The sequence below is a fragment of the Lacerta agilis genome, chromosome 2 (genome assembly GCF_009819535.1).
Source record: "Lacerta agilis isolate rLacAgi1 chromosome 2, rLacAgi1.pri, whole genome shotgun sequence".
Taxonomy (NCBI): domain Eukaryota; kingdom Metazoa; phylum Chordata; class Lepidosauria; order Squamata; family Lacertidae; genus Lacerta; species Lacerta agilis.
The window spans coordinates 72,511,212-72,755,004 of NC_046313.1; the positions used below are offsets into that span (position 1 = coordinate 72,511,212).

Genomic DNA, 243,793 nt, shown 5'->3' on the forward strand with positions numbered 1-243,793 from the left:
TGCACGTCTTGACTTCCTCCCCCCCCCCCACCCCATGGCCTTAACAATTTCTTTTTCCTGCAACAGGATATATTCACTGTTGTGCCATGCAGAGTCATAAGACAGAAAAGGTTAGGCAGATTCTGGGGGCCCTTGGGCACAGGATACCAGTGGGCCCCTGGCTTTCCTCCTCAAACCACACTCCTTCCTTTTGGCTTCACTCCTTTAAAGTAAAACATAGCTCAACCAACAGGGCAACTCCCTATTGCCAAAGAAAATCAATACAACATTTTGAACTATGGAGAAAATGAGTGCCTAGATGGATGGAGAAGAGTGGTGGGAGGCACCAACTGGGGAACCCCCAAGGGAAGAAGTCTCAGGGCCACATTCTGAGTGGTGAAACAATGGTGAGTGGGAATAGGGAGAAGTGTCAAATCGAGCTTCTGGTCTCTCAGAGTTGTTGTTTTTTCAATGCATTGAGCCCTGGTGGCCATTTTGGAAGCCTGAGCTTGTGATTCTCTGATGTTCTGCGACAGAGGTGAAAACCAGTTGTCCAGAGCGCTGCTTTGTGACCCTCTGATTCTGCAGCTCACCACCCGCTTGGGGCTATTAACAGTTTGAGCAAGACTACATTTTGGAGCAAATCCCAAAGGTGGGGTTTTTGAAATCAACTAGGTTTGACGAATGCTTTTAAAATAGAGTGACAGTTGTTCTCAAAAGTCAGTTTGTTGGAACAAAATTCTTTCTTTCTTTTTAAAGTGAGGTAAGTCCTGCTTTAAATAAGAAAAACACTGTCACTAATGGGGGACTAATAGGGAAAATTTATTCGGTGTCAAATCTCTGGACTGAAAGACCAGCTGTTTCTTTTAAATAAAACAAAAAGAGGTAGTCATACCAGAAAGGTCTGAAAATGCCTGTAAAATTAATGAACCTGAAATAAAACATTTTCAAAATACATGACCAATGTACCTCACCCCATACAAAGTGAAATTAATTCCTAATTTAATTCATGGCCACTGCCAGCATTTGAAGATCGCTTCCCTTGTTAAAATGTCATTAATTTTAAAGACTTTAGGGTTCAAACTTGTCATATAGAAGACCTACATATCACCTTAATGCATTTTTTAAATTGTTTACTTCCATCGGTTGCTTTAAACGGACATCCAAGTAACCTCTGGTAGCAACAGTTGCTACTTTCTGTTACTAGGAAAAGTTTACTCTTTTATCATAGTGGTTTTATATAATGCAATATTTCTAACAATGTTGTTGTTGTTGTTGTTGTTGTTGTTATATTTATTATTGACATAGTCATTATACAGAGATGGTCCAGATTTATGTTTTGTATGACAAATTCTAGTGTGCTGTAATCTGATACTATATTTTCTTCCCATTATTAAGGTTTTCCAATATTTATTTTTCTTGATAGTTATTGTTTAAATATGCATTAAGTTCTATATCAAGTTATTTTAAAGATACAAATAATGGAAATACCCTTTTATGGCAATAGTTGCTGGGCATGTCTGTATGCTTAGATTTTTTAAAATTTATTTTAAAGCCTAATGTACCCAATATCAAGATGGTGTACAGTTTGCATGAAGTAACAACAACAACAGCACACTGATTAGGAATACAGAATTAACCCATGAACTGCTGCCCTGAGAAACTCCTCCAGTACATTGTTTATTTATAAAAGTATTTCTACACTGCAGGGCGGTATACAACGTCAAAACACAAAGCACCATTTAATAAATAAAGATGCAAATAATCATTAAAGTGACTAGTTAATCAAAAGCAGAAACCAAACAACTGCAGAGGCAATTGGCATAAAAAAGAACTTCAAGAGACACCTGGAAATCAAGTGAGGGTGCCTCCCAAATCTCTGCTGGAAGAATGTCCCCCAGCATGGGACTGGTGACCCTAAATGCTCAACATCTAGTTGAGGCCTGGTGGGCCTCTGTAACACAGGAGACAACAGAGCTCCTCCAAATGATCTCAGTGATACGGGCTGAAGTGGTCTTTAAGGTATCATGGGCCCAAGCTGTTCAGGGCTTTGCATAGCAACACAAGAACTTTGAGGCTAGGACAGCAGCAGAGGGGCAGCCAGTACAGATGTTTATTATTATTATTATTATTATTATTATTATTATTATTTCTTCATTGAATTTATATACCATACCCGGGGGTCTCAGGGTGGTTCACAGAATAAAATCAAGATATAAAACCACAAAATACATAATAAATATAAAAACAACAACCCAATAGCTCCCCCAACAAAAACCACATTTTAAAAGGGTGTAGGTTGTAAATAGGATGTAAGGGACACAAGGGGCACTGTGAGTTAAACCACAGAGCCTAAGGCTTGCCAATCAGAAGGTCGGCGGTTCAAATCCCCGCAACAGGGTGAGTTCCCGATGTTCGGTCCTAGCTCCTGCCCACCTAGCAGTTCAAAAGCATGTCAAAGTGCAAGTAGATAAATAGGTACCACTCCGGCGGGAAGGTAAACAGCGTTTCCGTGCGATGCTCTGGTTCGCCAGAATTGGCTTAGTCATGCTAGCGACATGACCCAGAAGCTGTATGCCAGCTCCCTCGGCCAATAAAGCGAGATGAGCGCTGCAACCCCAGAGTCGTCCACGACTGGACCTAATGGTCAGGGGTCCCTTTACCTTTAGGATGTAAATCAGATCAAACAAAGGCCTGGTTAAAAAGGAACATTTTTGCCTGGCACCTAAAGGTGTATAGTGAAGGCGCCAGGTGAACTTCCCTGGGGAGAGCATTCCACAGACAGGGAGCCACTGCAGAGAAGGTCCGTTCTCATGTTGCCACCCTCCTGACCTCTCAAGGAAGAGGCACACAAAGGAGGGCCTCAGAACATGATCTCAGGGTCCAGGTAGGTTCATATGGAAAGAGATGGTATTATGGTCCTGCACCATCGAAGGCTTTATAGGTCAAAACAATATGGACTCTTGTCAATGCTGAGCATTATCCTTTATATGATCCATTATATGATTGATTAGATGTATATATTCTGTTTTGTTATTCTTTATAGTTATGAACTGAAGAAGATTTCACCGAAACAGTGTACTTATCCGGAACGCTGTCTTCACTGCATATTATTTGACATTATAAAGAAATTTCGCTGTATATTATTTGACATTGTAAAGAAATATTTTGCCCTACATTATTTGGTCCACGTGTCGCCTTTTTTCATATCCTGCTTGAAGTTTGCAACACAGGGGTATCTTTTTCGTACCCCCAGAGCTTCAACTCTAGTTGAAGAAGAGTTGTGTGGAGAGAAAGTGGAGAGAGAACTGTAGAGCCGGAGAAAATAGGCACTTAGAGGCTTTTTAGAGGGTGCTCCCCACTCTATACCATGTCACTTATGCATACGAAACGTAGCCCCCAGGTAAGTTGAGGGGAAGCCTGTACTTAAGACCTGTGTCTGTTTCCTGTGCAATGGCAAAAGTGAGGAAGCCGAAGACATTGTGCATTCAGCCAACCTCAGAGGACTTTATTTTGTATCATTTTTTGTTTTAGTATTTTAAAACGCTAAGCTGCCTTAGGTGCCATGGCAGAAAGGTGGCAGAAAGGAGTTATGCAATAAATAAATAAGTCATATTTGGACAGATTGTCTTGATAGTCGAAAACACATGACATACAAATAATGGTTACACTTTAAAGCCATAGCTATATACATTTACAAATAATGTTAGCCAGCTTTTCCCCCCCACGGTGCTAAAATGAGACGCTTTATCCAAAGTAAATGATAGCCACAAATGTTAAGACCCAGAAGGTGCCAATAGGATAATATGACAGCTTTATGTCTAAGATGAAGAAGATTCTCAGTAGAGAACAGGGTTGTGCTCAGCCCTTTAATTCCGCCCAGGGACACTGGGATTTGGTTTCTTGTTCACATTTAATAGGTTTCTAAGGGACAGCCTCAGGAAACTGGTTGTAAAATGTGAAGACTTTGATTACACCACTGTCAATATTTTAAGTTTAAAAGGCAGATTTGGGAGATCATTCCCATGCTTTCCACAAATAAGTGCTGATTTGAAATACCAGTATAAATATTTTTAATGTCTTCATGCTCTACCAGTTGAAACCACACATTAAAATTATATTTATTCCTGTTACTTCATTTCCCTTTGCTCATCCCTTTGTCTCTGGTCTATTTTAAGAATGTAAGCTTCTTTGGCTGTTGTTGTTTATTACTGTCTATGGCACTAAATAGGTGCTATTTAAACAACTATTAGTTGTAAGTAACAAAGAAACAAGTTTAAAGAAACAAAGAAGCCACAATTAAGGAAAGAGGCTATTTAACGGCTGGTCTGGTTCAGCCGAAATCTCTGCCTTATAGTTGGAGAACCATTACCCTGTCTATGCTACCTGTCCATCTAGACATCCAAATTGTCCAGAACACATGTTTTTCCTGCAGTAGGGTGCAGCACATCTGTGTCAGCTCCAGGTCCTCAGGGGAGAAATTTAGTAGGCTACACAAGAAGCAAGCAGAGATTACTTCCCACACAGTCAACACACAGGGCTACGAGGAAGGACTGCTGTGGAGAAGCTATCACTAGATCCCGAGCTCTTATTACTATCACTATTACATTACTATGACTATTAAATAATACCATATTTTTCCATGTATAACATGCCCCCGTGTATAAGATGCCCCCTATTTTGGGGGGACTCAAAATTAAGAAAATGCACCTATGCACAGTCCGTGTATAAGACGACCCCTTATTTTAAACTTCTAAAATTTTAGAAAAAATATAGTCTTATACATTAGTACACTGAAAAATACAGTAATAACTGTTCCAGGTGTGTGTGTGTGTGTGTTATGATATGCAATTATATATTTTTATATTGTGAAACACCCGGTGATCTTTTGATGAAGGACGGTGTAGAAATTTAATAAATAATAGTAACAATAATTCCTGCTTGCTAGTCCCCCCCCCCACACACACACAAACACATACACATCAAATCTCTGTTACAGGTGGGTAGCCATGTTGGTCTGCCATAGTCAAAACAAAATAAAAATTTCTTTCCAGTAGCACCTTATAGACCAACTAAGTTTGTTCTTGGTATGAGCTTTCGTGTGCATGCACACTTCTTCAGATACACACAAACAGAGATCAAATCTCTGTTTCTGCTCTCCCAGTTTCCCCCTTTCCCCCTTATGATTATCTGCAGTCTGCTTCAGTATTCACAATCCCGAACAATTTTTATGCCATTGAGAAACTTGGCTATGTTGCTGCTTATTCCTGACCTCAGGTTGCTTAGGAATAAAGCACACCAATATAGATCCTTGAGGGATCCCAGTGCATACTTCCTGTGAGAATATGTATTTACTTTCACCTTCTCTTCTTTAATGAATTAGCAGTCAAGAAGGGATCCTGTCCTTTTCTTCCATGGCTACTTAGCTATGTAAGACGTCCTCTGTGACAGACTTTGTCCGAAGCTATAAGTGTACTGCAGTGGTTCCCAAACTGTGGTTCATGGGCCACCAGTGTTTCACTAGCTTCCTTCAGAGTGTCTGTAAAAAAAATGCAATTAAAAATCATACATATGCTTGTTCACACTCTCCAAATTATCCAAAGGCTGATAAGGTGGGTCTTTCCTTTTGCAGAAGCTATGCTGATTCATAACAAGACTTGTTCTTCTATAAGTTGACTAGTTCCAACTTTAATCATTATTTCCACCAATTTACTTGGGATATCTGCTACACTAACTGGTCTAAAATGTCCTTATTATTAAAAATCAGTATATGGTTTCAATCCAAATACTTACAATTCAAATATTTTAATCGTCCAGTACAGGAAGGCAAATCTTGATAAGAATTTGCATATTGTTTGTTGGTAGATTGACAATTTGATATTACCATACTTTTCCGTCTATAAGACAATGTATTTTACCTTAAAACAACGCTTAAAAATTGGGGTAGTCTTATACATGGGTAGTGCAGGGGGGGTAGAAATGATTTCTGTCTTGAGTAGTAGATTGTCACTGGTGTTATTGTGGGTGATAGGCTGCTGCGACAATGTCCGCTTGTGGTTGGGCGTTGCTGTGGCAATGTCCACTAGACGGAAAAGTACAGTAAATTATTTAAGTATTCTTGAAAACAGTATATGTTTACAGTGAAGACCAGTGTTCCATGGACCTTCTCGACTGAACTGCAGCAGCAATTCAAACAATGTTGTGATTCTGTCTTTGAATTAATTGGAGCACCTTTCTTCTGTCATGGAATCCTAGGTTCCCAGGTGACCATCCATCCAGGTCTAGACCTGCTCAGGTTCAGAAAGCTCATGGCTTCATGTGCAAACACCATCCTGAAGGCCTAACCTTATGATTAGGCTGGTGTAGATTTGCACTGAAAAAGTAGGATGGAATTAATTCATATTTTTACAGCTCTACATTCCTCTGGTATTGAGCACAAACAGAAGTGTTCCTTCATGGGTTCTGATCCTGAATAGGTGTCTTCAACTACATACCTGCTAAATATTTTGGAAAGTTAATTTGTTCTGTATAGGTTCAGTCACCTCTCAAGATATCACCACCAAACTCAGCATGAGGGTTCCCGAGGTGTGGAGAGTGGTGCTTGTCAACACTTAAACAACAGGCTCCATTTTGAATCAAGATGGTGGACCAAAATATGACTTTGGTGTGATTTCGCCCTTTTGGGGGCACAACAGGTCTAAACTACACCAATTTGGACAGCTCTGGGCACCCTGCCCAATTTGGCAGGATGGTTCTAACCTGCACCAATTTGGATATCTCTCGAGATATTGTCACAAAACCTTGCTTGAGTGTTCCCAAGGTAGAGATATTTGGCTACGTTTGGATGCTAGGCGCCATTCTGAATCAAGATGGTGGGCGGAATTAAATTAACTAAACCTTAGGACCCTCCCCTTCAGAAAAAGAATTGATTCAGGTTTGCTTCTGATTTTCCTCTTGCTTTTGTTGTATACAGCTATTTTATTTTAGTGATAAAATCCTACAGGTTACAGAACCATTTGTTTTCCTTGTGCTTTGAGTTCTCAGTGTGACACATGTCTACCATTCTAGAGGGCTCCATAATTATGTCGCAGCTTTTGACACAGCTGGCGGGTGTAATTAGATCATCCTCATCAGTAAAAGGGAGTGTAATGTACCTGATGTCAACAGGTGATGAGAGGAGGCAGCTTATGTCTTTCATTCAATCCTGCCCCACAAACCCTTGCTTGCTGAAGTCCTATAAGCAGCTCTGAAAAAATCCAAAATGGGGAGGAGGAAAGAGAGAGGAAAGAAGGAAGGAAGGAAGGAAGGAAAGAAATTTGCAGTGGAAAACATGTTATTTAATTTCCAATACAGTGGTACCTCAGGTTACAAACACCTCGGGTTACAAACACTTTGGGTTACAGACTCCGCTAAACCGGAAGTAGTACCTCGGGTTAAGAACTTTACCTCAGGATGAGAACAGAAATCGCGTGCCGGCGGCAACAGGAGACCCCATTAGCTAAAGTGGTACCTCAGGTTAAGAACAGTTCCAGGTTAAGAACGGATCTCCAGAATGAATTAAGTTCGTAACCAGAGGTACCACTATACACCTGCTGCACACAAACAAATTTTCAAGTCAGTGAAAACACAGCATTCAGCATAACTTGTCTAAAATGCTTTTAAACATATAAAAAATGTGGTTCTAAAACATGTAAAATTATATTTTATTTCCCCTTGGGTTTGTTTGCCTGGGGGATTATAACTGTTTGCTATTAAAGACAAATCCCATAATCCAAAAATAAAACCACATGCTACTGTCTTACAGTGAACTGATTTGACCCACTCATGGCAAACTGCTTTTTAGAAACAGAGAAAACAAACTAAATCCCCAGGCATACAGAAAAGCCATTTTATTCTCTTCAGCAACAAGTGTGTTTCCCTCCTGAAAGAGAGCTATTCTTGAAGGTGCTTTTTCCACAAATGCATCCAAAATAATTTAAAACGAAGCTATAGATTACATGCTCCTTCTCCTGATCCCATTTGTCAGCAATCAATTTGGCCACTTCATTAAGAAGACTTGTCTCATTATATTAGGGACAGCATAAGGAAACAGAAAAAAACACAATTTCTGTGTCACAACAAAAGGCTTCCTTTATAGAACCAGTGAACTACAAAGCATCTTTTGCAGATCACTTGCTCCCCCTACTGTCATGAGAGAAGTGCAGTTCCATTATATTTATTGTTACTTCTTACTTCTCCTCTCAACTTGCAATAAAAGTGCACTCCATAAACTCAAGGTCTCATCCACATGACCTGTAAGGATCAATGTTTCAACTGTCTGTTTTGAAAATGACAAAATATTCTGACTGAACCATTTTGGGTCTTAGATACAACAGATATTCATCTTAGCCAAATCAGAAAGTACACACAGAATTGACTGAAATAAATATTGCAAAGAATGTTGAGAGTTCTGTGAGGTAATCTCCACCCGACTTGTATCCATGTTCCACTGAGCCCTCAGCCATTTCAGAACCATAACAATAATATGGGTTGCAATCTAGATGAAACTAGATTACAATTCATTTATCTTTGTTTTCTTTCTTCTCACATACATTGTCAACCCACATAGAGAAACAGATGTTCTAATGTTCTACAGGACTGTCAAAATATGGTGCGACAAATCCTATGGAAGTGGAAGAAGCCCCCCAAGCCATCAAAAGCCCAAGTTTAAGAGGTTTGACTGGGTTAAGAATTATAATACAAACCTGGCAACCCTTTTCCTTTCTCCAGCCCCTCAGAATAACTGGAACAGTTTTCTCCTCCTCCTCTTCCAGTTGTATTTATTTGGGGAGGCTATTTTGGAGTTTCTATGTTGACACACACACACCCTTCACTTAGGGATCTCAAATGATGCCACAGACCAACTAGGGCCTACTGTTCTTTATACAAATTTTGATTTGCCTGGTCTTCATACGACAGGTCAAACAATATCCATTCTGTGTATCAGGAAGGTCTGGTTCTAGTCTAAGGGTGCATTCATACATTATATTTATTGTGTTTTCCTAATTATAATGCTAGTGCTTCTGTTCTGGTTTTCTAATGTTGCTTTTGTGTTGCATTACTTTGCCATTACGCTTACTAGGTGACCTTGGGCTGGTCACTGCCTCCAAGCCTAATCTACTTCACAGGCTTGTCGTGGGGATTAAATGAAGAGCAGGAGAACCTTGAGCTTGAGTTTGGAGACAAAGGTGGGATATAAATGCCATAAAAAAGGATTGCCGTACTTTCTCTAGAATAGGTTTACTGAAGGGCAGATGCCCTAAGAATCCCAATCTGTAGCCTGCCTTTAAAGAAGAACCTTTCAAGTGTTTGTCCAGACACTGCAAGAGTCATGCTGTGGAAAAATTCGTTTCCAGTAAAGTAACTTGAGCATGGTACCCATTGGGGCAGGGCTTGGGATAGCTTCATTAACTATGAACCCCCAAATTTGGGATTCCTTCCAAACCAGTGCCAAATACACAGTTTGGAGGGGGGGCACTGCAAAACACCTCCATCGTTCAGCGGGCACTAAGGTCCAGCTCCAAGGGCCTTCTGGCGGTTCCCACACTGCAGGAAGTGAGATTACAGGGAAACCCAGCCAGATGGGCAGGGTATAAATAATAAATTATTATTATTAAATTATTATATAACCAGGCAGAGGGCCTTCTCAGTCGTGGCGCCTGCCCTGTGGAATGCTTTCCCATCAGATGTCAAGGAAATAAACAACTATCTGACTTTTAGAAGGCATCTGAAGGCAACCCTGTTTAGGGAAGTTTTTAATGTTTGATGTTTTAACGCTTTTTTATTATTATTAATATTCTGCTGGGAGCCACCCAGAATGGCTGGGGAAATCCAGCCAGATGGGTAGGGTAAATTAACAACAACAACAACAACAACAACAACAACAACAACAACAAAAAGTTTTCACTGCAAAACTATTGCAAGACTTTGGCACCAGTTTGGAGGGCATCCCAAATTTTTGGGTTCATAATTAATCAAGCTGCTTGAGAACAGCAGTGGTTACCTGTTCTAGCTTCTTCTTGCTTGGGGTTCCCCCACTCATGGAAAACAGCTGAGCCAGACACACATTAAGGAAGAGCAAACTGTACTGGAAGAAACTAAAGGGAACCATGTTGTAAATGATTTGCCATTAGCCTTTTACAAGCTTTCATTTTGTGTTTGCAATTAATTCATTAGCTGTAAAAGAACAGCAGTGAAACATGTTAAAGCCCATATTGTAAAAAAAAAAAATCCTTGTAAAAGCAAAGATGCCGAACTATTTTTAGCGTTTTAATGGCTGCAGATAATTTTTTTGTACAAAGGTCTTGCGTGCCCATTAGAAAGGCATCTGCACTGACAGCTTGAAGAATCATTCACACAATTAAAAAGAAGAAGAGTTCATCAAGATTCAAAAAAGTATGCCTCTGTTAAATTGAATAAAAAATTAAAAAGCAAGAATAAGGGACTAGAAAAACATTTAATATTGAGAAATGCATCAAATAGAGTGTTTTCATAGCTCATTTTTATTCTATTTGCAGGTTTCATCTGAAAGCCCCAAATCCACAGAAACAAACACTTAATTCTCATGGGAAACCACACTAAAATCAGTGGAAAAAAGTATATTGTTTTGGTTGCACTGGGGGCCTTGTTTCATGCCATGTGATATATGCTGATGAACAGTCTCCTATAGGGGCTGAAATGCAGTTTGATCTTTTTGTACAACCAGGAACTTCCTTTAGGTACAAAATGATGCATCAGTGATACTGCCAGCTAAAATGTGCTGACTGTTGCTATGGAGGCAAGAATGAGCAAATTAATAATAAAAAAATGTGTGCCTTACCATAAAATCTTGCAAATCTCACACTTCCAATCCCATGATAAGAGAAGTCAGTCTCAAAACTGTTAACCGGTTTCACTGGTAAAAAAGAAAGAAAACCTGTTATTCATGCTTCAAAGAAACAGACTGCCATCCTAATCCTTAGCATTTGCATGATAATTATTTGCCTGCAATGTCAGTGCAACAGTCTCTGCAATATCATCATAGCATCTTAGCTTGTTACTTGCATTGCAAAGGCACAGCAGTTAGTATGCCTCAGCCTAAGCACTTATCTGCTAACACAGCAAGTCTCAAAATTGGGCTGCAAATTATTCCAAACACACAAACTCCTTATGCTATACAGACATTCTGTACTATTTGTGGACATACAGATCATTTGGAAGTGTAAATAAAAAGAAAGAAAACCTACATGACTATGGGGAGGGTTTTTCAAACACAACTAGAGAGGGACTACTTTCCATTAAAATTTAATATAAGTCAAGCACCTTTATGCTATCTTTTCCCTGGTAAATGTATCTCTAGGTAAGTAATAAAATATTTAAACACCAAAAGACATGTCTGATTTTTTATTTATTGTAAGAATATAATGAGTGAAGAGCTTTTTTACAATTATGTAGGAGGATTTTAACTGTATTTATTTATTATATAGATACCTCAAGTGGCAGGAGATTGACAAATGATTCCCAGGTGATCTCCCATCTGAGCAGTTTCATGGGGCTAGATGCTTAGCCACAACAATTAACATGTATCATGTACTTCAGATCATTCTTTGAACTTATTAACAGACAGGAGATCTATTCTATTATACATATGGAAGCCAGCTGCTAGCTAGCCTGCACACTCCATTCCTACCCAGCAGTTCCATGATCCAGCACTCACAGCGATGAACAAAAGCCTCAATGCATGTAGGCAAACCTCAGTCCCTGGAATTAGGTCTGGATGGACAGGGCAAAGAAGGTGTGGGACTTCCTGCCATGCAAATACACAATGACCTTTCTCTGCTGGGATATGTGGGACGATGATCAGATGGAGAAGACAGCAGCAGGGAAGGCTCAGAAAGGCGAGTTCCCTCCTCGAAACCAACCAAAGCAGGCAGAGCCTGCACCAAGGCTAATAAAAAGTCAAGCACCTGCAAGGTGAGTTTTGAGCCCCACTGTTCCTTGCCAAAGTATATTGACGTGTGATGTATCTTGAGGCCCTGGCGCATTCACTTTAACAAATATGAAGGACTGACAACAGGTTGACCACTTGGGATACTTTTGCGAGACTTTTTCTTCTCTGGTCAAGCACTGGGAACATTCACCAGTGGCTACCCTTCTCCAGCCTGGCCCACGTTATCCCTGCTGTAGCAAACTTCCACATTCCACAATGTATCATAAGTGGGGCTGCCTTTGAAGACTTTTGGAAACTTCGGTTAGGATGAATACAGCTGCTAGATTACCTGCTGGGACCAGACTTTGAGAACACGTCATCCTGGTGCTTCAAGAGCTTCAGTGGCTCCTGTTGTTTCTGAACACAACTCAAAACAGTTCATGCTTACCTTTAAGATCCTGTATGCCTTTGGACCCAAGGAGCTGAGGAAGGAATGTCTTCTTCCAATGCTTTGTGCACTTTGTGCACATCTGTCTGTGCACTGAGACCTTTAGAGATCTCCTCCAGGCATTGCTGCTATCTGAACTAGAAAAGGGACCTTCTTAGTGATTATCTCCCTATGGAATTTGTTTTTCAGGGATACTCACCTAAGTTGATAACTTTTCATTTACCAGGCATTTAAACATTTGTTGAGCTTTTAACACGTTCTGAGTTTTTAATGCTCCTATTTTGCTTTCCTAGTTGGTTGGTTTAAATGTTTTTATGATTATATCACCATTGTATTCTACTCTTTTGTAAATCCCCTGGAAATACTTACGTATTGAATAACAACATAGAAGCCCGTTAAATAGAAAATATATATATTATATTAATGCTTTTTATTTTTATTACTTACCGGTAAGTCATTCTGTATTAAAATACAAATGAAAACAATATGCTCATATTGATAAAATTAAAACTATATCTAACCCTATCTATTTTTCTATCTCTATATCTTTCTTTCAAATTATTTTTATTGAAGATTTTCTTGGGTAACCAAAATACATATGGTGTCTCTGCTTTCAAAGAATTCCTCCCACTCATAATTTTGAACAGGCTTCATAAATGTGGCTGACCTACTGACAATATGTATAAGCATAAGCTTGAAGGTTCTTTTAATGTAAAATTCTTGATGCTCAGTGAAAAATCCTTGCAATTCTTTCATATCGTTGTTCTTAAAAATCCATGCCCATGTTGTAGATACAATTGTAGATTTCGGATTGGGGGGGATTCCATGTAACACTCTTGTTGTTGTTGTTGTTGTTGTTGTTGTTGCTCTGGGTGTGTGATTTTGACACAGGAGATCCGGGTATTTGATACAGAAGGCCTTCATTTGTATTTTCAAGCACTGCCAGCACTACATGTTATACGTAAGACATATTAAGTCTCCACTCCCGGCCTCCTGCAAATAAATAAATAAATTGTACAGCTACTGCTGTTAGAGTTACCATTGCTATGTGGAATTTGTTTTAGTTCTACAAGAACCTATTGGTGTGGACAACGACCATCACACCAGCCGATCCAAGACCATCCTCTTCCTAGAAGACTTAATGAGCAGCTGTCCAGTGCTGAACTCAGGGGATGAGTGAGTAGTATTGGAAAGTTTGGTGGGGAGCTTTCCTGCTAACATTCCCTTTACTATTCCTCAGAGTTGAAGCACTGGTTTTAATGGGCAGAAGCAATATGCAATTGCCTGCATGCAAAGATCTCTGCAAATTCATTCACAGTTGGTCCTGGCGGTGATGGTTCAGGTCCCAGAGGTCAGAGTAGGTTGAAATGACACCATATTACAAGTTGCACAGCAATAATAATAATAATAATAATAATAATAATAATAATAATAATAATAATAATTTATTATTTATACCCCGCCCATCTGGCTGGGTCTCCCCGGCCACTCTGGGCGGCCTCCAACAAATACTAAAATACAATACAAAGTCACAAATTAAAAACTTCCCTAAACAGGGCTGCCTTCAGGTATTTTCTAAATGACAGGTAGTTGTTTATCTCTCTGACCCCTGATGGGAGGGCGTTCCACAGGGCGGGCGCCACTACCGAGAAGGCCCTCTGTCTGGTTCCCTGTAGCTTTGCTTCTCGTGTAGGAAGCTGGACAAAACTGGTGGCCCAGTCTCCCACTTCCACACAGGCCACTTTGGGGTAGAGTCTGGGAAATGGTATACTTATAACCAGCTGATCAACATTTTTGTTAAGGTTATCTGCATCACAACCAATTGTGCCAGGTTCAGATGAGGGGTTCTCATAATGTACCATTCAGCCTGCTATAGAAAAGTATTTGGAAGCTGAGATCAGTGAAGCTGTTTCTTTAATTGCAGCTATTTTTAATGTTTTATTTGTTTATAATTTTGCCACGACTGGTTTTATTACGGTAGCTGTTGTGATTTTAAATATGATTTAAAGCAGTCTCCAGTGCAGGATGAGGAAGGATATTCATGTCTGAAAGAATGAATGGGTAGATGAATGGAGGGAAATGGGAATCAATGATCTGCAATAATTTAGAAGGAAAACAAGAGATGTCCCTGCAAGATATTTTTAGATTAATTTCCAGCAATAAGATAGCTGGGTTTTATTTTTATTTCATTTTATTTTTTACTACTGCAACCAAAATCATTGCAAGACTAATTAACAGAACAAGTACACATGGATACAAAGTCATAAGCTAATTAATTAATGAACATGTGGTGTTAACACGTGTATGACAAGTCATGGCTTTTGAGTTGTTGTTGTTATTATTATTAGCATTAGCATTGGATAACTTTAAAAATAAAACTATTTTATCTTTTCAACGAGCAGCTCCAAGCAGATAGCAGGAATAAACTATTTCAAAAGATGAAGGAACTGCATAAGTGTGTGTATGTTCACATATAGCTACAGCTATAGATGGTATAAATATAGATACTCACACACAAATATGCATATGCAGTTAGCCTGCAGTGATAGACAAGCCACCTAACTCCATTGGAGCATACAGGTGACAAAGCAATCAGCTATCTGCTCACCGCTCTTTTATATTTGGCTCAAAATGTCACTGTTAGCTCAATGATTCTGTTAGCTGTGGGCTACAATTGGGTGGAGCATGTCGAGGGCCAAAAAAGGTGTGACGCATTGATGAGAAGGAATAAGCTGTTCCTGAGATCTAGGAAAGAAACCTGACATTTGGTTTCCTGGTTTGGGAAAAAAGCTCCTTTAGGGTTGAATAACTATCCCATCCCCCTGCAGTGGCAACTCCACCCGGCTTTACCCATCCTAGGGAGCCAACCTGAATAAAATATCGGAGGGGAGCAGGGAAGCCCTGCCCTGTATAATTGATCCCAAGACACAGCATGCGCGTGCACCCCCCCCCCATTTTATCAGCAATGCCCATCAACTTTGGGGGGACCCACCCCCTCAAATATTTTTAGGGGGGGCAAAAGGACCTAAGGCCCTAGGAGTTGGCGCCTATGGCCTATCCATATGTTGATGGGAATGGCTGTGGCTCCTCAGTCTTTGAGTCCACAGAAGAACTGGAAAACAGCACAATGTGTAACAGATGAATAAGCTGGCATGTGATAAGGCAACCCATGTCATGAAGGAAGAGTTTCTGACAGCCTATTCTTACCATGTTTGATGTAATGTTTCTTTGGAATGATGTGCGGCACCACTTCCATGTATTTGGCAGACAAAAGCTGCTCTTTTTAAAATTTCTTCACAGTGGAGATGAAGTAGGCAGATGAAACTCATGGTGCTGGGCCAGAGATCCACAAGTACAACAGAAGATCTGAGGAGATGAGGCCATTCCCAATCCTTCCCATGTATATCATCTACATCTTCTTTCCCTGAACACATCTGTTAGTTGGCTCTGATGTCTTCTGGAGCAGCTTCTTCCCAAAGCAATACCCACTGCCTAGCTGCAGGAAATGTCACCAGCTCTTTCAATGGCCAGATGCAACATTCAGGGGAGAGAGGCTTCCTTCAGACTACCCAGCCAAGGCTATAAAGCTCTGCTAGTTGTTTGAATATGTGCTACCGTCACCCAGAGATTTCTGACCATGTAAAGATTCATTCTTGCTCTCCCGTGTGAATCAGCCAGGAAGCGACAGGTTAGCTAAAGCAAAGTGTCAATATGATTAAATATGTTACTACACAATAAAATTAATATTAATGGCCTCTTCCTGATATTTAACTTATTTTTTGTTTATCTTTTTATTTCATTTTTCTACCCAGTGTGCTTAGCTAATAAAACCTCCATTATGAGGAAGTGGCACTTGTTACATTCCATGCTACATCAATTATTATGACTTTATTGTGACTTATTGGAGTTCAGCAAATCCCAGAAGACTATGCTGATGCCTTGGAAGCAATTAATTTTTGATTGATCTAATTCACTCCAGTACTGCATGTAAAATGTTTGCAGGCGTTTGAATAATTCTATTATATGTGGGAGAACACTGCAGGCAAATCATTTGAAAATTAATTGCATAGTTATTTTCAGTAAATATAATTTATTCCACTTCTATTGTGGTAACTTATGTAGTTGCTTTATGGAGTAAACTAATGAAACAAATGATCTTTGGCGAATTAAAGGATGAGGAAGGGAAGGAACAGACACAATGCTCCATTTCTTTCTCAGAGTTAACTTTCAACTCTGCATATGTGAACCAACAGAACTGGAAAAACAATTAAACATCAAAGTACAGAAATGAATGTAAAGGGAGTGTTTAAAATGGTTCCAAGATGCAAATTCTATATCCTTTGTCAAGAGGCGCAAGAAAGCACCCAGATCATTCATGTGCATCCACTCACAGTGCGGTTAATAGGAGAGAAGTTTTGACTAGAAGAGTATATGCAGCAATGGCCAGTGGGGAGGGATGCAGTGTCACTCAGCCAGAGGTGAACCAAGGAAGGGAAAATTTATATAAAAAAGTATCTCACGTGCTTTTTTCTTTATCCTGACCTTTCTCTAAAGAGCTCCTCCCTGCAGTTTCTCTTCATCCTCACAACTGCTTCAGAGTTAGGTTAGTGTCAGGAACTGCTGGCCACTGCCCCATGTGGTAAACTGCATAACTTCAGCCTATCAGGGAAGAACCTTGCAGATCCTGCCTGGCTGCACCTATGGGCTCCTGCTGGGCTGGAAAGGATCTATATGGCTTCCTTTTCCAGCTGAGGTTGAGCAACAAGGTGTATGTGAGTGTTAGCATTTGCTGTCTGACACTGGTGGTGCTTTGTTGTGACCTCTACTTGTTTCCCAGTCCTGCCTTTTCCCGTCAGTCCCGACTCTTTCCAGGTTCCGCCCATGGCAGGCCCTGATAGGCTAAGAGCTAGGAGTTGGTCTGCAATAAAGGTCTGTGGCTGAGCAGGGATTTGAATCCAGATCTTCTTAGTCCAGGTCCAGTATTCTAACCATCATGCCATTACTGGTTCTCTGAATGCCAGGATGCACTTTGCTTGGCTGCTATAGGGAAGATACCAATATCTTCCTAAAACAAAATTTAGAATGGGTTTGCCAGTTCTGAGGGATGCAAAAGAGGTTTCTACATGATTATAGTCATATTCTCAGGAGGCTTCACAAATCTGTAATATCCCACACACACATGAGCTTTAGGGGGATTTGAAATCTGAGGCTCATAGAATTGCAGAAATGCTCAGTGGTCTATTGCAGGCACCCCCAACCTGCGGCCCTCCAGATGTTTTCGCCTACAACTCCCATGATCCCTAGCTAACAGGACCAGTAGTCAGGGATGATGGGAATTGTAGTCCAAAACATCTGGAGGGCCAAAGGTTGGGGATCCCTGGCCTATTGCATACAGTCCTGTGTATCAGCCACCATCACTTCAGATTCTAAAATTGGGGGGGGGGGGGCTTTCAAGAAATTGGCCACAATGTAGTGGTAAACTTTGTCCTGCATGATGAGCACTACTGAAATGAAACATAAGAAACTGACTATCACTTCATTACTATAGTATGTGTAGACTGGCTGGCAGTAGCTCCCCAGGAGCTCAAGCTGGGGCCTCCCTCAACCCTATGATAACTGACAACTTCTGCGTACCAAGCAGATGTTCTACCACTGAACTACGGTCCTTCCACTCAAATGAGTAGAAGCTACACAACACCACTTGGTTGAATTTGATTCCCTTTTCGATCTCCAGTGCATTAAGTTTAGTAGGGCCAACACCAATACATGCCAAATGCTGCAGCCCATGGAGGGTCTACTTCTGACACTGCGCCTGTGGACATCCTTTGAATTGTAACATAGAGTAGTTAGATTTTCTGGCACAACTGGCATTTTATTTCCCCCACAATGCAATGCCTCCTGCATATATGTCACAGAGACTGCATTGTGGGGAATTTAAAATGGCAATCCAGGTGCACAGGCCTTTTGGCCAGACCATTGCTGCTGCCCTATTGCCCCACTAGTCTGTCTTCCTAACAGCAACACTGAAAGGAAGGCCAATCCACTACAACTGGACTTCCTGGGTGTGGCAGCCATTTCACTGTATGCAAAATGTGACTTGGGTTGTGAGGGACTTAATGGCTGCTGCATCAGCAAATTCAGTTACATGGGTATTGTTTTGTGTTCTGCTGGGCTGCCACTAGGCTACCCACACCTCCACAGGGTCCCTTCATGCTGTCTGGAGCTAGTTAGGCCTGGGGGCTACTGCTGCCAGGGGGCATCAAGAGCACTTTGATCTGAAACCAGTCGCTGGCCCCAGATATTCAACTGTCCCAAATTTACTTATGAAGATTTCTGCAAAAGGTTCCTCTTCCAGCACAGAAAACGCTTCACCTCAAAATACAATCCATCATCATCAGACACATTTGTTACAGTTTCCAGCTAATGTTATTCAAAGGTTATTGACTTTAAAGAGAAAGCCATGACTTTAATCAATACGTATTTACACTGCTGCCAAAAACAGAATTGGAGATGAAGAAGAACTGTTCATCTTATGTCAGTGAAACACAGTTGGAAAGAAGATGCAAAGCAACTACAGATGACAGGTTAAATTAAAGGAGAGACTTTTACCATTAAAACAATGGAATAGTCCAAACATTTTTCTGCCATGATTGGGCTAACCCAGGGAATGAATTCTCATTGCCCAGAAAAAACATGAAGTGGGTTGAAGAATAATCGATTAAAATGAATTTGTTCTGAAGGGTTCTTTCAAAAGTCACTTCTGATATTTTTATTCTTGCAAATAGGCACCAGATATTCTCTGAATGTGTGAATATTGTTGTTGTTGTTAATTTAAAGCATTTATATACCACTTAACTGCAATAGTCTCTAAGCCATTTACAAAGATGCAAAATATATATATAAAATTAAACTTCAACTGCTGTAATTGAAATAGAAGCAGCTGCCTTTGGTAGGCACCAGAAGTTCAGTCAGGATGGGCCTGTCTGACCTCAACTGAAAATATTGCCTGAATATTCGAGAGCATTTACATATTTTACTTCAGTATCTAACCCTGGATAGTTGGATGTGTTTGACTGGAATGGTCCCAACACACTGCGCATTTTGTTTCACACAGGCACACCTTGCATGAACCAACCCTGCAAATGAATTAATCAGGCCCCCTCACCCTTGGCTCAGCCCCACCCCATCAAGTAATGAACTCGTGTGTGTGAACTTGCCTATAATCAGAGGCAGCCTAAGACATTTCGCTGCCTGAAACAAAAGGCAAGGCAGCAACCTGCTCCCTACTGAAAGCCAACTGGACCAGCAGCTGACTCTAACTTTGATCCTAGGGAGGGGACATCCTCCATAGCTGGAGGGCAGCAGGCTTGGTGACTGCCTGGCACCCACAGCTCCAACACCTTGCCATTACTCCCCACCCCTCAGCATCCACACTTGATGTGGCTGCCTCACTCTACCTAATAGTCCTGCCAGCCCAGCATCCATTGCCTGAAGCACTGTGGTCTTCCTCCACTCCTATGACTCGAGTTGGCTAACCAAACCCTGCAATATGATCAGTGCTCTGAAAGGTACCATTATCAGTCTGGGAGTCATTGTTGCACTCCAGTTTTCCCGAATTACATGGCGCTAATATAGCTATCTATATTCTCCTCAAACCAGATATGGTGTCCTCTCTTGTTCTTTTTCCAAGCTGCATTCATGGGCAGCTATGAGTGCTTTAGTGACAAAGCAACATTATATTCGGTTGCTGCATTTCTCTCCCCAGCCCTCTAAAGCCTAATTCACAGCTGCAGGAAAACCTAAACAAACCCGCCGAAGCAATTTACGAAACTGATGAAAATGATTAGGCAAGCATTCTTAAGCATCCCAGCCCCAATTCTGGTGGCTGAAGCAATTTGTTTCCGGAACAGTGTTTTTGCTTAGTGCCCTGTGATTTCACAGCACATCATTTTCATGTCCTGTGTTTCAATTGTTATATAAACTTTACCATGTCAAGTAAAAATCACACACTGGAATTCACACTAGCATTAGATAAATGCTTGCGAGACATTGACATGCCTCATTCAATTTTCCCTTCTATTTTCTGAACAAGCAGGCTCACTCATGTTGAAAGATAGCACCGAAAGACCAACGGCAGCTTGAAAGAAATTAAAAAAAGCAAGAGCCAATTTGGTTGACTGCATACAACAGCAGCAACACAGGACCTAAATCTGAAAATCAATAAACCTTAGAAATGGCCCCTGGAAGCAGAATTGTGTAGAAGCCTGCAGCGCTGTTGGGACTGGGAATGGGTTTACAAGAGGAGGAAACAGACTGGGATGGAAGTGTGGAAACCCAGGTTGGAGGAAGAAGGATCTCTCCTTTCCACAATGACTTCAGTCACCTTAGAAGGGGGAGCAGGGATGCTGGCTGCCCCTCAAACTTTCCTGTGGAGCACAGAGCCTCAGTGGAGGTTGGGAAGGCCTTTGAGCAGGTGAGGGGGGAAGCTGAACCGAAAGCGATGTCTGAACCAGAGCCAGAACTGCAGGGTGTCGACCAGGTGCCTAAAAGCAGGTACTGCTCCCTCAGATGGAAGCAAACTCACTGGTCCTGCCAAGAGCAGGCACTCGCTATCTCAGCATTCCCACAAGGCGAGTCTCATAAGCAAGCATGCTACTGGGAAGCAGGAGGTGGGGGGTGGGGAATGAGGAAACTGTTGGGATATCTTCCATTTCCATCCAGTTCTGAATTTTCCCTCCTACTCCTGAATCGTGACTCAGCTAGATAAATATTATCACAGATCTGTATGCTGCATAATGCTGCTGTTGTGAGTCTGCTCAGGTGCCATTTCAATCATACTGTGTGAGAGAGACGTAATTCTTCACCTCTGTGAGCAAGCTAAAAGACAAGATACTTTGTGGAGACAGCAGTCTGTGTGTGAATGAGATGAGGATGGAAGGGCAGTGAGTTATTTTATATATAATGGGTGTTTGTGAGAGCCTAACTCACACACTCTCTTCTTTGGCTTAGTAGGCCCTACACCTATTTCTGTTTCCTGTGTTCTCTATCTGGCTTCTCCGTCCCACCAAAAATTGAATCCTCGTCCTGTACCACAAGACACACACACACACACACACACACACACACACCCTTACCTCACAAAAGATACTGTAGAGCTGGAAAAGCTTCAGAAAAGGCAACATTTGGAACTTTTTAGTTCAGAAAAAAAGGCAAGTAAGGGGTGACATGATAGAAGTCTATAAAATTTTCAAGAAAGTAGGTAGAGGGCAAGCTTTTTCTCCCTCTCTTGATGATAGAGCTCGGGGCCAGCCAAGGACACTGAATGTTGTAAAACTCAGAGCTGACAAAAGCAGTTAGTAGTTCATACAGTGGATAAACTATATGGAATTCCCTACCACAAGATGGAGTGACAGCACCAACATGGTTGGTTTTTAAAAGGTTAGCCTCATGCTCCAAGAATCTCTCTTTCAGTAGCTATTAAGTCATGATAGCTATGTACCGGTACTGCTGCTAATATTGTAAATGGTGTGTTTCTAAAGGCCAGTTGCTGGGGAACGTGAACAAAAAGAGTGATGTTGTGCTCATGTCCTTTTGGGGGGCTTCCCATAGGCGCCTGGTTGGCTAGTGTGGAAAATTGGGAATAGGATGCTGGATGGGATGGGCCTTTCATCTGATTCAGCAGGGCTTTTTCTTTCCTCCAGGTGGAAGAACACATTGCATGTTGACCACACATACCCCTCATGCTTCCTACAAATTAAGCCAATTCCTCTCACCTTGTAAGAAATTATTTGTTTTCTCTTGTTAACACTTCCAGGCAGCAAGGTTCATTGTTGTTTCTTTATTTTTTAAAAAAACTTCTCGTTCTCATTAGTAATTAGCTCTCAACTAGCACATGTTCTGATTCTAGCTGTACTCAGCCTCACTTTGGCTGACAGTTCAACAGAACAAAGGGCTGCATTTGTAACGCATTTTCTCCTAGTGAACAGTTTCAGAACACAGAAGGATTAGTGAGTCCGTCACATACAAGAGAGTAATTAAACAGAATTTGGAATGTAGAGGTTTCAACTTGGCATCAAAACTGAAAGCACGTAAGCCATCCATGCAAAGTTTATTAAAATCCTGAAAAGCATTCATTTTTTATTTCTACTTTCCACAATCCACCAGAATTTGCACATGAAAATATTCAGGGAACATTTGTGAAGAATACCTCCAGTGGGCTTAACGTCCTTTCTAAGGGCATTTATAACTTATAGCAACCAGCCAGTGTGGTATAGTGGTTAAGAGCGGTAGACTCGTTATCTGGGGAACCGGGTTCGCGTCTCTGCTTCTCCACATGCAGCTGCTGGGTGACCTTGGGCTAGTCACGCTTCTTTGAAGTCTCTCAGCCCCATTCACCTCACAGAATGTTTGTTGTGGGGGAGGAAGGGAAAGGATAATGTTAGCCGCTTTGAGACTCCTTCGGGTAGTGATAAAGCGGGATATAAAATCCAAACTCTTCTTCTTCTTCTTCTTCTTCTTCTTCTTCTTCTTCTTCTTCTTCTATAGTTTGTTGTCTAATCCAATGTTTTGACGTTTAGGCCTGATATAAAGAGGACTGGAAAATAAGTATGGCCACAATACAAGGCCCATGGTGTCTTGGAAACTGAGTGCATGAGCTGTACACCAAGACTAAAAGCCTGGTTGCTCTTTCTTTCTAGTCATCAAAACTGCTCAAGAAACAATAATCATGAGGATAATTTATACCAAAGTCTGGCCCCTACCTTAGAACCCAACCAGTGGCCTGTCTTGGTTCCTACCTCTGACCCTTTCAAATCTTGTTGTTGCTTTTAGACTTGACCTGAGCCTCTGGACCCTAATATTATAATCCATTTGTTGCCATAAGCTCAATTTCTTTAAGATCTCATTGTTGTTAGCTGTAACAGTGGCTCCTGGACTCATACAAACCATTTGCAAGTAGGATCCTGTCTGTCCAGTACCCTCCCGCCTCTACAAGTGCAGTTAGTTGGTAGGTCTACTCAACCTTGAAAATACAGGAATGATCACAAAACCAACACTGATCAATAACTTTCTCCCAACCCCATCTCTAATCTCTTAGCACCAGTCTACCCAGGTGGTGCAATTTTTGCTCCACTAACTTTAGTTCAGGTCCAGAATCAGCCTTTCAAAAAGGCACTGTTACAGTACCTTGAAAGTTCTTTTAAAATCGAAAGGCCTTTTAAAATTAAGGGTAGGGGTTGTTCCTTAACACCCATTCATCCACAAAGCATAGCCAGATGGTTTCTATTTGCAAATCAGCTCACTGCTCCAAGAACAACATTTGCCAAGGGCAATGTCAGTAGAATGTAAACATCTTCATGAATTGGCCATGTAAAAACAGAGACATATAAACAATGGACAGTATTTGAGCCAATTTCCGTCATTTTGAAGGCTTCTTAATGCAAACTTCTTAATGTAGCTATCAGAACAGCATTTTGTTAATTTATCCATTTGCTCAATTATTGCTGCATTCCTCTTCATATCCCATGGCTTTTTGATCGAAAAATTAAATAAAATGATGGAACTGATGGCCATGAAATAACTGAACAGTGACAGATGAAGCAAATTAATAATAGGAACCTTCTCACCTCTCAATTTCATGAAACACATTTCCTTCTGTCCTACATTCAATTTTTATAATATTAATTATTATTATTATTAAGCCCAGATTTCTTTTCAGACATATGGCACAGAGAAAACTCTGATAATCATCTGTTTTACAGGTCTGGAATCAAAATACATGAAATTCAATGCTCGTCCCTCATCCCTGCTTGGTCTACAGCCTTAAAACTCCTTTACCAATTCACTTCCATTGGCCTGACTGCAGGCAATCTTTTCATCTTTCCTCGGTTTCCTTTCACTCTTGTTTATCTAAGCTCTTTGCGTTTCAACCCAGTATCTGCTCTGTCTTATTTCATGTTCTTTCCATTTAGAACTTTAGCCTCATTTCCATAGCTGCCCACAGCACAAAGCCCTTTCTGTCGCCAAATACTTCACAGCCCTCCCCCAAACTGTTTTTTCAACACTCCAAAGCAGGGGTCAGCAAACTTTTTCAGCAGAGGGCTGGTCCACTGTCCCTCAGACCTTGTGGGGGGCTGGACTATATTTTGGGGAAAAAATGAACGAATTCTTATGCCCCACAAATAACCCAGAGATGCATTTTAAATAAAAGGACACATTCTACTCATGTAAAAACACGCTGATTCCCGGACCATCCGCAGGCCGCATTTAGAAGGTGATTAGGCTTCATCCGGCCCCCGGGTCTTAGTTTGGGGATGCCTGCTCCAAAGGGTGAGATCCAATGTAGTCTCTGCTTCCATTCGTGCAAGGATTTCTCCTCATGCAATTGCATGTTCCTCCCACATCTCCTGCCCCTAAATCTTTCCTAGTGGTCTCCCAACCCTCTGGGGCAGATTTTGAGAGGATGCAAGGCACATGCATGGGGAGGAGAGGTGGGGGGAAGTCCTGCTACACAACTGGAAATCCTTAAACTAATAGGATGTGGTAGTTGAATGCCTCCCATAGTTTACAGCAAGAGTGGGGGAAATGTAACCCTCCAGATACTGCTGAACTACAATCCCACCAGCCCCAGCAACTATAGCCAGGGGTGATGTAAGTTGTAGTTCAACAACATCTGCCTTGATTCCCATTTTAAGGAATTAAGAGACCACAGATTCCTTTATAGACCATAGTTGCAATCTTTGAAGAAGGAGATCTATATGAACTACAAAGAGTTATCGAAACAGAGTAAGATTTGTTTTTTTTATTATAATAGAATTAAGACAGGAAAGAAAATGGAACCAGACTTGCCTTCACTTTCAGAATATAAAATATTCCAACTTTTTGTTTTATAAGGCAGAGCTTCAATAATACATATTCAGATTATATCAAACTTTGGAGAAATGTTAAAACTAATTCCAGAGAGGCAGTTTGTGTTGTTTAGTCTATCTTGCAGGATACGTATTTGCTGTGGTATGAATTTTTGTAGGTAAGATTACAAGTGAAAATTAATCAAAATTAAATAATTTAAACATTTGATTTGCAACTCGTCCAGTGCCTACACATGACCCTACAAGGCAGAATCAGAAGTGTGCCTGCAAATGAGTCAATGGGTCAAAGATAGCAATGAAGAAAGCATCTTTCAGCATCATACATTTAGCAACTGCCTCACAAGTTGATTCACATTTGCTACCAAGTGTGCTTTCCACTAGCACTTTTACATTCACACACATGCTCAAGTTAGCAACCAAATATGTTTTTCTTTCAGAAGTACAAATTTAAGGACTTGTTCAATTTTAGCAACTCATTTTGGGTCCTGCGTTACAATCTTAAGCATGTTTCTCCACAGGTATATCCCATGGCATTCAACAAAGCCTGCTAATTAGTGTGTTTAGCGTTACAGTGAAAGGAATGCAGAGTTTCTAAAATCCAGCAACCCAAAAGACAGACAATTTTAATCAACAACAAAAAGAGCAGACCCATCCACTTTCATTAATTACAACTTACAATCACAGGTATGTTTTTGCCCCCTACAACTTTACTGCATTCTTAGATGTATAACACTGCCATACAAGATAACAAACAGTTGCAAACTCTGGAGACAAATTATACATTTAGCTAAAAAAAAAAAAGTGTTGACTCTATAGAAACCTTTTAACTTGTTTCTGACATTTTTTGAAACAGTGAATTGGCAATGTCTGCATACTTATGAGCAGAAAACAGAAGTCAATCCTGATTCCACGGAACATTTCATGAACATGGTAGAAAACATATATTATAAAAAATACAATCAATTAAACAACCTTTTGGTTTAACTGTTAACATTTTGGACAACTCTTCAAGGCTGAGGCCTAGTCTGTGTGAATCTTGCCTAGCAACAGCAAGCTTCTGTACTTCCTGAGGCTAAGATTGGCCAAAATCTGTTACCTGGCAACAGCAGAATAATCAAGTCTATTGACTAACATTGGCCAGAAAAAATGTCTCTTCAATAAGAAAAAAAACTACATACTAAAAGTAATCTTTGTCATAACAGCACATACCGGTACTAGATGTGCCCCTTAAACTAACACAACAAACCATTTCCCCAGTACAAGATGCAGTACAAATGACTATTTTAAAAAATACCCTAGCATAGTCCATAAGAGAAAAATGCACAGTATCTGTCAACATGCTACTCTCTTAGCAAATGTTTAACTCATATTAATAATAATTTCCCCCAAATTTTGTATGGGCCACCCTCAAATTATGTCTCCTACATGTCCAGTTTTCAAAACAGACAGTTGAACCATTTTATAATTGTAAATCATAGAACATACTTACTCATCCATATTCTCATTATAGTGCAGAATATGTTTCAGCTGACACTCTTACCATATCATACACACTTGTTATAGTCTTGTTCAAAATTTAAGTGTGATGAGGCCTTTATAGTGCAGTCCTATACATTGCAATGCCTCAAGCTGGAGGAAATAGGAACAGCCATTTTTAGGCTTGATTTGTTTGCGTTAAACAAAATAAGAGATGTTTATAGCAAACAGTTATGTTCTTAATACTTTTCATGTTTCAATTTTACTGACAACAAATCTTGTGTGTGTGTGTGTGTGTGTGTGTGTGTGTGTGTGTAATACTGTATTCTGGCTTTTGTTTGTACCAATTCCCCAGACAATCTTCCTGTTCCCCTATAAGGCTTTCAAAACATTAGCTTACAGCAGCCCTCAAAACTATTTTTAAAATAGTTAAGGCATCAATACCATATATGAAAACCCTGATTTTAAATTAGGAAAATTCTATGCTTATTTTATGCCTCTTCTATCCATTTTCACTAACAACTGTTTTAAGAATTACTGGTAAATCATGATATATAGAATACATGGGGGGAAATATTTTCTTCAGAGGTCCCAATGTAGTTAAAGGGTTTGCAGCTATGTGCTACAAACAGCACTTTTTACGGGGGCCAGAGATGCTTGTCTAGATTGCAATAATCTAGACAAGGGCAGCAAAAAATTTTTAATTTAAATTATTTTATAGTGCCTTCCAGGCTCAGGCACAATAAAGTAAAGCAACCCAATCCTAAAATGACCCATAGTCCAACAACAATTTTGCATGGCTACACGACATTTCAGACAAACTACCTATTAAACACAGCAATCCACCGAACTGAAGGGTGCACTAGCCTCATGCTGCCACAGCAAAATCCTCCCCCCCCAAAAAAACCTTCCGCCCTGCAAATAGTTGGACTCCAGTGTACTTAACCATTTTTTTTTTTGTCTTGGGATTAGAATAAAATTTGGGAGTAAACTGTCAAGAGTTAAGAAACAGAAGCAGTCAGGTGATGTGCACCTCCAGTCTCTAAAGTACATTACAGTTCAATGTGACATTAGTGTGGCATCACAAGAATAATGCCCAGTATTTTCCAGCTACTGGCTTCCGCAAGTGAGGATTATGCATAATATTTGCATTCATATACCGGGCAGCCGTAACCTTCCACTGTAAACTTACCAAGTTGCTTGCCACAGGTATAATTTTGGAGTTCTGAACAAATGTATCAGCTTAAATTGCTGTGAATTACCTTGCTACCAGTTATGTATGTTTCACGGACAGTATCACCTGTATATTACAGTAGTTACATATTTAATTCCCCGTATATCTCCTCCATAGCAAATATGTACATTTCATATACAGAAATTAGTCTGTACATGATTATTTTAGCACTTCTTTGGTATATCTTGACAAAATGTGTGTCCTAACAAAATGGATCAGCTTAGTCTCTGTGAAGAATATAGTGGCAAGAGTTGCTATAAAACACAGTGCTCCCACAGCAACATGAATTAACCTGGCCAGCCACCCTTTATCACAGCACAGGAACACCTACAAAGAAAGAAAGACAGAATGTTAACTTACTGTTTTAAGCAATATATTATTTTAAGTTACGGTTCATGCTCCGATTTAGAGATAAGACAGACCTTGTAATTCTCTTCACAGTAATACTTTTGCACCAATGCTTACCAAACTACAACCCAGTAAAGCCTCCCTTTGTTTAAAGGATAGTTTAGGTAGGCCAAACAATCACATAAAAGCTAGTCTAGGTTCTGCAAACTTCTGTCACTCTGTTTAACGGAACGGTCTTCCCTCAGAGACTGTTCATGAGCACCTTCATTAGTGTTTCCCCCAGCAATTTTATTCACCCAAGCATTTGAATCATCAGCTCACTCATTCATGTCTACTGTATGCTGCACCATTATGTAGCTTTAGATTTTTGTGTGTCCTTAAAAATAAGTTGCACACTGCTATGATAAACTGGGTGAGAAGTGCTGGAGAAACTTTGTAAATAAATAAATAAATCACAGAAAGATAGAAATAACATTTCAAAGCGTTAAAACATTAATTCTCTACATGTGGGTATGTTTCAATATCTTATGCATATCTGTAGATATGCTCTGTGTACACCATAAATTGGAACTAACTTGCGGGTTACTTACTAGCAAAAAAAGAGACTACTTTATGAACTTGTTCTGGCAGAACAAAAGCACAAAGAAAAAGCACTACCCACCTCTGAAAAGCCCGTGGCCACTCCACAGACGAAATAAACAACCAACAGCAACGGTGATATAAGGAGGCCCTTTAAAGGCTTGTAAGGGCTCTGTGCAAAATAGTTGTGAATGTAGCGGATGCTGTGGGCTATTCGGATCCCCATGTTGAAGCAGTTTGCAAAGATAAATCCTATGCTGCCTTGCCAATAGGTCAAGAAATAGGACATGCACAGAAAAACCAAGGACAAAGCAAGCATGACAAAATTGTACCTAAAAGCAAAACAAAAAGGGAACAGTATAAATGGTTTCTGTATTCATCTTTTGCAAGCTTGACAATTTGCTTTCTAAGATGAATGGGATGGAGGAGGAAAATTAATTATCAATGGTAAAGTGCAACAAACCTATATCTGGTTGCATATATGTTAAGTCTCACTTGTTTGTAGTTAAGAGATTTGTTTATGACTCATCAGCAAGTCCCCAATAAAAATCTTCCCGTATCTATTAACTCAATGGATAGCCCCATAGATGAGCTACTACAGGTGAAACTCGAAAAAGCTGATGAGATCCCCAAATTAACAATTTCAACTTTGGGGTTTTCATCAGCTGTACGCCATAATCATCACAATTATAACAAAGGAAGGCTTGACATATCTCGCTTTGCATGTCATGAGTCTAACTCATATATTAAACTCCAGTAGCTAATGAAAACAATTGCTTACATAAATGGACTTTTCCACAATATTCTAATTCTTCCAGTTTCACCTGTATATACCAGCTTCTTATCTGCAATATGAGAATAGCAATAGAGATGGATCAACTCCCAGCCATTGGCTCAGAATGTAAGCCGAGCTACATCCCACCCATCCACCCGCCCAAATTAGAAATACCGTAGATTGGCTTATTTTCTGAACTAATATGACATTCAAAAGTTATCCACTTTCTCCCCTAGCCTCTTTAACCAGACAACTTATCCATCTGAGCAAAAGCAGCAGTGCCCCAGACATAGTAAGAGAGAAAGAGAGAGATTCAATCTCTTCCGCCTGCTCTTCATAATCACAATACCTTGAATATTCCATTTCTGTCCACTTTACAAATATAACCACTATTATACCATTGCTGTTCTACTATACTGGGCAAAGAGGCAGGATATTACTTTCAATCTTTTTATATATGAAATTGTGATGATTGTGATACTGGAGATGTAGATTAACAAGTAATGGTCAAAACACATCTAATATTATTACAAAAGACTTCATGTTTGTTTATTCTAGTGACACAATAAGCTTTTTAAAATATAATTACAGTGGTGCCCCGCTAGACGAAAATAATTCGTTCTACGAATCTTTTCGTCTAGCAGTTTTTTCGTCTAGCGAAGTGGCAATGCAAACCACGGTTTTCGCTAGACGGAAAAAAAAAATTTCGTCTTGCGAGGCAGCCCCATAGACAATTTCGTCTTGCGGGGCAGCCTTCCGCTAGACGAATGCCTTTTAGAGTTTTTCGTCTAGCGAGGCATTCGTCTAGCGGGGCACCACAGTATGTTGTTATAAAATTTGCTTTATAAACATGAGGAGTACACTGATATATATGCCAACTCTACAATCCTATGATAGTTCAGAACATCATCTTCCCCCTCTCTATTTACATTTAACTTACAGAAATATTTTCCCAAGACACAAGATCCCTGCATATTATCCCAAACTTTATTCCAAATGAGTTCATATCTCTACTTGACACACAGTTGTACTATGTCAGACGGCTTCATTAGTTCACAAAGACACACATGTAAAGGAAATGTGAGCTAATAACTAATTCATGAAAATGATAAATGAGGATAAGTCAACACTGTACTGATCTTCGTCTAGAATGCTGTAATGAGCATCTTCAAGGATGCTCTCCTTCACTAGAGGATACATTTACTGGTGCTGTAGTTTCCAATTAATCACATCTTACAAATCCGCAGCCTTAAAAGTGCATTGTACTTGGAAAAAAGCAAATTTAAAATGAAATAACAAAAAAAAAACTCTCTCTCGCTCTCTCAGTTGCAGTGACAGTGGCCAGCAAAGTGCATTGCATTATCCTAAATATGTAACTCAAAATCTCAAAACAGTATGGAGCTCAACATTTGTTTTCAGCAGTGACATTTCTATAAAGATAGATGGGACTTAAAAGAGAGATGGGACTACTGCAGCACAGAAGGTACCCCAAGCAACCACAGACATCTGTACAGACATCTGTAGAGCACATGGCACTAGAACCTACACACTGAAGAGCTGCATTGAAGAGATGGCTCAACAGGCGGCCAGCCACAAGCTTTATAGGTGCTCTTATCTACCTGTGCCCTCCAGTAATATGCAGCTGTGCTCAAGATCTCTGTTTTCGGCCTGGGGAAGGGATTATTAGTACATTTAACCAACGAGAAGTTTGTCAGCCCATGGCTGAAAACTATGGCCAGAAAAGCCACCTGGATTGGACTGCCATCATCCCTCTTATATCATCTGGGTTACGACACTGCCCTTGTATCCCTGAGGCAAAGGCTGTGGGACATCTCACATAGCGACCTGCAATCCCGATCTTATGTAATTTGTAGTCCGGTCGCAGCTGGAATCCAATACGGGTATGACTTTCAGATATCCTCATACCTTAGGAATTTTTCTGTACCTACCTATCGGCATTTATTCACCAAAGCCAGACTAAAAGTATTTCCCTTGGAAGATCTAAATGGCAGACTAAGAGGCATCCCCTATCAGAATAGGCTTTGTTTATGTTTCCAGGACGTTGACTGTATGAAGCATATCCTACTGCATTGTGGGCAATATGAGCAAACAAAGGATCAACTGGTTAAACCCTTACTAGCATATTTGCCAAGAAAATCTGAAGCCTCCCATATTACATATTTTTTGGAAGACAGGTCAAATGATATTACACTGGCCATGGCAAAGTTTCTTTCGGAGGTTATAAGAAACAAAGATCATTATGCCTTGGATAAAACAAAATGACTGCCTTGGTTTCTTCCATTTGTCTGTCAAAGAAAAGCTAAATAATAGTATGGAACTATGGTCTTTTTAAACTCACCTGTCCACTTCTTCTTTACACATTGAAGCAAATGTAAAACATTCTGTTACCCCATTAACAGCAAGCAGCAAGACATATAAACTATAGCAACGCAGGAGACTTGGCCCTGAGAAAATATTATGACAAGAAGATTAGTAAAATGAAACCCCTCATTGCTGAGATCTGTGCATCAACGCTATTTAACATGTCATTAATGAATTATAACAGAATCAGACTGTCAACTTGCAATCAATGTTATTTTTAAAAAAATCATGTTCAGAACAAAATATATCCCTGCTGTTACTTGAGCAGCAAGACACAACGGCCAATATCCAATGTTAGTAATACTCTGAGAAGGTCCATTTGTTTCAATGAGACTACTCTGAAATCACCTACAGTACAACATTTTGGACTAAGTCATGGACAATATTTAGAATTTAGTCCAGGGTTGTTGCCACTCCTCTGGTGGGCCTATGACAAGCAGTTCTAAGACCCAGTCTAGAAAATTTTGCCTTTTTGTTGTTGTTGCATTTATCCAACCAATATGAGGGAGACCGGAGTAATTTATTACCACAATACTTTGAAGAGCTCCTTGATTTCTTTCCCCATCCCCATATCACTCTTGGCATCTGCAAAATTCAATATATGTTCAAGAGAGGAAGAAGACCTTCCTTTATTCTGCTTTGTTACCTTCCACTCAGTCACCTGGTCTCCCAGTTCTCTCCCAATTCAAATGGACACATGGCTTCCCTCCTCCCACCCTCCTCCCTCTTCACTTCAACCATGATGAATTATCACTTCTAGATGGGTACTTTATTGAAATAAATAATGGAAGCAGAAAAAGTATATTCCATCTGATACCACTGTACCCAATTCTGACTGAAACTAGGGGCATGCACCGAATACAAAATTCAGTCTCAATGCCACTTCAAGAAGTGGGTCAATTCAATTCACACTGCTTTGGAGGACACTCTTCACTTTGTGGCTGAATCAGAACTTCACTTTAGAAAACGTGAAGCTTCATGCCATCCCATTAACTATAACGGGAGAATCAATAAGCAGTGACAGCTTATTTGCTTTTTTACAGAACTACCGGTAGATTCAATTGACAGAAGCAGTAGCAGTTTGTGAGTGGATAAAGACTACAAAATATCAGAAAAAAATAGGTGCAGGGATGTTTGTGCAAGTAGACTAAGTTTTGAGTTTGCTTCTTTGAAAAAGGAAGGGGGGAGAGATATGTCATTGGGAAATTGGTGAAATGCACAGGGGATGGATAGTCACATTTAAATTTGATATTGGAGAAGTGAAGAGGGGGGTCTGCTCCTTTGGGAGGAAGGGTGAGATAAAAAAATTATTTACTTCTCTCTTTTTTAATAGTGCTATCAATCACAAAGCTCCTCCTCCTTCCCTCCCTGGCATTTTGCTTATATGGAGAGCTGGGGGGGGGAAGTATGAATTTTAAAAGACTCAGTGTCTATGTGCCTCTGAATTAGGCCTGCATGTTCAGGAACAGTCTGATTAGCTTAAAACCAATTTGAAAGGCCTCTGCTTTGCTTCGAACAACTACCAAATCTCTCCAAAGCAGCCTGATTCAGGATTTGTCTGAAGCGAGTACACACCCCTAACTGGAACAGGACAACAATTCTTACCAGGAACCCTGCCACACAGTTTCAAAGGCCTTTTTGAAGATAATATAGCAGCTTTGCTAATACAGATTGATCTTATGCATGTTTATCTGGATAAATAAATGAATGTAGCTGCTGATTATTTCCAGTTAACTGTTCTACTGATAATTTTTAAAACCACAAAGCTCAAACTGCATGCCAGGAAGCCTGATCTAAGTCTGGTTCTGCTGAGAAGCAGCATATAATATAGAAAACAAACGTTCCTCTATTAATCAATATTGGATCAATTTTTTTAGGAATCCATCTTATCTTCTTTTTAGAGCTTTTAAACATTTATTTGCCAATATTGTAGTAATTGCTATCTTCAAGAGGGCTAAGTACTCAAGAATACAATGATTAACACTGCTGAAAAGAGATGTCCTGTTTCTCTCAGCACTAAAAGCGACATGCAAAATGTTATATTGCAACCATCCTAGGTTGCTCTTCCATAAGGTATACATAATGAAATTTTCTAACACAAGGAAAAGCACCATTTCTGAAACGGACATCGTAGGGCATGCAATGCGAATGGATCAGATTCTCTATGTTAGTTCTTCCATGTGGATATAGTACTTTCGTATATGAAAAGCAAACTGAGGAGGCTTTCACAAAATGTTTGATGCTTACTGTATGAAGCTACTTTTCAGAAAGGCAACTGCGATGTGACATTACCTGATCCCAAACTGAGCATTGAACCTCCATAAAGATCCAGTGCCAACTGGGAATACGCATAACCAAAAACTGTAATAGTTAGGCCAATCAGAAGCACTAGTTTCAACAGTGATTCTAATACAGCTGCTGCCATGGAGATATCATCCTAAAAAAGAATTGCATTCATTTAATAGGCAAAACAAAACAACATATGCCAGATTACTGTGTTAAATTTATATGTGGAATAATTAGATTTTACAATTCACTATTTTCACTTGGCTAGTTAATGGCAAATTATAATAATTTTCAATAATAATTCTAGACTATTTGTGTCTAGAAGTATGAACATATTCAATAGCAGCCATATTTATATATCAAATGTGCTGCAAGTTCCAGACAGAACTTAATTAATCTGCACAAAACCCTTCATTAAATAGAAGATCAGGAAATGCCTGAGAATCTGCTATGACAAAGGAAACAGGTTGACAAAAACTAGCTTCTAATGCATCAGAGAAAACCAAGAACACGAACACTTCTGGTAAATTACACAACAGTATGCAAATTCTACCTCTGCAGAAAATAAAAAAAATCTAAAAATAAGAGATTGTACCGTATGATATAGAATATAGTAGTTCCTGAACTAAAACTATGCTTAACTAGAGGGGGGGAAGAAGAAGAAGAAGAAGAAGAAGAAGAAGAAGAAGAAGAAGAAGAGCAGGAGGAGGAGGAGTTTGGATTTGATATCCCGCTTTATCACTACCCAAAGGAGTCTCAAAGCGGCTAACATTCTCCTTTCCCTTCCTCCTCAACAACAAACACTCTGTGAGGTGAGTGGGGCTGAGAGACTTCAGAGAAGTGTGACTAGTCCAAGGTCACCCAGCAGCTGCATGTGGAGGAGCGGAGATGCGAACCCGTTTCACCAGATTACAAGTTTACCGCTCTTAACCACTACACCACACTGGCACTGACTACAGCATTTGATCCTGATACTTTGATCCTAATACTTTATTTACAATACCCTCCTGTGAGATATATGGGCGTACCTTAGCTTCTCTACTAAAAATAGGCACAGCGTCTCTTTAGACACTAATAGCTCACTCCTAACCACAGTCCCATTCAAATACATATTCTTTAGTTGCCCCAAGTCCTTCTTTTAAACCATAGACCCCTCCCCAACCATATAATTTCAGTAGATTGACAAATATACACAGCAGGCCCACAGCATTATTTAAATTTAAATCCCCACTCAACCAACATTTAATTTCAACAGTTCTACTGTGAGTAGATATTCACTGAATACAACCCATTTTTTTTTCAACATGTAGACTCATTCCATGATAAATCTTACTCAAGGCTACTTATGAAGAAAAAAAGTATTAAAAACAATTCTTTAAAAATGAAACAAATAAGACAACAGCCATAACCTTATCATCTACTTATCTCTGATAATGCTTGCACAATTAACTTTTGTTCTCACTTCATTCCCCTAATTATCTTTCAAACCTGGTATTTTGAAAGGGTTGTATCTAATGGTACCCTGATAACAGAAAGCTTCTTGGTTTAGAGGATGATTCTGTCAGCAGAATACGAAAGAGGGGTTTTCATATATTCACTCTCCCATCTGCAGCCCCCATCACATCCCCAAATCTGGTAGAGAAGACCCATCAGAACAGTGTGGGGTGTTGTGGAAGTGAAGAAAAGGGGCAAGCAGGTGAAAATAGCCTCCTCCCCATCAACAACATTGGATCCAACCCCAGGAATTATTCTATTTGTGTAAAATGCCCAGTGAAAGTTGGCATATACTTCTTTTAAATCAATAAATGTTATTTATCCTTTGCTTTAAATATACATTTTTAGACTATTGAACAATAAGACTAATTTACCTGTTTTTGAAACCTGATATCTTTTCCGCGTTCCAGAACCTTAGCAAAGTAAACATAAAAACTCTCCTCTATTGGCAAAAATATAAATCGAGCTGTCAGAGAACCAAGGTTGTTCACTATGTCATACACTCCTTTATAAATAAACAGAAACATATAATTAAGTGTTTAATAGTTAAATTATTGCTTGGTTTAAAAGAAGAAGAAGAAGAAATTAAATGGATGCAGCACTAAGGCAACCGTTCCAGTACAAACATTTCTGCTTGCCCAACGGAACCATTTCCCCACTCTTCCCCCCCATGCATTGTTCTGAGGGTTCTCCTGGCCCTCCAGAGTGGAGTTGAGGGTGGTGTGATGGGTGCATGGGGGTAGAATGGTGGAAAGTCCTATTGCACTAGCAAGAGTCCTTGTGCAGGCTTCCACTAGCACAGGGGTGTCCAAGAGGTCGATCGTGATCTACCAATCGCAAGAAGCTTTCCCCCCCCCCCAAAAAAAGTTGGAAGTTGGACAGCCCTGCACTAGCAGAAGAGGTAAATCACTTTTAAAGTCCCAAACATAATCAAATGCATTTCCATATTCAAATTAAAAAGAAAGCTGCCACCTTTGCACTTATTTTATAGCCATTCATCTGCAGACATACCACATTTCTAAATGAATGTGGAATCAGATGACCGTTTACTGGCCTTATTCACATGAATAAACTGTGGTTTAAAGGAGAGCATGAAAGCATGCTGGTTGGTGCAAACAAACCACAATAAGTAAGCCAAGAACGCTTCTTCCAATTTCAAGAACCAAGGCAATGTAAAAAAATGTCTTGCTTACCCTGGTCTCCAAAATTTAACACATTCAGGAACGTCATTACATACCGTTCACCTACAAAAGTAATACTTAATATTAGTATTTATTTATTTTTCCATTATACTTAAAAGCGATTGCACGACAAGAAATTTCAAACGTATCCTGTGCACAAGAGATGTTGGACCCAGTCACTGCTGTTCAGTATCATCAGCCATCTTGGAGGTCATTTACTCCCTGCTTGCTCAGTGCAGAAGCTGCAGTGCAGGATAGCACTGTGCTGAATCCTGTATTCCAATTTCTCAAAAGTTTCCTTCTCTTGCAAAAGAGGCTTCCATTTTTTTTTCTGCACCCGTTCTCAGGGTACTTCAGAATTTCTTTAGTATTTTTTGCAGCTTTCTCCAGAATTCTGCAGCCTCCATTTCCTGACCCCAAAATATCTCATAGGTGGCGTTACCACATGATATCTTCCCCATAGCTTTTAACTGACACTTGTGAAGCTGGGGAAGTTAGCTGCAGAGATCAGTACACTTCCTGATTTTGTCTTTAATGGAAGAGCTTCCTCTAACCTAAAAAAAAAAAATCTCTCCGTACTGATTATTTCTTTAGAAGTAAAAAAGGCATCACTTTAAAAACAAATAAACAGTTTTCAGGCACACAGTAGGCAGTCTCCCCACCCGCTTGCTCTTAGAAGGAAGCCCAGCTGTGGAAATCAAATGAACTTTAGGAAGTACAGGCACTTGAGAAGGCTGCAAAATATAGAATGAAAGGATGGATGCTAATAAAACACACCTTGAACATCTCAGGAGATAGATACCTGCAACAAATTACCTGTGTTCTACCCGTAAGGATTTATCTCCCTTTTCTTTTGTTTTTTTTCAAATCTACTTTACTAAACCTTTTTAATATAATTTTCAAATGCGGTTCCTTCTCTTATTCATTGGTGGAGAATTGTTTTTAAAAGGAGATTTTTTTTTTCAGGAGGATGCAACTGCAGCATCCTTGAAAGATAACTATCTAGTTTCTGCTTAATTACCTCCAGTATTGGAGAGTTCACCACCTCCTAAGGCAGTGGGTTCCCTGTCAAAGAGCTCTTACCAGTAGAAGACTTTTTTCTAATGCTTTGCCAAAATCTGCTTCTCAGCAGTTCCGCGCCCACCTGCATTTGTTACAGCCCTGCATTTTGGAGCAATAGATATTTGTAAACGTATTGCTAACAGCATAAGAAAATAAAAGAAGTTGAAAAATAAGATCTCAGCAAAATGAATAATGTAACGATTTTACTAAGGCAGAACTTCTGAAGCTGTGGAACTAGAACCCTAGGACTGATCTGAGGTATCTCAGGTAATAGATACTTGAGAGGGGAAGTGGGGGGGAGACAGCTTTTGTTAGAGACATCTGATCAATTATTGTTTCAGCATCAGCTCGGAGCCAAGTCCAATAATGATTATGAGCTGCTAATATACTTTTACCAAAGGTTACAAGTGCCAATTGTACAATTTTTGGTCCATATGAATAAAGAGATATTATATAACTGTACATACCATGTCATCAAGTAAGTATATGCCTTCCTAAATACTTTATCTACAACTTTCACATTCCAATGAATATGCAAAACCAAACTGGTATCTTTCAACAACAAACACGTTTCTCCTAGCTGTCTAACCCCAAGGTATACAAACAAACAATTCTGGAAACCGCAAAATATTGAGGGTAGGTGTTTGCAGAATGGGGCTATAACTGATGCTGAAGAGACTACCATACTCACCCTCTGTTAAAACTTGCTTCAAGAATGATTGCTTAAAGAAACTCCAAGTCAATTTAGCCTCTTCCCAGTTAACAAATTCCTGAAAGTTAAATAGATATAAAATCACTGTGGTGTATTGAAGGAATTAATACTCCTAAAACATCAATATGACCAGTAAACTGTGTACAACATGCATGTAATATTATCTATTGCTAGTTCACACAGGTGAACAACCTTGACATGGTACCCTGAGACATATTCCAGGTGCAAGGATTATGTTGAAATGGCATTGTATGAGCTTGAGCTTCACATATAAACTCCTACGGTGATTTCTACAATTACAGCCCTTTTGGAGATGCTACATCACGGCAACTGCAGCAGAACTGCATCCATGGAGCATCAGTTCATACAATACTATCATCCTTGAGAACTCTGTAACTGGACGTGGCTACTCAGCATTACAAACCCAATAACCTTTTGGTTCTCTGCTCAGGGCTGTATAAGTTTCCTGCAGCCCAAGGGTTGTTACACTGTGGCTCTCCAGGCTGCCACAAAATTCCCTGCACCATTAGGGCAGGCGATAGCTAACTGCCTCAAAGCCATGGTTGGTTCAGCTCCAACACCAGCGCTCCATCATCCAAATCAGACACAGAATACATTTTTGCACCAAGGATACAAACAAAAAATTCACTTGACTTTGTAGATAGGAACAGTTACTCCTCACACACATATCTCAGAACAGCAAGCTTCAGCTTTCTGATAAGCAAAGCAGACAGACATTTGTAAGACAAGGCTTTTTGAAGTGAAAGGTATTTAAATTATTTCAGTTGCCTAATTATACCTTGATGCCATGGCAGGATACAAAAAATTATTGATATTAAAGTCTGCTCGAAGTGGTTTCTAGCCAAGTATGCTTTTCGAAATGATAATTGCTTGTTGGTATTTGATTACTCTCAATATTTTTGTGACCATTATGCTTTACTCTGAAAAACAGTTTTGATGAAGCTTGCATTTTATTATATCAACTGTAATTAAGTAAGTACATGAAAGAGAGAAGCATGCAATTATTAGAAGTATTATTTGCAGAAAGAGAAAAGGCAAATTGCTGATATTTAGAGTTTTGACTGGTAAACTTTCTGCTGCATGATAATATAGATCTGGTTAAAGGTAATGGTAAAGGAACCCCTGACTGTTAGGTCCAGTCGCGGACGACTCCAGGGTTGCGGTGCTCATCTCACTTTACTGGTCAAGGGAGCCGGTGTACAGCTTCCGGGTCATGTGGCCAGTATGACTAAGCCGCTTCTGGCGAACCAGAGCAGCGCACGGAAACACCGTTTACCTTCCCGCTGGAGAGGTACCTATTTATCTACTTGCACTTTGACGTGCTTTCGAAATGCTAGGTTGGCAGGAGAAGGGACCGAGCAACGGGAGCTCACCCCGTCGCAGAGATTCGAACCGCTGACCTTCTGATCAGCAAGCCCTAGGCTCTGTGGTTTAGCCCACAGCGGCACCCGTGTCCCTATAGATCTGGTTAGGTATAGTTAATCTTATAACTAATCAAATATATAATTCAAGAATATAATCTAATATGCTATGTAAACCTGCACTCTCATTCTCTTATTCTGAACTGCAATTAATATTTTGCTAGTAAAATAATCCAGGCAGCTTGGTCTCAGAAATGGATTCTTATAAATACCCATTATAAATATTTCCGTACAGAATATGGAAATTCCTTCTAATGTTATGGCTACTGCACTGTTAGTTTCCTTCACAAGTATGTAAGCTGTTTGTCAAAATTCCTAACAGAACAACCAAAGCAGCTACACTTCACTGCCATTTAAGCTAATTTATGCTTTTTCATAAAAGTCAAGTGTGCTGCTTTTTATCACAATACAGTGTTAATATTTTATTTTACTTCCCTGCAGTACCAGCCCCACTAAGGAAGATTTAGCTAGGATCAGCTATAGACAAAAGAGGGTCGAATATATCTGCTGTGCTTTAAGACAAGAAAAGTCTCTGGAGATTTAAATGTAATACTTTGGTTATATAAATAGGAATTCTATGGAGGAAATTTTTAAATCTAATATTAGAGTAGCCAAAACTTTATTCTTACTTAATAAGGCTAGTTTACAGCAGTTCATTCCACCTCAGCCCTTTCCTCTCTGAAATATTTCAGAGTAGTTTTACAAACATTATGCAAACCGAGCAATGTCAAGTTCCATTAAAGTTAGAAGGTCTGTTTTCACCTTAATATATTCAATGATACAGAGGCTGAAAAACGGGACCTTTATTTCTTTTCATGCATGGATTTCTTAACTATATTAAATTTAATCTCTGCTCCACAATTTATTGAATGTATTCTGCACCAGACGAGTCAGCATCTTCAATTCATGCAAGTCATCTTTTATAAATGTATCTGGCCCAATAATCAAAATACTGGGGATGATTCTGTATTTTTATAGCTGAAATATTAATTTAAGCATAAAGGTTTATAAAACTCCCTTTGAGATAATATGACTGTTTTGTCTTAACGTAATGGAGTAAAAACACGTATATAGAAAAACCTTATTTCATCCAGAGTGTTGGCTTCTTTTAAACATTTTTGCTTTGACTCACAGAAATAATGTATTATTATGGAATTTGTCAGAAGAAATTATACTGCCTGTGATAAAATGGCAGCAAGATATAGCAAAAGATGTAGGGAAACCAAAATAGTTGCGATGTTCAACATTCTAAGAAAACATTTTAAAAATGACAACTACATGGATCTTTAATATCTAGAGAAATTTGGAAATATAAATACATATATTTAAAAGCTATGCTACGCTAAAAAGAGGACCATACAAAGTGAAAATACACAATAATATAAATTATGTAGAGACTTATAAATGTAACCCAAGAAATATTGGGATATGCTGTTCATAAAAATCCACACGTTTTATATATGGGAAATTGTGAGTAGCTGGTGAACAGAGGAATAGAAATATACCAGAATAATAGCTGCTAAATGAAAGTCAGTCAACAAAATCTGTATATAGACCATTTGAGGTATGGAGTTTTTTTTCACTTTACTATAATTGGTGCTACGTTTAGAAATGTATTTGTTGTATAATTAAAGAGTATGAATGAAAGCATGGATTGTTTTTTCCAGGCAATAAAATATAACAGGGGAAATGCAATTAAAGAGACTTTGAAAATGGCAGCATGGCACTGATTTGATGGCGACTAAGCAAGTCACTTATAATGAGATTCACTATAAGAATTAACTTGGGACAACGGCTGTACATGATCATCATTTTTTCTTGTGTCAGAATTAGGAATAGTTGGTTTTTAACATAAAGCTGTTTTACTTACCTCATCTTGTCCAAAATTAGGTAAAACAGATATCATACGAGTAACTGGAAATGATTTTTTGGTTGCTTCAGGAGAACCCAGAAACATCAGGAAATACATTATATAGCACAAAACCAGAACGCTGGTATATAGAAGCTGCAAGAACAAAATCTCATTAGCTACCATTTATTGCACGATTTCCACTTCAGCAACAAAATAAATACCAGTAAAATTCAATTGCCAAGCACGCAGCTCCAGTTCAGACAAGATGGCAGCTCCCAGGCTTAAAGCCTCACAGCACTGGCACTGTTTGCATGAACCAGCACCTCCATGTGGGGATTGCCCAAACTGCAATTGCAATGCAGCGGGCCTTTTTTAGACTGCTGGAACTGCAGAAACCTCATCAACAGAACACAAGTGATTGTGCAGTTCTTACAAGGCCTTTAAGGACGTGCATTCCTAAATCAAAGCACTGACATACAAGCAGTTGTAGAGGAGCATAACATGCTGTTGACTGTTATCACAAAGATGCTCAATGAACAATCTGGTACGGTATTATGATGCTCAATCATAGAATTGTAGAGTTGGACAGGACCCTGAGTATCAGCTAGTCCAAATCCCTGCAATGCAAGAATATGCAGCTGTCCCATACGGAGATCGAACCTACAACCTTGGCATAATCAGCACCATGCTCTAACCAGCTGAGCTATCCAGGCTCTGTAGTTACTTCTTGCACTTTTATCCTTACCATTACCGGTAATCCAAATTAATACAATTAAGAAAATTCTCAAAAATTAGAGCCAGGGTTTTCATGAGTTCTATTACAAGTTCATTCCTGATCCTTTCCACACCAGTTTTTGTGGGGGGGCTGAAATGGGCCAGAAAAGGATCAACTTCTTCTAGTTTTTTCCTCCTAAATTAACAACACAATTCTATATATGTCCACTCAGTTCACTGGGGCTTACGCCAAAGTATGCAAGTAAAGAGTTGCAGCCTAACAGTCCAAAATCATATTTTCTTTATATGCTTAACTGAAATACAACTGACTTTAAACTGATCTACCCAACAGCCTTACGAACCATGTATAATGGGTCGATTTTAAGTAAACGTTTGTTGAATAAAAGTGCATTTGTGTATGACTATGCCCCTGATCTGACGTTATCTTAAGCTAACTTAATATTGGAATAGAGGTACTAATAGTGTGGACTGCAACATTGCATTTATCCATGTAAAACTGAATGGACCAAAGCATGGAAGCTATAGCAAAAAATAATGTTAATTTCTTCAACTAAAATTATTATATCAGATCAAAGAGACAATAGTAAGAATGGCAGAAACCGTACCTGGGCCAAAGAAAAGATGTAAAGCCCCCAGTGAGGATATGTAACTACTAAAATAACTGTCAAAAAGCATTTGCAAATGATTGAGAGACTTTCAGCAATTACCTACAAAGAATATACAAAAAGCATGTTAGACATACACACTATTTTCCTAATGGTAATTCTTACATGTGTTGGCTTCAAAAATCCTGTGATCAGATGTTGCCTTTCAAACATCTTTAAGAATGCTTAATTGTGAATAGTGATGAATAGTCTCTGCAATTAAGCCTATTTTCATAAGTGGTAAAGTTTAGTGTGGCACGTATAAGTAGAAATGGGCCAAAGCTAGCTCCCCACCTCCTCTTCTTACACAACTTGCGAGGAGAAGTTTGCTTATAACACCAAGCCACAGAAAACAAACCAAGGTTCATAAACCAACAACAAACAATGGCTTCAGATCTCGGCTTGTTGGAAGTAATCAAGCCATGCTTAAGCTGCTGGGCAAGGTTTGAATACAACACTAAACCATGGTTAAATAAGCCACGGTTTAACACTGTGTGCAAGGCAGACAAATTATAAGACAGTGAGAAAAAATGTTTTATTGTTGTACCTCACGTTCTCCAAATTTAGAATGAAACTAACTCTTTTTAAAAAAACAACAACAACTAAACAGCTTTTTAAAAAAACGATTCACTACTTCATTCATCAGTCCATATATATGTGATATATATATATATATATATTCACATTAATAAAAACCCAAACAAGAACAATGCTGCATACATTTTACTAACCTTTAGCCTGACAAATAAGTGTACTTGGGCTAAAACCCAAAAAGGTTCACCTAGAAGCTCAATCACAGCGGAAAGACCAAATGCAACTACTCCAAAGTTGTAGTAAGGAACAGCATTTTCATCAGGAACTTCAAGTATATCTAGCCAGACCCAGCCCAGGAATACAGTCCAACACATGCCCAAGGGGACTCTATGAAAGTTGAAAAGATGAGTAGACAGTATCACATGTTGTCCTTTTCCTTGCAATTTTTATAAATGAGTTAAGTTCAATGTTTTGCGAGCCAGGAGTCCAAATAAAATCAACATCAAAAATATGTACATCTGTTTTCTGTACATCTGTATTTATAGGCAACTTCTAAGTTACTTACACTACCCCTTAGAATGCATGGGGAATTCATCACCCATCTTATTATTTATACCCCACCCATCGGGCTGGGTAGCCCCAGCCACTCTGGGTGGCTTCCAACAAACATAAAAACACCATAAAACATAAAACATTAAAAACTTTCCGATACAAATACCCGATTCCTCAAGAAATCTACACTTTTCCATTTGACAAACCCCCAACCACTACATCAATCTAGGGCAGCTTTCTGCATACTGACTTAGAAGCTACATCAATCCCCAGCTGTGTTTCATGTAGACATGGTACCGGTAGTTAATATATGCATTAGATTCTCATGAAACAGAGTTAAATCCCCAGAAACGCAGCACCACAGATAAGCTCAGATATTTCATTTGCAGTTTAGATAGGCACTGAGTTATTTAAGTATTCTATTTTCTACCTTAACTAAACCTAAAAACTAAACTGCTCACTCTTTGACTCATTTGTGGTTTGAAAGCAAGAGGCTGCCCTACCTTTTCAAAAGTACACGTAAAACTCAGATAAATTAAACAGGCACTTCAAAAGGATATAACCTTTGTGAGATTATCAGAAGTGCTACAAACTGATACTAGGATAGCCACCTATCATTCCATGCATCCTACCTGTTCCCTTAAAATGCATGAAGCCAAATGAGCCAATGAATTACTTCATTGCCTGCTGTAGAATAAAGCTTCCTACAGCAAGTGGAACATCTGCTTTGAATCTTTGAAAATGCAAGTATAATCTCCAGGATGACAGGTGGAACCCTTGCCAGAGAAAATAAATTAGGATGTTAGTATTTTGTTTTTACTAAGTACAGGAGAAACTCGAAAAATTTGAATATCGTGGAAAAGTCCATTTATGTAAGCAATTGTTTTCATTAGCTACTGGAGTTTAATGTATGAGATAGACTCATGACATGCAAAGCGAGATATGTCAAGCCTTTGTTTGTTATAATTGTGATGATTATGGCGTACAGCTGATGAGAACCCCAAAGTTGAAATTGTTAATTTGGGGTTCTCATCAGCTGTACGCCATAATCATCACAATTATAACAAATAAAGGCTTGACATATCTTGCTTTGCATGTCACGAGTCTATCTCATATATTAGTTTCACCTTTTAAGTTGAATTACTGAAAGAAATGAACCTTTCCACAATATTCTAATTTTTCGAGTATCACCTGTACTTAGACATAAGAGGGGAAATGGGGGGGAGAGTTAACTGAGTGAGCTAATTTGAGTAATTAATTTGAGGATCCCAACGTCTTATTTAAACATACATTGTCCACAAAAGATTAAATGTTTTGGTCCAGTTTCTCCTTGTACTTCCACTCAGACAAGCTCTTCGGAATGCCTCTCTGGCTAAGAAAACAACTGTAGAATAAAGCAGCATCAGCCTAAATGTTTTAAAAAAGGAAAATGAGTAATTTCAGTATAAGGTTAACTGTCAACGAGGCAAAAGCTTCCAATAATATACAGCACACAAGGTTGGCTTAACCAACCAATCCAAATTTTGTTTCTCCCCATATAAGTGGTTGGGGGCAGGGAATGCCAACAGTTACAGTAACATATCACCAAATGCAAAACTACCGTATATTGCTGCCTCAGACAGACAAATGTTTCAGCAGTATATTTTGTATCAATTGTTTTTTATATGTTAAAATTGTTATTGGCTTTGTTATAACAGTACCATCAAGATAAAACAACAACAACAACATAAGAACAGTACAACATGCAAGCAACTTCAATAAAAACCAGAGAACTTTGCAGTCCAGAAGACAGATAGGAGATTTTCAATAAAAATAGAGACACGTTTCAAAACTAACATTTGGTAGAATTGGAAAGACCGCCCCAGAAGAACACCATGAGAATATAATAAGAAATCAGAGAGGTACACACCATATATCATATTTCAAGAAAGACTAAAAATTACTGAATCTCCACCCAAGTCAGAAACTACTGCATAAACACAGCAGTCTCAATAGTACTACAGATTTGCATACTAGAGGATGGAAATTCATTTGTCCAAGAAACCAAATCACAAATTCAAATTTGCATTTAGACAACACAGCAGACATTAATTCAACTAAATCATTCAAAGTGTCTCTTTGCAGCATCCCTGCCAAGCAAAAAGTTAAGCGGAGTAATTTACTTTGTCACTGCCCAGGTTTAAAAAGAAACCAAATAGAACAGAATATAATGAGACAAACTGCCATAATTTGGAATCATGAATCACTCATACCTTAAAAGAAACAGGTTATTATTTATTACCTTACATTCACAATGCCAATGATTTCCTTTGAAACATATCGTAGGGTAAAAGCATTTAACCCAAATGTAATTAGGCGGAACAGTATCTGTAAAAAAACAAAACAAAAAAAAACAGTGAAACAGGAAATAAATTTCAACTCATATAAGCAAAATCAGATTCAAGGAGCAACTTACTTAATTATGTAAACTGTTAGTCTTGAATACAAATCTCATCTCAGCCATACTCACTAAGGCTGCAGTATGATACAGATTTACACTAGGCCCACTGAAGTTAACACAGCTTACTTCTTGGCCTGTAGTATAGCATTGTAGTATTATACTCCTAACTGCAGTTATGTGATAGCAAGCCCAAGTGAACAGAATGAAGCTAAATTCCATTTTCTTTATTATTAAATGACTAGTACTTTATAATAAACTTCTAATTTATCATTCATAATGTGCAATACTTAATTGCAACATATATGGAATCTTTAAATATTTTCATTATTGTTGGTTTTATACTAGTTGCTCAACTTTTCTGGATCCTGGTAATTCAGCTAGCTGGCAAACCATTTCCTTCTTGATGCCATTGTTTTGCTTCCCATCTGCAAATCTGTAGATCAATCCCTTACAGTATTTGTAGCTTTACCTAGCATTTTTATATATGCAGATTGTTTCTGCCCTCAGTTTTCTCTTCTATGACATTCACTGGATTCCTCACCATAGTTCACACAAAACACTAAGCCATGGGGCCGGATAAGGCCCAATCGCCTTCTCAATCCGGCCCGCAGGCGGTCCGGGAATCAGCGTGTTTTTACATGAGTAGAATGTGTCCTTTTAATTAAAACGCATCTCTGGGTTATTTGTGGGGTCTGCCTGGTGTTTTTACATCAGTAGAATGTGTGCTTTTATTTAAAATGCATCTCTGGGTTACTTGTGGGGCATAGGAATTCGTTCATATATTTTTTTCAAAATATAGCCTGGCCCCCCACGAGGTCTGAGGGACAGTGGAACGGCCCCCTGCTGGCTTCCATGGCTTTATCCCATGTTGATGAACTTTCTGAATTTATTTCAACAACTAAATACTGGGCATTGCTGTGGAATTGATGCTCAGGAATATTTTACAAATACTACTTATCCCTAGAGAAGGCACTTTTGTGAAAGATGCTCCAAAATACATGTGAAGGAAACTGCACAACCCCCATGTATAGAGCATGTCCATACTATACATATGTGTACTTGTACAGGGACACCAACAGTCCAATAGACTATTGGGAAGCCAATAGTCCTGTTCACATATTGTGAAGAACACTCTTGTGTGATCAGTATGACAATGTCGTACAGACAAAATACTATCTGAGAAGATACACCAATTGGGTTCGGCTCCAAAAAATTCATGCCTCATTTCTTACACAACCACAAATGCAAATGGAAAGCAAATGCGTGGATCCTACGCAGGATCATACAAGGGACTTCTACTCCAACCCCCTGCCAGAAGTCCTCTTCCCAATGTGGGGCTGAGATTAAGGGTCTCATGCTCTACCAGAGTGTTTCTCAAACTCGAGGACCCAGCTGTTGTTGCACTACAACTCCCATCATCCCTAGCTAGCTGCGCCAGCGGTCCGGGATGATGGGAGCTGAGGTTCAACAACAGCTGAGTCTACCCACTGAGCAACGTAATGTGCCATCGCCGGCGAAGGGTCTTTTCCGCGAGGGAATAAAGATATATGGTTGTCTCTGTCACACACGCACATGTAATAGTTTGGAGCTGGAAACAGGTTACAGGAGGCAAAAGCAGGCAAGCAAACCTAAAGCAACCAAGACACAGGGGTGGCCAACGAGTCCGTTGCGCAAACCCTCTTGCAGGGAGAAGGCAAGCAATTCAAACTGCGGGAAGAGGCACGACTGAATCGAGAGGGCTTTTTTCTGCAAATGAGTCACCGAAGAGAAGCCCGGGACAGGGACGAGGCTAAGGCTGAGCGAGCACCGCCTCGCCTCCGTCCTCTGCCACACCTGCCGCCGACGGATACCTGCAAGAGGGCGCTGGAAGAGGCCAGCTGGCTGGTCTGCCTAAGCACGTCCTCAGAGCCCATCTTTGCCGCCGCCGCCGCCGCCTCCCTGCCACAGACGAGCCCGCCGCCGCCGCCTCAGCTGGCGCGTGCATAAGGGGAATGCGCTCCCCGCGGCCCCGCCAGCCTCCTTTCCTCCCTTCCTCTTCCTCTCTCCCTGTCCTGCTACCCGGCGAGCGCCGCTTCCTCAGAGGGCGAAACCCGACATGGCTCCTCCCCGTCGCGCTTCGAGCGCGTCAGCCCAAAAGGGGAGGACGAGAAAGAGGCGGCCGCTCGGCTTCGTTGCGGCTACGGCGAGCCGGGATGGAGTGAGGCAGGAATGCTCTGCCTGGTGCTCGTCTGCCATAGCTGGGGAATGCGAGGAGCCACGCTGGCAAAGCTAGAAATGAGCTCCCCCCCCCCCATCTCTCTGAAGGCTCATGGCGCGCAAAAAGCCCGCGTGTCCACTGCAGCAGCGCCGCTCCCTTTCCCTCCACGCTGTGCCGGTGCTATCTGGCACGGGAGGGCGGCTGGGCAACCTTTCTCTGCCTCACCACAGTTCGGGGGGGGGGGATCAAACTTGTTTCCCGGTTCCCTGCTCGCTCTGGATTTCCTTATCGAACACACAAGTGCAGGTGCAGCCGAGTTAAGGAGCAGGGATTTATTTGAACAGCCTTGCACCCCCCAAGTGACTGCCAGTCATCCCTATGGAGAGAGGGTCGAAAGCTTTGTGTGTGTTTGTTAAGGGAAGTATTGCAAGGTGCCCTGATAATGTTGCTGAAGGACCCAGGGTTCCTGTTTCCTTTTGGAAATGAGGCACAGCAGCAACTGTGGTGCCTTTATGATATATGGTTTATTTACACTATATGCAACCTGAACCTATGAGCATTAACACCGAAAGTCTCGTGTTTTTTTCCTTAAATGTATGTTTAGTCAATTGTTCAGTCAGACATTGTCCCATGTTAACTGATCTCTTCAGCCCTCACTATCTCTACAGTTTAACCGTTTTTGTGTGTTTTTTAATGATCAATATTTTTCTCCAGCTATAGTATTGATTTCCATGGGGATGAAATTATTACTACCACATTTTTAATGTAGAGAACACCATCACCCTGCAGCAATGACTTTGCTTGATTGCATTTATGGAATAGCTCCACTGCATGTGAAGCTCTACCCTGAATGCTGGTACTTGTGGTTAAAAGAACGGATCTAAATACAGGTAATGTGATGCTAGCACCCAATACCAAGTTGAACGTCTACCAGGCTTGTGTGTTGAGCACACTGCTTTGTGGGCAACTTACACCCACAAGGAGCGATGCATCAATGCCTTCCATGGGTGCTGTCTCAGGAAGATTTTGGGCACCCCCAAAGGTGCTCTCCCAAGCCCACATTCCCAGTATGTTCACTCTTCTTTCTCAGCGACATCTACACTAGCTTGGTTACATACACAGAATGGAAGAATCTAATGGTAGGCAAGAATTAGCTTAGCAGTTAGGACTTTTTGTGTGTTTGGATGTCACACTATGCTAAACTGGTGACTTTGTGTTTTGTTTTCCTACTTGCTAAAGGAGGGAGCAAGACAGAAGTGCTCAGGCTGCATTAACTAGCACTTAGTTCATGCACAGTATGACTTAATAAACCTTACTTTCTGGCTTAGCATAACAGGTTGATATGGTCACAACAGATAGTTTTAATGGAAAAAAAACCTGTGACATCTAAAGCCGTTGGTGCTAAGAGCAAATGTACTTTTATGATCACTGATTTATAGTCCTGTATCACATCATACACTTTCTAAAAGTACAGAGAAAATGTATAATAAGAGAAATGAATAACTGGAACAGTTAAGAACTTAAATTCACTTCTTTCAGTTGGCATTAAGGGGACTTTTCCTCAACATGTTTTTATCTGTTGGATCCACTAGATGGCAAGCCTTCCTCAAGGCAATGAGTAGGAAAAATTGCTGCCTCAGCCACACACAACCTTATTTCAACCCTATATCCTAGCATCAGCTTTTCTTTTGTGCCTCTCTATCATATCATTGTAATTGTGTTTTATTTCAAAATTGTTTTTTTAAATAAATGCAACAACCTGTAAAAGGGAAAGTTGTAGTATGGGGCATGGGTGTAGCCCAGATTTATGTTGGGGGGGGGGGCAGGACTTTAACGGGGAGGGCAAAACCAAGCTATCTGTGACTTGATTGGTCAGTTAAGTATTTTTATTTATTTACTTGATTGGGGTCAGGGGCGGGCAGCTGCTTTGCAGAAAATCCCAGGTTCAATCTCTGGCACCTCCAGCTTGGGCTAGGAATATCTCCAACCTGAAATCCTGTGATGCTGCTGCTGGTCAGTGTTGACAGTAATAAGCTAGATAATAACCTAACTTAGTATAAGGCAAAATGGTATCTGAAGAAGTGTGCATGCACACGAAAGTTTATACCAGAACAAACGTAGTTGGTCTATAAGGTGCTACTGGACAATTTTTAATTTATTTTTATTTTTATTTTTACTGCGTCAGAGCAACACTGCTACCTACCTGAATTTAGCACAAGGCAGTTTCCTATGCAGTTACATAGGAAGATGCCAACTAAACTCAGTAAGAAAAAAATACGCATATTTTCACAGGTTCCCAAAATTTAGAATATATTAGTAAAAGTCAATTTTCTCTTGTGGTATTTGCTATTCCTCTTTAATTAGGGTCAGGTGTGAATGAAGTGCCCTTTAGGACAGGTGACGAGAGCAGGTAAGCAGAGTGCTGTTAGGTTCATGTCCAGCCTCCAGGCTTCCTGCAGACATCTAATTGGCCACTATGAGCCAATGTATATATGTCAATAAAGGTTTGATAATTTGACACAAACAATGAGAAGTACCACAGTGGTGCTAAACAGCAAAAGTAACAACAAAACCACTGCACATCGGCTGAAATAATAATGACAAAAATAATAATAATACCACAGATACTGTAATGAAAAATCAAACAATGGAACCAAATACACTTATATACATGTAACGTATATGACCAACATCAATACAAAAGAACCATTCAGCTTGAGATGTATTCAAACAGCTCAGTGCCAACCTAAGCCGATGTGCAGTGGTTTTGTTGTTACTTTTGATAATTTGACACACACACACACACCTATATGACTTCTAAGCAATTGTAAAGTAAAAAAAAATCATAAATAATTAAAATGCACAATAAAACAATTCCATCAAAACATTAAAAGCATCCATAATTAAAATTTACCATAAAACAAGCCCATATAAAAGCCCAATAATTGAAACAGTTGAAAGAGCAGTTAAAATAATTAGATCAGGAAATTCAGGGGGATTCTTGCCCAAATATGTGTGGCTCCAATAGCTGGCAGAATACCAATACTGGTGGGTCCTCTTGCATTTCAGCACAGAGGACATTCCACAACATGTAATGAATTTGTGCCTTGTATTCAAAACTAGCAGCATGAACAGTCTGTGTTATTCCATGCTGACACCATGTAAAGGGTTTGTGGTTTATTTTTTCATCTCATCATGGCCAACCTATAAAGAATTCTGCTTAGGCTACAAATGTTGCATGATAACACTTCTTGGTGGCCACTCCCAGACTTTGGAACTCCTTTCCTAGAGAAGTAATACTGGCTCCTTCCTTGTTATCCTTCCTTCAGCAGAAGAAGACTTTCTTTTTCCAACAGCCTTTCGGGAACTGACCGTATTTAAGGAAAGGGATGGTACTGTAGTGTCCTGGGTGATGTTTTAATGTATTTAATATATTTATAATATAGGTAAAGGTAAAGGGACCTCTGACAATTAGGTCCAGTCGCAGATGACTCTGGGGTTGCTTTACTGGCCGAGGGAGCCAGCATACAGCTTCCGGGTCATGTGGCCAGCATGACAAAGCCGCTTCTGGTGAACCAGAGCAGCGCACGTAAAAGCTGTTTACCTTCCCGCCGGAGCGGTACCTATTTATCTACTTGCACTTTGATGTGCTTTCGAACTGCTAGGTTGGCAGGAGCAGGGACCAAGCAACAGGAGCTCACCCCGTCACAGGGATTCGAACTGCTGACCTTCTGATCGGCAAGCCCTAGGCTCTGTGGTTTAACCCACAATGCCACCCATGTCCTAATTATAATATCATATAATATGAGGTGTGTGTGTGTGTTTTGTGTGTGTGTGTTGTTTTTAATGATGGTTTCACACACCCCATGTTTTTAGCTGTTTCTGTTTTGTCTGTAAGCCGCATTGAGTGCATGTAAGCGAAAAAGGCAGGCTATAAATAGATATTTTTATAATTAATAATCACTCCAAGAAAACCAACTCTGCCTGGTAGTACAGCCACCACCCCTGTAGTCCCACAATCCTAAACCAGGATTGTTTCTCATGTTGTTTCTGGATGCCCCTGGGATTTGCACAGACAAGAGTCAAAGTGTCCACTCACTATCTTTTGAGCCTCAACCTCACAAATTACTCAGTAGTGTATGACCAAGCAGCCATGTGCCGGATTCAGGGCCCAGCTTACTTCTGTTGGCGCAAATGAAAATATAGAAAGGAGAATTCCTGGATGCCAAGATCCTAGTGTAGCAAGTACTCTCTTGGTGAGATAACCCCAGCAGAGATTTAAAATCATGTAATATGTAGCAAAGTAAAGCTACATTTTAGACTTTTAAAACATGTTCTTCCAAAGTTCCCTCTTCCCCCACCATAGAAAAAGACAACATGTTTGGTAAGCTAAAAAAACGGTTTACTTACAAACTTTCCAAAGGTCAGAATCTTACTTCAGTAAGTTGCACAGGCAGTAAAACGTGGCTTAGTTACAAAGTGGTGAAAGTTCCTAAATTATTGGTATAGGAACGCAAGCAAGGTTTGTGAGAGCCATGCAGCTAAGCTGGAGCAACCAGCTGAAACCTCTTCACATGCTGAGTTCATCTACAGTGGTGGGCTTTGGGGTCTCAAATTTCTCATCTTTCATTGGAGTAATAATGGTGGCACTTGCTCCGGCATCCCAGAAGCTCCACACCACTTTTCTAGAGCCACCTCTGTTATGTAGACCAGTTCTCTACAATATTTCCAGTTTCAAAAACCATAGAAAACCATTGCTTGTGTTACAGTTCTCTGGGGAGGTCATCCTACCCTGACAACAAACTTTTTGGGCCTGTGGACACATTTACAAACAGGATTCACTTCACCAATACAGGATTAAAACAAGGTTTTGTATAGTTCCCTCTAGGCCTGGGGTGTCTCTGCTGAGAACTTTCAAGAAGGCCCTGTGGCAGTCGGCACTCAGAGACACTTGTTCAGAATGCCTTGTTTTATTTTTAAAGCAGAGCTAAGTGGAAGCTGCCTTTTCGAGAATAAAAGATGAAGATAACCTAAAATACATCCACCCATCAGGAAAACCTCAGCTGTGCAATTCCGCCTTCCACAACCTCCTCAGTCAGGATTATGATTATGGAGGACTGTACCCATGGCCAAGATCTCATTGCTAAGGCAAAGGAAGGCACCATGTTCTCCAAACAATCACATGCCGGAAGTCTAATTACTGGGCTAGTCAGGATTGGCTTTATTTGCTGAGCTATATTAATCCTAGTATAGAAATAGTCAACTTTGTAACCAAATCATTTTTGCAGTTCCTTCTTATAGTTTTAAGAGTTTTGCAGTACCTTAAAAGGCTAAGAGATTCATTGTGGTGTAAGACTTTGTGGACTAGAACCCACTACATCCGATTGCGTGGGCACATACATAGATGAAGTATTGTCTTCAACTGGCCTTAGATACAAAAATAGATACGCATGTATAACATGGTACAGAAAGGGCAGACATATATATGGCATACTCTTCCTTCCTGTTGTATGTTAATTTCACACTTGTATCGAGGAAGAAAGCTGTTGTTGCTGCTGCTGCTGCTGTTGCTGTTGCTGTTGTGACGATTTACACATAAAATAATTTAAAACAGTTAAAAAGCAGAAAAACAACATGTACAACTCTAACAAATGGACCCTCATGGTAAAGATTCATTTGTCCTACTGGGAAAGCCCACCAGAGCAAAAAATGTCTTCAACTGTTTTCATAAACTGAAGATAGGGAGCCCTTATACAGTATTTCAACGGGAATGCTGTTCCACAGAACAGGGGCAGACACACAAATATCTCTGCTCCGTATTTCTGTGGAGAGTAATTCCAAGTAAGTGTGTTTAGGATTGCAACCTTAAATACAGGGGTGCCTTATCACTACAAGTCCTACTTTTTAAATGTTCAAAATGAATAACAACTTACAGTTAAACAGGGCAGCAGGTCAGGTGAATAGTTCCAACACATGGTAAGTTGTAGGGGCAAGCCATATAACCCAACACTCTGTTTATTTGAAAAATAAATTCTACTAAGTTCAATGTGACTGTCTTGTGTAAATGTAGAGGGTGCGTGTTAGTGTTTTATGCTAGATGTGATTCCTACAACACTGGAGAAGTGTGGGAGCTGATTCCCTGTGATCCACTCCCACACTGCTGAAACATCTCTACATGAGCCAGGCAAATTACATAGTTCCTTGCCTTGCAAGTGTCACTCTTCTGGGCAGATGGGTAATGCTTGTGTGGGAAGGAACCATATCACGCATCCTGCCAATACAGTTTCTCCACTCAGCCATTACTACCTGTCACTTGGGAACGAGTTGAAGGAGTGGTACACCTGCTGTGGTCATGAATGAATCAGGACTTAGTCCAACTCTACAGGAAATAGATAAAGCAGAGCACAGGGAGAAAGACCAACTTGTTCACATACCAGGTACAAAATAGTCTCATCAGCTCTTCACAACACTGCCTTCTGACGGAGTGAGTTCACATTTGATGCCAAGTTCATTGAATGTGCCTCACTGTGAAATTCTGTCTTGTGCTTAAAACCTAAAGACTGTTTTTCCCTATAAACAGGGGCAAAGTTTATTTTCCCAAATTGCAGTATCTTGCAGAGGATTCACTTATAAAACTATATATTTGTAAGCATCCTTACCGTAAACTACTTTTTTTCCTCTGGAAAATATAAATGGATGACGTGAATCAAAAGACAGACAATGATCTTTGACAGTTAAGCTATCAACGCTGAAGATTTCCTCCAAATGCACTAATTAACGTCCTATTTAAAAGCCACATCTTATTTCTTGGTTAACACACATCAAGGTACTCAGCAAGGACATCTGAGTGTTTTAAAATCCTGCTTGGCACAGCAAATGGATGATAATAAAATAAACTTCTTTTGTAAAGTGCCTATTAAAAGAAGGTTATCAGTGGAACAAATTGTAGCAAGTGGCACATAATTCTGCTTTGCAGTGCTTTAATCCCTTCATTTTATGCTTTTGTACACAATAAATCCAAGTGCATTACTGGATTACAAAAACAGAAAGGCCTTTTATCCATTCACAGCTCAAAGTAATGAACACAATAGCGCATTAGTCTAGTCAATTAATGGGGACATATTTAATTATAAAACATTCTAATCAGGGCATTGCCCTGAGATTGGATTTTAAACCCATGATAATTCTGAAGCATGGACTTTGCTTTTGTGCTGGTGATTTCACAGGCTTTAGCTCTTTAATGCACCTCTTAGCCTCACACTGAGTTGATCGCCACTCTGAAGCACCTGTCTTCCTAATTTAGCTAAGATACTTGGATTGACAATGTACAGAAGCAGTGGGGGATTTTGGCCATAGGTACAAAAGAAATATGGTTTCGCATTTTTTGTGGGGGAACAAGTAAGAAGTTGCATATTATATACTAAGAGTAATTTCATAATCTACTTCAGGATAGTTCAGGCATTTGGACATTTGTTGTTGTTGTTGTTAATTACCCACCATTCGCCCTAAGGTCCCAGGGCAGGTTACAACATTAAAACACACTAATAAAAACAGTTTAAAAACAAGTTACAGTCACAAAAATAAGGTGGGTCCTAAAAATATACACCTCAAGTGCCTAAAGCCAGAGTAAAAAGGTGATAAACTACAGTGGTACCTCGGGTTAAGAACTTAATTCATTCTGGAGGTCCGTTCTTAACCTGAAACTGCTCTTAACCTGAGGTACCACTTTAGCTAATGGGGCCTCCCACTGCTGTGCCGCCGCCGAGTGATTTCTGTTCAAATCCTGAAGCAAAGTTCTTAACCCGAGGTACTAGTTCTGGGTTAGCAGAGTCTGTAACCTGAAGCGTCTGTAACCCAAGCTACCACTGTATAACCTTTATCCATTCTTTTTTACATAGATTTTCTATCTGGTTACTGAAAACATGCACTGTGATGAACCAGAACAGGAGCTGAAACTGAGCCAGTTTGAATGTAGTCAAACAAACATTGCCTTTGTTTGAGTTCTGTACCTCCATTTAACTACGGTGTAATCTTTTGAAGCTGTTGAGGCACTGGATATCAAAACACTGGTCTTTTTCTTTTCTTTTTAAAGTAGCCATGCTCAGTGAGTTTAATGAGCAGCAAATGTGTAATACCCCTTTGGAAAATGCTCACGGTGCCACGGCATTAAAAAAATTGTTTCCAATACTTTCTTAGGTAGTACCTGATCAAATAAAAATGATAAGTCAGTGATGAGTCCTTCTTTGGTTGGACCACGCGGCTCAAATAACAGGAAACTGTTTCATGTGGTAAGTAGTCCAAATTGCTAAATGATAAAAGGAGAAAATTCTATTTGACAGATAGGTGGATTTGCCAGCTCAGGAAAAAAGACATACCCTTTTTTTTCTTGATGTAGATCATCTATTCAAACCTGTGTCTTTATTCAAACTAGAGAGATTTAAAAATATCTGCTTTCGGATGGTGGTTCTGCCATCCCTGAACTATATGACTAGAATGAAAAATAATCAACAAAGACACCATAAATATGTCTTCCCCAATTTGACTTATTTACATTCCACAATGCCTAATTTTATGTTGAGTCAAACTTAAAAGAGCTTAGGTAATCATTTATAGAGAAATGACACTGAATAAACTTGCTATGTAAATTTCCTTTCTATCACAGATATTTTAGCAGAGGTGTCACATGCTGTCAGCTACCTAGCCATTGTATTCTGAACCAGGTGAAGCTTCTGAACCAGGACAAAGGGTAGCCCCATAGTAAGTGCATTGCAGTAATTTAGTCTCAAGGGATCTCCAAAGAAGAAGAAGACCGTTTCTGTTTTGCTATCATTTTTTTGTGGTAGTTTCCATATGTATGTATGTATGTATGTATGTATGTATGTATGTATGTATGTATGTATTTGGACTTTGTGAAGAATCTTGGAATGGGGAATACTTTTAGTTCAAAATGTGGGCTATACATATATGCAATTAAATTTGCAATTAATAATACAATTAATAATAAGTGACTTGTACAGAAATTGCACTAAAATATTTAGTAAGAAACTGCTGGTGCATAAAGAAGCATAAAAAGAAGCAAGCAAAAGATCCAAGAAGTTTCATTTCTCCATCAAGAAGGAAAAAACTGCATGACAGAACAGTTCTTTGTTTGAGGGGTTTTAGTTTCAAAGGGGAGCAGAAAGATTCTCCCCAAGGGAGCAGCCTTTAGGCCAGCTATTCTGTTCTTGAAATACTAGAAGCAAAAGCCTTCCCCTTTGTTCAATCTCCAGTCTGCAGCAGCTGGATAATAACTGAGCCAAGTTCATTTCTGCAATGGATAGCTAGTAATGTTTCCAAGCACAAAGTTTGGAAATTATTAGTCATCCCTCCCACCCCCAAGAAAATCATTAATCTGAACAAGAAAATTGGGGGGTGCCTATTGTGTTTTGACCCTAAACTATGCTGTAGTCAAGTTTTCAGGTCCGGGAGAAGATTGATACTTATTCTAAAGCTTAATATTTTTACGCATCACACAAATGAAATCATAACTTAGAGACAATTCACTCAAGCAGCTCTTGGGCTTATTTTCAGGCCTTTTACACATTATCGCTTACTCCAGCGCACTTCAACTGCTAGTTTTTGAAGCCACATACGCACAAGGTTAGCCCCAATCCACACTCATCCTGTAGTTTCTTGCTCTTTGATGTTTCTTTTCCTCAAGGGAGCTTCAATCTGACTAGAAAACTTAAGTCGTGTTCACTTTGTACTTAAGCTGAGCGTGTACATTTATTATTATTATTATTATTATTATTATTATTATTATTATTATTATTATTATTATTATTATTATTATTATTTATATTTATACCCCACCCTCCCCAGCCAGGGCCGGGCTCAGGGCGGCTAACACCAAATATGAATTACAATGAAATGTAATAGAAACAACAATAAACAAACAAACAAACAGTTAATTAAAATACGTCTTAAAATACAGCTTAAAATGCAACCTCATTTTAGTAGTAGCCCATAAATCTAAGACCATAAAGGGAAGAAACATCAGATAGGCCTATTCACCCAAGCCAGCTATCCATGCTGGTCCTACATGGGCCAGCAAAAAAGCAAAGGGAAAATTTATATTCCATATCCCATACAAGGGGTCAGAGTGAGTCTAAGCCAAAGGCCAGGCGGAACAGCTCTGTCTTGCAGGCCCTGGCGGAAAGATGTCAAATCCTGCAGGGCCCTAGTCTCTTGTGACAGAGCATTCAACCACATCGGGGCTAGTGCTGAAAAGGCACTGGCCCTAGTTGAAACCAATCTAACCTCCTTGAGGCTTGGGACCTCCAAAGTGTTGTTATTTATTGGGTCTTAAGGTCCTCCGTGGGGCATACCAGGAGAGGCGGTCCCGTAGGTACAAGGGCATCATGGGGCCTTAAAGGTCAAAACCAGCACCTCAAACCTGACCTTGTACTCCACCGGGAGCCAGTGCAGCTGGTAAAGCATTGGATGAATGTGATCCCACGGCAAGGACCCCGTAAGGAGCTGCCACACATGTACAGAAGAATGCACATGCACAGACAAGAACTTCATGAATATGTGTTCTGGAGCATTGATGGGGCAAGGAAACAAAACAGGCCATGAGCATTGGGTGAAGACATCTCTTCCCCTCTCTGGTGTGCACAACACTGCAAATTCAAGTTGAAATGCAATGGGGGTGGGGGGTGGGAGTGAACCCGCTGTGTTTTATGCCTTTAATGTGTACATGGCCACAATCCATTCTGGAGTACTGTGCTGCAGTAGTTGTATGATTCGTTTAGGTACCTGAACATAGATTAGTCATCTGTGCGTACCAAAATATAGAAATACATACATACTGTGCGGTCATAGATTTGGCCCAAGAAGCAATTGTGTGAATCAGACTTCAATCTGCGTAAAGGGAAAAATGAAATAAAATTTGTTTCTAGTATCTATATTTTTGTGAGAAAAATATTTATTTTGATTCATGGCACATTTGCAATGTCAACACCATTGGTTCAGCATTTACACAAAATGATGGGAATGGGTCAATTCATGCAAATAAGGAAACAAAAAACACTTCATTTTCCAAAAAAGGCATGCTGGGACTGGTGGTTGTTTGAAAGGAATGGAATGCTTGGGTGCCTGCCAATTACCCTCCTTCTCAGATGCTCTCCTGTTCCCTTGGTGAACTGCTCAGTTGAATTCCATTCTGGTAGTTATTTTTGTAACTTCAATTACTTGATGTCTTCTTCCACTTAATGCCTATTTCATCTGTATATCCTTCATATAAAGGTTCTCATTCGTAATTTTTTTAAATATCCTTTTTTCAAGTTATTGTCTTTAGAACATGTGTATGATGAAGATTCCCTCAAAATCTACTGGAAAACTCCCATTTCATTGCAGCGAGCTCCTCATTGTGTCATGGATTTCTAAGAATAGTACGGCTTGGTTAGCTGAGGTGTCCTCCAGATATTCTTGGACTACAACTCCCATCAGGCTCAGCCAACATGGTCCATGGTCAAGGATGATGGGAGTTTTAGTATTGTAGTTAGAGGAACACAGTGACTGCAATATAACAAGCAGACCCACCATTCAGTGAAATCTTCCTTTCATTTGTATCTCTAGTGCAAGTATGGGGAACCTGTGGCCTTCAAATGTTATTAAGACTCCAGCATGACTAAAGATCAGGAATGATGGAAGTTGTAGTCCAACAACAGTGGGAGGAGCCACATATTCTCCCATCCTTGCTCTATTGTCTTCCTACACAGAAGTACAATCCTGGTTGAGAGCCACCCTACGTGTAAGAACGCCAGAGTCAAATTTCTTCACATGATTCTGAAGTTACCAAAGGAATTGATATGAATATGTGAACCAGCCCTAAGACTAGAAAAAGGCATTCTTTTCTCTCTCATTTTCAGAGCAATGTTCTCATTATTTGTTCATTAAACAATTTTCAACCCACTTAACTAGCCCATGGGATCCCTCAAAGCAGCATATATCAGATAACTTCAGTACAATAAAAAACACAATTAAACACTAAGATTATAGTTTAAAGTCAGCTGCTGAAAGGAAAACAAGCAGTGCAATAAAGCAACCCAGAGTCCTAAATGGTCTTGTTATTTTTTTTTTTAAAGGCCATAGCAACCTTTCTAAAAATTCAGAGATGGTCAAATGTGGCTTCCTAAAAAAGGTATTTCAGGGCAAGAACCAAGTGTCAGGCAGTCACCTCAGGCATTGGGTGTTGTGGGGAAATAGCCCTGAGGTGAGCACAGTACTGTGTGGGTAACATAGGCTGCCCGGCACCTCTAAAACTCACTTGCCACCCTCAGGAGCAATGGACAATGCTGGCCCATCACTACCAAGGAGATAAGATTCAGCTGCCAGTCAAATCAGCTTTTCTATGTGGTATGAGGTGGGCTGCCATCTTGTCCGTCACCCCAAGAAGCAAAATCTCTTGATTGCACTCACTGCTCCTCTAGTGAAACAGAGCAAATGAGAAGGGCCATGTAGGAGCAGAAGCAGCTGTTCTGGATCTAAACCATTTGCAAGCAGATTTGAATCTTCAGTTCAGTTACTTCACTTGAAAACTAAGGCAAGCATTTTGTTAAGGATCTAGACTCTTCAGTGAACTGCAGCTAGTAGTTCAAGAAAGACAAGTCAACAGTTTGTTCGAAACTAAGGCTCACCTTTCAGCATATTTGGAAAAAGTGGACAGCTTGCCACAAATTGAATGCCACTCACCAAACCCATTAAGCTTGTGCATCTCATTTTTCATGCTAATACTCCACATTACTTCGCTGCTGAACTCTGCTCCAGTTAATATCCTTTTTGAAGCCTGTCAGAGGATAAGAAAATAGAGTCATCTTACTGTAGAGCTGTTCCATTGACTTGAATATGATTACACTAGTATATATTAGTGGTGAAGCTGCAGCTTAAGGCTTTTCTCTTTAATTCCAAATATAAAATCCAGAAAAGGTCCCTGTACAAGAAAAACATATTATCTTAATGTATCTGATGACTGCAACTGGTTTTTTTCCCAATAAGGCATTTTTCTCTGTCTCAGTCTCGATGCCTGTCTTTTGTAAACTTTTCATCTCCAGGGAAAACCTTTATTTTGGGAATATGCTGGCCAACGCGTATATATAGTTTCATGCATTGAAAAATCATTCTGAAGGCTAGCATGTAAAATGTGTATTCAAAATATGTGGCAAATAAAATCCCAAACTATAGATGGGTGGGTGTGTACCTCTCGATGCCTCATGCGAGGGCCAGCCCTGAGTGCAAGTGGCTGGTGCGTTTAGACAAAATGGCACCCATTAAATGTGTGCTTTGGGTGTGGCAATTGTGACATCTAAACTGTATTTTGAGGGCCACGCTTTTCAAGTTTTTCAGTGTCAGGCATGGTGGTTCACTGTATATTTAAGCCCTGAAACACTGCTGGGTCTCTTTGAATCTCTGTGCTCCACGTCTGAAGGGAAGTGGTAGACAGCAACTCTCAGTGTCAGAACAGATGTCTGAAGCCCAAAGGAACACTATTAGGTGCACATAAAACCTATTCTGCTTGATATCTCATAGTAACTTGTTTCCTAATTCAGATTTAGCACAAAATTAGCAAGGAGAGAAAGCTACCATCTGATAAGCTTTTGGTGAACTTGTTTGAGGGCACATGGTGAACATTCTTATGATCCAGCATCTATTATCACCGGTAGGTGGGCAGGCAGGAGATGACAGCTTAATGTGGAGCCAGCTTGGGGACTTTTTTGTATCACTGCGAGGAGTCGGGCAATGTTAGACTAAGAATACAGTCAGAAATTGTATCTTATCCAACCTTTCACAGTCAACAATGAAAAGGCAATCAAGCACTTTATGAATAATAGATAGCCAGCAACAGCCTAATTGAATGGGATCACTGGATTTATTCAACAGGAGCCTTTTGCCCCAACAAAAGGGTGAAAACGAAGAACCTTTTTCAAAGGCTTTGCAACATTTCTAACAGCAGTGAGGCCTGACGCTCGTCCTGGAGAGCATGTTCTGGGAAAAGGCCTCTCCGCTTTAAATGAACAACATGAAACACAGGAAGTGAAGGGAAAAAACAACTTCATTCTTCAGGTTGCTTTTGGTAGCATGAGAGGACTCTAAAGCCCTTATAACTATGCAATAGGAATCCTGTATATAGGAACATGATTAAATATGTTTATGCACAGAGCTGACTCAATACATTTTGGCACCTGAGGTAAACCATGAAACGGCACACAGACCAGGGAAGAAGGGTGAGCGAAGATCTCCACTGGGGGCAAGGGTGGGAGGAGACTGGCAGTGCCTCCTGTAGATGCAGCATGGTCAGGAACAATGGCTACTGGTGCAAGGCACCACGGCCTGAGGAAGGCGCCTGCACCCTACAGCCCCACCGGCAGCGCCACTCTCACCCACCTCTTCTCGGGCTGCAAATGCGGGGAGGCCGTCGGCAAGCCTCCCGTCGGCGCTGCTGCCATGGCTCCCTGGATGGCAGCGCCACACTGCCACTTCAGCCGAGCAGGCAGAGGCGGAGGCAGAGGTGGAGCACAGCTGGCAGCGTCCCCACCCGCCCCTCCGCACCCTCCGGCTGCCCGCTGCACCTGGCCCTGCCTGGCGGAGCGCAAGGGGCGCCGGAGGGATATTTGCGCCAGGGCACCGGATTTACTTAAGACGGTCCTGAGCATGGTGCTGCTCCAATCTAAGAGAGAGATGATAAAGTATAGCATCCTGACTGGTGTATCTCTAAATGGGCGGCGGGACCTTAGACCCAGGGATCACAGGTAGCCTTTCAGCCTTGTTTACTTGGAACTCATAACTCTCAATTATGTAAAACATCACTGTGTTCTTGCCCCAATTCTCTTTGGCATGTTCTTCTCCCTGTTGCTCTCCTATGCCTTAAGTTCAACTGAAGACGAAGTGTACCTCCATTCAAGGAGCGATAGGAGTCTGCTCAACCTGACACGTCTACACACTAAGAAAAAAGTGTGGCAGGTCCTTATCCGAGAGATGTTGTTTGAAGATGATGCAGCCTTGACAACGCACTCTGAGCAAGCTCTACAGAGACTCATCAAAAATAGGCTATTGCACAAAGGTAAAATGTACACTTGTTGCCTGCTAGCTTTTGTCTCTGGCACTACACACCGCTTGGGCATGACCCCTGGAATGTTTCCAGGAAGATACAGCAGCCCCCAGGCTCAAAGAAGTCCCCACACCTGCTGGTAAGTCATTCATACGACCTCTTTAGTCATGCTTAAAAGAATTCCAAATGGATAAAAAAGATTCATTGTCTGAGAAATCTGTAACTCTTTAATATGTTACAGGACTGTTGTTTTTGCTGCCACAGACCAACATGGCTACCCGTCTGGGAGTTATACTTTGTTGTTTCTCGCTCTATATGAGTTCTGGCATGGCAGAAATTGCTTAGTATGAGGCCAAATCAAACAAACTGTCTCGTCTATTCAGTCCCATGTCTGAATCATTGGAAGTTGAGAGTGTGTAATATCAGAACTGTACCTGTGCTTTATTTTTTCACAGGTTCCCAATGTATACTGTTAGTGTGGTTCTTGGCCAAACATGTGTCATTTCACTGTACAACCCATACATTTATGGATTACACAAAAAAGAACAAAAATTTGTGTTCTTAGGCTGCGAACTTTGTGGAAAATGCTGCTCAAAGCACAAATTAAAAACAAGGAAGATAAATACTTAAAGCATGTGGGCACTGGGTTTGAAGTCTGTGAGCTCTACAGATGCTCTTCAGAATTACTAAATTTGTTTTCCCCAACTGGGTGTCTTCCAAAAAAACTGGACTCCAATGGTGGTGCTATCTAGGGCTGATGGGAGCTGTAGTTGGTGGAGGGTACGAAAGCTCCTAGTAGTGACTACGTGTTAAGCATACTTAACTTGAAACCAGTAAAAGATACTAGCACATAAATAGATTTAGGATTGGAAGTTAAACAGCTGCCCCCACACCCAAATCCTCCCCTGAACCTCTAAGTTATCTTGGCAAACATCGGCTCGGGAACAAACTATGTGATGTTTTGTCATTTTATTTTAATACATAGGATTAGAAATCAGTTCTTTCTGTTTTTTTCTCTCTTTCACCTTGCATTTGTGTTCCCTAGTCATTGGAGTAATAATATTCATTGAACTGTGTCAAGCAAATTTTGAAGACCTGGATTTTAATGGACATGTATATGGTATATGTCATTATTCAGGAGGAGAAGGGTGGAGCAGCATAAACAACATACGCAACCAGGGACAGTATCTTGGCTGGATCTTCTTCCTCTGAAGGTATCCAGGCAAAGAGGAAAGGAGGGCATGTGTGTTAATCTCCCAGTGATGAATCCTGTAAATTAGAATCATGGAAAATCCTTCTCCCCTCACATAATCCTATTACACAAATACACATCACTTTTAAATATTACCGTGCAGCTAAAAACAGCAACCACACCCCACAGTATTCATAAAGAATTCGAAGCTAAACAATTATAAAGAACATTTATACTGTTCCTTGTGAATTAGGCTCACACTGACCCAGCTAAAAATGAAACCAGCTGCTGCCTGGAAGCCATTCAGATTCAGAAGAAGCGGCCGGGCCACCGCAACACACCAGAAATAAATGTGCCAGCCATTTATTAAACTATATACTTCTAAAACAATGCTGTTGAATCTCGGTTAAACTATTTCACGAAAACAAATTTATGAGATTGAATGGAAAAAGAAAAGTCCAATTTGTTCTTCAAATTGAAAGGAGGGAGGAGGAGTCCAGAAATAAGTGTCCTGGGAAAGCAATAGCAGACTTTACACATGGGTAGTTTTACAATGCTCCAGTGTCGTGCTGTGCAGACTTTTCTACCATGTTTAAAGCTTTCAGGGCAATGTCTCATCATGTCCAGCACTGCTAAACAAACAACATCTGCTTCTCTTCAGTTACAGGAGTTAACACCACAGTAATATAATGCCAGTAGTAAGTAAATCCTGCTGGATGTCTACACGGTATTCTGTTCTGATTTCCAAGTTAATGGATACAGAAATGCTCTGATGTACAGAATGAGGTTTGTTCTGAGATTTGTGGGTTGGGTTTGGGTTGGGGGGTTTTCGAGCATGTCACTTGAAGTGGGTTCAATTAAATAAGAAAACCCATAATTCAAGCTGGACTAGTTTTTCTCCGATAAAGGTGACACCCCCCAAAGCCTTCCTTTATTTCTTCAGCTTCCTGAACAATAGCCTTGCTAAAACAAACAGATTATCTGTTTGATAAAGCCTGTATGCTAAATCAAACAAAGCAGCATGCGTATGGAAAGGGAAGGAGCTATTAAACCAGTGACACAACTATGTGGATATGAATGGTAATTGGTCCCAGTGGGTTGCCATTCTCGGAATCTGAGATTTGTAGAGTTCTGCGTTGGCTCAGGAAATGAGTCTCACAAAATGTGATTGCCTGAAAGTCCTCTCCACATTCTAAACTATTGCTAAAGATGATGTTGCATCGGCTTGTGGATTCCAATTGCTGTGAAGCAAGTTTGAGAATGAACACTTCAGAAATAAATAAGATGCACATGCTTTGCTGAGAACATCTAATGAATGTGGATTAAAAATACGGTATGGTGTATGTGCACATTGAACATTAGTGCAAACATGCCCATAGTTTCACTGCTTCTGTTCCTTTGACTTAACAAACTTAACAAAGAAAATGTTTTCTCCTAACATGACCACCATGCAAAATAATATCTCAGCATGTAGCTATGTGGGTTTGCCTCCCATGAGAATGATTGTCCCAACTGTCAAGAATAAACATGCATGATTAGTGTGGGTGGCAATGCCCACAGTGAGCAGTCATCAGTAGATTCAGAACTGACATGCAGAGTGACGTTTTCTATTTTGAGAACATCATAGGATCTTTTTAAATTTACATTTTGTTTGTTTTGCAAATAAACGGACTCACGGCGAGAAATACAGCCACATATATTATGTCTTGACTAACGTGAGCATGACTCGCTTTTGTCATCACTAGGATCAGATATATCTTAACAGTACAGTGAGACAGTACAGTCCTGCTCACAATGACAAAAAAGACCAACTGAGCACACTGAATGTGTGTGGGGCAAGACAGGATTGCAGGAGGAGGCACTGCCCTTCAGCTCTTCACTAGTTATTCTGCACAGTCTCCATGCATAAGTCTATCTGCAAGTGGGGTATGCGGGTGTGATCCCATTCACATACCATTTCCTTGTCTATGTACAAAACCATCAGCATGATCAGAACTGATCTTTGTTCCTTAACCTTTCTAACTCATCTGCTGAATAGGGATAACAACACTGAAGTCTTTTATTGGCTAGTTGTAAAGCCACCAACTTGGATCGCTTTAAAAAGGGCTAAGACATATTAATGGCAGTTAAAGCTATTAATGACTACTAGCCATGATAGCTTTATATTTCTTCCCTTTAGGTCCGCGAATAAACAAACTATAATCCTTGCCTTACTGTTTCCCCTAGACCTGGGATTCAAATTTGTTTCACTCCAAACAAGCCACAATCTGTAGCCAAGGTTTGTTTTTAGCTTACTGAACAAAGTTTGCTGCATATGCCACATTTTGTTTATATGCTGGTTTTTGTGCTGTTGTGTGTAATAATATTCATTAAAGTTCAAGTTACAAACCTTATACCTGCCCTTCTTAAATCTCAGCTCATCTGTAAGCTCCTTATGCAGCCACATTGGTTTCTTTAGATGCCTCCCACTTTCTTGGAATTGACTGCCTTTGTGCCTTCAATATTTCACTTTTAAGAAACTCCCACCCATCTTGGACTCCCTTCTCTTTGAGTATTTCTGACCATGGGGTCTCACCCTGTAGTTCCTTAAGCTTTTTTGAAAATGAAATTGTCGGCAATTGTTGCAATAAGCTTTCATTGGGGCTACCCTTGAATGCAGTCCAGAATCTACAGCTAGTGCAAAATGTGACTGTCGGTTATTAACTGTGGCAGCAGGGTGAGATCATCATGCTAACACCAATTCTTAAAACACTGCATTGGCCCTGTGTGCTACACGAGGCCCTAAATAGTTGCTCATATATTTGCAAGAACACCTCCATTATCAGCCAAAGTGTCTTTAAGACCAGGGTTGTGGATTGGGGATGTGGATGCATGCTCACTGTCTGTACCATGATCTAGTGAGCATTCAAGGGTCTTTTCTCTGGCTGGGCCCCCACTTTGGATGGTCTCTCCCCTGAACGCTACAAAGTAGGTTTAAAGGAAACTCATTCAAGATGTGAATCTAGCCAGTGTTGCACTTGTTTATTAATTTTCTGTATAGGTTCCAGACTGGGGTGGTTGGTGACAGCTAGTGTTGTGATCAATGTGGGTGTCGGGACTAATTGTCCCAAGTAAATATCAGGAGTTATTCATCTCCTGTTTGTCATTTTCTGGGGAACAAGAGTGTTTGTCTTTCGAAGAGCGCTGCAGTTCATTTCAAGAAGCTGCGTAATGAAATGATTAAGTGACATGAGAAATGCTTCCGCAAAAAAAAGGAGGGGGGCACAGTGAGTTCTACATGCATCCAGAAAAAAAATTAACTGGAAGCTATTTATGCTAATAGGACATAGATTGAAATTGTATGCTAATGAAAGTTGCCATTTTTATCACTTGTCCTAAGAATGGGTTATGTCCAATGCCGGTGTTGTGCAGGTGGAAACCACTTCCATGATGTCTGATTTTTGCTTCCTGCTACATACTGCAGTTCATTGTGCTCCCCGAAAAGCTCCTCCTCCAGTTGGGGACCCTCTGTAACTTATTGAAGATGGCACAGGGAGTTGAAACAAGGGGGAGGGGCATGGAAAACTGGGTGTCTTGCCTTGTGCATAATTACTTACCAAAAATATCCCTCAGGTATGTCTCCTCCTGTTTTCTTAAACATGGTTGAAAGAAGTCACTTGTCTGAAGACCAAGTATACTACAATGTTTTGATGCTGTGGGTACAAACTGATACTTACACATGATCTTCCTTCTACAATGTCCCCAGTTAGAATTTCTTCCCCAATTAGACTTTCCAGAAAGGAAGCCATATTTGTCTGTTGCAGCAAAAAAATTCTTATGACATAAGCTTTTGTGGACTAAGTGGCCCCCAAAGGTTATATCATGATACATTTCTCTGCACCCCCCTCCAATAAAATGACACTCCATATCAAAGTTTCTGTACGGTTTGAGTTACAGTTACAAAATTCAGGTTCCATATGACATAAAGATTCTGACAGTTTTAAGGAATTACTAGAAAGTACTAGATGACAGGGTAATAATGCTGAACATAAGGGAAATCAAACTTTTTTGTATATTAATAAGAAGAAACTATATGTTAAATGAGGAGAGAACTAGTTGTCATTTTAAACCACTGCCAGCACAATCCTATTAAAGTAAATGAAAATGCTTTGGATTGTGGCTAGAGGCATTAATCTCCTAAACCTTTGAAACCACAGGAAACATACTTTCTCATTTTCCTCAAAACTGCGATCATTTGTAACTACACCAATATATAATGGTAACAATGTTCTCCCGCTGATACATTTAAATGCAACACATTCAGTGAAAAGTGGCTCTAGATACTAAAGTTGATATCTTCTGATACTGTTTCTCTCTCATCGTTCCTTATGTTTCTAACACAGGGATGGGGAATCAGCCAGACACCGTTCAAGCAGAACTCCCATAATTCCTGGCCATTGACCAATATACTGGCTGGGTGCTGATGAGAGTTGGGAGTCCAAAACAGCTGGAGGTCACCACCTCTGCTTTGGTATATCTGTGCTTGAATTACCAGAGGTCATAGAGAGGCCACCCCCCTTACCTTCTGCGACTTCCCCCTTCCTTCTGTTTTGCACACCTACAGTAAAGTGACATGATTTGGAAGGAGGCAGGGGCAGAGTTTGCCCAACCTTTCTACTTTAATTTGAATATTGATAGCTGTCGTCCTTGAAACAGTCTCTGTTGTTAATTGCCATGTATCTCCTTGATCCAAGCAGATCTCTTGAGCTTATGAGAGGGTATAATGTGATTCTGAAATGCCTGCCTGTTAACATTAGGCAGGCATCCTTGTTGTGCTGTTTCAGAAGCCTACACACACACACACACACACACACACATGAGAGAGAGTGAGAGAGTGGATATATTACATTACTGTTGTTATTTTTTTATGAGTGGAATGGAATATTATTTTATTTCATTTTTAGGCACAATCATTTTAAAAATATGTTTAGAATTTTGCAAGTGCCCACCTCCAAACTGTTTGCTGGGCATCCTGTGGCATTAGCCCAGTTGGGTGTGCAAATGCATCTCTGAGCAACATATTAAAATGTTAATGAAGAGGGGGTAATAGCAGTTATGTGGTAGTTCAAAACCTAAGAAAAACTAATTTGTTGGTAGGCATAATAATATCACATTTAGCTGCAAAAAAAAAAATCTGCTGGGTGAAATACAGCAGAAATGCTTTAAGATGTATACATTCTCTGAATGGAGGAGTACAAATAAGAAGGGATATTTAATTTTAAAAAATAATGCTTTTAGAACTGAATTAATCCTAGAAATCAATGTTAACACATTGCTTAGAAAATAATATCAGAGAGGAGGACAGCAGAGAAAAAAGTACTGTTTCCATGTTTCCTTCTTCAACTTGAAATCATATTCAAGAGTGGTGGTATAATTGCTGTGGACTTCTTAAATATCTAAGGAGCAGTAGCTATATGTTTGTGCAGCTGCACGGTCTCCTGCTGATTCCTAGCCAACTTGTTCTTGAATACTCAGTAGTTTACATTTTTACCAAATGACTGAGCTCATAAGGTCAGTCACAGAATTTCAGCTGAATGCAATAATCAATGCAATTCCTAGCAATTATTCCTAATAGGAATAGGAATAATTTTATTGGCCAAGTACATTTTCCAACATACCTGTATTTTTTGCTCCACAGGGCGCACCTGACCATAGGGCGCACCTCGTTTTTAGAGGAGGAAACAAGATAAAAAATATTTTTTCTGGTTTTCCTCCTCTAAAAGCCCTGGTTTTTTTTAGGATCAGCTAAAATTTTTGCAGCCTTTTTTGCAAAGGGAAAAACCCTGGTTTTTTTGAGGATCAGCTAAAAGTTTTGTGGCTTTTTTTGCAAAGGAAAAAGCCCTGGTTTTTTTGAGGATCAGCTAAACCTTTTGCAGCTTTTTTTGCAAAGGGAAAAGCCCTGGTTTTTTGAGGATCAGCTAAAAGTTTTGCAGCTCTTTTTGCAAAGGGGGGGGAAGCAAAGCTCCTTTTGCAAAGGGGGAAAAGCAAAGAGGAAAAGCCCCATTTTTATGGGGTTCAACTCACATTTCTGCAGCTTCTAAAGGAAAGGGAGCCTTTTCTACAGTTTCCAGACAGATAATCTAATCAGCCAGTCACATGTGGCTGGGGAAACAAACAACCTCCCTCTGCAGCACATTCAACAATGGAGGCCTGGGCAAGGGGGCGGGACTGAAAGGGAGCCGGGACTCTTATCTCTCTCCCGATCTCTTGCTGATCAGCTGCTGAGCGGGGTCCTTTCAAAAACCCCTTTTCTCTTTGTAAAATAGAAAGCATGATCCTCTTTTGGCCCCTGGGAAATTCAGCTCCAGGGACCACCATTCGCTCCATAAGATGCACAGATATTTCCCCTTACTTTTTAGGAGGAAAAAAGTGCGTCTTATGGAGCGAAAAATATGGTACTTGGAATTTGCTTTGGCTACATTACAATGTAAAAATATACAAACACTAGTACATTACAGAGCAAGAGCCGAGGCTGCCCTTCTCGGCACCTCTTAAGATGTGGTGGTGAGTGTAGGCCCGATGGAATTGGCCGGAGGAGGGAGCAGTCTTCCCAAGCACTCACAGGAACATCAACAGCAGCAGTGTCCCGGAGGCCTCTCTGGAGCCTCTTAAGCTGTGGCAGTGAGTGTAGGCCCCGCCTCCTAGGCCCAATGGATACCAGGTGACTTTCTTCTACAGCAGTGATGGCCAAACTTGGCCCTCCAGCTGTTTTGAGACTACAATTGCCATCATCCCTGACCACTGGTCCTGTTAGCTAGGGATGGTGGCAGTTGTAGTCCCAAAACAGCTGGAGGGCCAAGTTTGGCCATCACTGTTCTACAGGAATGACTCTGTAATGCAGCAGAGAGAAGCCACCTCCTTCAGGCAACAGCTCCATAAATGGCAGAGGGTACACGAAGGCAGGAGTGGTGACAAAAGACTTTGTTAAAGTGTTGACTTTGGCATGGTAGGGCTGCGAAGGGATGCCCTATTTACGATCTGCTTCAGGAAGCAAAATGTCCTGAGCAGGTACTGTCCTTCTGCTCTCTCCCACCTAACTAGAAATGATATCCATTTGTACAAGGACCTGATCTTATTGTGGGGAGGAGTTTCAAATGCAGGTGTTTTCCATCTTGCCTGTTTCAGACTTTCCAAGGAACATAAAAACTCAATTTAAAGTGTGAAAGGTCTGAAACAACACTGGCATGGGGAGGATGTTTGTGTAGCTACCCCTACATTAGTGAGGAGACGGATTAGTGCAAATCCTCTATTCATTCTGGTGTGGCTACACCCTAAGTTAAAGAGCAGGCAAAATGTTCCTTTTGGAGGAGACGGATGGATGGAGACGGTTTGCAGAGGTGGCAGTGAAAACTTACACTTGTTTTGAAATAATAAATATGTGGTTTCAATTTGACCAATGTGATTCCTATAGTAAAATGACTAAGCAGTTAGGACAGCCAGAGTTATACCTGATGTTAGTCCAGTTGTTTGTCTTCATCAAGATGATGATAATGTGGCAAGAAAAATTAGGAACACGTAGAGAAGAACGTGCAGAAATATATGCCAACAATTTCCGACGTGTTTTCTCTGAAGTTTGCAAAATCTCCAGACATACTTGGTGAATTTCCCCTTTTCTAATGACCTACTTTCTGCACTGGGCATGCTATAGAGAAGAGAGAGCATGTGACTTGGGCATGCAATGGCAGCCAACAAAGTGAGATTTTATGTTCCTTAAACTGCTGGTGAATAAAGTCACACTCTTAGATTTTAGGCAACAGCCTGAGCGAGCCACTGAAAGCCAAACTACAATGCCCGCACAACTGGCTTAGCCAAGACACTAAACATAATCATCCCTTCACAGAGATTTCTACAGTAGTAGAAATTCTGAATCTTATGTAAAATAATTTAATTTCCAAATGTTGTCTGCATTAGAAAGAGTTTTCATAACTTGCATGAGAAATCAAAAACAGATGCATTTGAACTGATGCAAGCATGGATAATATTAACCCCTTTTAAAAGAAGATGTATCATACAGGATTTTGCAACTAAGATGGAATAGAGGCTTGTATTTCCATACAACAAAAGACCAAGCAGTGACAGAAACGGTCAACCCTATCTTTGATATATTCTCATGAGAGGAATGAGGCCCCCTGCATAACAATTCCAGCGGTGTGTACACGGGGAAATGGCAATAGGCTGTTCCTGTTCAAATATAGTGATGGCTTAGGCATATCTGATACTGGCTTGGTTTGTGCTTTGAATGTCAAAAGAGTAGAAATTGTTTGGTACAAATTGAGGTAATTTTAATCTGCTTTAGCATTTTAACTTTTGTACGTTTTGAAGTAAGGTAAATCTTGCTTGATTTTACTGTTTTATCTTTTGTAAACCTATTTGAGGTTTTGGGGTGTTTGTTTGTGTAATAAGAAAAAATCTGCCCTTATTCCCTTATGGGGTACACAAGAGCACTTGCAAAGTCCTTTGCAGGTTCTCCATTGGTAGGAATAAAAAACAGAGGCCAACCAGAGAAGATTGAGAAGCAAAGCATTGATCTTTATTGATTGCTGTTGCAACAACGGTGTTTCTCAGGGGGAAAGACCCAGAACAAAGCAAGCATGCTCTTATAAAGACATTTCAAAATCCCTCTTGGAGTCTAGCCCACCTCCAGAAACATCATCCAATCAACAGAAGAGATGTAACCCAAGACCACCACCCCCTGATACATCAGAGCTACATCACAAAATGGGAGGGTCAGAGGAGGTAACTTGGCAATTTTCCACACCTGTGCCATCTCTCCTTGACTCCTCCCAGACACACATTTCTGCAAAACAAAAGGTTTCCTGCCCTGGCTGGTAGGGCTTATGGCTGTCCTTTGTGAGGGAAATGGCCCATATCTGGCACTCAGGCAGAGACTTCTCCCTGCACATGAAAACACTTGGCCAGCTAGGATCAAAATGGAGTGAGGCCTGTCTTCCTGTGCTGTTTTCAGACATGTGGCCTTATTTGTTTGGTAAATTAATAACAATTATTATATATGAAAGACCTTAAAATTCTTACAACATTTGTTTTTACAATCAAGCAGTGAATAAATTCAATAAAATAAATAAATAGTTTATTATTGTATGCGCTGAATGGCAGAGAATCTCCTTGGATTCAGATGGGAGATTCCTTGCCCTCCCTGCCTAGATTGTCCCTGCGACATTCTGCATATAAAGCAGACGCTTGAGCACTGAGATACAGAATACATGCTTTTGCTCTGACAAGGTCAGAAGGCAGATACCTAGTACTTACACCTAATCTTCCTGGTCCAGAGGTCTGATGTTATCTGGCCAGTCACATGTGCACACCCTTATTACACACACACACACACATATATATATATATTTCCATCCCATGGCCTTTGATACGTGAGGATTTTTTTTTAAGGACCCACCCTATTCTTCTGATTCTAAATTGTTTTCACTGATTTTAATTTTGAATTATTACACTGTTGTGACCCATTCTGAGAACTTATGGTGAAGAGCAGGTAATAAATTTTATAAGCTGGGTGGTGGGGGGAGTCTATAGGAACTTTTCAAATTTAATGAGCCTGTTAGCCTGCCATTTTCTTTGTTCATTATTTCCTCCATTAGTTAAGCCACTGCAACTTCCCTATGTGTCTGTACAGTTCAGATAATCTCAGCAGGCAAACCAGCCTTCAGTCAAGAGAGAGAAAAGGAAGAGCTTCCTGAACTATTTCTAGTTGCTGTTGTCATGTGTGCTTGTTTGTGCAAGATCCTCAGATAAAAGTGTCCAAACTAAGAAACCTTAGACCACAAGGTGTGTCTGCTCCAAGACTGTGGTTGGACAGATGTGCCATAAATGGTACTGACCACAGACAAGACAAATGGTCATCGTTCAGACCTGAAAGCACAAAATACGTTGTAGGCTTTATCACGTATTTGTGTTGTTCTTTCCGCAGAGATTTGACAAAACACAAAAAGCCGTCATTTAACTGCAAGCCGGCCAGCGCAATGAAAAGGTCACATTTATCTTTAAAAAGAGTTGCATTCTATTTGCGGCATGCGTACCAATCTTCCTGGTGTCGCTCAAAATCTGGGTATAGTTCCAGCCTAGGCACACTTGGGCAGATCCCAGTTTTAGCACTTAAATTATAAGTTGTAAGTGGTTTCTTTGACACAGTTCCAGCAAACAAGTGGCAGGCTGGATTGGTCTATGTAGAAGAATCCAAGGACAGAGCTGGTCCGTGGCCGTATATGTAAGTGTATCAGACAGTATGAGGAACCACATAAGCAAGCATGCACACGGACGTGCTTTACATTACAAGTATAAGGTCAGCCCAAACCAGCTCAGTGTTTCACTGTTCCTGTTTATTTAATTGACTTCTGGAAGTATTCCAGGAAACAGCTTGTAATGTGTACTAGGAGAATTCCTGATATGTAGGTTTCTAGTTTTGTTCCATCTGGGCTCCTGCAGAGCCCCAGCGGTCTGGATATATTATGAAATCTTAAAAATGTCTCACTGACATCACAAAATGTCCATCTCATAGAATTAAAACTGGTGCAACTCAGAACCTCTACCTCCACCCACACACACACAAAAAAACACACGGACAAAACCCCAAACAGCACAAAAAGAAAAAGAAAGCTGGCAACACTTCCTACTAAATAAATAAATAGATTTCAAGTTTTTAAAATTAAGAATTAAGAGGGGCAGGAGGCCTTAAGTGAGCCCAAAGTGGGTTTTTTGAGGACCCCATGGTGCCCACCGGCACCACATTGAGGACCCCATGTATAGACATAGCTTGTTGAGACTGTTCTAAATGAAGCCGGTTTCTGATACTAAAAAACACTCTTGGTATTCCTGTGTTTAAGATATTACACAATTCCAAATGTGTCCTGAGCGGAGAGCATTTCACAGTATGATACTAGAAGTATGATCACAGTATGATACTAGAGTCTTCCCTTCTCTTCCCCATTTGACTGAGAGGCCTGGGATGAATTACCACACAGTGGCAGCACTAAGCTCTGTGGGAGAGTCTCAGAAGGCCAGATATGACTCATAGGCTTTACATTGCCAACTCTATACTGATAAGCTGCTCCTATGCCAAATGTCAGCAGTCTCGACTGCAAATGTACAAACTGCTTAGTTGCCAGTGACTTGTGCATTTATCTCATTAAAGGCCTCCTGAGAAAGAACACATGGAACAAACTCAGGAAGGAGAGGAGGCACTTGCTATGGCTATTCTGTTTTGCTTTGTTTTTGGTTTTTTTACTTTCATATTTTCATCACCATAAAGCCCCAGGAGTTCTTTTAAGGCTTTAAAAAATTAATGCCTACTAGACTACTTGCTTATGTGAAGCAGTTCTAAGTCCTGAGCTCCTCAGCTGAAGCAGAACAAATTGGTATTGGAGAGTTACTCATTGCTTCTGGAAGCAAGTTTGTTTTTCCTGTTATCCTGGGCTGCTGATAACCATACTGCTGACATCTACATGCTCTAATCAGCAAAGCTGATCAAACCCACACAGAAAGCAAGAAAGCAAAACCATTATGCAAGAAGAAAATAAAATGTGAGCAAACCATGTAAAGTTAAAAAGCTGACTACTGCAGGGCTACCTTCCTGAATCATTGCCTTAGCAAACAAGGAAGTCTTAGCCGAAACAGACCAGCACCAGCACCCGAAAGCAAAACAAAAAATCAGCTGGGAATTTCCTCATGTTTATGCTCATGGATCAGGTTAACTGCAGAGGAATAGCTGTGCTAATTTGCTGCAGTATTAACTTTCCCCTTCCCTCACAATCTACAAAAAATAAACGCTGTGTTACTTTAAAACAAATTCGTTGTGGCATATAATTGTGGACTAGAGCAGGCTTTGGCTGTGTACACATGATACCTTTAATGCATATTTGAAGCACTGTGGTTTAATTCTCCCAGAATTACAATTCCCAGAAATCCTTAACAAACTACAGTACCCAACATTCTTTGGGGGGGGGGATGTGTTTTAAATGTGCTTTAAAAGTTGTAAGACGTATGTAGCAAATGGTCAGCTAATTCAAGACACTGGGTACCTCTCCGACATATTTTCTATCCTTTTTCTTTTCCTTCTCCTTGTCTGTATCTGTCTTTCTTTCTCTCTTTTTGGCTAAAAGGGGGCTATTTGGACCGGTGCAGTGGCATGCTCACTGTCTGACTTTGGGCCATTTGCCGTCTCTCTGCCCATCCTACCTCACAGGGCTGTTGTGACGATAAGACAGAGATGGGGAGAGTACATCACCTTGAGCTCCCTGAGGGAAAGGTGGAGTATAAATGAAATACAGTGGTACCTCAGGTTACAGACGCTTCAGGTTACAGACGCTTCAGGTTAAAGACTCCGCTAACCCAGAAATAACGCTTCAGGTTAAGAACTTTGCTTCAGGATAAGAACAGAAATCTTGCTCTGGCGGTGCGGCGGCGGCAGGAGGTCCCATTAGCTAAAGTGGTGCTTCAGGTTAAGAACAGTTTCAGGTTAAGAACGGACCTCTGGAACGAATTAAGTACTTAACCCGAGGTACCACTGTAATAAATAAATAAGGGAGAAGGGGATGTTAACTTTCCCGTCACACCAGTTCCTCAATGTCAGTCACAGAGATGCACAAGTTGGTCTTGATGACGGAAAGCAAAATACTGTATACAAGTGTAAATTGTTTGCCTGTATGTTTTCCCTACCATAGCTAATAACAGGAGATTGAAACAAAATAGAAAATTCTTTTCAGTAGCACCTTAGAGACCAACAGGAGATTGGTTACAGATTGTGTCAGAGAATTGGTATGGGGTGTGTAAAAGGGTTAGACCTTCTGTCATACTCTGTTACTTTCTTCTGGGCTTCTGTTGCACTCAGGAACTCCTTGTCAAACTCTGGATGTTTTTATTCTGTTCTGATAATGTCTGGTGTAAATTCTTCAGGCTTGAATCTCTATCAAAGGAACTGGGTCAAATGAAGTTGTGCTGTCGGTTGCATTGTAGACAAAGAACTGCAGAGGGTGTTTTGTGTGGTAGCAGTACATTCCCCATAAACTGCATCTATAGAAGAATGAATAAGAGGCTGAACGTACTATGTTAGTTTCATGGTGGGATTTAGATTAACAAAGCATCCTTTGTTAAACATTTGCTATCCTCCCTTCCCTCTACAGTATTTACTCTTGCCTAAGAATTTTTTCCAAGACTTAAAGTAGTTATATAACACCAGTTAATCAAGAGTAGATCCATAAGAAGGGTTGTCATGAGGGCATGTACCTTAGTCATGAAACTTAATCAGTATGTAGTAAACAGCACATTTCCTGGAGAGAAATTTATCCTGCGGGAGAATTTATCCGAAGCACAAACAAAACATGGCTTCATTTCAACTATGCCTCAGCTGGAAAAATAGGCATTTTCTCCCACCCAATCCTCAAAATGTTAACATCATTTTTTTTAAGGCAATAAAGCAAATTAGAATTGCAAATAACAATTTCACAGGGAAGCGTGCTGCCAATGCTGGAACCAAATTCTCTCCATAAATAAAAAGCCATAGAACAGAAGAACAAAGAAAATATACAAATTAATATTACAAAGTTATTTATTAACCCAAAAAATTCCTTGCATATTTAACTATGGCAGTTCTTCAGCATGATGTTTAAACAATGAGTAACTCCACTGATTACAGCATTATTAATTATCTGACTGAACTATAGGCAAATGCAGTTACTCCTGCCAGATGCAGGTCCTGCCAAAGGAGGGGGAAACCTTATGGTCCAACTCTAGAGTAAGCCACTGCATTAGAACAATGGAATGAAAAGGAAAAGGAACCACTGGACCAACGTCATGACTCAAAGTGCCATGTTCTGTTGGCAGAGAACGGCCTGAAGATTAAACGGCTGAAGAGAAGGGAGTTTGACTCTGAACAGTGCCTGGGTTGGAGACCAGTAGGAAAATTTATTTATTTATTAAGGCATACACAGCCCTCTCATAAAATAACCTAGTGGTGTACATAACAACACATGTAAGCCACCCTGAGCTGATGTCAGGGACTGGACAGAGGAGGAGTGGTGGAAACCGCCTTCCTAGTCTCAACCTTCCAGAGAAGAGGAAGACAGTATAGATTTACAATATTGGTTTGCAGAAGGTCATAGCTCAGAGGCAGATGAAGGGCAAAGTTGGGAAATAATAGGAGAGGAGGAGGAAGAGCCGGAGAACGTTATCACTAGAAAGCATTCCAGACCCTCCTTCTCCCATACACTAGCAGGAGCCCTTGTGCTGGTTTCCACTGGCGGAAGTCGATAAGTTGAATCCTGCTGTGTACATTTAACAAATAGATAAAATTGTGAACTGACTAAGAACATCAGGCTGGCCACTGCTGCCATCACTATATTATACAGAACACTGCTCTGCAATATGAGTAAAATGAGATACCTAATGAGGATTGGCACAATATGACCCAACAAGTAGTAAATTTGGCTACCTGATAACCCAGCAGGTGTTTCTCCTTACAAACCCTTGTGCATACTAAATAGCTTAAGGCAAATACCTATCTCCTGCTCTTCATATGAAGCAAGACAGGTCCATTAGACAGGTTAAAAAACAACCTGTGGCATGACCAGGAAGGGTGCTGCCTCATCTTCTCTTAGTTTATTCAGTTGTCTTTGAGTAACTTTCCTAAAGCGTTCGTTCCCAAACATTTGGCCACTCTTAACTATGACTTTTGGTGCCAATGCCTTGCCATCTACTAGCAAAAATAAGTTGCATATGTGTTTGGTCTGACTACCACAGAAACCACAGCAAGCTCAACTAATTTTTCATGAATTGACCAATGAATGCAGAAACCTTGAAAGATACATTTCAATGGAATTGTAAGAATTGATATTATACACCTTGGTCTTTTCAATACTGGGCAGTTCAAAGGATTTGTAAGAACTGATGTGCAATTCAGCCTTTTCAGTCCTGGGCAGCTCTTTTTGAATATAACAAAAGACACTGAAAGATAAACTTGGTCCAGAATCTTATCGTATGTTCCACCTCAGTACTTTTACATTGTGTCTTCAAGATCTTCACAATGAAACATTTATACACTAATGAAACCTTAAAATCTATTACTTTGGAAGTGTGGTTTTTAGACTATACCCTATTGCTTTCAAGCTCAAGAGTCTGGAAGCGCTTTCATACATGAATCCCAGCTGTCTGTCCTACCCATACGGTTGTTTTGGAAAAAACAGTAGTCCACAGCAGTTTTAAATTACCAGGGTTATGAACAGAACCAGATTCAAACGGTGGAAGCAAGTGCAGGGGATATCCTTTGTACAAAATGAGATAAATACAGGACAGTGAATGCAGAACCTACCTTACTCTCACTTCCTAATTTACATTAAAGGTAAAGGTAAAGGACCCCTGACAGTTAAGTCCAGTCACAGACAACTCCGGGGTTGCAGCGCTCATCTCACTTTACTGGCCGAGGGAGCCGACGTTTGTCTGCAGACGGCGGGGGGGGGGGGGTTGCCAGAAGGTGGTTCGCCTAGGGCGCAAGAAGGTCACCTGGGCTGGATCTAGAAACATCAAAGAAGTGTTTCAGGGAAATGCATTGTAAACTTTGTATGAGAAATCACGTTGGCAAAAATGGAAATCCACAGCACCATCTGGTGTCACAGTATTATAACGCACATACAACGCATATAAAACACTTTTTCTTTGCCAATCTAGCTGAGTACCTGCATGGAGCTAAGATGAATTCCAGCAGCCTATGTAGAAGGCATGGGAATAATTGTACTGTATTAGCTTTACAAATAGATAGCAGGTTCAGAGCCAGTGTTGTTTCCACAAATGGGAGGGTTCCTTCCATCTATTGCTACACTGTAGGGTTTTCAGGAGAGCACAGGAAATTACAGTGGAGGCGAGGAGGAAATGATTTTTAAAAAATAAATATTTTCCCCTTTTTTTGTCCAGCAAAAGTCTCCCATGAGCCAAATTCTGCTTACAAAGACTGAGGATCCAAGCTAATATCTTGCATCTCGTTTGTTTGTTTATAGGGTAATTGTTTCCCTGCACTCAGGTGGGAAGCCAGACATTTGCTGGGCTTGGATTTATGTATTACTTTATTAATTAATAAAAGGCCAGGAAACGTCTGGCTGCTCGCTGAGTTCAGGCAACATACTCTCTCCTTGAGCGCGATGGGGCCAACTCCAAAGCCTCCAGGCAGGCAGCGTGATTAATGTCTTCAAGGTGACTTCCTAGGCTTTCATCAACATCACCTGCCTGAAGTTCAAGGCGGCCATCCAAGCCGCCTTTCCTTCCCAGCTCTAGGCAGATCCTGCAGAGACTGGTTGGACTGTCTCCCTTGAAGTCGTTTCTCCTTTGAGGGAAAGCAAACTCAGAGAATCAGCAGCATTTTCATGATCTGCTTGTGTTGCATGTTTCTACATGCGTATCAGATATTTAACATGAGCAAATGAAAGAAGGGTTCTTTTATATACTGTACCTGTATCTTTTCTTCTCTCTATGAGACAAAACCTTAGGTATCTCTGAATTCTCCTGCTTGGGGTTTGAGTAGTGTTGTAATCTATTCTAGCTATTTACATTCCATTCACAGAATTAATGTTCTAGGCTTGGATCACTGTCAGATTTCAGTGGATATGGTAGGGTATTATTGCCTCATTCTTCTCCAAAGCATCCTCTGAGATGAATAATTGAGCTATTTGCATCGCATTCTCAGATGGTGAAACTGTGCAATTATTTAGTGAGCTTTCTGGCTCCAATTGAGCATTATCGATCTAGTCAAATAAAGAGTACCCTTTTTTTATCTTATCTGAAACGTAACTGAAATAGTATGTTTTGTAAAAACAAACAAATCTTAATATAAATTGTCCTGCAGGTAAAAAACAGAGGTTTTTCTGCATCATCCAGTGCTTTAAAGTGGGAAATTTATGGCATATGTTATACTACAATGTAACACAAGGTCCTGATTTAGTGCAGTAACAATAGGTTGTATCCAATGGTGTCCTCTGTTCACAGAAGGCTCTTTACCACAATGGAGGCTGTGTGGCATGGTGTCAAAGTATTATAATGTTTTTATGTGGTCTCAAATATTTTAGATGGGTTTAGTTGTTTAAATTATGATTTACTGTATTTTATTTTAAGTCGTATTTGTTTAACATTTTGATCTTTGCTGCCCTGGGCTCCTTTGAGAGGAAGGGCATACAAGCAACCAGTGCTTATTTTTGCTGGTCTCTGCAGCCCACCTGAATATCCTCCAGAGTCCAGAGGATTTGAAGACCTTCCAGAACCATGCAGAACCAGGGGATTGTCAGGGAAAGGGTTTCCCCTCCAGCCTCTGATGGATCAAAGAGCCTTCCATGAGAGCAAGGGCGGCATAGGACAAAATATGCAAGCTGAAAACTTGGGTCTTCAGTACAGGGGGAAAGTTAAGTTCTCTCACAACTTTCCCAGGATAACTTAAAGATCATGTGCTCAGAGAAAAGGGCAGCACAGGGTTTGCCAGGGTCATGGAGCTTTTGCTATCAACTATTGGAAAGACCAAAAAATGGCCTGAGATGATTCTGCTGTTTCATTGTTTTGCCTTCTGCCTTTTAAATATTTTTGGCTTTAAATTGCAAACCACTCTGAGTGCCATAGCACTCAAGGCAGTATATAAATGGAGTAAGTGAGCAAGCAAGCAAGACAGATAATGCATATTTTCTAGGCTCCAAAGTAATTCTTGGATCTGTACATTATGCCTATGGCAAAACAAAAGTTCTGTGTAATTAACCCATAATCATTTTTGCTAATCAGACGCATTAGCAAAATTAGTTCACGTCAGTTATGATGAACTGATGTCCTTACTTGATATTCCTTGCTTTCACAGAAACATATTTGCAAAGACTGATATTATTTACTGATACTACAAAATGAAAGCCACAGGAAAGGGACTAAAGCATATGTGCATATTTCACTGGACTAATTAATGTCATGTACATTGACCAATTAGAGACCTGGAATGATCCCTCTACAATGGCCTTTAAAGAGTCAGAATCAATAGAATATTTCCCCTCTTTTTTGCATGATCAACCTGATAGGATTCTCCAAGTGTCATAAGGAAATTAATGTTGGTGCCTATGTAAATAACTGAGGAAAATACAGGGTCACCCTACCCAACTTGGTGCGCTTCATATACTTTGGATCACAACTCCCATCATCCTTGATCATTGGCCATGCTAGCTAGAGCCGATGGGAACTGCAATGTAAAACCCCATCGTAGCTACTAATGCGGATTCCATAAAGGGAATTATATAAAGGAACTGTTACTTACAATGGCGTCTCTACATTAGCACATCCTTGGTAGTTGCCAACTACTGCCAACTTCCTCTGGTCACTCAAAATCCAAGGGAAGAAATGTTTCATTATGTCAACTAATAGTAAGATGGCATATTCATTCTGTTGTTGTTTCTGCTGCTGGATGAGTAAAATATTTCATCCGGTTTTTATGCTCCTTTTTTTAAAAAAAGGGCAAACAGCTGGTGCCCTAAAACATATGATGACAAAATTAGAAATAGCTGCCTATGGTGTTGCTCTTAATCTTTGTGTGTATTTTAAAATAAAGTGTAGGTAGTCATTAGCTTATTCAACTGCTGTGAATCTTTTGAGCTGTGTGTTTTGTTTTTGCTCACAAGTGTGTTGAGTATACAGGTGCTCCTTAATAAAAGCCAGTCACCTCACCTCAAAAATGATATTGTAGGTTCAGAAAAGGGGATGGTGACACCTCCCTATGAGGAAAGGTTAAAGTTTATTTGGAGCTTTTTAGTTTACAGAAAATGACAGAAATGTATACAACGAGGGATAGCATGAAGAAAGTGGACAGAGGAAAGTTTTTCTCTATCACTCATATCACTAGAACTTGTGGACATCCAATGAAGCTGAGGGCTAGAAGATTGAGGACAGCCAAAAGAAAATACTTCTTCACAGAGACCATTGTTAAACTATGGAACTCTCTCCCACAGGAGGCAGTGATGGCCACCAACTTGGATGGCTTTAGAATACCACTTGCTGGACACTGCAGGAGGGGAGATTACTCTAGCACTCAAATCTTGTTTATGGGCTTCCCATAGGGCATCTGGTTAGCTGCTTTGAGAACAGAAAAAGGTAAAAGACCCCAGGACGGTTAGATCCAGTCAAAGGTGACTATGGGGAGCGGCACTCATCTCGCTTTCAGGCCGAGGGAGATGGCGTTTGTCCACAGACAGCTTTCCGGGTCATGTGGCCAGCATTAATAAAGCGCTTCTGGTGCAATAGAACACCATGATGGAAGCCAGAGTGTACGGAAACACTGTTTACCTTCCCACCACAGCGGTACCTATTTATCTACTTGTACTGGCATGCTTTCAAACTGCTAGGCTGACAGAAGCTGGGACAGAGCAACAGGAGCTCACCCCGTCCTGGAGATTCGAACCACCAACCTTCTGACTGGCAAGCCCAAGGGGCTCAGTGGTTAGACCACAGGCCACCCGCCTGTGAGAACAGAATGCTGCACTAGATAGGTCTTTGGTCTGACCCAGCAGGGCTCCTCTTATGTTCTTAAGTCTGGTTAAAATGAATAATATGGAGTTGATAAAAAAAAAATGCCAATGCATGAAAGGAAACAGAAAATATAATTTAGGTCCAGGAAAAAAATATGTATTTTATTAGCTTTTGGAATAGTGAGCCTGTACATTTGGAAAGACTAAATATATGTTCCTCTAATAGATTACAGCACAACAACAAATGGTTGGTTGGTACAATAATTATTTCAGATAATCAGTATGCAGTTCTGTAGTGGCAGTGGAAAGAAGAGTGAAGACATATGAAAAATGGGCTGTTCAGCTGGCTGTGCTTACTTTCCTAGACTTTTCAAGCAATTCTGCATGGTAGCACACTGAGCACTGTATCCTATAGGTGCTTAGCCTAGGAGGGGAAAGTGAATGACACCACTTGGGGAAGAATGAAATGCCACAAAAATGGCAGCCATGCCCTCAGAATCCTTAGAAGTGCCACCAATTAGGAGTTGTGTGGCTATGAGTCCCACATGCCATCCACACACAGAGGGAGACAATGAGTCCCCAATGACAGGGACACCAACTCACCCACCCACCAGAACACACATGATAACACTGTTGCACCACCCTTTCCATGAGCTCCTGTGCACAAGCATCGGCAACCCCACTCCCGTGAGTCTTCAGGCAAGGGTTGAGTCCTTAGAAGAACACAACTCAGATGATGGGACACGCTTCATAGGGCTACATCTCTCCAGCACCATGTTGTGTGTGTTACAACCTCACTAGCTACCAGCTTATTTTCAGGCGCAATTGTGATTACTAGAAAAAATACAACCAATGTAGTGGACTGATGGAAAAGACATCGTCTTTGCTGAACTTCTAGTGCATGACTGAGACCTTCTTGTTCCAGCAGGCATTCAAAGGTCATGTTTGGCTTTATGACAATTTTAAAAATCATTTTATTGTCCTATTTTCTGTTGGGGGTTTTAAAAAATGTTTGCTTAGAAATGTGAATACTTAAGTGTTATATAAATGTATTAAATACATAAGTAAATGCTGCTTAGGACTTACAAAGCCCAGAGTGTCTGGGATTATGTTACCTGATCGACTGCCTTCTTCCATACAAGGCTGTCCAAGTTAAGAAACTTCCCAATTGCTTCTCTCAATCCCACCAATAGCAGAGGCAGCTTTGACATAAACACAAGAAAGGGCCTTGTCAAAGGCTGCACCCACTGAATTTCAGAACTCAGATTCTGTAGGGCCCCTCTATTTATTTATTTTTAAACCTCAGGCAGGCCTATCCTAAGGGCTCAGCAGTGAATAGAAACAATTTAAAAACAACAGAAGAAATGAAGGGGGGGAACACTCTAGATTGACATGTAGCCACTTTGCATACGGGCAAAGCTATGGCGAATTTAACCTACCTTTGTGTGAAAAATAGCAAGAAAATAAAGTTCTACTACAATATTTAAAAATAAAATCACCTAAATTAAATTAGAAAGGGGGAATAGAGAGCAGGAAAAAAGGTAAAACACAAGAAATTATGTTTCCTATAAGAGGTTGCATAAGGACAGTTGTAATAAGAAATTCATCAGTACTTGGGGAAAGAACAAAATGATACCTAATAAAAATATATACTTCTTTCTTTCTCTCTCTCTCTTTTTTTACTATCTGTTGCCTGCTAACATCACATAGCATTTAAGTGGGGTTTAAAAAGAACAAGGAGATTCATCATAACATCATCTTTATTACGGTCACAGACCAGCATAAGTTTAAAATAGAAACACACAGTAATTTAGGAAATAAAACAGATAAAAGGAGTGACTCAGAGAAGGGGTGATGCATGAGGGAGACTTAACATCAGCTAAAGAGTTAAGAGCAAGCAATTGCAAAAGTAACTACAGAAGGAAGGGTGCAAGATTGGGCAAAGGTCTTGCATGTGAGCCTTCAGTTTAGGTCTGGTGCATGACCCAAAGCATTCTTCGGCGAATGTCCATCTTAGCAGCACAAAATCTGGCTGCCGAGTATTATTTATTATTATTATTATTATTATTATTATTATTTGTACCCCACCCATCTGGCTGGGTCTAGGAGTCCATCTTGAAGTAGCAAGGAGGTATAGAGTTGCTCTGTTCATCCAGGGAATCCAGTGTAGCTGACTGTAACTAAAACTATTGTAAAAATGGTTTGTGTGACATACCACCACATAATCCTATTTTACGCATGAAAATTACTACATGTGTATACACAGGTACACATGAAGGATACATATCCATTCTGTCAAGTGTGGAGATGTATTTGCAGAATTGAGGGAGTGTTGTTTTATCTATCTATCTATCTATCTATCATCTATCTATCTATCTATCTATCATCTAATCTATCCATCTATCTATCTATCTATCTATATCATCTACCTACCTACCTATATAAAAGCAACAGATTTTTCTCCAGCACTAGTGTGATTTGGAAGTAAATGTATACACACTTGTGTTCGAGGAAGAGCAGATGGAATTCTAGAGATGCAGCTTCAGTTGAGAAAAAGAGCACAGTGGGCAATGAAGCTGAAATGAACAAAGGACTTTAAAATTCCAGAATTTATGTCTTAATTTTTTCAGTATAAATATTCAAGAGTTCAGCTGCTTTAAAATATAACTGGAATTTGATTTGTTTTATGTTTCAAACATTTTAATGAGAAGAATTTATTATTCATTTATTATTATTAATACTTAAAGTATTCCTGATTTGGTAATAAAATTCCTGATTTGAATAAAATATTTTTATAAAATCCTACAATTGCTTATAGAAGTTCACATAATGCAGCTTCTTTGGTAGCTTCTGACTGAATAGGACGTAAGTTGTGGCCTTTTCTCTGATGCTCTGGAGGACTGAGCTGCCCTGTCTCCTTATAGCCCTTAATTTGCATCTGGAATACTTCCCAGTTCCTCCTCCAGATATGAAAAGAATATTGCCATCCTTCTCCCTAACTCACTACAGCTGCAGTCACATTCTGAAGCTGTACTTTCCAGACTGTAAAAGGAGAATAAGCATACTGCACCTACTAAACAAAGGCAATATAGCTTCCTTCTTCTTCCCAATGCTTAGGAAACTATTAGAGGGCTTAGTACAATTGCTGGATAGATCAATTTAGTCACAGACAGAAGTGGAATCTATGCACAGATAAAAAAAAAAAAGCTGTGAAAATGCTTTTTTTAAAAGACGTTTTGAAAAATACAATGAATTTTGCATAGCTCAGTATTGCCATCTAGTGTCGGATTTGTATATTGCATTTTACAACACATTTAAAATGTTTTATTTGCAGCTGAATAGCTGAGTCCTGGACTTCTCTGTCAACAGGCCAGTTCAGTATGTTTATTCTGTAGTTTGCTGAAGTGGTTTGAAGTGCTTTACAGCAAAAACTATCCAGCCACCTAAATTAGTTTTGACTCCAGCCAGAAACCAACATCCTCTAAAATACTCCCATAGGCACTGCAGGGACCACAACCCCAAGTTCTGGGATTACACTGACATTGGGATCCCTGCAGGTATCACAATCACAATGGCTGATTGCTGTCCTCAGGATTGAAGACAAATCTGCTAAATTCAACTGGTGGGATTGACCTTGTGGGCTGCAGAAAAAGAAATGTTTCAAACTTTGGAATCATAAAATGTACACTTTTCATTAGTGTCAAATTTCACTTGCTACTAAAAGTTTAAAAGTTCCTGGTCAACTAACCTGAGGCCTGTTGACAGAGAAGTCCAGGACTCAGCTATTCAGGGTAAAGGTGAAAATAAGCAGAATATATTGCAATGTGATTTCTGAAGCAAGGGCTCCTGGACACCACCATGCTTTTGACATTTCAATAGGCTCCACAAAGCACATTATCAATGTTATTTTTACTACAGAAACGATTAAACAGGCAGACTTCCTGTTTCACTCAACACTATTGAAAAAAGGGTTTTGAAAAAAAATGAAAGATAACAGACACAGACACACCAGTTCTCCATAGCTTGAAAGGGCTTAATGTAGACTAAATATTGCAATTTGCGGGATTTTAAGGAAATGTAAAATGGATGAAATATAAAAGAAAGGTTAGGCCAAAAGAACAGTGTTGCTTACTCGGTTCTGAAAATATCTACCACCAAACACCCACATCTCTCTTCCTCCCTCCATCAGGAAAGAGGAAGTGAGACTTCAAATGACATAACTGCCAGTATTTTAAGGCGTAACAGCAGAATCCTATGCATGTTACCGGTAACTTTGAAATAAGTCTAGTTATTTCAATGGGGCTCACTTTGGGCTGATACATGCTGGTAGACTGGCATGCAGCCTACTTGAGCTGTACAGTTGAATGTTTGACTCTTCCTGTTGAGTACCAGGATGTCCCAGAGGCAAAATACGCTTATTGTGTTCCTGGTTGAACAGCATCAATGCACTCCACTTGTCACTTCTTTCCAGAATGACGAGGAACCATTAGTGAGCACTGTTTGCGTTTGGTCAGTCAACCTGCTACAAATCCATCTAACAGTTACCTCATCCAGCCCACATTTTCCAGGTTCTGCACAAGAATGTCATGGGGGGTTATGTCAAAGCTTTACTGAAATCAAGATGTACTACGTCCACAGCATTCCCTTGATCTGTCAAGCTTGTAACTATATCAAAAAAAGAAATGAGATTTGTCTGGCAGGACTTGTTTTTCAGATCCCCTTGGTGGGTTTTAGTAATCACAGCACCCTTTTATAAGTGCTCACAGACCAACTGTTTAATTATCTGTTATAGGACCTTTCCTCGCACTGATGTCAAGCTGAACAGTTGGTAATTACCATGGTCTTCTTTCCCCTGCTTTTTGAAGATGGGAACAACATTTACCCATCTCCAGTCTGCAGGGATCTCACCTATTCCCCAGGAGTTCTCAAAACATATAGGCAGAGGCTCTGAGATTACATCTTCAAACTCCTTTAGTGCCCTTGGGTACAGCTCACCATGCCCTGGAGATTTGAATTCACTATTATATATTAGTTGGTAGATAAACTGTGCAGCCCAATCCAATTTTTGACTCAGCATAGACTCAGTCCAGGATATTTCAAAGAGTGCCTTCTTCCAAATGAATCACCCAATATACTAGGAGCCAGTTCCAGATACTGCTAAAATGAAGAAAGGAAACTGGAATCCAACTGCAATCATTGTAGTATTATGATTTAAATAATTATGCTGTATTATTATTTTTTAAATATATTAACTTTTCCAAAACATCAACAAAATACAAACAAACAAATACACTACAATACAACTATTACAAACTACAATAAAAAACAGAAACTTATTCATTTAAACTGCTACTTTCCTTAACATTGTAGATTGACTTCCTCACGTCTGCCCTTCCTGCGTTCATTGTCTCACATCTTTAGTAATTTCTTTACATTGTATAAACCTTATTTTAGAAAAAATCCTATCCTTTTAAAAAACTATTATCTTAATTCATTATCTCCAAATTCCTTAACACTTAACATAATTCTAAATATGCAGTCTAACTTATCTTCCAAGTTACCTCTACATTTCAATTTTACTATAATTTTTTAAATACAATTTAAATTTCTTCCATTCTTCTCCCACCGCATCGTCCCTCTGGTCACAGAGCTTTCCGGTCATCTCAGTAAGTTCCATATAGTCCATCATTTTCATCTGCCATTCTTCAATCGTTGGTAACTCCTCTGTCTTCCAGTTTTTAGCTATCAAAATTCTAGCTGCTGTTGTGGCATACATAAACACAGTTCTATCACATTTTGGGATTTCCTAGCCTAGGATGCCCAGCAAAAAGGTTTCTGGTTTCTTTTTAAATGTTTTTCAACACCTTTTTCATTTCATTATAAATCTTTTCCCAGAAGTCTTTTACCTTTGGACACATCCACCACATATGGAAAAAAGTTCCTTCTACCTGTTTACATTTCCAGCATTTATTACTTTGTCCATGATATATTTTTGCCAATTTAACCGGTGTCAAATACCACCTATACATCATCTTATGCTGTATTATTATTTTAAAACATCTGCCTTCAATATGGAATTATATTTTATTCAACAACAAAAATGTTTTCTGTATCTTTTGGGTTCTGTATAGATTCTGTTAGCTTGGGCTAATTCAGCCAAACACCACCACTGGAGATGAACAGAGCATGAGGGAACTATAGCTCACATGGTATGGCTATTGTGCCATTTTGGCTGGAAGTCACGCAATAGGTTTATTCTGCCCTTGAGACAGCCCTAAGCATTGCTGCTTCCAATATGACTCTTGGGTGTCAGGTGGAATATTACAATGAATTAACATTTGTGTTTTCCTAAGAGCTACAAGTGTCCAAAAAGCAGAGAATCCTTTACAAACTGGCAGTAGGACAGGGGTTCTGCTAGATCTGGCAGTAAAGGATCAAGCAATAATTAGCAGATGGAATGCCAGTAATACATTCAACAACATATGGCTTGCATTCTTGGAATTATTTGAAATGTGGTCTGTTTTTATATAGACTCACAGCTAACTTTCCTTGTTTCTTTCCTCCTCTTCCTCCACCCCCTTTCTTTTTTTGCTTTCTGTGTAAGATTTTGTAAGTGTATGTGACTATCAATTTTGAAATAGGGCTAAGTAAGTTAGGCAACAGGAAGTGTCACTTGTTAAAGAAGAAAGTTTATCATTTATCGCTCCCACCCTTCCTCTCAAAGGAGACTGCTCTGCATTTTATACAAAAACAGAAAACATACATTTATCCAATGTTAATGTAAAACAGAACTATGTGTGCCCTTTCCCCTACTAAGCTAGCCTTAGGCCCTCAGGAGTAGCAGAGGACACTATCTCATCGCTAGTGTTGAAGTAATATCCAGCTTTTCTACATGGAACGGGAAAGGCACCTTCTTGTCCTTTGCCTCAGGCAGCAGCTAGCCTTGGGCCAGCCTTGATCCTAGATTCCACGAGAAGAGAAACGATAAACTGCAGAGAGCAGTGTAGAAAGGACTTTAGAGGTACTAGTAACTAGAATAATAGAATCATAGAGTTGGAAAAGACCACAAGGGCCATCCAGTCCAACCCCCTGCCAAGCAGGAAACACCATCAAAGCATTCCTGACAGATGGCTGACAAGCCTCTGCTTAAAGACCTCCAAAGAAGGAGACTCCACCATGACTAGATGAGTCATGCAAGCCAGCCAAGCCACATGTTGCAGAGCAAAAAATAAAAGTAAAAATGCTAACTTCTATCAGACCAAGGTCTTCATTTTCAATTCATCTCACAATCAACTGGAGATTCGTGTAAAGCTGCAGACTCCATCCACTGTTGGCTCTACCATGACTGCCCCTCACAGAAAGTCAAGCACCTTTCCAGGGCAAATGCACCACATAGGTCAGCTTACATTACAACATTAACAACACCTTGGGGTGGTGACACAGGAGAGGGGATTCTATGTGGCAGCCCCCACCTTGCTGAACTCCCTCCCCACCAAGGGAAATCTGGCACCTCCATTATACAGTACAGCTTTTCCTGAATGCTGAAGACACACCTCTTCACCCTGGTTTTTGACACCAGAGGCGCATATTTTTAGAACCCACTGCCCTTAGGGGGAGAGACAAGCAATTAATAAACAACAACAGCAACAATTTAACAAACAATTTTACTAAATACTGCATTGTCAATAAATACATTTTACTCTTTATTTAATTATACTTATGCATGACTTCCCATGAGGCATATCAAAGCGATTTACAATATAGTATACCACTTGGAAATTTTACGCAAGGGTGGAATATACTTTTTATATTTATAAATAAATCATGGGCATAGAAACAGTTCAAACAATTGCACAAATAGCAATTAACACTCACCCACCCACAAACGACAACACATACGTAAAATAGTATCAATTCCAATGCCATACGGTCTAAAATATCGGTAGGGTAACATACTGATGTTTTTAATTTGCCCCTTCATGGATCACTGCCTTGTCGTGGCGAAGGGGCTTGAATTACTCAAGCAAGCTATGGACAGGTCAAGATGGACAGGTCATAGCGGAGAGTTTGGACCAAACGTGATCCACCTGGAGAAGGAACTGGCAAGCCGCTCCAGTATCCCTGCCAAGAAAACTCCATGGACAAAGGACAAAGACAATTTATTAAAAATAAATAAATATGAGAAATACTGATGCAGAGGGTATCGTAAAGGAAGCGGAGACCACCTCCTTCCCCGGGCCAGCCTCTGCCACCCAGCTTTAATCAAACGAGACACTTTCCCCCACTCGGCCATGACCTTTTTGAGCACAGGAGCGACTGCGAGGTCTGTCCCGCGTGGCTTCGAGAGCCCGCGCCCGCAGCGTTTCCAGGGGGAAACCGCCCGGCCGCGACAGCCCCTCGAGGCAAGAAGCCGCTTCCTTCCGGGGCTGAGAGAGGGAAGGTGGAGGCCGGCCGAATTTAAAACAAAGCGAGAAGTCGAGGCAGCTGCCGGGTCAGGTAAAGGCGCGCGGAGCCAGGCGCGCCACACACACCCCCCCCCCCGGGCAAGGAAGGCCGGCCAACCGCGAGAAGCCCGAAGCCCCGAACGAGCTCCGTTCGGCCCGGGAGAGTTCCTCGACGGCGACGGGAGAGACCAGGCGAGCGGCAGAAGAAGCAGGAGGAGGACGGAATCGGAAAAGTGAAAGGAGACGCTGAAGCCTCCAAGCGCCTGTTCCGTTCGATGTGGCCCGCGCGAAACAGGGGATTCCCGCCCCTCAGCGCGCGCCCCCGCCCCGCTTTCTTCTCCTGCCCGGCTGCAAGAGCAGCAGGTGAGCGCGTCCGGCAAAAGTTGAGGCGGAGCGCGAGCGGGTGGAGGGCGGGGCGAGCGAGCAAAGCGAGGGCGGTCCCGAGGCGGAGGCAGCGCCGCTTGACTGCTTCTCTCATTTCGGGGCAGCGCTCTCGGCCTCGGAGCGCCGAGCAAGTCCTGCGCTTCCTCGCGAGGGTCCTTCGCGCGAAACGGGTGAGTGACTCGTTGGCGCGCGCGCGGGCCGTCTCTTACCTGCTGCGGCGGGGCCGCCACTTTCGCAGGGGCCCGGGGGGGGGTAAGGAGGAGGGCGAGGTAGTTCCTGCTCCGCCTGCCTCCTCGGTGAATGAGGAAGCGGCGCGGGCAGCGCCTCCCCATCCCTTTTCGAAGTGAGCGAGTGTGTTTGTGTGTGAGGGAGATTTTATCTCTCGCCCACCCCACTTTCTGGCGCTGAGGGGTTGTACGAACGAGCACTTCTTCTCGTCAGAGGAGCGGGACCCTCCGGCGCGCGAGTCGCTGCCTGGGCTGGGTGAGTTGGGCGCTTGCCTGCCTCTCGTCTGGGGCTGGGTGGCATACTTTCGCTCGGAGTTGCCCTTTCTCTCTCTCCCTCTTTCCTGGTTCTCACTTCGCAATCGAGGGCAGCCCGGCACGGGGCAAGGCGCGCGCACCCTCGAGCGGGTCCTGCCCATGGCGGAGCGGGCGCGTTGCACAACCGTGGCGAGAACGCAGGGCGACTGAGTTTTAACATCCCGCGTCTCCACCGGGACTTCCTCGTTTTAAGAGCCTCCATGTTTTCTTTTAAGTGCTCCGCCAAATTCTTGCAAATCGAATGGTTGACTTAGTAAGGGGAGGGGGTGAGGCTGATGGGCTCGGACTTTTCTCTCTTTCTCTGCAGTTCACTGCATATGCTTGTATGGTGTAAGTTACCAGCCCCTCCTCAAATTTCTTTTCTGAATCGTCTCTAGCACCTTTAGGGTTTTTGTTTTTAAAAAAAAAACAACCAACAAACTTAAAGACAAACTTTGCTTTACTAGACACACACACACACACAGAGAGGACACTCCCAACTCATCAAAATCACTTGTAAAATCTGCTGTCTTTTGGTGTGTCAGAATGGCACTGTCTGAAATCTGGCCTCTGCAGCTTGGCGTTTGTAGGAATTTGGTTACCTTGGCAGAAGGTAGTCAGGACAGGGAAAACACAGCGACAGTGTTCTTCAGCTGGCAGTTATTGACAGATGTTAAAACTGAAAGGCATTCTCACATGACACCACTATCTGATAGAAGCATTCAGCATTTATCGGTTTGCCTGATCTTTAGTCTTACTACACCAGTGGGTGCCTGGGTGGAACACGATGGCTGTCATCTGTATGAACAATATTCATTGCATTTATGAAGTGTGTATTATGATTGCTATTTCGATTGCCTCGGTTGTGCTTCACTGGTGTCCTGATGGTTTCCACCCCATTTTTTCTACCCCACAGCTAGAAACAGCATGCTGAGTAGTTTGGGGTTGAGGATTAGAAAGGGTTTCCCCCCAAGCTTGGTTAGTATCTATAGGCATTTGCTTAGTTTGGAATGTGTTTGCCTTCCCATGCAGCGTAAGGCTAGGTTTGCTTGCATTTAGTCATCTCAAGTTGTTTGCCATCTGAGTTTGTTTCTGTTGTGCACCTGTTCTCTTGAGCAGTGGGTGAGATGATAGGAGACATCTGAAAGCAGCCCTGTTTAGGGAAGCTTTTAATGTTTGATAGATTATTGTATTTTAACATTCTGTTGGAAGCCGCCCAGAGTGGCTGGGGAAACCCACCCAGATGGGCGGGGTATAAATATATTATTATTATTATTATTATTATTATTTGGTATCTTCCAACAACTTCGTGGTCCTGTGAATGCAAACTGTGTTAAGTGTTTCTATGGTGCTATACCAGCATTGCTGAGAAATTTATCAGATGTTTCAAACAGGTACAGGAGTAGTGGCAAAACGTTTTGATATATATGCAGCAAATGAACTCTCAATTTGTGTAATATGGACACTTAAGGGCATATTAATAATAATATAGAGGGACGTGGGTGGTGCTGTGGTCTAAACCACTGAGCCTCCTGGGCTTGCCAATCGGAAGGTAGGCGGTTTGAATCGGTGCGACGAGGTGAGCTCCCATTTGCTCTGTCCCAGCTTCTGCCAACCTAGCAGTTCGAAAGCAAACCAGTGCGAGTAGATAAATAAGTACTGCTGTGGTGGGAAAGTAAACAGCATTTCTGTGTGCTCTGGCACTCGTCACAGTCCTCCGTGCGCCAGTAGCGGTTTAGTCATGCTGGCTACATGACCCGGAAAGCTGTCTGTGGACACATGCTAGCTCCTTTGGCCTGAAGTGAGATGAGCGCTGCACCCCATAGTCACCTTTGACTGGACTTAACCGTCCAGGGGTCCTTTAGGTAAAGGTACCCCTGACCATTAGGTCCAGTCGCGGACGACTCTGGGATTGCGGCGCTCATCTTGCTCTAGGCCGAGGGAGCTGGCGTTTGTCCACAGACAGCTTCCGGGTCATGTGGCCAGCATGACTAAGTCGCTTCTGGCGAACCAGAGCAGCACACGGAAACGCCGTTTACCTTCCTGCCAGAGTGGTACCTATTTATCTACTTGCACTTGACGTACTTTCAAACTGCTAGGTGGGCAGGAGCTGGGACCGAACAATGGGAGCTCACCCCATTGCGGGGATTCAAACTGCTGACCTTCTGATCGGCAAGTCCTAGGCTCTGTGGTTTAGACCACGGCACCACCCGCGTCCCCTAGGGGTCCTTTAACTTTACCTTAATAATAATATGTAGCTAGGCACAAATTTCCAGTTGTGACACCCATGCCGCAGGTTGACTGCCTGAAAAATATGCCAGCAGCATTAATGTATTTATTTGCTTGATCTTTAGACTTTCTATACCCGAATATGACATTTTTGCACTAGAGAAAAATCAGCAAATTGAGCAATATGTTGCTTCTTCCTGTCATGCTAGCCATTAAATTTCTAAATGAAATGGCTGAATGATCTGAACAGATGGGTTAGTCTAGGCTTAAGCCATGAAATAATTAGTTCCAGGAAGTGTAGCTAGCTGTGTCTGGGTGGGGAGCATACATGGATGAGTTAATAACTTTAGTCCTAAAGATCCGGGAATACTATGGATTGCTGCAACTTGCTTATCTTTAAGTTAATGCAGATTGTGAAAATGCTGTGTCGTTAAGTTAATGGGATGGTGAAGCAGCATGTTAAACAATGTGATTCATTTACTCTTTGGCTACAGCGCTATGCACACTTTTCTGGGAGTTCCATCCGTTGAATCCAGTGAGACTTACGTCTGACTGAACATGCATAGGATTATTCTGTATTCGCTGCACAAATTGAGCGTGATAATCACATCTTTAGTGTTGCTTAAATTATCAAAGCACATGCCAAAGAACATACGGTTCTGAGTGAAGAGAACGCATGAGAACCTATGTGGTATAATGGATGGAATGTCAAGAGTGGGATTGAGGAGGCCCAGGTGCAAATCCCTGCTCAGCCATGAAGCTGAATGGGTTACCTGAGCCTGTTACTGCCTCTCAACCTCATGGGACTTGCTCTGAGAGTAAAAATGCTGAGGTGTGGTGGGGTACGTTTTGACCGTATCTTAAAATCTACATTCTTGGTGTTTGTGTGTGTTTGGGGGGGTTGTACTTTAACCTTGCATTTATTAGAATGTTTCAGCCAAATATATTCATCATACACACCTACACATCCTCAAAGCCGTTCTTTTTTTTTATTTTAAAAAAAGGTAAAACAATAAAATTATCAGTAAAAACAGTTTTTAAAACTCAAGTGTTTATTGTAATCAGGTCAAAATTATTTGTTTAAGAATTCAGAATATAATAGGAAATCAGATAGTGTACACTCGGTGTGTGTGGAATACTAAACTTTCTTTGTTCCTGCGTAGTCAAATGGCTTTCAGAGTTTGAGATGTGAATCGGCGGAGGGTTGCAGCCTGGTCTTATTCATTAAATAGTAAAATGTCCTTAATTTTGTCTGTTCCCTTGATCTGGAAACTTGAGCCTATAAAGTACTGTAGCTTTCAGGAAGGCAGGTGAAATGGCATGTTGTACTTGTCAAGTAGTCCCTTTATATAATTGCATATTACGGAGGCAAAGTAGTGCATTCCTGACTCTTAGGCTTGTGGATGATTGGATGCTCTACAAGGAGTCAGTGCACAAAGCAGGAAATGAATCCACCTTGAAGAGTTCAAAACCAGCCTTTGCCAACCTGGTGCCCTCCAGATGTTTTGGACCACAACTCTCATCAACCCTAGCCAGCGGGTGCACCGGCTGGATCTGATGGCAGTTGTATTTCAGACTGTCTAGAGGGCACCAGGTTGGTGAATACTGGTTTAAATAAAAGAAGTACTGTAAAAGAATGTGTCCCCAAGGGATTTTTAGTAGCGGCAACTGCATTTGTGGACAGGAACAAGACTATTTCCCTGGAGAGCTGGGAATATTCAGAGGCATGAGGAAGCAGAGCGGGATATGATCATGAGTCCAGATGAATAAACAAAGGGAACAAAAATGTCCAGAGTTGGGCTTATTCACAGAGATGCAATTAATCAAAGGTGCCTTCGGTTAATCAAATGTATTCTTTGTTATTAAACATAATTACCAAAGAAACTTTTTTTTTTTAAATGCTGTTGGTTTGCATATAAGAATTGACACTTAGTGGTAAGATTATAGTTGCAGCAACCTTTTGTAAGACCTTTTCTGTGGTGGCACCCTCTCAGTGGAACTCTTTCCCACCCTTCATAGCTTCCAGATGTTTTCAGATCCAATTAGTTGTACTTGTTGTTTTATACCCCACTACCACCACCCTGGCAGGTGCTATGATATTGTCTTAAGAATGTAGTTCACCTGTTGGACCTTTTGAGGCCAGAAGAGCAGCTCATAAATAAATTTATAAAGCAATAAATATAAATGCTGTGGGCTCTAAAATGTCCCTTATCAGTTTAGGAATTAGCATATACATATGTGTGTGTAGCATTTCCTGGAGATGTCTGTAATCTGAATGCTAGAAAAGATTCTCAAAATATGAATGGTGTAGTGCCCATCAGCCAAAATGACAATGATAAACTTGGGTGGAGAGGAAAGTAAATAAGATTACAATGCAGCTTTGAAAACCATAGCATATTTAGCTTTTGTAAATCAAGGTGCTTATTAAATCCATATAAAAAGCTCAGAAAAAATATATTCTTATTTTTATAATTATTTTGTTACTTATCTGTCAAACTTAAATGTCTGCATTTGAAAACAGCAAAGTGATATTAAAAAGTAACGTTTGAGTTTTATTCTATAAATTTTGACACCACAAATGTTTTATAGTTCACCAAAATGTGTGTTGTTGACAGTTACTTACAATTACTGTGGCTGTAGAGACCAGTATGGGAGAGACAAGTTTGGTTGCAGCTGGGGCAGATGAAGGTATCTGGTTATGCTGATGTAGATGTACCATGGCGTTGCTTCTCTATGCATTCCTCCTCTGGTCACTTCTATGGATTCATGACCTGACTGTGCATCTCTAGGCATTGTGATCATCTTCATGGGATTTGCACATGACGGGTTTTATGTCGCCAGCCTTCATGTCTCGTTGTATGTGTGTGAATACTTGTTTAAATCCATCTACAAGTTTTCTAAATTGTGTTTGTGTTTGTGCCTGCTTGCTGAACTTCACACATTGAATATTCCTTTGGAAAATGAGGAGATACCACTCCAAGCACTTGCAGAGATTCAAAATCTCTGAATGGTAAAATGAGGTTTTGAAAGATTTGAACCGTATTATGCAGAATAGCATGCATGTACAACTGAAGCTTCATTTATTCATTATAAATGAACACTATCAATGCTGTATGCATCAGTATTTTAGCAGAACATGTTTGATAGGCCAATTTCTTCTTCACAATCTCATTCTGTAAATCATTACAGTGGTACCTCGGATTACGAACAGTCCTGTTTACGAACTATTCGGTTTACGAACTCCGCAAAACCGGAAGTAGTGTCCCGGTTTGCGAACTTTACCTCGTTCTACGAATGGAAGCCGAACAGTGCAAGGGCACCAGCGGCGGGAGGCCTCATTAGGGAAAGCGCACCTTGGTTTAAGAACGGATTTGGTTTAAGTACGGACTTCAGGAACGGATTAAGTTCATAAGCCGAGGTACCACTGTATATTGCTGAGATCTAACATGAAAATTCATGATCCATTTCCTTAAAATCACAACTTTGCTTAATATATGGCTAGTGCATTTCCCTTCCTTCTTGCATGCACTGCTGCTATTTCATTTTCAGCCACATACCCTACTTCTCTTACCATGACAGAGAGCAGACTGGCTTGTCCTACCTCAGGCTGTTGTACCTTTGATGCTGAGATGGAGAATTCCATTCTTTTTTTTTCTTTTCTTTTTAAACACCTTCAGATTTTTACATGCAGCTGTATCAGGAAATGGGAGCCTCTGGCTCTCAACTGTTGTTGGATCCCAACCTTCAGCCTCAGCCACCAAGTTGAATGGTCAGAGATTATGGGAGATGGAGTCCAGAAACACAAGGGGGGGGCACAGGTTCCCTTATCCCTGAGCTGCATCCATTCAGAGAAAACCACAATCTCTCATGTGGAGCAATAAAGCCCTAAATCGGTATAGCAGCTGAACTTGTTAACATACAGTCCTTTCCATGCAGTTGTTACTGGCAGGCTGCTATAAAAGTAACACCAGTTTTTGCAAGCGGAATTTGAGGGCAGTTTAGCATAAATAGAAACTTGGCTTTTAGGTATTTTAGTTCTCTGAATTGCTATGCAATTTGTTTACCACACTGCCCAGTCATGTATTTTGGTGTTGTTTATGTAAGGTACCTTCTTGGACATATTTAGTGGTTATTATATTGCGATTGAAAGTGTTATAAATTAATTGTGATGGCCATGTAAAACTGTAAGAATCTTGCATTGTTGCACTTACTATTCCGATTGTTGCACTTGCATTGTTCCGACTTACTATTCCGATTTGCAGTGGTACCTCGACTTACGAGCGACTCGACTTCTGTATTTTTCGACTTCTGAATGACCCCCTGTCTCCATGTCTTGCAAGAAAATTTGTCACCTTTCGTTTTTGTACATAACCATGTTTAGCATTATGTCTACACTAGCATTTTTGCTAACCATGGACATGGTTTTTCAACCATGACTAGGACAAGGTTTTTGATTTGTGGCTTGATATAAAATGATTATCGTGGCTAATTCATAAAATTATTTTAAATGGGTAAATCATAGAAAGGATTATCATGGGTAAAAATGACCATGGGAAATTCAAAAAAATGAAAGGGGTTCAGTTTGGTGCAAGATGGGTACTATAGGGTACCTGGTGACGCAGTTCACAATTCCCAGAAATCTATTAAATGAGTGGGTATTCCCTAGCATGAATAAAGGAGGACACTCAGAAATAACCATGCTGTTGCAGAAATTCCAAACTAGGCAAATCACATTCTTTCCTCCAATAGTAGTTCTCCAGTTTGTAATCCAAGCCCTGCTCTGCTCATTTATCTCTCTGTGGATGGTGCAGGGAGGAAAGTCTCACTCCCTCTTTCTTTTAGCAATGTTACAAGGGTGAATTGTAAGCCCAGTTCAGCCCTGGACTTAATCCTAAGTAAGCACAAATATGATCTGGTTGGGTCCTTGACTCTAGCACTTGCTCCACAGTTGAGGGAAACCACAAAACTCAAAACAACAGCACCCGTCAATTGGACGCTTAATATACTGTCATGACATAACATAAAAAGAACTGTGCTCGATCAGACCAAAGGCCTATCTAGTGCAGTCTATTCTTCCAATGGCCACTGGCCAACCAGCAGCTGGACATGAGTGGACTAGCACACTCCTGCTTGTAAATCCCAGAGGCATGTTACCGTACTTCTGATTTTGACTAATATTCATTGAGGGCCATATCCTCGTGAATTGTGTATTTATACATTAATAAATAATAATGTATTTGTTGTCTGTGACACAATCTGCAATGCCATCTTAAAAGACTCACTGCATCTCTCTACCTCTGTGTGCTGCTGTTGCCATGTGTGGCGTTGCATTGGGAGCTTCTTGGTGTGGAGCTGAAGCAAGCTCAAAACCTTCTATCTATAATGACTGCCTTGGATGGCTTGCTTCATCTTGCTTGACTTATGACAAGGCCGCCTCTGAGTCCTATCTGAAATGTGATTAGTTTGGCTGTACTAATATGGTGACTGACTTTGCAGTGATCCCACTTTATTGACAAAGTTGAAGGTTAGGGGCCATGATGCATGTGACAATTGTTGTGTCTTCGTGAGCAGGAGAGTTAAAACTCCTGTGAGGTGGTGGTAGTCTAGAATTGTGCATTTTGGTAATTTCTTTCTTCTGTGCTATCCCCTTTAATTCTGAACGTTCAGAAGAGGGAAATGATTAAGAGCCTTCATAGATACATGAGTAGCTGTCTAAATACAGCAATTGGAAATTGCTTGGTTTGGGCAATATGTTTTGTGGGTACATTTTTGTACATGGGAGAAGAGCACTCAGGTTTTTATTTAAACAAAGAGGGACAATTATGCTTGGACACTTGACCAGCTTAAAAACGGAGGCTGGTAATTAATCAAGGATTTTTTAAATATTAATGTTGTAAGAACAATAAAATAAGATCATTATCAACAAGTTTCATATATTGTATCTGAAGAAGTGTGCATGCACATGAAAGCTCATACCAAGAACAAACTTAGTTGGTCTCTAAGGTGCTACAAAGGTCCGTATAGTTAAAGCTATGGTTTTCCCAGTAGTAATGTATGGAAGTGAGAGCTGGACCATCAAGAAGGCTGATCGCCGAAGAATTGATGCTTTTGAATTATGGTGCTGGAGGAGACTCTTGAGAGTCCCATGGACTGCAAGAAGATCAAACCTATCCATTCTCAAAGAAATCAGCCCTGAGTGCTCACTAGAAGGACAGATCCTGAAGTTGAGGCTCCAGTACTTTGGCCACCTCATGAGAAGAGAAGACTCCCTAGAAAAGACTCTGATGTTGGGAAAGACGGAGGGCACAAGGAGAAGGGGACGACAGAGGATGAGATGGTTGGACAGTGTTCTCGAAGCTACTAACATGAGTTTGGCCAAACTGCGAGAGGCAGTGAAGGATAGGCGTGCCTGGCGTGCTCTGGTCCATGGGGTCACGAAGAGTCGGACACGACTGAACGACTGAACAACAACAACAAAGGTGCTACTGGAAAGAATTTTTTATTTTGTTTTGAACAAGTTTCATACTTAGGTTAATAACAAAACCTGAATCAAATAACTATTACTGTGAAACAATATGATTTCTTTTAAAGCTAATGTTCATGAACTATTGATTTTATTACTTTTTTATTCTGCACTCTTCTCCAACCCTGTCACTGAAGGTTGTGTGCAAGGTCTTTTTGCTAGGCTAACAATGTGGCTGGCCCAACATCAACACTGAATGCCATGGCTGAGTTTCCCTTGTTCTAATCAAACAATTAGCCATGAAGCAGTGACCTTTGTCATTGATGGTTGATTGTGTTCCTTCTGTTCATATAGCTAGTAGTTATTGCACTATTGCTGCAGGGCTAGAGGGCAAGCTGTACTTGCTCCCATCCTTTCTAGCAGATAATACCATTCTTGATTTAAAATAAAAATAAAAATGTGTGCCATCTACACAGTGGTGTTCCTGGAATAGCAAACAGGCCAAACGGAAAGAGGGCCCATTGTGGTAGAAGGCTGTAGCTAGCCTTGTTGTCATTTTCTAGTACTTCCAAAAATAAACAAATAACCTATTTTCTGTATCTTAGCATTTCATCTATAAACAAAGCATTACTAATGGCAAACAGTAGTTTTAAGAAAAAAACAACCACCTTAGTTGCTGCTAGTACATGAAAGCACAAGTCCTGTGCATGTTTACCCAGAAGTTAGCCCCACTGTATTCAGTGGGCCTTATTGCAGTGGGAGTTATTACTTGAAATGGAACTTATTACTTAATAATTTATTGCTGCAAATATGCAAAACCACAGTTTCATTAAAACACAGGTTTCGGAGACATGCAAGGCTATTCTATGTTTGTTTGGAATGCAGCATTACAGTTTCATTACTCATGCTTTCTAGAGTCTTGTTTAATAATCTGGAAATTCATTTACCATTGGAAACATTTTTTAAAAAAATCAAATTTACAATTCTTTTTTTTAAAAAAAAAAAAACCTCAGAATGTCCTTTAAATGTTTTGTAAAACAATTTTGTTGAGTTTACGTCTGCTGCTAATGGGTGATGTAATTAGAACACTGTGGATTGAACTAGCGCAATTTCACCCTTCACCCCCTGTCAGGGAACTGTCCTCGCCTCAGCGTAGAGTGGTGCAAGGGCTTTCAGGGTATAGAGAGCCCCTGCAACACCTCCTCAGCAATTCCTCTTTGTCTAGCGCAGTCCCTCTAGTGGGGAAGGGGATACTGCCCAGGTCACTTCTGGGTTTGCGGCGTTCAGGAGCCAAAACATTCGCGAACTAAGCTGTTTGAAAACCAAGGTATGACCGTACTAGTTTTTGTACCAGCACTTTATTTATTCAGTTGCTGGCTGTTGTAGGTATGATAAACTTCCATCAACACAATGAGCATATGCTATTCTCTCTTATCAGTAACTAATGTGACTTTATTAATACTACATTTATATCCCACCTTTTCTCTAAGGAGCTCAATTCCCCCTCGCCCCCTTTTATCCACACAGCAACCCTGTGAAGTAGTTTAGGTTGAGAGGCAGTGACTGGCCCAAGGTCACCAGGTGAGCTGGATCACCAAATGGGGTTTTGAACCCCGGTCTCCCAAGTCCTAGTCTAGCACTCTTAAGCATTACAGCACACTGGGAAATTCACTATTGGCCTTAGAGCTGTTATTGCTTACTATACCCAGCATACTGGAACAAGATTCTGTAGTGCAGTGCTGAGGAAGCTCCAGACTGGGGGCCTAATTAGGTCCTCCAAGCCTCTTCATTTGGCCTGTTAAGCCATTTGGACCAAGCCACACCCACTTGTCGTACACCTGATATCACATAGTATCGCATGGGACGTCAGGTGTGTGTTGGGTAAACTAGTGGCTGGACCAATAAGGGGTTTGCAGGCACCACTGATCTCCTGATGGTTGACACCTCCAAAATCCTATGTGCTGCTCTTTGCAAGTGAGCTTTTATAGAGCTGTGTGCAGTGCTTTGATGTCCCAACAACCAGCTGATTGCCAGTGCCCAATTGTTGGGGTTTGAGCCCACAGTGTTTACCACACAGGTAAAAGCTGGTCATCTGACATCAGATGATTGACAGTTCCACTTCCCCACCCTTTTTATAGTTAGAGATGGTAAGTGGCATTTTGTGAGCCAGCTTTGCTCCCTTCAAGGGAACTGCCTGGCCCCTAAGCAGCCAACCCACATCCCCCCTTTTCTTCTTATTTTTTTGCTTCTTTGAAACTGCCATTTCAGGCAATGGTAATTAAGAATGGGAACGAGATAACTGATGCAGATGCTCCCCCCTCCCCGGCACTCCCCTCTTCCTCTTTTCTCTCCACACTGCTTGTGAGAGGGCGGTAGTGCAGATGAATGAGTAAGAAAGGACGGGTATGTTTTCATGTTTTCTCCCTTTTATCATTTATGCAACAGCTGCTTTCCAAAATGCTCCTTCCTGGAATGTGAAGAAAGATGAGAGGGAATTCTGAGCAAGCAGAGCCATTGTTAAGCAATGGCTTCTTGCTGCTAATAAGAAACAGTAGGAAACTGTGCCACTCCGGGCTGCAGTTCTCTACCAGAAGAAATGCAAGGGGGAAAGGAATGAGAGCTGAGAGTGGAGGTGCGTCTTGAGAAATAGGCAGTGGAGAGATGGGGAAGGCATTGCTTGCGAGATGCCTATTTTGGAATTAAATTGGTTTGTTCCACCACCTCCCAGCGTCTTCTCAATGGAGTCTGCCAGAGTTGTTGGAAAGTAAATTCTATTTTATGTGCAGGGCTGGGTCCAAGATATTTTGGTGCCTGGGGCAAAGGACAAAATTACACCTCTCTCCCATTCCATATACTAAAGGCAAACCAGACCTGAGAGCAGCAGACCAGCTGCACAGGGTGGATAGCATTATGCACACAGTTCTGTTCTCTACCATGAGACCTTATTTGGGCAGTACTTCAGCACCTGATTTTTTTGGGGGGGTCAGTTTAGTTGTCAGCAATCAAGCTTAAATACATATAAAATATGGCCCTCTTACTGGAAGCATAAGATAATTTCTGGGGTCTCCAGGTGGCCATTGTGGTGGAATGTGATAATTGTATGTAGGCTGAATCCCTGTTGCTGAATTAATAAAGCTGGCGACTCAAAAAGATAGGCCTGAACATTTTGCATGACAAAACTCATCACAGCTGGAAGCTGAAAATATGCTTCCTGGTTGTTCCAAACACCACTGAGCTGTGGACAAATTAATAAGCACAGGTCTGGGTGGCACATGCTAGGCACATGGGTTTGGGTTTTTTCTTATTGCAGGTCCTAGTTTGAGTTTCCTGTCTTCCATTTATTTCTTCCCATGAAGATGAAAATGTATTTGTGATTCTACTGTATTCTGCACATCAACATTGCCTCAAAATGGCAAAAATCCATATCCCTTGGACACGCCAGTTCTGACGTTGATTATTTTCATTTCTTTAACAGTGCCATAGCATGCAGAGCAGCTCTGACTGAAACATACATGAGAGTATGTGGATTGTGTTCAGTGTTCTCTATGAAATGTCTTCTCAGTTTCAAGAGTGCCTTGTGAAACCCATATGTTCTTATCTTTAACAATATTATATTGATCCTGATGCTGTAGAGCTTGAATCCTAAAACAAAACACCACTACATAATGTCTAGGACAAGGTATGCTGTACTGAGATCACAATTTCAAACTAAGGCTTCTTTTAAAAAATTGGAAGTACTTTTCACTTTGGTGCCCTTTGCTTCTTTTAATCCTTGATACCAGTAGAGTACTATTGGAAGGAATATCTGTGGTTCTTTTATGTTAAATTTCACAATAAATAATTGGTACGTATTTGTGAGGTTAAGCACAATAATAGCTGCAAACATCCTGGTCATAAGTTAATTACTTAGAAATGAAATCCTACTAGTTATTTCTAGTAGAGCTTGTTGAGGACCAGAGCCTAAACCACATGATCAACAAATAATATAGAAGTTGCCAAGAAATAATGCCTGCTTTATTCATATCTGGAAGTTAAGAGCATTTTCCTTTGGGCCTGGGAGATGCATGCTCAAATCCCAGCCCAGTCAGTGTTGTTCAGAACCATTGTGCAAGCTGAAGGCAGTCATTTCATTGAAAGCCGCTGAAATAATAACTGACTGCCACTTCTTTTCATGGTTACATGTTTAGAGGAGATGAAGCCTAATGCACTTGATAATTGTAGGACAAGCTTCATTTTAAGGCTCAACTGGATATTGTACAGAGCTGTAATGCAACTGCCAAAATAAATGTGACTATCTGAATAATGCTCTGATGATCAGTAGAATGATTCTTTTCTACAAAAATAAACTGAATTTAATAGGCTGTTTATATGGGTATTAAAGTTTATTCCATATTGTTCCTAGCAACCTCTGAATTTGGTGTTGGAGAAGTATGTACAAACTTATTAGTTCTAGGACAGAGTGCAATAAACAAAAAGAAAAGTTGAAAGGTGTTACCAGCCATTGATTGACGTGCTAGGGGGTCATACTCAATTACTTCTAAGCTGTCCTCAGACAGCAGAAATTGTGTATCCATCTGTTCCTCAAATTTGAAACACAGTTTACAGTCAAATGCACTAGCAGGCTGTTCTTAGTTCAGGGTCCTGAACTAAAAATGATATCCATGACTAGACAGGTACCAGCTAAATGGTACCAGCCAAATGATGGCCTGGTTTTTTCTTTGAACTAGGAATCAATATAGGTTTTTAAGAAACAAACACTTAATGTGGGCAGAATTTTTGTCCCATCAACAATTTCCCTGTAAAACTGCCAAAAGATTTCTTGGCTTTCTCACAGTGTTGTTATCAGTCCCTGGATTAGATGTGGAGCAGTGAGAGACATACATCTTTAGGAAGCCTCTGGAACTATGAAAGAATGTAATCCTGAGAAGTGTGTGTGTGTGTGTGTGTGTGTGTGTGTGTTAAATGGCATCATACTTCCCCCTGCTCCAGAATGTATGGGGAAAATGGATTTTAACTTCTATCTATTTTATCTATTGAGGATAAAGGAGGTTTGAGATGAGAGGTTGGATTGTGGGATAATTGGACTGGTTGGGGGTTTATTCATAGCAAGCCACTGATTCAAATGGAAATGCTGCTCACATTCAGCAGTGCGGGGAAAATGGCCTGAATACTATTCCTCTCTAGTAAAGGAAGTATGATGAGTTTTCAGCTAATGCATAGATTTAAAAAAAAGAAATGATGGAATGAAACTAAACTCTAGAAATGCTGCAGACAAGGAAGATCCATTCTAGACTTGGATACCTATGAGATTCTGGTGATTCTATCCAAGTAGAGCATGAGGTTTGCACCCATAGCCCTACAAATGAGAGAGAAAACTCAAGTTTGGGATTTTTAATTGGCAACAAATTTATTAGAAAAACTCTGAAGGATCTGCAAATAGGTATTGCTGCTGTGTGAAGTGGTTCAAAACTGTGGGCTCCTATAAGTCAGAGGATCATAATACATAATCCTTGGTTTTTTGGACAAGCTTTAAAATGATTTACTTAGTTTATAGGTCTCAGACATGCATTTTCACTATGCAGCAGCAATAAAATAATGCAGGCAAAAATAATCTTAGTTGAAATTCAGCAAGATGGCACTCCATTGTTTGCAGTGTGACAAGTGGGGTGGATGGCAAGAAACAGGCCTTATTTATGTTCTTTCAGGAGAAGAGAGTGTGTGAACTAAATTAGCCTACTGTAGCAATTAGAACTCTGTGGTCCTTAACTCCTTCATATACTAACTAGCAAATATGGATTGTTAGGTTTGACTGCAAATCTCCCACACCTGGGACCTTCTACATGCAAAACAGATGTGTTACTTTCATCTCCTAGAAGGTGCCTCAAGGTGTTCACCATTTTTTCCCTTCACCCTAATTCACCTAACCCAGCACTGTATCTGCCAAAATTGGAAAAAGGTGGGAGCCTGGACAATTGCCAAACTTCCTCAGGCCCAGTGTGAATCAGGCAGAAAACCTGTAGAATCCAAAAGTACTGTAATCAGGAACTCCAGGGGAGGAAAAATTGCTCTGTGGCTGCAACCAAAATTGGAAATGGGGGGGGGGAATCCCACACTGGGTCAAGGGTAGGTGGGTGGGTACTGGTCAAGACCCCACTGCAGTGGCTGCTCTGGATAAAACCAGTCCCAACCCACGTCCTTCCCATCAAAACAAAACCATTCATTTTGCAGTTAGTTCCAAGGTCATCTCTGGATGGTCGGTCGGGTGCAAACCATGTTCCCCTCCCCCCTGCAATTCTGAGGAAGGAGAAAGAGTGTTATTTGATCTGCATGGAATGCATGTCACAGCAAACATGGTTATGGCAGCTAGCAAACAAAGTGTTTGTACTCTAAAGTGAGAGTGTGCGATAAAGGGACAGTGTGAATTTCTGATCACGCGGGTGATATGAATGAGTGTTTACATCCATGTGAACTCTCATGTCAATGCTGCAGTCTTGCTGGGAAGCAGCTACAGTCTTCAAACCAACCAGCTATGTGAGTGGGAGGAGATCGCTGATTACCATCAATTAGAAACTCAACATAGAGAATAGAAACTAGAAAGCTAGCATTAAAACTACATCCTCGGGCATGCTGCTAAATACGATGCCATTCTTTTAGTAGCAGGCACTTATAGATATATTTATCTTTTTGCTTTTTTGGGAGGGCATGTAGGGAAGGAGCTAGAAAATATCTGAAGGTATGTGCTGGGGGGGGATATCTTATTACTGAGGGTCAAACTACATGTGCTTGTCTTTTTTGTTATGTAAATATAAGCCAAGGGAAAGCCTGAGCAGCCTTGCCACTGTGGAGGATGGAGAAGATAAATGTAACTCTTCCATTCCCTGACACAACTCTGACCATCTCAACATGTCTGGTAGCACTGGGGAGCAGGAGTCTGTTGTCATTGTGCATGTCACCACCAATAACATGGGGGAAATGTAACCATGCAGTTCTTGAAGCAAAGGTTTAGATAGGAGATTAAAATTTGAGGTAGTTTCCTCAAAAGCGGTGTGCAGATGCTGTGAGGAAGGTAAATTCCATGTTAGGTATTTTCAGAAAGAGATCAGAAATGAAGCTGCTAATATTATAATGCCTACGACATGGCCACACTTGGCATGCTGTCTAAATCTTTTGTCATTTTTGTCATTTTGTCAAAACGGATACTGTAGAGCTGAAAAAGGCACAGAAAAAGGAAACTTAAAATGATTAGAGCAACTCCCTATAATGAAAGGTTACAATGTTTGTGGCTTTTCAGATTAACACACACACACACACACACACACTTAAGTGGGGAGATGATAGAGATGCATAAAATTACACACAATGTGGACAGAGTGGGTAGGGTTACTAGAACCCAGAGTAATCCAGTGAAGATGGGAGAGTAACAAGAGACATGAGGGAAATGAGAGCCAGTGTGGTGTAGTGGTTAAGAGCGGTAGTCTCGTAATCTGGGGGACCGGGTTCGTTTCTCCACTCCTCCACATGCAGCTGCTGGGTGACCTTGGACTAGTCACACTTCTTTGAAGTCTCTCAGCTCCACTCACCTCACAGAGTGTTTGTTGTGGGGGAGGAAGGGAAAGGAGAATGTTAGCCGCTTTGAGACTCTTTCGGGTAGTGATAAAGCGGGATATCAAATCCAAACTCTTCTTCTCTTCTTCTTCTTCAGGCTCTGTGTAGTTGCACTGGTGAAGCCAGTGCTACAAGATGGGATGATGGCCACCAGCTTAGCTTTAAAGTAAAATTAGACGAATTCATGGAATATACAGTAAGGCTATCAATGAGTACTAATCATGAGAATTATATGCGACCTCCAGGATTAGTGGTGACATTCCTCCGAATACCAGTCTCTGAAGGGAAAAAAGTAGTAGATTGTTGTTGCATCCATGCCCTGCTATTGGCCTTCCCAATGACATCTAGTTGGGAATTTTGATGCTGTACTTGGATGGGTCTTTATTCTAATACATGAGGGATCACTTGTGCTTTTATCTTCCTACGTGACTTCTAAGAGAAACTCCCATTGGACACTTTCATTGAAATCAAAATGGTAACTTCAAAGATTAGATTTTTTTTCACGAACCTGGCAGAGTGGGGGGAACTTAAACTCCCCCCTTCTATAGACCCCACTGTTCCAGGGCTGCTGAGACTTCCCTTGGCCTTCTGTTTATATAACACGTATCCTGATTGCATTCAGACAAATAATATATCTAATTTAGCTCTGCAAGCTTATCTCATTCTGGTTTCTCATACATGTTCCAGAATTGTTTTGTCAAATAATTAATTCTTGAATTTTGGCTTTTTAAAAAAATAAATAAATAATCAGTTTATATCAATGGTTCACTCTGCAGTCATTATGACAAGTTCACAAATTTTAAATAGTTTGCTTACATCTAAGTATCTTACCTTGTTATTTTTCTTTTTTCTGATTGATTATAAATCCTCTGAACAGGAACTGTAATCATTTCTTTGTTCTGGGCAACATCTAGTACAGTCAGTGCTTGTTCAAAAGAAACCTTGCCTATGAGAGGAAGCTAAAATAGAGATTCAGATTGAGAGTAATAGATTTAATCCTTGAATTAAGGCACTTTATACTCTTTGGTTTGCTTTCACAGTTTTTTGGTGTACATCTGGGAGAAAAATGATTTAGCTTGATCCCAAAAATTGATAAAGAATTGGTTTATATCTATGTTCACCCCCTCCCCCACCCATGCACTAAATTACGTGTATATGGTCCAGATGCTCATTATTTACACTTACATTTTCTTTCTGTTGAGCATAATCCCCTGGAAACTAGTAACCTTTCCACTGTACATTTTGTATTTTATTAAAAAGTCATGTTATAATGGAAATGGACTGTTTATGAATTGTTCAAAACAATTTATCTGAAAAGAACTACATCCAACTCTTTGGTCTGTGAAATTTCCACTTGGTCTTTGAGAGCCAGGAGGGGGATGTTGGAAAGCAAAATATAAATGGAAATTGCTCCATTACCATATTTTTCGCTCCATAAGACGCACCTGAACATAAGACACACCTAGTTTTTAGAGGGGGAAAGGGGGGAAAGCTGAAAGTGGTGCAGCTTTTTTTGCAAAGGGAAAAGCCCTGCTTTTTTGAGGATCAGCTGAAAGTGGTGCAGCCTTTTTTGCAAAGGGAAAAGCCCTGCTTTTTTGAGGATCAGCTGAAAGTGGTCAGCTTTTTTTGCAAAGGGGAAAGCCCTGCTTTTTTGAGGATCAGCTGAAAGTGGTCAGCTTTTTTTGCAAAGGGGAAAGCCCTGCTTTTTTGAGGATCAGCTGAAAGTGGTCAGCTTTTTTGCAAAGGGGAAAGCCCTGCTTTTTTGAGGATCAGTTGGAGGTGGTGCAGCTTTTTTGCAAAGAGGAAAAGCCCCGTTTTTATGGGGTCCAACTCACAGTTCTGCAGCTTCTAGTCCTACAGCCATTTCTACAGTTTCCAGACAGATAATCTAATCAGCCAGTCACATGTCGCTGGGGAAACAAACAGCCTCCCTCTGCATTCAACAATGGAGGCCTGGGCAAGGGGGGCGGGGCTGGAAAGGGATCCTTATCTTTCTCCCGATCACTTGCTGAACAACTGTTCAGCGGCTTCCTTTCAACACCCCCTTCTCTCTTTGTAAAAAAAAAGAGAGCACGATCTGCTTTTGGCCCCTAGGCAATTCAGCTCCCGGGACCATACATTCGCTCCATAAGACGCACAGACATTTCCCCTTATTTTTCAGGAGTAAAAAGTGTGTCTTATATGGAGCAAAAAATACAGTAGCTGTTTGGGACTCCTTAACATTTGTGAACTATTGGTGCAGCAGAATCCTTGTAATTATTTAAATTATGTTAAGCATTGAAGTTAGACTTATGAAGGAAGTTGGCATTCAGATGGAAAGCACTGCGGAGCATAACTGTAAACGGTAGAAGGCTGAAGGCTGACTATGCAAAAGCAAAAAACAAAACCATTAACACTTTCTACAAGCATTCATTATTCTTCACATAAAGAAGCTTTAAGTTGTTTTACACATCTTGGGAGTTGAAGTACTTTAATGAGAGGAAAGAGGGATTCATAAATAGATGAAGTACATTCTTTTAAATGACCACTTGAGACATGTAGGAACGGAGAATAATTTTTCTCATCAAATAAGCTGTTCTGTTCTTGTTATTTATTGTGCTTTTATATTTTGCTGGAAGCCGCCCAGAGTGTCTGGTGCAAACCAGTCAGATGGGTGGCATATAAATAATAAAATTGTTGTTGTTACATTGGTCACAGGACATATGCCAGAAAACCTTTTTTCCATATTTCCAGTCAAAATTACTGTAAGTTTGACACATGAAACATTAGCTCATTGTGTATATTGCTGCAAGTGGAATTTTGGTTCTGATTCATGTTCTAGTGAGAACAGTTCTCATGAAGTAACAGATCAATTCTTGATGTTGCAAAACTGTTACATGAATCACATTGATTATATTTGTAGGGAAGATCAAGCTGGTTAACGAATAAATGGTTTAATGTTAATTGGAGTTCAAATAATATGAGCTAAAACACAAATATTATGTAAAGAAACGTACAAACGTTACATTTGTCACTATGGATTTACACACTGCAAACAGAAAAATGCCAAAACAAACCATACAATTCAACGGAATTAACTGTGTAACTCTCTAGATGTGTTGTATTGCCTTAGCAGCCCCGTGCTAAGGACAAATATGGGGGGGGGGACACACCTACCCACATGCTATTTCTGCATGTTTTGAACCCACTATTATTCATCATGCAAAAGGCTGGACTGGATGAATCCCATGCCAGAATTAAGATTGCTGGAAGAAATATCAACAACCTCAGATATGCTGATGACACTACCTTGATGGCAGAAAGTCAGGAGGAATTAAAGAGCCTTTTAATGAGGGTGAAAGAGGAGAGCGCAAAATATGGTCTGAAGCTCAACATAAAAAAGCTAAGGTCATGGCCACTGGTCCCATCACCTCCTGGCAAATAGAAGGGGAAGAAATGGAGGCAGTGAGAGATTTTACTTTCTTGGGATCCATGATCACTGCAGATGGTGACAGCAGTCACAAAATTAAAAAACACCTGCTTCTTGGAAGAAAAGCAATGACAAACCTAGACAGCATCTTAAAAAGCAGAGACATCACCTTGCCGACAAAGGTCCGTATAGTTAAAGCTATGGTTTTTCCAGTAGTGATGTATGGAAGTGAGAGCTGGACCATAAAGAAGGCTGATCGCCAAAGAATTGGTGCTTTTGAATTATGGTGCTGGAGGAGACTGCAAGAAGATCAAACCTATCCATTCTTAAGGAAATCAGCCCTGAGTGTTCACTGGAAGGACAGATCCTGAAGCTAAGGCTCCAGTACTTTGGCCACCTCATGAGAAGAGAAGACTCCGTGGAAAAGACCCTGATGTTGGGAAAGATGGAGGGCACAAGGAGAAGGGGACAACAGAGGACGAGATGGTTGGACAGTGTTCTCGAAGCTACCAACATGAGTCTGACCAAACTGTGGGAAACAGTGGAAGACAGGAGTGCCTGGCATGCTCTGGTCCATGGGGTCACAAAGAGTCGGACACGACTAAACGACTAAACAACAACAACAACAATTATTCACCAAGGGCAGGGGTCAGCAACCTTCGGCTCTCCAGATGTTTCGGACTACAATTCCCATCATCCCTGACCACTGGTCCTGTTAGCTAGGGATCATGGGAGTTGTAGGCCAAAACATCTGGAGAGCCGAAGGTTGCCTATGCCTGACCAAGGGTAAAAGGTAAAGGGACCCCTGACCATCAGGTCCAGTCGTGTCTGACTCTGGGGTTGCGGCGCTCATCTTGCTCTATAGGCCAAGGGAGCCGGCGTTTGTCCACAGACAGCTTCCGGGTCATGTGGCCAGCATGACAAAGCCACTTCTGGCGAACCAAGGGTAGGAATCCATAAAAACAACATGAGGAACTGGTCCTTCTACTTAGTTCTGTTGATTTGAAGGCACTGAATTTACAGTAGTTTCAATGTTGGGTGTGCCCTGATTTCCTAGCACGCACCCAGCTACATTTCATCTTTTTTGAACTAGCCAATAAATTTTACATTGTGTGGCTATTCAGTTTTCAAGTGTGTAGCTTATTGAGAGGGGAAACCTGTCAGACGGTGCTGTAAAAATGGATATAACCTTGGTATAAAGAATAGGAATAAAATTGTATTTCTACTCACACTACTAGAGGAAGGTTGTTGTTTTTAATGTAAGGTTGCAGTTTTAATATGACAAAAGCTGGGTGATGAATTTGCCAAGGAAAAAACAATTTCACTTGTCTTCAGAATAGAGAACAAAATGTCACTGTTGTTGCCCTCCTGGTAGAACATATTGTGAGATTATTAACATTCCAGTTTGCAACAATGTTCCTAGTTATGATTTTTTACACAACAAATTACTTAATTGTATCACTCAATTCAGAATACTCTTCTAAAAAGGAGCTAAATTTGCTTGTTAAGGTACATTTTATTCCGCCTTTTAAAACAAATGCTGGGGGAACAAGATTTGTACATCACAGCCAGTGTTAGAAATTGAGATATGAAAGCTAGGAGCTAAATGGCACCTTAAACCTAGATTATGGGCACAACTGAATGTCTAGGTGCACTTTTTTATAAGAAGAACACAAAGTTGAAAATGAATGAACTGCAGCTAAAATATTATGTTCATTTTTCATATGGTCTTGTAGTCCTTCCCCTGCCCGCCCCCCTAATATTCCTAAGAGGGTCTTTTCTCCAGTCTTCAGAGAGTAGCTGGAAGTGAGGAGGCAGAAAAGGTAAGGTTACCAGACACCCCCGTTTCCCAGGGACAGTCCCCAGATTTACATATCAGTCCCCATACAAAATCCATTGAAGTTGAAAAGTGTCCCCAGATTCATTGAAAAAAATCTGGTAACCTTAAGAAAAAGGTCATTCTTTCCTTCCGCTCTGCAGTCTTAATCTGAAATCTTAGGTGCAGTACTGCACCCAGAGCTCAGAAACTGCTCATGCTAATGAAATTCCCTGTCACAAAATGCACCTGGAAGTTTCAAACACTGATTACAGCACAATTTGCTAATCAAAGCCTGCTACTGATCTTTTAATCCCAACCTTTTCCAAACACCAAAGCTTTGCATAATAAGTTGTGGTTCTAGTATGTTTATTATCTCATTTACACAAAAAGCATCTATAGCAAATAGCAACCTTTTAACTACTTGTATGTTGGTAGAAACATAGCTTACACTGATACAGTAGAAAAACAAATAAACAGGAAAAGAAGATATATAAATATTGATCCAGAGTGGATTTAAATACATATTTTATGTAACCAGCAAGTATATAAATTGCTATTTATATATAAAACAAAACATCTAGTCTCAGTAAGAGGTTTTTTTTGTTTTTTGTTTTTGGTAGACAGGGTTGGGGATGGGCAACTGGGAGATTGCCTGACAAGGTAGAAGGGAGGTCAAACTTGGGCCTTGGAACTCAGTAGCATTCTCAAATCCATTTTTGCCTTGAGAGTTGCAAGAAATTCTCACTTTGAAAACTGATGTCAGTACCTTCACAGCTGCGTGACATGATTTTGCACGTCTGTACATGCGCGAACCGCCGAACCTGGAAGTAACCAGTTCTGGTACTTCTGGGTTCGTAACCCGTGACGAATGCAACACACAGCTTTCGTAACACGAGGTACGACTGTACATTCTTTCTGCGTGGCACCCCTGTTGGACTCAGGAGCCCAGTTATGTCACCCCTTGCCTGCAGAGCTGGCAGCCTCTCACCCTTTTTTGAACACCCTCCCTTGTTATGGAGTGTTCCCTAAGCCTCCTCTCTTTCCCCCTCTCCTTGGGAGTCCTCTGGGCAGCTACAGCTGCCACCCTTGGTCTCTGAGCTTCCCCCCTGCCCCAGGTGTACTATGTGCTGCTGCTATGTGCTACTATGTAGTGGTTAAGAGCGGTAGACTCATAATCTGGGGAACCGGGTTCTTGTCTCCGCTCCTCCACATGCAGCTGCTGGGTGACCTTGGGCTAGTCACACTTCTTTGAAGTCTCTCAGCCCCACTCACCTCACAGAGTGTTTGTTGTGGGGGAGGAAGGGAAAGGAGAATGTTAGCTGCTTTGAGACTCCTTCAGGTAGTGATAAAGCGGGATATCAAATCTAAACTCTTCTTCTTCTAATTAAAGCATAGCTTATTTTCAATGGCCATTTAATGTGATATGTGAACCAGCCAATATATTTTCCTCAATACACTGAAATAATGTGAATAAATCTTTACTCTTATTTCTTGTAGATAACTGAAATATTGTTTCTACATTTTGTAAGTAGCTTATCCTTCTTCACCATATCTTAACATTTTGTTTTTGTTTTGTTTTTTTTAACAGATAAAGCACTATGTTTCATTCCAGTAAACAATGTTTTGTTAGCAGCTGTTATGTTCCTTGGAGTGCTATGAGAGCTGCTGTAGAGACCTCTGAAATATAGGAAAGCAAACAATTTCTGCCCAGCTTTTGTCAGTCCAGCAGTACTTTGTTTTAAACATGGGAGCCAATGAAGAGACACTAGTCCAGTTCGTACACAATGCTAAGCCTAAACATGGAATAGCATAAATGAACAAATGTGGGTTCCCAGGGTGAAGTTTGCATCTGCTGTGCTTCTCGTCTGCTGCTGCTGCAGCTGCTGCAGAAAACAAATATTACTTGCAGCTTGAGATTTGTCTGGAGCAAGGAAATCCACAGCCTAGGTTCAGATGTATTACTGAGCCCAGCATCAGCAGGACTGGGGAAATAATGCAGCAGGTGTGATCTTCACTTTCGGAGCCCATTTGAGCACACTGAATCATGCTTATGTGTGAACCAGGCCAAAGAGTCACCAAGTAATTGGAAACTATCAAACCTGAATTCTTTTTCCCCCTGTTCTTAACAGTCAATGACATCTTGAATAAAATTTGTGGAAAGTGTGTTGGCTGTTAAATGTATTTTAGGATCCTTGCTAAGCACCACTTGCTTGCAATGGGTGTATCTTTGTACGGTACACAAACACTTATGCAAATATCAGCTCAAGGAATAGATGGGAAATGCTGACTTCTCCCCCTAAATGGTAGTCGAATAATCATGTTGCCAATGATGAACATTAGCTTACTAGGAAAATGCTCACAGCAGCAAAAATAATAAGCATTTGATCCACATTACAATCTCTTCCTCTTTAAAATAATATTTCATTTATCTTCGGTTTTATAGCCTGCTGTAAGAGCTTTCATTTTCAAAGAAGGATGCATACCTTGGAATGAAAGTGATTATAATAGTTTGTTCCCTACTCAGTAGCAAGCAAAGCATATTATATTAATTCAAGATTTGTAACTGTTTAGAGAATATGATTCAGAAAAAACCCCTTCAGTTTTAACTGTTTAGAAGGATCTGATTCATACTCTAGAAACTGTGTCTTTCATGTGTATGTTTGGGATAAATAGAAATAATTGGTGGGGAGGGGTATCTAAACTCACATAGCCAAATACACAGCTAGGAGGTGTACTGGCAACACCTAGCTTTCAGACTCCCAAGAAGTGCCTCTGAAAGATGAGCTGCCAAGGAGAAAGGCACCAGCCTTTTCCTGGCTCTGTTCCTCACTGTAGCTGGCCCTCCCCATCACCAGTGTTATTCTTCCAGGAAAAAAAGGTGTCAGTACTCACCATGAAATTGTTGTCCCAGTAAGTGCCACACTTTTACCCTTGAGTACCCCTAGAAAAAGCACTGCCCATCCCATCACTGATACTGTCTTAATTCATGGCAGCAAGGGATAATAGGCCTCTGGTAAAGGTTAGAAACATAAAATCATAGAGCTGGAAGGGACCCTGAGGATCATCTAGTCCAAACCCCCTGCAATGCAGGAATATAGAGCTGTCCCATGCAGGGATCAAACCTGAAACCTTGGCGTTATCAGCACCATGCTCTAACCAACTGAGCTATCAGGGGTTATGTTATTACTGTAAAATGCATGTTCTTCTCACTTCCATTTTGCTTTGAAATCTACTCCATTCATAACGTAGTCTGGAGTGAAACAAAAAGAAAGGGGAACTTTCTGCAATGTGGAACTGGAAGAATCTGGAAGATGGCATACCTGTACCAATGACTGGAATGACCAATGGATGGGATGGTGATGGTCTGAATAATACAGACTGGAAGAATAACCCAAGAAAATCTTTAATAAAAACATTTTTTAAAAAAAGAAGACTGGAAGTGTTGAAGGCTAGACCTTCTTCATTTATTCACACCAGCCATTGTGTAAGGTGGCAAATGATGGCAAGGAATTTGTGGCATCATTGTGTATCTTATGGTTGACTTTGTAATCGGGGTGTATTCCTCAGTTTAAGTTATAACACAATAAGTGGTGCTTATTTGAAATTATGCACCAGTTATTCTTGGTAATACAACATTAAAATATGACATTTTTTAATAATAGCAAATGAAACCCTTATTTGGACTGACAAAATAGCATGCAGGAGTGTGCTGTGCATTTAAAAAAATGGTTTTAAGCTAATTTAGGACAGAAGGGACACTTTGCAACAATTCATTCTGTAGTATGGTTTCTGGAGATCAATTACTGATGCAGTGGAAAGAGCGCCACCTACTGATTTGCCAGTATGAGCCACTGACAAGCGAGTTTTTTGCAGATCTCATGTGGAAATCTACCTGTGGAACAGAATTGCTCTGTGATTAGGATTGACTTCAGTGTAAGGAAGTAGGAAAGGTTATATTTGTGTGGTTGCTAATGCAGGGCAGGAGAAGAGTGTTACCAAAAGCAATGGAGAAATTAGATATAGATAGATATGATGGGGATTACGATTGTGAATTCGTTTTTGTCTTTTAATTGAGGAAACCATGATGTGTGTTTGCCCTACAATCTCATGCCAAAATAGACATCAGGCCTGAAAATATTTTTATAATAACACACATGTAATTGAGAGAACAAGCGGACAGTAGGGAATGATGTACAAATAATTCCGAATGATTTAAGCAAGCAGATGGGGAAAAGAAGAAAGACAGGATAGAACCTGATCTGATTTGTGGGTTGGAGTAGTTTTTTGGGTTTTTTTAAAGACTGAAACTACTAGGTAGCAGGGGAAAGTATTTAAACCAGATGCTTTTGTACTTCATGCATATTTCACAAGTGAAATACTGGACTTCTTAATTATGCAGGCAAATAGATCACAGAAGTTTATCTATGTGAAAGGTTTCCCATGCACATGAATGATGATTCAATCAAGCGTCACATATTTTGAGGTTTAGATCATAGTTTTTGGCTGTAATGCTTATAGCTTGTACTGAGAATGTGCAGACTGAATGTCTTGTGATATGTTAGAAACTGTAAGGATGACCTCGTGTCTATTTGTAACCATCTAACAGACTTCTTTTTAGTTTATCTTTTATTACAAATTTTCTTTTTCTTTTATAGTAATATTGGACCACAGGCTTTCTAATGCAGTTTTCTCTTAGGTCTTAAATATTTGTCATCTAGTGTTGCTTTAAAAGATGCATAGCTAATATATCAAATTGGAAGCATTTCAACTTTAATGTTTATATTTAAGTATGCATGATTTGCTTCTAATTTTATACCCTGTTTTTATATATTCTATGATATGCTTTTATGTAAGCCACCTTGATTTCAATTTGGGGGTTGGTTGAGATATTAGTATTTTGAATGAGAAGACTTATAACATTAAAATCTTGATACCAAGCCATCTAGACAAAGTAGGGGTAGTGATTTATTTAAAATAAGATGAAGCAAACAAATGAACAACATTTGTGCTCTCATTTAGTCCAGAGAAGAATGAAACATTCTACTGATGACGTGTTTTTGGCTCTTGTGTCAGCCTTAAACACAATGACAGAACTGCAGGGAGCCAAACACATGTTTGCTTTCTGTTAATAAATTTGTCATTAGCTAAATACTGGTGGGGCTTAAGTGTCTTATCAAGATGGACAGTGATCTAGAGCAATAAATTTCCAACAGCAGGATAAGAAAAATGAAGAGATTTATGTATGATGTGTCAGCTAGAAAGGTTCATTATGGCCACTAGCCAAAGATATGTGGTTTGGTATTCCAAAAAGTGTGCACTGTGAGCAGAAAAGCACTTCTGCTCATCCAAGGAAGTTGCTCCTGCAGTTTTCAAGTCTTCCAGCCATCTGCAGCCTCTCTTATGCCCTATCTCACACCATTTCCCAGGGTCCTCAGACCTTACAGATCTAGTTTTGGGGGTACAGAAAGTGTGAAAACCTCTATTCCATGAGCAGAGCAAGACACTTACCGGTAGTTCTTAGGATCTGAGCCAATATGCACACAATAACATGATGCATTTTTGTTTTTTGTTTTAAAAAGCTGTATGTGAACTAGAATGTCTGTATTCAGATTTACTCTGATTTGGATTTATTATAATTAGACCGGAAAGAAAGAAGCACCTAATCTTTTTCCTATAAATTTAGTGAACTAAGCAGATGGGTCTCAGAACACACCAGGAGTTGATTTCAAGCAAGGTTTACTGAGTCCTTTCTTCGTCTTATTTTCTCCAAACAGCCCAATTTTTAACTTTAGCCTTAACTTTTTTGTCTGTTTTTTTCCTCCTCTGCAGGTTTACAATTGTGCTATGAGAAATGGCTCCCTTCTTACGAATATCATTCAACTCCTTTGAGCTAGGACCTTTGCCGAATCAAGCGGAGCAACTACAGCCATTCTGTGCAATAAAAATGAAAGAGGCCTTGACTACAGGTAAGAAGATGGATCAATTGACTTGACTCCATTTGTGGTCTGGAATTCCTCACATATGCTCTGGCACAAGGGTCAGCAACCTTTTTCAGCCGTGAGCCGGTCCACTGTCCCTCAGAGCATGTGATGGGCCAGACTATATTTTTTTCTGGGGGGGGGGGATGATGAACGAATTCCTATGCCCCACAAAAAACCCAGAGATGCATTTTAAATAAAAGAACACATTCTACTTATGCAAAAACACGCTGATTCCCGGAACATCCATGGGCTGGATTGAGAAGGCAATTGGGCCACATCCGGCCCGCAGGCCTTAGGTTGCCTACCCCTGCTCTGGCCGGACCAGAGCCTAATTCTGTGCTTGTTTATGAAAAAGGAAATCTCACTGAGTTGGTAGAGATGTACTCCAAAGTAAACGTGTATACGATTACAATCTTAAGGTGTCAAAGGATGCAGTTTCTAGTCTAATGTAGGTGGCATAGGCCAGTTTAATCCCAATGACAGGGAAAGAGTGAAGAATATGGATATTTGTGTACAGCATCATTTGGATTTAAGTCATCTGATCATAGACAATGTATCAGGAAGAGACGTAAAGGTAGCTTCAAATAAAAATTTCAAATGGATGTACCAGTGGTGCTTTTCTGCTGCCTATAACTTCTGTGCTTTCCATTCAGTTTTCATGAAGGTTTTACATTTTGATAAGTACTTCCATGTGTGTGGTGTGTGTGTGTGTGTGTGTGTGTGTGTGTTGCACTGAAAACTCGGCATCTGGGAGGAAGGCTTTCCAACTAAAAAAAGGGGGGGAAATCACACCTTTGGCTGAAGAGGTCAGGGAAACTTAAGGTATGCCTGCATCTTAGGAAACAGTATCTTTGATAGCCTTTTATCAGGATAAGGAGGTTCACTAGAGCTTGGATAGATAAACCCTGGCCCTGTGTGACTCCTTTCTTAGAAGGCTCAGGGGTATTGCTGGCCTTCCTTGCTGAACTTTAGACCCTTAAAAATATTCTTGAGGCCTTTTCTTTAGCAGTGCATGAAAACCAATTGTCACCCAGGGCTTGGACTACAAATAGTTACATAATAAGTGCTTTCTTTCCCGCTAACTTTAAGCTGACTTGGCTGTTGCTATAAGAAATAGAAAAGCTTGTTCGTTTCCATTCTATTTGTTCCGAGGACCATTTTGGAAAGAAATGAATGGACCCTTTTTTGTTTGTTTCATTTATTATGGAACAAATGCATATCCATACTGTGAATGAAGATCTAAAAGTATTGCTCTGGTTTATTTTGAATACTTTTGGGTACACAAATTATTCAACAAAATGGATAAACTGAAAATGTTTAATCTTTTGTCTGTTCATAAGTAATACATATACACTTTTATGTTAGTGTAATCAGTGTGGGGGAGCACGTTGAACTTGAACAACAACAACAAAAATCCTTTGCCCTCTGTCTCATAATTAATATTTTATAATTCTGGTCCATGTACAAGTAAAATTGGTGCACCCAAACATCACTCAAACGAACATTTTCTGGTCAAATGTAAAATGGGGAAAATATTTTCTTAGGTCCAGGCTGATTGCTGCATAGTTGGATTTCCTACTTTTAAGCCAACACAGTCAAGCACGTGTTAGATCACCACGACAAATGGGGAGGGTTCCTTTAAAATCTTCAAGAAAAAATGTAACAGATGCTGGAGGGGGTACTAGAGCAGCATTTATCTTTATCTGGAAATTTATGGGCTGCCGATCTGCCTTTGAGGACATTGTGATAGAAGTTGCCACAACAAAATTGCAGGGGGGGCCCCCTCTGGAATTCACTTTTCATTAATTGAAAACATCTGCTCTGAATAGCTATTACTGGAAAGGATCTCTGAGACCAGGTAAAAGCTTTTTGACAGAAGCAGAGGAGATAAAGCAGAAGTCTGCAGAATGCAGAATATCCTCAGGTGGCTATTTGTGAACATTTGGCAAGCTAACATCAGCCTGCTTGTCAAATACCTAATTTATAATGTTGGTTTTGGCAGTTCTTACCTAATAAAGCCAAACTGAGGTGCTATTCTTTACTACTGTTTGGACAGTCCATCATACTGAGAGACGTGCATCAAACAAAACAGCTGTTGGATAAACATAAACTTAACTCTGAACTTAAATCCTATGTCAGAATATTAAGGAACCAATCACTCTCCATACAATTTACAGAGATTCAGCTATTTATCAAGGCTCAACTAACACAGTTGCCAAAATTGGGCCTGGATTTTAGGCCACGTTTGGAAAACTGAGAAACTCTTGTGGGCACCACTATAAAATGGCTGCCATTGGGCATCTATCTAGTCACAGAAAAGCTGCCCACGGATCTTTGTTGTCATGGAGGCCAAATAACTTTGCAAAGGAGAGAGGGAAAGCATGCCTATAAGAGAGAAATTGGCTCTGGTTCCCAAATTTCAAAACAGACATTTCCCATGCCCCAAAGCACAACCAAATAACCCATTTCACAGAAGTAACACACATCCACCCCCCACCAAAGCAGCTAAACAATTTTGGCAATTCCCCAAATCTGGAAAAGCTGTGGGGGCATAAGGAAAACCAGGCAGACTCTACTGAAGAAGTCAAACAGGCAGGACCCACCCATATACCCCAAAAAGCAACACACATGTTGGAGGCAAAATACATCAGCACATACAAGAGAAACATCCCACATGGGTCCCAGTGGCATTCTGGGGAAGGAAAGGGAAGAGGGGTGATGTGGTTGGAGGCCTGTACTTGGTTTTCCTAGGACAGGGGTCAGCAACCTTCGGCTCTCCAGATGTTTCGGACTACAATTCCCATCATCCCTAACCACTGGTTCTGTTAGCTAGGGATCATGGGAGTTGTAGGCCAAAACATCTGGAGAGCCGAAGGTTGCCTATGCCTGTCCTAGGAGCTCAGTGCCACCAAAAGCACAATAAAGGAAAATAAACTTTTTCAACAACAATGAGAAGGGCCAGGGTTCTCCATTGGGGCAATGGGCTGGGGACCCTAGGGATAAAGCAATCTATACAATGACTAGAATAAGACTTATTAAATGTTCATTGGCTGTTATTGCAGTTGATGTGTTTTGAAAAATCCTCCCTTGTTATCTTAACATTGTTGAGATTATTTCCTGGCTACAGTTTTAATAAAATTAAAATCGTCCGTTGGTTGTGATTGTGAAATTTAGTGTTTTCCTGGCAACTCTTCATTTATGCTTTTTCTGTGGCATTTCCAGAGAGAGGTAAAACCTTGATTCAAAAGAAACCCACCATGTACCCAGACTGGAAATCTTCATTTGATGCCCACATTTATGAGGGCCGCGTCATTCAGATTGTTCTCATGAAAGCAGCAGAAGAGCCATTATCTGAGGTGACTGTAGGTGTCTCTGTTTTGGCTGAAAGATGTAAGAAAGGCAATGGGAAAGCAGAATTCTGGGTGAGTATGACACCATGAGATTAATTATTTTGTACTGTGTTACCCTACTGTCTATACAGCTTAGAACCAGATCTCTAAAGGACCACATGCTCATAGCATATGAATTTTGCACTTGTTAAGATTATTCTCAGCAGAACTTCATGTTCTCAAAAAAATGGGAATGCTCCTTGTCTAGTTCCTTAGAAAAGGAACATAATGTGTTCTTCAACGTGCCTGATGTCCTTGATGCCATTGCTGTGTGTATTTCCACAACCTTGCTCTGTATCCCTGACTGGGATAGAGAAAAGATTAGGGTTATATGTGATAAACTGACGGGCCTTGCAATTGTGACATGTGCCCTCAGGATTTTAATCTGTCAGATGAAGTGCTGGTGGGCTAGTGGATCTGAGGCTGATAATTTACCGCAAAGTGAATTTGCCAGCAGTGGGTGGCGTTGTAACCTGGTAGTACATCAATTTGGGCAAAACTCAAATGATGTTCTGCTTATTTAGAGAGGCTGTTAGTGGGAAACTGTGGGAATCAGTGGTATTTGGGTTAATGCAAATGATGTGGAACTTCCATACAGCTAGACAATCCTTGTAGGGTTTTATTGTTTCTGTTCAGCTGATGATAAATGAAATGTGGGGTGACTCCATAATAATTACCAGTAAGAAACTAACAGTATCAACACTGTTGTCATTGTGAAATAGATGTGTGAGAGAAGGAAAGTAGTCTTCAACTGTGACTTGCTCCTCTGCATGTGATATTTTCAGAATGTGGAACAAGATGGTTGCAGGAATTTTAGTGTAACTGGAATGTAATTTGTTGATTTTGTTCTTCTTAGCTTGACTTGCAACCTCAAGGGAAAGTATTGATGTCTGTACAATATTTTCTAGAAGATGGAGGTAAGGAAATTTGTGAATATTAATGTTATTATTCTTCAATATTATTATTATTATCCAATATATAGTAAACATTAACTTTAAATTCGATGACATGTTAGCTTGGATCCAGAGATGTGAGAATGGAAGGTGACTTCCCTGCTCCTCCTTCCCTCCAGCAGCCTCCTAAGTCCCCTGAAGAGCCTCTTGGGAAAGCCTATGGAATGGAGTGAGTTGTGGCATGGGAGCTGAGGAAGGAGAGATCTTCCCAGATCGAATGGGAGGTTCCCCAACCCTCAGAAAAAGGGCATCTCAGAGGGCTGCCAGGGGAAGAGTGTGTGCTCCTTTGCCTCACCCAAGTCAAACGTGTGAGAAGAGGCTTTGTGCACATACTCACATGAGCATTCCTCCATGCAAGGGGGAATAGGCAAAGGGCGATTGCTCAGTGGTAGAGCATTTGCTTTTCATGCAGAGGGTCCCAAATTCACCCACCCAAATCTCCAAGTCGGGCTGGCAATGTGTGAAAACCTGGTGAGCTACTTCCATTCATTGCAGAGAAAGCTGAGCTAGGTGGAACGATGATGTAAGTCAATATAAGGTACTTTTCAAGCTTGCACATAAATGAGTGTAGATACCCTTCTGATGTGTGCATGGACATTGATGGGTGGGTGACTGGCCATAGGATGTGGTGAGAGGCCAGCTGATATGGACTCTTAGCCACCTTATTCACCCCTTTTATTGTGTAGAGGTCATATGGCACACAAACTCAGAAGCTTCTTCTTCATAAGCGTTGCTGAAAATTCATCTTCTATACCACAGGTGTTCCTCAGCCTGTTATCAAAGTGTTCTTGTTACCTGAAAGTGCACTGGCAGACACTTTGCTTCAGCAAAAGAAGTCACTTTGGTCCTCTGCCACCCTCAAGAGGTTGCGCAGGGTATGAACATTTCTGCCGCTGCTCTTCATTTTAGCCCATCATGGTTGCTCAAGGAATTACAAAATCCAATGATTCTTGGGGCCTGGCAGGACTGGAGCAACATTGGTTGAGACATTTGCATACTATGCCCAGTTTAAATAAACCAGTGTTTTGCTTCCAGGGAAAAGGTGTTGCATCAGCACTGAAAGCTCACTAGTTTGGTGAATTTTCAGTGGGTGAACTACCAAAAGCTCATCTTTTACTTGTCAGTCACCTGAGGCCACCATGATCTCCTGTGAAGTGTATTCTTTTGCCCACTTGGTTTGATCGCAAATGACGTGGGCAAATAAATTCTCAAGGGGTTGCAGGCACCTGTAAAGCCTGCTTCCAATGCCTTCATGGTTTGATTTCTGACTATGCAGGCAAAGCCTTAGGGGATTGCAGGCAATGATGGTCATATGGTTTGCATATGGACTACAAGAGGCCACATCTTTACTTGCCCCTATATGTGGGGCAGGTGGGCATGTCTTGGGGGAAACTACCTTGTGTGCCCAATTAGGACCTTTGCTGGGTCCACAAGCCAGAGGTTCCTCGCTGATGAATTAATCAGTTAAATGTTGTAGCCTTAGTTTTCAAATGTGGGGGTAAATTAAGAAAGGGAACGTGTAAGCAGAAAAATAAGAAAATATTCTCATATATAGTATTTGTAATTTATTATGCAAGTTTATGACAAGAAATTTCACAATACGTCTTGTCTAGGAGCTCCCTGCACATATCTCCAATACACACGTGGAGCTCTTACATGCTAAGGATCTTCACCTATTCAGTGGTATAGGCAGCTTGCTGCACACATTTCATTAAAAAAAAATTAAGACATTTATTCAAAAGTTATAATACAGTTACTATACAATACATTTTCAATCAATATATCCCCTCCACAGACAGCTCTGTGATGATGGCGGCATTAAAATATTCTGTTCCTCTTCAATAAAAGAGAAAAAGAAAGACCAGATCGTCTCAAAGGTATCTTTTTTGGAGATGCCTTTGATTAGTTGCTGATGGTATGTGAGGCATTCTGATAGAGCAATGCTCCAGATGTTATTAACCCAAGCCTCTATTGGTATATGAAAAGTTTCCTTCCATCGTTTCATGATGTACAGAGCAATTCACTTGACACTGAACAAAAATGGCATGCTTCCATGCTTTCATATATATATGAAAGCAGAAAGAGAATATTCCATCATTCCTGGAACTGAGGGGTAGAAGGTGGTTGAACGCTAGACTTGGGGTCCCACAAATGAGTCTTCTCCCCCCCCCCATATAAAAATGATGGTTATAAGAAGCAGAACTGGTTGCCAATTTCTTTGTTTATTTTAATGAAGTTACTGACCTTATCCAGTCACAGAACTTAGCACCTCAGTGGTTGGTTTACTTTAGTACTGAGTGTCTCACTCTGTATCTTAAGCAGCTTTGGAGGCAGCAAGAATAGTTTTCTCTTTCTGAAATTATGCCACTGACTTCAGCAACAAAACGGAAGGGTTTGTCAATTGCTTTCTTTGAAAAATAGGTAGTTTCAGTAGGGAACAAAGTATTTAGCACTTTCAGTGGGTGGGGAAGATTATATGGATAATTGAATGCTCATTAACTGCAGGTTAATGTAGGAAAGAGTTATCTGAAAGGTGTTGCCTATTTCTGTGTGATTTATAGATTGTATTAGTACGTATGCATGTTTTCCATAGCTAAATTTCTTTTTAATGGACCTACAGTAAATGGCAATAACTGGCAATATTTCTATCTGATAAAACTCTTAATGGGAATTGTAGCTTTCTTGCACTGTTCATTCACTACCCCATTCATTTCAATGATAACTGTGCAAGAGGTCTGAGCAAAGGTTTTTCCTTTGTTTGGTAAGATGTGAAAGTTTGGTGGCATGTTCTAATATTTATAGGCTTTGACAGCTTTCCACAGTGTTTTCATGATAGTTGCTATCACTTGAACTGCTGTACACGGCAGAATTTCCTAAATAGTGTGTAAGAAGTTTAGATTTCCATTTTTTAAAAATGCAAGATTTTGCTAAAAGTTGTCTACATCTTTTTGGCTTCATAAAAATAGAATGCAGGGAGGGTGAGGGGTAGGGCAAAAAGGGAAATTTTCCCTCCCACTTTGTTCCAGTTGCTTCCTATCTTTGATGCAGTTAAACAGATTATATATAGGACAACTTCTGCTAGGTGTGTCACTTAGTGGATCAGGAATTATGTTTGTAAATTGGATCCAAAATGCAGATCTGAATGTGCATCCCATTGAAAACAATGTAGTGTTTACAGACTACCTGTGCACTTTTTGGTGCATTTGGATGAACATCTGACACAATGAGTGACTATGCATGGAGATGCGTAATTCTGAGCACGGATCTCCTTTCCTGGATTGGTCCATAGTGCTGGCGACCGATTCCGTAGCCCACCTGGGCTTCAGAATGCCTATGAGGGTGGGGGAATTCTGTGCATGTCCTCCAATACCTCTTCTTCCCTTGTGATCTTTTAAATGGCCAGGGGGAATTATTGAGGCCAAGCTCCCAGACTGAAGGGAAGCAAGCACCAAGCCACTTTATTCACTTCAGCCAGTCTCCCATTTCTGACTGGATGAAAGCTGATGTCTCAGTTATAGGAGAAATTGATGTACAGTCCCTGCTCTTGCCAGCCTTTGGGCAGCTCAGTATTATCTTTTTTCCTGCATACCTCAGGAATCCATCTCCCCAAGTATGCAGGAATCTGCTCCTACGCTCTTCCTAGAACAGCGTTATGCAAACCTTTTTGGTGCCTTGCATTCATACATGACGCTACACCATTGTTTAATTCTAGATGAGCTGCCACTTTCCTTTCCCTCTCCTCCTCCCTCATGACCAGCAGGAGGATTTCTGCAGTCATTAGTGTCCCTTTCACATTAGTGTCATGTTTTGTGAACCAGAAATCCTGCCTTAAACTCTGGGAAGTTTCAACACAAGCCACCTTCAAACCTGTGGGCTTGTTTTGAAGCTTCCTTAAATTCATTGTAAGTCTGAGTTCCTCTTCCATATAACATGACAAGCCGTCAAAGGGAAGAGCATGTGAGCCCAATGCATTGCGTTCTGCATCTCATTTGCATAGCGCTAAAATGTGGCTTAGCATTATGTGTAGAGTGCAGTCAGTGTATTACATACAAAGCACTCACTTTACTAAAGGGGAAGTGATGCTTTGTGATGTTAGCAAATACATGCAACTTCCAGCAGCATCTAGTATTACATCAGTTTCCTGAGGTGTATATGTGGATGTATTGTAAAAAAAAGTTTCTTTAAAAATGTGGAAAATAAAACATCTCAATGTTGGGAGAGAGAGAAATTTTGCCACTCCTTTGACTTAAACTCCCTTTATTGAAAGGCCAGTGGTGCAGCAGTAAAACTGCTAGTACAGTTTGCAAAGCTAAGCAGGCTCCAGTATGGTTTCAAACAGGATGGGGAACAGAGTGTTGAGATTCCTGCATTTCAGGGGGTTGTACTAGATGACCCTTCTATCGAACTCTACAATTATATGATTCATCTGGTTACCAACCAGATGAATTGACTGGTTGCTTCAAAAACGGTTCTCTTTCTAATTCTAGTAATTTATTTTTAAATAGAGCATCATTTTTGCATACACACACACACACACACACACACACACACCCCATTGGCATTTCAGAAGCATTTTATAAGTTTCAAATGTTATGAGCCACATACAAAATCTAATTTTGACGAGTAGCTGCAGTTCCCCCTGTTACTTCCTTCCTTTGCAACAGAGCTGTCTGTCACTTCTTCTTTCCCTGACACCCTTACTTTTCCTACTTCTGCTCTGTGTTGATGTTCTTTTTCAGATGTACCTTTTATATACTTGATGCATACATTTGTAAATGATTAAAAAGAAAAACTTAGGGAAGCGGTATCCTTCCTTTCAGCACACGGATCCCTACTGGCATTCAGCTCTCATCCCCTAATCTTCAGGCAGGCTTGTTGCAAAGCATTCAGCCATTCCACCTAATCCAGGGCCTTTCCGCTCCTCCGTAATCAACTGCTGGTCTTCTCTTCTACAAGACTCCAGCCCACATCACTCTTTATGCTCTGAATTGTAACAGCTTGGGAAAGAGCCTGAAGAAAGCACTGGGTAAGGGAGGCAGAGGGGGATTTGGGGCCTCACAGGAATTGCTAGGAATGTTGCAGTTAATTTGTTACAGTGGAAGCACACCTTCGAGGACCAGGATTGTTCCAAAAAATGTGTCACCAGAGCAGATAATTTTGTAATTCCTGGGCTGCAATGGAGAAATTAAACATCTTGGACTTTTATCTTGGTCCTAAACGCATTTGCTAGATTTAAGTGGAGCATATATTTATTGAGATCAGTTTGAGATTACAAAAACTAAGGAAACACTGGAATAATTTTCCAGACTTGCAAATGTACTGGTTAGTATCTTGCTCCTGTCTTCCAGGCCTCAAAGTTCACAGAAACTAGCTGTTGTTCCATTCACTTTGAGAAAGACAGAGTGCTAAAGCTGAGTAAGCCATAGAGAAAATGATGTCTATTGTCTATGTACTGATACTGTACTCTTTTAACGTGAAACTCATCAACCTCAGGTTGTTTCTAGCTTTCCATTGCACAAGAGGAAACAACACTTGTGTCAAAAGAATGAAAAGGTCAGAAAGGGGATTTCCCCTTGTCTTTGAGACACATCCACTATTTAACTGTTTCCCCCCTATTGCTAAAGGAATACATTACACACAGCAAAACCAGATTAGTTTGGCACTGTGCTGTACATGTTTTGTGCATGTGGGGATAATAAGGAGTAGGGAGATGTGGGGGAGAAAGGATAGCAGACCAAACAGAGGGAAGCCGGGGCAAATTTTGCTTGTTGAGTCAGTGCATTTGTCAAGTCCTGCAATATTTGCTTAAAAATAAAACTGCAGGGGAACAAAACACTTTTTAAAAAACTACTACTCTTGTGTATTTACAGAGAAATGATTTCCTAATTACATCAGTTTGAACTAATACTACCTGAAGCAGCGCCATCATGCTTATTAAAACACCCCCCTTCTTTTCATATACTAGTGCCAGGCACTGTGATGTCATTACTCCCCCTACACTGAGAGTAAGTTGTTTTGGATCCAAGCATCATTCTTCATATTCTTGCCTAACTACAAACACCTTGCACATGAAAACAAAAATTGTGCCCAGTCTTCTTGGTTGTATTTTCAAGTGATTTTAGCTCGCATTTCCATCACCTCTATTTTCTCCTCCTCTGTCTTCCACAGACTTTCAATCTCTCTGTATCGGGGGCGGAGAACTTTTTTCAGCCCAAGGATCATAGAAACTTGTGGGGAATCTTTTGCATGTCTGCATTGGGTGGGACCAGAAGCAAAAGTGGGCAGCAGAGCAATGGCTGTGATTCTTATCTGTATGCAGTAAGCAACATTCCAGCCATGTGTAGAAATCGAGACTTTCTGCACACGTGAATATATCTATACACATTTTTCTATTGTTTACACAGGCAAGCAAGAAGCATAAGTCAATGACACAATGCCACCAGGCAAAAGCAGTCGAAGTGTGTATCGGCTGGAGAGTGTCTCAAGAGCTGAATAGTGAGTCAGGCAGGGTGCAGGTTCCCTAAGTCTGCCCTAAATAAAATCATTTGGTTTCACTTTGTGTACTGAAAGTGCATTTCTATAGCAGAATAAAACAAAAATGATGTGTTCATTAATCCAATTTTAGCCTTTTAAAAGTATAGTTTCACAGTAGTTTGGTTGTTGAAGTTGGCCAGCAAATATTGTGTACCTTTTTGCTCATGGTAATATTTTGAATTGTAAACTGTCTTGGGTGCCTTGGTGGAACAGGAAAAAAAATGCAAAAAGGGGTGTATGTGTTCTGATCATTAAGTTTTAGTGGTCAGCATGGAAATAGGGGGAAGGTTGGGGATTTGTGCCTTTTCCCCCAGCACTGTAGTTGTGGCTAGAGTGTCTGCTATCTGATACAGAATTTGCATATTGCTGAGTTTTTCTAACACGCTCCATATCTTCAGTTCGTTTAATTTTTATATTACTGCAGCAGCACTTGCTGGAAGACAGTCCAAGGAGAGGAACAAGCACGTGCTCTTCTTTTTTTAGTGATTGTGTTTTATCACTAAGTTAAAATGTACCTGTTAAACTAAACCATGAAACAATTACCGGTATTCCTTTTATAAATACAACCAGTTCCACTATTTCATTTCTTTGCTTCCAGACAACAAGCAGTCAATGAGAGAAGATGAAGGAACTGTGACTATGAACAGGAGAGGAGCAATCAAACAGGCCAAGATCCACTACATCAAAAACCATGAGTTCATTGCCACCTTCTTTGGGCAACCTACATTTTGCTCTGTCTGTAAAGATTTTGTGTGGTGAGAGCTACTGTCTGTGTTTTATTTATCTATATGTTGTACACAGCTCTGGCCTAGAGCAAGAACTGAAGGATTCAGTTTTACCATTTTCTTCTGTGAGCTTGGATACTACTCTAGCATTAGTTTTCCATAGAGTGACTCTGTCTCTCGGAAACCCTGAAGGTGAATTTTTTCTGACCTGAAAACGAGCTTTTTAAACAGTTTACAAGGATGGCTTAAGTGGGCTTCTTTAACCAAGAACCTTCAGAACCACGTCAGAACAGCAACAACCCCTGTATCAAGCACTGATGGATTTCATCAACAACCTTCCCAAACCTTGTGCCTTCCAGATACTTTGGACGGCAACTTCCACCCAAAACCTCCAGAGGGCACCCGTTTGGAGAACGCCCAATCAGAACCACAATTTATTTATTTGACAAATTCATACACTGCTTCTCATCATGAAGCCATCAGAGTGGTATACAAGATGCACAAACTCTTTAAAAAAAAAAAAGCATCTCTACAAAATCTAGAAATCCAATCCAATCACTTCTGCTGATGTGCAGTTAATATTCCATACGGTATTCTGAAAGTTTGTGACAGCTGACTTCTTCAGCTTGGCTGTTATTCTCTCTCATCCACTCGGGTACAGCCTCCATTTTCTAAGACAGCTTCTCCCATCTGGGACCACTTTGAAATGCATAGCTAGGTATCAACAGCAGGTTGATGTTTCCCTACTTCCAAAGTGTATTGTGACTTCTCTAGGGAAAGAAAGATTCATATATTTCAGTGGGATCTGGTGCATATTCTGAATAAGACCCTGGGCTGATAAAACAACTTGTATGTCTGAAGATTATGTTTTATAAGTTTTGCTTGTGACTAACAACCCCCCCCCCCCCATTTCCTTTACAGGGGCCTAAACAAGCAGGGATATAAATGTAGACGTAAGTTGATTGCATTGTCTTTTATTCTTGGGTGGTAATAGCCGGTGAGAAACTTTAGTAGATGTAGTATAAATCGTTGATAATCGCCAGAGGTAACCCATTCTTTTAGATGCCAGGTGAAACGCTGCTTTTTCAGCCAGGCTTTTAGAGGCTGATCATCTAAGTCATTTTTATGATGCTGTTACGTGGTTAATGAGAGTTATTTTAATGTTTCTGTTTATCTTGTTACCTTATGTTTCCAAACCACCCTGTGACCATTTTGGGTGAAGGGTGCTATAGAAGTAGCTGAATAAATAAATAAGATTAAATAGCAGCAGTTCCTAATTATTCATTTTTGTTTTAACATTTAAAACACCTGCTGAAAACATTTCTGTGCTAACAGGCTTATGCAGGCAATTAAGAAAACATGTTCCTGTAGTACTTAATTGATACTGGTTTAAAATTTTATGTAGCTTTTTTATTATATCAAGAGATCATTGTTGTAAACTACTTTGATTTTTTATGATATGGTGGTATGGTTAAAAAAAAAAACATATTACGCTGGGCTGCCATTTTCCAGATAACAAAAGGGCCTTTTTTGTTACACATAAACAATGAGGCATCTTGCAATACCTTAAAATGCTAACAGATATATTTAAAATTCAACCCTAATAGTAAAAGCTTTCCAATGTATCATTTCTACTGATGTATATAAAGTTGTAACTATAATATGCTTGATAAATGAAAATCAGAGAAAATAACATTTTTGTGTAGAATACTATATATATATCCCCTTCCATGAAACTTAACTGCCTGTATCTTTCTATTCCTGTTGCTCTTCTGAAGAATGTAATGCTGCTATTCACAAAAAATGCATTGATAAAATCATTGGGAGATGTACTGGTACTGCAGCAAACAGCAGAGATACAATGGTAAGTAATAAAAAGTTTTATATATTCATTAACCGCAGTATGTCTTGTGTGTACAAAAAAGAAAAGAAAAAGAAAAGACATGCAGCGGTAAAGAAAACCAGATATGTACTTTTCACATATATAAATTTGGCATGCTTATTTACTTTTGCCTATTGTTTTGTTTCTTAAGAATCAAGTTATCGGAGATCTTGAATGGGATTTATTTTTTGCAAGTGGGAAGGCAAGAAAAGACAACATGTGGGTCTGAGCAGCTAAGCAAATAGCAGTTCAGTTTAAAGTTTTGTCTTTTTGTCCAGGTCCTGCAGTTCAGCAGAAATTATCCAAAATGCCCTAGAGAATTTTTTTTAAGTCTTTAAAGAACCATGCAATCTTGTTCCCTTACCTTGGGAGAAAGGGATTTGTGCAATCCTAAGCCTGTCTGACCAAGCACAAAGAAGTTCCTGAGTTTAAAGAGACCAAAAAAAAAAAAACCATTTATCTGATTAGTCAAAAGGCTATAATGGAAGAACCTTATAAAAACGGACTATTTCTAAATTTTAACTCAGGAATAAGGAACCTGTTCCTCTTCAGGTGTTGTGGGACTCCATCCCTGAACTGTCTGGACCTGATGGGAGTTGAAAGCCCAACAGCAATGAGTGTAACATGTAGTTTGTACTTGGCGAACACAGCTATGTGTCACAAGATGTTGGACTCAGAATCTCCAACGATTGGTGGTTAGGCAAAAAGATAGATATTTCTGAAATCGACTGATAAAAAAATAACAGTCCCTGATGGGACTGAGGCTCTCCAAATGTTGTTGGACTGCAACTCCCATCACCCTGCAGTGGTGATCCAACATCAGACATAACTCTCTGAGGTTGGAGATCACTTTCTTCAGTGATCTCAGTGAGACTAGTTCAACACTATGCAAAATATTTATTGAAATGGTATGCAAAATGATTTCCTGCTGTGCTGAATGCCCCAGTACAGAGTTGTGTAGATTAAACATGCATATGCTTCCTAGATTTGCATAATTTGTCAGAATAAAGGCATTCTTCTTGACTTGCTCAAAAACTCTATTCATTGGCTCACCTGTCATTTCCCACATGTATTGATGTTTTCCTAGATTTTGTGGCTGCAGATATATCTGCTTTAAAGAAACGCAATGTGTGTGAATGAGTGGACAGTATACTGTGCTTCAAATTTGCCCTTTCAGGCACAAAGAAGCACAGTATACACACAACACTGTCCATGGAGAGTTTTTCTTGGACATTTTAGAATACGTTTTTATTTAGGATTCTTGTGGGCAGAGTTATATTAGTGTGGTCAGTGAAAAGGGCAGTGTCTAATATGTTAAATTCTATGAATTAGAATTATTTTTTACTTTTTTCAACTTATTGCTTGTGTCAACTTTTTGACTACATGATTGGATAAATAATGGATTCTCGTTCCCTCTCCTTGAAAATCTTGTGTGAGAGAAATTTCCAAATACTTTTTTTACTCCCCCCCCCCAACATAAACGTGTCTTCAGTTTCAGAAGGAGCGCTTCCACATTGATATGCCTCACAGGTTCAAAGTTTACAACTACATGAGTCCTACCTTCTGTGATCATTGTGGTAGTCTTCTCTGGGGACTTGTTAAGCAAGGATTAAAATGTGAAGGTACAGTCTGTTTCTTTTGGCCATTACATTATTTTGGGCAAAATAGCTGTGCTAGGGGGAATTTTGAAGAGGGAAGGGATCAGTTCTGTGATTACAGTAGCACCTCGGCTTACGTTACCCTTAGCTAACATAAACTTCAGGTTGTGAAAGAGGCAAACCCGGAAGTGTTTCGCCCCGCGCACATGCATAGAAGAGGTCTACCACTTCTTCTCCGGTTGCAAAACCTCAGAATCCAGCTGGACCTCTGGAACGGATCCCATTCGCAACCGGAGGTACCACTGTATATGCTTGTATGTAAGAGTTAAACAGAAAAGTATGTGCATGGTTCGTGTTTTTAAAGGTTTTTAAAATAAAATAAAATAAGACAACAAACCCAGTGGAAAATTAAAATCCTCCATTCTTCTTCTTCTACACATACTACTCATATTACATGAGAAAATGCCTTACATCATGCCAAACAATGTACTAATATTTTTTAAAAAACCAACAACATGACAACCTTCAACTGTGTTCACAAGTGAAAAGAAATAGATGATCTCCAAACCAAATGCTGTTCTTGTTTTCTCCATTTATGTAGTAATGTTTGCTCCTTTTTAATACTGAGAGTAAAAATAGGGAAAAGGTAAAACACAGATCTCAGTTCGGTTAAAGGACCCAGTGAGCAAACTGATAACAGTAAAAATGGTAGATTCATCAATTGTGCTTATAAATTGCATTATGCTGATGCTGTTCATAACTGTATTTCTTCAGAATGTGGAATGAATGTGCACCACAAATGTCAGAAGAAAGTGGCAAATCTCTGTGGAATCAATCAGAAATTATTGGCAGAAGCTTTAACTCAAGTTAGTCAGGTATGCTGCTTAGTCCTTTTCCTCATATCATATTTTATGATCTAATAGTCAATAAAAATGATAATTTCCAAGTGATAAATTCCATATCATATGTATAACGACTTAGTAATATTGACATCCAGTTTACCCTTTTAAGTGATGGGGATATTACCACTCCCTCGCTTACTTGGATTTCAGGTGAAGTGCAGAATTGTGGTAAGATTTTCCTCAATATTTAGCAAGAGGTTCAGATGAACAGCTAAAGTGCTTACAAATGCCTCATTGCAAATTGGCACTTGGTAAATGTGCATCTGTGGTCACTCTGCGGCTGCATTCGGACATCTGGTGGATCAGGGACAAACCCTATGTTACACAATATCTCCTTCTCCCCTATCCTCACGAGCAGAATTTTGTAGAACATTCTCTGGTTTAATCAAGTCACAGTCTGCCATTTCATCCAAACCAACCAAGTGGTGTAAGCAAGTTTTTCAGACTAGGGTTGCAAAATAGGAAAAGCACGCAGGCACAGAACTGATTCACAATCCTCCAAACTGATTTGGAAAACTGGAAACGTGACAACTGAACACAGCCTCTGTCTCTAGAAATGCAGATTTCTTGACATTCAAGTCATATGTTCGAATGTTTAAAATAAGAATCTGTAGTCCATTTCCAGTTTTCATAGCTGACGATGGGGATGTGGGAGAAGCTTTTGGTGACAAGAGACACTGTTTCACAAACTGTCAGATTTAGCAGCTTGGTAACCATGAATTCCTAATGTGACAACTGTGTCTACAAGCATCATGTGCAGAGTACATAGGTTTGCTACTTTGCATGTAATTTGCATTCACAAAAAGACTCTTGGTGTAAATATTCATGTACACAATTCTGGCACATGCATGTTTCACATCATCAGGTGCCCATTCTCTGTATTTGTGTGTCCCCAGTTTTGGTCGTGTGCAATCTGCTCTGGTAAAATAAGACAACAAACCCAGTAGAAAATTAAAATCCTCCATTAAAATCTTCTTCTACACATACTACTCATATTACATGAGAAAACGCCTTACATCATGCCAAACAATGTACTAATATTTAGCCTGGCTATTTTTGTGAAAAGCAATCATTTCTTAATTTAATTATAAAGTAATTCTGAATTTTCATTGTTTCTTTTCAGAAATCTTCCAGAAAATCTGAATCTGGGTCAGTAGAAAGTGTTGGAATTTACCAGGATTTTGATAAAAAACATAAATCGAGTGGAGATGCAACAGGTGAAAAACATTTTTTCTTTATTGTGAATGCATAATTCTAACAGTTAACACGTTAATTTAAAACTTGTCAATACCCATATAGTACAAACAATATTTTGTGGCTTGGTTTCATGGTTTATTCTTAAAGTAATTATGCAAAGACATGGACAAGAAGTAATGACTTATGCACAACACTTCTTCTTCACATGTAACTGCAGCACCCTACCTTGTAGCTGAGAGCCTTAATTCATGGACAAAGACTGTGGAGAGCTCTCAACTTAATTCAACTATAATTCAATCTGATTAGAACTTTTGTTGGTGGGGGAATAGTTTTTCAGAATCTCCTCGTCTGTGAAATCACCTTTGGCTTGGTACCGAAAGGACCACCAGCTTTCCACCTGAGACAACTGCCTCACCAAGCCTCATGAGCAGGCTAGCCTTGGTTTATTAACCCTGGTTTATTATTATGAATGGCTTTCGCTTTTCTGCCAGATCTTTTCTTTCTGTTTTTATTGTTTGTATACTTTTATTTTATGCCTGAAGGGTGGCATAACAATTATCTAAATAAAATCTGCCCCCTTCCATGCCCCTGTAAGCAGTGTAGGCAGAAATCTAACACCTTCCCTAAACTTCAGTGATTAAAGCCTCTAGTTAAGAACCCAGTCGAGAACTGTGTGTGTATAAGGCAATTCTGATGTTTTGAATTCGTTTTGAATTCATGCCTGCATGGAATTTGAACTTACAATTCCATGCATACATGCACATGCATTACAGCATACATTCCCTCCGTCCTTCACTCTAGTGACAGGAGCAGATTTATGGAATGGCCAGTGATACAGCAACACTTCATAGAGTCATAGAATAGCATGCCATTTAGGGAGAAGAGAGAGAAGCTCCCTGGTCCTAATAGAAAAATTCGCGTTTTGCTTTTTACAGATAATAGTGAGTATGATAAGCTTTGGGAGGGACGTTCACTGTCACGACCATCTGGTAGGAGGAAATTCAACATAGACAGTTTTGTATTCCACAAAGTTCTTGGGAAAGGAAGCTTCGGAAAGGTAGGTAACTGGTAGGGCATGATTTTCTTTACATATATAAACAACTGCCCAGCTGCTGGTTGTATGTTGCTAGAATGCCTTATATGGTGTGGGGGAGAGAAAGTGATCCATGTGATTCTTCAGGCCACCAGCGAAGTGGGACCGGGGGGCTAAGACTCAAGGCAGCAGGTGCTTGGGACCTTCAGTGGCTGTGAGGAAAGGTGTTGTGGAACATCCCCCCACCTCCAGATGTGGCTTTATTGTGGCTTTTAATTGACATTTGCTGTGAAATGAAACAATGCCTAGCGCTCTGCCTTTTCGCTGGTTGGCTTGACCTGACTCTGGGAAGGCGATCCCAGGTATGAGGGGAAACTTTTATGGCCTGTTGGCCAACTCTAGGCAGCACCTGCTGTACCTGAAGTCTATTCTAACCCATGAAGGCTTCAGTCACACTCAGTTCTTAGCTCAGGACGCCATGAGACTGTTTTCTGCTTTTTATGAACAGATATGACTGTAGGCTGCAAAATGACACGGTTTTTTTTGCCTGAGCACAGGGTATTGTGTTGTTAGCACTCTGATCGGGTCTAATTCCACTGTTGCACAGAGGGGCAAATCCAGGGCATGATCATCTGGTGAACTTCTAAAGCATAATTTGCATCCCAAAGCAATCTTTTGTTTTACAGGTACTACTTGCTGAACTGAAAGGGAAGAATGAATTTTTTGCAGTAAAGGCTTTGAAAAAGGATGTGGTGCTAATTGATGATGATGTGGAATGCACCATGGTAGAAAAGCGGGTCTTAGCACTGGCATGGGAAAATCCATTTCTTACTCATTTATACTGCACTTTTCAGACAAAGGTACACTGCAATCCTTAATTTGCTGTTGCTGTGACTGGCAATGTGAAATATGTGGGTGACTTATTTGAAGAAAGTATGATTGCTTAAAGAGTATATAATTACATCTGTGTGTCTTCTTGCATACTCCTTAAGTATCCATTTGCAGGCTCTGCATTATTTTTTCCATTAAACAAATAATGGACACCATTGGACTTGAGCTCATATGTTGGGGCCCATTCCTGGGTTGCAGCCTAACCTAAGGTGGGACGCAACAGTAGTACCAGCACCACACAAATATATGGTTAGAAATTATAGGCATCTGGTTGGGCAGTGTGAGGGGAGGATGCTTGGATACGTGGGTCATTGGTGAAATCCACCAATGCTCTCATGTTATTGCTTTCTGGGCCCCTCTCTTAACTGTTTTTCACTGACTAATTAAAACTTCCTTGTTCCAATTAGTATTTGTCATGCCAGGCAGATGATCTTTACACAGCAGAACCTCGTTTTTAAAGTTGTCGTCTGCTGCTGTTTTTACGGCTTTTGTGGAATGGTCTTGTGCTTAATTGTTGTCAGCCTTCATGAGCAATGCACATGCATTGGAAGGGTGTCGTACAAGTTTTCTACATCAATAAACGTCTGACGCTTCTTGTTAAGATTTCCAGCCAGAGGCTGCCACCAATATATGACTCGACTCACTTGAAGAACAACATGTTCATACTGTGTATATAGTGACATCAGTAAGCTAATGTTGTGTTCTTTCCTGTTTGTAAACAGGACCATCTGTTTTTCGTTATGGAATTCCTTAATGGTGGAGACCTAATGTTCCATATACAGGACAAAGGCCGCTTTGATCTTTTCAGAGCTACGTAAGTGTTGATAACATAATGTTGTGGCAAGGTTTGTGTGCCCGATTCTAAAACTGCCCTTCTGTTTAAGATGGGTTGTGCTTTTAGCTTCTGCACCTATGCAACATAACAGCAGGTGTTCTACTCATATCACAGATTGTTGCACCTCCACAAATGCTTAGCTTTAAGGTACTGTTGCCTTGCTCAGTTTTGCCAAGGTATTAAAGGGAACAATTAGATTTCCAAGAAGTACAGTCGTACCTCGGGTTGCGTTCACTGCGGGTTGCGAACGGCGTGGGTTACAAACACAGCAAACCTGGAAGTGTTTACTTCTGGGTTTTGCCACATGCGCAGAAGCGCAATATTGCCACTCGGGATGCGAACGGCACCCCAGAACAGATCGTGTCCGCAACCTGAGGTACCACTGTATACTTGTGGAAGGAGTTGATTTAGGATTAGCCTTTTCCAACTTAAGCTGTATCCTAGGGTGTTAGACAAACTCTCCAGCCTTTAGTGGCTAGGGGAAAAGTGAGAGGTTTCTGAAAAAGTGACCAAAAGAAAATGAAGTACTACATCATCAGTAGGCCCCTACTTTATTTAAATTAATCCCTCCATTTAAAGTGTTTTTACTGTGTTTCAGGTTTTATGGAGCTGAAATACTGTGTGGCCTACAATTTCTTCATAGCAAAGGCATTATTTATAGGTGAGTGCTGATTGACCTTGGTAAGCCTTGTAAAACATTGCAACAGTTACGTCCTGAATTGGTGGATTCAGTCATTAACCGACAAGCAGAGTATTTTACAAGGAACTGTTCCCTATTAAAAATCTGATTTTATTCCAAATGTGTTGAAAAGAAGCAATTCAGCAAGCACTTGAGGCCAATATATAATTGTTTTCTTGTGTTTTTCTCCTTGGCAACAAGAATAAAGAAATGTTATTTACATTAGACAAAAGACCCTTTGTTTCACATTCTTGATTGCCAAGCACTTAGACACAAGACTGAGATACTTTGTCTTCCTTCTAGTGCCAAAGGAGATTGATAGTAATTAATCCAGGATACAATCCTGGAAAGGGGAGACAGCATCCTCAGTGGGTGGCTGGTCGTGAGAGGCAGAGAGAATTCACATCTGTCTATGTTACTGGTGTCTTTTCCCTATCTATAAAATGCAGAGATGTCCTTTGACGACATAATTCATATGATAACATTACTTGTAGAAAGACTGATGCCAACAAGTCTCAGGCTTGGCTGACATCTTCAAGTGATGCCTCGTTTTGAAATCTCTGCCATGTTCACCAGATCTGAAGACTGTACTAAGTGGGCTACAGTTTCATAAGCCGCACTCAGTCTCCTATTAGCTTTCATCTAAGAGTCAGTTTAAAAGCTACTCTGCAGCATTTTATATTTAGCAACATTTTCTGAAACTGCAAGTTAGCTATTTGTTAATGTCCTGTTTTCCAGTGAAGTAGTTATGCAAATAATATGAAGGAAGTTTTTTTTAAAAAAATCTACAAGTATCAGTCCTGTGAGTGGGAGGGCTGCTAACTTGAACTTAAATAGAGCTGTATTGTGTGCTTCTACAGAAGCTTTGTCTAAATTTTTCATGATGAGAAATGGCAGTTGACTGTGCCTTGGCAATGGTTGCTGCTCTTGGGAATTCAGCTACCAACAAGGAAAGAATTTCTTGATGTCATATGAAACACGGACTTTCATGATATCATTACTGGCCAGTAACAGCTTTTGGCAGCTTTTCACTTTAGTACAATGCTAGATGCAAACTGCTAGAGATTGGGGCTGCTGCAGAGTTAATTGCTGGATATAAACTTGCACATGAATAAAACAACAGTTTAAGGGGGGGGGGGACACATTGTTTTTAGATGTGCTATGCATATGTACATGCCTGTGTGTGTGTGTGTGTGTGTGTGTTGCACCAGGCAACATTTTAGAAAAGCTGCTCTATCCTATTTGAGAATGTATTTTCAAGGATAATGCCTGGCACTTTTATTAAAAATAAGGTGTTGCTCAATTAATGAGAGCACCTTTTAACTAATCGGAAAGCTTTTAATCTCAGCAATGAATTGACTGGATGTTGCAGCCATTCTAAAAAGGGAAAGTTGTCAAAAATGGGTAGGGAAATACCGTTTCTTCCACCCTCCTGTACATATTTCAGTACAGAGTTATCAAGCTTCATTAAGACACAACATTTGAAACTTTTGGAAATTTTTGTTGATTGCATGCATCCTTAATTCTCTGCTACTGGCTTCTTGGCAGTATTTTTTTTTTGTTTTTTTTTTTGAAGTGTGGTTTAAGTTTATTGGCAACTGGTTCTTATGGCTGCTGTCTTAAGACCAGAGTGCAAATAATGAACACATTTCTGTAGGATAGAACCTAGACTATAGCTGGAGCTTTGCTTGTTGACTCTTTTGCAGCATTTACCCCTCCGGTTAAATCTATAATTAATTGCACAATGCGGTGGACTATTGTTAATGTGGCTTGATAATGGATCTGTGTAAATGAAAACAAATGGTTTATGCACCAGAGGCAAACAGAAAATATGTGACTAAAACTCAATATTTCTGTGTTGGATGTAAACATGATAAATAACACAACTTGTTGAATTATTTAGAGGTGAAGGCCTTTGTTGCCAATGCAAAATTTCCTTGTGCCCCAGAGTAGACACATTAAGGATTCTACATAGCACCTCCACCTCAAAAGCCTTAATTTTCATTTTCCCGTGGATTTCTTATTTTAATTCATGCTTTTGACATGGAGTTCGCATTGGAGCCCTTCTTCTGCCTTAGTTTTCATTTAAAAAAATATTGTGCAAATTATTTGTTTACTTATCTGCCAACTTCAGTGTCTTCTCCACTCTGGTAGACATGCCATTAACTATTTACAGTCGTACCTCGGGTTGCGTTCGCTGCGGGTTGCAAACGGCATGGGATACGAACGCACCAAACCTGGAAGTAACGGAATGGAGTACTTCTGGGTTTGGCAGGTCGCACATGCGCAGACGCGGCGAATCGCAACCCGCGTATGCGCAGAAGTGATGCTGCGGGTTGCAGACTTCTCAGGATACGAACGGGGCTCCGGAACGGATCCCATTCGTATCTAGAGGTACCACTGTATTAATGCTGAAAGTATCCTATGAGGTTGAAAGCAAATACCTTTAAGTGGATGCAATTGCTAAGTCACTGGGGTGCTTTTGTCTAATTTGAATGGTTGTGCTGATTAGCTTTATTTTTTCACACAGAGACCTCAAACTAGACAATGTGATGCTTGATAAAGAAGGTCACATCAAAATTGCTGATTTTGGGATGTGCAAAGAGAATGTGTTTGGTGAGAACAAGGCAACAACTTTCTGTGGTACTCCAGACTACATAGCGCCTGAAGTAAGGGAAATACATGTGCAACATACCAACTCTTGAAATAGCCATTTAGAAGTCCACAATTAACTTGTGTGCATTCAACTTTACACACTTGGCAAATATTAATATTAATAATAATATATATTTTTAAAGGGGGCAGGCATCGGGGGGAAAGACTGGCTATCTCATCCGCCGTTGCACCCAGAATGTTTTGACTATACATGATTTTGGCTTTAGGCACATGGAACATAACCCACATGTACCGTATTTTTCGCCCCATAGGGCGCACCTCGTTTTTAGAAGAGGAAACAAGAAAAAAAAATTTTCTGGTTTTCCTCTTCTAAAAGCCCTGTTTTTTTGAGGATCAGCTAAAAGTTTTGTGGCTTTTTTTGCAAAGGGAAAAGCCCTGGTTTTTTGAGGATCAGCTAAAAGTTTTGCGGCTTTTTTGAGGATCAGCTAAAAGTTTTGCAAAGGGGAAAACCCTGTTTTTTTGAGGATCAGCTAAAATTTTTGCAGCTTCTAAAGGAAAGGGAGCCTTTTCTACAGTTTCCAGACAGATAATCTAATCAGCCAGTCACATGTCGCTGGGGAAACAAACAACCTCCCTCTGCAGCACATTCAACAATGGAGGCCTGGGCAAGAGGGCGGGGCTGAAAGGGAGCCGGGACTCTTATCTCTCTCCTGATCTCTTGCTGATCAGCTGCTGAGCGGGGTCCTTTCAACACTCCCTTTTCCCTTTGTAAAATAAAAAGCATGATCCTCTTTTGGCCCCTGGGAAATTCAGCTCCAGGGACCACCATTCACTCCATAAGACGCACAGATATTTCCCCTTACTTTTTAGGAGGAAAAAAAGTGTGTCTTATGGAGTGAAAAATACAGTAAGTTGTGGGCTTACTGAATATATAATTAGTAGAGTTTCATGTTATCTCCTAAGGAAGGGGTTGCTAATCTTTGATCCTCCTGACATTACTGAATTCCTATTATCCCTGACCGTTGGCCAGACTGGCTGGGGCTGATGGGAAATGGAATCCGACAGTTCACAGATTTCCCACCCCTGCTCTTAATAAAGCCTAGTTAGACATTGCTTAGGGAACCCAGTATGAAAGGGAATGACCATACCCTGAGTAGAAAATTACACCTGAGCCATCTATATGCTGAGTTTATTTATTCCTAGGTTCTTCAAGCTCACAGTTTGTACCACAGTTGAAATTGTGGTACATATTATGGGTTCAGGCCAGAATGTTCAGTACAGGTAAACTTGTTCAACCCAATTGGATGTTACTATCTGCCACAACAGAGCCTAGGGCTTGCTGATCAGGTCGGCGGTTCGAATCCCTGTGACGGCCACATGACATGGAAGCTGTACACCAGCTCCCTCAGCCAGTAATGCGAGATGAGCACTGCAACCCCAGAGTCAGACATGACTGGACCTAATGGTCAGGGGTCCCTTTACCTATTTGCCACAACATGGTGGGCAAAAAGATTACAGCCCACATCTCATTCCGTCAGAGGTAAACTCAAAAGTAAATAGTTTAACGTTGAGTCCCAACGCAGCCAATGAATCAAAGGTGATTCATGCTGATAAAAGGACTGAGAATGTGATAAAAGGACTGAGAGGAAAAAATGCTTTAAATTGTGAAATGCCAAAATCCTGATTTGTACAACTCTTGGGGAGTTAGGAAAGCTTCCCATTGCATTTTACATTGTTGTTTTCTTGTAACGACAACAGATCCTGCAAGGCCTAAAATACACATTTTCTGTGGACTGGTGGTCGTTTGGAGTCTTGCTGTATGAGATGCTTATCGGACAATCTCCTTTCCATGGTGATGATGAGGATGAGTTATTTGAGTCAATCCGTGTGGACACACCTCACTACCCTCGCTGGATTACCAAGGAATCTAAGGATATACTAGAGAAGGTAGACACTTGCTAAGGCTAAATCGTTTTTCTGTTTGGGAAGATGGAAAGGGGCCTGGAGAATATCTTAAGCTAGTTAATAGATCTTAAGTGCCCTGCATTCCAGGCAAAGATTTTTGTTAAATAATCAATAATCATATAACCAGATGCAAGACTGGAGGGTCTTGTTGCATTGTCACATGCAGCCTAGTGATAATATGCCCCCTTGTTGCAGATTATGTTGTATACAACTGGGTGGTCATATGGCATACATACCAGCCCTTCTCCCCATCCAAAGCAGCTTTTCCTGCTGCCAGCAATAGCGACTAAAACTGGCCACAATGACTGCCCTAGATCGATTCCATTGAGTCCAGCGTCTTATTTTTCTGAACAGCAGCTAAAGTCATAGTTTCTATCAGAAATGTGATCTGCAGGCCAAGTAACTGAAGCCGGATTCGCATTATATTTTGTAGTTGTTTGAAAGGGATCCAACAAGACGACTGGGAATAACTGGAAACATCAGAGATCATTCTTTCTTCAAAGCGATTAATTGGACAGCACTCGAGAAGAGGGAAGTGGAACCGCCCTTCAAACCCAAAGTGGTAGGTATCCTTTTGAATCTAGCAAAGTGTAAAACTGTGATGCTTTTATCTGTTGCATTCACATTCCACCTGCCTGTCCAGAGAGCTCAAGACGGTCTATAAGGGATCACCCCAGACATGGACAAATCAGTCTATTTCCATTCCATGTCCTAAGTTTGTTCACTCTCATGTCGTGTCAAAACCTGTCCTCCAGTTTCTCAAAAGTTCTTATGGAGCCTCTATCTTTCTGCCTGCTTTGCGCGGATCTTCAGAAATTTAATGTGGCCCTGGGTGGTGTGTGTGTGTTTCTTCCCATTTAATATTTCTCATGCACTCCGCAGCCTCCCCAGCCCCTGTGCTGACTAAAGAAGCCACATGGAAGGAATCACCTCATGATACCTTCCCCTCAGTTTTAGTTGAATTCTGGGAAACTGAAGGAGGGTGCCTACCAATTGTCCAAGATCTCTGTTTACCGAATTTGTTTTTGAGGAAAAATCCTTCCCTTTACCTTTAAAAAAACCTGCAGTGATTTACTTAAAACTGAAAAGACCTCACTTTTAAAAATATAACAGTGAGCAGCATTACCCATGGGGAAGGGCCATTGCTCGGAGCATCTGCTTTGCATGAATCTCCAGACAGGACTGGGAAGGCTTGCTGTCTGAAACCCTGGAGAGCCAGTGCCTATCAGCATAGACAATTCTGAATTGAATGGTCTGCTTCAGCTTCCTGTGTTCCTAGCAGCCACATGGTACACAGAATGCCTTCTACGCTCACAAGAAAGACCAGCTAAGCACATCTTGGGGATTTTTGGCAGCAGTAGCAAATGGGAAGACTGCAGACTGCCAGAGATGATTTGTAAAATCAAAGAACACTCAGAAGTGCAACCCAGCGATCTAAGCAGAAGTAGAACATTGCCTCCCACCCATGAGAATTTATCTTGATTTCCTTTTCTCCTCTTAGATAATTTCCAAATGCAGTTTCTTATATCATTAGTTGATGGAGAGGAAAAATGCAAAAGGAATTTTCAGTACATTACCTTCTATCCTGTTTCTATATTTATCTGCATTAAAAAATGCACAAGAAATAACACATTTAAATTAATATGCATGGATTTATGTGCTCTCAATCAAAATGAATTTTATTTTAAGAACTACATTGGGAAGTGGAAGTGCAAGAGCCTGTGGGCAACGAAGTTCCATTAATCCAGGAGATGTGGGTCAGGCTAGTTCATATATGAAGTTGCAGACCACCTCGTTTTTATCTTCACCATCATCCTGTTAGTAAGAGCATTAGGCTGAGTAAGAGTAATTTGTCCCAATACTATCAGAACAGAACAGCTGTGATTTGAAGAAAGATGCAGATTACTGGTGTAAAATATTTATTGTGTTTGAGGTTATCTGCTAATTCTTCCTTGGAATCAATCGCTAAATGAATGGGCCCATTTAGTCTAAGACTGTAACTGCTCCCAAATATTAACAAGTATATATTCTTTATTTTGTCACTGTGCTTTTGCTGCAGATTGACCATTCCCCTTGAAAGGGGATTTTAACCCATCTTCCTCTGCTATACTATACTGGCTCTCCCATCGATAAAACTGCCCATTTCTGATGTATAATCTCCATCCCAACCATAGTGAGTTTCTGACTCTGGGTGTGGAAGGTATCTGAAATTGAAGCTGGAACCTTCTGTATGCTAATTTGTGCTCTGCCCCCAATATGTGGTTGATCCTATTTCTTGCTGGTAGCAAATTATGGCTAGATGCAGGTGTGCAGGACATTCTGGATTCGAGTATTACTAGACATTACAGGTGATTGTTTGCTAAAACAATCTCCACCTGATGTGTGATAAATTCCTACTTACTACTTGCTGGAGCAGTGTAGCCAACCAAACTCATGTTGCAGTTGTTTGTCTGAGCTTGTTAAAATGAAATGGGACTCCTACTGAGCAAGGGCAAGATGAACGGAAGCCACTTTGACTAATTTTTTCTTTCTTTCTTTCGGCCCTTTGCTTCTCTTCTGTACAGAAATCAGCAAGTGACTACAGCAATTTTGACAGAGAGTTTTTGAGTGAGAAGCCACGGCTATCATACAGTGACAAAAACTTAATAGACTCTATGGATCAATCTGCTTTTGCTGGGTTCTCCTTCACCAACCCTAAATTTGAACGCCTTTTAGAGAAATAGTTTATCAGCACAGAGGAACTTTCAGGTACTGCTGTAAAATGGATGTTTTTTAGCACTCCATGCGAAATGTGATCAAAGGATACCGTTGTCTTTTTCCTTCCATCCCGAACAACACTCAATAGCGACTAATTGTGCTCACTATTTGGCAACTGGCGGTAGCTTCATTGTGCATGGTTGAGTTTAAGTATCCTTTTTGAATCATATGTAAATGACTCTCTCTGCAGTAGGGAAAATGTAAATTGTGTATGTGGTTACTTGAATGTAGTTATCCGTTTGGGGAAAAAATTATGTATATGCTGTATATTTTGCTCAAGAGGTGAAAGAGGTTATCGAAGGGTGCTACCCTTCAAATAAAGTGAAATGGCTAGGCAGTTTTTAACGTCCATCAAATTAAATAATTTGAGTTTTCTTTCGGTTGATCCTGAGCTTCAACTATTGCTATTTTTAATTAATAAAAAGTGGCACCAATTGATTACGGTGCTTTTCAGGCCCTCAAACCAGCAAGTTTACAGCCTTTTAAGTAGTTCATGGATGAATTCCCATCTAAAAGACAGTGAAAGTAGTCTTTTTTTAATTCAAAAACATGTGATGGACTACAACTACCCCTATCTGCAACCCAGTGAGTAAGTGAAGTGCTAGAGAACAAAGCTGTGCGTATGTGTGCCCCCCGGCCCCCTTTGAGGATGCTGTCCTGTCCTCAGTGTTGGAAGACAAATAGAACTCCCAACCTAGTTGGTTTATGGATGTGTAAGTGGGGGAGGAGGTGCCATCTTGTCATTTATTTTTCCAGGTATCAAGCTGTATTGGGCACACGGTGAGGTAGAACTTGACTTAAATGCAGTTGGGCAAACGTCTAAATAAGCATGCATGAGACCGGGAAACACACCTATAATGAAGGATGGTGGGCAGGTCTCATTTGAAAGAACCTGCTGTTAAAGACCTGTGTGGTTTAGGTCTAACTTTGGTCTCATTGCCAGCCAATACAGGTCTAGTCAACGCCTCAGCACGCTTGAGAAGATGAAGACTAGTTCCCGTAGGAGTATTTAAATACACATTATGTGATAACTAATCATAGCTACCTTGTATCTTGATCTGGACAACAGATTTTTATGCTAGGCAGAAACACCCTACAACATGTACAGCATGTTGAAACTGTGGGGTGGGTGGGGTAACAGGGAAGGAATGCTGCCAAACCAATGTATTGATTATGGATTGTTACTTGATTGGAAATATGAAATGATAAGCTTAGAAGGCTAAATAAAAATACATCTATTATCTGAAACGCTACCCTTCCTATTTTACCCTCCTTGATGTCTGAAAGCGAAGGACCTGGACACTAACCCACGAAGCAGGCTCTTTTAAGCACAAGCCACCACTGACTTTGAGGATATTCTTGCTAGCCTGCAGGGGCCGTAGCTACCAAGTATTCCTAATTCCCCCACTCCACTACCATAAATATTGCCTTCCCTGCAATGGCTTCCCCTGAGGCCTAAAATGGATGTCCCTTGGAATTAATCCTCAGGGTGTCAATGCCAGAGCAACACTCCCTTTTTAGCTCTAACGCCAACAGTGTTCTGCCATTGGTTCAGCCCTAGGCTTTGGAGGCACCAACATTAGAGCTCTGGTATCCATTAGAAAGGCTATGGTCCCCTGGGATGCTCAGGGACACAACTGCATTTTTAAACATTCATGATTCTTTTTAAGATACACAGAATCTTTAGCTTTAATATTTTTACTTCTTGAAAGTTGGGTTATGCTTCAAGGCAGAAGCGCACCACTTGAAATATCCCTACTGTGAAAACTCTTTGTTTTGATAGCTACAAATCTAGCCTTACTCTTGTTGAAAGTCACATGATTTGTTAAGTCCAGCTTGCTGCAAGACGTATCTTTCCCAAGTGCCAGGTTTCATAGGTTACTAAAAATATTTATTCTCTAGGCATCAACAGCAGACACTTTGGCTAAAGAGTCAGGCAGTACAATACTTCCTAGGAGTTTGTTTTTATAGGCAAAAGCACAAGTTTCCACAGCTACAAATACCACTATGCATTTGTGAACTACTTTTTTAACACTGAGGTAATACTAAATTAAATATAGGTCTGTCACGGCAGTCTACACGAGATTTGACAGCTAGGACTCTGGGTGATTATCCAGATATTTCATGAAATTCGGAAGTTTAAAAATGACTCCGGGCTAAGCACTGGTCTGATGTAAACTGAATTCTCCTCAGGCAACTTTCTTGGTAACAGCAATTTCTAAATCAGGGGTCAGCAAACTTTTTCAGCAGGGGGCCAGTCCACTGTCCCTCAGACCTTGTGGGGGGCCAGACTATATTTTGAAAAAAAATATGAACGAATTCCTATGCCCCACAAATAAGCCAGCAATGCATTTTAAATAAAAGCACACATTCTACTCATGTAAAAACATTCTGATTCCCGGACCGTCCGCGGGCCGCATTTAGAAGGCAATTGGGCCGCATCCGGCCACCGGGCCTTAGTTTGGGGACCCCTGTTCTAAATCTTCCTTAAATTCAGAATGTACCTCTGGACATATTAGGCCACTTCCTAGAGCTACAAGTAAAAGTAAAACTGTATTAACTAAGGTATTTCCTATTGGAATGTAGGTTTCATTATTTATTCCATAATTGATTTCCCTCTATCTGGTTAGCACTAACATTACAGAAGCATTACAGAAAATTGCCAACTACCTTCCGTAACATTTAAACTATTTCTTTATTTATACTGCCATCAGGAATCCTTTTCAGCTCAAGGGCCACACATCCTTCTTGGGGGTGCATACGAGTGTTGGAAGGGGCAGAGAGGCAACTCAATTTAACTTTTGTAAATCAGGCTAGTTTCTACACACAGAGACACACTCTTTCTATTCTCCATGCAGGCAAGCAAGAGGCATTAGGCCAGTGTTTTTCAACCACTGTTCCGCGGCACACTAGTGTGCTGCGAGATGTTTCCTGGTGTGCCGTGGGAAAAATTGAAAAATTACTTTATATATAGTCAATATAGGCACAGAGTTAATTTTTTTAACATTTTCTAATGGTAGTGTGCCTCATGATTTTTTTCATGAAACAAGTGTGCCTTTACCCAAAAAAGGTTGAAAAACACTGCATTAGGCTACAAGAACACAGTCTAATCAGACAAAAACACAGCATATGCAAAGAAGGGCCAGTAGGAGGTCTGGACTAGAAAGTCCAGAGATAGTTTTGCCTCCCACCTAGGCCTCAGTTTCCCCATTCCTGCACTACTTTGTCAGCTTATTTCCAAACATCATAGTAAAGGAAAGTGAAAATTCCTTGATCAGCTGAGAAAGGAAATACAACAATACTATGAATTACAAGACAGCAGCTAATGTCTACAAAACTACCTGGTTAAACAAGACAGCTTCATAACCCATGGTTTGGAATTGGTTTGTTTGACACATCAACATTCTTTGAAACTGAAAGCTGGCCACACAGGAGAATGGGAAGTGGGAACATGAGAGCCAACCCTTTGCTGCATCTTGGGCACATAGTGTTAACCCAGCTACTGACGTACCTTAATTACATTAAACTATATTAGTTAAAATTCTTAAAATGAATTATTTGTGCCACGTTACCAAAGCATGGCTTGTACTTGCCAACTCCGTGTCCTCACCCATTACACAGTATTTCATTTCACAACATCAGGTACACAAACAAACATTCAAGAATTTGTAGTGTGAGATGCCTGGTAACTTTCAGGTAAAATAGAACACTTCTAGACAGATCCTTCCTAGCCACCAGTCTGTGGTTAATGCGGGCTACACAAGATAATAGTGAGCAGGGCAGAATTGATCCCAGGATCATCCCACTGGTCCTAGGAGGAAAAGTGCTGACTAGCAGGAAGGGTCATTTTCTATCTGTTGTTACAAAACAACCTTTCAAAAATAAGTTTGGAATAGGGTGAAAAAAGGATCCATCACACCATTTCCCATGTTTTTGGGTTTTGTCAATAACAAAGACTCAGACTAAGATAAAATAGGGGAGCTTTAAATACTGAGCAGGGTGGAGTTCAGTCTGCTTTAAGCATTTAAAGCCTCCAACTTGTGAGGCACAATTAACAGATTACTCCCTAACCGCAGTTATCTCCATCCTAAACAAAAATGAAAGCAATCCATGATCTCAGCATCTTATAAACCCTGACTTTGTGGAATCAGCCGGTTAAAATCTGTTAAGAAGTGGTTATTCTCTGTGGAGTGAAATCTCTCAACAATTCAGTTTAAAAGGAATGATGCAAACACACAGGAAGATGGGAAAGATGGAAAGAAAGGGTGGCCGAGGAAAGAGTGATGAGTGATGGCAGCTGGGAAAGTGATGAGAGTTATAGAATATTTACTGCATAGCAAAAGGACTGTACTGCTGTTGTCGGCTCTATTAGTGGGCTATACCCTAGTCACAGGCATCTTTAAAAGGCATGCATTAAGACAATGTATTCTGGCCAAAGACTGCTACAATGAATTAAGAAAAGAGAGGGATGCGTGTTCATAGAATTATCATACAGCAGTCATGAAGACAAAAGAGTTTGTGACTATCCTAATGCTGTCCTTTTGTCTCAGCAGCTACGAACCATGTGGGTTCTATGCCCTATAAAATGGACATGCCAGGATACAATGCTACACTTGCATCACTACATTAAATAAATAGCACTCTTTGATAGCTAGAAATAAGGTTCTGATTCTCTTTGATCCAAATTAATCCAGCATTTTCAGGAAACAACCTGAAACAATGACAGTGCTATTTAAACACTGGCAATGGCAGCCTAAGAGTCGTTTCAAGAGTAATGGCAGGGGGTAAATAAATTATGGTTGAAGAGGGAGTAGGTGTTTAAAAGAAGCAGTCACCTGTTTCTGCTAGTCTCAAAGTGCCAGCAACACTTTTAAAAAACATATGTACTGTAAATACTTACAAGCAGTGCTGCTCAAAACCAAACATTGATGCCTCAACAAGGTGACAGTTCATCTAGCACTAACTCCAGCAAACCTCACAGTTCCTGGCCTGTTGTTGTAGAATATAAAAAACCTGGAAATGACTCAATGTTCATCAATAGCACTTGAAATATATGCTTGACCCAATTTGACAGATTTCAGTTTGAACATCGTTGCACTTGAGCTGGACATGTTTGCACACACCTGAAGTGTCAACAAAAAAAAAATCCAGGAGAGAGAAAAGTCAATTAGCATCCCTCACAATTTAAAACAATGTTTATTAGCTTGGAATAAATCTCATGTAAGATTATACTGAAGGCCAAATATATCCTTAGAACTAGGTGAGTTAACAGTCACATCCGAATTAGTCTCATTCGAAATCATTTGGGTCTACTATACATGTTATGACAAGAGGAAATAATTTACATAACCTTTTCCATTTCTAGTACCTACTGAGAGGCATTTCATATAAAGCAAAGCTACTGGCTTTCATTCAAGTGTACACTTCAAAGGAAACAGCTAGTCATGGCAACTCTCTGATAAATGTACCTGTCAGATCCATATTTTTAGAAACACTCTTCTCACATTCACACTTTCAAAAGTAGAGTATGAAGCAGTCCTGTGGATCAACAAATACAAGAGGTCTTCTGGATTAGTTGATCTCTAGAAACCCAGATGAAGCTGATGGCACACCAACCATCTAACATATCAGTTTTAAACTCATTTACTTTGAAGCAAGCAAACTCATTTCCAAGGGGCTTATTTCCAAATTGTGGAATTAGCATCACATCTTTAAGTTAAATTAGAATCCAGAGCTTCCAAGTATTTTCATTCTCAAGTATCAACATACATTTATAATTTATTCTTGCACACAACAATTTTTTCAGTTATACAATCTTGTAAATAGAAACTACTGTTATCACAGTATATTTAGATGTAGCCTATAAAAATATCTTACTATACATAAAATATTTAGCCACAGTTTTACAGCACGTTGAGAAATATGAAGATTGGGGGGGGGGGAGAGAGAGAAAGCAAATACTTCTGGTTAAGAAAAGCTTAGAAGAAAATGCTACACCCACCAATGAAGGCTAGCTTGCAGGCTTAGCTAACTCAGAGGAGAGTATTTTCTTACAGGAACCACATTTACCACTTAAAATCCAAAGTTATACCTGCACAATTTTCTGCTCATGAATCCTGAACTTTTCAGGGATGAACTCAAGCCTACTAAGTAGCCAATAATAATAATAATAATAATTTGTGGCTCACATCTAGAGAAGTTAGGCCTAGGCTGTTGACACGATTCATCTGTGATTTAAGCCATTACGCAAAATCCCCTTCTCCAGCTGATACTCTACTGTGGGCCAACAGCAGAACTCTCCCTTTTTATCTACTCCAGTAAGTAGTGATCTACCTGAATAAATACATTATGATGTCAAGGCATATTATCTTAAAGGATGGAGTACAGCTAAAGCGCTTTCAAAGTGTTTGATAGTTTAACATAGTCCTTTTTATGTTTCTGAAATAAGGTTGGCTTTATGGCTTATCTCCAGAACGCTGAATATATTGCTAAGCTAACTTATTAAAGAAATGAACAACACGGCAGTATGTTACATTATAGCACCCAGCCACATAAACGAGTCCCCACTTGGCAAAGCTTACATAGTCCATTGCAGAGAACTCTTAACATTAACAGCATGACAAGGTTCGATGAGGTACCAGCACAGACATCAAGGCAAAAAAGCATTCAAATCACACGGGTCGGTTCAAGAACCAACAGGCACCTAATCTGCTGCTTGCTGATTTGTATCACATGGACAGATTATTTACACTATACGTTGGCTTAGTACAACAAACACAACTGGCCTAACATGCATGAAGTTTTATCACTAACAGGAATTTCTTTCACATGCCTCCCATTCATTTCAACAGGATATATCTGGAGCGTATCCCTGTTGGGTTGTGACCCTAAAGCAGGACTGATCCAATTTCACAAGTTCACTTACAGCATAGTATCCCTCTTTGCATATAAATACTTGAAAGTCCTAGAGGGCCCCATTCTTCACTATGCTCTTGAGCTCCACTCAAGGAATGCACCGAGGCCAAGATGTGGCTGCTTAAGGTTCACAGAAGGAAAGAATCCTGAGTCCTCTTTTTTTGGGGAGGGGGGAGATTGTTTCCATTTATGAATATGCAAATCCTGTTCTCATCAATAAAGTAGAAGATATGCAATAAAGGATCACTTTCATATTACCCATCCAATGCATTTTAACTTAAATATCACCAATACATAATAAAAAATAAAAACCCAAAACAGGTAATACTTCCATCTCTGACTTTGGTTAAAGAAGATGGGTAAGAACAAGCTTGCATTAATGCCAATAACTCAGGAGCGCTTTATAATAATTTGGTCTCTCTAGTAATTTGTCTTGTACCTTCCCTGCACTGTTATAGCCATTCACCTCTGGTAACCACCATGCTAATCGTTTTATTGCATTAGTATCTGCTCCATTTGGAGCAATGTTTACATTAGTGTCAATTAAAAATCCTCCCTTTTCATAGGCTTCTCTGCTTGGGGTTTGGAGTTAGAGGGAGTGTAAAAGGGAAGGGAAAAAAACACCAGGTAAAAATAGTTAAGTAAAATATGCGGTTCTCAATAAGCAGACAAAATAGGTTTGCCGTATGCATGATGTGGAAAGGAAACTATTCACACACTATTCAAAAAATAATAACCCAGGAGTTCTGGAACATTTCAACAAGATAGATGGAGTGCATTTGGGAAAATATTACCTATTCTGGCTTTCCATTAAATGATGTGAAGCATCAAGTGGAGCCTTTAGTAAAATTACCTAGAAATTAGTGCAGGTACCAAAAAAGAAAGAAAGAAAATCAAATGTTTCACTGCAAAGCAATGACTTGAAGTGGACAACACTGCTGGTTGCTAAAATTGATATATTAACTGGATTAATATATCTCACAAAGAGACTGGTGGTACCTTTTGTTGTATACTAAAATAAATAGTTGGACGAATCGTCAGATGAAGAATCACCTGTTCTATGTTCAGTAAAGATTTTATATATAATATAGGAATAAAACAGGAAATCACAGCAAGAAAGGCTTAGGAAAGTATTGCAGAAGAAAGCTGACATTAAGAGAGACACCAGCACTTCATACTTTTAACATCCACAGTCGAAGAACAGGATAAAGACAACATATATTACTATAAAAGCAATTTCATTCTCTGTTCCACAAATACTTGGTCCATTGCAACCTTTAACGCCAACTTTGCCTTGTGCCAGACCCAGGCAGTTGAAACGCCGTCTTCAAGAAGAGGAGGAGTGCATGCATTTCTGTGTTGCTTGGCTTCCTTGAAGGCTGCCTTCATTCTCAGGTCCCTGAGTGGTTTCCTTAGCACTGCTTCTGCAGTTTGGGACGGTGCTGGCAGGGGGAGGTCAAGGCTGCTACAAATGATTAGGTACAGTCCTCAAAGCTTCTTCTCGAGAGCGGCTAACGCATACATTCTGAAAAGAGAACAAGACAACAAGCTTTATATACTTCACTCCAAAACAATGCTTGTTCTTTGGCCAATTCCTGAACACTTCTCACTACCTATGGGCTTTCCTTTGCTACCGGTAGTTCATGGAAATAGGGTAAAATTAAGGCTGTAATCCTATGCACATTTACTTTAGCATAAGACCCACCGATATCAGTGAAGCCTCGCTTCCCAGAAAATATGCATAGAGTTGGGTTGAATGAAATCACAATATTTTGTCTTATCTGGTTCCTCTATATATTCATGTGTTGTAACAAGTTCCATCATTCTGGAATACATTTCTGAATATGCATCAGTGTTCAGTTCCATTGTTCTGAACACCAGCTTATCAGAATAGATCCCAATATGGGTTCATTTGCACTTTGAATGCTTGGTCTTAGGCCTGGGCCCCTTATGTAGCCCTAGATAGAAGTCTGGTTTTTTCCCCAGTGTTCACTGGGAACCACCAACATAAGCACATGCTGCTAGCTGATTGAACAACCCAAATGAAGTGTTTTCGTTATCACAGTCAATGCAATGACACATGCACAAGTCCAGGACAGAGAGATCCTTGAGAGTCACAAGTTTGAACCCAGCTACAATGCCTATACACAATACTTTTCCTTCCCTTTAAACCGATAACTAGTGTATTAGGCAACGAGCTATGTGATACTACCACCTCTCATCACAGATAAGATATGTGATGACACATTGAACACTCAACATACTAGTCTGTTTGGGCATTCCAGTGGCATGTGAAAACAACAAGCAAGCAGAGACAAATTGCTAAGCTCCGGCTCCATCACCCTCCATAAGTTGGGATGTCAAAATCTGAAGCAGAGAACCTCCTACAGTCATGGAGGCTTCCAGTGTGATGAAGGACCCAGGAAGATAAAGGTTTGAAATTGCTTAAGGAAGCCTCCACAGATACAAGAGGTTGTACATGTTAGATCAGTCTTTCTCAACCTTAGGTTTCCAGATGTTGGACTACAACTCCCATCATCCTTAGCTAGCAGGACCAGTGGTCAGGGATGATGGGAGTTGTAGCCCAGCTACATCTTGGTGACTCAAGTGTTGAGAAAAACAGTGGGTGAAGCTTAGTGCACTTCTCCCCACTTGCAAGTTGTTTTTATACACAAGTAGAATGTCTGAACAACCAAAAATCACCCCCCCCCCCAGGGACTCAAAGACTGCCAATTGTAAATCTTTATCCTAGAAGCTCAGTCTATCCTAGACCACAGTCATTCTAGTGGCAGCCATTGGATGCAAGTTGCTACTTGATCCTTGAGGTCAAGTTAAACTGCCCTACATAGTTTTTGCTCAGGCCAAAAAAAGCTATTTATACATAGGCTTTGTGTTACCACTACAGAATGTAATGAAATGCACAAATCATTTTCTAGTTGTGTTCAGATCAGGGCAACTAGATAAGGTAGACCCCATGCATTGTATGCAGAAGATCCCAAGTTCAATCCCTGAGATCTCAGCTAGTGGGCAATACAAAATACCTCTGCCTGTGACCCTAGAGAGCTACTGCAATACTGGGCTTACATGGACCAAGAGCCTGATTTCATATGGAGCAGCTTCCAACATTCCTCACACATTTTCAAACTCCTATTGGAGTTTTCAGAGTTTGTCCTAGCCAACTGCATCTGATACTCAACTCTTCCGCACAATAGGAACATTTTTTCCTTTCAATGAGCCAGATAGATGTGTACCCAAGGAGCTCTAATGAGTGCCCCAATGATCTTTACCTACCATCAAGCACACCATCATTTTATTCTAAAAGCCTGAACCAACTTTTCTCCTGAACCAACTTTTCACTTATCAGAAGTGGTACATCCCCCCAAAAGTGAGATTTCCAGGTATTTGGGAGCAGTGAACTTCTCTCTTTGCAGGAGAAATGAGTCATCCTACTCTTCAATGGAAGTACGATACACAAATGTGTAAGACACATAGCCATGGCATCCTAATGATTGTACCTGCTCCAGTGTAGGTTTGCATGGATCATGGCAACTTTTAAGAAAATTGCTGCTAATACATTTTCCATTTATTTACACATTGACTTCTACAAACTGACTACCTGGTGCAGAACAGAGATCAAAGAAGAAAGAAGGTGACATTCATATGACACCTGTACAGGTATCAGTTTTCAGCAAGGCCTGCTAGCCACTAGCAGTATAACAGATGTTATTCTCCTTCTCGGAGACTACCAAAAAATGAGCTGTTATTCTACCCTTAAATAAAATTTATAGGTTTCAGTTAACAAGAATGAACTAAATCTCTTAGAATGAAGACATTGGTAGTATCTGTACTCTTCCAGATTCTCTCCTCCCTGTATTACCTTAACCAGACATAGGCAAAACTTGGCCCTCCAGATGTTTTGGAACTACAACTTCCATGATCCCTAGCTAACAGGACCAGTGGTCAGGGGTGATGGGAACTGTAGTCCCAAAACATCTGGAGGGCCGAGTTTGCCTATGCTTGACCTTGGCTATTATCCAGGAAAGAGATGAGATTCCTAATCAAAGCACTGTAGGAATGAGATCCCTAATCAAAGCACTGTAGGGTCTTGCATATGGCCTTTGAGATTGCCATCAGTTAAACCTCTTAATGGAATCCAAGATATACATAGATACAGAAATCTTAACCAGTCCTGAAGAACAAAAAATCCAGTATCTAGGATCTTTGCAGAACAGTTTTCTTTCAGTTCTCAAATGCAAGACCTCCTAGAGATTCACAAGGATATGTGCTCCTTTCCCTTCCTTCGTCACTAGATATCACCATAATTGTGATATCGATCTTACAAAACTAAAACTCCTGGGTTTAAGCCAGGGATGGCTAACCTTTTCCGGCCGAGGGCTGCACTGACCCATGCCCAACACTGCGAGAAGCATGGTAAAGTGGGCTAAGGCCAAAGAAGGAAATTAATACCTTTTATTATCTTTCCATCTAAAGTCAACCCATTTCTTTCCTTCCCCAGTTCATTCTATTTGTATTTTCTTTTATATACTTTTAGCTGATTGTTTTCCCTCAAAGTCCCACTTCCCCCACTCAAAATTCCCACAAATTTGTTTTATTTATTCACAGTGATGCTGATGCCATTGGTTTTCTTTGCTCTGTTGAAGCAGGGAGGGGAGAGAAATTGCCAAAAACATTTCAAATAAGAAGCTGATGGGTTAGCCACTCCTGATCTAAGCAATGTAATCATCAGCACCACTGAAGCTGATTCTACAGCCCCAACCCCCAACATGAAATTAGTCTAGTGAAAATCAGTTGAACAAAGCAAGTGCCTCTGCTGGGGGAGAGGCTGTTCCTGGGAACATCTCTGGCCCCTATAATAGTTTTGTTTATATGTGGCAATGCAGGATTCAAGTGACACAACCTTTTTCTAATCTACCAAACTTGTTTACAAGATGCTTATAATTTAGAGTATGTAAGTTAGCAGCAACTACACTGCTTTGGTTTGGTTTTGTGAATCACCCTGGGAATTGTTTGTTTGTTTGGCTGGCAGGAAGTACGAAATGGGTTGTGTTTTTTTTAGGGTATTGCAGTTTACTGGCCCACCTCGATATATGGGAAAGCTCCACCTTTTTTCCTTTTGGAATTTTAGAGCATCATCTTGAGGCACAAATGCCACTGTGTGCACTGGAATGTTTTCTTCTCAGAACCAACCCCCCCCCCCCCAGCTGCTTTCAAATCTCAGAGGAGGTAAATTTATGCCAGGGGTTGGGAACTTCAGGCTTGGGGTCTTCTCTGCCCAGGTCTCAGGACTCTCCTCAGGCTCCTCCTCTTCCTCCTCAGCAACATGCCCTTCTCTCCCCAGGCCACACCCCTCAGCAACCCAACTTTGCACCATCTACAGCCTAGAATGGAAAAGCAGCAGGGAAAGGAGTAGTTATGTATTATTCCTTTCCACAAGTGTCATTTCTTTACTCCATATTGACAGTGGTTCTATCCAGATGTGTTTCAAATGCTTGTTTACCCTGGTATTAGTAATGTCTAGTAACTTCATGGGAGTAAGCAATAGCAGTTTGCCTCCGTTTGCCAAACTGTAGAAGAAATATATTTCTATGTTTCTACTTAATAAAGAAAACAAATTAAGACATTACTACTACGAGTCCTCTTCATATAAATTATAAATTAGGGCTGCTACCCAATTAAAAACACCTTAGTTGACCGATTGAATCTACTGATTAGCGGACTAAAATTCATGAAATTTCCAGAAATTGCATCTGAATAAAATAAAAGAGTCCCGAAGCAAGAAGCATATTTCTTTTGTTCTTATATAACGTTTAGTTGTGTCATAGCAGGCAACATCTCAGAAGAGGCCTTCCCTTTCATCTGAACGAAAATAGAAAAGCCTCTTTTAAATAGGTGTTTAAGTACAAATTAAACTTTAAATAATCAATCCCATAATAGATTAAATTTTGCAGACCTTTTTTGAAATCACAGAAATACATCTTCCACAATGTCGGGGGCAAATACACTATCTCCCACAAGCTACTATTAAACAGTTATAGAATTCTATGATTCTATGAATTAGCAGACTATCTACATTGCTGATACTATTCACTAGCTGCGGAACTAACTGTAGAAATACTATTAATTATGCTCCTCAATGTAAAACAATCCAATCACTCCAGAGAAAAGAAAAATACTCACTAATAGAAAACCGCCCCATATTATCTCCCAACAGGGTTTGAGTGTTCGATCAAGCCTTAATGGACATAAAACATCAGGTTTAAAATTAGCAATCACCAATTGATCAAGTGTTATATCAGAGAAGCCATTAATCAGATGGCTCAGCCAATTAGTTCCAATCCAGGGGATAGGGGAGAAAAAGATTTGATTGTCTGATTTCTAAAAGCCACGAACTACACAAAAACTGATATTATCTGTGGATGATTCCAAAGTGATTGGAACGATTGAAATAATTTTAATATAATATGATGAAAAGAAGCACCACACGTTTCATAGCTGATCAGGACACGGGCTTCACTGGTGAGCAGGGACAGTTACAAGGGCTTCCTCAGGAGGTCTTGAAATGTCTACATTCTGTGTAATAATAAAAATACAGAGGAAAATGTTTATCATGCAACATGGCCGGTCAGCTTTCTTAACAAGTAAACAGCCGAGCATGTTAAATTAACAAATATAGTCACTTATCTACAGCAATAAAGCTTTTTTAAAAACAGAGACAGCGGAATTGCCTTCTTTATAGACTGCATTTAATAATTCTGTGGACCACAGGCTAAGTGCTGGCAGCTCTCCTCAAAACAGACACACACACACAAACTGCTTGTGTTTAGAGTATCTCAACTATATAACTACCGGTATATTTAAAAGCTCGTGATTCATTACATTATGCATAGCACATTCATACTGCAAAAAGCAAGTCTTATCAGCAATATACCATTAAATAAAAGTGAGCAATTGGGAGGCGGTTGGGTACCAGGAGAAGGACCATAGCTCAGTGGTAGAGCATCTCTTGACATCTGCAAGCAGAGTTGGAGAAAAGGCTCCTATCTGAAAACATGGAGAGCGTCACTCACTAAATATAGACAATACTGAACTAGATGGACCAATGGCCGAGTCAGTATAACACAGCTTCCTACATTCCTATGTGCCCTGGTGCATAGGTTCTACTGGAATCATTTCAGTCATATTGACATTAGCCCCTGTATATTACTGTATTTTTCCGTGTATAAGACTAGGTTTCCCCCCTAAAAAATAATGTCAAAAATTAGGGGGCATCTTATACACAGATACATCTCTTTCCCCCCTCCCCATTTTCTTAAATCTGAGTCCCCCAAAATAGGGGGTGTCTTATACATGGGGGCATCTTATAGACTGAAAAATACGGTAGTTCCTACTGCCTAGGATACCATACATTTCCATGTCTTTTAGTCATGAAGCTATAACTACAGCTCTCAAATTATATGGAGAACTTACCAATAACTGAGTATCTGGCACAAAATTAGATCAAATCCTGCAACCATTAAGAGACGGCTCTCTTCTTTAAGTTACTCAGAATAAGTACATGAGCTTTTTTATGCTTCTGCTCATTGTAAGGAAGGACAAGATTGCACAACTTCACAGAGAAGAGGACTTGATGGTGGCTAGCCATGATGGCTATTTTCTGCCTCCACAAGTGGAAGCAGAAAAGCTTCTGAATGACAGTTGTTGGAAAGCACGGAAGGGGAGAATGTGATTGAGTCCTGCTTGCTAGTCTCCCGCAGGAATCTGGTCAGCCACTGTGAGAACAGGATACTATACAAGATGAGCCACTGTCCTGATCCAGAAACCTCTTCTTGTGTTCTTATGAGAAGCTCTAATGGGCCTTAGAGCCTTGTCTCCTTTTTTCCCACCTCAGCCCTGGAAACTATTTACTTTCATTGGCCCCTTTCAGACTTCTGAAATGTCACAAGTTGTGCCTTCACATTCTGAAGTTTATCAGTACAGCAGGAACAGTTCAAGACAGCACTCCGACTAAGGTCAATTCACTGGTGAAGCTTCAGGGATCTATGCTAGCACTGCATCATGGTTGTGCCAGTGCAACTCCAGCAGCAGTATTTATATGTCAGGGCCACAAAATTCTGTGAACTTAGGTACTAGAAACCTCTGACCAAATGGGTTCAGAGCAAACGAAGGAAGAACAGAACACTATCCTTTGTCTTCTCAGAACCTTTAAGGCAGGGGTTGTCAATGCACTGCCCTCCAGAGGCTGTTGGACTCCAAATCCCATCAGCCCCAGCCAGGAAAACCAATGGTTAGGGATGATGCAACTTGTATTCCAACAATATGTCAACCTCCCTTGCTTAGGCTTATGCCAGCAGTGCCTGAACCCAACCTGGGTACTTTGGAACTCTTCAACTGCAGTCAAAGAAGAAGAACGTTTCCCTTTGGACTAACACTACCTGTGCTCGCCATAACAGTTATGATTAATGCAAAACAGAAAAACAACAAACATGGCTGAGAAGCAAGAAGTGGAGTGGGAGAAATGAGGACTAGGCCACCGCCTGGATGAGGGCACACTCTCTCTCTAGGCCTAATGAGCATCTAATCACAGGAACTGTCTGCCAAAGCTTCTCCACTGATAACCAGGAAAGCTAAGAGGGGGGAAATAAGCAGCACATTTTATTTATTCATTTCCTTTAGAGCACTTCCTTACCCCTGAATATACAAAAAGACCTTTAAGCAGTCTACAGAAAGGGGGAACCCTCATATGAAACAGTTAACAGAAATTACTAATAAATATTTACAGACAGCATATTCACTTTCTACAACACCTCTCAGCCTCCTGGCTCTCATCCATGGCCCAAACAAACTTTCACACTGACCCCAAAATCTCACAATAAAGAGGGTTCCTGGAACGTGCTGACATTACCATAGTTCTTTACTCTTGGGCTTGCTTTTATGGGCAATCAATCCTATGCCTGTTTAGTAAGAAACAGGTGAAAGTGTGTTCTATGGGGTTTAGTCCCAACTATGTGAGTAGGGAACTGCACCCCTGTGTGTGTACACAGGGTGGCTAGTAATCTTGGGAGACATGTATATGGCCGGCTTGTATTCCTACTGTGAAAAAACATTGTTAAACCTGTTACCCAAAACTGTGCAGCTTACAATACCTACTTATTCAGTATATCCACACATCTCTTACAACAGGAATTTGGCAGCCAAGGCCGGTTAAAATTGTGAGCAGCCTTGGAAAAATGTCTTAGCAACCATTTTGATTCATTTGATATCCGGTATCATTTTGACACATGGCTGCCATAATCAAGAATATGATGGCAAGAACATGGTAAAAAATCTCCCAGGAAACATCACTAAAAATAGAGTTACTGCTTAATCCTAAAGGACAATCTTATCTCTACATTGTGAAGAGAATACCTAGAGTAACCAAAAGATGTTCATTTCTGATGATCCAGAGACCCAAACCTATGAGACACTGAGCAGCTGACAGAAACCAATCCTAAATCTCAAAAATATATTCTAATGTTTTCATGCAGGTTCTGTTCTTCCTGCAGTTTCACACAATTATGCACCATGAAGCCAGATCAGAACTGAATGCTGGTATTGTCCTGCTGCATCAACCAACCCAAACAAACAAACACACACACACACACATGGTTGCCTTTCAAGGACTTGCACATTTTACAGAATGAGTCTCTCTTAAATGTTTCAGTATATCCATAAAAGCTTCTCTCTCACCTTTTTATTCACACACAGTTTAAATAGAAACCGTTAACAGCTGCCTACCAAGTGGCCATGTATGAGTCATTTGTGAAACACTCCTTGATCAAAAGAGTAAGGCAAACATGTAAAAGCCACTAAAAACACACAGCATTCAGATCCAACAGAACGACTTAACGCATTGAAAACACTGTATTGAGTTAAGTAAACAACTGGGTGGCAGCACAACTGCAGCACAATTCTTAATCGTGGCAGTTTTTAGGGCTTTCATTGAACAGCTTGCTGTCTGCTCTGCATCACTGCTCACCATAACATCACCTGAATACAAGGCTATAGACTGTCACAATTGAGGCACTGTTATTTCCCCGAAGTGGAGTCATATAATTAGCTGCCAAATTCACTCAGATGACATACGGTGTATTATGAAAGCATTGTGCAGTTAAAGAGTGTCATAATGTTGTCATGAAGGAGAGAAGATTCCATGAAACGCAAGTAAAGCAGGCATGAAGGTGATGAGTTGTCAGAGAATAAAACAGTTTCCTTTGTTTTGCAGAGCACTTATCTGAAGTTCCAAAATCCACTACAAGCTTCATTTTTAAAAATGCTCAAATTAAATGACTGTTGTATGCGCCACTGCACATGACCTCTTGTTCTATTTCATTTCTCCTCAAGTGATGCCAATCAGTCAGAGACCATGTGCAGAATGTGATGACATCACAAAAAATAGGTATATAATGAAGATCTGGTCATTTTCTAGCATCACAAAGGAGCAAACATAGCACATTTCCCTCTATTTTTCATGGTATATAATTAGGCATTTGTGCACCAATTCTCTAGTAGAAATAATGACATGTTTGGGAGCTTCCAATCCTATCATCACCCCAGGCCATTCAAACCAATGACACTATACTAGTTCACTTTGGCTACTGTTTCTCAAGGGACTTAGAGATAGATAGATAGATAGATAGATAGATAGATAGATAGATAGATAGGGCGGCTCCCAATTGAGTGTTAAAAACAATACAGCATTAAATATTAAAAACTTCCCTAAAATACTTGCAGAATAATTACCACTGGTTCAGTCTATATAAATATATATTGCAATGCATTATACATAGCCCTTGATTTTTATTCTAATGTTCGCCAAACCCACACATGTAAGAGCAACAAGGTATAAGAGGCCTGACTTCGTATTTGAGCAGGTCATTTATCCTGTGCAGGTTATTCTTTTGTTTGACCTCATAACATGGGCTAAAAATATGCACCATTTTGTCATACTTGAATCCAATAACATCAACAGGCATGACCAGCACATTATTGTTATCCTGACTCAGGAACGGCAATGGTTTCACCAGTGATATACCGCCAAGGAGAAGGCACCATCGCGCTCTGGCCCGCAAAACGGTCCTGCCTAATGTATTGATTCATCACCCAGGCCTAGTGCATACATGAGATATTGGGGGGGGGGTTAACATGGCTCCCTTCATTGGCAAATCATGTAGACACCTCCCCATGCAGCTAGTAGCCTCTTATTAAGTACAGTCACCCCAACTTTCAGCATGCCAGAGAATTCAGTGGGGGGCTTCCTTCTAAAATGAAGAGCAAAGCATAAATTCAAAATCAAACAAAACAAAAGTACAAAGAAAATTGGTCTGAGCTCTGCTTCACACCCACACAGGCAGCTAGCCACGGAGAATCACCCACACAATTTGGGTATCTGGCACCAACGAGGCTGCTTCAATAATGTGTGAAAATAGTCAGGGTGGCCTAAATAAGGCATAATGCAAGAAAAAAGGTAGGAAAAAGAAGAAGGGGCTGCAACAAAGGCTGTGGTAACATGCCTGCAGGGCATTAAATATGAGAGAATAGCAGCATACTTTGTCACATATTATATATAATTATAATTATACAGTAATTGTAATTATAATTACAATACAACACACACACACACAGTTGTGTACAAACCTCTACTCCAAAGGTGAAGCTAGATATCAAAGCACAGGTACCTACAATATTCCCACAATATCTTTAAGGAATGGAAAACTGGGGCAGGGGAGAGTGCTTAACCCTTACCCTGCTTTTCTTTCTTTTAGCCAGTTATTCAACTTTAAACCAGTCTGCATCACCACCATTCCTCCTGCAAAGTTCCAAATTCACATTTGTGGCAGCAGAGGACTCCTACCTGTGGTTTGTCTCTGTGCGTATTTACAGCTTCAACATTCAGAAATATAGATTCCACCTTGCAACCTGTAAACAGAAGTAAACTTTTAGATGTTTGTCTTCCTCGTTTTGGCAGCCACCACCACCCACTGTAAAATCAGTTCTTGTTTCCATCTCCGCATTGGGAATGATAATACTTCAAAAGTCATTAATGACTAACTTAACCCAATTGGAAATCAATGGATCCACTCAAGAGTATGACTTAAGATACAAAAGCAGTTCACTTAAAAAAAAAAAATCTGCAATTCACAATTTATTTTGGACACTAGATGTCACTACAGACTTCTGTTTGCTTAAAGAGCACCCACATATCATAAGAGTGCTGCACTCTAGCTACAGAGAAGAAGAGCACAGTGAATGGTAACCAATGTACTTTAGTTGAACCAGCTAGAATTTCAAAATTCAGGATTCAAACTCTCTCAGGCTTGGGATCAGAAAAGGAAAAGGAAGCCGAAGCTTATATTTTATAATGGGCCAAAGGAAACGGAAGATAATACTTAAGATTAAATCAGTTCACAGGGCAAGCATTTCACACACAACAGTGACATCAACTTACAAATACAACATCAGCATGAGTTCCATTTTTTACCCTTCACACACCAATAATAAACTCAATGTCCTAGTGTATACCCTTTAGTCAAAATGGCATCATCTACACCAGTGTTCCCCAACCTTGGACCTCCAGCTGTTTTTGGCCTACAACTCCCATCATCCCTGACCACTGGCCTTGCTAGCTAGGGATGATGGGAGCCGTAGTCCAAAAACAGCTGGAGGCCCAAGGTTGGGGGACACTGATCTACACACAAGGAGGTGGTAGCAGCAGGGTTCATGCAGGTACAGAGAAAAACCACACAAAACAAGGGGGAAATCTCCCCCAAACAGCCCAATGAGGACAGGACATGGAATGCTGACTTGTCTGCTGGGCAGGGGAAGACTGAAATTTGGGAGGGAGGAACATGGAATAGAGTTTCCCCAAAGAGGGCATAGCTTGCCGGCATCCTTAACACCACCACACTACATTTTATTGCAGATTTGTTTTGCATAAATTCCTAGCCTGCCCCGATCTGAAGGTTCAGGAAGAACAGAGACAAAAAGAATTAATTTTAATTTTTACAGGATGATGAACTAAGCAATCAAATCCAAATGATGACCTGCACATTTACAATTTGCAATGTGCAACCCTATGCACACTAACGTGAGAGTAAATCTCTCTGAATTCAATGGGGCTTACGTCTGAGTAGGCATGCGTAGGATTGTGCTATGAAACACTGTCATAGACTTTCTGGTAACTTTATTTAAAAAGTGAACAATTCATTTTGATATATAAATATCTTTAAACTAATTGGATACCAGCCACCCCAAATGTGATGTTTTCCGTAATAATTATAGCTGAAATACAAATAGATTGATAGAATACATTTAAACAGCTTACCATAAGCCACTGGGGTTAGCTTTAAGACAGTATGCAGTGGGCACTTGAGATAAGGCAGTTGTTCTAAAACAGGAGAGAAAATAAACTTAATAGAGAGTAAGAGAAATGCCCCTCTTCCAAACCACTAACCATGTTAGTGCAGCAATGGAATTGGTCCCCAACATGGCACTTGCACTTGCCATGGTTGTTGTTGTTTAGTCGTGTCCGACTCTTCGTGACCCCATGGACCTGAGCACGCCAGGCCCTCCTGTCTTCCACTGCCTCCCGCAGTTTGGCCAGACTCATGTTGGTAGCTTCAAGAACACTGTCCAAACATCTCATCCTTTGTCGTCCCCTTCTCCTTGTGCCCTCAATCTTTCCCAACATCAGGGTCTTTTCCAGGGAGTCTTCTCTTCTCATGAGGTGGCCTAAGTATTGCCATAGTACCCCTAGACATTTTACTTTGTGTCTACCATGCCACTCACAATTTTTCCCCGGGGGGGGGGGATACAATTTTTCTTGAAAGTTTCTCTCTCTCCACCCCCCTTCTCTCTTTCTCTCTCAAACCACATTTAGCAGTGGTTGTGCTGCAAATGAAGAGATGTGTAGGTCTCCAGCTGCTCTGCCTGCTTCCTTTTTGTTTCCCAGAAAGCCTCTGGGCCCCACAAATGCATTCATCATTGGAAGAGAAAGAAAAGAGTGGGGGGGGGGCTCTCAGAGGATGGTGCCTGACCTTCCAGTGCCCTGTCCCCAAAACACAACAGAAAAGAAATAAAGGGCTCCTGCCACCACTTCCATTTTTTAAATTGTCTTTCAGTGTGTATATCTTGCTGCTGCTTGCTTGCTTGCTTGCTTGTTGCTGGGGGGGGGGGGTGTTGCTTGTTTTTCAGAAGATATTTCCTGCTTGTTTTGCCCAATGGGGGGTGCATTTGTGTTATTTGCCCTTTTGATCATCAGGGGTTTTTTTTTCTTCTGTGAAACTGATATTTTGTGGTGCCTGTGATAACTTCTTAGATTTCCAAATGTACCCCTGAGCCCAAAAGGCCGGGGATCCCTTATTTATTTATTCATTCAATGTAGTTTTATCCTATCTCAAAGAAAACTGCAGAGACTTCCATCATAAAAACAAACAGGCATGATACAGCCATGCCGTCTCTTTGTAACAAATCCTTTGAGAACTCAGATATCCAAAATTCTAGAAGTTGCAATAATAAAAAGAACCCAGAATTTAAACTCCTGAATAAAAGCTCCTAACTACAGGCTTCAGGAACATAGATTTAAGGAGGGCATTCCACAGGTGGAGCACCATTATGGGACAGGGATGGGGTGGAACAGTTCTCCCCTGCCCTGACTACAGAAGGCTGAAAAACCCAGAGAGTGCTTTCCCTAGATGATCTTAGAGCATAGGAGGTTCACAAAAGCAACCCTGATACCCCAGAAAAGCAAGTGTTGATTAAAGAAGCATTTGACCCATGCACAGGCAAAAATGTAAGTCTGGCATGAGTCATGAAGAGCAGCATTTTTCCTGCTCATTTCGGATGCACATGAAATAATTGTTGGACGAGATTGTTACTGATCAACCAAGGTGAAAATTCTCCATGTCAAAGCAAATATAATTACCTGCAGGCTTGTCCAGAAAGTAAGCAAGCAGACAGCGCATAACAGCTTGGTGACAGATTACAAGCACATTTTCCTGCCTTTCCAACTCCATAATCACTGGCTCCAACCTTTGAACAAGATCTTCGTACGACTGGGGGAGAAATCAACAATATAATCAACCTCTTGACTGTATACACAGAGCAAACAAAGACCTGTCCATGACAGACAAAACATAATAAGAAATCTGAAAAATGTTCTGCAGATAAGTGTGCATACACACGTACAAAACAAAACAAAACACTAAATTTAAACCAATTTTATCTTGAAAGAATGCACCATCACTGAAATCAGTACCAAAATGGAGTATGGTTAAGCTGTATCATATACTTAATCATTCCAATTTTATTTCATTTCATTTAAAAAGCTCCACTTTTAAATAAATTTGTAGCTTTGCTGTCTCCCTTCTCTGATTTCCATCATGTTTGTAAGCTTAATTGAGTAAGCCATATTGAATGCTCTCAAGCACCAGAGTTTTCTATATAAGGGAAGGTTTATCTTTATCCATTCTGTGACCTACAGAATCCTGCTGCTGTTAAACATCTCCATAATAGTTTGCCTTTTATAAACCTAATAAGATAACCAGTAGCTCCACTGCAAATCAAAAACTGTAATTTTGTTATTTCCCTTATGATGAAAACCCAATTATCACTTGATCTGGGGGTATGACCAAAAATAAGATACATATTCACCGCATTAAACCTTTAACATTTATCTCTTTTTGCACATATATTTGTAGTATCAAATAGTACCTGAACATCAGTCTATAGAAATTCTCTTTTATTGTTCTGTGCAAGGCAAACAGCTAATGCCATGCTGAAAGGATTATCTTTATTAAACCTTTTTCCCATTCTGATTAATACAAATTACCTGATTTATACAAAGTACATGAGGATTCTAAATTTGCTGCTAGTTTGTAAATTGGACTCAGAACATGTTTAGTAAAGTTGTTACACATCAAGATTTGATCTAACGATTCATTTTGTAATGATAGGTTTAGTTTGTAAATATTAATTAAAACTAGCACTTCTTGGAAACTTTTAGCCAGTAATACATCTTCGCTACTTCTATGAATGCATGAACAAATTACAGCTAGGAACACCAAAGATTAGCCATTAAGCATGGGTGCACGGCCGCTAACACAAACAAAAAACCGGTTTCTTTTTTCTGAAAGGTTAGCAAACAACTCTAGAAAGCTTTCTCTATTATGACATGGCTGCTTAAATGTGCTACAAATAATGGCCACCTGGGATCCAGCACTGTTCTGGTGATCACACAGCCGACTCATGAGAGGTGGAACACTCAGCTAACAATAAGGCATGTCACACGTATTACAAATATTGGAACAGCTGTTCTAAGCACAGCTTAACGCTTGACCTCTAATGCAAGTACGTAGAAGACTGGACCACCTGATGCAGAATTAACTCTGCTTCAACCGTATGAGTTTTAGACCCCCCTCAGAAATTATTTCTCCATACAACAAGGAATACATGAAAGGTGGTGGGCCCTGCTCAATATTTTCATCCCCATGGCCTACAACTTTGAATGGTTAAAAGGGTATTTCAGTTTTACCCCCCCCCCCAAAAAAAACACACATTTGAAACAAAAAGGTATACCGCAATGAACATAAAACGAACTGCTATGACTTAACACACGTGTTTACAAGTGAGAATTTGAGATAGAGATAGATAGGTATATCAGTAATATTCTTGGGGGGGGGGGGGGTTGTCTGCCAAAAGCTTTTGTAGAGCTAGTATGGAAAAAATCATTCTTTCCCTTTACCTCAAAAGCTCATCCCCCCTTTAAACATTGCACTCAGCATCCCATTTGCTGCTAGGTATTCTTACACCCTTCGCATCCAAGAAGAGAAAAGATAACAAAATAGCATACCTCCCCCTTAGGATATCTATATCTGTATTTGTCCTGGTCTCGCAAAGCAAATTCTAATGGATAATGTTCCTGAATTTCTTCATATGTCATTTCTTCACAGACTCCCTAGGGAAACAACGAAAACGTGAGAATTAGTGTAGGTCAATGGCTAAAAGACTGGGCTGTGTATAGAGGTTGCTCATCTGACATAAGACACTCTCGACATCAGACACTCACCTACAGTATTGACTTATGTTACATAGGTTGTAGAAAGCGCTACAAAAACACTGTATGTAAGTGGTCTGGATTTTCAAAAAGAACTACAGAAGTATTTTTATTACTATTACAAGTACTAGCAATTCCGTAAGGGCACTGGAGTTTACAACGTAATATACATTTAAACAGTGCTTGTAACATTCCTCCTACCCCCACCCCAGTCCTGAAGGTGTGCATTATATAACACACTTTTGTGATTTTGCAAAAATCCTGGGTTTTACTGTGACTTCACTGCCATGCCATCTTAAGCGTCTTGCTACCTGAAGCAAGTGCTTGGGTTACTTGGACAATACAGTCCTGCCAGCTATCCTCACGGCAAAAGCTGCAAGAAGAGAAGACACACTATTTTCATCTCCCTTTCCTTCTTTTTTTTTTTGCTGGAGATAATACAGATAATCACACACTCTGCACACTTTCCTCACCGCACACTCCCAATGGGTTTTAAATTTCAGGATAGGGAGCCTGGTGTTGTTCTTTTAGAACTTGGAGGGTGTGAGCTGATCAATGATTTCACTTAAAGATACCCTGAAGAAAGCTGCGAGTGATGCTTAAATGAGAAATACAATGCAGATCTAATTGAACTAATAAAGCTCAGTACCAAATTGAGATACAGTGGTACCTCTGATTACGAACTGAATCCGTTCCAGAGGTCCTTTTGTAACTGGAAACCGTTCTTATCCTGAGGGGCGCTTTCGGCAATGGCACCTCCCACTGCGCACGCGCCTCTGCCACGTGGCTTCCACTCGCATCCTGGGGCAAAGGTCGCAACCAGGAGCAGCTACTTCCGGGTTAGTGGAGCTCATAACCCGGGGCGTGCGCAACCAGAAGCGTCCGTAACCAGAGGTACTACTGTAAACGCTTGAAGGACTTCTCAAGGATGGTGGGCTAACATGAATCTAATCATTATTACTTTCTAATCCTAATAATGATGACAAATACAATACTGTTTTATAATGCATATGTATAGCTAGGTACCACACAACCTACAAATTATGAAAAAAAAAGTCCCTGCAGACTTGCAATCTAACTGGAACACACACTGGAGAACTCCTACCGATGCATCATAAAGTAAGTCTCCTTCCATCATACAAAATCAAAACCGTTTCAGATGTGACCACGGGATGATCTTACCGCATCTATTTCATTCAGAACTTTCCACTGTTCGTAAGGCACTCCCAAAGCCTCTGCAGTCTGAATGGTCCTTTTCATCTGGCTCGTCCATACTTTCAGATCTTTGCTGTTTTGCTCGTTAATGAACTGTGCCAAACTCTTGGCAAACTGTAAAAGCACGTCAAATAATAATGTCATGAGGAAATTGCAGCTGAAGCACTCTAGTCGAGTTAGATCCCAATGGGACCTAATTCTCTAACCATGAGGTAATGGTGTCTTTCAAAAAGGCTCCGTGTATGCCTTCAACAAAACAAAGTCTGTTGGCCTGTGAAATGAGGGCCACAGCAGATATTCAACTTTTCTTTGCTATTCTTTAGCTTGGATCCAATTGAGCACTTCTCCAACTACAATACATTTCCCAGTTGTGCAAAAGGGGTGGGACATTCCCTGATCTATACCAGTCTTCCCTTCTCACTGCGCCCCCCCCCTGCAATTCTATGTCACATTGGACACCATTCTGACTTTGAGTAGTGGTTTTTCACAGAATACAGGGGGCTACAGAAGGATGGAGGCAGCCAGGGGGAATCCTGCTCACAAAACAAGTTCAACCAGTTAAAATAAAATTTTAAAATACAGTCTGGGGCCAGCCCTCCCAAACCTGGTGTCTTCCCCTCCAGGAGCTTTGGATTACAATTCCCATCAGCCCCAGCCATCATGGTTGTCCTGGCTGGAGCTGATGGAAATAACAGTCCAAAAGAGGCACCTGTAGGGAAAAGCTGGTCTAAATATAAACTGGTTGAAGGTAAGAAAGGAAAAATAATCCCTACATTAGACATTAGAATCCCTACCTTTTTCCCTCTATGCGACAGCCCGGTGTCTCCTCCTATTCTTCCCTTTAGATTGAGTTCACTTTCACCATGCCGGCAGAGGTAGATGGAGCGAGGAGTTACGTGGATATTCATGAGGTAGTAAACAATCCGACTCTGAATGTGGTCCATTACTCGGTTCACGAGGTAACTCCGTCCAACATCCATTATTTTAATATAAGAAAGATCCCTATTCACAGCAAGAGACAAAACTATATGTAAAAACTACAATATTCAGACCGGTGCTTCATTTATCTCCTCCAAAGGCACCAGAAATAAGGGGTTGTTTTTACCATGTGCTAGAATACAATGGGAACAACTTCGCCAGAACAACTAGCAAGGGGAAGTTGGGTAGTATGCAATACTACCTAACATAATTTCTCTTGGGACTAAGCCCAAGTAGAAGGCTTTTACACATGGGAAGAACTATCCAGTCCCGATAACTCGTCATTGGTTAAGGCAAGCAGGACTAGCAACATCATGTGGTGTTCCTGGTAATAGTGGTGGAGGTAGTCAGGCAGCCATGCCCTTTTGCAGGAGATACCTGTGGGTATAGGGCGGTACAGTGGTACCTCGGGTTACAGACGCTTCAGGTTACAGACGCTTCAGGTTACAGACTCTGCTAACCCAGAAATAGTACCTCAGGTTAAGAACTTTGCTTCAGGATGAGAACAGAAATCCTGCAGCAGCGGCAGGAGGCCCCATTAGCTAAAGTGGTCCCTCAGGTTAAGAACAGTTTCAGGTTAAGAACGGACCTCCAGAACGAATTAAGTTCTTAACCTGAGGTACCACCGTATATAAATTTAATAAATAAATAATAATAATAATTCTCCACCCTTCAACAGTCAGTCAGCATTCTGTGCCCATTTAGCATCCCCAGTCGTCACTGTGTGTGTGTGTGGAAATTTTACTTCCATTAGGGCATAGGTTGCCCACCAAGCAGCCACAGGCACCATGGTAAATAAGAAGGCATTCACTGGTACCCAAAACTCTTGAGTTTTCATTCTTCTTTTTTTTTTTAAAAAAAATAAGTTTCTAGCTCTCCTAGAAAGAAGGTTATTGGGCAAATGTGCAACTTCTAAACAATTTCAGTGAAATGATAGTGAGTGTGGAATGGACACTTTGCATATTTTTCCTGGTACTGTACTAAGGAATGCTCCCTGTTGCCGCTAGACAGCAATGACAGTGTGTGTGTGTGTGTGATCATTATTGTGTGATCTCCACAATCTGGACCAACAGGACATAGCTGACTTTCCATGGTAAGCATAAGGTTGTTGGCTGTCTCTCTAATTTTGTGTTCCAGTGAGGGGATAAACCTGTGTCTTAGCAGCACTTTAAGGCTGCAGAAGTGGGCTCCTATAACTGAGTGCCTCCTCATGGAAAAATATATCCCTACATGTAGAAAACTAAAATGTCAAGAAGAAAGCGGGACTAGATTTTTTTCCCCCTCCTAGTTTTCCAAGTACAACTAATGATTTTTTTTATGCATCGATGAGAATTCAAATCAAGTGAGCCCCGCCTGCAATCTGAAGCGGAAAATCTCAAACAGGCATAGATTTATCACACCAGTGAGAGAATTAAGCCACATATGGACAGAATTAAGATTTTGAAGGTAAACAAAGCAACACGGAGACTTGTGGCAACTTACTTGTCTAGATTTTCATCTAGCGTCTCGTATGAATTCTTGTAGCACTCAATTCTTTTCATGAAGTCTTCTGCAGCTTCATCACTACCACAGTCAACATAATCAGGACTTCCCAGCTTCACTTGCTGATTGAGAAAGAAAGTATGGGGTTCTTTTTTATCAATAAAAATTACTCTTGCTTATTTACCGTATATACGCGAGTATAAGCCGACGCAAATATAAGCCGAGGCACCTAATTTGACCACAAAAAACTGGGAAAACTTATTGACTTGCGCATAAGCCGAGGGTGGGAAATGCAGCAACTACTGGTAAATTTCAAAAATAAAAATAAATAAAATTACATTAATTGAGACATCAGTAGATTAAATGTTTTTGAAAATTTATTTCAAAGAAAAACAGGGGCAAGGAGTTCCATAGGCTTGACTCTGCACCACAGGAATAAGCGTTTTCTTTTATTTGCCCCCTCCCCTCTTCCAACAGTTAGGCTTTCCTTTTTATTTCTTTGGTGTATTTTATGTCCAATATTTCCATCCCCCTACAACCTCTATCAATAAATGGGACTGATTCCTGAGTGTGAGGGGGTTTATTTTCAGGCCCTTTTCTTCCCTCCCCAAAGAACCCTCCCTTCCCAAACAGCCAAGCTGTGAATGGATCCAAAGGAAGATAAGAGTTGCAGAGCTCCTGTGACCTTGCCTCCTCCTGGGCTTTGCAGAGAGGAGGGGGGCAAGAGCCTCTGTTCCTTGACTTGGGGGTCCTCCCTGCACCCTCCCCTTCATCCCAGGGACCCCCTCTTCTCCCCAATGGACCCTTTGCAAGATGAGCAGAGACTCACTGGATTCAGGAGGCGCCAGGGATGAAGCACATGCAGAAGAGAGAGACAAAGGCCCCCTCCTCCTTTTGTAGGTGGGCTTGGTATTTCCTGACCTCTCTAGGAATCCCACTCAATCCTTTTTAACCCTTGGCAAGCCAGTGCCCCCAGCTTCTCTGATCCTGTCCTGTGCCTTTTGCAGGAAAGAGCTTCTCTCCACTTCTCTCCCCCCCCCAACTGACAGAGAGGGAAGCATTGTGCAGTGCTTCTCCGATCCTCCATTCTGTGCCTTTCTGCTGGTGAGTGGAGGCAGAGGCGTCTTTACCCTTCCAGCTTGTGTCTGGAGGCGCTAGGACCTCGCAGACAGCTGCAAACGCACGGGATCTCAGATCTCCATCCTGCGCATTTCCTGGTGGGGTGGGGGGGTGGGGAAGCGGAGAGAAACTCTTTCTCTCTGCTTTTCCTACCCAACCACCTCGCAGACAGCTGCAAACATACAGGACGGGATCGGAGAAGATGCCCCCGTCCTGCACATTTCCCGGTGGGGTGGGGGGAGGGAGAGGGAAGCGGAGAGAAGCTCTTTCTCTCTGCTTTTCCTTCCCCACCGCCCGCCTCACTTGCGCATAAGCCGAGGGCGACTTTTTCAGCCCCAAAAATGGGCTGAAAAAGTCGGCTTATGCGCAAGTATATACGGTAATGAAATTTTTATACCGCTTATCTATTTAAAAAAAACTGTTCTAAGCAGTTTACATAAAATTAAAGTATCAATAAAAGTTAGTGTTAAGTTAACCAATTCTTTTTACAAAACATAAATAAAATCAGCAGTTAACAATATACAATAAAATTATAAAATAAAAACCCCTTTTTGGGGAGCAAAGCTGATGGAAATATTTCTTCTTGAAGTGGATACAATGTAATCTTTTCACCCTGACTCTAGGGAAAATGGCTGCGGAGACCTATGATAAAGATGGAAAAGTACTGTGACTAAGATGGAAAATACTGAAACCTGATACCCTATGCCCACTTCTACCATGTTGGGTTTCGCTTTCAAGCTGGCTTTAGACTCTGGACTGACTCACGAACAAAGGATTATTTTTTTGGACTTAGAATTGCTAAACCAGAAGTTAATTCTGCTGAATCAGGATGACAATTTATATCCCACAGGAAAGACTCTTCAGAACTTTGTTAAAATTGAAGAAAACCTTGGCAGGGAACTTAAGGGAATTATCGAAGTACAAAGTACAATGCTTATGCAACTCCGAGAAGATGAAAAATCCTGTTGGGGTGAGAGACCCAGGATCAGAAGACAATTTATATCCAATTTCTGGGGTGAGAGCCCAGGAATGATGGGGAAAAGATTTCTATATTTACGATTAGAAGATGAACGGAATTTTGAAGCGGAGATGCTGGAAGGTGATGATTTGTGTACCCTGATGCTCCCTGTAAGGACTGTTGTAGACTGCGTCTGGAACTGTGGACTTATAAGAAAAGAGGACATTCTGAAAAATGGTTTTGGTGTAAGATGGAGGAATGTCTGGGGGGAAACCCCGAGATGGCGAAAGAAAATAGTCAGAAAAGGGATAGGGTGAACAATCTAAAATATAATTAGGATGGTTTATTATGGTACCCTGAAGCCGGTGTGTTAAGATTTTAAGTTTTTGAACTAGAGAAGAGATATCTGAATTTTTTTTATTAGCAGCAGTTTAAGTGAAATAAGATGTATGATGTTAGTTAAGAAGTAATAGATTAATCTGAACTAGAATTAATTATTGAGAAGTATGTTTTGACTTTTTTTTTTTTGGATGATTTGAATTTTAGACATCAGAAGTTATTAAAGTTAATGGGAACTGGAACCAAAGGAGAGAAAACGGGGGAAGTCACCCAGTATTGATTCGAACAAGAATTTTTTTGTTTTGTTTTAAATAAGAAAAAGAATTATTGGTGTTCTACTGGGGTTATATTGTCTTTTCATTATGGTTTGATTGTTATGTTTGTGTGTTGTATGTGTTTTGTCGTTCTTTGTGTTGGAAAAAAGCCAATAAAATTTCTTTAAAAAATAAAAAATAAAATAAAATTATAAAATAAAATTACAAAAGATACCTGTCAACTTTAAACAAACCTATGCAGATGTGTAAACCAAAAATCTTCCACTGTAAGCTATGACATAAGTCAGTTAAGTATAGGGATGTATCCCGGTAACTTTCATTCAGTCGTGGCCATTAATTTAAATGACTCTACTATGGGTAAGCGGGTGGCGCTGTGGTCTAAACCACAGAACCCAGGGCTTGCAGATCAGAAGGTCAGCGGTTTGAATCCCCATGATGGAGTGAGCTCCCGTTGCTCGCTCCCAGCTTCTGCCAATCTAGCAGTTCGAAAGCACGTCAAAAGTGCAAGTAGATAAATAGGTACTGCTCCGGCGGGAAGATAAACGGCGTTTCCGTGTGCTGCTCTGGTTCACCAGAAGCAGCTTAGTCATGCTGGCCACATGACCCAGAAGCTGTACGCCGGCTCCCTTGGCCAATAAAGCAAGATGAGCGCCAGAGTCATCCACGCCAGAGTCATCCACGACTGGGCCTAATGGTCAGGGGTCCCTTTACCTTTACTCTGAGTATCACTAATATAGGATACAACCCAAAATCATCAGTATGATCATTTTAAGATATTCTTGAATGGAAAAATGTATCACACCGGCACTTTCAAAGGAACAAGTGCTGAAAACGTTCTCTATTTATGGATTCTAACAAAGAAAAAACACTAAACCTATATTCAAAAAAGTTTTTAAATCTGAGTATGACTGGGGAAAACAATGTGACTTGTTATCCTGAGATAACACTGCTTTTTTTGTTCAAGCTTGGCAGGATGTGCTTGCCTCTTGATGCCAACATTCTTGTCACATGTTGTTTCCTTTTACTTCTGTTCCCCTTCTGAACCCCAAAGTAATATTTATGCATCTTCTTTACATTTCTCTTGAAGCTATAGGGTCAGTTTGCTGTCTCCTTTTCTTGGGGAAGGTCAGTAGCCCAGTGCCACAGCACATGCTTTAGCAACCAAAATGATCAAGGGGCTGGGGAGCAAGTCCCCTATGAGGAAAAAGTTTGCAACATTTAAGGCTTTTCAGTTTAGAAAAAGGGAAGTCAGGAGTGACATGATAGAAGTGTACGAAGTGTATGCATATAGTGTGGAGGAAGTGAATAAACAAAAAGTTATTCTCCCTCTCTCATAACACTAGAAGGCTGCAACATCAAATGATACTGATGTCAGAAGACTCAGGAGAGAAAAAAGGAAGTATTTCTTCACATAGAAGATAGTTAAAACTATGGAATTTGTTCCTACAAGAGGCAGTGCTGGTCATCATCCTTAAGAGAGGATTAGACAAATTCACAGAGGCGACCATGGCTACTAACACCGATGGCCATGTTTGACTTCCACTGTCAGAGGCAGTATGCTTCTGAAATACCAGTTTCTGGAAACTGAAGGAGTGGAGAGTGCTAATGAGCTTAGGTCCTGCTTGCAGGCTTCCTGTAGGCATTTGCTTGACCACAGTGATAACCAAATGCTAGACAAGATAGCCCAGTGGCCTGATCAAGCAGGCTTCTCTTATGCAGAACAGACCAAGTTCAATCCTTGGCATCACCAGGTAGGACAGGGAAAGACTTTTGTTGGAAACCTTGAGGACAGGCTGCCTGTCAGTGTGGATAATACTTAGCTGGATGGACCAGTGCTCCGATACAGTCTAAAAGCAGCTAAGATAACAAATTTGCACAACAGCAAACATCATGTGTAACCTGTATTGCAAAGAAAAAATGGTTGCCTGGTTGTAAGTTACATTTTTTTCAAATAAAACATATCTTGAAACTTCCAAAAAAAAAAAAAAGATAATGATTGTGAAGAAACTGGAGTGGACATTGCAAGAGCAATTCTGACAAAGCCTTGCATCTAACAATGTGCAAGATTTGCCAGGAAGCAGAATGCATGATGCATTGTGGGCCAAATGCCTTCAATTGCAATCTTCAGCGGAAAATTGCAGAAACAGGTGGTGTGCAATGCATAAATCCAAAGGATTGTATAAAAGTAGGTAAAATGGAGAAGGGTAAAAGGAAGCAGCTGTACCATGTGACTGATTTTGGAAATTATATTGAGACACAAAACCTTGTCCTTCTTTTAAAAGCAGAAGTTGATACTCACCACAATATTTGCGGCAATGACTTCTGGATCAACACATACTGACTCCACGAAGAAAGTCTTCAAGCCAAACAGGAACAAACAATTATGGAAGTCACAAAAAAGGAAAAACATTAGAACAGATCCAGTGGCCAATACTGCAAAGGCAGGCTTGTGTAGTCAGCAGCATACTTAGTCTTACAAACTATGTTTTGCCTTTAAATATGCCTCCTGCAAGCTGCTGAACATCCCATCAGCGATCAAACTTTATGCTTTTCCCCTGCTACTTTTGGGCACCTCCAAACAGCATAGTGTTAATGAAGCAGTTGCAAAGTCATTGAAAGGGAGTTAGATGGCACACTGGCTTAGAGCCTACGGCACAGTAGCGGAGCCTTACTGTAGCCTGACATAACCTCTGATCAAAAAGTACAGCTTCTTTCCAAAACTGCAGCACAAAGTAGAAGCCTGGGGTGTTGACACACCATACTACTTCTCTGTCAGTGAAGTCTGTTGTGGTGAAGCAGCAGCACTGCTGATTTGTCAGCGGCAAAGACAAAACAGACACAGAAAGTAGAATAAGAGGTGCATAAACAGGCCGTTCCTACCAGCAAATAAAAGCATTAATACAGAACACTTATCTGCAGTATTACAAACTGTTAACAAACATAGATGCTTTTGAGTTGAACTCTCTGCAAGGTGTCTTTGGGAGGATGTACGAAGAATACACGCCCTAGTAGTGGTGTGCGGGGTGAGGCAGAGTCACATAGATGCCCTTTGGCATACTGGCATCATTGTTGCTTCACTGGACAAAGCAGAAGCACCAGTGGAAGCACCATGGGTGGGATGGGTGGGTGTTGCACAGCCCCAACCCCATTACCACCCCAACCCAGCTCTGTCAAGGTAAGGAGAAGAGGCGCCTGTGTTGGGAAGGCAGCCCTGCAGTTTCATCCCGCCACCTGCATTGCAACTGCCTGCTCCCCCATAAAGCAATTCACCCACAGAGAAGCTGTATTGACAAGGGAGTTAAATGCTAATAAGACAACTATTATATGCTAAGGAGAAAGACAGTTTATTCCAGCCAACTGTCTGAAATCCAGAGAACAGGATCTCAGAATCCTGTCTCCCAGTCAGTGGCAGTAACCATTAGCACAGTAGTTGCTAGGACCCATTATCAGCAAACAGGGCTACTGATTTAAGTACACATTATGAGCTGCAATTAGTATGGTTTAATGGAGGCGATACTTATTCCACAAGGCTGTTACTGGCAAATATCACATGAAGTTCCAGTCAATGCCATCTCTTAACTATCGTGTATTGAGAACAAAGCATCAGTCTGCACTCCCCTATACAAGCCATTTCAAACATCATGGCTCTTAACTCACCTTATACCCATTTTCCTCCCCAAACTTATAGATGGTTTCTCTGCGTTCCCTTGTTGTGTTTGTGGCATCAAAAACCTAAAGGAAAAATAAATGCTGTATTAGAAAATAGATAGCTACAACCCGGAAGGAATAGATCTCATGTAACAGCAACCAAAGAGAACAGATTTGTCACAAACTACTCTTTCCCCCCCAAACCTTTTACATGTACTGTACCTGTAAAAATGAAATACAGGCACATAGCAAATTCATGTTACTGGCTCTGTGAAGCATACATGTTTAAACACAGAGGTACAAAGTTTATTCTTGGTTCACTTCATGGAACAAGGATAGGAGGGCAGTCCAAATAGCCCAATGCAAACCCCCAAATTTGGTATCCCTTCCCCCAAAAAATTCATGCTTTGAATTTTTTTGTTGTTTTGTGCAATAAACTCTACAGTTTTGTACCACTATCCACAAGTATATACTGAGACATCAAATCAGGTTTATTATTTAATCCCTACAGTTTAGGTCATTTGCCAGGAGATCACAAATGTTGGACTAGACAATTAAGAACTTCCAGTGGGTTTGACTAAGGTTTGATTCATAGCATCTGAGAGCTGGATTTAAAGCTTCTGAAAACTGCTATTATGTAAGTTGGCTGGAACAGACCATTTCTGAACAATGAACAATGGTAAGTATGAAATATGTGGGGAATTCTTTCCTGGTATGCTATGCCTTCCCACACATTTCATCGTTGTCCTTGTGTAACACCACAACATGCTTTCTAGAAGCTTTTTCAACAAAACCATGCAAACAAACATTACAGGCTAGAAAACTGAGTGGCAATTTTAAAGATTAAAATATGGAAACCAGTAAGTAGCAAAAGGCACAAGTTCATCAACAGAAACGGGGGGGGGGGGGGAGGAATCAGCTGCATGAATGAGGGTCAAGGATGGTGACTGGATTATCATTTCTTTATGTTCTTAGATAAATCAGACAAGGTCTATATCATCATCACAAACTCTACGCAGCACAAACTGTAAACTACACGTCTCACTGGAATTCAAAAAGCAAGAAGGGGAGAAAAATGGAAACACTGCAAATTCTGTTGAACATTTACTGCACCAGAAACTTAACATCATATTTCAAACAGGAGAGATTCTTCCAAAAGCAGAATTTATGAGAAGAGGTTCATGGTCCTAACTTGGTCTCCCCCCACCTTTCCATTATAATTCATAAACATGTCATCCTAATCTCCATCTAGTATGGAATCAATAATTAAACCCCCACTGGTCTGAACAATATTGCAGTATTAATTCTACATTTAGGACGGTGATGGCAGTAACTAATGTTAGAAAATGCAGCTAGTTAATGTTTTGGAGTGGGGGGGTTGCAAAGGGGTGAGAGAAACACTTACTGCCACATGCCCATTTTCTTCACAAAGGTATCGCCGAACATCATTCAGTGCTGCTAAGGCACACTGTCTTAAAAAGAGATAATATAACAATTATATTCCCGAAAAACATTGCATCATTAAATATACATGGCACTTACTTTGTCTATAGCATGCTTAAAAGCAAAATACAAAATTTAGGAATCAATTAACCTATTTTACACAGGCATCCAAGACACACACTTTAAAAACATAGAAACAAGTTATATGTTTTCCTTTCAGACCATATAGCTAGTATTGCAGTACTAGCATATAGCTAGTATTGCAGTAGTATAGCTAGTATAGTCTGTATGAGGAATGCAACGCTTAGGGCTGGTCAATAATTTGAGCCATTGTAGGGTCCCTTTCCTTGAATTGATAAGAGCTGGTAGCAGCTGCCTTAAATGCTGAAAACACGAAACATTCCTGCAGATCAAAGCAACACTGTGAAGCAAAAGGGAAAGCACACATTACAAACTTACCTTCGGATTTTCAGGCCTTCTTCATTGTCTGGCAGGAAGAACTCAAAAGACTTGTATGTTTTTACCAAGTCTCGCCGATACTGACCAACATTAAATTCTGCATGGGAAAAAAATCAAGAAACTTGGCTTTAACAACATCTGCTTTCTCCTACGATGTATAGATGAGCCAGCATAGCATAGCATCAATCCTGATCCTACGAATCAGGAACCCTACCCCCACCCCGGTTTCAATCTCACCTGTGCCATGTACTCAACAGGTGGCTACAATCTCTCTGCTTCAAATCATGTGCAATATAGGAAGGCAATAATACTGATTGACCTTACAGGGTTTTGTAAGGAGTGCAACTAGATAATGCATGTTGGTTCTTGCTTCCCATTGTATTAGATTGGAGCCCTGTGTGCACACCTAGGAGCAAGCCCTGTGAGAACAGCCTCAGGTTACAAGTCTCATAGGCTAACACCCGTAGGCTGCATGATTCACAACCCTCAGGATTCCCACCATATGAAAGGCTTCGGGTGTAGACCAATGGATTGACACAAGGTCTTGGTAGTTTAGTTGAAGCCTGGCTGCCTTTACTCAGAATGAATTTGCAGAAGACAACAGTAAATAACGTTCTGTTTTTCTAAACCAACTTGTATCATGGTTTGGATAACATTGTGACTTGGGAGTGTATGAATCAGCCTTCAGGTAAGGCAACCTTTGGATCCACAAAGTAATAAAATACATAACACTTGCTGACCTGTAGCAAATGTTAACAATTCCTAGCAACCTCAGCAGCTTTCTAGATTCTTGTCAATATAATGTTCATCTAAGAGCAAATCAGCAACAGCTCAACTTTAGACGGTAATACATAAACCATCAGGCTGATTTTAAGCAACACAGTCATATGACAAGCCGTACTAATGAGAGGGAAGTTCCCCCTTCCCTCAATGGTCATCATAAGACTGGGCTGCATGACAAGTTCAAAATTTAAGGAAAATAAAAACAGAACGGATGAAACTGTTTGTTGATGAAACTCATTTGGGTTTTATGCTTTTGCATGGGTGCACTTGGGTTATATGAAAATAACTCATTCCCTTGCCTTCTCAAACAAACATGTTGATTATCACACTGTGCCCTCTGCTAGTGGTCCAATCAGGAGACTCCTCAGATCTTCCCAGCACCAATCAACTGGACAGTTAGGATGGGGAAAGAAAGCACTTGGTGGGATTTCATCACATCCCTCCCACTGCCCAGCTTTTTAGTGCTGGAAAATTCTGAAGAGCACACCAATCGCTGCACTCCTCAGTTGTTCCCAATGTCAACCAGCTCAATTGGGGGGGGGGGGGAGGAAAGAATCAGCTGGGGGCCACAGGGGAATTAGTCAAGAGATGAACATGGTTTGCCCATGTGTGTCCCAAAGTGCCAGGCACCCAGATAGCACTATAAAAAATAATCATAATATTAAAATTAACAAAATAATTTTAAGCAACCTACTCCCAACAAAATCTGTACCATACTAAGAAAAAAGCAATCACCTTTTGTGGGCACTCCAATCCAGTTTAAGTAGCGTGTCAATTTCTTTGAGATGTAGGTCTTCCCTCTTGCTGGGAGGCCAACCATAACAATCAGCGTAGGGCAGTTGGTCATACATACTGAAAATAAAAATATATAAATATATACTTGGAAATAGTGCCAAGTAGAAGTTCAGGTTACAATTAAGTTCATTTAGGAAACAGCTGTCTTTTTTTGGACAGGACATGAACATACTGTCATTCCCACTGTGTTGATTTTGGTTGTTGATACAACTCTTGATGTTTTCCCAGCAAAAAAAAAGCCTGCCTAACTGGATGAACTGCACAAAGCTACATTTTACTTTTATCAGAAGAGATGCTTAGAAATCTAACACATTCCTAATTCTTGCTACCAGTTCTACATGTTTATTCTTAAATTCTGTAAAGGTAAAGGTTTCCCCTTGAGTCATCTTTTCAGTTTTTCTCAATCCTATAAAAGCAGGGTAGAAAACAGGCAGCAGCACTGATAAATGGATTTAATCCACTTAAAAACTCTTGTTTGCAACCAATACAGTTGTTATTCTTTCAGGAGTCCCTAGCCTGTGCTAATTGGCCTAAGTGAACATATATCTCTCTTCCTGACATAAACAGTATTTTTCAGCATTCAAAATAATCACACAGTGTCCCAAATACAGCAAAAAGGTCAAACACACTGTTACGGCTAACTTGAAAAATGGGTTACTGAGAAACAACCATCAGCTGAAATTCTAAAGCAAACTTCAGCATCTCTGATCACATTAACAAGCCCTTAGTTAAGGGCAAATTCAGTGCAAGCAATCTAACTTTAGAACTTCTTAACAGAATTCAAAATTACAAAACAAACAATGTGCAATGCTATATCCATGTGTCAACCACTTGCTTAGGAAAGTGCCTGAAATATTGTGCAACCAAATAATTTTGGTATGTGACAACAACAGAAGCATGAGTTGAGAAACAAAAACAAGAAGGAACAAAGTGTAAACATGTGAAAGACACATCATGTCCCTAAACAGGTTAAGAAGCACTGGTTTATCAGTCCCATTTTAGTCTCCCTCACTAAGCACTTTTGTTGAGTGAGTGCAAGGAAAACACAGAAGAAAGCACACCACTTTATACTGTAAGAGGTCCTGGAAGGAGCTGTTCAACTGCAGTTAGAAATTGCTGGGCAGCCTCCTTCGGGCTCCACAAAGGTGGGCTAGTCGAAGCGGGTACAGCCTGTTTTTGAAGACTCTTATGCTATTACTCAAGTGCCATCACCTCCACAGCTCTACTTACTTACGAAGAATGATGGCCGCAAGACAATATCCAGTTACCTATGCTTAAAATGTCATTCAAACCAAGTTCAGCATTGCAGTCAATGCTGGGGTTCCCATACATCTGGACTTTCCAGGGCATACCTGAAGTACTGCAGTCGGGAGCAGTGTCAGGGCGGAAACTAGCTGGGAAAATCCAGACGTATGGCAACCCATGTCGGCAGTTTTCCTTAAAAATAGCTTTCCTTAAAAAAACTGCAGGTTTGCCAAAAAAAAAAAAAAGGATCCAACAACTACTGTGTCCAGATTTTCACTTTTTGAAATATGGCAACCCTAGTGAGCTGAGCACAGTAAGAAATTCTACGATTCTGTTGATAAGTAAGGGAAAAAGCTAGGATTAATTCTCAACAAGGGAAAGGGGGAGGAAAATATACAAAATGAGACTATTTCGGGTTCAAGTTCAAACAGTGCAAATATAGCATATGCTCTCTCGTTCATTAGCTAGAAAATGGGGGGGAATGAATTTGCCAATGTTTGTGGCAAACAATACATAATTTTCTACCTTGGTTATCCATTCTGAGAGATAAGGAATTTGGCCTAATTCTGATTTAAGATCCATCAATTAAAACATCAGACACACCAGGACTTAAGATGCATGAAGAAAATTCCACGCTAGAAAGTTGTACTGTGCTGTACAAAATATTATCAATCAAAAAGCCACTACTGCAACTATTCTTCATATCAGAGGTGGGTGAAATGGGTACGGCTATCACTTCCCCCCACCTCTCACGGCAGAGCCACCCAACAGCCAATCCTCCAACGTAAGCTGACTGTCTGGCCTTGAGAAGCCCCTTTCAATGTACTATTATTACCCACAATGCTTTGCAAGAGGCTAAGCAAGACCTGACAACCAGGTGATCAGTGATGCCTGCAAACTCCATTTTGGCTGAGTTGCTGATATAGAAGCAAGAATATGATGAACCGAGAACTAGAATGCATTCAGTGCAACGTGCGGGGTGGGGGGGGGTGGCTTTGAGCAACCAGAAATCATCTAAGGATTACACAAGGCACATAGGACTGGGGGAAAGGCAAAAGGAGCTTACTACAAAATGAAATGGGAATAAAAAATATGATTAACTAGGTGACGTCTAGGTGTGAAACCATGGTTACAGAAGCCTGCATGTTCAAAGCTGCCAGACTGTAACCACTGAGTATCTAAAGCAGGCACAATACTTACATATCTCTTTCACTAGGATCATGTCTTTTATTCCAAGGGAGAGGAACTCTGCACTTAAGAGCAGGGTTTGAAATTAACAGGGCACATTTTGCACCTAAAGATTCTCCATGTAAAAGCACCTCAAAAAGTCTGGGTGCCATTTTTTTGCGCCTGGCTGACACTCAAGTACTACTGAAATGTATTTGAAATAAATTTTAAAAAATTAAAAATTGTCCAGTAGCACTTTAGAGACCAACAAAGTTTGTTCTGGGTATAAGCTTTCATGTGCACACACACTTCTTCAGATACATGTACAGATACAATATGCTGTATTGGTTTTAATATTCTGTTGGGAGCCACCCAGAGTGGCTGGGGAAACCCAGCCAGATGGGTGGGGTATAAATATTAAATTATTATTATTATTATTATTATTATTATTATTATACAGAAGAAGTGTGCACGCACACAAAAGCTGTTACCCAGAACAAACTTAGTTGGTCTCTATGGTGCTACTGGACAATTTTTTAATTTATTTCGACTGCATCAGACCAACACGGCTAACACCTGAATACTGAAATGCATGTGCTTTGAAGCATCAAAGTATATCCTAAGGATAGGCACACGATATTAAGGAATTTAACAATAAAGAGTAGAGTGTTTTGAAAACTAAAGTATGGTACCAATATTTTTATTGTAAACACCAAATCAAACATGTATGTAAAAATTTCTGCTAAAAATGTGATATTAACAATGTGTCACTGATGTGAATTATGTATTAATCCATGCTTATCAAAATGATAAATAAATAAAGTGTTGATGACTCCCTCCCCCCCAAAAAACCCATGATGACCAGACATTCTGTTGTGGCGCCCACAACCCAGGTCCCAAAAGCCATTTGGCTCCTAGCTTTTCTATCCCAGTTTCTAACACTGCTTAAGAAACCAAAACAGAAAAGTTGATCTTAAACTAAAGTATGAAACCTGACAAATATGCACACATACTTTATTTCAAGCTTTTAAATAATTACTCATCTAATAATATGTAGTAAGTAAAGTAAGTTGGTCAGACCACAGCTGAGTACTGTGTCTAGTTCTGGTCATCACAATTTAAGAAGGATGTTGACAAGCTGGAATGTGTGAAAAGGAAAGCAACTGAGATGATCAAGGCTTGGGAAACCAAGCCTTATGAGGGACGGGGGACGGTTGACGGAGACTGAGAGGAGATATGATAGCCATCTTCAAATAGCTGAAGAGTTGTCACATGGAGGATGGAACAAGTTTGTTTTCTCCTGCTCCAGAATGTAGGACCTAATACAATGGATTCAAGTTACAATAAATGAGATTCCAACTAAACATCAGGAAGAAGGTTCTGACCGTAGGAGCTGTTCAACCGTGGAACGGTCTCCCTTGGGAGGTGGTGGACTCTTCTTCCTTTGAGACTTTTAAACAGTGGTTGGATGGCCATCTGTCATGTATGATCTAGTTGAGATTCCTGCATTGGACTAGATGGCCTTTGGGGTCCCTTCCAACTCTGTAATTCTATGATTCCATAACCCCCTGCAAGGCAGGAATCTTTATTGGTCTTTAAAGCAGCCTTGTCCAACTGGGTGCCCTCCTCATGTTCTGAGTACATCTTCTGTCAGTTCAAGCTATCATGGCTATGTGGCTGGGCGTTGATGGGAGTTGTAGTTCAAAACACCTTCAGGGACCCAGGTTGGGCAAGGGTTGTTTAAGGTGTCATGAGACTTCTTGTTTTTATTTTCCATGCATTGCAAGGGTTTGGGCTAGATGATCCTGGCAGTCCCTTCCAACTCTACAATACTATGATTCTAAGGTCCAAAAGAATATTCTTCAAAGACAAATCTTATATCCTACACTCTAAGAAATCCACTGGCTTAGGTCTGGACATTTCTAAACATGGAACCACATGCAGAACTGTAGAGAAACCACAAAAAGTAACTAGAAGCCATAACAGGTGACTGAGAAACACAAGGCACAATTATGAAGGTTTTTAGACTTCAAAGATATCATCAATAAACTGAATACTGAATATTTCTGGTAAGTGACTTTTGTAATGGAAATGATAAGTCAACATGCAGGATGTTGGGGGATGGAAGTGATATCTCATCCTCAGGCCCATACTTTGTGGGTATTTTTGCCCAGTAGAGTAGTCTACATCAGTGTTTTTCAACCACTGTTCCGCAGCACACTAGTGTGCCGCGAGATGTTGCCTGGTGTGCCGTGGGGAAAATTGAAAAATTCAAGAGAATTACTTTATATATAGTCAATATAGGCACAGAGTTAATTTTTTTAACATTTTCTAATGGTGGTGTGCCTCGTGGTTTATTTCATGAAACAAGTGTGCCTTTGCCCAAAAAAGGTTGAAAAACACTGGTCTACATCAACCCGGGGGGCTCCAAATGATCTGGATTACAATTTCCATCAGTTCCAGCTGTGCTGCAAAGTATGAGGTTGGCGATGTAGCTGATGTAGCTACTTCTGTTTCCTGCCTGCTATCCTATCACGTCTTCCTGTTTTTCTACTTCATCCTAGGCAAACAGTCACTTCTGAAATATGTATCTATTAACCCAGAGGTGAAGCTGATAGTGGTTCTAGATGTCCGGTAACAATTCTGATTGTTACATTGCAAGGTCAAACAGCTCCAGTGCACATTTCATGGTTTTATTCAAAAAGATCTTCTGAAAAGAAAGTAGCATTTAACGAACCGGGATAATCAGCTAGGTGTTGCCCCTATTCAACTATGGGTAAGTACTGTAATAGCTTCAGTGTGCTGCCTTCAACATTCAGCACAGACTATAGTAAAGGGCTGGTATTAATTACATCTGCACCAGCTATCTCTCACTCCTCCACTCCAACATCCACTGTTAATATAGCAAAGCCAGGCAAAGCAATATTTTAACTGCTGCATTGACACTGCTATTCCTTTCATAGAAGTTATTTTCCCAGTGATGCTTGTCATTTCTTGCATTATTTCTTCATAAAACTAAATAAATTATTGCACTATTTCATCATAAAACTAAATTGCCATTGCTCCTATAACAGATAAGGATGTGTTAGATTTCCTTGTCAGAATGGCTGTCCCCAGTTCGCATGCAGCACTAAATCAAACCACGGCTTAGCACAAATGAACAGATAGGCCTCCCAGACTAAACACTGAAGCGGCATCAAGCCATGGCTTGTCTTAAGTGTATGTACCCAGACTCGTAGTTTGTCACCCCCCAGGCCAGCTATGAGCAGTAAACCAAGAACAAACATTAGTTACAGCTTCTGGTTTGTTAGAGTAAGACAAACCATAAGTATTGGTTCGATGTAATACTAAGTCAATCCATGGCTTAGTCTCCAGTGCAGCAGCAGTACCAGGACAGGAGTGAAGCAGCTGCAATATTCAGTCCAGAAACCTGCACCTTTGCTTGTTTGCACTAAGCCATGGTTTGGTTTAACAGCCTGCATTAGAACTATGATATGATGACCATCACTTGAGTGGAGTAATAAACTGAATTTTAATATGTTGTTGTAAAAGTACTGAGAACCTGTGTTCTAGAAAAACATTCCAAAGTTTAATAGTCCACGGACTTTATTAATGACAACAACAAACACTTTCATACTTTCAAAAACTAAAGCGCTTAATCAGCTTCTTATTAACTGGCACTGTAAGCTTGCATTTATCTGCCTTTGAACCCATCCTGTTCAATTAGCCAGTCACTAAATGACAAGGTCCTTGTTCACATCAGATTAAACAACTTGCCAAAGACCTAGAGAAATAAACCTGTTATCCCAGTGCACACAACACTCCCCCCCCCCCGAGTGTTTCAGTGTCAGCCAGCAATTACTGAAATGCAGCACAACAGCCACAAAACTTTCCCTTTAGCAGTTTTACTCTTGGTTACTTGTGGTCAGCTTGGGGCAGTGTTGAGTTCAGACAACAACCTCAAGGACAGAATGCTGAATAATAATTTGTCTTTTTCTACTACATAAAGCACATGAAAGCTCATACCAAGAACAAACATAGTTGGTCTCTAAGGTGCTACTGGAAGGATTTTTTCATTTTTCATTTTGTTTTTACTACACAAAGTGTTTCTCTAGGACGTTGAAAACACTTCATGTATATTATCTGGAAGGCAATAGGTTCCCCATCTCTGTAGTAAAGTCAGCCTCTGTAAATACTTGCCATTGAGCCCATACTTCCCTTCAGTCCTTGACTTTTTTTGCCCAGGCTTCAAAAGTCCCAACCTTTGCACTGAGTATCAAACGGTGGAAAAACATTTATGGGTCAGTCATCTATTTTTAATTGAGCTATTTTACTCAGCTACTGTAGACATAGTAACCCTATTCATTTCTCTTTACTTTTATCGGCCTGCTCCATGACAAGGAAAAAGATAACCATCACAACCTGAACTCTCTCTCTCCACGTCCATTTTCACGAGGGAATGGTTTTCCCGAAGTTTAGAGACATCCACTATGATAAATGTTTGAGAGTCCTGCACTATTGCTATAGAGAGGGGCCAAAGTCTGGTGGCAGAGCACATGCCTGCAGAAGGGTCCAGTTTCAATACCCAACACCTCCAGCTGAAAGTATCAGGAAGCAGTTGATGTCCGTGCTTGAGAACCATAGACAATACAGGGCTAGGTGGACCAAATGTCTGAAGTGGCATGTCTGCTATTTGTTCATGTGCCAGACTCCTTAGGACAGGAAGAAAGAACCTGTGCTCTTCTCAGATGTTGCAGGCCTACATCATCCTTGATCACGCACCGTGGTGACTGGAGCTGGTGGGAGTTGCAGTCCAACAGATGGAGAATCACAGGCTCCCCATCCCAGCCTTAGAAACTGCACCATCTATGCATTTATTTTACACTCAGTACTACCTTTAAGATATTTGCACGTATGTCTGCTGGTTCAGAACAGGCCTTTAACCGCCCTCCCGTAGTCTTAACAGAAATATTCCATTATTTTGACCATATCTTATTCAAAATGCACACTTAAAGCACTAGTTAAAATGTTAAAGAGTGTTCCAAGAAGCACTAATTCAAATAATCCCAACAAGAAGCTATTTGAAACCATTAACCAGCCAAATCCTTCTGGAATACTGCCAAAATGGGGCCAAATTGCTGTATAAATTTATTCAACTCCACATTCATGCACAGGTTCCAGGACTGTGCAGATCTTAAAACAACCTGAAAGATTAACTCAAAAATAACTTTGGTTCATGCCAATTATAGAAAGGCCAGGTTGCACTCAGTTTCGGCTTAGTACAAAACATCTTCAGGATATCACACTCTTTCATCATTAAGGCTTCATCTTAAGCTCAGAGCAGTTCCCCCACCCCACCCCCGTTAGTCAGGTCAATGACACTCTTTAAAAGCTCCTTCAATTTTTATCTTCATTTTCCTAGCCTTCAGCCTCTGTGGTAATAAATCACTCTGTTTAAAACACTAACATTCCCATTGTCCCAACGCCACTAATGTTTTGGGGGGTGGGGTGGGGTGGGGGGTTAGTGCATGAAAATTCCATGTTAGAGGAAAGTAGAAACACAGAAAACAGTAACATCTATAGTAGTTGCCAAATTATAGTTAATACACAAGGACGCGCACACCCCTCCAGGAATTGAGCAAATCGATGTTGTTACTATGAACTATAGTCTTATTCTGCAGTTCTATTTTACCCTTCCTTTCTCAACCATGCATCTCCATAGCATGGGTAGGCAATCTAAGGCCTGGGGGCCGGATGCGGCCCAATCACCTCCTCAATCCGGCCCGCGGACAGTCCGGGAATCAGCGTGTTTTTACATGAGTAGAATATGTGCTGTCATTTAAAATGCATCCCTGGGTTAATTGTGAGGCATAGGAATTCGTTCACATATTTTTTTTCAAAATATAGTCCGGCCCAACACATGGTCTGAGGGACAGTGGACCGGCCCACAGCTGAAAAAGGTTGCTGACCCCTGCTCCATAGCCTCTTCCTTCCCCTATACTAGTGGGAAACACACAACAAAGTTTGGACATATCACTAAACCATGGTTTACCACTACAAGTCAGTGAGCCTTTCATGCACACACACCCCTCACGTTCCTGCAAGGAGATCAGAAGCTTCCATAATAGATGGAACTGCAGTCATCTGAACCCCAAACTGTAGTTAATCTGAACCATGATTAGTTGAAACAATCCAGATTCATAAAGTATGGTTTGAAGTTGACTTGTTTCCATAAGCCATATACCCAATCTGGGATGATAAAACAAATTGAGGTTACTCCCCACTCAGCCATGAAGCTCACTGGGTGACCTTGGGCCACTCACCGTGTCTAACCTACACAGGGTTGTTGTGAGGATGAAATGGGGACGATCAGAACCATGTACACCACCTTGAGCTCCTTGGAAGAAAAAGGTGATATATATAAATGTAATAAATAACATAAATAACTCCCAAACAGAAGCAGCTGCTTCCAATCTCCTCTTCACAGCCATACTGAAGGAGGAGCATGCAAGCCAAAGATTAGCGTTGAGGCGAAAAAAAAAAGACCCAAGAGTGGTGCTTTTTACTTTCATATCAGGAACAGATACAAAAAAAGGGAAGGCTGACAGCTATGGCCGTTTCCCAATGCAAGAAAAAGGAAGGTTGACAGCTATGGCACAGAAGTGACTTGCACTGCTCATGACTTAACACTGCAACCTGCCAAGTGGCATGCTGAGCATATGCTGTTATTTTTTTTTTCAATGGCTGGAGCCAACATGGAGGCTGATATAGCTGATAAGGTCAAAGGTAGTGCAACAAACAAGGCGATTTCTAGAGAAAAGGAATCTATGTAATATAGAAATCTATGTAATATTGAGACAAGAGTATCCTCTTAAGTGAAAGCCAATTCGATTATACAGTGGTACCTCGGGTTACAGACGCTTCAGGTTACAGGCGCTTCAGGTTACAGACTTCTGCTAACCCAGAAATAGTACCTCGGGTTAAGAACTTTGCTTCAGGATGAGAACAGAAATCGCGCAGTAGCAGCACAGCAGCAGCAGGAGGCCCCATTAGCTAAAGTGGTATCTCAGGTTAAGAACAGTTTCAGGTCAAGAACGGACCTCCGGAACGAATTAAGTTCTTAACCTGAGGTACCACTGTATATGACTCCAATAGACAGGCAGGCAGGCACACTCATTCTTTCAATTTACCGTATGTTGGCTCGCACCTGCCGATACATCTGTTTTTTGGGGGTGGGTGACTGTGGGACAAAGTAGGTATTCTGCCATAGGTCAACAGATATCCTGCTTACAAGGAGCCCATCTCTTCTCAGGATTTGCCTCATTTCCCAGTTGCTTGGTATTTATTACTGGAACGGAACCAAACCAAAATATTGACACCCATTGCCTGCATGTGTTCTTTGGTGCAGAAGCAAGAAATCCACAGGCCTGAGAAACCCAAAGTTCTAGAAGGTCACACATAGGATCACTGAATAACACCCTGTCAGAGTAGGCCAATGGCCCATCGAATCTAGCACCCTGTTCTCACAGTGGCCAACCAGATGCCTGTGGGAAACACATAGCAAGGATCTGAGCACTTTCCCATCCTGTGGTTTCCAGCAACTGGTGTTTAGAAGCATTACTGCTTACAATTGTGGAGGCAGGGCACAGCCATCGTGGCTAGTAGCTTTTGATAGCTATCTCCTCTTTTAAAGTCATCTAGGTTGGTAGCCATCACGGCCTCCTATGGGAGCGGGTGCCATAGTTTAATTATGCACTCCCTGCATGAAGAAATACTTTCTTTTATCTGTCCTGACTCTTCCATCATTCAGCTTCACTGGATGGCCATGAGTTTTGGTGTTATGAGAGAGGGAGTAAAAACGTTTTCACTCTCCCTGCCATGCCTGTCCATGTACATGTCTATCATATCAAATCTTACCTTTTCTCTAAATTAAAAAATCGCAGATGCTGCATGCAACCTCCCCTCCATCCCCTTAATCATTTTAGTTGCCTCTTTCTGAACCTTATCCCAATCTACAATATCCTTTTTGAGGTGAGGCAACCAGAACTATACAGTATTCCAAATACGGTCATACCAGAGATTTGTATGATGGCATTCTGATACTGGCAGTTTTGTTTTCAATTCCTTCCCTAATGATCCCTAGCAACGAAGTTTCCTTTTTCATCACCACTGCAGCACACTGGGTCAACATCTTCATTGAACTATCTACTAAGACCCCAAGGTCTTGTTCCTAATCTATCAACTCCAGTTCAGACCCCAAGAGCATGTATGTTAAACTAAGATTTTCAGCCCCACCATGTGTAAATTTACACTTGTTTACATTCAATTGCATTTGCCATTTTACCACCCATTCACTCAGTTTGGAGAGGTCCCTTTGGCACTCTTTGCAATCTCTATTCATTTTAAGGACTCTGAAAAAATTAGTATCATCAACAAACTTAGCCACCTCACTGCTCACCATGGGCGTAGCCACAGGGGGGCAGGGAGGGGCATCTGCCCCTCATAATCAATAAAACTCAATAAAAAACATAGCTAACTGAGGTTCTGCACCCCCATTGCTGTTCACTCCTAACTCCTCTTTTATGAACAAGTTAAAAACCACAGGCCCCAATCCTGATCCTTGGGGGACTCCACTTTCTACTTCACTGCATTCAGAGAACTGTTCATTTATTCCTGCTCTTTGCTTCCAACAGCATAACCCATTTATGATCCATGAGAGGACCTTTCCTCCTATTCACTGACTGCTAAGCTTACTCAGCAGTCTTTGGTGAGGTACTTTCTCAAAAGCTGAATTTCTCCTAATGACACTGCTGCAGAAAGGCAAGGTAACTCTATAGATTCTTTATCTCTCCCTTGCCTTTTTTGTTTGTTTGTTTTTTCCATGTTGCTCCTGCTATGGCTTTTCTTTCTTTTACTAGAAAGCAAAGCGTGTGCAAGAGAGCAGGGGTACACGGAGGCCGAGGGACGGGGGGCAGTACACTTGGCAAAGGGGCCGACGTCAAGAGTGTGGAGAAACCACCTGATTTTCTTCCAAAAGGTGGAAGTTATCAAGTATTTATTGGCAGGGTCTTCAAGGCGAAACACATTCTATGTACTTTTGACTGCAGCCCACCACAGAAGGTGGATCGCAGCTAGCAAATATCTCCAGAGCCTGTTTGAGTCGCGTAGCCCTTGCGCCAAGAATAACGGTCATTCAGAGGGCATCGCTTCGATCCCTCCGAGCTGTGCCTCTCCAGGACCCTAATGGACATGCGTTGGGCACGGCGCTCCGGCAGCGAGGAGCACAGCAACTCCCGGCACCAGCGGATGCATGGTCACCCAGCTACCCCGCCTCTCCTCGGAAGACGCCGGCTTTCCTATTTTTTCTGCTGAGGTGTTAAGATTTTTGCATCGCCTCGATCCCCTCTTCCCTCAAGAGGCCTCTCCGCTACCACGTCCTGCTTCCTCAATCCTCGGCACACACCCTCGCAGGCTCCGGGCTGATGCAACTCCGGTGTCCCCGCAAGCCAAGTCTCCCCGAGATCTGCCCGCCACTACTTGCTTGCTCGCTCACTCACCGCCTCGCTGCGCGCTGTGCTTTGCAGGCAGCCCGTTGTTGTAAGGCACCCAGATCTTCTGCAGGGGGTTCTGCGTGAGCTCTCGAGCCGGCGGAGACGCCATTCTCGCATTGGGGGCTCGCTCCCTCCCGCGGTCCCGCTTGCTGCGACAAGCTCCAAGGAAGATCCGGGAAGGTGCGCCGCCGCCGCCAACAGCCAGCCAGCCAGCCGGCGCGTGCCCTGGATCCTCGGCGAAGGGGGGGGGGGAGTGCTGGCAAGGCCACCGGAGGGCGGGGCCTGCACGACGCTCCGCCCCCTCAGGCCAGCGCGGGGAACGAGTTGCGGACCAGGAAGACTCGCCCCCAACTCCGGAGCGAAGCAATGCGCGCGAGGCGCCGAGGCTGGGCTCCGCCCCCTACGCACTTCGCGGAGACAAAGGGATGCCTTGGCCGCGCAGGCTTTAGAAACGGGCTGGGCTTAACACAAAGGCGCTTCGCAGGAGTAAAAGCCGCACTGGGGCCCATTGTGCTTACTCGCAGGTAGGCGCATATGGGTAAAGGCAAGCACCAACCCGCTTCAAATGCCACTTAACGTCTCCAGTAATGTGTTCAGGCTAATCCTCAACTGTCCTTGGGGACGGGGGGGGGGGGGAATACAGTCATTCACAGGTTTGTTACGCATTAGCATTTTGGGAGCTGTAGTTTTCGGAGAGGGCCGAGAGCTCAGTGAGGAAGGTCGTTAAGAGTCCTTAACGACTTAAAAAAAAAATCCAACATTACTAACCGTGCAATGCTGTGCATGTCAACTCAGAAGTGATCCCCGTTGAGTTAAAATTGGACGGTAAGTGTATATCGGATTGCAGCCTAAACCACTTTAAATCTTCAGGGGGGTAGTCAAATTGGACTGCAGTCCTAATCACTGACTGGCAGCGTTGCGGTTTATACAACTCCACCGCTCAGGTTGTAGGGAGGGGAGGGGGGCAGGAAAAAAATGTCCCTTTGCTGCGGTGGTCATGGGATGACAGCAAATTCTATCAGCCAGGCCCTGCAAATGCCTGCAAATCTGGGATTGCCTGCAGAAACTTCCAACCACCTGATTTACAAATTGAGAGGAAATTGCCATTAGCTGTGCTCAGTGTGCTTTGGGTGGGTGGGAGTTAAAACTGAAGACAGAAGCCCCTGCTCTAACATGAATCATACTGTATGTGCAAGCATTTAAGTAGGTAATGAACATTTCAAAGTGCAACCAGTCTGCCTGCAACTCAAGAGAACATTAAGAACATTAATACATGCAACAGAGCCATGGATTTGTTCTGGCATGAGGTCTAAGGCGACTGTTGCAATCTGATAATTAGAAGAGTTGGTTTTTAAAAACTAGGAATCCAAACAAGCTTCAGCCTCACCTCTGACGGGCAGTAGTAACAATGAACTGCATTGCTGCCAGTCACTCTCTCACACAGAACAGACCCCTAAATTCTTACCAAGGAGCTCAACCTCACCACTCTCTTAATTATATCTCAGCACTTTTGACTAAAATAAAAATAAAAATCAGCACTGTCTGGAAAGGTGAACTAAGCTGATGCTTAGGGAGCCAGAACAAGATCAGTCATTAGCATCTACAGCAGAAGTGGCTGAGAACTCCAGAATAGGAAAACACCTTCCTATCTTGCCTAAAGTAAAGGTAAAGGGACCCCTGACCATTAGGTCCAGTCGCGGACGACTCGGGTTGCGGCACTCATCTCTCTCTATAGGCCTAGGGTACCGGTGTACAGCTTCCGGGTCATGGGGCAGCATGACTAAGCCACTAATGGCGAACCAGAGCAGTACACGGAAACGCTGTTTACCTTCCCGCCAGAGTGGTACCTATTTATCTACTTGCACTTTGATATGCTTTCGAACTGCTAGGTTGGCAGGAGCAGGGACCAAGCAACAGGAGCTCACCATGTTGCGGGGATTTGAACTGCCGACCTTATGATCGGCAAGCCCTAGGCTCTGTGGTTTAACCCACAGCACCACCTGCGTCCCTATCTTGCCTAGGCACCTTTTAATTGGTTTCTGAGCCCTGGCCTAGAGGAAGCTCTGAGGCTCTGCAAGTACCAGTAAATAGGTAATACCCATTATCACCCATCTAGGTTAATGTTCTCCCTTCAAATGATGCACACAGAACCCCTTACTGCACCTCACACAGTTCTGCACTTGTCATCCATGGTAGGGTTTTAGATGCTCTACTCCTTGTTTATCCCCTGCATTATTGGTTTTGTTTTAGATGCTTTTATACTGTAGTTTTATTAGCTGAATTTTTTATTTTAATGACATTGGATGTTTTTAATATTGTACACTGCTTAGAGATTTTTATGTATTAAGCAAATTACAGGTGCTTTAAAATAAATAAATATCTAGGAAAATTGCTCCCTCTCATAACCAAAATCTAAAAGTATTTAAATCTAAAACCATCACTAATTTCTTTTGTATGCTGCCTTTCCACAGTGCAAACCATGCTCAAGGCAGCTTACAACATTAAAAAAATACATAACTACAAAATAATTAAAGTAGTTATAAACAGTAAGTTAAACATTTAAAAATACAAAACCAAACTGAAGAATTTCCACATAAACAAATTATTAGAATATTTGGAATTAGCTAGACTAACAGGAAGGATAAGAAACCAGAGAGACCAAAAGGTCACAACAGATTGGAGTAAATTTATTGAGTATTTAAAAAAGTCTGGTAATAAAACGATAACACCAACAGGATTTAACAAAATACTTGCAATGTGAAAATATTCGATAACAGATGTAGATAAGAACAAATTAAGAATGTACATATGGGGAATGAACAATAATTAAAGCGAGAGAATGAGGAGAAGACTGAAAACCAGGGATGGAAGGGAGGGAAGTCACAATACTCGGCAGAGTATAGGGATACATAAAGAAAATATTTGAATACATAATTGTTTGCAATAAGTCACGGAATTATGTTTAATTTTATGTGAATTCGTTGATGTAATTAATAAAAGCAATAAAAACTTTGAAAAAAAAAAAAGAATTTCCACATAAATCACAACAAAATCTCAAATAAAGATACAAAAACACCAACAGGAACAACTTCACCTCAATAAACAAGGGCATGCAGTAAAAACATGCTCTAAGGTTTTACTCTCTGAACAATACTGCAGATCTTGCGCTATTTGGCCAGCCAATCAGATCTGCAGTACAGTATTGGCTGAAGAACCCCATGCCCATTTACTGGAAACCAGCCAGAAGATCAGTTGGTAGCTCTCGATTCCCATCTACGCAAGGCTTATGAGTTCCTGGAAACAAGCGGGAGGGAAAAAAGGTATTTAACATAATTGTGCAATTATCAAGTAGGAGTTATACCGGTACTTTCCCACTAGAAAACTTTTATGTTTCCTTTTATCCAGCTTCTTAAAAGCTAGATGTGGTACTTTTAAAAGGCATGAAAAACCTGTTCATAGTTTCACTGAAGACCCATTTGCAGAACGTTCATAAGATAAACAGCTGAGAGCTAAGCTTTGTATTAGTCTTTCCCACACAATTACCCTACATTGTTTTAAGAGGGAAAACAGAAAATTTAAACTAAATGTTCTGTTCTGGTCCTGATTCATGGGGCAAGACAGTAGTCACTACGGTGTGTTCTCTGCTCATTCAGTCCCTCTGATGCAAGTCAGGGATTAAGCACCTGCTTTCTTGGGGTGCAGGTGGGGAATTTCCACTTAGCCCAGCTTATTTTCACAGGTGTTGAAAATGGTGGCATAGAAGAATAAAAACAACTAAGTCCCATGACACTTTGAAGCAGCCTTCCCCTGAAGGTGTTTGGAACTACAACTCCCATCAACCTTCACCCAGCATAGCCAGGTTAGCTTGGACTGATAGGAGACACACACCAAACATGTGGAAGGCGCCCAGTTGGGGGAGACTGGGAGCTAGGGGCTGTCACACTGAGCCTTGGAAGCCTCTCATAAAGCAATGGGAACATCTTGTTTTCTAATTATTTCCCAGGTGGTAGAAGTTTCAGTACTATTTAACTTTAAAGCAAGTGCATGTTGGCTGCAGTCTTTGTGACCAAATATGGAAGCTGATTGGGTAGACAGCTTTTGTTGTAATGCCATTTCCTTTTCTATCATCTGGAAGATGGCCTTGACCATAACCGAACAGTAAGAAGGTCAGGAAGCTATCTACAATTACTGTACAGTAGTAAGGATTTACTAATTGTTCTACTGCTGTCTAGCTAAACTGCTTAGCTTCAAAGGTGGTTTACTACTGTATTTTAAGATTATAGGTGCAAGACAATACTTGTGCAAATAAATAAGATGCTTTAAATATTTTAATGTAAAAATTAGGTTAAAAACTTTTCTACTGAAAATAGCCAATCTGTCCACAAAACATACTCTTCTCCCAAGTAATATGCCTGCGATAATGTGAGGTTGTAATGACATTCTTTAAGGTTTATTTTGCTCTTTGGTGTTTTTTTTAAACATTTAGGGCTATTGAAAGGGTTTATGATCCTAGTGATATTATGAGTTTCTAAGGCTTGACTCAGATGTAATGATATTGGTCAACTCTAAGCATTGTGATCTTGTGCTCCCCCTACCTCTCACATACCATACTGCAAGGCCAAGTCTAAACATTACATGCACTTCCTGATGTTTGGGAGCTCTCACGTGAGATCTTTATTCGTTTGCAATGCTGGCATGTTGCTTGACCTGCTTTTCATTCTCAGAATTCCATGGTAGTGCAACATGCTGTGTGGTAAATACAAGATTTACATTCAATTACTTCGAGATGAGAAAGTGATTTGCTTGCTGGGACAGTTTCTGTAGTGGCCAGAGTGATGGATCTTGCAAATCTCTTTATAGTATCGTGGTTTGTTAAAATTATTGGTCAGGATGTCTGTCAAAGTCCTGGCACAAAGGAAATGGTCATTACTGTGCCTGAACATAGCAGCTATATTAGATCAGGAGAATCAGGTAGGTAAAACTGCATTTCAGTACTACTTGCGCCCAATGATATGTGTTTGCACAATGCAGTGCAAGGGCAAATAGTGAATTAGACTAAAAAAAAAAAGTAACACATGGTGAGAATGAGGAACCACAACCATATATCTATCCACAAAGCTTATATATATTCACTTCAACAAAAATATTATATACATTATTACACTATTCAAACTTTTTATTAAAAAAATCAACCAATCAATATCACTCCCTTGCTCTTTTTATGTGTGTGTTTATATGAACACATAAGATGTGGCCTGCTGGATCAGGCCAAAAGCCTATCAAGTCCAGCATTATGTTTTCAAAGCCAGATGACCATGGGAAGCCCACAAACAAGACCTGAGCACAACAGGACTCTTCCCACATGTGGTTCCCAAAATGATAGACTTACTGCCTCTGGCAGTGGAGAGAAACATTTTAATTAATAATAATAATAATAATAATAATAATAATAATAATAATAATAATTTGTTGCTGCTGCTGTTGTTTAGTTATTTATTTAGCATGGTCAGATAATCAGTAATAAGCGGAGTTCTGACAGCAATTATATTCATCAATATCTGCATTATATCTGTTTATATTCAGTCAACAGGAGTAATTTACTTCTAAATTTACCCTTTAGTCTTCCATCAGTTGAACCAGCTAATCAATTAAATTGATCCTGTAAAGCAGGCATGTCCAACAAGTAGATCGTGATCTACCAGTAGATCACTGGACATCTGTGGTAGATCACTGGCTCCCCCCAAAGAAGCTAAACAACTTTGGCTCCCCTTAAAAAAAGCCTGGCACCCCCCAAAGACGAGGCTTTCCTCCTCTCTAAAAGCTCAACAACTTTGACCTGAACCCCCCAAAACAGGGGTTTCCTTCCTAAGAAATGCTCAACAACTTTGACCTGAACCCCCCCAAAAGGGGGTAGATAACTGCCAGTTTTTAACTCTGTGAGTAGATCGCAGTCTCTTGGGAGTTGGCCACCCCTGCTGTAAAGCAAATAAGTATGTGTATGTGTGCATTACTTGATTTCATATAATTAAAAATTAAATACATTAAATATCACGCATTTTATAAAAAGTCAAATATCACCAGTAGATGGCACTTCATAGTCACATAGCCAAGCACTATGTATATGAAGATTTAAGGAGACAACAGGCCAGTTGTGATCAAACTAAAAAGGTAACCAACCTAGCAGTTTGAAAGCATACCAATAGTCCCCATAGTCACCTTTGACTGGACTTAACCATCCAGGGGTCCTTTACCTTTTTACCTTCACCTGCTATGAAACTCTATGCAGAAAGTTTTGGGGAAACAACTTTATTGCTCTAGAGCAGACCTGGAGCTCATTTCCAGATCACCTAGCAGGAAACAAAGATTTAGAGATTCTCTCTACAACTTTTTCTGGAAGATTTTGTGCTCTGGCTCTCATTCATTTATCCAAAGCAGTAAAAATAGAAAATGGACAAAGGTGAGCTAATATGTGGAAGAGGGAGCAATGTTAGAACCCATAACTCTCATGCATTTAATCTGTTTAGCCTTCATATTATAATCCTGGGTTAAATATTTCAGGTGGTGTAATGGTTCATTGCATCTGTCTGTTAACCAGAAGGTGGGTGGTTCAAGCCCACCCAGAAATAGCTGTGGACAGGATTTCTGCATTGTGGAAGTTGGACTAGATGACCCTCAAGGTCCCTTCCAACTCTGCCATTCTATTATTCTGCCATATAAAAAATTTCGTCTGATGGTACTTTGCACAGTGTAAATGAGGAAGAAATTAAGCTATCAAACCATGGAATAACAAATCCCTACCATCTGGAAATGCTTTTCGGGTACACTAGCAGCTACATGGGGGGGGGGGCAGACAGAGCAGGAAAGTCCCATGGTATAAATGACCTCCCATTCACACAATTGTGGATCCAACCGCCTATTTTTAGCTCCATGTTCAAAGCCTTAAAATTAATATCCTTCATACTCCCAGTATCAGGCACCTAAAATATGACCAATCTAGCCAACCTACGCTTGTAGATTCTCTTTCTCTCTCAAACAATCTGGCTCATGCAATGTAGATTTCAATACTGAAGTTCAACATTGAGAAAGACAATCTCAACAGCTTTCTATCAAGAAATGCTGGAGAAAACGGTTAAGTTTCTCTATCCTAAACACCGCTGCACTGGTACAATCCTTTGTCTCAATTTGGCTCCACCAGAGCAAGATAATAGCTAGTGTCATTTAATTAGATAGGCTTAATAGTCCTTAATCAGAAATATAATTTCCACATGTGATAAGCGATGCAACTGTTTCCACATCTGTGTGCAACATGCCTCTTCTAATGCACATGATTCTGTAACAAAACTTCAGCTGGCTATCCAAACAAAGATTTTGTTTTATATTGCGTATTACACCAACCAAGATTTCACAAAACAGCATGCAAGCATTTGAGTTCTCCAGAGCTTGTCATTAGGCTACATGAAAAACAGATCCAGCAGGGCTTTAAACTTCTTTCTATTTCTTTATCGCCTGTCCTACCAAGCAGCAATGCAGGATGGTAAACAATGTACTGTAATTTAAACATCATTTAATTTAAACATCATTACAAATATTCCACAATAGCAGTAAATAGTAAATAAAAACGCAAGCATGCTCAAAGTTACAGTATCATACTTACAACTGTTGGGCCCCTTAATTCCAAGAAGTAAATAAAGTAACAGCTGCCTCAAGGCCAATTGAGGGGCACAATTGTAGATCACACACAGCCAGTGCATTGCTTTAAGGGTAGCTGAACTATGATCCCATGTGTGCACATTCTTCAGCCTCTCCTCCCTCTTGCAAACTCTTTAAAATCAGTGACCCTGGACTGTATCATCCTCCCACAACACTGGGTAAGTCCACTGTCTAAAACGGGTGGATACAGGGGTGAGGCGGGGGGGGGGGCAGGGAGGCAGCTGCCCCCTATAATCAATACAAATCTGATGTTCTCCCCCCCCAACAAAGCCTGCCCCCCTAATAAAATCACTGGTTACATTCTTTGTCCCAAGAACCACAGTGCTGAGACAGGGGTCAAAGCCTGACTGCTCTTCAAGAGTAAAAGAAAAAGGAAAAAAGCAGCATTTCCATCCACCCCAGTGCTGGAATGAGGGTGGGCAGGAAAACTGCCTTTCTATGTAATGTTGAAGACTGTGTTTCCAATCAGCTGCACCCCAGTGGGGAGGGCTGGGAATGCTGATTGTTTTTGTGTTGGGTGAACGTTGTGTACCTGTTTGCCTAGGAAGTGTGCAATGTCTCTGTGTGTGGCATGCGTACATGCACATACGCTACATCCAGTGGCAGAGAAAGCCACTTGGCCCGGGGCGGCAAACAGAGGCACTCCCTGGGGGGCAGGGCGTCCTGACGCTTGTGTCATGACGTCACGACGTACGTCAGGATTGACTGCGCATGTGCACTCCGTCCGGGCCGGCACTGCTGCTCCCGCAGCAACCTTACAATCCACTGCCGCATGGACAGGGTGCCAGGCGGCAGGGCTCGGCTTGGGGAGTGGCGAGAGGGGCCGCCGAGTGTCACCCCCTCTCCCCTGGAACCCGGGGCACCCCACCCCCATCGCCCCCACCTTCCTACGCCACTGGCTAAATCCACCACTGACATGCAACCCTCAGAGGTATGGCTAATAATCAAGGCAGCTGCCAGGCCAAAAAATGTTAGGCACCCTTGAACTGACCACTAGAAGTTACAACACTATTACAAAAAGAAAAGGGGGAAGGTAGTGCCAGTCAATTTTGCAAGAAGGAATGCTATAGAGAACTGGAATGAAAACTTAAAGGGACCAGTGATATAATTGGAACCGTGGGCTAGAGTGCTTTGCTGTTGTGCTGTTCAAAAAAGCCAGGGAGTTTGGGATCAGTGCAGGAACCCAGGTTCAACTTCCTGAACCCTTAAGTTTGCTTAGTGATCTTTGAGAAGCCACTACTATATTCCGACTTGCATAGCTAATAGTACTCTTGTCAGGCTAAAATCAAATGAGTTCCAAGTATATAAATGCGCTCTCTCTAAGACATGAACTCAGCCTAATTGCCAAGACTATGCAATTAATGTTTTGTAGTTGAGCAGACAGTAGGACAAAACCATTTCTGAATTTTACGTATCTCCTAATCCCATTAGATTTCACTTAACGCTGCCCAAATCCCAGTCAGTGTAGGAGGTCTGCCACATACTGCATATGTTTACTCAAAGTGATCTTTTAACTATGCATCACAACACAGAATGAACAGTACCTTATCTCCAGCAATTAAAAACTAATATTGTGGTGTCTAGTCACCATGCTAAGCCATTATGTTGCTCTGTCCTGTTCACTGCAAGCTTTGTTTGAAGGTCAGTCAAGGGGTAAAATCCCTGCAGTGTCAACTAGGCTCTGCCCAAGCTTAGAATGAGGTCAGAATGCCTTCTGTCTTCAATCCTCAATCCTTGCTTACGTGATGGTGCAGAGAGTAATGATACTAGAAACTAAAACGCTTACGTCTCATTTCCCAAACACTGGTAAGCAAGTTACTCTTTTCTTTTTTTAAATCAAATCACCACAAAGTTTATTTAATCATTTTAAACATAGGCATGCCTCCCCTTCCAGATAAAGACCCCCCACTTGTTAGAGCCACAGTTAATAAAATACATGTTTCTATTGTAAAGAGAGTCCGTGTGCTCCATAAAGCTTAAGTTATATATATAAGTTCAACAAGATTGCCTATCGGCATGGGGATGCAACCAAAGGGAAAGCAGATGACACTGAAGACAATGGACACAAAATAATCTGTCCAGATTAAAAGATTGTCAAGAAAGATGTGCATAACCGAAATGGCTGACATTTAACGCAAATTTGTTTACATCTCATTCATAGCCTCCAACACTTATAGCTTCCTTAAATCCTGCTTCTAGGTTGTTGAAAAGTGCTTTTTTTGGGTACATTTATCTAGGCCAAACTCCATAGCTGGCTGCTCTTTTTTTCTTTTTCTTTTTTTACATACTACTACTTTAATGTCATCATGACAATTGGTAATTAACAAGTCCATTTTAAAAAAGTATTTTGCAATGAAGTATATTATAATGATGTTGAAAAATTAAGGGTGTTAACCGCTCCCCCCCCCCAAAAAAAAGCTAGTTGAGGAGACCAAAGGGTAAATCCCAGATCTGCAAAAGAAGGAAGATGTGTCTAGTGACTCAAAAGGTCACATATCTTGTTTTATAGCCATGAATCATATTATGCAGAAAATCAGGAATCATTTCACATATTAATGACAGATTTCTCCACTTACAACTTCTCTTAGGAACACAAATAATTTGTTATTTGACGGTGTTAGAAATAGTGAGACACAACGTCCTTTTTTAATTAACCATTTATAATTTGAAATGTTTGGTTTTTCAAGCAAAGTTTTCGGGGGGGAACTTTATCTGTAATTTTTGAGGCGAACAAAATACAGAGAGTAAATCAGAAGTAACTCATACTTCTACATAGCAAGGCAACTCCACTATTAGGAAAGGTTTACAACATCTGAGTTTGCTCTAATGAAGACAATATGAAGATTCACTGGGCAATACACATTGGTAAAGTGCCGCTTCTTGTCTCAGGTACGGCATTTGATCAGGGTAACCATGTGGTGTCCTCTAGATGTCTTGAGGCAGTGAAGGATAGGCCGTGCCTGGCGTGCTCTGGTCCATGGGGTCACGAAGAGTCGGACACGACTGAACGACTGAACAACAACAACAACTAGATTGTCTTGACTACACTTCCAGTGTCCTCTCCCATTGGCCATGCTGCTAGGGCTGTTCAAGTCGTAATCAAAAAATATCTGTAGGGTACCTTCTTGGCTACTCCTAGCTTAGATGGTCAATACTGTATATAAAAAAGAGGTTTTGTTATGTTTTAATATTTCCAATTACAAGGTGCCAAGGTGTCAACCCACACAAGGTGTCAGCTGAAATGAGAATAGTTCCATTCACAATCGTTCCTGACCTAAGCCCATGAACCTATATTCATTGTACACACTCTTCCAGATACAGTAATGGCTGATAATGGTCACAAAACCAGGAAGGCCAACAGTAGCTGTTTGCTCTGCTGTGTGTTTTGTAATGAGAAAACTCACACCCTGCTGCAACTTTGTAACCAAGGCTATGCACAGGAAACTGAAGCAATTTCATACTCTACCCTGTTTAGCCCTGCCTTTACTTTCCCCCTTCCTCCGCTTCCCCTGTGTCAACTTTAAACTTTAAGCTATTTGGGACAGGGATCTATCATCTTGATTGCGTGAAGCACAATACACACTAACTGTGCTAAATAATAATTGGTCACAACATAGATTTATTCATTTCCAATATTTATACCACCTAATGTCAAAAGTCCTCTGGGTGGTTTACAAATAAAATTTAAAACATGAAATACAATATGAAAATAAACTCTAACATGGAATAGAACCAGAAAAAGAGATATAAAAAGGAATAAAAAATATTTAAGATGGAAAGTATCTTCACCTGGTACCAAAAATGATCAAGTAGGCACCAGGCAGGCTTCTCTGATGGTGCCAACACCAAAAAGGCCCTCCCTCTAGTAGCTAACCTCCTTTTGTTTTGTTCACAATCTGTCCTGCATTCATACATGAGACAACTAGCTAAAGGGAGGTTCACAGGGACAAAACAACTATGCTTAATGTACTGGGTATGGACTTATCCTCAGACTAAGTAACAAAATATGAATACGCAAATTTGCATGTAGGGCAGGATCCAATGAGACTTCCTTAGCCCACCCTCTGTGCAGCAAACCCCCTCACAAAAAAAGCTGCTGCCACCAGAGAGGGTCAAGGAATCCTCTGGAACAGTAATGATAGAGGGGCACAGAGGCTGAAGCTGGGCTGCCAGATTCAGAGAAGTTGCTTTGCACAAGAAGTGCCTTTACATTGGTGCAAGACACTGCCGAGTCCAAGCCACAATTAACTGGGGTGGGGGGGATGGGGCTGAACGTTCATTTTTCCTTCTTCCTCTTCAAATACTTGGAATTTCTGTAAGCGTTGGATGTTCTGGAACGGGACAATAAATCTCAAGTCAGGGAAGTAGCTGACAAATGAATACACTCAGTGCTGTATCATAATTTCAAGGCGGGCATAGAATGTTTTAAAACACTTCCCAACACACCCACAGTCTAAGCAAGGAATTGCGTAATGCAGTACGTGCTGTTTCTGTAGCAACATCAGTGATTACTCTCAGGGCAAGGCATGAAAGGAGAAAAGATTTCTCAAAATACTTCCTGTCCTGTGCAAGGAGCATGCATGTCTCAAGTGATCCCAATGAAACCTTTGAAACAAATGACGTATTTATTTATTTTTACAAGCGATAATTCATCTGCCCTGGTGGTTGAATATGCCCCTTTTGTGAATGCATCATCTTACACTTTAAAGGCATGACACAAACACACAATCCCCAAAGGGGGACGGGAACCCACACACAATTACACACAATAGAAAAGTTTCAATTCTCATCTCTTGTTCTGAACCCATTTATGCAATAGGAAGGTCTTCTTCATGAAACTTAAATTAGTATAAATAAGATTTTAACCTCCACCCAACAGGAACTGGTGGGCTAAAAATCTAGCCAATGTCATATTTTTTGGCTTGCAATTCAGATTTTTAAACCAGAAAGTGGGATCAGCCTAAACTGAATCTGTACCAATACTAAAATATCTAGAGGCTTGAAGAATTTAATATATATACCCACCAAGCTTCTCAGCTTTGTAATACATATGGATGGTATCCAATCGGTACCCCTCCACTAATGGAAGGCTTAAATCCACCAGAGCCTTCTTTCAACGGAACAGGGATTGAGTCAATCTTTGGCAACTCCCCCTCCCCTTGCAGTTCCCTACATCATCTCCTATTCTGTTCCACCCCAAAACTCCAGATTTGGGGGCAACATGGTGGGCTGCGGGGGTGGGGGGGAGGAGGAATTGTCACATATTCCCTCAATCCCTGTTCCACTGATGCAATGTTCCCCTGGATCAATGCATCCCATCATCAGTGGGACACCTATTGATAGAACCACATGAATTTCACAACTTATTCTGTAAATGCTTGTAGTGGCTACTCCGAGTCTTCTGTGCTGTTAGCTTTACAACAAGCAGCAATAAGATATATAATTCAGCAAGGTGATCCAGACATGTAAATCTGGCATGTACTTTAATGTGTGGTTTTATTTTATAATGTTATACTGTATTTTTAAAATAGCTGATTTTATTTTGAAAAATGTTAGGCTACTAAAGGTAAAAGGTAAAGGACCCCTGACAGTTAAGTCCAGTCGCAGACAACTCTGGGGTTGCGGCGCTCATCTCGCTTTACAGGCCGAGGGAGCCAGTGTTTGTCTGCAGACAGTTTTTCCGAGTCATGTGGCCAGCATGACTAAGCCGCTTCTGGTGCAACGGAACACCAAAACCAGAGCAGCGCATGGAAACGCCATTTACCTTCCCCCAGAGTGGTACCTATTTATCAACTTGCACTTTTTGATGAGCTTTCGAAATGCTATGTTGGGACAGAGCAACGGGAGCTCACCCTGTCGCAGGGATTTGAACTGCCAACCTTCTGATCGGCAAGCCCTAGACTCAGTGGTTTAAACCACAGCGCCACCCTTAAGTAGTTAGGCTACTACTCATCTGATTTTATTGGTCATTTTAATGTAAACCACATAGAACTTGTGAGGATTAAGTGGTACATAAATCCTATTGGTTAATTAAATCATTTAACCTCCATTAAATACACAGCAGACATGTACCTTCTCTACATGTCTGGATCTGACCATATGATCTTTTGCATTTCTATGAACTGTTCTAGAAATGTCTGCTTTGAGCTATCAAGTCTAAAGTCACACCATATTTGTGAATGAATAGCTCAGTCACTCCTTCATAAACAAATAAATTTGTTGCAGCTCACTTACCCATACAGATAACTTGCAGGCTGTCCTGCTTAAGTTTTTATCTCCTATTTTTCTACAACTTGGCAACATGGAGTGCCTAATTACTGAGCTGTTTCAACCCTAATTCTGAGATGGTCTGATACACATCACTGACAGACACAAGCACTTTCCTTTGAATATTGACAACTTCCTTTAAATATTAGTTACTGTGCTGTAAATTCTAAACAGTTTTAAGGTTTTAGTGATGTTTTAGTGATGTTTCTACTTACTCTGCTACTTGTAACAATGTCCAAACATAGTTTGCTATACCAAAAAATATGAGCCTCAGCCCAAATATGCATATGGATTGTATTATGCAATGGCAATTTGCAATCTCCAAATTTTGAATTCCTTGGAGAAAATTTCACAATAATTAAAAGCCATACTACACCTATCTACACACATCTTTCAGATTCACACTTTCAGGAAACTTCTAGGATTCACTAGAGGCCTTTTTAAAAGAGGAAACCGCATGCAGTGTTGAGGTGGCTTTTTCATGCAAAGAGAACTGATTATCAGTACTGTATCAAGTTTTCTCAATCATCCATTCCTGAACAAGCATGCATGCTAAGTAGTACCTGGGGGAGGGTCAATAAAAATGGATTGTATCAGATGCTGTTCTTACATCAATGGAAGGCCACTGCCAGTACCGCCACCACCGCTGCTGCTGCTGCTGCTTGTGGGTAGGCAGAGCGAGCTCATCCACTCCACTCTCTGGCCCACAGGAGCACCAGGGCAGCAGCGGAGGGAAGATGAGTGGCGCGAAAGGGCTGGCTCCGGAGAGGGGCTACTTAAAATGGTGCTCAGCCACCTCAGCCCAGCCCCCTTCCTCCTATAGGCAGGGCGGGGAGAAGCCAGGAGGAGGGGAGGAGGCGCCGCTGTGGTGTGTGTGAGGGAGAGGAGGGGAAATGGAATGGCACGGGGGGGGGGAATGGTGCAGCCCGAATGAACAGAATCCCCACGCCAATCCACAGACAGTCCATGTGCCGGATCCTGAAGGCAATTGGGCCTGATCCGGCCCGCGGACCTTAGTGTGCATTAGGGATAGATGGGAAGCAGAGCCACTCAATCAGGTCTACTAAGGGGACATCCACACCATACATTAAAGTAACCTTATCTCACTTTAATAGCCATGGAGAATTTTGGTTTGGAAACAAACAAACAAAGGTTAGCAGCAACTAGTTTGCCCAATTTGGGTATCACAGATTACTATGGTTATCATAAAGCCAGGAGTGATTAAGTGCCTACGGAAGAGAAGGACACACGGCCCCTCTGCATGTTCACATTGGCCTAACAATAGTTTAGCCATCATGTCTACTGGTCCTAAAAAGTTCTACAGTATTTGAATTTGTGATACTAAGCAATATCATTTACTAGAAGAAAAAGTGCCAAATTTGCTAGATGCAAAGGCGGAAGGCCCTCAGCATAACATTGTTTCCTCATGACATGGAAGCTAAATATCTGACCCATTTGGTTGATGGGTTGAGGAATGCAATGCACCCTCTAAACCTCTCTGCTGTCCCTCAGGACACCCGCTAGGCCATGCTCCCTCACCAGGCTACAGCAGTCTTGCTCTGCGCTCTTCCTGGGGTTTTTGTCTAGCTGGAATGCATCCCTGACCTGCAATAATGCCTCTCTCGCTTGAAGGGATGGAGAGAGTATGACTTTTGTGTGGCTGGAATGTAGGCTACCGTACAAAGTTAAGAGCTCTGCCTGCTTTTGCACCTGGTGCTCCCACCACTGGCATACGGCCCCCAGAAGAGGGGCCTGGGAGAATGCAACCTTCAGACTGAATTAAGTTGCCCACCCTTGGTTAAATATTCATAGTTTGCTTACTAATAAATACCTAACCCATTGCGCCATTATTTATCATGCTTGACCTCATTCAAAGAGTAGTCTATTTTTGCTCTGGGCCTGTTATTTTACATAAAATGCACAGTTTTTGACCAATAAATGGTCATGATTCGGAGCAAACCCACCTGCCAACCCTTTTTGAGGATGGAGGGGGGATGGTAGTGGCAGCAATTATTTACTTGTGGCTGTTCCTTCACATCTCATGCATTTAAGGGTCTGTTGGTGGAAGGAAAAACGCAAAGCCCCCATAGACAGAGGACCATATGCAGCATTTAGCGGACTCAGAATGGTAGCCTTCATCTGTTTATTACATTCAGATACTCTTTCAATCCAGGTTATTTTTAAGTGGCAGTTAACATAACTGATTTTTAAAAAATCAAAATTGGTTCTTTTTTAAAAAAAGGAGTACTTTTTTTTTTTAAAAAAAAAAAACAAAACAAAAGCTTTTTTCCCACACGTGGCTCAGCAATAACCAAAATGCAATTTAATGGCATCCCTCTTGCTTGTTTTTGGGACAAGGGCCGGCTATTTGGATTGAAAAAGACAAATATTTAAAAGTGTCCTCCAACACTTTGACAGACCTTTTGACTAGTTTGTGAACATGCAAGTCAAGAGTTCAGCTCAAGCCACAGTTTCCTTTTCACCTTTAAAATCACATTAACCCAAAACAGCAGCATTCCTCAGATTTCCTTTGTTTTATCCAATAAAAGTTTATTTGGGAAGGAGACAGTATATTCTTCCATTTCAATTATCTGTAATACCGGAGAACGTTTTTATTACAGCTTAAAAGAAAAGGGCAAACTCTGCCTTCTTATTACTAGTATCACAGCTGAAGGGTACAGTAATGTATATAGAGAAAGGTTATACTGGCTTATGAGAAGTTTAAGTAGGTGAACAGAAGTGCATATTCTCCTTCAAAGGTATACCATCTGTTCTTTTACCAAGTTAAGACACTTTTGTATTCTGGATCTCCATTTCCTCACCTAACTAGTTTGTAGCTGAGAGATCAAAAAGACACATAAGTCTTTGTTATTTTCCACAAAAACAAACAAAATGTTGTTCTTTGGGAAAATGTTTCAACTGTATTTCACTACAGTTATGCCTTGCAGGAAACAAAGCATTATTGGAGCTCCTGGAGCATTCTCACTCACTTTGCAAAATCTAATGACTTTCAATTAGGGACCTTCCCCAAGTTAAGCCCAGTGCAAATGGGAAGCTTTTAATGTTTGATGGACTATTGTATATATTTTGTTGGGAGCTGCCCAGAGTGGCTGGGAAAACCCAGACAGATGGGTGGGGTATAAATTATTATTATTATTATTATTACAGAACCACGTTTCAGGTGGTACACAAGAGGTGCATTTAGCCTAAGGCTTTAGTGTTGCAGCTCTTGCTCTCTGGAATCAATTACCAGCTGAGATCAGACAGACACCTAGCACAATGATGTCTATGCCACTACTGAAGACAGTTTTGTTTAGGAATGCTTTCTTTGCGGTGCTAACCCCGTCATTTATGGAAAATTTATATTTCATGAAATGCTTCCACTGGTTTTTGAGTTTACTGAACTGATTCTACTGTTATTAAGAGTTCGCATTTTTGTGTTTTATTCTGTTTTTACTCTCTATACCTTGTCAATGCCTTTTTGCCATGAGTCTATAAATCTGTCAAATAAATAAGATAAAAGCTAGATAAGAGATCAGAAGTGCCTGATACATGGGTGAATTCTGCCATTCCTTTCTCAGAGTTAACAGTATTCCCTCTTTTGGGCTTTCTTTCAAGTGGTAGAGTCTAGGCACAAATTTACCCCCTAGGTGAGAATTAGGCCTTACAGTAGAATCCTATACATAGCTACTCAAGAAAAGGTGTCACCAATTTCAGTGCAGCTTAGTCCAAGGCTTGTATAGGCCAGCAGCCTAAGTCCCACTGATCACAGGGGGAAAATGTGTCCCATTAAAAGCAATGATATATTAGACTCCTCAGCTTTTGTTTTTAGTGAAAACAAGCACACAATGCAGGTGTCACAATGACACTTCTTTCTTTAAAAAAATATGCTAAACATTTATCAGCCTAGGTTGATGTTGGAGAATAGGTCATGGTGGATATATAGTGAAAACAATTGCAAAATAATTATGTGTGGTTTTTCTTTTTACTGAATGTATTCTTGAACTGGATGTTTAAATCTTTGTTTAAAAAAAATAAAACTTTTTAAAAATCATAAAATTATTCAAACAAAAAAAACAATGTCAAGAAAAAGAGAAATATTTAATTCGGAAGACAAGACTAACTTTTTTTGTTATGACACATTGCCATGCTAATGAGATATTCCTTCCAAGGAATTCCAGCCATGGAACTGAAAAGGGTCATGACCACTTTTTTCCCCTTAGAACACGGGTTTTCGCATTAACAGTGAAGCAACTGCCAAACTATTTTTAACTTAATAGCAGAGAAAATGATTTTAGAATTCTTTTCACTCCTGTTGAAGTCATGTTAGCCATATTAAAATAACTACAGATATATATTTTAATGGTTCTATACCCTAATGCAGGGTTCGCCAAACATTCTGGACTACTGAACACATTTCAAAATTTGAGAGTGTGCTGTGGGCACCAAACACAAAATGATTGCCATAAGGGGCATGGGACAAACAAAATTAGAGTGAGTACAGCTATTGCTACCACCCACCAACCCACTCACATCTTGGACAGCCTCATGTTTATCATAGGAAGTCAACTATGTCCTGCTTGTTCTGATGGTGGAGATACAGCTATTAAAGGCACAACAAACCTGTTTTCCACAGTGCCAACCCTAAACCAAAGCTAAGGCTGCCAACCTGTCCCTGCTTACGTGGGAGTAAGCGCCATTAATACTAAGAGAGATATTACTGAGTAGACATGCATTCCATCGTACTGTAGGTTAGCTACCAGTATACAGTGAATTCTTAACTTACAATCCTCTACACAGCACGAGACATACTAGGCCTCTTTGCAAAGTTTTCACATTTTTCATTTACCATTTGGGAAGGGGATTCTTTAATATCCGCCACACTTTTGTGTAGCAGCATTTGCAGAAATATTTTCTAGAGCAGTGGTTCCCAATTGGTGGTCCAGTTTTGCGCTGGGATATGTTGGAAGATATGTTGGCACCATTCACATAACAAAAACTACTACAGAGATATCAACATTTTCAAAACTAGGGGGTCCATGGCTTGGCTTTTGAAAAAAAAAACAGGGGTCTGCAGTACTTAGCTTACTGAGAAACATTGTTCTAGAGAGTACCTAATTTCAGAAGAACCCACCACAGGACAGATGCATCCTGGCTGCTAGGGAAAAGAGAGGGACAAACTACAGAGATTCTAGTAGTCTGTGCATTTTACTTTGACTTTGTAAAACATGCTGAAAGCTTCATTGAAGGACAGTACATAAATCCTTTAAAAAAAAATAGAATTATGCCCCATTTTGAAAACACCACATAATCTATGAATCTCAGGTTCTCATGGTTTTCTTTTAACACAGAGAGAACAACCAATTCACTATCATAGCAGTTAACTGTAATTAAAGCAAAGGTTGTTAAACAAGCTCCATAAACATTTGTTATGTTGTGTGCAGCAAAACCTTGTTAAATTAATGACAAAACGTCATTACATTGGTGCTGTCCCTTGTATCTTTCAATAAACAGAAGTAGACAAGCATGGACCAATGGTACCATGGTATGGGAAACAGCCATACTAGAAAAATTAACCAATAACTGAAACTGACATGGGGACAAATAGAAGAAGACGCCTTCACCCCGTACGGCTCCCCTTTATCACATACACAGCCCAAAAAGACAACGACAAGAATCCACCAACAGCATCCAAATCAATATGGCTACTGATCTAAAAACACACACACACACACCACTCACATGCATACATAATACAAACAAGCAACCACATCCTAGGCCAACCCCAACTCTCACCAAAGGAACACAAGCGAATACCAAAGGAACCCGCACAAGCAACGCTGACACAAAACCCCACCATACATTAAGTAAAATAGAAACATCGCCTCCCGACCCCACCCCACCACTATGGCCCCCTCCACCTCTTTCCCCCTTTTCTTCCTACTGTAACCCTAATGCCTCAACAAATGAAACTGACCTACGGAAAATGTAACTTGAAAAAATAGACATTGTGCATACCTTTGTAAACCAAGAAAACTTTAATAAAAATATTAACTGAGAGAACAAAAAATAAAAAATAAAACTAAACAGAAGTAGACAAGCCAAGGTATTAGGGTATAAACTCACTCCATATCCCCAACTCAAATTTTTGTACTTTCTCACAAGAGCAGCAAAGTGCTAGTTCAAATCAGAGGGAGAAATTGCTGGGATTAGACTCTGAAAAAGAGAATTAGTGCACTGTTAACATATGTTACTTTGAAAGACTTTTTTCTCAGTTTATGAAACTGCATACCATGATGAATAAGTACTTCGTTCTCCATTCTTCTGGCAATTTTAAATGGAGAAGGAGGCACCTGATGTAGTTATAAAGTTGAAGGGGGAAAGGATGGTTAACTAGATCAGGGGTAAGCAACCTAAGGCCTGGGGGCCAGATGTGGCCCAATCGCCTTCTCAATCCAGCCCCAGACGGTCTGGGAATCAGTGTGTTTTTACATGAGTAGAATGTGTGCTTTTATTTAAAATGCATCTCTGGGTTATTTGTGGGGCACATGAATCCGTTCTTTCCCCCCTCCCCCCAAAAAAATAGTCCAGCCCACCACATGGTCTGAGGGACAGTGGACTGGCCCTGTGCTGAAAAAGGTTGCTGACCCCTGAACTAGATGGAATGATAATTATTTTACACATCATGTGCATGAATGCTGTTTACAGTCTTTCCAGATGACACATAATAGGCATAACACTAGCTTAGCTGCTTCAGGATTGCACCTCTGCCAACTCCACCTCTGACTTTTACTCACTTAGCAATCAGGATTCCTCCTGGTTGCAGATAGGCTCCTAAGTGCATTCAGCTGGAAAAGGGGTGCCACCGGGGGGGGGATGATGCTGGGAGATAAGGGCAGAGCCCACAGGAGTTATTTCATCCTAGTTCTGGTTAAATCTGGCTAGAGCTGCAGTGTGGTTAACACACGTCTCGGTTGGTGACTTGCCGATCTTGTCTCGTGCTATTTACCCTTCCATTGTTTCATCAGCAGGCAGGCATTGCAACACGAGGGTCCATGTCCTCTTGGTGCCAAACTGGTTGAAATCATCCATTCAGTAAAGCTCTAGTCTGTGTTCATCAGGGTGTTGCCCTTCTGTTGCCCCTACTCTTCTCCGGCATGATTCTCAGGCATGATTTAAAAATTAGTTTGTACCTTAGACCAGGGTGGTTCAACACAAGGCCCCAGGGCCACATGCAGCCCTCAAGGTGTTTTGGCAGCTGTCAGCAACATTTGACATCCCCCAGTCCTCACCCTGCCTTCCCAAAGCTGAGTAAGCGAGGTGCTGGGCTTTGGGAAGGAGGCATGAGGACTCTGACATGGTCCTCAACAAGTACTATTGCAGCCCACTTGGAATGAAAAGTTGGACCGCCCTGCCTTAGAACATTTTAACAGGCGCACTAGCAGCCAGCGCAGTTGTATATATATAAAAAGGCCTTAATCGTGGTTATGAGATCAGGAACAGGCCATGAAATTATGGGATCACACACACAGCCCAATCTTTCTCTGTAATGGATCCCCCACTTAACCAAAACTAAAGGATGCATTAGCACCAATGTTTAAGACTAAATATGACGATTAAGAATAAATATTCTTATCCAGCTACAAGCCTTGGTTAGGAATTCTGGATAGCGTTAACCAGGGGTCCAATGCCTTTTGACACCTGGAAATCTAAGAAACTTCTGTGGGAAGCACAACATACCCATCCCACAGGGGGGAAAGCTAGTGGCTGCCAGGAACACACACACTTACCTGCAACAAGCAAAACACAGATAGAAATAGAAAATGCCCTTTAAAAAGTACACACGGGCACCTCCACCAACCAACCAAAAGCCAGAAAACCCACATGGAAAGGCTATGTAGGCATCAAAAGGTGGTTCCAAAGATGGCATCCAAGGGTACTGGGTGCCACCTTGAGGACTTCAGGCCTTAACTATGCTTAATGTCAGCACTGATATATCCCCAAACCACAGTTAAAGACCAGATGAGGTAATTCTTCCCTGAGAGGGGAAAATACTGTGTTGGTACAACCCGCCCCAGTATCTTAACAACACATAAAAACCGGTACATTATTTGTCTGCACTGACTGTTGAAAAATTCCAAAAGCAAAGCACACAACCTTTGTGTAGCACTTTAACTGTGCTATAACAAACAAGATGTGGAGATAAGCCTTAAGAATGTGCATTGCTCTGGGGACCTCCAGGGGAAGCGCCGCCATTACTGAAGGCACTACATAATTCAAAACCAAATAGATCCATAAATAATTCCTGCTTCTGAAGTGACTGAAAAACTATACAGCCAAAACAGAGTTGTCCACAGGAAAAACAAGACTCATCATTAGGCAGGTGTAGACTGCCTTCCAAAATAGCAAGAAGCAGTGGGCTGGGGAGATATCTCTTATACCCATAGCTGTCAACTCTCCTTTTTTTGTGGAAATTCCTTATTCCAGCGCCGTTTCCCATTGCAAAAAAAGGAAAAGTTGACAGCTCTGCTCATAACTGTGGCTATCACCATGGCCCCTTCAGTTTCCTTAAGCAGGTTAGCAGAAGAACTTTTTATTGCATTTATATCCACCTCTTTCACCAAGGTGTACATGGTTCACTCCATCCTCAGTTAATCCCTACAATGAACCTGTGAAGGTAGGTAAGAGGCTATGACTGGCCAAGTTCACCAAAGTGAGCTTCATGACTGAGTGGGGATTTTTGAACCCTGATCTCCCAGGTCCTAGTCGAACACTCTAACCCAGGGGTCGGCAACCTGCGGCCCATGGGCCACAAGCAGCCCACAGGAGTCATTTAAACAGCCCACGAGCCACTCCCGAACCGAGCCCGCCCGCTTGGCAAGTCCTCGCACGCTGCGCTAAACCAGCGCAGCGGGGCGTGGGGACTTGCTTCCGTGGCACCGGAAATCGCATCTGCGCAGACGCAATCCGGCCCACGAAGCGATCTCCATGGGAGTGAACTGGCCCAGGCGAGGTAAACCTTGCCGACCCTGCTCTAACCACTATACCACACCAGCTTCCTAGAATACTTCAGCTATTGGGCAGCTACATAAACAAAGCAGGTAAATAAATATGGGGAAAGCAACTGTCACTTAGAGAAGGAGCTGACATATTTCCTTGACACTTGAGTATGTTTTATTCTGATTGTTTTATTTGATGTTTTAATGTGTTGTAAACCGCTTTGAGAGTTTTTCTTTAAAATATAAAGCAGCATAGAAATGAATGAATATAACAATAAACTTCATCTCCAGGAGGAAGGGGGAAATGGTGCCTAGACATTCTGTTGTGGCAACCATAGCCTAGGTTTAAGGTGCCGCTTGGCGATCCGTTTATATACTGTATCTGAGTTTCTAACACTGCTCCGGCCACAGCCCACTCTTTCTTCTAGCTTAAGCCTTGAACTACAGAGGATGACCTTCTGATGCACTCTGTCTTCCAACTCAATCAAACGCTGCACCCTGTTTCTCAATAATTACATAGGAACTGAAAGACCTAAAAAACGTATTTTAAACTAATTACCATCTCTCACTGCAATCTACGGCCCTAAATTAATCTTGATTTGCGCTTTCAAGCAATATAATATTGTTCTGTACTCCACAGGACAGAACCCTATATTCTGACCAAGAAGGAACCTAGTAAATAACTTCATATGTGACATCTACTTCGTTTTACTCTGAGTTGTACACTGGGAGAATTATCTGTATGTTGACAGGTATAGGTGAAGGGAAGGAGATTGATAGCACAATTCTATGCACTTCTATTCAAAGTGTATACACCTGCAGTCCTATACACAGTAACCCGAGAGGAAGACCCACTGACCAAAATTGGACTTTGAAACTTCTGAGTAGGGATTCACCAAAGTGTGCTGTTCATCTCTTTTTCTGAGCACACAGCATAGGATAGTTTTAGCTGTAAACCAACCTATGGAATGCAGAGATCCACTGTGTAAGCTGTCCATTGCAAATGCTAAATTACTGACAATGAACCAGAAACTAAGAGGCAATTGCCATAGATCACTCTTCTCTATACAATTGAACAAAATTGTTTCACACTGATGTGTCAACTATAAAGGCCATTTGTCCCAAACCTTAGTTCTATTATTAATGAGAATGCTCCTGATAATCACAGATGTATCCAAAAAATATAACAGTGGAATAGATCAGAATGAATCTATTTGCACGGAAGGACCATTTCACATTATTGTTGATTTCCTACATGGAAGCCACGTGTGCAGATAACTGTGTGCAACTCGTGCATAACTTAAATAATATACTAATTCTGTGCACATGTTGATAAATCATTGTGTGCATACATGCTGAGAAGCTACAACCAATCATTGCTTTCTAGCACAATGCAAAGCAATTCACATGCATATAGCATTGGCAAACATTACAACTTAAGTGTTGCAATTACATCCCTTTCCACACAGGAGTGACCAGAGTTCAGCGTATTAGGAACATTTACATGGAAGCACCTCCCAACTTCCTTTCTTAGCCTTTATTTCTACACCGGAAATGCACTGACTCTATTCTTGGTCCATCAATGAGCCATGCTGCTACCGGGCAGGGAGCTAACTCAGGCTGAGGGACCTGCATTTAGCCCAGAGTTGGTACTGGAGGCACATTCAACCCATGACACAAAAATGCATGCAAACTCATCTCCACCAAAAGTGACCATGGCAACCAGTAGCAAATCTTGCTTATAACTGGATTTCCTTAGTTTGCTGGACAAGCACAACATCATTGTTTCAAAGTCCTCAGGGCCGTTTACGACCTTGAAGCACCTGGCAGGAACTAGTCACTGTCATATACAATATTCGTAAGTGGACTATCCAGCACACCCAATACTAGCACTGCTAGCAGAGAACTGAACAGAAAATGGTAAGGTGAGAGAGAGATGTCTACCTCACCAAACTGACAGCCCAAAACAATGCAGTCAAAAAAGATAACTAATGGTTGGGAGACATTTAGTTAGCTTTTTCAGACAGCCACCATAAGCTCAAAAGGATGCAAAGCCCAGCATCCCTATAGCAGCAGAGGTCTGACCTCCTTCCAATTTTTGCAGCCATCTCTCTGAAGCCCTGAAACCTGACTGCAGAGTTAAATAGGAAATATGCCCATATGGTGCTCATTAGCTGCTTTTCTACTTTAAAAGAACAAACAAAGAGGGTGCCTCTGAGCGCATGTGGAGTGCCACTCCCTTGCCACTAAGCCTCCATAACCATACCATGATCTAGTTGAGAAGCTCTAGCTTTCAGTCCTCTCTGCACATCCAATGTTTTCAATAAATTATCCACTTCCTGAATGGTAGTGTATTTGGAGAGAATGAGAAACGGACTGTGAATTTGGAGGTCAGGAGCAGTTCCTGTCGGCACCAGAAACAGAAACAGCAGCAGCCTAGCCCAGCCCAGCCCGCCCCGGGCAGCGCATGGTAAACACAAGGAGGGGCGAGGGGCCAACAGAAATAAGAACAGCAGGGAGAGGGGGCCGGAGGACGCCACGCTCCACACGCTTCATAACATGGGACTGCATGGAGCACTAGGAAGCCTCTGGGTTGTCATTGACACGGGAGAAAGACCTGAGGCGAGGAGCAAAGGCGAGGGAGTCCGCTCTGGAAAGCGGGGCGCCGCGCCACCTTCCCCAAAGGAGAGCTCTTGTGGGGTGGGGGTGGGGAGGTCAAGTTCCCCCAAGCACAAGGCAGCCGTCCTTCGCAGCTTCAAGCAGCCAGTTAGCAGAGTCGCAGCTCGCCCCGGCGGGAAGACGAACGACATGTTGAGCCCCCGCGCCCCCCGCCCCCCCCGGTCTTTCCAGCTTCCTTTGGGCGAGGCCAAGCAAGGCAGGCTGCAAACAAGCCCCTCTCCTAGCTTGCAGCAAGTCATAAAAATAGCCCCGGGACAGGAGGACAATCCACACGCTCCTAGGCAGGCTGGAAGAGGCGGGATTCCAACAACTCCTGCCCCCTCAGCTGCGGCGGCGGCGTACGTGAACGCCGCCTGGCCCCGCTCCCTAGGGCGCTTGTACTTTCCACGCGCGCCGTGTCCCCCCCCCGCACTCGCAGGCAGACACGCGCCACACGAGCGCGCGCTGCGCTCTTACCTCTCCAGTCCCGGCCTTGCACAGAGCGCGCGGGTCGAGCGCCACTGCCGCCGCCGCCGCCGCCGCACCTGGACACCGACATCCGTGCGCCTCAGGCGAGCCGCCACCCAGCCGGGTTTCGGCGCTGCACCGGCTGCTGGGTTAGCGGAGCCCAGCCTCAGTCAGTCGCCGCCCCGAACCGGGTGGAAGGAGGCAAGGAAACAAGCCCGGCAGCACCCCCCTACTCCTCCCGGTTGCTTGGGCACGACCGACGCCGCTCGCTATCCGGAGCTGAGAGGGTCCTTCTGAGGCGGCTCCTGAGCGCCGAGCAGGAGCATCTTGCTAAGGGCGCAAAGCCCCTGGAGAGGCTTCCCCCGCCTCGGCGTGGAGGGAAGGAGGGAGGGGGCGTGTGCGCGGCGAAGGCAGTCCAGGGCTTCAGCCGCTCCCGCCGCTCGGGCAAGCCGATTGGAGGGCAGGGACGAGAGGGGCGGGGAAAGGGGCGGGGAGAGCTCGATACCATCATAACTGGCTCCTTCCTTGCAGAAAGGTCCCAAAGCGCTTCGTGTATCTCTATAGAGATGAGCGGGAGGGGAGTACGGTTGGCAGAGAGGCCACGGCTGATTCTGGTCTGATTTTAAGGGAGAGGCTTCCTAGAACTAGAAACTTTTTTAAAAGCAAAGGTGTTGGTCAATAAGGCTCAGTCAAGCAACACCACAAATAGCACTTCAGAAATGTCCAGTCAAGCAACAGAGTTATCAGGGCTGACCGAAATGACACGCAATGTGAGCAGCCTTCACCAGGCTGGAAACTGCGCCAGAGGGCTGGGGATCCTTAGGGTCCAATGTGGACAACGGGCCTCTGTCTCACTCAAAGAATTTTCTGCAGGTTCCAGCCATCCCTAGGCCACATCCGGGGTGAAACTAGGCTTATTTCACCCAGGTCAGACCCGATTTGGTACACACACCCTACACGCATGTGCATATGCACACAGGCCAAGAGCCTCACTGATGCCTGTCTGGAGGCTTCACCTGGGGCAGAAAAACCCAGCTATCCCATACCAACCCAGGTGCCACATACCAACCCTGCTTGTGCCGCTTTGAGTGTGTTTGCCTAGCTGAGATGTGGGACCTTGAGCTCTGATAATGGCTGTGGCTTGCCCAGATTGAGCATAAAGAAGGGTGTGTGAGCAGCATGTACAGACTACTCATCTAGTGTACAAAGGGAAAAGTCACCATCACTCTGCCCACTATTGGCATATGGCCCCTGGAAGGTTGCCCAGAAGGTAGTGAGGCCGTTGGGTTGAAAAAGCTTCTCCACCCATGTGTGTGTCTTACACAAAGCAGGGTGGGGAGAAGAAATCTACCATGACTTGCCTTGGAAGCTGCTTTCATAAGGCTGTAACCTATGAAAGGGGCATAGGCAGGAGCGGTGGTAGGGTTTCTTGCGCCCTAGGCAGACCACCTTCTGGCGCGCCCCCCGCCCCCCCAAGCCTGCTTTAGCGGGTGGTGGGGGTGGTGGAGAGGCAAGCAGCAGTTTCTCCGCTGTAGCGGAGAAGCTGCTGCTCGCCCGCCCCGCCCCCCGCCAAAGCCTGCTTTAGCGGGAGCCGGAGGGTGGTGTAGGGGGAAAGCAGCACCTCTCCGCTACAGCGGAGAAAATGCTAGCCCCCCCCCGCCCAAGCCCGGCCAGCGCCCCCTCCATTTTGGCGCCCTAGGCAATTGCCTAGTTCACCTTAATGGATGCGCCGGCCCTGGGCATAGGCATAACAGTACTTGGTTGGTGTTCAAAAGATCCCCAAACCAACCCCTGACATCTCCAAATGGAGTTGTGAAAGACTGCTGGGGTCTGAACCCCTCAAGAGTTGCTGACAGCCCACAAGCTTCTCTCCATTACAATGTTAGGCAACAGAGGTGGATTTAGGAGAGCACAACTAGTTTGGTGACACTGGGAGCAGAGACTCAGTGGCACCACAACTATTATTTAGAACGGAACACAGAAGGTAGGGGATGCAAAGTTTTGGCGATGCACAGAGCACCCCTGAAATTTGAGTCCCCAAAGTCCACAACTGTAAGCAACCTTATGGGACAAGGTGAATGCATGGCTTGAAAAATAGGAAATGTGAAAGTAACCAAATCCCTATTTATTTATTTATTTATTCATACACCATCCCTATTTGTACATATGATACTGATTGCTACAACAATCTCTACTTTTATAGACTCTCTACATTATTCTGTTTAGTATAGGTTGTGAACCAAATGCTTCTGCTGGAGTGCCAAACAGTACTTCAGTGGGCACGGTGCCACCACTGAAAGTGGACCTTAATGTAGCCTTGTAGAAACAGCACTTGGAAGAATTCTTGGCTTGGTGGAGCTTTTGATAAACTTGTCTCAATGCCATACATACTTCTATCTAAGAATAGGAGGGGGCTGTGTTCCAAGAGTGGAAACTGCGATAAAGGTGATGACATGTTTGGGTAGTGAAAATATATTCAACCGTGCATCACTTTATCAACACACAGCATTCCACTGGATTGCTTTGCTGGGATTATGTAAAGCAAAACCCTATATGAGTTAAGGCCTGGGTACTTGGACTGCCTTGTGTTAATAAAAGAAGGGCACAATAAATGAGGGGCAGGCCAAGCCCACCCCCTCTCTGCAATAATGTGCTCACTGCCCCCCCCCACAACCCCAAAGGTGTCACCAGAGTGACTAAGTTCACTGCCACTCTTATTACATTCACTTTGGGGGGAGTTTTTAATGTTCTATTTAAAACTGTGCTGTGCAGTTGGAGTCTCAGCCATCAGGTATCTTCCTAGCTTGCTGCTATCTGCCCACTGCCGCTGCCTCCTGGTCATTTGTTCAGTGGCATTTATGCAACAGCCCCAGACCTTTGCCTGGTAAGTTCTGTGGCAACATCACCACTGCTATTCGATGAGATGAAAGTCATAGAAACCTTAAGTAGAAGTGACCACATAGAAGAAGAGTTTGGATTTGATATCCCGCTTTATCACTACCCGAAGGAGTCTCAAAGCAGCTAACATTCTCCTTTCCCTTCCTCCCCCACAACAAACACTCTGTGAGGTGAGTGGGGCTGAGAGACTTCAGAGAAGTGTGACTAGCCCAAGGTCACCCAGCAGCTGCATGTGGAGGAGCAGAGACACGAACCCGGTTCCCCAGATTACGAGTCTACCGCTCTTAACCACTACACCACACTGGCTCTCTTGGGCTTCCCAATACCAAGGAAAGAGAAAGCTAGTAACTTCTGGAAAGCAAATTTCCAAAGGTTTTTTTTTTAATTAAAAATATATATATACCGGTATATGAGGGTAGAAACCTCAAGAAAATTTGGGAGAGGTTTCCTATAGACACTCTGGATAGTGCTGCACTCCCTCTGAAAGGAACTGGTACATAGTTTAGGGGTGCTTCTAGATCTACCTTTGTCCTTGGAGACCCAGGTAATCTCTGTGGCAAGGCACCCTGCTACCAATGCCAACTTTATCCTCCCTTGAATAGGGACAGCTTGTGACTCATGCATTGATAACCACACAAGCGGATTACTGCAACATGTTCTGTGATTGTATAAAGCTTTCCTTGACAATGATCTAGGACGGTGCAGCCTCATGTGCACATAGTACACCTGTACTGCTGAAAAAATGGCAATGACTCCTAGTTACTTATCAAGATCATGTTGACTTATAAAGCCCTGAAGGCCATTGGGTCAAGTAACCTGAAATACTGCCTGGCCACATATACTGGTAGATCTTCTGCATGAACCCTGGAAAAATCTTATTGGTAGCACCGCATTATACTGACTAATTTGACAACAACTCTGAAACTGGCCTTTTCCTGTCATCAGCTCCGTGTTTGGAATGCTCTTCCTTGTGCCATATGGAATGCTTCCTCTAGTATCTGTTTTAGATATCTTTTCAAGACCTATTTACACAAGCTTTCCCAGACCACTGAATTTGGTTACTGAAGCTGGACTCTGTTTGACAACTTTGGATTTGTCTCTGTTGTTGTAATCATATGGGGATTAATGGTTTTATATGGTTTATATATATTGACTTGTCTATGTAGCTTAGAGATTTGTCTTGGATATTATTAAGCAGGTCATGAATGTTCTTAAATAAAGGAGAAATGACTTCAGGGTGGGGGGTTTCTTAAATGTGAGTCGTTAGAGGCACAATCCCAAACCATTCCAGAAAGCAAGACAAAGGAGAAGCACATAAACATACCAAGGTGGCTATGTAAGGGAGCTTTCTGGGAAACTGTTTTTTAAAAAGGGGCATACATATGATGAAATGGAAGGATGGGTGAAGCAACAAATACACGTGAGTAGCCAAAGCTTGCAGGGAGAGTGGCAGGAGGACCTAAACCAAGAATAGGGTCATTACTTCAAGGGAATTGAGGAAATACACCTAAAGCTCTGGGTGAACAGCGAGGCAAAGCATATTCCATGCTATTGACACAACTTCCTTTTGTTGGGCGGACGAGCAGGCAGTATCGTGAAAGGAATGCATGTTTCTATAACCTTCAGATAAGAACACTGTCTCTATGACCACACCAAAAAGAGAAGCCATTTTTCACTAGAGCCTGGAAACACAGTTTATTACTGATTTTTAGACACGTGTTATCTTTATTCTAGCAGCAGATACTAAATGGAGTATCAGCAGGAATAAAAGTTAAAAGCAGAAACTGTTTATATTTGTAATATATTCACCAACAAAACAGCACTGGGAGGAAATAAGGAAGGAAGAAAAATCAAGCAACAGCTTATAGCCTGCAATTGATTGTTAAAAAGCAATACTAATACAAGTCATGTCAGTGCCATATTAGACATCTTTAATATTTAAATAGCCTACAGTTAAAGTATATCATATTCTCCAAGTATCCTGGAAAACATTTGTATTAAACCATCAACTATTAAAAGATCAAGTAGTAGTTAACATGTTTAATTTCTTCTCCTCAAGGATGGTAATTTTAATCATTCCATTCATCGCCATTCTCCAAGTCAGATTCTTCAGTATCTGCAAGGAAAGGTTGAGGATAGTAGTGTATTCTATCAAAGCCAATATGTACTGGTGTTCCATTATGTCATTAATTAAAAATATTGGAGATCATTGCAATTTAATAACATTGTAATTTAAAAGTCATTGTAATGTGATTAATAGCATAACCCTCTATGGGGTTCAATGGGGCTTACTCTCAGGAAAGTAGATAATTCTATCCTTACTTGCCCTGGGAGCAAGCCCCATTGAGCTAGGATTGTGGTGGAAGTTAAACAACAAGTTTTGCATGAATGGATAGGCTGAAAATAACTAAAGGGAGATTAATATGAGCATGGCATTGTACATAAGTAATGCAGAAATTACAGCACTGAACAAATCCTTGTATTGGTTTTGTACCTCTGCAAACTTCAGGTTCCCCAAAGGACACCAGTATCTCTCTCTTGTTTCTCAGTGTCTGTTTTGGCTCAATTTCCCACAGCATTCAGCAACTTTCCTATTAAAGGGAGTGATCTTACCATATAGAAGGGAGTGGAATACAGTTGTACCTTGGTTCTCAAATGCCTTGTGACTCCAATATTTTGGCTCCCGAACACCACAAACCTGAAAGTAAGTGTTCCGGTTTGTGAATGTTCTTTGGAATCCAAACGTCCGACACAATTTCTGCAGCTTCCAATTGAGTGCAGGAAGCTACTGCAGCCAATTGGAAGCTGCGTCTTGGTTTTCAAATGTTTTCAGAAATCAAACGGACTTCTGGAACGAATTCCATTCAAGAACCAAGGTGCGACTGTATTGGAATTGGAGCATTAGTCAGCATTCCATCTCATAAAAATTGAGTAAACAAGTGTAACTAACATTGGATGTCACCCAAATTTTTGAAACCATCTTTGGGAAACTCCCTTTTTTGGGATGGGGACAGGGTATAACATTTTTTTAGATAAATAAAAACAAGAAAAGAGTGTGTACCATGTAACCACATAAAATGCCAGTTACCTGCCTAATGAATCTGTAACCAAGATCAGTGTCCCGAGAGTGTGCAAAGAATTATACAGGGCGAGTCTTTTAAAAGAGGCCCCGTGGAACATGTGTACTCTGTATCCACGGGGCCTCTTTTATAATGTATAATGTGATCTTTCATTCACAGTTTCTAGTATCAAACAGAAAAGGCTCTTTTGTTTCTTTCTAGTACAGATAATAACTTTTATAATCCAACATCTTTTTAAAAAGTCAGGTAGTTGTGTAGGACTCGGATTTTGTAATAAAATATTACTTATTTGTTTGAGTAAACATATTAACCTTTTATATCTAGAAGCAATAGTTAAAGGCAGGAAGAGATGCATAATTTCCCTAGCCCAATGAATGTTCTCTAAAGCTACATAAAGGTAAAGGACCCCCGACAGTTAAGTCCAGTTACCTTCCCACCAGAACGGTAACTATCTACTTGCACTTTGACGTGCTTTCGAACTGCTAGGTTGGCAGGAGCAGGGACTGAGCAATGGGAACTCACCCCATCGCGGGGATTTGAACTGCTGACCTTCCGATCAGCAAGCCCTAGGCTCAGTGGTTTAGACCACAGCGCCACCCGCATCCCTCGAGGTCTCATAAAAACATCTGGAAGAGGCCTGGTAAAAGTAGAATTATTCCTTTTTAAAAAATTACAAACACCAGGGAGAGACGAGTTTGTGGTTCCTGTTCCTATCCAGCTTTCTAAATATGACACTGCTTGCTAATTGCTGCTGCATCATAAATGTCAGCTTCAGCTTCTGTCCTCTGTGATTCCTCGCATATGGCTTTAAATCTGTCATAACTATAGTACTCTTCCCCCCACCACCATTAGACTTAGAAAATTAAAGAACGTGACCTCATATGGTGGCATGTTTATCCCAGACTTTACCCAATATTTCAGCTGTTTCTAGCAATAGCATTTTAGGAACAGATCGAGTTCAAGATCCTTGCCATGTTCACACATTTCTAATTGACATAATGAATGAATATTCAACATTTTAAAAGGGAAAGGAAGCACTGGCTTTTCAGAAGCATATTCACCCAGTTCTTGGGGGATGACTTATCTACTTTGTTCCAGTGAAAATTATTGAAGAGGTGCTTGTCCGAAGGAACAATAAAGCAATATAGTTTTAAGTTACATGTTGAAGGGGGGGGGTCCAAGTGATCTACCTGAAAGGTGTATTGCCTTGTGTCTCTTCTGAACAACATCCTTAAGAGCAGCAACTATGTCGTCATCAATAGGAGGCATTGGATTCTGAGCCACCTGTTTTCAAAGTTCAAAAATGAAACAGTGATGTAGCTTTTAGAAGTCAAATCTACTTTGGAACTATCATCATAACTAATCAGCCATCTGGTTCTTTTTAGGAGTTTTTATTCAGTCAGGATCAAGTAGCTTGCTGTTTGCTCCAAGAAGCAACACAAACATCTAGGCAAATTCATGGATAAGGCTACCAGTAGCTAGTTTGTTTGTTTATTGCATTTCCATCCCATCCGTTTTCTCCTAAGGTGGGGGACATGGTTCTTTCCCCCATTTAATCCCCAAAACAACCTGGTGAGGGAGGTTAGGCTGAGAGTCACCCAGCGAACTTCATGGCCAAGTGGGGATTTGGGCTGCTCTATTTCAGTTTACATTTTATAGTTAAATCTTCAATCTCTTTTTCTTCACTTTGCCATTATATTTTTATGCTGCTGTGATTTATATTGTTCATTGCCTCCTTTAAAAAGGTGGACTATAAATGCCCACATATTTATTTTTATTCTTAAAAGCATGTTATGAATCATCTTTCTGCCCACAAGGCAATCATCAACAAATACAACAATACAGATAAAAACACAATTAAAATGTAACCAGAATGTGGAATTAAAGCCTCGTCAACAGCCAGGCAAAACATAAAAAGAAAAGCCTCTTAAGAGACGAGCTTAGCACCCTAGCCTACATTGGGTAACATAAGTGAAGATCAGACTAAAGGCCTGTGCAGTCTAATATGTTCTCTCTGTGGCCAGTAGGGTGGCCAAGTGTACTACTTTACAGCAGGACCATCAGAAGATAACTCTCTGTTTCAAGGGCTGTCTAGCCCTAGTCGGTTTAAAGATAAACAAGCATAAGAAGGGGTATTGAAAGGGCTCATCAACAGCACCTACACAGAATACCAAGTAGGCACCCAGACCAGTCTTCCCCACTGTGGTAAGGCACATTTCCACTTAAATTACAGTCATTATCTCTAAATTTGCATCAACACAAAAGAAATATCAATATGCAAATCCTTTTATTTTTTCCTGGTGATTCATTTCCTTCTTTTTGGTAATCCAGGTGCCTATGGGAATCCCTCAAACAGTTCATGAACTCATTGCATCAGGTAATTTGCATGTATTCTGAATGATAGTCTGGGGCAGATTGTAAAGAGACCTCTCTCTCCCTCTCCCTTTCCCTCACACACACCTCTGGAAATGGTAGTCTATCTATGAATTAAATTGCCAAACAGCCTTTTTTAGAAGGGCATATGATATAAAACCACCATGCCCACATAAAGCATTCTCTGGATCAGAAAGCAATCCATAACATTATTTTCTACTTTCCATAAGATGAAGTTGATCACATCATAGAAAAATCCACACAGTTTAAGTCGGCCCCACTAAATCCAGTTTTAAAAGATGGCCAGCCACACAGCAAGGGCTGCCAACATTTGGAGACTTTTAGACACCTTATACTTAAAAAAAGTTACAATGTAAAAATTAGAGAAATGCAGGGTTTGGATATTTATTGCTACATAATGTTAATGCCATATTTTTTCTCTCTAAAGAAGTTTCACTCATAATTAAAATAATTTGTTAGACAAATCAGCCAAAGGAGCTTTTATTTATTGAATTTGCAAAGTGTTCTAATGTTCCAAGGCTTCTAAGAAACAACAATCCGTTTTTAGTAAGCTACCAGCAGCTGAAGACTAGCAAATTAGAAACAAAGCTTTGTCTCGTAGATGAGAGCTGCCATCACCCCAGGCGTTTTTATGTAGTGAGATGCATGAACTCAATCTGCTTTCTTCTTGGCTTCAAGAAAGCAGCTGAGGTAATTAGCCTGTCACTGGGACTTAGGACTGATTTTTATTTTATTTTTAACATAAGAGATTAGAATAAGCCTCCAGTTATTAAGGTCCTTTTGCTTGTGTAACCAGAGCTTGTGCAAGTGCAGAATTCATGTTATATAGCTGGCTTGCACTTCCCTCGCTTCCTGAAGACAACTGAAGACAGCTTACTATAAGAACCCTGAGGATTTCTTGTTTCAGCTTGCATGCATTTAGAAGAGCTAGTTAGCAATGTCAGCTACAAACATAGGAAACTCAGGCCATCTATGGCAGAGTTGGGCAACCCATACCCCCAACTGTCCCAATTTGACCGGGACGTCCTGGAATTACAGAAGCCATCCTGGCTTCTGATTGGATACTGAAATGTCCCGTGCTCTAACCTTGCACCTGTGCACCTCCTCCTCCTCCTCGTCATCAGTTGGCCCAAGTGGCGCCAGCTTCCAGAAGTAAGTGGTGAGCCTGGCTCCTCCTGCTTAACAGACTTCGCTGAAGACATTAACTAGTCTCTTTGTTAAGTTTATGGCTTTAGCCAAGTCTGTTCTACAGAATCTGTTCTACAGTCTTTTTCTACAGAACTAGCTCATTGTTCTGCTAATCTGCACGCTGATTCACAGCCATCTTTCATAATCCGCTGTGTAGATGGGTGAAGCTATGGCAGTGTGGCCAACATCACATCGGTGTGGTACCACTGCTAGTTCATCTTGTACCATTCTAGTTCATGGTATCACAGTCGTAGGTCCTGGTCCAAAAATCCTAACAAGTATACAGTATTCACTTATCGTGGCAACAGCTATATTTATCCAATGGGAAACACTGAATTTTCCAGTGGCACCCTAATCTCACATGTAAGAACAACGGCTCCAACACTGTGGTATTGTTGGCCTAATGCAGCTCCTACATTGAACAGTACCCATGTACATTTGGAACAAGGCCCTGGACAGTGGAACAAGCTGTGCATTTTCCCTGCTTCTCTCAAAATGCGACAAGGTTCATCCCCAATCACATCTTACTACTCATAACATCTTTCCACTCTACTGCTGGTGCCATTAAGTTAAACAAAACAAAATGGAGAGAGTGATGCTACCCACTTTGGCAGGCCAAAGTTCAGTGTCTTCCATCTTCTAGGGTAATCCCCAGCTTCCAAACAGAGCACAGAGATAAGAAGCATTACCTCTGAGATGTTGGGACGCAGGTGGCACTGTGGTCTAAACCACAGAGCCTAGGGCTTGCCGATCAGAAGGTTGGTGGTTCGAATCCCCGCGGCAGGGTGAGCTCCCGTTGCTCAGTCCCAGCTCCTGCCAACCTAGCAGTTCAAAAGCACGTCAAAGAGCAAGTAGATAAATAGGTACTGCTCCAGCGGGAAGGTAAACGGTGTTTCCGTGCACTGCTCTGGTTTCACCAGAAACAGGTTAGTCATGCTGGCCACATGACCTGGAAGCTGTCTGCGGAGAAACGCTGGCTCCCTCGGCCTATAGAGCGAGATGAGTGCCGCAACCCCAGAGTCGTCTGCGACTGGACCTAATGGTCAGGGGTACCTTTACCTTTACCTTTACTTCTGAGATATGGCAAACTGGTTTATTAAGTGAATGCTTATTATATGCTCACCATTTTGGCTTGGTTTTTCGACTTAAAACTTCACTAGATAATTAGCTGAAGACATAGGCACAAAGTTTGCATTTTGAGCAGTGTTGTTTTAAAAGCCAATTCAGGGGACGGGGAGGAGATTAACAGGAACATTTAAGCTATCATCAGCTAACAAAACTGGTGCAGTATAGAATAAAATATACTTGCTGGTTTCAGTTGTGTCCCTTTTCTGATCTGACTCATTAGAATGTCACAGGTGAAAGGAGTTAGTCGGCTGTCACTCTTTGACCTTCTCAGCTGCACGTCCTTCAAATTTTGGATCAAATTGTGTTGAGATACCCTTTTAGAAGGAGATGTGCAAGGTGCTGGAGATATGACAACTGCAGGGAGATCAACATTATGAGACGACTCATCTGATTTTGATATGGAGGAAGGTGCTGCTAGTACATCCTTAAATCCATCCTTCACTCCTAGACTGCGGGAATCTTGTTTATTGTTTGGGCTGCAAGTGGAACCCAGCTCCGTGGGCATTGCAGGATAAAGCAGAGGATGGTCAAGGGGTTTTTTCAATAAGCCTGCAGAAAGACAGGTGTGAAACAGGTAACTGTGCTGCTATTCAGTTCCTCAGCCCATTTAATTAAAGTTTTCGACACAATTGTTTTCTTCCAAAGCCCCAACAAGTTAAGCAAGAAAGCAAAGTCCCAAGTAAAGCAAGATTAAAAAAATAATAATCAGCAAGAGCGATATTGAATCTGATTGTTGATGTCCATGTATGAAGCCACTGTTACTTACCATACATCCCAAACACAGATTTCTTTATTTTTACAGTTTCCAAATCCACATATGGATTCAGGGCTATGCATGTAAAAATGCAAATAATCACACACACAAATTAAAACAAACTTTATGCATTCTAAAAGGGTGCTTGCTTATGAATTGGTCAAGGTAGTTAGAACAGCTTGAAAGGTTGATTCTGTTACACCAGTTCTGTGCGATCTGCAGGAATTGCCCGTTAGTTGCTGGTTACTTCTAAAGCCCTGAATGGTTTGGGACCTGCTTTCTCATCTGATTCCTCACCACCCCAAAGCATGCATGGTGGTATCATGGGCCCCATGTCACCAGGGCTGGATCTAGACACCTCAAAGAAACGTTTCAGTTAAATGCGTTGTAAATTTAAACAGGGAAAACAGGTAGAAGAAAACGGGACTTTACAGCACGACCTGGAGGTGCAATGTTCTATCGCATATACAACACATATAAATCACTGGGATGGGGTGGGAATGGGATGATCTGTCAGAGAGGGAGGAAGAGGACCCGGAGATGGGGGGACAGAGGCAGTTTGAAGAGTGATATGGATGAGGGTTCCATCCTGGGGTCCCAGGGCATCCCAGTAGGGAAGGGGAAGCCAGACCCCACCATGTCTCTGAGGAACAAAGTTCCCACAGTATCCAGGGAGCCATCCTGCCAATCCATGGAACTAGCCAGATTGGAGATAAGAGGGAGAGTCAGAGGGTTGGACTGGAGTGCCCTTCACTCAGGGTGTGCCATCATCAGTGCAAGCATGAACAGATCCAGCTCTCAGTTACAAGCATAGTCTTCTCACCTGGGATGGGTATGGCACAAATAACAAGCCCCACCAAGCACCAATAAAAGCAGAGGATGAAAGACAGGACAGGTGGTGGCTAGGGCCTTTTCTGTAGAACCGCCCCACCCTGATGTTCACTTTTTGAATACAAGGCAGGGACTATTAAGCCTTTAAACAAACATCTTTAGAAACTATCAGTGGTACAAGGGAGCAGGGAAAGCTGTCTACCCTGATACAGGTAGGTAGCCGTCTTGGTCTGCCATAGTCAAAAAAAAAAAAAATCCTTCCAGTAGCACCTTAAAGACCAACTAAGTTTGTTCTTCATATGAGCTTTCGTGTGCATTGTGAAGAAGTGTGCATGCACACGAAAGCTCATACCAAGAACAAACTTAGTTGGTCTCTAAGGTGCTACTGGAAGGATTTTTTTTATTTTTTATTTTGTTTTGTCTACCCTGAGTTTCTCACAGCACGGCACGGCACAGTCACTAGCCAACTGGTGGCTGTCATACTTGTGCAACCACATTCCATACTGCGTTTGTATGCGGCAAGGCAGCCAGTGACTATACCAATACATTTGACCACTTGGATAAATGTTTCCATAACATTAATACAGAAAAATGTTTTCACTACCTACACAGGTGCTCAAGTACAATACCTGTCATCTTTGCCTCTTTCAATACTGCTTCTACACCCCCACATTTCTCAATTACTTCCAAAATCTTCTTTGATGTTCTCCTGTCCTTCAGGTGGTCCTGCGTTATGCCAGCCTTAGCAAAGATCATCTTTAGTTCGGGATCTAAGCTGGTCTGCAAGACAAGGTACAATTGTAAAACTGAGCAGCATATTTCTTAATCATGAACCCCCCAATACTTCCCATATAGAAACGGTTAGGACTGAGTTGTAAAGCATGTCAAATTCAAAATGATTTTCCTGGTTTTTTTAAATGTGGCCTCTCATTCGCTAATCCTGTAAACTAGTTCATTCGTCTTCCTAGGGAACCTGGAAACTAGTTGGAGGTGCTGAGCACTGATAGAGATCATTAAGTGTCTCTTACTTACCAGTAAGTATCAAGTCCCATCATTATTTGAGGAAAACCATAAGCAAACCATAAGGGGCAAATAAACAGAACTTTGGTGTAGACAAGGTTGTTTAACTGTGTCCCAAAAAAGGATGTAAGGGCTACAGAGCTTTGAAAACAGGGCTCACCACCAGTCTGTGTGACACATTTGGAGTTTTGAAGAAGTGCAATGGGCACCAATCAGAAAATGACATAACATAAAAAGGCTGACTCATCTTAAAGGGGCATAAACATAAAATGATGTAGACATGCTCCATTCAGTGGGGAGGGGGAGAAGCATCAGTCAGCACTGCACCCACACTGAGAAACTCTTTGCACCTCCTCACTTCTGTTGAGGAAGGAAGGAACAGTAGGTGTTCAAGCTTTGCATTTACTGAAAAGTGGGCCTGTTTAAGGGTATGTATAATAATAATAATAATAATAATAATAATTTATTATATTATTTAAAGCTTGCCCATCTGGCAAGTGCAAACACAACTAAGAAGAGCAAACAGACTCTTGTGCCCTGTGATTTTGGAGATGGCTATTAATCCCCGCGACAGGGTGAGCTCCCGTTGCTCGGTCCCAGCACCTGACCACCTAGCAATTCAAAAGCATGTCAAAAGTGCAAGTAGATAAATAGGTACCGCTCCAGCGGGAAGGTAAACAGCGTTTCCGTGCGCTGCTCTGGTTCGCCAGAAGAGGTTTAGTCATGCTGGCCACATGACACGGAAGCTGTACGCCGGCTCCCTCGGCCAGTAAAGCGATATGAGTGCTGCAACCCCAGAGTTGTCCGTGACTGGACCTAATGGTCAGGGGTCCCTTTACCTTTTCCTATTTACCAATACATTTTGCGGGAGACACAGGAGGCAATGGTGGGCAAACTGCGGTGCACAAGGCACCACTTTGGAGACCCCTGCCTTTGAAGAAAAGTGCCTTTCTATGCATGTGTACTTGATCACAAAAATGCTTGCATAAAGGTAAGGCTCAAACAAGTTAGAATGTCACTCTCACATCATGAGAGAAAGCTAGATTTTTTGTAGCAACCATTTTAAAAAGGAGAGAAAAAGAGGAAGCATTGATAGTTGGGCAAGCAATAATCCTCAGCAATTACTTACAGCAAAACCAGTTCGGGGACTCCATCCAACGTGACAGAGATGTCTAAAAGACAGATTAGCATTTTTAGCAGATATCAATGAAGACTTGGATTGTCAAAGCAAGCATATCAAAGCAAGCATGTTAGTTACAATACTGTAGTACAAACTCAGGGCCGAAAATAGGCTTTCTGTCACCCAGGTCAAAGACCCAGTTTGGCACACCACCACCCCAGATGCATGTTTGTGTACAAACACACACACACACACACACACACACCCCTCAACACATTTATTTGTAAAGGGCATAAAAAATAGGCAACATATTATTTGAATACAAAGGAATCCTAAGTAGTATTATGACTATGACCAAAGGGAAAATGAGCATCCCTTCCAGTAAAAGCAAATTGTTTGTCAAAAGTAGAACTTCCATGTGCAGCAATTGTCTATCTGAAGTCAGGTTTTGAATTGGATTTATTTGGTCACATAATCATTAAAAGACTGCATTTTCATAATCAGCTAAGAGGCTGTCTCTGAGGCTTTTTGCCACCCATCCCTCTTCTTGGTTCTGTGCAAACCCTTTCAATGAGTTTTGACATGTAAATTTACTCCCAAGTAAGCTTCAACAAGATTCCTTTCTAGCTCTGACAAACTGATGTTATTTATTTTATTAATACTGGTAAATTTACCAACTTCTCACATGGAGGCTTATTCTAACAACAGGCCTCTCAACAAACAATAGCCAGGTGCATAAGAGACTACAGCAGATTGAAAAAAGAAAAAAAATCCTCTTCTTATAGGCTGTTAATGATTCAGGTAAGCAACACTGTTCCTCAGGTAAGCAACTATGTTCCCCATCTTAGTTGAGAACCAGCTGATGCAGTTAGTTACCTCTACCTCTACATGAGAAGCAACCCAAGTTAAGATGTAATATGGCACTAAGGCAGGGTTGATCATGAAGAAGAACTAGTCAGACCTACCTCCTGTGCCTTTAACACCAACTTCATTGGGTTGGGGGGAAGGGACTTCAATTTTACAGTACTGTATCTGCTCATGTCTGCAGATCAGGCAACTGTTAAAGGCATAGCAGAAAGTTACAGCCTCAAAGCTGCTAGTTTAGCACAACAGTTGCCTGGAATCCACATTAGGTGACTTGGAGCACCAGCCATGCAATTAAACCCTTCAGTTAGAGAAGAAATAAAACTGTATAATGATTAGCAAATACTCTGAATAGTCAGCAATATGATGCTGAATTTTATTTTTTGTTGTTGCTGCTGCACTTCTATCCCACCTATTTCTGCAAGGAGCTCAAGGTGGTGTCAATGGTTCTCCCCTTCCTCATTTAATTCCCCACAACAACCCTGTGAGGTAAGGTGGGCTGAGAGGCAGTGAATGGCCTGAGGTCACCCAGTGAGCTTCATGGCTGAGTAGGAATTTAAACTCTGGTCTCCCAAGTCCTAGTCCAACAGATTGAATTTCTTTCTCTTGTATACAAGGAGATCTCCTTCAACTTTCCAGCCAATAACTTCGGGATAGCATCTTCCAAATATTGTGCAGATAAGTTTCTTACTCATAGGCTGCAATGCAAGAACAGCCCTGCTGGATTAACCCAAAGGCTTGTTTAGTCCAGCATTCTGTTCTCACAGCGTCCAGCCTGATCTTTATGGGAAGCCCAAAAGCTGAACTCAAGTACAACAGCTCTGTCCTCACTTCTGATTCCCAACAGTTGGATTCGAAGCCATACTGCCTAGATTCACAGCTTTGTTGTTGTTATTCAGTCGTGTCCGACTCTTCGTGACCCCATGGACCAGAGCACGCCAGGCACGCCTATCCTTCACTGCCTCCCGCAGTTTGGCCAAACTCAGGCTAGTCGCTTCAAGAACACTTTTATATGCCCGTTGTATTTGTCCGTGGAGTTTTCTTGGCAGGGATACTGGAGTGGCTTGCCAGTTCCTTCTCCAGGTGGATCACATTTAGTCTAAACTCTCTGCTATGACCTGTCCATCTTGGGTGGCCCTGCATGGCATAGCTCATAGCTTCCCTGAATTATTCAAGCCCCTTCGCCACGACAAGGCAGTGATCGCATGAAGGAGGATTCACAGCTAGCACATGTGAAAGAAACCCGCCACCAAAGCCATTTTCTTCCATTCATTACAACCTGAAAAACCTGAATGCAGTGCTTTCCGTTTTACACAGTTCAGTTAAGTGATATGCATGCATGCAGGAATCTAACTTAGGCTATTTGATTTTAACGTACTTGAAATTACTGGGGCCGCCAATATAGTCTTTGCTTAGCTTATGTCTTCTGGGTTTTCCTTTCCAGTTTGTTATCTCACACAGTGTTTGAGGAACACAACGTGAAGGAGATGAGACCCTACAGTTTGGTGATCTTGTGGTTGGATGATGAGGCTCAGATAATGGACAAGTTGCCTCAGCTACAGGAGCTGCAAGACAAACAGAAATTTCTATTAAATTAACAGTAGTTTTTTTTCTCAGTTTGGGCTAGTTTCAACATGGGGTTAGTAGTTACAAGAACTTCTTGAATCTCGTCCCTAAATATTCTTCCTCTTAAGGTAAGGTTCAGTCAAGTCATTCTAGGCCACTAGAGCTTTCTGTATCTCTAATAATAGCAAGAGCTACATTATATTAGTATTTTTAAAAGTTGCTTAGCAATGAGTCAGAGATTAGTCCTTCCAACATTCTTCTCTCCCCTTTAAATTGAACTGGATGCTCTGTTTGCTAAGAATAGCTTTGAATATTTTAATTAAATCATTTGACCAAGGCACTCAAACATTGTTATAGGCAAATAAGTTTTATTAAAAATAAGAACAGAATTAAACCAAGTGTGGGTAGCATGCATATAAAGAAAAAACACACATATAAAGAGAAAATATATAGCCTAAAGTCTCACAGTCCCCAATTCCCACAGCCAATATATATATATTTTTAAATATAGAACTTACCAATAACAACAATGCTTTTAAACAATGTCATTTTCTCACAAGTCAAAGTATACTCTGCCCCACTACTTTTGGGAGAACAGCTAATGAAAGAGTTTATATAAGAAGGTGAGCAATGATTATATATATGTAATTGTACTGCTTTCACATCATCTGTGCCTATCGAGTGATAAAGGAACAGTACTGCTGAAGAGTCTGCGGTTGCTGGTTAACACTGCTATGGCCTAATTACAGCTGAGTAGTTTCAGAACTGAGAACTTGGGTCCTCAGCATGGCTCTAATCCTGCATATACAACCAGATAGTCTTGTGGGGATTCCAACTGAAAAAAATCTTACACTGATGCCTAATCTTTAGTGTAGCATGTTTTCTTGATGCTGCCTCCCAGAATAACCCTCAAGAGTCTGGCAGTGGAATCTGATACATGTCTGCTCATAACTAAGCCCCACTGAATCCAATGTATCTCACACTCAGAAAAGGGTTATGGAATGGCAGCTGAATTGTTTCTCTGTATTCTGTGCAGTCATGGAGCAACACTCAACACAGCCATAGGAACTGGCCCTTGATATGAATTCATGACCCTCTTTCACAGCACCTTCTGAAACTGGTGAAGTTTGCAATGGACAAGAGAAAACCACTCTTCAACTGGAGTCTAAGCATGATCCAAGGTTGATACACACTGTGCACAACAGACATGTACTTCAGATGTCTGCCATGCAGATCTTACAGCTGTAACTTTTTGAGGGAGCTCAAGGTGGCATACAGGGTTCTCCCCATATCATTTAATGCTCTATTAAATTCAGTTGGACTTATTCCCTAGCCAGAATGTTCAGGAGTGGATTAAATCTCAACTCAGCCTCTTGACAAGTGTTGGGTAAGTTAAAAATTTTCAGCTTCAGTTCACTGCCTGCAACAACAAGGCTGAGATTGAGAAATGTGAATATCATAAAGCTCTTTACACAGTTAAAATTTGTTTCAATAATAATATAACCTACTACAGGTGGGTTGTCTCAGCCAGCTTCTTGCCTGTTTTTGTTTTGTTTTTAGTGTTGCTGTTCTTGTCTGTAG

The 243,793-nt window shown here is 41.1% G+C and overlaps 4 protein-coding genes across 10 annotated transcripts; 1 reads left to right on the forward strand and 3 right to left on the reverse strand.

Moving 5' to 3' along the window:
• Positions 1-27,709: 27,709 nt before the first annotated feature.
• RFT1 (RFT1 homolog) lies at positions 27,710-48,917 on the reverse strand. Of its 2 annotated transcripts, none has more exons than XM_033140738.1 (13): positions 48,819-48,917; positions 46,810-46,895; positions 45,819-45,935; positions 44,174-44,363; positions 43,404-43,505; positions 42,082-42,216; positions 38,749-38,827; positions 37,008-37,058; positions 36,189-36,319; positions 34,327-34,471; positions 32,012-32,117; positions 28,960-29,209; positions 27,710-28,277 (listed from the first exon to the last, which is right to left on the reverse strand). In XM_033140738.1, the coding sequence occupies exons 1-13, from the start codon at positions 48,879-48,881 to the stop codon at positions 28,110-28,112; spliced, it is 1,623 nt and encodes a 540-aa protein (XP_032996629.1). In that variant the 5' UTR covers positions 48,882-48,917; the 3' UTR covers positions 27,710-28,109. The 2 variants fall into 2 exon arrangements, with proteins under 2 accessions (XP_032996629.1, XP_032996630.1); XM_033140739.1 differs by having other exon boundaries at positions 46,815-46,895; positions 48,819-48,858.
• Positions 48,918-93,698: 44,781 nt separating this feature from the next.
• PRKCD (protein kinase C delta) lies at positions 93,699-150,134 on the forward strand. Of its 3 annotated transcripts, none has more exons than XM_033140742.1 (18): positions 93,699-93,781; positions 121,678-121,814; positions 125,052-125,251; positions 126,075-126,135; positions 133,304-133,460; positions 134,352-134,383; positions 135,209-135,294; positions 136,805-136,934; positions 137,685-137,785; positions 138,936-139,029; positions 139,945-140,066; positions 140,729-140,902; positions 141,656-141,747; positions 142,367-142,429; positions 144,978-145,116; positions 146,822-147,010; positions 147,462-147,590; positions 149,593-150,134. In XM_033140742.1, the coding sequence occupies exons 2-18, from the start codon at positions 121,700-121,702 to the stop codon at positions 149,749-149,751; spliced, it is 2,043 nt and encodes a 680-aa protein (XP_032996633.1). In that variant the 5' UTR covers positions 93,699-93,781; positions 121,678-121,699; the 3' UTR covers positions 149,752-150,134. The 3 variants fall into 3 exon arrangements, with proteins under 3 accessions (XP_032996633.1, XP_032996631.1, XP_032996632.1); XM_033140740.1 differs by lacking the exon at positions 93,699-93,781 and adding an exon at positions 93,855-93,972; XM_033140741.1 differs by lacking the exon at positions 93,699-93,781 and adding an exon at positions 94,064-94,285.
• Positions 150,135-154,962: 4,828 nt separating this feature from the next.
• PFKFB4 (6-phosphofructo-2-kinase/fructose-2,6-biphosphatase 4) lies at positions 154,963-225,768 on the reverse strand. Of its 3 annotated transcripts, XM_033140745.1 has the most exons (15): positions 199,274-199,484; positions 187,245-187,361; positions 185,727-185,823; positions 185,230-185,296; positions 183,834-183,908; positions 182,476-182,532; positions 177,486-177,607; positions 175,820-176,027; positions 174,993-175,139; positions 173,607-173,711; positions 171,681-171,810; positions 170,082-170,144; positions 168,612-168,676; positions 163,205-163,291; positions 154,963-158,225 (listed from the first exon to the last, which is right to left on the reverse strand). In XM_033140745.1, exons 1-14 carry the CDS (start codon positions 199,374-199,376, stop codon positions 163,232-163,234), a joined length of 1,416 nt encoding a protein of 471 aa, XP_032996636.1. In that variant the 5' UTR covers positions 199,377-199,484; the 3' UTR covers positions 154,963-158,225; positions 163,205-163,231. The 3 variants fall into 3 exon arrangements, with proteins under 3 accessions (XP_032996636.1, XP_032996637.1, XP_032996634.1); XM_033140746.1 differs by lacking the exons at positions 163,205-163,291; positions 199,274-199,484 and adding an exon at positions 225,379-225,768; XM_033140743.1 differs by lacking the exon at positions 163,205-163,291.
• A 4,167-nt stretch (positions 225,769-229,935) lies between these two features.
• On the reverse strand, positions 229,936-242,835 carry LOC117041706. Of its 2 annotated transcripts, XM_033140747.1 has the most exons (7): positions 242,731-242,835; positions 242,025-242,211; positions 239,792-239,834; positions 238,272-238,422; positions 236,239-236,606; positions 232,538-232,631; positions 229,936-230,383 (listed from the first exon to the last, which is right to left on the reverse strand). In XM_033140747.1, the coding sequence occupies exons 1-7, from the start codon at positions 242,759-242,761 to the stop codon at positions 230,337-230,339; spliced, it is 921 nt and encodes a 306-aa protein (XP_032996638.1). In that variant the 5' UTR covers positions 242,762-242,835; the 3' UTR covers positions 229,936-230,336. The 2 variants fall into 2 exon arrangements, with proteins under 2 accessions (XP_032996638.1, XP_032996639.1); XM_033140748.1 differs by lacking the exon at positions 232,538-232,631.
• Between the last annotated feature and the right edge of the window lie 958 nt (positions 242,836-243,793).

Excerpts from the sequence above, each read along its gene's own strand:
- RFT1 (XM_033140738.1), bottom strand. The coding sequence starts at position 48,881 with ATGGGCTCTGAGGACGTGCTTAGGCAGACCAGCCAGCTGGCCTCTTCC. Across the intron at positions 44,364-45,818 it reads TTTAATCTTTTGTGGACAAT|AGTCCCCTTGGGCATGTGTT; the intron begins GTATGTTTAAAT and ends CAACTTTCATAG. Across the intron at positions 29,210-32,011 it reads TGTAAAGAAGAAGTGGACAG|GTACAATTTTGTCATGCTTG; the intron begins GTGAGTTTAAAA and ends TTTTGCTTTTAG.
- PRKCD (XM_033140742.1), top strand. The coding sequence starts at position 121,700 with ATGGCTCCCTTCTTACGAATATCATTCAACTCCTTTGAGCTAGGACCT. Across the intron at positions 135,295-136,804 it reads CAAACAGCAGAGATACAATG|TTTCAGAAGGAGCGCTTCCA; the intron begins GTAAGTAATAAA and ends ACGTGTCTTCAG. Across the intron at positions 145,117-146,821 it reads CAGACTACATAGCGCCTGAA|ATCCTGCAAGGCCTAAAATA; the intron begins GTAAGGGAAATA and ends TAACGACAACAG.
- PFKFB4 (XM_033140743.1), bottom strand. The coding sequence starts at position 199,376 with ATGGCGTCTCCGCCGGCTCGAGAGCTCACGCAGAACCCCCTGCAGAAG. Across the intron at positions 185,297-185,726 it reads GAAGGCCTGAAAATCCGAAG|ACAGTGTGCCTTAGCAGCAC; the intron begins GTAAGTTTGTAA and ends TCTCTTTTTAAG. Across the intron at positions 170,145-171,680 it reads CTTTCTGGACAAGCCTGCAG|AACAACTGCCTTATCTCAAG; the intron begins GTAATTATATTT and ends CTCCTGTTTTAG.
- LOC117041706 (XM_033140747.1), bottom strand. The coding sequence starts at position 242,761 with ATGACATTGTTTAAAAGCATTGTTGTTATTG. Across the intron at positions 232,632-236,238 it reads AAGGGACACAACTGAAACCA|GTGGCTCAGAATCCAATGCC; the intron begins GCAAGTATATTT and ends CTTTGAAAACAG. Across the intron at positions 230,384-232,537 it reads CAAGGCAATACACCTTTCAG|ATACTGAAGAATCTGACTTG; the intron begins GTAGATCACTTG and ends CTTTCCTTGCAG.